The 288,358-nt window shown below is 46.7% G+C and overlaps 2 protein-coding genes across 3 annotated transcripts; one reads left to right on the forward strand and one right to left on the reverse strand.

The window, feature by feature from the left end:
• The first annotated feature begins 13,563 nt into the window (after window positions 1-13,563).
• BOLA1 (bolA family member 1) lies at window positions 13,564-15,457 on the forward strand. The gene is made up of 2 exons (XM_073637631.1): window positions 13,564-13,677; window positions 14,897-15,457. The coding sequence occupies exon 2, from the start codon at window positions 14,900-14,902 to the stop codon at window positions 15,332-15,334; it is 435 nt and encodes a 144-aa protein (XP_073493732.1). The 5' UTR covers window positions 13,564-13,677; window positions 14,897-14,899; the 3' UTR covers window positions 15,335-15,457.
• Window positions 15,458-21,494: 6,037 nt separating this feature from the next.
• SV2A (synaptic vesicle glycoprotein 2A) lies at window positions 21,495-219,096 on the reverse strand. Of its 2 annotated transcripts, none has more exons than XM_073639416.1 (13): window positions 218,917-219,096; window positions 131,140-131,974; window positions 118,156-118,336; window positions 106,155-106,306; window positions 105,831-105,964; window positions 103,614-103,703; window positions 92,406-92,516; window positions 91,098-91,186; window positions 66,857-67,021; window positions 66,083-66,216; window positions 35,309-35,515; window positions 34,620-34,779; window positions 21,495-29,517 (listed from the first exon to the last, which is right to left on the reverse strand). In XM_073639416.1, exons 2-13 carry the CDS (start codon window positions 131,720-131,722, stop codon window positions 29,334-29,336), a joined length of 2,190 nt encoding a protein of 729 aa, XP_073495517.1. In that variant the 5' UTR covers window positions 131,723-131,974; window positions 218,917-219,096; the 3' UTR covers window positions 21,495-29,333. The 2 variants fall into 2 exon arrangements, with proteins under 2 accessions (XP_073495517.1, XP_073495519.1); XM_073639418.1 differs by lacking the exon at window positions 218,917-219,096 and adding an exon at window positions 163,662-163,811.
• Between the last annotated feature and the right edge of the window lie 69,262 nt (window positions 219,097-288,358).

The following is a 288,358-nucleotide window of genomic DNA, read 5'->3' on the forward strand; positions in this document are numbered from 1 at the left end:
GACTATTTCTATTTTTTTTTTGTTATTTTTTGAATAGATTACTCAATAATGGTAATAAAACGTTTAGGTACAATAGAAAGAAAAATTACATCATTCTAAGGAGGCAAATAATTGATTAATTAAGGTTTTGGAACACTTAATAAATATTGGTAGTGATAATTATTTTTTACCATCCAATTGAGTACTAATTAAAATACTTAACTACTAATTGAAAACATGTATTAAGTTAATTTTTCATTAAGGCATCTAATAAAAAAAAAAATTTTAGAAGTTCCCCGTCTGTAATCTGAGCATGAAATATTAATGCAGTCATGAAAAATGCACAAATGGATAAAAATATATATGCATTACATACAAGACATCTATAGGAGCGAGTTCAGCCTTTTAATGTATTGTTTTAATTACCAAGATATTAATTAGCAGCATATTTAGAAATATCATGGTAACAATTAGTCCCAGTATAAGCAGCTTGAATTGTTCCATCTGTTAGCTTGCAATTTGTTTGTAGTTTTTTAATTTTTACATTTTTCTTTTATTTTTTGTACTTTTTTTATATTTTTCTTTTATTTCTTTTTTTATCATTTTATTGATTTTTTTGCATAAGTATTTCTTGAACATTACATTCAATTATATTTAATTGCATGGTATTTTTTATTTTTACATAATCATTTTTGCAACATTATATTAAACTATTTTTTTTAATATTTTCTTTATTTTTACATAAATATTTTTTTAACATTAATGCATTTTTAGCTTTTTTTGTCATTTTATTTTAATATAAGTCTTTTTTTTTTACTTTCCAGTGAATGTTTTTACTTTTTTTCGTGTCTTTTTAACATATATTTTTTTACCATTACATTGAATTACCTAGATTTTTTTTTCATTTTTAACATAATTATTTTTTTACCATTACATTCAATTACAGTTTTTTTTTTATTTTTTTATTTTTACATAAGCATTTTTTTTAACCTCACAATAAAATTTTATCGTTTTTTTGTCATTTTTTTTTTTTTTACATTATATAGAAATGTTTATATATTTTTTCATTTTACATTTTTTTATATTAACATGTATTTGTTTTACATTATTACCTTGGCATGGAATTTTCTATTTTTTTGTTTTGTTTTTACACATTTTTTCCATTGATTCTTTTTTGTCATTCTTTTTATTTTTTTTACATTACATAGAAATGTTTATATATATTTTTTTATTTTCCATTTTTTAATATTAACATGTATTTTTTTTTACTTTACCTTGGCATGGAATTTTTTATTTTTTGTTTTGTTATTACACATTTTTTACTTTGATTCTTTTTTTATCATTTTTTTACATTACATAGAGTTTTTTTATTTTTTTATTTTACATTCTTTTTTCATTTTAACTTATATTTTTAAACATTACCTTGAAATACATAGAATTTTTTTTACCTTACATTGATTCTTTTTTTGTTTTTTGTTATTTTTTTATTTTTATATTTTTTAACATTACATTGAATTTGTCCAAAACATTGTTTTTCATATGCATGGTTTTTTTTTAACATCTTACACATATTTTTTGTATTTTTTTTTATATTTTTACATGTATTTGTTTTGCCACATAATGGGTACCATATCTTATAAATATGTGTTTATTGAATTTATAAAATAGTAATCAATGTGATATATAAAATATAAAACTAAAGACAAAGATACATAAAAAAGGAAATCTAAAAATATTAAAATATTGAAAAAGAAATCTGCTAATTTATATTAAAAAAGGAAAAATAAAAATGGAAAATTTTCAGAACAATAAAGAAATTACAGAAAAAAAATAAAAAAATACAAAAGTGCTAAAAATATAATTTATTACACTGAATATTTAAAAAAAAATGTGCGTTACTCATAGCACCCAATATTATATTATCTCCTCTTTGTAAGAAAATATTCTCCCACTTGACACATTTAACGTCTGTACAGTTTGCAGAGTTCTGACCCGGTATCTGGCACTTGTTATCTAAAACACTTACTAATAATTTCCATCTGTTTCTTCAGGTTTTCAAGTCCCTGAAATAGAATTTTATAGAGCAATGAAAAAAGACCACACATGTTTCTCACAAACTGAAAATAGCTCCCAATATTTGTCAGGTTGTAAAGTTTATTATGTATCTATACAAAGAGGAAAAAACAAAAACAATACTACTAATAATAATAATAGTAATAATAATAATAATAACAAAATAAATAACAAAATAAAATAAATAGAAAATAATAAAATAAATAATAGCATAAAATAAATAATAAAACCCAAAATAAAAAATAATAAAGGAAATAATAAAATAAAAGAAATAATAAAATAAATAACAAAATACATTCAAAAATAAATAATAATAATAAAATAAACTAATTAATAAAATAGAAAATAATAAAATAAATAATAAAATTAATAATTAATAATAAATAATAATAAAACAAATAATAAAATAAATAACAGTAGAAATCATAAAATAATAAAAGAAATAACAAAATAAAATAAATAAATTAATAAATAAATAATAAAATAAAATGAATAATAAATAATAAAAAATAGTTAAAAATATATAATAAATAATAAAATAAATAATAAAATATTGTCTAAAAATAAAAAAAAAACTTGAAAATAAATATTCACTGCTTACTATTTGCTGTGTAAATATTAAAGAGTATACATAAATTACATAAAAATAATTTATATAGTATGACAAGTAAAGCTGTGAACAGACAGAGTTTTTGAGATTTTTTTGTAGTAAAAAAAAACACAAAAATTGCATCAAAAGCAAATTAAAATAAACGTATTCCTATGCATTTTCATGTTAATCCACTTTGCTGAGTTTTTGAGCATTTTCTTTCCACTTTTGAAAAACAACTGGTGGGAAAAAAAAACAAATTGTATGTCATTTTTTTTAAGAGGATCCTGATGGAAAATGCTCCATAAAGTCACTATCCAATATAAAGACTGCAAAGGGAAAAAAAATCTTCAAAATATGCTTCATGGGAAAGAAGGAAAAAATTCCAAAAGTTCTGTACAAAAAACATAATAATCGTTTTATACACTATGACAAGTAAAGGTTATGTCCAGTAGTTTTTGCAGCCGATCTGCTAACCCTCCCACACCCACAACAAAAATTGCCTTAAAAAAACACTTGAAAAACTCTACCCATTCATTTCAATGTGAATCCTCTTTATTGTTGTATGTAGAGTTTTTTGGAGCATTTTTCCACTTTTTTTTAAAAAACTACTGGTGGAAAAAATAGAAAGTGCCTGATCAAGATAGAATCCGGTCTGAACGAGGCACCGTCCTCAAGGGAAAATAATTCCAAAAGTTTTCGAAAACTCTTCAAACAATTCATCAAGAATGAAGAACATCTATATACCATCCAATAAAGTCACGTCTGCTGAAACTGTTTCCACTTGAAAAATTTTTCAAGACAGCTGGACATAAATGACCACAATGTGTGATGGTACTTGTTATTCGCAATGAGTTGGAGGTTTCTGGACTTCCCAAACCCACATTTTTCTATTCATCTGGACGTTCACTGAGAATTTCCAAAAATTTGTTCAAACATTAAAAAAAACTAAATAAACCCCATACATATTGTATTACTTCTTTTAATTTAAAAACAAAATTAAAGTTTTTCTTAAACTAACATTTTAGCTGTTTCTTTTCATCTTTTTTTCCCCTAAGAAATGAAAGATGTAAGTTGTGATCTGGTTTGGATGGGACTGTCCTTTGGTTCGTCCTTTGAATCGAAATTCAACAAAAAATTCTCCATTTTTTTTTTTGATCGGTGATTCATTTATAGGTGGGCACATTTCATTTACTGGTCATAGATCGTGACCAGAAGATAAAGGGTGTATAAAAGTATTTTCTGTCCTAAAGATTGATCACTTGCTTTATGGAACGGCCTCTAAATATAGGGAATATTACAAATATTTTTCAATCTATTTTTATTTTATGTGCAAATTGCCTCTTCAGAGAAAAAGAGGACTTTGATCTCCAGAGCGCCATATTTATATTGTTTAATTGATGGGAGGAGAGAGGTGTGATAAAGGCTGAATGTCTCCATACGTGACGGACACATCATCGTGTCACATGAACGTCATCTTCAATGATATTGATGATATTTCTAGCAGCAGAACGTCCTCAAAAAGCTCAGAAATGTCTATTTGTACAGACTCCGTCTATCGGCCTCATAGATACGGAAATCCCTATTTATAAACTGCACGGCAAGCGGTACATTCTCTCCGGCGGTGTCTAAAAAAGGAAAAATATAGAAAATGTGACTAAATATCAATACAGATAATCAGCGTCCGCCACAGATTCCTCATATCTGACTGTAAAAACAGTGACGGGAACAGCGAGGAATCTGATCCCCCGATCACAAGGGACCCACATCACTGAGCCGTCACCAGCGATCTATGGATCCGATCTACTCCGGTAAATATCTATTATCATATATATGTATATATATATATATATATATATATATAAAATCTATTATCTATCTATTATCTATCATCTATTTATCAATCATCTATCTATTATCTATCATCTATCTATCATCTATCTATTATCTATCTATTATCTATCATCTATCTATCATCTATCTATTATCTATCATCTATCTATTATCTATCATCTATCTATTATCTATCTATATATCATCTATCTATCATCTATCTATTATCTATCATCTATCTATTATCTATCTATCTATCATCTATCTATTATCTATCATCTATCTATCATCTATCTATTATCTATCATCTATCTATCATCTATCATCTATCTATCATCTATCTATTATCTATCATCTATCTATCATCTATCTATCATCTATCTATTATCTATCATCTATCTATTATCTATCATCTATCTATCATCTATCTATCTTTATCTATCAATTATCTATCGATTATCTATTTATCTATTATCTATCTATTATCTATCATCTATCTATCTATATATCTATCTATTATCTATCATCTATCTATCATCTATCTATTATCTATCTATCTATCTATTCTCTATCTATCATCTATCTATTATCTATCTATCATCTATCTATTATCTATCTATTATCTATTTATTATCTATCATCTATCTATTATCTATCTATTATCTATCTATTATCTATTTATTATCTATCTATCATCTATCTATTATCTATCTATTATCTATCTATTATCTATCATCTATCTATCATCTATCTATTATCTATCTATTATCTATCATCTATCTATCATCTATCTATTATCTATCATCTATCTATTATCTATCATCTATCTATTATCTATCTATATATCATCTATCTATCATCTATCTATTATCTATCATCTATCTATTATCTATCTATCTATCATCTATCTATTATCTATCATCTATCTATCATCTATCTATTATCTATCATCTATCTATCATCTATCATCTATCTATCATCTATCTATTATCTATCATCTATCTATCATCTATCTATCATCTATCTATTATCTATCATCTATCTATTATCTATCATCTATCTATCATCTATCTATCTTTATCTATCAATTATCTATCGATTATCTATTTATCTATTATCTATCTATTATCTATCATCTATCTATCTATATATCTATCTATTATCTATCATCTATCTATCATCTATCTATTATCTATCTATCTATCTATTCTCTATCTATCATCTATCTATTATCTATCTATCATCTATCTATTATCTATCTATTATCTATTTATTATCTATCATCTATCTATTATCTATCTATTATCTATCTATTATCTATTTATTATCTATCATCTATCTATTATCTATCATCTATCTTTCATCTATCTATCTTTTTCTATCAATTATCTATCGATTATCTATTTATCTATTATCTATCTATTATCTATCTATTATCTATCATCTATCTATTATCTATCTATCATCTATCTATTATCTATTATCTATCATCTATCTATTATCTATGTATCTATCTACTGATAAAATCTTCTTTAAACAGGCTAGCGATCTCTCACTCAGAGGGGCTACAGCAGTGATGACATCAAAAGGGTCTTTGTAAGAGCAAAGAACACTGATAGGCAAACCTTGTTATCTAATACCAAAAAATGCCTAAAAAATGTGACGTTTATATTCGATCCGACACCTAGATTTATCTCCACATTCACTGCAAATTGGTATGGGATGAAGAAGATCCTCTCTAAGCATTGGCCGATCCTCCTCACCGACAAAGATCTCCAACACCAGCAGACCAGACAACCTCTGGTGACCTGGTGGAGATCACAGACACTCGGGGACATGTTATCTAGGAGCCACTACGTAGCTCCTAGCAGTCGCCATCTATTTGGGAGTGAGACCCCCGTGGGGCTGCTGTTTGCAAATACATTCTTAAGACATCAGATTTTTTCAACTCTAAAAATGACAACATTTTTACAATAGCGCGTCACATCACCTGAGAGACAGAGGCGGTCATTTATCACCACAGCTGCCCATGTGGACTTGTCTATGTAGGCATGACCACTAGACCCCTCAAAATTCACATCCAAGAACACATCAGAGACATCAAAAATGCGGCTACATGTTTAGACCCTCATCTTTTAAAAACTATAGCCAAACATTTTTGTGAGGATCATAGATGTAACCCCAGAGGCTTTGTGATTCGGGGTATTGACCGCACTTTACTGGTATTAGAGGTGGTGATTTGAAGCAGAAACTTCTGCAAAAGGAAACCCGTTCAAGTCTTTAATAATTTTCCTTGCACTTTTTTAACTAGTGGGTATATTTTTCGTGTGTTTTTATTGACTTGTATTTCTCTGATTTTTATGTTTCTCTTATCCATAGACACCAGCTCGCTTACCCTAAAATTGCATGCGTGAAGCCTGGACCTTGCTGCCAATCTGATTGAGACTTGGACAACTATTGTTGGGACAACATGCTTTGACTATTTACTGCTTAATTTGCCCCGTTTTGACCTTCCTGCTTTGCTACAGCACAGACGCGCCCCACATATGCGCTGCTTCACGCTAGTGGCGTTGTCTTGCTGTGGTGATGAAGGAGATGATGCACATCCTCCCTCCCATCACGCACAGTGCACTTCGGCCCGCCCCGTCACTAGGGCGGAGCAACATTCCGGGTAGCGCGCCGATTTGCCAGCTCATTAACCACTATCAGTATAATAGTACCCACCTCTTAACCTCAAGCCACGCTTCCTGATGAAGCCACGCTAGTGAAACGCACGTTGAGGTGCTCTCACATCCCCTCCAGTGTCTCTCACGCCAGTGTACCATGTCTCAAGGTAATATAGCTATCAGCATATGTCTTTATTGATTAACAGGCAAGGTTAATTTGCTGTCATGCAAGGTGTGGGAAAGACTTAGTGTAACACAAAGGGAAGCGGGAAAGGGAGCCCAGACACTAGGGAAAAGGGGAAGTGGAGACCTCCTAGGCTGATCTAATATCACCTTGTCTCCACTAACATACCTATATTGGTTTTTCACCAATCGCCGCACGCGAACCTCGCCCTGTCTTTCCCTGGCATTAGGTCCTGGCTAGGGAAGGGAGGGGGATTAGCGCTAGTCAATCCCCACTGACAACTAAAGACAACAAGGGGGAACAAACAAGGGAAGATTAAAGCTTAGCTTTAGTCGACTTCAAAAAGATGAACACCTGTCCTCATAGCTCCAGAGAGGAAGAAGTAATGCACTTGCTCCGTGCCTTCACAAGGAGTAATGTGAGTATCACCGGCACCTCCCTCTAGCAGACAGCAGGTATTTATACACACATGCCAGGGTGTTAATTAGCCAGAGGAAGGTAGCCGCTGGGTCCTAGAGAGACAGCCTCTAAGAAGGTGTCTGTAATGCCAAATGTAGAGATCTCCTGCAACCAACTGCAGGGCGACTGTCTGTCACTTCTGACACACCTATAGCAGTACCCCCTCCTCTATGAGTGGCCTCCGGACACTGAGGACCGGGTTTCTCAGGATAAGAGGTGTGGAATGAACGAACCAACCAGGGAGCGTTCACCTCTGATGCTGAAACCCACATCCTCTCCTCTGGACTATAACCCTTCCAGTGCACCAAGTATTGCAGAGAACGACGTTGGAGATGAGCATCTACAATCCTCAAAATCTGGAACTCCAGATTACCATCAACCATTACTGGGGGTAGTGGTAGATATGAGGGCTCAAGAGGTTCCACATACTTCTTGAGTAAGGACCTGTGGAACATGTTGTGGACCTCAAGGGCCTGAGGAAGTTTAAGACGAAATGCTGCTGGGTTAATGACGGAGGTTATTTTATAGGGACCAATAAAACTAGGTCCCAGCTTCCAAGAAGGAACTTCCAATCTTATATTCCTGGTAGACAACCACACAAAGTCATTCACATTCAGGTCCGGACCTGGCAAGCGTTTTCTGTCAGCCATACGTTTGTACCTGTCTCCCATGATCTTTAAATTACTCAGAACACCCTGCCATACCGAGGAGAGCGACGAGGCAAACCGTTCCTCCTCAGGAACTCCTGAAGCTCCTCCCCCACTAAAGGTACCAAACTATGGGTGATAACCCTATGCACCGAAGAACGGTGACCTGCCACTGGATTCTTGACGATGATTATCAATGGCAAATTCTGGCAACGGTAAGTAGGATACCCAATCCTCCTGATTTTCGGAGACGAAACACCTGAGGTATATCTCCAAATTCTGATTGACACGCTCGGTCTGTCCATTCGAGTGAGGGTGGAAGGCAGAGGAAAAGGACAGCTGCACCCCCAGTCGAGAACAGAATGCCTTCCAGAACTTGGAAACAAACTGGGTCCACTGATCTCACACCACATCGGAGGGAACCCCGTGAAGCTTCACGATCTCATTTATGAACACCTGAGCAAGAGTCTTGGCATTTGGAAGTGCAGGTAATGCAACGAAGTGAACCATTTTACTGAACCTATCTACAACTACCAAAACCACCGTTTTTCCTGCAGAATCCGGTAGGTCAGTAATAAAATCCATGGACAAGTGTGTCAGTGGCCTACTAGGGATAGGTAGCGGAAGAAGAGTACCAGACAAATGGGTATGCGAAACCTTAGAATGCGAGCAAATACTACAGGCAGATACATGTTCAATCACATCCCGATGCAACCCCGGCCACCAAAAACGACGAGAGAGGAGGTCCGCGGTTGCCTTACTACCTGGATGACCAGCAAGCACAGAGTTATGATGTTCCTTAATTACTTTGCGGCGCAGATTAGATGGTACAAATAACTTTCCTGAATGGTAAGAGGCAGCGACGTCTACCTGAGCCTCCAACACCTCACCCTCCAGTTCAGGATACAGTGCCGAAATGACTACCCCTTTCTGTAATATCGGGGCAGGGTTCTCACGGTCACCACCACCAGGGAAGCTCCGGGACAACGCTTCAGCCTTGACATTTTTGATCACTGGACGAAAAGTGACAACAAAATTGAACCTAGTAAAAAACAGAGACCATCTGGCTTGCCTAGGGTTGAGACGTTTAGCTGACTGGAGATATGACAGGTTCTTATGGTCAGTAATAACAGTAATAGGATGGACAGCCCCCTCCAACCAATGTCGCCATTCCTCGAACGCCAATTTGATCACCAAAAGTTCACTATTACCCACGTCATAATTTCTCTGAGCCGAATTTTTTTTTTAGAAAAGAAGTCACATGGATGCCATTTACCAGGAGACGGACCCTGAGAAAACACAGCCCCGACCTCAACATCCACAATAAAGGGTTGGGAAACATCGGATTGACTGAGTATAGGTGCAGTGGCAAAATGATTCTTTAAGGAAGAAAAAGCCTGGAGGGAGGCATCCGACCATTTGGAAAAATCAGACCCCTTCTTAGTCATGTCAGTAAGGGGTTTCACTACAACAGAGTAATTTTGGATGAATTTCCTGTAAAAATTAGTAAAGCCCAGAAAACGTAGAGCCTTCAGGTTCTCGGGACGGTCCCAATCAAAGACTGCACGGATCTTCTCCGGATCCATCCGAAAACATGAAGATCACAAGTACCCCAAAAACTGCACCTCCTGAACAGTGAAAACTTATTTTTCCAGTTTGGCATAAAGTTTGTTATCCCTTAATATCTGGAGCACCTGTTTAACATGCCCCCGATATGTCTCAAAATCAGGTGAATAAACCAAAATATCGTCCAGATAGACCACCACAAAGCTCCCCACCAAATGATGGAAAATATAATTTATGAAATGCTGGAATACCGCAGGTGCATTGGTCAAACCAAAAGGCATAACCAGACTCTCAAAATGTCCTTCCGGAGTATTGAACGCTGTTTTCCATTCGTCCCCTTCTCTGATTCTAACCAGGTTGTAGGCTCCCCTTAATTCCAACTTGGAGAATACCTTAGCTCCTACAACCTGGTTGAACAAATCAGGAATCAGAGGGAGAGGGTATGGATCACGGATGGTAATTTGATTTAATTCACGGAAATCGAAACAGGGACGCAGACCGCCATCTTTTTTCTTCACAAAGAAGAACCCTGCCACCACGGGCGAAAATGAGGGTCTGATGTGTCCCTTCTCCAGACTTTCCGCAATGAAATCCTTCATGGCTTGTCTCTCAGGGCCAGAAAGATTATACAGTCTGGACTTCGGTAGTTTAGCTCTGGGGGTCAGGTTAATATGACAGTCATAGGCTTGATGAGGAGGCAAATCCTGACACCCCCCTCTCAGAAAAAACGTCCTCAAAACCAGACAGAAATGCAGATAATATTTCCATAGAGACAGTAGCAAGGGAAATATCTAAACAGTTCTCATGGCAGTAATCTCCCCATTTAATAATCTCCCCGGTTTGCCAATCCACCAACAGATTATGTTTAACAAGCCAAGGAATACCCAAAACAATAGGTGTGAGAAGATTGTCAAGGACATAGCAAGTGATTATTTCACAATGAACTGACCCCACCCTCAGTTTTACATTATGTACAATCTGAGTAAATGCTTTCTGTGCAAGTGGCGCCAAATCGAAGGTGAAGATGGAAATAGGTTTAGCTAAAGTACAGCAAGCAAGACCATGAGTCTTCACAAACTCAGCATCAAGCATGCTGACCCCGGCTCCACAGTCAACAAACACAGAAATGTTCTCGGTTTTGCTCTCCAGCACCACTTCTGCTGTCAGGACAAACCGGGAACTTCAGGTTGGCAACAAATGCACCCCTTGTTTATCCAACTCCAGACTATCAAGCGTTAATCGAGTCTACTTTTCTTTTGGAATTGAAGGAAAGGGAAGAGGGGAAGGGAGCCCAGACACTAGGGAAAGGGGGAAGTGGAGACCTCCTAGGCTGATCTAATATCACCCTGTCTCCACTAACGTCCCTATATTGGTTCTTCACCAATCACTGCACAGGAACCTCACCCTGTCTTTCCCTAGTGTTAGGTCCTGGCTAGGGAAGGGAGGGAATGAGCCCTAGTCGATCCTCACTGACAACTAAAGACAACAAGGGGGAACAAACAAGGGAAGATAGCTTAGCTTTAGTCAACTTCAAAGAGATGAACACCCATCCTCATAATTCCAGAGATGAAGTAGTAATGTCCTTGTTCCGTGCCTTCACAAGGGGTAATGTGAGTATCGCCGCCACCTCCCTCTAGCAGACAGCAGGTATTTATACAACCAGGCCAAGGTGTTAATTAGCCAGAGGAAGGTAGCCACTGGGTCCTAGAGAAGGTGTCTCTAAGAAGGTGTCTGTAATGCCAAACGAAGAGATCTCCTGCAACCAACTGCAGGGCGACTGTCTGTCACTTCTGACACACCCGTGACATTTCCTTGCCTACACCAGACCATGGGTGTTTTTTTCTATGCATTAGTAGGATGGCTAACTGACTTTTGCGCCATCTCAGGTGCACACACAATTGTTTGGTAGCACTATCCCTCTCCCTCCCCATGATATTGGGTTGGGGCAACGTTTTAAGGATTACTATATGGCCACTGTGTCATCTTGGCGGCAGATATTAACCATTTGGTTGCACTGACCATGCAGTTTAGATATAGATTTTGGGTATTTCTCATTGGCCTTGCCATCTATATAACTGCATAGCCCTTGATATACTAGTCCTTACATACAAGTATTTACAGCGCATGTATTCTCCCAGCATAGACTATTTATGTGTCCATGGCCCCTATATAGGTTCCTACAGGCGTTGGCAGCTACTTTGGACTGTCACATTCAGTAACTATCTGTGGGATTTTCGGGTGCTGGGGTCGGTTGTCTCTTGTTCAGGGTTTTGTTCCATCTCTGATATTGTTTTAGTCGTACTTTCCACTGATTTCCACTATTTGATCGTATTTTGTACATAATTTGCAATTTGTTAATAAATATGAATCATTTCCTTCCATCCCTTTGGTTTTTATGGGTTTTCTTCTCCGTACTATTCATGTAGGATATATGAACATTCTTTCTGTTATTGGAGGCTATCCATTCTTCAGGGGTTTTTTGTCATCTTCAATGATATTGATGATATTTCTAGCAGCAGAACGTCCTCAAAAAGCTCAGAAATGTCTATTTGTACAGACTCCGTCTATCGGCCTCATAGATACGGAAATCCCTATTTATAAACTGCACGGCAAGCGGTACATTCTCTCCGGCGGTTTCTAAAAAAGGAAAAATATAGAAAATGTGTCTAAATATCAATACAGATAATCAGCGTCCGCCACAGATTCCTCATATCTGACAGTGACGGGAACAGCGAGGAAACTGATCCCCCGATCACAAGGGACCCACATCACTGAGCCGTCACCAGCGCTCTATGGATCCGATCTACTACGGTAAATATCTATCTATATATCTATTATATGAGTTCTGCTTTAACTATAGAAATATCACCCCAGGACGTTTGTGTTATTCTGACATTGTCCTTATCGGTGGTCCAGGATCTGCTCCGCACCCTGGTGACCATACATGGTGACCATAGATAAGTGATGCGTCCTTGCGCTCTTCTATACGATGCAAAGTTCCCCTTTAGATTAATAATTCAATTTTAATTCTAATGCTAAAGAGGAAAAATCTAATAAACCTGCAGAGAAATGTATAATATCTCCCCACGATGAGCGCAGAGCATTGCACAGCTCACTGCAGGGGAATCACTGCTCATGTGCGAGGCGCGCCTGCCATCTGCTGGTCAAACTGAGGAATGGCAGCGCCTGCCATCTGCTGGTCAAGCTGAGGAATGGCAGCTCCTGCCATCTGCTGGTCAAGCTGAGGAATGGCAGCTCCTGCCATCTGCTGGTCAAGCTGAGGAATGGCAGCTCCTGCCATCTGCTGGTCAAGCTGAGGAATGGCAGCGCCTGCCATCTGCTGGTCAAGCTGAGGAATGGCAGCTCCTGCCATCTGGTGGTCATACATAGGAACTGCTAAATCAGAGAATCTGTGAAAAACAATTCCAGAATTCAGCACAGTTGCTCCCTTACATCATCTTGCATCACATCTTCACTGTTTGGGGAACTATATGTCACTGTGGGGGATTTCTTTGTGTCATACCAAAGGGAAGAGCGATATCCGAAACATCCCCCTTATAACCAGGTGCATTATGGGAGTTGTGGTTCTTGCTGCAGAAGTTCAACTACATTTCCCATCATGCAATGCTGTTTCCTGGTGATGGCTGCGAGGAGGCTGCTGGCTGCAGTGTGTTGTGAGCAGTAAGTGGGGGCTGCATGGGTGGGCGCTGCATTAACCCCTGGTTGGCTGGAGTGTGCAGTGTAATGTGTTGCCGCAGCTCTCAGTATCGCAGCTGTTTGTGTTGTGTCTCTACTGGCCGAGACCCCTGTATTCCTTTGTCAAGGAGCCACCATTACTTACACATTTGGTTCATCTGCTCTAGGAGCCCCCTTTAATTATTTTGACAAACCCAATTAGTACAATTTGCTGCACGAACCCCCTTTAATTATATTGATTTAGTGCAATCTGACGAGGGAGACCCCATTAATGTTTCTGCATTAGAAGTCCTCTTCAGCATCCCTTATTGTAGGACTCTAGTGTCCAATGCTGTAAGTTCCCCTATAGCGCCCCTTCCCTAACAGGAGCCCCATAGCAATCCTCTGCCATAGGAGCCCCGTAGCTGCCCCCCGCCGTAGGAGCCCGGAGCAGCCCCCCTGCCGTAGGAGCCCCACTCCATATTACCCCCCCGCCGTAGGAGCCCCGTAGCTGCCCCCCTGCTGTAGGAGCCTCACTCCATATTACCCCCCCGCCGTAGGAGCCCGTAGCAGCCCCTCCGCCGTAGGAGCCCCACTCCATATTACCCCCCCGCCGTAGGAGCCCCGTAGCTGCCCCCCGCCGTAGGAGCCCGGAGCAGCCCCCCTGCTGTAGGAGCCTCACTCCATATTACCCCCCCGCCGTAGGAGCCCCGTAGCTGCCCCCCGCCGTAGGAGCCCCGTAGCTGCCCCCCGCCGTAGGAGCCCCATAGCTGCCCCCCGCCGTAGGAGCCCCGTAGCTGCCCCCCGCCGTAGGAGCCCCGTAGCTGCCCCCCGCCGTAGGAGCCCCGTAGCTGCCCCCCGCCGTAGGAGCCCCGTAGCTGCCCCCCGCCGTAGGAGCCCCGTAGCTGCCCCCCGCCGTAGGAGCCCCGTAGCTGCCCCCCGCCGTAGGAGCCCATAGCAGCCCCTCCGCCGTAGGAGCCCGGAGCTGCCCCCCTGCTGTAGGAGCCTCACTCCATATTACCCCCCCCGCCGTAGCAGCCCCCCCGCAGTAGAAGCCCTGTTGCAGCCCCCCCCCCACCGTAGGAGCCCCACTCCATATTGCCTCCCCGCCGTAGGAGCCCCCCACCATAGGAGCCCCCCTGCTGTATGATCTTATGATTTGCCGCGTATCTCTGTTGTCCCTTTTCTTTTTATCTGTATGTAAACCCCCTCTCCTCGGTTTCAGCTGATGCTCCCGGCACGGTTTCTCCGGTCTTGCACACGTTTCCCTTCAGCTTCAGTGACATCAAGATATTCAGGATCGCGAAACATGGAAAAACCTGTGGAGACGTCAATCAGGACGAAACTGAGCCAGAACCTGGAACCCTGCCACCTAGAGGTGCACAATGAGAGTTATATGCATGCTGTGCCCCCCGGGTCAGAAACCCACTTTAAAGTGGTGGTGGTATCCGAGGTGTTCAGCGGGAAGCCTCTCATTCAGCGCCACAGACTTGTCAATGATTTGCTGAAAGAAGAGTTAGCCGGACCCGTTCATGCTTTGTCCATCCAGGCCAAGACCCCGCAACAATGGGCGGAAAACCCCACTGTTGGTAAAAGCCCTGGATGTATGGGGGGCTCAAAGCATGATCCCCAGATGGGCAAAAAGCTGAGCACGCAGGTGTAGACCCAAAGGAGGAAAATATGATCTCTGAAGACAAAGGAACCTCGTGTGGTTTTTCTTAATATTATATTGTACATCCGAATATTCAGTATTACGTGTAGATAGTTCGCAAAAATGAATAAATTAAAAACTTAAAACAATGCTATAATGAAAAAAGTTTTATTACTATTATTGGTCAGGTGGCAAATACAGGGGGCGGAATAATAGTCATTCAGCTGATATTATAAGATGTTTAGACTGTAATTAGTTGATAATTGTGAAAGCCACCAAACATATCATGTCTACTGACTCACGGGGGGCACCAATGAGCACAAAACCCTCCGAAGGTAAAGGGAATATTTGCGCTGTCTTGAAACATGATGGGAGTAAAAGGGTTTAAAAAATTATATTTTTTAATGTTTTCACTATTTAAAGGGATTGTCTGGCTTAGAAAAGTTATATTTAAGCAAACTATTAGTTATTACACAGAGCCCCCAGATTAGGGACCCTCATCTATTACCCAGAATAGAAAGCACATATTCAGTGTGCTCATCGTGCTGGGACTTACAGGTGCATCTCACTAAATTACAATATCATCAAAGAGTTAATTTATTTCAGTTCTTCAATACAAAATGTGAAACTCCTATATTATATAGAGTCATTACACACAGAGGGATCTATTATATAGAGTCATTACACACAGAGGGATCTATTATATAGAGTCATTACACACAGAGGGATCTATTATATAGAGTCATTACACACAGAGGGATCTATTATATAGAGTCATTACACACAGAGGGATCTATTATATAGAGTCATTACACACAGAGGGATCTATTATATAGAGTCATTACACACAGAGGGATCTATTATATAGAGTCATTACACACAGAGGGATCTATTATATAGAGTCATTACACACAGAGGGATCTATTATATAGAGTCATTACACACAGAGGGATCTATTATATAGAGTCATTACACACAGAGGGATCTATTATATAGTCATTACACACAGAGGGATCTATTATATAGAGTCATTACACACAGAGGGATCTATTATATAGAGTCATTACACACAGAGGGATCTATTATATAGAGTCATTACACACAGAGGGATCTATTATATAGAGTCATTACACACAGAGGGATCTATTATATAGAGTCATTACACACAGAGGGATCTATTATATAGAGTCATTACACACAGAGGGATCTATTATATAGAGTCATTACACACAGAGGGATCTATTATATAGAGTCATTACACACAGAGGGATCTATTATATAGAGTCATTACACACAGAGGGATCTATTATATAGAGTCATTACACACAGAGGGATCTATTATATAGAGTCATTACACACAGAGGGATCTATTATATAGTCATTACACACAGAGGGATCTATTATATAGAGTCATTACACACAGAGGGATCTATTATATAGAGTCATTACACACAGAGGGATCTATTATATAGAGTCATTACACACAGAGGGATCTATTATATAGAGTCATTACACACAGAGGGATCTATTATATAGAGTCATTACACACAGAGGGATCTATTATATAGAGTCATTACACACAGAGGGATCTATTATATAGAGTCATTACACACAGAGGGATCTATTATATAGAGTCATTACACACAGAGGGATCTATTATATAGAGTCATTACACACAGAGGGATCTATTATATAGAGTCATTACACACAGAGGGATCTATTATATAGAGTCATTACACACAGAGGGATCTATTATATAGAGTCATTACACACAGAGGGATCTATTATATAGAGTCATTACACACAGAGGGATCTATTTCACGTGTTTATTTCTGTTAATGTTGATGATTATGGCTTACAGCCGAGGAAAACGCAAAAGTCATTATCTCAGTAAATTAAAATAATTAACAAAAAACACCTGCAAAGGCTTCCTAAGCATTTAAAAAGGTCCCTTAGGCTGTGTGCCCACTATGCGTTTTTTTCAGTGTTTCCGCAGCATCTTTTCCGCCGCGGAAACGCTTAAAAAAACGCTTGGTAGAAGGTCTTCCATGTTCCCCAATGATAATCCGTATGTGCTGTGCACATGCTGCGGAAATTTCCGCTGTGGATCATCATTGCGGAAAATTTCGCAGCATGTCCATTAATTTTGCGGAATTGCGGCGTTTTAGCCGCCATTGACTTGCATTGGACCGCCTGACATCCACATGACTACACATACACATGCGAATATTATGCGATCCAATGCATGGATGGTACCCGGGTCTGGAGAAGAGGAGACTCTGCTCCAGACCCGGGTACCATAGTACCTGTAGTTAAAAAAATAATTAAAATAAAAAACATATACTTGCTTCCTGATGGCCCCCTGTCTGCTCCCGGCGGCGCTGCTGGCTCTTCGTCATTTAGTCATGTGACAGGTCACCCGACCGCTGACGTCGGCGGTCGCGTGACCTGTCACATGACTAAATGACGTCATGGAAGGTCCTTTTACACCACGGCGAGTCGCCGAAGACACTGGAGAAGGAGGCCGGGGGCCATCGGAAGGTGAGTATGTGGTTTTTTTTGTTTGTTTTTTCACCATTTGTATTCTTTTTTTTTTTTTTTTTTACTATTGATGCTGCATTTGCAGCATCGTAACTTAGTCACACTATATAAATCCATGCCGGCTGCATGGATTTATATAGTGTGACCAAGTTGTCAAGCACTTTTCCTAGTGATGCTAAAATTGCTTGTCAACCCACATGCAGAAATGCATGTGAAGAACGCTTCACGAAAGCTTCTACCTTGCAGAAAAAACGCATGTAAAATCCGCATGCTTTTTTTCTGCCAGGGAGATGCAGAAACGCTCAGGAAAAATCTGCAGCATTTCTGCATCGTGAGCACATAGCCTTAGTCTGTTTCAGTAGGCTCCACAATCATGGGGAAGACTGCTGACTTGACAGATGTCCAGAAGGCAGTCATTGACACACTCCACAATGTCCCAGAGTCTGGAGGAAGAGTGGAGAGGCCACAATCCAAGCTGCTTGAGGTCTAGTGTGAAGTGTCCACAATCAGTGATGGTTTGGGGAGCCATGTCATCTGCTGGTGTAGGTCCACTGTGTTTTATCAAGACCAAAGTCAGTGCAGCCGTCTACCAGGAAATGTTAGAGCACTTCATGCTTCCCTCTGCCGACAAGCTTTGTGGAGATGGAAATGTCATTCTCCAGCAGGACTTGGCCCCTGTCCACACTGCCAAAAGTACCAATACCTGGTTTACACACAACAGTATCACTGTGCTTGATTGGCAGCAAACTCGCCTGACCTTAACCCCATAGAGAATCTATTATAGAGAATCTATGGGGTATTGTCAAGAGGAAGATGAGAGACACCAGACCCAACAATGCAGACGGGCTGAAGGCTGCTATCAAAGCCACCTGGGCTTCCATAACCCCTCAGCAGCCACAGGCTGATCGCCTCCATGCCACATTGCCGCATTGATGCAGTAATTGATGCAAAAGGAGCCCGACCAAGTATTGAGGGCATTTACTGAACAGACATTTCAGGAGGACAACATTTCAGATTTTAAAAACATTTTTCAAGCTGTTGTTATAAAGTATTCTAATTTACTGAGATAATGACTTTTGTGTTTTCATTGGCTGTAAGCCATAATCATCAACATTAACAGAAATAAACACGTGAAATAGATCACTCTGTGTGTAATGACTCTATATAATAGATCCCTCTGTGTGTAATGACTCTATATAATAGATCCCTCTGTGTGTAATGACTCTATATAATAGATCCCTCTGTGTGTAATGACTCTATATAATAGATCCCTCTGTGTGTAATGACTCTATATAATAGATCACTCTGTGTGTAATGACTCTATATAATAGATCACTCTGTGTGTAATGACTCTATATAATAGATCCCTCTGTGTGTAATGACTCTATATAATAGATCACTCTGTGTGTAATGACTCTATATAATAGATCCCTCTGTGTGTAATGACTCTATATAATAGATCCCTCTGTGTGTAATGACTCTATATAATAGATCCCTCTGTGTGTAATGACTCTATATAATAGATCCCTCTGTGTGTAATGGCTCTATACAATAGATCCCTCTGTGTGTAATGACTCTATATAATAGATCCCTCTGTGTGTAATGACTCTATATAATAGATCACTCTGTGTGTAATGACTATATAATATAGGAGTTTCACTTTTTGTATTGAAGAACTGAAATAAATTAACTTTTTGATTATCGAATTTAGTGAGATGCACCTGTAGCACCGTTCAGCTAGGCTATGCTGAAGAACCCACTGATACCAGCAGTACTTGCACCTAATGACCCTGTCTTATTCATGAGAAACAGATGACCCTATGACCCAGCGTAATAAAACGTGCCCCATACCATCTTGGGGCAACCTCAATGCCCTGATGGCCGTTTTGTAGCACAGCTCGGCTATGCATGCAGGAGAGGGCGTGAGGAAGGTCTGAAGATCCCCATGAAACACCAATGAAACATGGAATTTGTACATAGTAATGAAGATTGGTCAAATAGTTCACAGCCGCAACAATCAAAACTATCAATGGTCACCTCGTCCATAGAAATAAAAAGTGTATATGCTGAGATCTATCCTTCTCTGTCAGGAAGCACACAGGAGAGCAGAGGCCTGCAGAACTGAGGAGAAGCAAGGTGCTACTAGGACATGTCGTTTTAGGAGAAAAGAATAGGACCGCTCATTCAGCTCCATGCTGGTGGATACACAAAGGTACAAGAAAGAAACTTTATCCTGGGTTTGGTCTGTATATTAACAGGTTGTAAATTCCTTATTAAATGTAGGACCACAAAGGGTTAACCTGATGGGCACGAGAGATGTTTTTGGGCTGCTGCTATGGCTTTTGTCCAACTTGGAGCCACAGTGTGAAGAAAACTCTTGCCTATTATCAGTATGGCCCGCGAGGATCCAGTGTAGGAGCCACCCAAAAATGTGATCTGGGACTGTTTAATGGGTGATCATAAAACTCACTGGAGTAACCTTTTATAAGGCTGTCCATATATTTTGCACCTATCTTATTATGACTAATTGTTGATATTTTGTATGGCACATGAAGGAGCTCAAGGCCAAATGTGAGAGCCCATGCAGAAGGCTGAGACTGGACCCCACAAGCTCCTGCTTATATGTAAAATGTAAAGGGGTTGCACAGCCGAATAAATATTGTTTCTAAAAAAAACAACCCCTCTCCATTCCAGTTTTAACACTCTTTGGGTCCCTGCTTTTTGGTCCTTCTCGATACACAGGAAAAGCCCATCAATGGCAAAGCCGGGTGATTGCTGTGGTTAGTAGAACGGACATTTCCTGTGTGTTGAGATGGGAATACGACATGTAGACAAGTGGAGACTTTATAAGAATCAAAACAGGAGTGGTAAGGTATCTGCCCCTTAAAAAAAAATCAGCAGCACAATCCTTACCATGTAATGATCGCAGCCACAGATGGTGCAACCGGGCCTGTGCGCCACTTATTTCAGCTGGATATGCATCCGAGGAAGCCCATTCAGCTGAAATGCAATGTGAAATGAGAAACTAGAAATGGCCGGTTAGAAATGCAAGCTGCTGGCCAATTATAGGCTGGCAGCTGACATTGGCGATCCAGTTACTGGGGGCGCATGCGCTGCCCGTCGCTTTCACGTTGAAGTCAGCTGCTGGCTACAGAAGAGGACTCTGCACTGCGTAAGAGCGGGGGCAATGTGAGTAGAATCATTTTATTTTTATGCGTTAAAGAACAGTGGAAGAACAGGGACATATACAGAATGGGGGACATAAATACCAGAAATGGGCCCATGATGGGGGACATATATACCAGGAAGGGACCCATGATGGGGGACATATATACCAGGAAGGGGGACATTACTACATAATGGGGGAGGTGGGGCAATACATATGTCCTTATAGGATTTAGAACGTTATAAGGGCCCATGCATCTGATCAACATCCGCGGGGATGGGGAAGGGTGGCCAGGTCCAACAAATTTTGCACCTGTGCCCATAGAACTCTAGTTACGCAACTGCCAGTTTGGCACGTCATAGGTCCACTTGAACCAACCTTGGATCTCTCTTTCGACATTATGACAGCTTGTAGTGGTCAAGACTTCATGACATTTATGGACACATGAACCAGGACTAACGCCGCTTATCACTTGTGGACATATATTTATTGATATTTTATTTCACCCTGGAACCGGATTGTTGCACAAGAGAGATGAACTGGATTCCAGGGAGTATGGATTTTCATACACCTTCCACAGCACCGTATCGGCATGACAATAAATTACCTCCCATATAACTATTCACTTCATTATAGACAAATTGGATCTTTTTTTTTTTGTTTCAAGACACAGATTTGTAAAATTTTTTCATACCTCTGTTCTTTACAAACATCTATAAACTACGGCACGGTACAGTTTGCAAACAGACAGTACTACGTATGTGGAGACCAACTACTACAAAGAATGGATTGAAGACGAGAAAACGTAGAGAGACCCGAGGAGTACGGAGCCGGAGGTAAGTTCTGGTCGGGAGTTGTCTTTCTGAAATGTAAAATACTCTACGTAGACGTAGTATTGTCTTCATCCTAAAAAATCTTGACCTTTGGTCTTTTACAATTTCGCAAATATCTCTGGTCTTCCAAGATGGAATAACCATAGTTTGGCTTAAAAATGTTTCCTAGGTTAGTGTCCAGTATATATCAACTTCTAGTTGGAAATACAAGATCTTCACAAACTTCTAAGTCAATTTTTTTTATATCCTTTTTGATCCACCTGTTCGATATTGGTACAAAACAATATTGCCGTCTGAAATTGGTCAAATTTTCGAAAGCCTACCTAATCTGAATAAAAAACTTCCAAGAATTTTTTTGGGTTGCTGGTTCAACAATCTATTCACTTAATCTTTTAGAGTGGTTGGCCACTTTCTAGCCAAAATTTGACAATGTCCTACTTTAAGTAATCTTAAATGTTCCCACTGTATAGCTCCTGACTCCATTTTATCATTGCTTAGGTCGAAACCATTAAGAGCTTTGGATAAATTTGGCTAGAAAATAAGCAACCCTCTAAGATAATTAAAGCACCAGGTTCAAGTTAACATTGTCCCGGGTTGAGCACATACCATCCTTCATTGCAATATATTTCTCCTACTCCATCAGTCCATTATTGCTTATTGAGAATTTTTGAACAACTCCTGACGTGACCCACCTCTCAGCCACCGTACTTCCTCCATCTCTGTCATATTATCATATCCTAATACACATCTACCACTATTGCATCATAAGTTATTGTCGAACAAATTGGTACAGCAAGAAAGACGACAAACTGAAAAAAAAAAGTATAAAAATATTTGGCAAAAAAATGACAGGTGACGTATACACGGCACACAAACTGATTGTCACAATGTTGTTCATGGCAAACTGATGACGACGGTGTGATTTGTTCATGTTCATTTTTGTGTGTCCTTTAGTTACCTAATGTCCATTTCAAGTAACCGGCTTCCACATGTTCATCAAAAGAACGTCTCTTGCATGAAGTAACACATTGTGTCATCAGTCACTTTTCAACATGGACACAAAAAAAAATTCCAGCTGATTTTCTTTATATTCTCCAAACCAAATGTTCAGTGTATTTGTAAGTCTCTATACACTGCTGTATTTACAAAACCCAACGGTATTCGAGAATATCGAATTTTACGTAGTTCACTAAGTTTAAAATGGCATTTCTTCCCAAAAATTCATGAAGTTTCTTCAGGTTTTACTTTTCACAATAAAGATTCTTTTCTACCAATGCAATATTCCTTGTCTACGAAATTTTAGACAAATGTTTTTGTCTTTTTCTGGGATAAATCTCTAAAAGGAATGAGTTAAAATGTCTATGTAATGGATGCAATCACTAATTGGAATTTGCACTAAAGGATTTCACATCAGAGATGTCATGAGAATAAGTGAAGGTAGCCAGAGTTTAGCTTTCCATAGGAAATCATGTCTTTGGATTTTATATATATATAAGACCCTGTTAGAAAGTCAAAGAAATAGGCATTTTTAGTCTTCCAATACAATAATCATCTGAAATTTGGAATTCCGTCATGATTCCAAGTCCTTTAATTGAAACTCTTGGTTAGCTTTAATTTGGTGCCGCTATATTGACGACGTTCCTTTTCAAATTGAAGGTGCTACTCGCTCTTGCTTATGTAGTAGAGCAGAGCTGATGTCTCCCAGCATAAAATCCCAAATATATAGCGCAAGTAATGAATTTGGATGCATTGTTCTACGATTTAAAACAATTTAGTATGAATTTTTTTTTTCATATGTTTGAAAAAAGGAAAATTGTATCTAGACATCCATTGACATCTGCTGATGTGATTTACGTGTCTGTAGAGGGTAGTTATGATCTAAAAGGAATTTTTTATTTTCCTATTCACTAACATGAAAACAATATAGAACAATCCTAGTGAACAATAAGCATGGCCACAACACAAAGACGCAAGATACGGCCTTGTTACATACAATTAATACCAACCATCGAAAAATAGTTTGATTTTGCATTTTTTTTTTAGCTTTACATTTCTGTACAGATTAGTACATAGTTTTGCTAAGAAGGACCAGCATGGGGAAATTTGAGAACACATAATTAGAATAGTTGCAGTCAATACAGACACACACAAATTAATCCTCCATTGAGAGGAGTACAAGAAATAGGTCAACATTTGTGCTTTCTGCTCTAGTTGCATTGACGAAAAAGGCTTGTGCTCGATAATGGCCCATGCTTTTTTGTCTTAAAAGTTATCACATTTAATTTAAAAGAGAATATGTCTACATCCTCCTAGACTTGTATACAGTATAGCAGAGTAGTCAAGTACGACACTACCATTATGTCATGAAGATCCACAAACACATTTGCTCAAAGGTAAGACACAGCCTATTAACATGAGTAGGCTGCAAGGTGTGATAAAGCAGCAGGTGATTCATAGTAGAAGACTTGGTCAACATTTTACAATTGGTCCTTGAGTTTTTTACTTAAGTTTAAAATTTTAGATTTTTTCTTCTATTTTTTTTTGAGGATCTATCCTAAAGACTTTAAACACTACAGGACACTAAAATAGGTCCAGGAGGCAAAAAAATCAACTGCTAAAAGTGGACCAACCTATCTATGGGTCATAGAGGCAACAAAGTCAACCCAAAGTCAACGAACCTGATCGGTGGGACCAAGAGGCACCAAATTCAACTCTTCAAAGTCAACTAACCTGATCAGTGGGACCAAGAGGCACCAAAGTCAACTCCTCAAAGTCAACCAACCTGATCAGTGGGACCAAGAGGCATCCAAGTCAACTCCTCAAAGTCAACCAACCTGATCGGTGAGATCAAGAGGCACCAAAGTAAACTCAAGTCAAAGTCAACCAACTTGATCTATGGGTTCAAACTCAACTCGATTTTGATTTACAGATTGCCAAGACCAAGAGGCACCAAAATCAACTCCTTAGGTAAATTTTGACTGTACCCCGGAAATGTTGATAAATGGCCTATCTAAGATCTCCAGTATTTTAGCTACAACTTCATGCCAGTCAACTGTAGTGAAGTCATGGCCAATGGGCACCCGCCTGTCTGGATTTTTCTAGTGCGCTTTTGATTTCCAAAAACAAAGTCTCCCATTAGAAGAAATCTTTGAAGATATGCACACATTACATCTAGATATGCTGTAAGGAATTCCATACCATGTACAAATATTGTGAGTATTTCTATGAAGTCAATAGCTAATAGCTTTTTTCACTGTAATTTCCCATATATACCTATATATTTACAATATTATACAAATGGTGGCAAAATGACCATTTATATTATATAAATAAACTATTTATTTTATTTTCCTTACAGTCACATTAATTTCATTAAGATGTAAAAATGCGTCTACTACTAAGTCTGCCAGCTCGGGATATGGCACTAAACAGGCATGCAGTGCTTTTTTTAGAGACGCTGTACAATGACGACCTACAGATGCTGCTCACATCATACATAAAAGGGGCCTCACTTCTAGACGTCCACTTGCAAAAACAGAGTTTTTTTAACAAAATAAACTATTTTACAATATACTAAGATTTATACTAAAGCAAGGGTGCGTTGGGAGGCAGAGGAAGAAATCACATATTAGTTTTGACATCTTTCGAAGTGGTTATGTCTCACCACTACATCTAGTAAAAAAAAGGACAAATATTCTAAGGACCCATTAGTTTTTCTTTTTTGTTTTAGACATGTGAGTTGACTTTTAATAATGTAAACTAGAAATGGGTCCAAAAATTATTTTTTTTATTATTATTTTTGGACACATTTATCATTTCGGATTAGCTCAAAACATTGGTCAATTATTTATTTCTATTTTTTTTTACTTTTGAACACAGTTATGTTTTTGGCATAACGATTAATTAGAATATACAGTGAAATTATTATTCTTTTCTATTTTTACTTTTAGATACCTTTGCTTATGGGGTTATTTCGTGACAATGGTTAATTAGAATGTTAAAATTTTTAGATTTCATTTCTATGTTGCTTATTTAAATTTTTCCTTTTTCGAACCTAAAAAAAAACTCTCAATAAGGATATAAATACTATTGAATCAGGCCATTCAGCTAATGTGGATTGTAGAGAGCCAGCACCCAGATTGGTCCTATCTTCTTGGTGGCAAAAACGTGTCCACCACTCTAAAGGATTTGCATCATTCGAAAAGAACGGAGTAAAAAATTAGCCCAAAGGTGCCGAGATGAAGGGAGGAAAAAAATCTAGCTAGTAAAACCCAACACCTTAGTAGGGGCCATCTTTAACTTTCCTGTGGGACTTGTCTTTTCGATGTGTACCCATAGTATCAAATTAAAATTTAGGACATAACTGGGCCAAGCCCTAATCCATCCCCTCCCCATGATTACATTCTAATCCATCCCGCTATGTTGAGAATTTGGTATGTTACAACCATTAGCATAAATTCAGAATTAACAAAAGTAAAAAAAAAAAAGAAAATACAAAATCTACTTATTGTGTCATACAACGGAATGTGCCATCATTTCATGGAATGTTTCGTTAATTTTTTTTCGGAGCTGGTCATATTTCTGTGCTTTTCTCAGTCATATTAGGAAACAATGTTAAAAAGAAATAAAAAATTAATAAATCATGACATTTAAAAAAAATAATAAAATCAAGCACTACTATTTTTGCCTATTATGTATTTAGCGTCCATTCGAAGAGAGGGCAAGTAAATTGGGTGGATTGGATTTCACCCCCTCACTCCCAAGACAAGCGGTGCAGATTTTTTCCGCCTCTTCTCTTTCAAAAAAATTTTTTCGGCTAAAAACTTTTGTTTTTTTTGTTTTTTTGAAGGACAGAACATATTTTAATAAATATCTAAACAATGAATAGATCTCCCTATTATGTTACCCACCACCGGCCCTGAATGTGGCCATCTTTTGAGGTCCTTGTAAACATAACACATGGTCAACAATTTACTAAATAATCATTATAATAAATCTATTACCCGCAGTTTGGATGAGGCTAGTTCTTCTATAGGTTAGCCTACTTCTGCTCCCTCCTCCCACCCCCCACCCCCCAAAAAAACATATTTTTTTCTGTGAAAATAAGCTTCCCGGCTACATAGGCACCGATGCACTTTGGTTGCAAAGAGGACATTTTCACATGTAAAAACTCTTTATATTCAGATTTGTGTTCCTCACACCTGGATAGACATTGATAGTATAGATAATTTCAGGTTAAAAAAAGGTCTATATGGGCATTTAGAGTTTCTAGTATTTTTGTTCTAGTGGTTCTTGATCTAGTCTGAACAGCTCCTATTAATACAGTTGAACCTTGCGCAACTGTGGGATCCCTTCAGTACTAACCAAATTTATTTTAGGGTATTCATTAGAACCCAAACCTAATGTAGAATTCGTTAGGACCCATTAGAGCCCAGAAATACTGAAGGATCCACTCTAATCAATTACAATCTAGAACTAGTTTGGGATCCTTTCAGTACCCATTACCAATCAAAATGTTACAAGGATCCTTCAGACTCCATTACAACCCAAAACAACTGTAGGATCCTTCGGAATCAACTACAATGTACAACTACTGTAGTATCCTCCAGAACTGATTACAATCTAGAACTACAGCAGGGTCCTTTCAGTATCCATTATGGCCAAAATATTAGTAGGATCCTTCAGACCTAATTATAACCCAAAACTACTGTAGGATCCTACAAAATCAATTATGATCTAGAACTACTGTGGGATCCTTTCAGTAGCCATTACTAGCCAAAATGTTAGTAGGATCCTTTAGACCTATTTACAACCCAAATCAACTGTAAGATCATTCATAATCAATGTAGAATTACTGGTGGCATCCTCCAGAACTAATTACAATCTAGAACTACTGTGGATCCTCTCTGTACCCATTAATAACCAAAATGATTGTAGGATCCTTCAGACTCGATTACAACCCAGAACTACTGTAGGATTCTCCAGAATCAATTACATTTTAGAAGTACTGTAACATACGCAGGAATCGATTATAATCTAGAACCAGTGTGGGATCCTTTCAGTATCTTTTACAAACAAAAATGTAGGATTTTTCAGTTTATTACAACCAAAACCTCTGTAGGATCCTCTCGGATCCACTTCAATCTAGAACTATTGTAGAATCATTACTTCCCCGTACTTAAAAAAAAATGATATACTGTAGAGGTCTTCGGAATTTACTACAACAGAAAACTATTCTAGGATTCTTTTCTGGAACTACTGTCTGATATCTCAGGACTAGTGATGAGCGAGTATGTTCGGTTAACCCTTTCGGCGAGTATGCTCGGGTAAGTACCGACTATCTTCAGCGTACTCGGTGATATGTTTGAATCGCTCCCGTGTGCATGACTTGCGACTGTTTGACAGCTTTAATACATGTGAGGAATTCTTAAGAAAGAAGCATTCCTCAACAGTTGCAAATCATGCACACAGGAGTGATTCAAACATATCACCGAGTACGCTGAAGATACTCGCCCGAGCATACTCGCCAAAAGGGTTAACCGAACATACTCGCTCATCACTACTCAGGACCCAACCTGAGCATTTCTAAGAGCCTTTCAGTACCCATTACCAACCAAGATGATTGTATTATCTTAAGAATCCATTACTACCCCCACCTATTTTACTATCCATACAACCCAGAACAACTTTTGGATTCTTCCTGTACCCATAACGAACCAACATGATTGTAAAGGGCCTTTAGTACCCTTTCCATATATAGTACTATACAGGACAAACATCAGGTTCTCCATTCAGTAGAATGTACATATCAGAATAAATATAATTAGTTTTTAGAAGCTAGTATTATCTAGAACAGTATTCTTCATTCCGTAAGCTCATCGGCTGTGGCAAAAATTCAACTTTTTCTAGATCAATGATCCCCATTCTCCGGTTCTCTAGGATGAACGTATAGCGTATTAAGAGTTTTCGTTTTCAAACACTAGTAGAGCCATGAGTTGGAGAACACAAATCTAGAAAAGGTTCTATATATTTTTGCCAATGAGCCACTGGTTAAATGACACTTATTTAGACTAATCCTTTTTTAACCAGTTTCTAGTAGTATCTAGAATGAATTCAAGCTCCTCGCATGTCTCGAAGAGCAAATGATATGTTCTTTTCAATGACTAGAAGTGAGGGAAACACAACATTTGAGTATTGTCTTTAGCTAGGGCTATCTAGAACCTAAAATCTCTGCTATACACAAAGTCTAGTGCTTCTAATCCCCGATCATGGAAGAAGCTTTGAAACTTAGAATAGTGCAAACGTGTTCGATCGTTATTACATTTTCATTGACACATATGCATATTGTTTTACCACACATTTCTGGAAAGAGAGAAATGGAAAGGGGCCCCAAACATGGCAAAGAAAAAAAAAAGACATTTCACAGTGTCTACTAATCTACTCTTATTTTTTTTTTTCATGATGGCGAATCTCACTGAAGCACCTGGCCTCGAGTTTCTGGCAGTTTTAGGGCTAAAAAGCTACCCAGTGCCAAAGCAGCAGAAGCCAGGAGGATGGGCACTGCTTTTGCTACCCCCACGAAGGAGGTGAAAATGCTTATCCCCAGGACAGCAGCCAACTTGCACAGGGCATTCAGGAATCCAAAGGCGGTGGTTCTGTGAAGAAACACAAATGAACAGTTTTTAGAATATTTTGGATGGTACATTTTATATCGTGTATCGCAATGAGTCGAGATTCGGTAAGCACCTACGAGTCAAAACTCAACGGGTTGGACCTACTTTGATCTAATAGGTATGGGGGCCTATTTGTACACAATGTCTTCCGCCTTCGTGGCCTTCTGTGAAACATACTCTTATTGAACATCGCTGGTCTTTCAGAACTGCATTCATCGTTTGCAGCTTCTTTTTGCTTCCAGAAAACTCCCAGAAAGTCGAAATGCCATAAAAATGGATCGCCGAAAGCAAGTCATCCCACCGATTGTCCTCCGAGTTGCTCTAATGATGTAGAGTGGCCACTAGGCCTCGTTTAGCCTTATACGTCTTGTTCTTCACAGAAGACTTTTCAGCAGTCTCATTATTATCAGAGGCAGGATTACAATGACAGGTAGCACATCTATACACAGTTGATAAAGGATCCACCATTCACAATAGGCAATGTCACAGCTCACCTCCTCCTCCTGTACAATGACTGATAACACCTCTATATACAGTCGATAACACAGGAACAACCATTCACAATATGTAATATCACAGCTCACCTCCTCTTCCTCCTGTACAATGACTGATAACACCTCTATATACAGTAGATAACACAGGATCCACAATTCACAATAGGTAATATCACAGCTCACCTCCTCCTCCTCCTGTACAATGACTGATAACACCTCTATATACAGTATATAACACAGGATCCAACATTCACAATAGATGATGCCAGAGCTCACCTCCTCCTCCTCCTGTGCAATGACTGATAACACCTCTATATACAGTAGATAACTCAGGATCTACCTTTCACAATAGCTGATGTCAAAGCTCACCTCCTCCTCCTGTACAATGACCAATAACACCTCTATATACAGTAGATAACACAGGATCCACCATTCACAATAGGCGATGTCACAGCTCACCTCCTCCTCCTTTATAATGACTGATCACACCTCTATATACAGTAGATAACACAGGATCCACCATTCACAATAGGTGATGTCACAGCCCACCTCCTCCTGTACAATGACTGATAACACCCCTATATACAGTAGATAACATAGGATCCACCATTCACAATAGGTGATGTCACAGCTCACCTCCTCCTGTAAAATGATTGATAACACCTCTATATACAGTAGATAACACAAGATCCAATATTCACAATAGGTGATGTCACAGCTCACCTCCTCCTCTCCTCCTGTACAATGATTGATAACACTTCTATATATTGTAGATATCACCTATTGTGAATATTGGATTTTGTGTAGTCACAGCTCACCTTCTCTCCCTCCTGTAAAATGACTGATAACACCCCTATATACAGTAGATAATACAGGATCCACCAATCACATTAGGTGATGTGACAGCTCACCTCTTTCTGTACAATGACTAATAACTCCTCTTTATACAGTAGATAACACAGGATCCACCATTCACAATAGGTGATGTCACAGCTCATCTCCTCCTCCTGTACAATGACTGATAACTCCTCTATATACAGTAAATAACACAAGATCCACCAATCACAATAGGTGATGTCACAGCTCTCCTCCTCCTGTACAATGACTAATAACTCCTCTATATACAGCTAATAACACAAGATCCACCAATCACAATAGGTGATGTCACAGCTCACCTCCTCCTCCTGTACAATGACTGATAACTCCTCTATATACAGTAGATAACACAAGATCCACCAATCACAATAGGTGATGTCACAGCTCTCCTCCTCCTGTACAATGACTAATAACTCCTCTATATACAGCTAATAACACAAGATCCACCAATCACAATAGGTGATGTCACAGCTCACCTCCTCCTCCTCCTGTACAATGACTGATAACACCTCTATATACAGCTAATAACACAAAATCCACCAATCACAATAGGTGATGTCACAGCTCTCCGCCTCTTCTTCATGTACAATGACTGATTATACCTCTATATTCAGTGGATAACACAAGATCCACCAATCACTATAGGCTATATCACAGCTCACCTCCTCCTCTTCTTCCTGTACAATGACTGATTATACCTCTATATTCAGTGGATAACACAAGATCCACCAATCACTATAGGTTATATCACAGCTCCCCCTCCCTTCACAATGACTTTTGGACACACTCATTAGACGCTTCAATACAAGATAGGGGTGGAGTCATTCTATTGGTGTTAATATACATGTGTATTTCCTGAACCAACAGGAAGTATCCAGGTAAAATAACCCTAGTGGCCAGTGTGAAAATTGCAATATGTCTAATTTATTCCTAATACAGATCAAAAGAGGAAAAATAATGTAAAAAAAATACAAAAATTAAAAATAAGAGTAGATAATGTTCGGTTGATACATTCTCTTAAAAAATTAAATTTCTCTAATGTATCTTTTCACAAAATATTTTTGCTTTTAGTGACCCCTTTAAAAATGAATTTCCCTTTAAACATGGAGACATAGATATTGTGGTGACTCATCTGTAAAGTAAATGACCCTCCAACACTATTCACAGTTTATTAGTTGCCCATATTGAGCATGGCTACACACTTCATACTAATGTTATATTATTAAAGGAGTTGTCCAGAATTAGAAAAAGATACGGTTGCCTTTTTCTCAAAGCAGTGCCACCTTTGTCAACAGGTTGTTTGTGGTATTGTAGTTTTGCCCCTTTCACTTTAATGCCAGATACAACCTCTAGACAGGGGTGGCGCTGTTTTAGAAGAAGGCAGCCATTTTTTTCTAATTGACAGAATGAGACACTCCTATGGCATTACTCTGCAGAATCCAAAAACTGGAGAGTATTTCACTTTGAAAGCTATCCTAAATAATGGCACAAGGTCAGCAAGTATTGGGAGGAATGATTTGGCAGGCTATGACTGGGAGAAACCGCCATTTTAATTTTTATTTCATAAATCAATAGTACAAATGAAAGTAAGCAACTTGTTAATATATGTTATCAGAAAAATCTGCTTCTTTCTCCTCCTGGATTGATTTTTCAATCTCAATAAGCAGCAAAATCTATATTCAGTGAAGACAGATTTTCACACTTCTGAGATAGGAAATGACGGTTGGTGCTTTTAAAATTCTATGGAAGAGGGAGGAGGTGGAAGCAGATACAGGCTGACGGGGAGGAGCTTGAGCCAGACACAGGCTAAGGGGGAGGAGCTGGAGCCAGACACAGGCCTTAGGGGAGGAGCTTGAGCCAGACACAGGCTAAGGGGGAGGAGCTGGAGCCAGACACAGGCCTTAGGGGAGGAGGTAGAGACAGATACAGACTGAGGAGGAGGAGGTAGAGGCAGACACAGGCTGAGGGGGAGGAGCTAGAGGCAGATACAGGCTGAGGGGGAGGAGGTAGAGGCAGATACAGGCTGACGTGGAGGAGATAGAGGCAGACACAGGCTGAGGAGGAGGAGGTAGAGGCAGATACAGGCTGAGGGGGAGGAGGTAGAGGCAGATACAGGCTGATGGGGAGGAGCTAGAGGCAGATACAGGCTGAGGGGAAAGAGGTAGAGACAGATACAGAATGAGGGGGAGGAGCTAGAGACAGATACAGGCTGAGGAGGAGGAGGTAGAGGCAGATACAGACTGAGGGGGAGAAGGTAGAGGCAGATACATCCTGAGGGAAAGGAGGTAGAGACATATACAGACTGAGGGGGAGGAAGTAGAGGCAGATACAGACTGAGGGGGAGGAGGTAGAGGCAGATACAGGCTGAAGAGGAGGAGTTAGAGACAGATACAGGCTGAGGGGGGGAGCTAGAGACAGAAACAGGCTGAGGAGGTAGAGGCAGATACAGACTGAGGGGGAGGAGGTAGAGGCAGATACAGACTGAGGAGGAGGAGGTAGCGGCAGATACAGACTGAGGGGGAGGAGGTAGAGGCAGATACAGACTGAGGGGGAGGAGGTAGAGGCAGATACAGACTGAGGGGGAGGAGGTAGAGGCAGATACAGACTGAGGAGGAGGAGGTAGCGGCAGATACAGACTGAGGGGGAGGAGGTAGAGGCAGATACAGGCTGAGGAGGAGGAGGTAGCGGCAGATAAAGGCTGAGGGGGAGGAGGTAGAGGCAGATACAGACTGAGGGGGAGGAGGTAGAGGCAGATACAGGCTGAGGGGGAGGAGGTAGAGGCAGATACAGACTGAGGGGGAAGAGCTAGAGGCAGATACAGACTGAGGGGGAGGAGGTAGAGGCAGATACAGGCTGAGGGGGAGGAGGTAGAGGCAGATACAGACTGAGGGGGAGGAGGTAGCGGCAGATACAGACTGAGGGGGAGGAGGTAGAGGCAGATACAGACTGAGGGGGAGGAGGTAGAGGCAGATACAGACTGAGGGGGAGGAGGTAGAGGCAGATACAGACTGAGGGGGAGGAGGTAGAGGCAGATACAGACTGAGGGGGAGGAGGTAGAGGCAGATACAGACTGAGGAGGAGGAGGTAGCGGCAGATACAGACTGAGGGGGAGGAGGTAGAGGCAGATACAGGCTGAGGAGGAGGAGGTAGCGGCAGATAAAGGCTGAGGGGGAGGAGGTAGAGGCAGATACAGACTGAGGGGGAGGAGGTAGAGGCAGATACAGGCTGAGGGGGAGGAGGTAGAGGCAGATACAGACTGAGGGGGAAGAGCTAGAGGCAGATACAGACTGAGGGGGAGGAGGTAGAGGCAGATACAGGCTGAGGGGGAGGAGGTAGAGGCAGATACAGACTGAGGAGGAGGAGGTAGAGGCAGATACAGACTGAGGGGGAGGAGCTAGAGGCAGATACAGACTGAGGGGGAGGAGGTAGAGGCAGATACAGGCTGAGGGGGAGGAGGTAGAGGCAGATACAGGCTGAGGGGGAGGAGGTAGAGGCAGATACAGACTGAGGTGGAGGAGCTAGAGGCAGACACCGTACAGTCTACAGCAAGTTGTCCTGAAATGACAGTTACAGTTCTCCACAGAACTTTGTGAGCACCAACTGTCCTCTCCCATCTTAGTAAAAGGAAAATCAGTATTCACTGAAGACAGATTTTACCTGTGAATTGAGCATTTTGAGAATGAATGATCAGTTTAAGAAAGAAGAGCCATTTACCTTTTGTCTGAGGGGTAGAGCTCCACCGTCAGGACATCCAGAGCATTCCAAGATGCAATACTGACTCCACCGAAGAGGCAGAGGAGCGCAATCATGGCCGATTCACTGTTCCCGAAAAATAGGAAGAAGCAGCTAATGCACGACATGACACTGGAACCAGCTAGGAACATAGACAAAGAAGTCAGGTGTGTATCCCATCAGTCGGTAGGCTTCCATCACATGATTATTAGATTAATTAAAGCATAATTAATAGAAAAAACGGCTTTCTTCCAAAAAAACAGCTCCACATTTGTGCACAGGCTACATCTAGTATTGCAGCTAGATAACCCACTAGCACTCCAGAATTGTGTTGTTGCGGCTGATAAGATTACTAACTGCTCAGATGTTGCAGCACCACAGGGGCTAAGTGGCCAGTATAAGAGTATTGTGGTTTTTATATTATCTACAACTGCCTTCACAAGTTCTTTGACACACAACCAGTGCTAAGCTGCCTGGCCGTCCTTTGTTTCTTCAAAACCCGGCAATGCCACCCCGAAGCAGGGCTATGGGGCATAGAAAACCGGCCATCATCAAGAGATTGCCCAACACGGACATCCTCTTCAATAAAAGTAAGAAGCTCTAATGTTAGTGATTATCAAAAATAAAATGACCCAAAAGTAACTCCTTTGTCAGAGCATTTGGTATCTTACCCAGCATACGAAGACGCCCAATCTTGTCCATGAGTAGAGCGGAGACAATATTGCCAGGTAAAACTGCCAGAGTCCCCAAGAAACTCACAAAGTAGATCATGTAGGCATTATTAATGTCATCGCTAAAGTCGAGCTGGCATCCCTCCTTACTGTGCAGGAACGTGCTGTTAATAATCCGACTATTGATGAACTTATAGTCAAACAGGTCTGAAAATCAAGAGCAAAAGTGATAATGACACAGATGAAATGAGTGTTAGAGTAGTTATAATCTTGTACATAGGGGCAGTATTATAGTAGTTATATTCTTATACATAGGGGCAGTATTATAGTAGTTATAATCTTGTACATAGGGGCAGTATTATAGTAGTTATATTCTTATACATAGGGGCAGTATTATAGTAGTTATATTCTTATACATAGGGGCAGTATTATAGTAGTTATATTCTTATACATAGGGGCAGTATTATAGTAGTTATATTCTTGTACATGGGAGGAGTATTATAGTAGTTATATTCTTATACATAGGGGCAGTATTATAGTAGTTATATTCTTATACATAGGGGCAGTATTATAGTAGTTATATTCTTGTACATAGGAGGAGTATTATAGTACTTATATTCTTGTACATAGGAGCAGTATTATAGTAGTTATATTCTAGTACATAGGGGCTGTATTATAGTACTTATATTCTTGTACATAGGAGCAGTATTATAGTAGCTATATTCTTGTACACAGGGGGCAGTATTATAGTACTTATATTCTTGTACATGGGGGCAGTATTATAGTAGTTATATTCTTGTACATAGGGGGCAGTATTATAGTAGTTATATTCTTGTACATAGGGGGCTGAATTATAGTAGTTATATTCTTGTACATAGGAGCAGTATTATAGTAGTTATATTTTTGTACATAGGGGGCAGTATTATAGCAGTTATATTCTTGTACATAGGAGCAGTATTATAGTAGTTATATTCTTATACATAGGGGCAGTATTATAGTAGTTATATTCTTGTACATAGGAGGAGTATTATAGTAGTTATAATCTTGTACATAGGGGCAGTATTATAGTAGTTATATTCTTATACATAGGGGCAGTATTATAGTAGTTATATTCTTGTACATAGGAGGAGTATTATAGTACTTATATTCTTGTACATAGGAGCAGTATTATAGTAGCTATATTCTTGTACACAGGGGGCAGTATTATAGTACTTATATTCTTGTACATGGGGGCAGTATTATAGTAGTTATATTCTTGTACATAGGGGGCAGTATTATAGTAGTTATATTCTTGTACATAGGGGGCTGAATTATAGTAGTTATATTCTTGTACATAGGAGCAGTATTATAGTAGTTATATTTTTGTACATAGGGGGCAGTATTATAGCAGTTATATTCTTGTACATAGGAGCAGTATTATAGTAGTTATATTCTTGTACATAGGGACAGTATTATAGTTATATTCTTGTACATAGGAGCAGTATTATAGTAATTATATTCTTGTACATGGGGGCAGTATTATAGTAGTTATATTCTTGTACATAGGGGGCAGTATTATAGTAGTTATATTCTTGTACATAGGAGCAGTATTATAGTAGTTATATTCTTGTACATAGGGACAGTATTATAGTTATATTCTTGTACATAGGAGCAGTATTATAGTAATTATATTCTTGTACATGGGGGCAGTATTATAGTAGTTATATTCTTGTACATAGGGGGCAGTATTATAGTAGTTATATTCTTGTACATAGGGGGCTGAATTATAGTAGTTATATTCTTGTACATAGGAGCAGTATTATAGTAGTTATATTCTTGTATATAGGAGCAGTATTATAGTAGTTATATTCTTGTATATAGGAGCAGTATTATAGTACTTATATTCTTGTATATAGGAGCAGTATTATAGTAGTTATATTCTGGTACATAGGGGCAGTATTATAGTAGTTATATTCTTGTACATAGGAGGAGTATTATAGTACTTATATTCTTGTACATAGGAGCAGTATTATAGTAGCTATATTCTTGTACATAGGGGGCAGTATTATAGTAATTATATTCTTGTACATGGGGGCAGTATTATAGTAGTTATATTCTTGTACATAGGAGCAGTATTATAGTAGTTATATTCTTGTACATAGAGGCAGTATTATAGTAGTTATATTCTTGTACATAGGGGGCAGTATTATAGTAGTTATATTCTTGTACATAGGGGGCTGAATTATAGTAGTTATATTCTTGTACATAGGAGCAGTATTATAGTAGTTATATTCTTGTATATAGGAGCAGTATTATAGTAGTTATATTCTTGTATATAGGAGCAGTATTATAGTAGTTATATTCTTGTATATAGGAGCAGTATTATAGTAGTTAAATTCTTGTACATAGGGGACAGTATTATAGTAGTTATATTCTTGTACATAGGGAGCAGTATTATAGTAGTTATATTCTTGTACATATGAGGCAGTATTATAGTAGTTATAATCTTGTAGATATGGGCAGTATTATAGTAGTTATATTCTTGTATATAGGAGCAGTATTATAGTAGTTATATTCTTGTAGATATGGGCAGTATTATAGTAGTTATATTCTTGTATATAGGAGCAGTATTATAGTAGTTATATTCTTGTACATAGGGGACAGTATTATAGTAGTTATATTCTTGTACATAGGGGCAGTATTATAGTAGTTATATTCTTGTACATATGAGGCAGTATTATAGTAGTTATAATCTTGTACATAGGGGCAGTATTATAGTAGTTATATTTTTGTACATAGGGGCAGTATTATAGTAGTTATATTCTTGTACATAGGAGCAGTATTATAGTAGTTATATTCTTGTACATAGGAGCAGTATTATAGCAGTTATATTCTTGTACATAGGAGCAGTAATATAGTAGTTATATTCTTGTACATAGGAGCAGTAATATAGTAGTTATATTCTTGTACATAGGGGCAGTATTATAGTAGTTATATTCTTGTACATAGGGGCAGTATTATAGTAGTTATATTCTTGTACATAGGAGCAGTATTATAGTAGTTATATTCTTGTACATAGGAGCAGTATTATAGTAGTTATATTCTTGTACATAGGAGCAGTAATATAGTAGTTATATTTTTGTACATAGGGAGCAGTATTATAGTAGTTATATTCTTGTATATAGGAGCCGTATTATAGTAGTTATATTCTTGTACATAGTGGGCAGTATTATAGTAGTTATATTCTTGTACATAGGGGCAGTATTATAGTAGTTATATTCTTGTACATAGGGAGCAGTATTATAGTAGTTATATTCTTGTATATAGGGGCAGTATTATAGTAGTTATATTCTTGTACATAGTGGGCAGTATTATAGCAGTTATATTTTTGTACATAGGGAGCAGTATTATAGTAGTTATATTTTTGTACATAGGGAGCAGTATTATAGTAGTTATATTCTTGTATATAGGAGCCATATTATAGTAGTTATATTCTTGTACATAGGGGCAGTATTATAGTAGTTATATTCTTGTACATAGGGAACAGTATTATAGTAGTTATATTCTTGTACATAGGGAGCAGTATTATAGTAGTTATATTCTTGTATATAGGGGCAGTATTATAGTAGTTATATTCTTGTACATAGTGGGCAGTATTATAGTAGTTATATTCTTGTACATAGGAGCAGTATTATAGTAGTTATATTCATGTACATAGGGGCAGTATTATAGTAGTTATATTCTTGTATATAGGGGCAGTATTATAGTAGTTATATTCTTGTACATAGTGGGCAGTATTATAGTAGTTATATTCTTGTACATAGGAGCAGTATTATAGTAGTTATATTCTTGTACATAGGGGCAGTATTATAGTAGTTATATTCTTGTACATAGGGGAAGTATTATAGTAGTTATATTCTTGTACATAGGAGCAGTATTATAGTAGTTATATTCTTGTACATAGGGGGCAGTATTATAGTAGTTATATTCTTGTACATAGGGGGCAGTGTTAGAGTAGTTATAATCTTGTACATATTGAGCAGTATTATAGTAGTTATATTCGTGTACATAGGGGCAGTACTATAGTAGTTATATTCTTGTATATAGGGGCAGTATTATAGTAGTTATATTCTTGTACATAGTGGGCAGTATTATAGCAGTTATATTTTTGTACATAGGGAGCAGTATTATAGTAGTTATATTTTTGTACATAGGGAGCAGTATTATAGTAGTTATATTCTTGTATATAGGAGCCATATTATAGTAGTTATATTCTTGTACATAGGGGCAGTATTATAGTAGTTATATTCTTGTACATAGGGAACAGTATTATAGTAGTTATATTCTTGTACATAGGGAGCAGTATTATAGTAGTTATATTCTTGTATATAGGGGCAGTATTATAGTAGTTATATTCTTGTACATAGTGGGCAGTATTATAGTAGTTATATTCTTGTACATAGGAGCAGTATTATAGTAGTTATATTCATGTACATAGGGGCAGTATTATAGTAGTTATATTCTTGTATATAGGGGCAGTATTATAGTAGTTATATTCTTGTACATAGTGGGCAGTATTATAGTAGTTATATTCTTGTACATAGGAGCAGTATTATAGTAGTTATATTCTTGTACATAGGGGCAGTATTATAGTAGTTATATTCTTGTACATAGGGGAAGTATTATAGTAGTTATATTCTTGTACATAGGAGCAGTATTATAGTAGTTATATTCTTGTACATAGGGGGCAGTATTATAGTAGTTATATTCTTGTACATAGGGGGCAGTGTTAGAGTAGTTATAATCTTGTACATATTGAGCAGTATTATAGTAGTTATATTCGTGTACATAGGGGCAGTACTATAGTAGTTATATTCTTGTATATAGGGGCAGTATTATAGTAGTTATATTCTTGTACATAGTGGGCAGTATTATAGTAGTTATATTCTTGTACATAGGAGCAGTATTATAGTAGTTATATTCTTGTACATAGGGGCAGTATTATAGTAGTTATATTCTTGTACATAGGGGCAGTATTATAGTAGTTATATTCTTGTACATAGGAGCAGTATTATAGTAGTTATATTCTTGTACATAGGGGGCAGTATTATAGTAGTTATATTCTTGTACATAGGGGGCAGTGTTAGAGTAGTTATAATCTTGTACATAGGGAGCAGTATTATAGTAGTTATATTCTTGTACATAGGGGCAGTATTATAGTAGTTATATTCTTGTACATAGGGAGCTGTATTATAGTAGTTATATTCTTGAACATAGGGAGCAGTATTATAGTAGTTATATTCTTGTACATAGGGGGCAGTGTTATAGTAGTTATATTCTTGTACATGGGGAGCAGTATTATAGTACTTATATTCTTGTACATAGGGGCAGTATTATAGTACTTATATTCTTGTACATAGGGGCAGTATTATAGTAGTTATAGTCTTGTACATAGGGAGCAGTATTATAGTAGTTATATTCTTCTACATAGAGTCAATATTATAGTAGTTATATTCTTGTACATAGTGGGCAGTATTATAGTAGTTATATTCTTGTACATAGGAGCAGTGTTATAGTAGTTATATTCTTGTACATGGGGAGCAGTATTATAGTACTTATATTCTTGTACATAGGGGCAGTATTATAGTACTTATATTCTTGTACATAGGTGCAGTATTATAGTAGTTATAGTCTTGTACATAGGGAGCAGTATTATAGTAGTTATATTCTTCTACATAGAGTCAATATTATAGTAGTTATATTCTTGGACATAGGGGCAGTTTTATAGTAGTTATATTCTTGTACATAGGGGCAGTATTATAGTAGTTATATTCTTGTACATAGGGGCAGTATTATAGTAGTTATATTCTTGTACATAGGAGCAGTAATATAGTAGTTATATTCTTGTACATAGGAGCAGTATTATAGTAGTTATATTCTTGTACATAGGGGGCAGTATTATAGTAGTTATATTCTTGTACATAGGGGCTGTATTATAGTAGTTATATTCTTGAACATAGGGAGCAGTATTATAGTAGTTATATTCTTGTACATAGGGGGCAGTATTATAGTAGTTATATTCTTGTACATAGGGGCTGTATTATAGTAGCTATATTCTTGTACATAGGGGTAGTATTATAGTAGTTATAGTCTTCTACATAGGGAGCAGTATTATAGTAGTTATATTCTAGTACATAGGAGCAGTATTATAGTAGTTATATTCTTGTACATAGGGGGCAGTATTATAGTAGTTATATTCTTGTACAAAGGGGGCAGTATTATAGTAGTTATATTCTTGTACATAGGGGCTGTATTATAGTAGCTATATTCTTGTACATAGGGGTAGTATTATAGTAGTTATAGTCTTCTACATAGGGAGCAGTATTATAGTAGTTATATTCTTGTACATAGGAGCAGTAATATAGTAGTTATATTCTTGTACATAGGGGGCAGTATTATAGTAGTTATATTCTTGTACATAGGGGGCAGTATTATAGTAGTTATATTCTTGTACATAGGAGCAGCATTATAGTAGTTATATTTTTGTACATAGGGAGCAGTATTATAGTAGTTATATTCTTGTATATAGGAGCAGTATTATAGTAGTTATATTCTTGTATATAGGAGCAGTATTATAGTAGTTATATTCTTGTATATAGGGGCAGTATTATAGTAGTTATATTCTTGTACATAGTGGGCAGTATTATAGTAGTTATATTCTTGTACATAGGGGCAGTATTACAGTACTTATATTCTTGTACATAGGGGCAGTATTATAGTAGTTATAGTCTTCTACATGAAGTCAATATTATAGTAGTTATATTCTTGTACATAGGGGCAGTATTATAGTAGTTATATTCTTGTACATAGGGGCAGTATTATAGTAGTCATATTCTTGTACATAGGAGCAGTATTATAATAGTTATATTCTTGTACATAGGGGGCAGTATTATAGTAGTTATATTCTTGTACATAGGAGCAGTATTATAGTAGTTATATTCTTGTACATAGGGGGCAGTATTATAGTAGTTATATTCTTGTACACAGGGAGCAGTATTATAGTAGTTATATTCTTGTACATAGGGGCAGTATTACAGTAGTTATATTCTTGTACATAGGGGCAGTATTATAGTAGTGTTATTCTTGTACATAGGGTGCAGTATTAAAGCAGTTATATTCTTGTACATAGGGGCAGTATTATAGTAGTTATATTCTTGTACATAGGGGCAGTATTATAGTAGTTCTATTCTTGTAGATAGGGGGCCATGTTATTGTAGTTATATTCTTGTACATAGGGAGCAGTATTATAGTAGTTATATTCTTGTATATAGGGGCAGTATTATAGTAGTTATATTCTTGTACATAGGAGCAGTATTATAGTAGTTATATTCTTGTACATAGGGAGCAGTATTATAGTAGTTATATTCTTGTACATAGGAGCAGTATTATAGTAGTTATATTCTTGTACATAGGGGGCAGTATTATAGTAGTTATATTCTTGTACATAGGGGCTGTATTATAGTAGTTATATTCTTGAACATAGGGAGCAGTATTATAGTAGTTATATTCTTGTACATAGGGAGCAGTATTATAGTAGTTATATTCTTGTACATAGGTGGCAGTATTATAGTAGTTATATTCTTGTACACAGGAGCAGTATTATAGTAGTTATATTCTTGTACATAGGAGCAGTAATATAGTAGTTATATTCTTGTACATAGGGGGCAGTATTATAGTAGTTATATTCTTGTACATAGGGGGCAGTATTATAGTAGTTATATTCTTGTACATAGGAGCAGTATTATAGTAGTTATATTTTTGTACATAGGGAGCAGTATTATAGTAGTTATATTCTTGTATATAGGAGCCGTATTATAGTAGTTATATTCTTGTACATAGGGAACAGTTTTATAGTAGTTATATTCTTGTACATAGGGAGCAGTATTATAGTAGTTATATTCTTGTATATAGGGGCAGTATTATAGTAGTTATATTCTTGTACATAGTGGGCAGTATTATAGTGGTTATATTCTTGTACATAGGAGCAGTATTATAGTAGTTATATTCTTGTACATAGGGGCAGTATTATAGTAGTTATATTCTTGTACATACGGGCAGTATTATAGTAGTTATATTCTTGTACATAGGGGGGCAGTATTATAGTAGTTATATTCTTGTACATAGAAGCAGTATCATAGTAGTTATATTCTTGTACATAGGGAGCAGTATTATAGTAGTTATATACTTGTACATAGGAGCAGTATTATAGTAGTTATATTCTTATACATAGGGGGCAGTATTATAGTAGTTATATTCTTGTACATAGGGGGCAGTATTATAGTAGTTATATTCTTGTACATAGGAGCAGTATTATAGTAGTTATATTCTTGTACATAGGGACAGTATTATAGTTATATTCTTGTACATAGGAGCAGTATTATAGTAATTATATTCTTGTACATGGGGGCAGTATTATAGTAGTTATATTCTTGTACATAGGGGGCAGTATTATAGTAGTTATATTCTTGTACATAGGGGGCTGAATTATAGTAGTTATATTCTTGTACATAGGAGCAGTATTATAGTAGTTATATTCTTGTATATAGGAGCAGTATTATAGTAGTTATATTCTTGTATATAGGAGCAGTATTATAGTACTTATATTCTTGTATATAGGAGCAGTATTATAGTAGTTATATTCTGGTACATAGGGGCAGTATTATAGTAGTTATATTCTTGTACATAGGAGGAGTATTATAGTACTTATATTCTTGTACATAGGAGCAGTATTATAGTAGCTATATTCTTGTACATAGGGGGCAGTATTATAGTAATTATATTCTTGTACATGGGGGCAGTATTATAGTAGTTATATTCTTGTACATAGGAGCAGTATTATAGTAGTTATATTCTTGTACATAGAGGCAGTATTATAGTAGTTATATTCTTGTACATAGGGGGCAGTATTATAGTAGTTATATTCTTGTACATAGGGGGCTGAATTATAGTAGTTATATTCTTGTACATAGGAGCAGTATTATAGTAGTTATATTCTTGTATATAGGAGCAGTATTATAGTAGTTATATTCTTGTATATAGGAGCAGTATTATAGTAGTTATATTCTTGTATATAGGAGCAGTATTATAGTAGTTAAATTCTTGTACATAGGGGACAGTATTATAGTAGTTATATTCTTGTACATAGGGAGCAGTATTATAGTAGTTATATTCTTGTACATATGAGGCAGTATTATAGTAGTTATAATCTTGTAGATATGGGCAGTATTATAGTAGTTATATTCTTGTATATAGGAGCAGTATTATAGTAGTTATATTCTTGTAGATATGGGCAGTATTATAGTAGTTATATTCTTGTATATAGGAGCAGTATTATAGTAGTTATATTCTTGTACATAGGGGACAGTATTATAGTAGTTATATTCTTGTACATAGGGGCAGTATTATAGTAGTTATATTCTTGTACATATGAGGCAGTATTATAGTAGTTATAATCTTGTACATAGGGGCAGTATTATAGTAGTTATATTTTTGTACATAGGGGCAGTATTATAGTAGTTATATTCTTGTACATAGGAGCAGTATTATAGTAGTTATATTCTTGTACATAGGAGCAGTATTATAGCAGTTATATTCTTGTACATAGGAGCAGTAATATAGTAGTTATATTCTTGTACATAGGAGCAGTAATATAGTAGTTATATTCTTGTACATAGGGGCAGTATTATAGTAGTTATATTCTTGTACATAGGGGCAGTATTATAGTAGTTATATTCTTGTACATAGGAGCAGTATTATAGTAGTTATATTCTTGTACATAGGAGCAGTATTATAGTAGTTATATTCTTGTACATAGGAGCAGTAATATAGTAGTTATATTTTTGTACATAGGGAGCAGTATTATAGTAGTTATATTCTTGTATATAGGAGCCGTATTATAGTAGTTATATTCTTGTACATAGTGGGCAGTATTATAGTAGTTATATTCTTGTACATAGGGGCAGTATTATAGTAGTTATATTCTTGTACATAGGGAGCAGTATTATAGTAGTTATATTCTTGTATATAGGGGCAGTATTATAGTAGTTATATTCTTGTACATAGTGGGCAGTATTATAGCAGTTATATTTTTGTACATAGGGAGCAGTATTATAGTAGTTATATTTTTGTACATAGGGAGCAGTATTATAGTAGTTATATTCTTGTATATAGGAGCCATATTATAGTAGTTATATTCTTGTACATAGGGGCAGTATTATAGTAGTTATATTCTTGTACATAGGGAACAGTATTATAGTAGTTATATTCTTGTACATAGGGAGCAGTATTATAGTAGTTATATTCTTGTATATAGGGGCAGTATTATAGTAGTTATATTCTTGTACATAGTGGGCAGTATTATAGTAGTTATATTCTTGTACATAGGAGCAGTATTATAGTAGTTATATTCATGTACATAGGGGCAGTATTATAGTAGTTATATTCTTGTATATAGGGGCAGTATTATAGTAGTTATATTCTTGTACATAGTGGGCAGTATTATAGTAGTTATATTCTTGTACATAGGAGCAGTATTATAGTAGTTATATTCTTGTACATAGGGGCAGTATTATAGTAGTTATATTCTTGTACATAGGGGAAGTATTATAGTAGTTATATTCTTGTACATAGGAGCAGTATTATAGTAGTTATATTCTTGTACATAGGGGGCAGTATTATAGTAGTTATATTCTTGTACATAGGGGGCAGTGTTAGAGTAGTTATAATCTTGTACATATTGAGCAGTATTATAGTAGTTATATTCGTGTACATAGGGGCAGTACTATAGTAGTTATATTCTTGTATATAGGGGCAGTATTATAGTAGTTATATTCTTGTACATAGTGGGCAGTATTATAGCAGTTATATTTTTGTACATAGGGAGCAGTATTATAGTAGTTATATTTTTGTACATAGGGAGCAGTATTATAGTAGTTATATTCTTGTATATAGGAGCCATATTATAGTAGTTATATTCTTGTACATAGGGGCAGTATTATAGTAGTTATATTCTTGTACATAGGGAACAGTATTATAGTAGTTATATTCTTGTACATAGGGAGCAGTATTATAGTAGTTATATTCTTGTATATAGGGGCAGTATTATAGTAGTTATATTCTTGTACATAGTGGGCAGTATTATAGTAGTTATATTCTTGTACATAGGAGCAGTATTATAGTAGTTATATTCATGTACATAGGGGCAGTATTATAGTAGTTATATTCTTGTATATAGGGGCAGTATTATAGTAGTTATATTCTTGTACATAGTGGGCAGTATTATAGTAGTTATATTCTTGTACATAGGAGCAGTATTATAGTAGTTATATTCTTGTACATAGGGGCAGTATTATAGTAGTTATATTCTTGTACATAGGGGAAGTATTATAGTAGTTATATTCTTGTACATAGGAGCAGTATTATAGTAGTTATATTCTTGTACATAGGGGGCAGTATTATAGTAGTTATATTCTTGTACATAGGGGGCAGTGTTAGAGTAGTTATAATCTTGTACATATTGAGCAGTATTATAGTAGTTATATTCGTGTACATAGGGGCAGTACTATAGTAGTTATATTCTTGTATATAGGGGCAGTATTATAGTAGTTATATTCTTGTACATAGTGGGCAGTATTATAGTAGTTATATTCTTGTACATAGGAGCAGTATTATAGTAGTTATATTCTTGTACATAGGGGCAGTATTATAGTAGTTATATTCTTGTACATAGGGGCAGTATTATAGTAGTTATATTCTTGTACATAGGAGCAGTATTATAGTAGTTATATTCTTGTACATAGGGGGCAGTATTATAGTAGTTATATTCTTGTACATAGGGGGCAGTGTTAGAGTAGTTATAATCTTGTACATAGGGAGCAGTATTATAGTAGTTATATTCTTGTACATAGGGGCAGTATTATAGTAGTTATATTCTTGTACATAGGGAGCTGTATTATAGTAGTTATATTCTTGAACATAGGGAGCAGTATTATAGTAGTTATATTCTTGTACATAGGGGGCAGTGTTATAGTAGTTATATTCTTGTACATGGGGAGCAGTATTATAGTACTTATATTCTTGTACATAGGGGCAGTATTATAGTACTTATATTCTTGTACATAGGGGCAGTATTATAGTAGTTATAGTCTTGTACATAGGGAGCAGTATTATAGTAGTTATATTCTTCTACATAGAGTCAATATTATAGTAGTTATATTCTTGTACATAGTGGGCAGTATTATAGTAGTTATATTCTTGTACATAGGAGCAGTGTTATAGTAGTTATATTCTTGTACATGGGGAGCAGTATTATAGTACTTATATTCTTGTACATAGGGGCAGTATTATAGTACTTATATTCTTGTACATAGGTGCAGTATTATAGTAGTTATAGTCTTGTACATAGGGAGCAGTATTATAGTAGTTATATTCTTCTACATAGAGTCAATATTATAGTAGTTATATTCTTGGACATAGGGGCAGTTTTATAGTAGTTATATTCTTGTACATAGGGGCAGTATTATAGTAGTTATATTCTTGTACATAGGGGCAGTATTATAGTAGTTATATTCTTGTACATAGGAGCAGTAATATAGTAGTTATATTCTTGTACATAGGAGCAGTATTATAGTAGTTATATTCTTGTACATAGGGGGCAGTATTATAGTAGTTATATTCTTGTACATAGGGGCTGTATTATAGTAGTTATATTCTTGAACATAGGGAGCAGTATTATAGTAGTTATATTCTTGTACATAGGGGGCAGTATTATAGTAGTTATATTCTTGTACATAGGGGCTGTATTATAGTAGCTATATTCTTGTACATAGGGGTAGTATTATAGTAGTTATAGTCTTCTACATAGGGAGCAGTATTATAGTAGTTATATTCTAGTACATAGGAGCAGTATTATAGTAGTTATATTCTTGTACATAGGGGGCAGTATTATAGTAGTTATATTCTTGTACAAAGGGGGCAGTATTATAGTAGTTATATTCTTGTACATAGGGGCTGTATTATAGTAGCTATATTCTTGTACATAGGGGTAGTATTATAGTAGTTATAGTCTTCTACATAGGGAGCAGTATTATAGTAGTTATATTCTTGTACATAGGAGCAGTAATATAGTAGTTATATTCTTGTACATAGGGGGCAGTATTATAGTAGTTATATTCTTGTACATAGGGGGCAGTATTATAGTAGTTATATTCTTGTACATAGGAGCAGCATTATAGTAGTTATATTTTTGTACATAGGGAGCAGTATTATAGTAGTTATATTCTTGTATATAGGAGCAGTATTATAGTAGTTATATTCTTGTATATAGGAGCAGTATTATAGTAGTTATATTCTTGTATATAGGGGCAGTATTATAGTAGTTATATTCTTGTACATAGTGGGCAGTATTATAGTAGTTATATTCTTGTACATAGGGGCAGTATTACAGTACTTATATTCTTGTACATAGGGGCAGTATTATAGTAGTTATAGTCTTCTACATAAAGTCAATATTATAGTAGTTATATTCTTGTACATAGGGGCAGTATTATAGTAGTTATATTCTTGTACATAGGGGCAGTATTATAGTAGTCATATTCTTGTACATAGGAGCAGTATTATAATAGTTATATTCTTGTACATAGGGGGCAGTATTATAGTAGTTATATTCTTGTACATAGGAGCAGTATTATAGTAGTTATATTCTTGTACATAGGGGGCAGTATTATAGTAGTTATATTCTTGTACACAGGGAGCAGTATTATAGTAGTTATATTCTTGTACATAGGGGCAGTATTACAGTAGTTATATTCTTGTACATAGGGGCAGTATTATAGTAGTGTTATTCTTGTACATAGGGTGCAGTATTAAAGCAGTTATATTCTTGTACATAGGGGCAGTATTATAGTAGTTATATTCTTGTACATAGGGGCAGTATTATAGTAGTTCTATTCTTGTAGATAGGGGGCCATGTTATTGTAGTTATATTCTTGTACATAGGGAGCAGTATTATAGTAGTTATATTCTTGTATATAGGGGCAGTATTATAGTAGTTATATTCTTGTACATAGGAGCAGTATTATAGTAGTTATATTCTTGTACATAGGGAGCAGTATTATAGTAGTTATATTCTTGTACATAGGAGCAGTATTATAGTAGTTATATTCTTGTACATAGGGGGCAGTATTATAGTAGTTATATTCTTGTACATAGGGGCTGTATTATAGTAGTTATATTCTTGAACATAGGGAGCAGTATTATAGTAGTTATATTCTTGTACATAGGGAGCAGTATTATAGTAGTTATATTCTTGTACATAGGTGGCAGTATTATAGTAGTTATATTCTTGTACACAGGAGCAGTATTATAGTAGTTATATTCTTGTACATAGGAGCAGTAATATAGTAGTTATATTCTTGTACATAGGGGGCAGTATTATAGTAGTTATATTCTTGTACATAGGGGGCAGTATTATAGTAGTTATATTCTTGTACATAGGAGCAGTATTATAGTAGTTATATTTTTGTACATAGGGAGCAGTATTATAGTAGTTATATTCTTGTATATAGGAGCCGTATTATAGTAGTTATATTCTTGTACATAGGGAACAGTTTTATAGTAGTTATATTCTTGTACATAGGGAGCAGTATTATAGTAGTTATATTCTTGTATATAGGGGCAGTATTATAGTAGTTATATTCTTGTACATAGTGGGCAGTATTATAGTGGTTATATTCTTGTACATAGGAGCAGTATTATAGTAGTTATATTCTTGTACATAGGGGCAGTATTATAGTAGTTATATTCTTGTACATACGGGCAGTATTATAGTAGTTATATTCTTGTACATAGGGGGGCAGTATTATAGTAGTTATATTCTTGTACATAGAAGCAGTATCATAGTAGTTATATTCTTGTACATAGGGAGCAGTATTATAGTAGTTATATTCTTGTACATAGGGGGCAGTGTTATAGTAGTTATATTCTTGTACATGGGGAGCAGTATTATAGTACTTATATTCTTGTACATAGGGGCAGTATTATAGTAGTTATATTCTTCTACATAGGGTCAGTATTATAGTAGTTATATTCTTGTACATAGGGGCAGTATTATAGTAGTTATATTCTTGTACACAGGGAGCAGTATTATAGTAGTTATATTCTTGTACATAGGGGCAGTATTATAGTAGTTATATTCTTGTACATAGGGGCAGTATTATAGTAGTGTTATCCTTGTACATAGGGGGCTGTATTATAGCAGTTATATTCTTGTACATAGGGGCAGTATTATAGTAGTTATATTCTTGTTCATAGGGGCAGTATTATAGTAGTTATATTCTTGTAGATAGTGGGCCATGTTATTGTAGTTATATTCTTGTACATAGGGGGCAGTATTATAGTAGTTATATTTTTGTACATAGAGGGCAGTATTATAGTAGTTATAATCTTGTACATAGGGAGCAGTATTATAGTAGTTATATTCTTATACATAGGGGGCAGTATTATAGTACTTATATTCTTGTACATAGGGAGCAGTATTATAGTAGTTATCTTCTTGTATATAGGAGCCGTATTATAGTAGTTATATTCTTGTACATAGGGAACAGTTTTATAGTAGTTATATTCTTGTACATAGGGAGCAGTATTATAGTAGTTATATTCTTGTATATAGGGGCAGTATTATAGTAGTTATATTCTTGTACATAGTGGGCAGTATTATAGTGGTTATATTCTTGTACATAGGAGCAGTATTATAGTAGTTATATTCTTGTACATAGGGGCAGTATTATAGTAGTTATATTCTTGTACATACGGGCAGTATTATAGTAGTTATATTCTTGTACATAGGGGGGCAGTATTATAGTAGTTATATTCTTGTACATAGAAGCAGTATCATAGTAGTTATATTCTTGTACATAGGGAGCAGTATTATAGTAGTTATATTCTTGTACATAGGGGGCAGTGTTATAGTAGTTATATTCTTGTACATGGGGAGCAGTATTATAGTACTTATATTCTTGTACATAGGGGCAGTATTATAGTAGTTATATTCTTCTACATAGGGTCAGTATTATAGTAGTTATATTCTTGTACATAGGGGCAGTATTATAGTAGTTATATTCTTGTACACAGGGAGCAGTATTATAGTAGTTATATTCTTGTACATAGGGGCAGTATTATAGTAGTTATATTCTTGTACATAGGGGCAGTATTATAGTAGTGTTATCCTTGTACATAGGGGGCTGTATTATAGCAGTTATATTCTTGTACATAGGGGCAGTATTATAGTAGTTATATTCTTGTACATAGGGGCAGTATTATAGTAGTTATATTCTTGTAGATAGTGGGCCATGTTATTGTAGTTATATTCTTGTACATAGGGGGCAGTATTATAGTAGTTATATTTTTGTACATAGAGGGCAGTATTATAGTAGTTATAATCTTGTACATAGGGAGCAGTATTATAGTAGTTATATTCTTATACATAGGGGGCAGTATTATAGTACTTATATTCTTGTACATAGGGGGCAGTATTAAAGTAGTTATATACTTGTACATAGGGTGCAGTATTATAGTAGTTATATTCTTGTACATAGGGGGCAGTATTATAGTAGTTATATTCTTGTACATAGGGGCAGTATTATAGTAGTTATATTCTTGTACATAGGGGGCAGTATTAAAGTAGTTATATACTTGTACATAGGGGGCAGTATTATAGTAGTTATAATCTTGTATATAGGGAGCAGTATTATAGTAGTTATATTCTTGTACATAGGGGCAGTATTATAGTAGTTATATTCTTGTACATAGGAGCAGTATTATATAGGGGCAGTATTATAGTAGTTATATTTGTAACGGGTCTGGGAGGCGGAACCTCTGAGCTACTATACAAGGGGGCGGTCCTTGTAAGGGAGCGGGTGGCGACCAGGCAGGCAGTCACAGCAGATGACCGGGACAGTCTCTGGAAGAACGGGCAGGAGGTCACGGCAAGTGACCGGGGCAGTCTCTGGATGAACGGGCAGATGGTCACGGCAAGTGACCGGGGCAGTCTCTGGATGAACGGGCAGATGGTCACGGCAAGTGACCGGGGCAGTCTCTGGATGAACGGGCAGATGGTCACGGCAAGTGACCGGGGCAGTCTCTGGGTAAAGGGTTGGTACGACCTATGGCGGCTGATGGTAGACGTGAGCTCCCAGGTGAGCAGGTGAGAGTCTCTGGATAAACGGGTGGTCACAGCATGTGACGGCGGAGCCTCCAGGAAGACCAACAGACAGGCGGCAGATGAGCGCTCCCAGGTGAGCGGGCAGAAGTCTCTGGACAGGCGGGTGGTCACAGCACGTGACGGCAGAGCCTTCAGGTAGGCTAGGAGACAGGCAGCAGATGAGCGCTCCCAGGTGAGCGGGCAGGAGTCACTGGACAGGCAGGTGGTCACAGCACGTGACGGCGGAGCCTCCAGGTAGGCTAGCAGGCAGGTAGCAGATGTGCGCTCCCAGGTGAGCGGGCAAGCTGGTCCATAGACAGACTGACAGGAGTTGGAAGGCAGACCGTCGGACCTCAGGCAAGCAGGCAGGTAGCTGATGTGCGCTCCCAGGTGAGCGGGCAAGCTGGTCCTTAGACAGACTGACAGGAGTTGTAAGGCAGACCGTCGGACCTCAGGCTAGCAGGCAGGTAGCAGAATATCAGGCAGGAATAAGACAGCAAGCTGACAGGAATCTGGCAGGTATCTGGCAGGTAACTGGCAACGGGACATGAGGGCTGAAGCAGAGTAGTGAACAGTGCAACAACATTGCTCGGGCACCTCCATTTTGGAGGAGGTGCCTTATATATGGTGAAGTCCTCCGGCCATTGACCGGGGACTCCTTAGGACGGCGCGCGCGGCCCCTTTAAGAGGGAGGGAGAGCGCGCGCGCGCGCCCTAAGCACAGTGGCCGGGAAGGAGCGCGCGCTGCCAGCAGAGCGGGAGGAGGACGCCGGACACGGAGCAGAGAGGTGAGGGGAACAGCGTCCCTGCCTAGCAGAGGGCAGGGACGCCGGCGCTACAGTACCCCCCCCTTTAGGCCCCCCCTTTTTTAGGCCAGACAGAAATTTAGCAAGGATAAGAGGGGCATGGATGTTCTCCCGGGGCTCCCACGTTCTCTCCTCAGGACCAAACCCCTTCCAATCTACTAGAAAAAAGGTCTTTCCTCTTACCCTTTTGGTGGCAAGAATGTTCTCTACCTCAAACTCGTCCTCAGCAGAAACCGGAGCAGGAGGCGTACCTGTAGACTTGGAAAAAGAGTTAAGTACCACAGGTTTGAGGAGAGATACATGGAAGGAGTTAGGGATCCGTAAGTTGGCCGGGAGTTTCAATTTATAGGCCACCGGGTTGATCTGATTGATGACCTCCAGAGGACCGATGAACCGAGGCCCTAACTTGTAAGAAGGTATCTTGAGTCGGACATATTTAGATGAGAGCCAGACTTTATCTCCAGGACGAAATTGTGGAGGATCCAGGCGTTTTTTGTCAGCGTGTCTTTTCATCCGTTCGGACGACTGAAGGAGTGCGGATCGGGTACTCTCCCAAATGGAGGAAAATTTGCTAACGAGAGATTCCGCAGCCGGGTTGTCCACAGAGGTGGAGACAGGAAAAGGAATCCGAGGATGCTGACCGAAGACTACAAAAAACGGGGATTTGGAGGAGGATTCGCTCTCGTGATTGTTATAAGAGAACTCGGCCCATGGTAGGAGATCCACCCAGTCTGAATGATGGGCATTAACGAAGTGCCGGAGGTAACTGGTCAGGTTCTGATTGATCCGCTCCACTTGACCATTGGACTGTGGGTGGTAAGCGGAAGAGAAGTCCAGGGTGACGTCTAGCAGTTTACAAGTGGCTCTCCAGAAGCGTGAGGTGAACTGTACCCCACGATCCGACACGATGTGGAGGGGCAGGCCATGAAGACGGAAGATGTGGCGGATAAAGTCTTTAGCTAGCTCGGGTGCAGACGGGAGGCCTGGCAGGGGAACGAAATGAGCCATCTTGGAGAAGCGGTCAGCGACCACCCAAATGACCGTACAACCGGCAGAGACTGGGAGGTCAGTTATAAAGTCCATTGCTATATGCTGCCAGGGGGCAGCAGGTACAGAAAGCGGAAGGAGGCGACCGGCTGGCAGATGTCTCGTAACCTTGTTGCGGGCGCAGGACACACAGGCAGAAACAAAGTCTATAACGTCCTTGTGCAGGGTAGGCCACCAGTAGTGCCGGGTAATAAGCTGGAGGGTCTTTTTCTGACCGGCATGGCCAGCCAGTTTAGACGAGTGACCCCAGTGAAGGATCTTCTCCCGATCAGGTACTGATACGAACGTCTTTCCGGGAGGGAGACGATTTAGACTCACGGGAGCCACCTGCATTACTCTGGCGGGATCGATGATGTGTTTCGGATCTTCCTCGAGATCAGACACCAGAAAGGATCGAGACAAGGCGTCCGCCTTGACGTTTTTGTCAGCCGGGCGAAAATGAAGAACAAAATCAAAGCGAGCAAAAAACAAGGACCACCGGGCTTGGCGCGGGTTAAGTCTCTGGGCATGCTGGAGGTAAGCCAAGTTCTTGTGGTCAGTGTAAATTATTACCGGGTGAAGAGCCCCCTCGAGCAGGTAACGCCACTCCTCCAATGCCAGTTTGATGGCCAATAACTCTCGGTTTCCTATGGAATAATTGCGCTCTGAGGAGGAGAAGAGTTTAGAGAAGAAGCCGCAAGTTACCATCCTCCCGGAAGATGATTTTTGAGTAAGTACCGCTCCGGCTCCAGAGGAGGAGGCGTCAACTTCCAGGAAGAACTGCTTGTTGCCGTCCGGGCGATGCAGCACCGGGGCGGAAGAGAAGGCCTGTTTTAAGGAAAGAAAGGCCTCCTCTGCTTCGGGCGGCCACTCTTTGGGATTAGTACCCTTACGGGTGAGCGCGGAAATTGGGGCAGTCCGGGAAGAGAAGTGTGGTATGAAGAGGCGGTAGTAGTTGGCGAAGCCCAGGAACCGCTGAATGGCCTTCAACCCCTCCGGTCGAGGCCATTTCTCGATGGCAGACAGTTTCTCTGGATCCATTCGTAGGCCGGTCTGAGAAATAATGTAGCCCAAAAACGGAAGCGAGGTCTGCTCAAAGAGGCACTTCTCGTATTTAGCGAAGAGGTGATTCTGCCTGAGCCTGAGCAGGACCTGACGAACGTCCCTCGGGTGAGTCTGGAGATCCGGAGAGAAGACCAAGATGTCGTCCAGGTACACCACTACGCAGGAGTAGAGAAGGTCCCGGAAGATGTCATTGACCAACTCTTGAAAGACGGCAGGAGCGTTACAGAGACCAAAGGGCATTACCAGATATTCATAGTGGCCGTCCCGGGTGTTGAATGCCGTCTTCCATTCATCCCCCTGACGGATACGAACCAGGTTGTACGCCCCACGGAGGTCCAGTTTGGTGAAGATTCTAGCCCCCCTCAGACGATCAAATAACTCCGGAATGAGCGGAAGGGGGTACTTATTCTTCACCGTGATCTGGTTAAGGCCTCTATAGTCTATACAGGGACGGAGAGAACCGTCCTTCTTTTTGACGAAAAAGAAGCCTGCTCCCGCCGGGGAGGTAGATTTCCGGATGAATCCCCTGGCCAGATTCTCCTCAATATATTCGGACATCGACCGGGTCTCAGCAGTGGATAATGGATAAATACGCCCACGGGGAGGAGTAGTACCGGGTAACAGGTCGATAGGGCAGTCGTATGGTCTATGAGGGGGTAGTGTCTCTGCCTCCTTTTTATTAAAGACATCAGCATAAGACCAATAAGGAATCGGAAGTCCAGGTAGATTAGCTGGGGTAGGAGAAGGACGGACGGGATGGACGGGAACCAGACAGGTCTTATGGCAGTCCTGTCCCCAGCGAAGGACCTCTCCGGTCTGCCAGTCAAGCACGGGTGCATGTCTCTGGAGCCAAGGTAGACCTAGCAAGAGGGCGTGAGAGAGTCCAGGCAGAACATGAAAGGAGATACTCTCAGAATGCAGCATTCCCACCTGCAGAGTAATGGATTCGGTGATGAGTTGGATGGGGCGTGGTAAGAGACCCCCATCCACGGCAGCAACAGACAAGGGTACAGCCAGAGGTTTGGTGGGGATGCGGTATTTCTCTACCAGGGACTGTGAAATAAGATTCCCGGCTGCTCCAGAGTCAAGTTGGGCTAGTTCGAAATAACGGTTCTCCCCGCAGACGATTGAGACTGACAGCAGCAGAGATGGAGAGGATTTATTCTTGTCTAGGTCGACCTCTCTGAGCGAACCTAGACACAGGCGTTTCCCGACCTCTCCGGGCAGGCACGGATCCGGTGCTCCTTACTGCCACAGTAGAAGCAGCTCCCCTCGGCACGGCGTAAGTCCTGACGAGTTTTGACCATCTTGGTCTGGTCGACCTGCATAGGCTCAGGAGAGTGTGACGCGCCCCCTGGGCCAGTGTTGTTTGGGGGATACCCGGAGCCGGATCAGATGGGGGTTGTAGTCTCCGAGTGGCGGTGACCCGGTCCGTGCCCAGGGTGTCAAGCTCAGTGTGTGGCAGTCCTTATAGATGTTACTAGATGTTCTTTTAGTGTCGACTACGCCACCCGTTGAATTGCGGTCAATACGGCCGCCGCTGCAGCAGGGTCCACTGAGGCTGGTGATGTGTGTGCAGCTTAGGTAGTATAACCCCCAACGGGAGGGGTATAGCCTCAGGGGGTCAGGTGTAGAGGATGGTGGTTGTGGAGGTGCAGTGAGGATGGTAATGAGACTCAGAGTCGGGCTGTGCAGTTCAGGGTCTTTACTTACTGCTGTTATGCTGGTCACTCCGGCCTTGAGTGACCGCCCGAGCCGTGCTGCGTCCACCAGGTCCTGGACTCGGCCAACTCCCAAGTAATTCTGGAGCGTGATCCTGAGCTCCCTTTCTGACTTGTCCTTCTCTCTGGCCTTCCCCACCAGGGATCCACCTAAGTCCGGCTCCCTCGGGCCTCTTGTTGGTAAACCCTTGTCTCTGGGTTCCCTGACCCTATTCTTGGTGTGCCTTCCGGGTGGATTTAGTGGGTGGTCGTGGCAGATGCTGCCCACGACCTCCGGTCTCTGGCTAAGGATTAATGCCCTCCACCAGCTTGGGATCCGGTACCCTTGTGCCAACTCTTCACCCGCTGATCTAATCTTGGGTTCTTGGAGTTCTCTCTTCTCCCCCTCTGGGTCCTTCTTTCTCCTCTCTCTCTCTGGGCCTTGGAGCTGCTCTTCTCCTCTGCTCTCTTCCTCTGACTGACTGACTGACCAAACCTCTACAAAGACCCTGTTCTAAGATGGTTCCCACCTTATATACTCCCTCTATGTGTGAGCTCAGGTGACCAGCACCCAATGAGCTCCTAACTTTACCCAGACTGCTCCCCCTATCTGCCCCTACACTACTGGGATGTTCCAACCCCCTCCCACTCCAGCCAGGGACAGACACTGTCGTACCTGCACATTTCTCTAGTGGGAGTACCATTGGTCTGTCCCTCGGAAATGGGATGTGTGTAGTGCATGCAGCCTACTGAGCTCAGTTCCACACTCCATCCTTACCCGGGAGTGGAATACCACACCTCTGGCTTGAGGTGTAATACCCCTGTAGCAGCCGAATCCTCAGGGTGCTACATTCCCCCCTGGTAAATCACAGCACGTCCTCGGGCTGCAAGATACAAAAACATCCAAAACATACAATTTTTTTTATAAACATAAACATATAAAACATCATAGATATATCAGCAATAAAACGTTTTCATAAATAACATTCTTGTAAACATTCCTGTCTCTGGTTCCTCCGGTCACGGTGCAACTTGTGACCGGGTAAAGTGCGACAGTCTCTTAAAGAAAATGGTTTCCTATAAAACCAGTAGGGGGCGCTTTAAGAAGCGCAACTATGTACAAGGGGATATGGCCGCTCTCAGTCCTCGGCCAGGTATTAGGAACTAGGGACACACGGGCATCAGTTCACACTTTGTCCCAACGGGGAACATATTTTAAATAAGTAACAGTTCTTGGTACCCCGACGGGCAACTTTATACAGTCTCTCTCTACCGTACTTCAACGACGGCGTCCTCCTGCTCTTTCTTGTTGGTTGGTTTCAGTTTCAGACCCGTCCGGGTCCTCTTGCTCCTCCTCACACCGCAGCTCCTCCTCCGTCAGGCGATGCACATGGAGGGCGTAGGGTCCTTTGGCACACTTGTGCCGGGTGAAGGTGACCTCGTCCCCTACATACAGGTCACGACCTCTGTGTCCCTCCGGCAGATGGCTTTCTACGTCTCTGCGGGTCACAAAGACGTCGCCGGGGGTATGATGGTCTCTAATGAAGCCCCACCCATGCTGCATGTTGAATTTTATCACAGTCCCGGTGGAAGGGGGACCATGAGCTGCACGGGGATTCCTCCTGGTCCGGCTCTTCTGCTCCGCGCTTCTTATCTGTGCTTGCTGTTCCCGAACCCGCCTCTCTCTCCGCTCCCTCTCGAAGACCTCGAGCTGCTGCCGGCAGCACCCTGCACGCTCCGCTGCGGCCGCCCGAGTCTCCTGAGTGAACCCCATGAGGTCTTCTCCAGTGGGGTCCCACTCAAACTGTGCCTCCTCCAGCGGGGGCGAGGTCCTCTTTACGGGCTTCGGAGCCGGAATCAGGGGCTCGCACATGGGCCTTGCTCTCTGGAGTTCCAGTTGAATGTACTCCTGGGGCCATATGAAGGGCTGCCCATCCGGGCACGTATGCTGGGCAAATAGATTTTCACCCAGGTGCGGCACTCTAGATGTTGAGGGCGCGTTGATGGTAGCGGCGCCCGGGTTAACCAGGCCTTGCGACCAGGCCTGGGGCACCTTAAAGGCAAAGGGCACCGTAAGAACGGCGGCGCCCTGGGTTATTCGGCCCTGCGACCAGGCCGGTGGCTCCGCGGAGGTAGGGGGCGCTGTTGGAATTGCGGCACCCGGAGGTACTAGACCTTGCGACCAGGCCGATGGTATTTCCTGTTTCGCCGCGCTCAGGGTCGAGGCGTGTGACGTCACAGGGGTCGCGGCCGCGGCTTCTACTTGAGGCCTAGTCTGGCACGGTGACGATGCAGCGACGGGCACGGCAGGGGGAATTTCGGGCTCTGCGACGGGGAGCTGGGGCAGGCACACGGTTTCCCGGCTCGGGGTAGAGACGTCCCCTTTACCTGCCTCCATTCGTTCAGCTCCCTTCTCGGCGCCGTCTCCGGCCTTGAGTCCTCCTGCACCATCCTCAGAGGCGGTATGTCTCCTCGTCTCGGGTGGCGTGCTCCGCTGACGGGTTTCGGTCTGCTGGGCCATCTCTCGGCTCCACTCCGCCAACGTCTCTCGCTGCACCCGGGCCATCCTCCGTGCGAGGCCCTCCAGCGCAGTCTGTGCACACTCCCGGTCTCGGGGGAGCTGTGCCAGGACCTCCACTAAGCCTAGTGGGGTTGTTGCTTGCAGCAGGCTCCTGACCACTGGGTCGGTGCTGCCTGTCTCTCCCTCCATCTCCGGGTAGGCTCTCTCTGGACTCCTCTCCAGACTTCTTGTCTCCGGGTGCGCTCTCTCCAGACTGCACCCATCTTCGTTCTTTTGTTCAGTCTCCGCCCACATTGAGGGTGGTCCCGGGGCAACTTTGTGATTGTCAGTTCCAGGGGCAGTTCTCTTACGCTGATGGACACTTCCAGCATCACAGTCTCTGTTGGTGGGCGCGGTTTCCGCTTTTGGCGCCATTCTTCGACCTGGCCCACGATGGGAGGTGGCCTCTTGCCACCCTCTGGCACGCCCATAATGGCGTCCACTCTTCCAAGGCGGGAAATCTTTGGAAATGGCGGGAATCGTCTCCCAGTGGCGGGAAACTCCATGGATGGCGGGAAAAAGCTGCAAATGGCGGACAACCGGCGGGAAACGACCTGTGATGGGGTCCGTTGGCGGGGACCCTCCGGAACCGGCGGGAGACTTCTTGTTAAGGTAACGGTGAACTTTTCTTCAGGCACGCAGTACCCGGTTGTTGCGGGCACGTTATCCTGCCGACTACGCCAAAGTTGACGCGCCCCCTGGGCCAGTGTTGTTTGGGGGATACCCGGAGCCGGATCAGATGGGGGTTGTAGTCTCCGAGTGGCGGTGACCCGGTCCGTGCCCAGGGTGTCAAGCTCAGTGTGTGGCAGTCCTTATAGATGTTACTAGATGTTCTTTTAGTGTCGACTACGCCACCCGTTGAATTGCGGTCAATACGGCCGCCGCTGCAGCAGGGTCCACTGAGGCTGGTGATGTGTGTGCAGCTTAGGTAGTATAACCCCCAACGCGAGGGGTATAGCCTCAGGGGGTCAGGTGTAGAGGATGGTGGTTGTGGAGGTGCAGTGAGGATGGTAATGAGACTCAGAGTCGGGCTGTGCAGTTCAGGGTCTTTACTTACTGCTGTTATGCTGGTCACTCCGGCCTTGAGTGACCGCCCGAGCCGTGCTGCGTCCACCAGGTCCTGGACTCGGCTAACTCCCAAGTAATTCTGGAGCGTGATCCTGAGCTCCCTTTCTGACTTGTCCTTCTCTCTGGCCTTCCCCACCAGGGATCCACCTAAGTCCGGCTCCCTCGGGCCTCTTGTTGGTAAACCCTTGTCTCTGGGTTCCCTGACCCTATTCTTGGTGTGCCTTCCGGGTGGATTTAGTGGGTGGTCGTGGCAGATGCTGCCCACGACCTCCGGTCTCTGGCTAAGGATTAATGCCCTCCACCAGCTTGGGATCCGGTACCCTTGTGCCAACTCTTCACCCGCTGATCTAATCTTGGGTTCTTGGAGTTCTCTCTTCTCCCCCTCTGGGTCCTTCTTTCTCCTCTCTCTCTCTGGGCCTTGGAGCTGCTCTTCTCCTCTGCTCTCTTCCTCTGACTGACTGACTGACCAAACCTCTACAAAGACCCTGTTCTAAGATGGTTCCCACCTTATATACTCCCTCTATGTGTGAGCTCAGGTGACCAGCACCCAATGAGCTCCTAACTTTACCCAGACTGCTCCCCCTATCTGCCCCTACACTACTGGGATGTTCCAACCCCCTCCCACTCCAGCCAGGGACAGACACTGTCGTACCTGCACATTTCTCTAGTGGGAGTACCATTGGTCTGTCCCTCGGAAATGGGATGTGTGTAGTGCATGCAGCCTACTGAGCTCAGTTCCACACTCCATCCTTACCCGGGAGTGGAATACCACACCTCTGGCTTGAGGTGTAATACCCCTGTAGCAGCCGAATCCTCAGGGTGCTACAAGTGTACCTGGGGAGAGACGGAGGGAGTGACGGGTTTCTGAAAAGTAGGAGCTAGACGTGGAAACCTCCTCTCACGGGTGACCTCTTTGGCACGCTCCTGGAACCGTAGGTCAATCCGGGTGGCAAGAGTTATTAGGTCATCGAGAGTGGTAGGAATGTCCCGACCGGCAAGTTCATCTTTAATACGGCCTGACAGACCCTCCCAGAAGACGGATACCAGAGCGTCGTTATCCCAGGCCAGCTCCGAGGCAAGGGTACGGAACCGTATGGCATATTGGCCCACGGTGAGACCTCCCTGACGGAGGCGTAGCAGTGATGATGCGGATGAGGTCTTCCGTCCGGGTTCGTCGAAGACTTTCCGGAAAGCCGTGAGAAAGGCAGGCAAGTCGGACACCAGGGGGTCTCCTCTCTCCCATAGAGGATTTAGCCAGGCCAGGGCCTGCCCGGTGAGATGGGACATGATGAAGGCAATTTTGGCTCGGTCGGAGTTAAACTGGTGGGACAATAGTTCAAAGTGCAGGGTGCACTGATTTATGAAGCCCCGAGCCTGGGCGGAGTCGCCTCCGAAGCGAGGAGGTGCAGAAAGCCGGGGTCCGGGGTAGGATACCATGGTATTAGTGGGCAGCGGAGCTGCCGGATTGCGAGTCATGGCACTGGCGGAGGTTGCTGGCGGAGCAGTCAGAGTGTCCAGGCGAGAATTGACATTCCGCAGGTGACCCAGGATGGACTCCTGTTGGGACCTCTGACGGGACAGTTCATGACACAGGTCCGAGAGCGAGGGAGCTTGGGTGCCACCGGGTTCCATGGCCCGAGCAAACTGTAACGGGTCTGGGAGGCGGAACCTCTGAGCTACTATACAAGGGGGCGGTCCTTGTAAGGGAGCGGGTGGCGACCAGGCAGGCAGTCACAGCAGATGACCGGGACAGTCTCTGGAAGAACGGGCAGGAGGTCACGGCAAGTGACCGGGGCAGTCTCTGGATGAACGGGCAGATGGTCACGGTAAGTGACCGGGGCAGTCTCTGGATGAACGGGCAGATGGTCACGGCAAGTGACCGGGGCAGTCTCTGGATGAACGGGCAGATGGTCACGGCAAGTGACCGGGGCAGTCTCTGGGTAAAGGGTTGGTACGACCTGTGGCGGCTGATGGTAGACGTGAGCTCCCAGGTGAGCAGGCGAGAGTCTCTGGATAAACGGGTGGTCACGGCATGTGACGGCGGAGCCTCCAGGAAGACCAACAGACAGGCGGCTGATGAGCGCTCCCAGGTGAGCGGGCAGAAGTCTCTGGACAGGCGGGTGGTCACAGCACGTGACGGCAGAGCCTCCAGGTAGGCTAGGAGACAGGCAGCAGATGAGCGCTCCCAGGTGAGCGGGCAGGAGTCACTGGACAGGCAGGTGGTCACAGCACGTGACGGCGGAGCCTCCAGGTAGGCTAGCAGGCAGGTAGCAGATGTGCGCTCCCAGGTGAGCGGGCAAGCTGGTCCATAGACAGACTGACAGGAGTTGGAAGGCAGACCGTCGGACCTCAGGCTAGCAGGCAGGTAGCAGAATATCAGGCAGGAATAAGACAGCAAGCTGACAGGAATCTGGCAGGTATCTGGCAGGTAACTGGCAACGGGACCTGAGGGCTGAAGCAGAGTAGTGAACAGTGCAACAACATTGCTCGGGCACCTCCATTTTGGAGGAGGTGCCTTATATATGGTGAAGTCCTCCGGCCATTGGCCGGGGACTCCTTAGGACGGCGCGCGCGGACCCTTTAAGAGGGAGGGAGAGCGCGTGCCCTAAGCACAGTGGCCGGGAAGGAGCGCGCGCTGCCAGCAGAGCGGGAGGAGGACGCCGGGCACGGAGCAGAGAGGTGAGGGGAACAGCGTCCCTGCCTAGCAGAGGGCAGGGACGCCGGCGCTACAATATTCTTGTACATAGGAGCAGTATTATAGTAGTTATATTCTTGTACATAGGGGTCAGTATTATAGTAGTTATATTCTTGTACATAGGAGCAGTATTATAGTAGTTATATTCTTGTACATAGGGGGCAGTATTATAGTAGTTATATTCTTGTACATAGGAGCAGTATTATAGTAGTTATATTCTTGTACATAGGGGCAGTATTATAGTAGTTATATTCTTGTACATACGGGCAGTATTATAGTAGTTATATTCTTGTACATAGGGGGCAGTATTATAGTAGTTATATTCTTGTACATAGGGAGCAGTATTATAGTAGTTATATTCTTGTACATAGAGAGCAGTATTATAGTAGTTATATTCTTGTACATAGGGGGCAGTGTTATAGTAGTTATATTCTTGTACATGGGGAGCAGTATTATAGTACTTATATTCTTGTACATAGGGGCAGTATTATAGTAGTTATATTCTTCTACATAGGGTCAGTATTATAGTAGTTATATTCTTGTACATAGGGGCAGTATTATAGTAGTTATATTCTTGTACACAGGGAGCAGTATTATAGTAGTTATATTCTTGTACATAGGGGCAGTATTATAGTAGTTATATTCTTGTACATAGGGGCAGTATTATAGTAGTGTTATCCTTGTACATAGGGGGCTGTATTATAGCAGTTATATTCTTGTACATAGGGGCAGTATTATAGTAGTTATATTCTTGTACATAGGGGCAGTATTATAGTAGTTATATTCTTGTAGATAGTGGGCCATGTTATTATAGTTATATTCTTGTACATAGGGAGCAGTATTATAGTAGTTATATTTTTGTACATAGAGGGCAGTATTATAGTAGTTATAATCTTGTACATAGGGAGCAGTATTATAGTAGTTATATTCTTATACATAGGGGGCAGTATTATAGTACTTATATTCTTGTACATAGGGGGCAGTATTAAAGTAGTTATATACTTGTACATAGGGTGCAGTATTATAGTAGTTATATTCTTGTACATAGGGGGCAGTATTATAGTAGTTATATTCTTGTACATAGGGGGCAGTATTATAGTAGTTATATTCTTGTACATAGGGGGCAGTATTAAAGTAGTTATATACTTGTACATAGGGGGCAGTATTATAGTAGTTATAATCTTGTATATAGGGAGCAGTATTATAGTAGTTATATTCTTGTACATAGGGGCAGTATTATAGTAGTTATATTCTTGTACATAGGAGCAGTATTACATAGGGGCAGTATTATAGTAGTTATATTCTTGTACATAGGAGCAGTATTATAGTAGTTATATTCTTGTACATAGGGGTCAGTATTATAGTAGTTATATTCTTGTACATAGGAGCAGTATTATAGTAGTTATATTCTTGTACATAGGGGGCAGTATTATAGTAGTTATATTCTTGTACATAGGAGCAGTATTATAGTAGTTATATTCTTGTACATAGGGGGCAGTATTATAGTAGTTATATTCTTGTACATAGGAGCAGTATTATAGTAGTTATATTCTTGTACATAGGGGGCAGTATTATAGTAGTTATATTCTTGCACATAGGAGCAGTATTATAGTAGTTATATTCTTATACATAGGGAGCAGTATTATAGTAGTTATATTCCTGTACATAGGGGGCAGTATTATATTAGTTATATTCTTATACATAGGGAGCAGTATTATAGTAGTTATATTCTTGTACATAGGGGGCAGTATTATAGTAGTTATATTCTTGTACATAGGAGCAGTATTATAGTAGTTATATTCTTATACATAGGGAGCAGTATTATAGTAGTTATATTCTTGTACATAGGGGGCAGTATTAAAGTAGTTATATACTTGTACATAGGGGGCAGTATTATAGTAGTTATAATCTTGTATATAGGGAGCAGTATTATAGTAGTTATATTCTTGTACATAGGGGCAGTATTATAGTAGTTATATTCTTGTACATAGGAGCAGTATTATAGTAGTTATATTCTTGTACATAGGGGGCAGTATTATAGTAGTTATATTCTTGTACATAGGAGCAGTATTATAGTAGTTATATTCTTGTACATAGGGGGCAGTATTATAGTAGTTATATTCTTGTACATAGGAGCAGTATTATAGTAGTTATATTCTTGTACATAGGGGGCAGTATTATAGTAGTTATATTCTTGTACATAGGAGCAGTATTATAGTAGTTATATTCTTGTACATAGGAGCAGTATTATAGTAGTTATAGTCTTGTACATAGGGAGCAGTATTATAGTAGTTATATTCTTGTACATAGGGGGCAGTATTATAGTAGTTATATTCTTGTACATAGGAGCAGTATTATAGTAATTATATTCTTGTACATAGGGGCAGTATTATAGTAGTTATATTCTTGTACATAGGGGGCAGTATTATTGTAGCTTGGGATATACGGCCTTCTCTGAGAGTAAATAGGGTTCTGTTTCAACCTTTTGACTGGTTAACTTTAATTACAATATTTTTGAAAAATTACGTTTGCTGAGATTTTGCAGATTGTGTATTCACATGTATAACTTTTTAAGTGAAAAGAAACACCAGAAGCGTCTTGAGAAATGAGACTTATCACCTGTGTTGTAGAACATAGTGGAGATAAATGTGCAGTTCTTGAAGAAAGTGTTACTGGATGTGATATCTTCAAAGTAACAGTCTTTGAATAAAGAATCTTCAAATATAACAGACTTCAACTTCAGTCCGATGAATCTTTTGAGACAACAGCAAGAGTGTAATTATTTTAGATCTCGGTAGAAAGTCTACGTGCCACATGAAAAGTTTGGAAATATCAGAAGAAGAACATTCCATTTCTGACCTCACCAAGAATCACAAAATAATATTGTCTCGCTCATCCCGAAGGACAGACCTCTGTAGGTGGGGGCATTTAGTGGTACAGTGGAGATTAATATCAAGAATAGGTTATTATGCCTAATTCATTTACCAGCTTAATCTATAAAGTAAAAAACCTATTTAACATTTCTATTGAATAATTTCTGGATTTTAGGAAGGAAGAAAGGTTCACCATTCATAAACATTGGGAGTAGATGTTCATTGGGGGGAGGCTCCTGCTGCAGCCAGTTGTCTAACTGCCACACACAGGACAGTGAGGAGGAGAAAGGGGGCATGGCTGATCTCCTGGGACACATAGAAAAGGTTTCTTCATATATGTTCTGGTTTTGATTGTAATATGAGGTAAAAATAGGAACAAATGAAAGGAGGAGATAAAGGGAGAAAGTGATGAGATGTCACTAGGTGACCTGTAGCAAAAATACTAAATATCCACCTCCCGTCTGTGTTTGATGTTGATGCACCCTAGAACACGAATAATGAGGGCATTGCATTCTCTTACTTGTCGTTTTGGTATTCGCCATTTTTGTGGACTTGGTTTTCGAGAGTGAAGTTAAAGTTGAAGCTGATCACCCTCTCGTTGGAGAAATATTTGGTGCGGGAGGCGTAGTCGATGTTCTGAAGGTGTTTGATCATGTCTGGGAACCAAACCGTCAGTCCATAGTAGCTGAAGAAAAGAACGAAGAGAAGTGAAGAAAAATTATTCCCTCTGCCTTCCAGATGTTCAGAGACTCTGATCTAATCATTGTAGGTTACTCTACGACACATATGTCAAACTCTGGCCCACAGGGTGAGTATATTTGGCCCACGACGCCAGGCTTGTCCCCTGAGTATTTGGCCTGCAACACCAGGCTGGTCCCCCGAGTATTTGGCCTGCGACACCAGGCTGGTCCCCCGAGTATTTGGCCTGCGACACCAGGCTGGTCCCCCGAGTATTTGGCCTGCGACACCAGGCTGGTCCCCCGAGTATTTGGCCTGCGACACCAGGCTGGTCCCCCGAGTATTTGGCCTGCGAACGCCAGGCAGGTCCCCAACGTGGCATCACGCTTTCAACTATATCGGCATCCAGGATGCCAATACAGTTAAAAGCAATGATGGAGGAGGGAACTTCAGCTGACGCTCCCTCTCCCATCATTGCCCTTCTGTGTCTGACATCTCAGCACAGCGGATGCAATGACGTCATAGCAACGCGCCCACTGTGCTGAGGTGTGCAGAGGATGTGAAGACACCATGAAGAGACTGGCTGAGCGAGAGACCGAGTGGAGGTGAGTAGTTATTTATTTTTTTAATGTGGGGCCCATTATACTGTATGGAGGACTATGTGGGGCCATTATACTGTATGGAGGACTATGTGGGGCCCATTATACTGTATGGAGGACTATGTGGGGCCCATTATACTGTATGGAGGACTATGTGGGGCCCATTATACTGTATGGAGGGCTGTGTGGGGATTACAGTTGGAGATCATACTCTGATGGGGTCACTGTTTTATTTCGGAGGGATTGAGAGGGGAGGGTACAGTAAGGTCATCATACCGTGCGTGTGGAGGAATTTACTGTGGGGATATTTTACTGTGTTTGGGGGCACTTTTGTTGGCATCATACTTTATCTGTATTATTCAGGGTTTTTTATTCTTTATTACGTATTTAAATTAATCCATTGGGCCATATACCTTTTACTGTTCTTAAATATATTATATTATTCCAATATTTATTCTAAAATCAATAAATGAAAATGTACTTTGTTCGTGGGACAACGCTTTAAGTTTGTGTCCACATGAAAAAATTCATCATTATATTTGATGATCAGGAAAAACTTCCTCAATTGTAGACATGTGTTTAATAAATATCAAGGTTGGCCCGCGACTTTATTGAAGCTTTTAATTTTGGCCCCCTGTGTATTGGAGTTCGACATCCCTGGTATAGTCACCCACCAGTCTGTGGAAGTCCAAGTGGTGCCTACTAATGTCCACCTAGTACCAAGTGCTGGAGAGAGAAGTCAAGAGGTTTTGGGGTTGAGGTATGGACAATGGTAATCAAGGAGACTTGGTTTGGAATGAATAGGTGAGGGATGAGCATGGCGAGCTAAAAGTTGTAGTTTTACAACGTTTGGAGCGCTGAGCTAGGTCATCTGTTTTAAATTTCAGAAATAATCTTCATTTAGAATCACCGCGTCTCCAATCAATCAAAAAGGCTTTCATAGTTTTGTGAGATCACATGGGAATCGGGAGTAACGTTTCTGGGATGGAGATATTCTAGGGCGGGGGTCATTCTACGGTATAGTTCTTCTAGGTTGGAGTTATTCTAGAGGGAAGTTATTTGGGGTGGCGCTACTGACAAGAGGAGTGGAATTATTCCATAGTGTAATTTTTCTAGTTCTCAATGGTCCAAAAGGGGATGTTCTCCGGCACCAAAGAGAAGTAGTTAAAACTGAGCTTTTAATAATATAGGATAAAAAATGGGAGAATGTGCACATATTTTTAAAAAAATGCATTTTGGGTAGAAAAACACTTATAGCTGCAACGTATGCATTATGTTTTATTTTTAATATGTGCAAATTCTTCCAATTCTTTTTTTTTTATTCTATATGATTAAAGGCTAAGTTTTAACTGCTTCCCTTTGGTACCGGAGAACATCCCCTTTTGGAATATTGAGAGCTATTTGGCCTGGAAGGCAGAGCAATGCATACTCAATGCACCACACACAGACCACAGACTGTCCACCCCGGAAGTTTTCTGGGATACTTATTTCTAACACATAAATGGTGAGATGAATTCACACGTTTTCTGATTTTTTATTTATTTTTCTAGGTTGGATTTATTTCAGAATTGAGTAAATCTACAGAGGAGTTATACTCAGGAGGGTTTATTTTAGCATTAATATATGTATATATATATATATATATATATATATATATATATATATACATATTGATATACATAGGACCGGGTTATTCTATTCTGGAGATATTCTAGAGCGGGATTATGCTAGAGTGGGGTTATTCTATCCTGGAGGTATTCTAGAGGGGAAATATTCTAGAGTGGGGTTATTCTAGAGTAAAGGTATTATGAAGTGGGATTATTCTAGAGTGGAGGTATTCTAGAGTGAGGTTAGTCTATACTGGAGGTCTAGAGTGGAGTTATTCTATACTGGAGGTATTCCAGAGTGGGGTTATTCTAGAGTAAAGGTATTCTAGAGTGGGATTATTCTAGAGTGGGGTTATTCTATACTGAAGACATTCTAGAATGGGGTTATTCTACACTGGAGATATTCTAGAGTGGAGGTATTCCAGAGTGGGGTTATTCCATATTGGAGGTATTTTAGAGTGGGGTTATTCTAGAATGAAGGTATTCTAGTGTATGGTTATTCTAGATTGGAGGTATTCTAGAGTGGGGTTATTCTATACTGGAGATATTCTATAGTGGAGGTATTATAGAGTGGAGGTATTCTAGAGTGGGACTATTCTAGAGTGGGATTATTCTAAAGTGGACGTATTCTAGAGTGGGGTTATTCTATACTGGAGGCATTCTAGAGTGGAGGTATTCTCAAGTGAATTATTCTAGAGTGGACGCATTCTAGAGTGAGGATATTATAGAGTGTGATTATTCTAGAGTGGAGGTATTCTAGGGTAGGGTTATAAAGTGGGGTTATTCTAGAGTGGATGTATTCTAGAGTGGGATTATTCTAGAGTGCAGGTATTCTAGAGTGGGGTTATTCTATACTGGAGGTATTTTAGAGTGGCGTTATTCTAGAGTGGATGTATTCTGGAGTGGGGTTATTCTAGAGTGGGCTATTCTAGAGTGGATGTATTCTAGAGTGGGATTATTGTAGAGTGGATGTATTCTAGAGTGGGTTTATTCTATACTGGAAGCATTCTAAAGTGGGGTTGTTCTATACTGAAGGTATTCTAGAGTGGGGTTATTCTATTCTGGAGGTATTCTACAGTGGGGTTATTCTATTCTGGAGATATTCTAGCATGGAGGTATTCCAGAGTGGGGTTATTCTAGACTGGAGGTATTTTAGAGTGGGGTTATTCTATTCTGGAGGTATTCTAGAGTGGGACTATTCTAGAGTGAGGTTATTATATAGTGGAGGTATTCTAGAGTGGGATTATTCTAGAGTGGAGGTATTCTCGAGTGAGATTATTCTAGAGTGGACGTATTCTAGAGTGAGGATAGTGTTTACTGGAAGCATTCTAGAGTGGGGTTATTCTAGAGTGTAGGTATTCCAGAGTGGGGTTATTCTATACTATAGGTATTCTAGAGTAGGATTATTATAGAGTGGAGGTATTCTAGAGTGGGGTCATTCCAGAGTGGAGGTATTCTAGAGTGGAATTATTTTAGAGTGGACATATTCTAGAGTGCATTATTCTAAAGTGGAGGTATTCTAAAGTGGGGTTATTCTATAGTGGAGGTATTCTAGAGTGGGGTTATTCTATACTGGAGATATTCTAGAGCTGAATTATTTTAGAGTGGACATATTCTAGAGTGGGGTTATTCTAGAGTGGAGGTATTCTAGAGTGGGGTTATTCTGGAGTGGAGGTATTCTAGAGTGGGGTTATTCTATACTGGAGATATTCTAGAGCTGAATTATTTTTAGAGTGGACATATTCTAGAGTGGGATTATTCTAGAGCGGAGATATTCTAAAGGGGGATTATTCTAGAGTGGAGGTATACTAGAGTGGGGTTATTCTAGAGTGGAGGTATTCTAGAGTGGGGTTATTCTAGAGTGGAGGTATTCTAGAGTGGGGTTATTCTAGAGTGGGGTTATTCTATAGTGGAGGTATTCTAGAGTGGATGTATTCTAGAGTGGGGTTATTCTATACTGGAGGTATTCTAGAGTGGGGTTATTCTGGAGTGGAGGTATTCTAGAGTTGGGTTATTCTAGAGTGGAGGTATTCCAGCGTGGGGTTATTCTATACTGGATGTATTCTAGAGTGAAGGTATTCTAGAGTGGGGTTATTTTATAGTGGAGATATTCTAGAGTGGGATTACTCTAGAGTGGAGGTATTCTAGAGTGGGTTTATTCTGTAGTGGAGGTATTCTATAGTGGGGTTATTCTATAGTGGGGTTATTCTAGAGTGGAGGTATTCTAGAGTGGGGTTATTCTATAGTGGAGGTATTCTAGAGTGGGTTATTCTAGAGTGGAGGTATTCTAGAGTGGGTTATTCTATACTTGAGGTATTCCAGAGTGGGGTTATTCTATACTGGAGGTATTCTCGAGTGGGGTTATTCTAGAGTGGATGTATTCTAGAGTGGGGTTATTCTATACTGGAGGTATTCCAGAGTGGGGTTATTCTATACTGGAGGTATTCCAGAGTGGGGTTATTCTATACTGGAGGTATTCTAGAGTGGGGTTATTCTATACTGGAAGTATTCCAGAGTGGGGTTATTCTATACTGGAGGTATTCTAGAGTGGGGTTATTCTATAGTGGAGGTATTCTCGAGTGGGTTATTCTAGAGTGGAGGTATTCTAGAGTGGGGTTATTCTATACTGGAGGTATTCCAGAGTGGGGTTATTCTATACTGGAGGTATTCCAGAGTGGGGTTATTCTAGAGTGGAGATATTTTCTGGAAGAGTTATTCTAGTCTGGAGTCATAATGGTGGAGCTACTACAAGAAGGAAATTCTAGAACGGAGTCATTCAAGGGTACAGTTATATAAGAATAGTTTTATTCAACGCTGGAGTTATTGCAGTGTGGAGATATCTAAGGGTGAACTCACTCTAGGTATCATAAGGGCTTACTTTTGACAATTCAAGGAAGGACATATATGGAAACTACAGAGTGTAATTGGGATGGTTACAAAAACTGCTAAACAGTAGGGCAGAGTCGTGCCTTTATTCCCCAGGTAGTAGAGGTAACAATACCCGAAATGAGCAGCAGGGAAGAGTAGCGTTAGTCCCTATTATAGATGATGTAGGCTACTATTATCTACTGGCAATGGATGTTGGCTTAGATAGTGTTCGAACGCTGCTGGGTTGGTGGCCCTTTAAGTCTCCATAGGTCTCCCTTTATGAAAATAAATAGCCTCTTTAATTACGCGTTCTCTGTTGCCCCCTGATATCAATAAACGTCACCACTTTCCGCTTCATCGTTCCGTCCTTCCAAATATTGTCTTTATAGAAGCAGCATGAACCGCACAAGACGTAATTGTACATTCTCTGCTCTTGTTATCGCTCCCGGAGTCGATCCGCAGGCCTATAACTACATTAGGAAGTCATTTCTGCCTCCTTTAATGTGCAGCCGAGGAATGGCAAGCGGTGACAGGGAATATGGCGTCTTAATTACCTCCCTGACAGCTCCGATTAATAGTTATCGGGGGGAATCAATCTGGAAGCCTCAGTCCTGGAAATCCAGATATAAACCAAGAGAATTTATAATGCCCCTCGTGTAGAAGACTTCAATGCCAAGCTAAATAATTATTTTCACTAAATAGGGGCCTTCCTCACAAATAATACATCTTACCGTTTTGTGTATACAGCCCCGTGCAGACCCACGTGTCTCCCATAGTCATGTGTTATTCCGTCTATCCTATTTTTGATCAGTTAGCAAGACCCAGGCAGGTAAGCAAGGGCAGATGGAAGGAAGCAACAAGCAACTACAGAGGATTTGTTTGCAAGCAGAGGCCTGCATAGGAGCTGTATACACAAAACGGTAGAATAATGCCTATTTACAAACATAATGTATTGTAGAAACAAATGATTATAAAGTAGACATATCTTGTAGGTACCTGTGTATGGATGGTTGAAAGACCTATAGGTTTCGGCAGGATGCCTTGCAACCATCTAAAAACTGAACACCCTACTCTCTCCATGGATTGGCTGATTAATGGGGCCATGGAACTGTGGTGAGCAATGCATCCCTTGTACGGATCCAGGAATGCCCATAAAACACCCACTTTTGGGCATAATTTGCACAAGCTCTGTCCTTGTGCAAAGTAAAATTGTCCCAGCAAAATTGGGGCACTATGAGCTCCTTGTATCTGGTACTGCTGTTTACGACAACGCGGTCACCTTCCTAGTGACTGTACCTAGTACTGCTGTTTACGACAACGCGGTCACCTTCCTAGTGACGGTAACTGGTACTGCTGTTTACGACAACGCGGTCACCTTCCTAGTGACTGTACCTGGTACTATTGTTCAGGACAACGCGGTCATCTTCCTAGTGACTGTACCTGGTACTGCTGTTTACGACAACGCGGTCACCTTCCTAGTGACGGTAACTGGTACTGCTGTTTACGACAACGCGGTCACCTTCCTAGTGACTGTACCTGGTACTGCTGTTTACGACAACGCGGTCACCTTCCTAGTGACGGTAACTGGTACTGCTGTTTACGACAACGCGGTCACCTTCCTAGTGACGGTACCTGGTACTATTGTTCAGGACAACGCGGTCACCTTCCTAGTGACTGTACCTGGTACTGCTGTTTACAACAACGCGGTCACTTTCCTAGTGACTGTACCTAGTACTGCTGTTTACGACAACGCGGTCACCTTCCTAGTGACGGTAACTGGTACTGCTGTTTACGACAACGCGGTCACCTTCCTAGTGACTGTACCTGGTACTATTGTTCAGGACAACGCGGTCACATTCCTAGTGACTGTACTTGGTACTGCTGTTTACGACAACGCGGTCACCTTCCTAGTGACGGTAACTGGTACTGCTGTTTACGACAACGCGGTCACCTTCCTAGTGACTGTACCTGGTACTGCTGTTCAGGACAACGTGGTCACCTTCCTAGTGACTGTACATGGTACTGCTGTTCACGACAACGCGGTCACCTTCCTAGTGACTGTACCTTGTTCAGGACAACGCAGTCACCTCCCTAGTGACTGTACCTGGTACTGCTGTTCAACGACAACGCAGTCACCTCCCCAGTGACTGTACCTGGTACTGCTGTTCACGCCAACGCGGTCGCCTTCCTAGTGACTGTACCTAGTACTGCTGTTCACGACAACGCAGTCGCCTTCCTAGTGACGGTACCTGGTACTGCTGTTCATGACAACGCAGTCGCCTTCCTAGTGACTGTACCTGGTACTGCTGTTCACGACAACACGGTCGCCTTCCTAGTAACTGTACCTGGTACTGCTGTTCACACCAACGCAGTCGCCTTCCTAGTAACTGTACCTGGTACTGCTGTTCACGACAACGCAGTCGCTGTCACGCCAGGTGTAAGTGCAACACATGGGGAAAAGGGAGTGGGAGCCCAGACACTAGGGAAAGGGGGAAGTGGAGACCTCACAGTCTGGTCTAGCGTCACCCTGTCTCAATTAACGTCCCTATATAGCCTCCTCAGCTATCGCCGATCGCGTGCCTCACCCTACTTTCCCTGGCATAAGGCTACGGCTAGGGATGGAAGGAGATGAGCACTAGTCAACCTCCACTAAAACTCTATAGACAACAAGGGTGGACAAAACAGGGGGAAATGGCTTAGCTTTAGATGAACTCCAAATGTGCACACGGCCTAAAGCTCCAGAGGACGAGGTACTGCTCCTGCTAAGCTTCACAAGTAGAAATGAATATAACCGGCGACGCCCTCTTAGACACACCAGGTATATATACACCCAGGCCTGAGAGCTAATTAGCAAGAGAGAGGTAGTCGCTCGGTCCTAAAGACAGCCTCCTATCTAAGCAGCTGTCTGCAATGTCATACGTGGAGATCTCCTGCAACCCACTGCAGGGCGACTGTCTATCACCTCTGACACACCCGTGACAGTCGCCTTCCCAGTGACTGTACCCGGTACTGCTGCTCACGACAACGTGGTCGTCTTCCTAGTGACTGTACCTGGTACTGCTGTTCATGACAACGCAGTCATCTTCCTAGTGACTGTACCTGGTACTGCAGTTCACAGCATCTTAATCACTCTCCTAGTGACTGTACCTGGTGCTGCAGTTCACAGCATCTTAATCACTCTCCTAGTGACTGGACCTGGTACTGCAGTTCACAACAACTTGGTTTTATTCTGGTCAATGAGAATGTGCGATAATACAGTGTCACACCTAGAAGGCTGAAATTTATCCGTGATACGGAGGACTACCAGAAAAATCGAGTTTACAAATGGCGCGACTTTTCTACCATAAAACATGGACCGGGGTATCCTGGACGCTTCTCAACCGATCTATCCTCCTCCGGCTCGGAGACGGACAGACGAGATCAACCTTCCACCTCTACCCATCATTTTTTAGGTTACCGGAAGAAATACAACAGAAGAGGAGGAGGACGAGGAGAGGCGGCACCAACAGGAGGGGACAGGAACTTCACCAGAGTCACACGTTCCCAGGTACGACCCCATTGGTTGTGAACATTTCTTCTCGATCGCTTAGTATAGCGGAACTAATGGTATTACAAAAAGGCCTGTCCTTTTGCCCATCATACAAATGTAATACATTTGGCTTAGAAATGGAATTACAGAGGTTCTTTAGGTCCATCAGACTGAAGACACATTTCTCCCAGACAACCATTATGGACACCACTATACCCACTAACAACTCCGTTAGCATCACAGCAACTAGTTTAGGCTTGAGAAACAAAAGCACATATCGACCCCCTCAACATTATCACGCAGCAGAGACCTTTATCGATTTTATTAATCAATCCTTTCTAAAACTACGGTCGGACATTGACCTGGGCCGGTTACACTACCACCAGAATCTATCTTCTTTGGATAGACAGGCACTCAAAACACTTCAGTCCGACCCCTCAATTACCATAAAACCGGCAGACAAGGGGGGAGCGATAGTGGTGATGGACACATCCTTCTACCTGGGTGAGATCCAGAGACAACTGAATGACAGCTCAGTTTATCAGAAGCTCTCACATGACCCAACTTCCACGATCAGGGGGGCCATTTCCGAAACATTGAAACACCATTCCCTAAACGGGACGATAGATATCAAAACCTGTGAGTTTTTAACTAACAAATTCCCAATTACTCCAGTGTTCTATATACTACCTAAAATACACAAGAACATGGATAATCCCCCGGGACGTCCCATCGTCGCCGCCACTGATTCTATTCTTTCACCATTAGCCATTTTTCTGGAGAAAGTCCTGACCCCTCTGGTTAAACAAACTGCATCCTTTATTCTAGATACAGGAGCTTTTCTTACCATTATTAGAGAAATCAAACAGGTCCACCCAGACTCCCTACTGGTCACTTTAGATGTAAACAACTTATATACCTGGATCCAACATGAAAAGGGTATCATCTGCGTCAAAAATCTATTGGAGTTGTCCCAAAAACCACCTGAAATTAGTCACCTCTGTCTAGACCTTTTACATTTGGTCCTGTCCAAAAACTTCTTCCTCTTCCAGGATACCTTCTACTTACAGAAACAGGGTACCGCCATGGGATCCAATGTAGCCCCACCGTATGCAAACTGCTTCATGTCATCGTTTGAAGAGGTGGTATATACGAACCCACTCTTCCAAACCTATTCCAGGATGTGGAAACGCTATATTGATGACATTTTTTGCATCTGGGCGGGACCCATTGAAACCCTATCACGATTCTTTGAGACCCTCAACTCATCCTGGGAGGGCCTACGGTTCACCATTTCCTCTAGCAGGGAATCCATAAACTTCCTCGACACTACCATTTTAAAAGATAATCTAGGACACCTCTCATCGGACCTTTATGTTAAACCCACAGACAGAAACGGCCTCTTACATTATACCAGCCTCCACCCCAAATCCATCTTCACCTCGGTGCCCAAGTCCCAACTCCACCGCGTTGAACGAATCGTTAGCAATCCTACCACACGGGACATCAGGATCACCGAGATGAAAGAGAAGTTCCTCAACAGAGGTTACCCACCTGACACATTATCTCGAGCCCTAGAACCCACCAACAGACCCAGACCTTCCACCAATAACCGTATACCGTTTGTCCATACCTACCATCCTGTAGTCTCGATAATACACAAGAAAATACGACAACATTGGAACATACTCCAAACAGCCTATCCCACAGTTCAAGAGTTCAAAGTTCCATTTTTACCATGCTACAAGAGACCCACTAACATCCGTGACCGCCTCGTCCATTCCGACGTAGGCACCCCCATCACTAAACCTAGACAAAGATTTCTGTCCACACCCAAAAACGGGACATTCCCATGTCTTCAATGCTACCAATGCAACAATATCATCCGAGGCGACACGTTTTACCACCCACACTCGGGGAAACAGTACAAAATTAAGGACTACTTTACCTGCAACTCCTCCTATGTTGTTTACATCCTTAAATGTCCTTGTGGTCTCATTTACGTGGGGGAAACCACCCAGTGTGTTAAAGATAGGATCTCAAAACACAAATCGACCATACGTTGTAAAAACCTTCTTCTTCCGGTTCCATCACATTTTGCATCAGCTGGCCATTCAGTGGCACAGCTTAAATTCCAAGTGATTGAACACGTACCCCCTCCCAGACGGGGAGGCGACCGTATTCGCCTTCTTAAATATAGAGAGGCTTTTTGGATCCACGAGTTACAGTCGTTATCCCCAAGGGGCTTAAATAAGGAATACGATCTCAGCTCCTTTACCTAAACGACTAGAGCCACCTCAGTATGGGTATACATATGCGCATATGGATATATATAAATGTATATGTGTGTTTATGGGTGTGTGCCTCCTAACAAAATAAAGTTCTACTTTGACTGATTCTTGCCACACAACACGGATTACATATTTACATGTATTTACTACCAAGACCACAGGTATATTTGTTGGAACCTCTTTTATTTGCTACTTGGGGGGTCGTAATGATATGACTACACTCTATTGTGATTTTTATGGTATACACCGTGTTTTCTGCCTGAATAACTTATGCTATCATTATCTGTTTCTCCAGATCCCATCCTAATATGGCATCCCTCCTCCTGATCCCCATCCTTCCTGGACTCCTATCCTGGCTTTCCCTTTGTTCTACTATGCCGTCACAAGTAATATAACGTTCCCACCGCTCTGTGGAACGCATGGTACCTGTGTGGAACGCAACCACACATCTATTAGTGGGCCTCCTCTGCTCTACAGCACTGTTAGAAGTATTACAGCGCTCCCCTCGCTCAGTGGAACGCATAGAACACTGTGTGGAACGCATATGTGGAACCCCAGGGGTCTGGTTACCACAGTAATAGCAATATTACGTCTGTGAGCAGGTGGGAGGTCTCCTGGTCAGGAATCCTAAGCATGCCACACCTCCTGCCCAGTCCTGGGAGGGGAAGAACTTCCCCTATATAAACTGGGGCTGAGGTGGGGTTAGGAGAGAATACAGACAGAGACAGAGACACAGTCTGGTCTGGTGTGGAGCAGTTGCAGGGAAAGTGACAACAGGAGCTCTGTGGGAGCAGTGATAAAAGGAGTCCGGGACTGGAAGCTGTAGAGCTCGTCCGGACTGGAGAGATCTCACCGGACACGGAGTCCGAGGCTGTGGGGACTGTTCCATACCCAGCAGCAGAAACCGACCGGCAGGGGATTTCAGGTCCTCTGGCCAAGAAACCCGAAGGCACGGTCACACGCAAGGGACCAGCACCGCCGTCGTGGAGCGGAGGCTACCAGAAGGCCCCGAGTCACCGGCCATACGGGTGAGCACCACACGGTACACTCAGGGACGTGGGCTACTTTTACCCGCTTCTAGCAAGGTAGCCAAGAAGAGTACAGTTAGTTGGGGAGGCCTACAACTCCGCCTGGCCAGGGGAGATCCTATCTGCTCACGGACTGACCAGGCCCCGATCGCTAGCCAGTACTCCCAGGAGGGTCTATCTTTGTCACCAGTAAAGACCCTGAACTACACCGCACCGTCTCTGAGTGGTTCCTGGTGCCTGCGTGCAATTCTACCATCCCCATCATTCACGTCCGCTGCCCTGAGGCCATACCCCTCCCGTTGGGGGTTATACTACCCACGCTGCACAACTGTACCACCGGCCTCAGCGGTCTGCCCTGCAGCGGCGGTTTCGTAACCGCATTCAACGGGTGGCGTAGTCGAACAATATCACATCTACCACTAAAAACATCGCCACTTAGTTTGACACCCTGGGCACGGACCGGGTCACCGCCACGAGGACTACCACCCCCAACAGATCCGGCTCCGGGTATTCCCCAAACATGGCCCAGGGGGCGCGTCAACTTTTGGCGTAGTCGGCAGGATTCCGTGCCCGCAACCACCGGGTACTGCGCGCCTGAAAAAGACTGTTAAACTTACCTGTGGTGAAGATTCCCGCCATCCGACGCTATCTTTTGCCTTCTTCCCGCCATCCGTGGAGTTTTCCCGCCATCCGATGCCATCTTTTGCCTTCTTCCCGCCATCCGTGGAGTTTTCCCGTCATCTCGAGGACGCCGCGCGGGAAGAAGAGGGGCGTGGACTCTGAAAGCGCGCGAGAACTGAAGCCCCGCCTCACGTCCGGACGTTGCGTAAGGTCCTGGAAGGAGCCCAGCAGACGCCGACGTCACAGGAGCGCGACGGAAGGACCTCAACCCTGACGATCCACTGCGGAGCCGCGGCCTACGGAAGAGGATCATCGCAAGGTAGGCCACGGTCCACTAGGGGGGAGGAGGATGTCGGATACGGAGGAGAGCTTCACTGCCACAGCCACCGCCAGCACCACCGCTGCTGCAGGCATGCCTTTCACCATGCCCTACATCCCAGGGGCAGCCTGGCTACCCCAGTACTCAGGGGAGTCACATACCCTAAATGACTTCAGAGAAAGGCTGGATAGCCTCTTCCAGGTGTACCCCCTCACAGAAGAGCAAAAAGTGAGCATCCTGGTGGCTCAATTAACAGGGGCAGCCCAAAGGGAGGTAAAGTCCTGGCCACTTGGGAGGAGGAGGACTGTCGCAGAGATACTAGCCCGGCTGAAGGACACCTTTGATACCCGTACCTCAGCCGAGATCAAGCTTAGATTCTACGGGTGCAAGCAGCGAGCACATGAGAATATAAGGGACTATGCACTAAACCTACAAGAGGCCCTGAGAGCCATTAAGCAGGCCGACCCTGACGGCGTGGGAAACGAAGACAAACTGTTGACTGAACAATTTATAGAGGGTCTACATTGCAATGCCCACCGAACCCAGTTGCGAGCAATGGCCTTACAGGACCCTCATCTGGACTTTGCACAGTTCAAGGACAGAGCCATCCGGGTGCTCCGAGAACCGGCACCAGGTGGCGCTGTGACCCACAAACGCCCTGCTACCACTTACCACCAGGAGGCGGCGCCCTTGTCGGCAGGGCCTGTGGGAGCTGATGCGCAGGCTTTAAACAATGACCCGGCTACAGACCTGCACCATCAGGTCCAAGAGCTAACTAAAAGCGTTGCCGCGCTAACCCGAACTGTGCAGTCTTAACAGGTTTCTACTCCAGGGAAGATCCAGCTGGCATCCGGACCGGAGGATATCCCGTGGCGCCGACCAAGGAGGACCCCACCGGCCAGAGGAAGACCCAGCGACCGATACAATGAGGACGGACAACCCATCTGCCGCCGCTGCAATCAACCCGGACATATGGCAAGGTACTGTCCTTTAAACTGGCACAACCTGGGGTAGAGGGCCAACCCCTAGGAATAAGATCACCAGGCCCATCGAACTGGCGTGACAAATACGTGGGAGGACGTCCAGTCTTGCCTGTAGTACTGGATGGCATTCCTATGAGTGCCCTACTTGACACCGGGTCACAGGTCACCACCATCCCGTACGTGCTCTTCAAGCAGTACTGGAATGACTCGGATATAACCCGCTACCCAGACGACGACTTGAGTATCATCGCCAGCAATGGTCAGCCCGTGCCACAGATCGGATTTAAAGAGATGACCATTAAAATCGGTAAAGTCGAACTGGCAGCACAGGGACTGATCATTGTGGACATTGACAAGCGCGAGAGTCACCCAAAGATAACTCTAGGAACTAATGTGATTGAAAATTGTCTTGCAGAGGTGATTCTTATTTTACAGCAGGTTACCAAGAACGCCAGCTCCGGCCAGCAGCGAGTGCTTCAAAAAGAGATCCGGGCACTGATGCGACGGCAACAGGTGGAACTCTCCGGTGGTGAGATTGGTAGCGTGAGAATGTGTGACCCTTTCCCTATTGCCATGCCCCCGAAAAGTGAAATGATGATTTGGTGCCGGGCAGCTATTGGTCTGAGAGGTAGAGATTACCAGGCAATGGTAGAACCAGTCTACTCAGATAGTAGGCCCACCATTTTGACGGCACGGGGGGTGGTTGATGTACGCCATGGGAGGGTGCCCGTTCGCATAATAAATATCGGGAAGAGGGAAGTGTACCTGCCCCGGTATGCTACGCTAGCCAAATTGTATACCATCAACCAAAATTCTGTACAGTCTGTGGAACCCTTGCCTCCATCTCATCCAGAGGAAGGTAACGGCTCTAAGCAACAAATGGAGGACTGGTGTCGGCAACTGCATTTGGGTACTGACTCCACACCCGCTCACCAAAAGCAGGGAGTCTACCGGGTGATCCAGGAATACGAGAGAGTGTTCAGTAAACACCCGCTAGACTTCGGGCGAGTGAAGGGAGTGGAACATCACATCCCCACGGGAGACCATCCTCCCATAAAAGAGAGGTATCGTCCCGTACCCCCTGCACACTACCAACACGCCAAGGGGATGCTTAGAGACATGAAGGAGGCTGGGGTAATCAGGGATAGCTGTAGCCCCTGGGCAGCTCCACTAGTCTTGGTTAAAAAGAAAGACAACACTATGAGAATGTGTGTAGATTACCGGAAAATCAACCGTATCACACACAAAGATGCGTACCCCTTACCAAGGATAGAGGAGTCTTTGGCTGCTTTAAAATCTGCTAACTTCTTCTCCACTTTGGATCTCACTAGCGGGTACTGGCAGGTTCCTGTAGCAGAGGCGGACCGGGAGAAGACCGCATTCACCACCCCGATGGGACTTAGCGAGTTTACCTGCATGCCGTTCGGACTCTGCAACGCACCAGGAACCTTCCAACGATTGATGGAATGCTGTCTGGGACACCGGAACTTTGAGACGGTCCTGCTGTACCTGGACGATGTTATAGTTTATTCCAAAACCTACGAGGACCACCTGAAACACCTGGCGGAAGTGTTTGAAGCCCTGGCAAACTACGGTCTGAAGGTGAAACCGTCGAAGTGTCACCTGCTAAAACCAAAGGTGCAGTACTTGGGACACGTGGTGAGTGCTGACGGAGTGGCTCCCGACCCTGATAAGATCACCGCGATTAAGGAATGGCCAAGACCCTCCAGCGTAAAGGAAGTGCGGCAGTTCCTCGGGTTGGTAGGCTACTACCGAAGATTCATTCCCGGTTTCACCAAAAAGGCAGCTCCTATGCAGGACCTCCTGATAGGCCAGTCCAGGAAGGCCAAGAACCAGAAGCCGCCCTTCAGATGGGAGAAGCTGGAAGAAGAGTCCTTCCGCCAGCTGAAGATGGCCCTCACGGGGGATGAAATCCTGGCGTACCCAGATTACAGCCAGCCCTTTATCCTCTACACCGACGCAAGTAACATCGGGCTAGGAGCCGTACTGTCCCAGATCCAGCAGGGGAGAGAACGGGTAATTGCTTACGCCAGCCGAAAACTGCGACCCACCGAAAGAAACCCTGAGAATTACAGCTCATTCAAGCTAGAGTTCCTGGCAGTGGTGTGGGCAGTCACCGAACGCTTTAAGCACTACCTCGCCTCTTCCCGGTTCACCGTGTACACGGATAACAACCCGTTGACACACCTGGACACTGCAAGACTCGGTGCCCTGGAGCAGAGATGGATGGCCCGCCTGTCCAACTATGAGTTCACGATTAAATACCGGGCAGGATGCTCCAATACCAACGCGGATGCCTTGTCCAGAATGCCAAACCTACCGGACGTAGGGGAAGATCCAGAGGAACTGGAAGAGGTTGAACTCCCCGCGTTCCACCGTCATGGGACTACCCAGTATTCCCACCGTGTAAGGGGTAAGCAATCCACTACGTTCAACCCCTTACCTCATTACAACTGGGCGGAAACGCAAGACAGTGACCCCGCCGTCCGACGGGTGAAGGAGATGCTGACTCAGCCAGATGCCCGCCTTGACCCAGACGCTCCGGAGGAGACCAAGCAACTGTGGGCTGAGAAGAGTCGACTGTTCCTTTACAAGGGGAAGTTGTGCCGCAGAATGGTTAACTCCCGGACGCATGAACTGATCTGGCAAGTAGTGGTGCCAAGACGAGACGCGGCTATGGTGCTGGAGGCATACCACGACGGAGCTGGGCACTTCGGATGGAAGAAGCTGGAGTTCCTGCTGCGCGGGCGGTTCCACTGGGTAGGCATGAGAGGAACCATCGAGAGGTGGTGCAGAGACTGTGGCCCATGCAACCTAAGAAGGAAGGACCGTGCCAGCCAGAAGACCCCCCTGCAGTCCATCGTCACCAGGCAGCCGTTGGAACTGGTAGCCTTGGACCATGTAAAACTGACCCCCAGCAGAAGTGGCTACGTCTATGCGTTAACCATCGTGGATCACTACTCCCGGTTCTTGGTTGTAGTCCCCGTCAAGGACTTAACGGCTCAAACAGCAGCTAGAGCCTTCCAGCAGCACTTCTGCCGTCCACACGGATACCCAGAGCAGGTGCTGACGGACCAAGGACCTGCCTTTGAAGCGGAAGTCTTCCAGGAGTTCTGCACTCTGTATGGCTGCCGGAAGATAAGAACAACACCCTATCATCCGCAAACCAATGGACTCTGCGAGAAGATGAACCAGGTGGTGATAGACCTTCTGAAAACATTGCCCCTGGAAGAACGCAGTCTGTGGCCTGAGAAACTGCCTGATCTGGTGGACCTATACAACCACATCCCTGTAGGTTCTACCAACTGTACCCCGGCTTACCTAATGAGAGCAAGACCTGGTAAGCTGCCTGTTGATCTGGATATGGGAGTCCTGACACCCGAGGACACTTCACCAGAAGCAGACTGGGACACAGAGAGGCAGCAGCAGTACCGGAAAGTACAGGAGAGCGTTGAGCGAAGTCTCCGTCAAGCAAGAGAAAGACAGGAGAAGACTTACAACCAGTATGCTCCCGCTGTTCCCCTGGTACCTGGAGAGCAGGTCTTGAAGAGGAAAAGACGGCTCCACAAGTTGGACGACCAGTGGGAGAAGGGCCCGTACACCGTACTGCCCTCAAGCCATGAAAACCCGAAAGTCTGCACAATCAGTAAGGATGGAGGAGAAACCACAGCCATTGTCTCCCGAGATCACCTGAAGAAGTGTCCCGAGCAACTACGAAACCCTGAAGAAGATCAAGAAAACCCTCGACCCGCAGAGGAAAGGGAAGAGATGGTCAGTACTGTACTCGGAGACTTCCCTCGATCTTGGACACAAGTAAATGGCGCTGTTGTGGTACCCGTCCTCACCTTCCTCCAGCCAGCATCCCAAGTGCCTACGGAAAAACAGGTAGAGCTGGAAGAGCAGCCGGTCCAGGAGGCAGAAGACCCCACACAAGCAGACCAGGAGAATCGACCCTCTGCTTATAGTGAGCCTGCCGTGCCCCTAGTGAGCCAAAGAGTCCGTAGACAGCTGCCCAGCTTACCTTTAACAGCTCCTACACCCTGTAGTGCAGGACCAGTTAGTGAGCTCCGTAGGTCCACTAGAGCCACTAGAGGCCAGTTGCCCGTACGTTGGAGGATTTAAAGTGATTTAGACTGTTTTATTAATATTTACCTGTTTACTGTTGCTTGTAAATAATTATGTTTTTCCAGTTATTTTATAGGTATCTTTTGTGGATTAACCAGAACTCTGTTGTATATATGTTTGGAGCGTAACCCAGGAACGGACTAAAGACTGTTAAAGACTCGGGGCAGGACAGACCCCTACCTGGTTACGGCTCCCTGTTCTTTGATGAAATGGACACCCTTTTTGTTTCAAAAATTGCACCCGGTTGCGGACACGCCGTGACCACCTTAACGTGTTTTTCTTTATTGTATTGTTCCTGTTTATACCCTGTTATGTTTTCAAAAATATGTTTAGTCCCGGAGTACTAAATTTTACTAGGGGGGAATGTGAAACCCCAGGGGTCTGGTTACCACAGTAATAGCAATATTACGTCTGTGAGCAGGTGGGAGGTCTCCTGGTCAGGAATCCTAAGCATGCCACACCTCCTGCCCAGTCCTGGGAGGGGAAGAACTTCCCCTATATAAACTGGGGCTGAGCTGGGGTTAGGAGAGAACACAGACAGAGACAGAGACACAGTCTGGTCTGGTGTGGAGCAGTTGCAGGGAAAGTGACAACAGGAGCTCTGTGGGAGCAGTGATAAAAGGAGTCCGGGACTGGAAGCTGTAGAGCTCGTCCGGACTGGAGAGATCTCACCGGACACGGAGTCCGAGGCTGTGGGGACTGTTCCATACCCAGCAGCAGAAACCGACCGGCAGGGGATTTCAGGTCCTCTGGCCAAGAAACCCGAAGGCACGGTCACACGCAAGGGACCAGCACCGCCGTCGTGGAGCGGAGGCTACCAGAAGGCCCCGAGTCACCGGCCATACGGGTGAGCACCACACGGTACACTCAGGGACGTGGGCTACTTTTACCCGCTTCTAGCAAGGTAGCCAAGAAGAGTACAGTTAGTTGGGGAGGCCTACAACTCCGCCTGGCCAGGGGAGATCCTATCTGCTCACGGACTGACCAGGCCCCGATCGCTAGCCAGTACTCCCGGGAGGGTCTATCTTTGTCACCAGTAAAGACCCTGAACTACACCGCACCGTCTCTGAGTGGTTCCTGGTGCCTGCATGCAATTCTACCATCCCCATCATTCACGTCCGCTGCCCTGAGGCCATACCCCTCCCGTTGGGGGTTATACTACCCACGCTGCACAACTGTACCACCGGCCTCAGCGGTCTGCCCTGCAGCGGCGGTTTCGTAACCGCATTCAACGGGTGGCGTAGTCGAACAATATCACATCTGCCACTAAAAACATCGCCACTTAGTTTGACACCCTGGGCACGGACCGGGTCACCGCCACGAGGACTACCACCCCCAACAGATCCGGCTCCGGGTATTCCCCAAACATGGCCCAGGGGGCGCGTCACATACACACGTCACTTCCGGTCACGTGACCGGTTTTTTCCTTACAGGACCTGAATAACGTCATTTGACGCTACTTCCGGTTTTCAGGTCCTATCCCAGAAGCTAGTAAAGCGCGTTCCCACACCACTACCACCAATGATTGGTTCCTATTACAACCTTTCACCCCTCCTATCCCCTATTTAAAGCCCCCTGGTGCCTTATCCTGCCACATGCTTCTGGACAAACGGTGGATACCGCGTCCTGCGTCCTTTACAATACAGGTACGCTTCCTACACTGGTCCCCTTATCCTTAATACTTATTGGGGCTTCATTTAATGTGCCCTTTTTCTTTCCCTTAGCATACAACTTCCTACCGGGCTACTGCCTCTGGTTATCCATTTTCTCCTATGGGTATGTTTTTCTTTTTTCTTTTTTTATGCCCCTATATCCCATAGATATTAATTTATTTACTCCATCCTCTATACAGCTTACGGCACCGACCAGGCCATTACCTTTAAGTACCTACCGCAAGCAACGGGTACGTTTTTTTCATCCCCTGCCCTCACACTTTATGTGCTCTTCATTGTTCTTCATCCCATAGCACCTATCGGGGTATCTCTAACCTCATAGCCACCGATTATACTAAGTGTCATCACACATCTTACATTGTTCTAGACCTCTAAATTTTTTTATATGTGTTCCCTTAGTTTACAAATTTCTACAGACAGCGGCCCAAATACATCACGCCTTTAATAAAACCGGTATGTCACTTTTTCCCTTTCCCTCCCAACTTAGTTCTCCTTCCCATCCCCTTTCCCCAGATCCTCTACTATATTATTATTTTTTCCCGATGTTGTATTTTCTATATGTACATTGTCCATGACCAATTGAATTTTGATCTCATTCTGTCAAACCTATGTTATATGAATTGCATATTTCTATGTGGTACTCACTATTATATTTTTTTGCTTTTGTAGTACACCGATGAAGGTCTATTGTGACCGAAACGTCTGTTTATTTGTTATTTACTACATTACTTTATTAAAAATCACTAAAAGAACCCATGAGTCTTCTGAGTGCCAGGTTGTTTTTCTGTATCTATACGGGCTTGTAACCCTACCTGGGCACCACCACTACTCCAGGAGTGCGGTAGTTTCTATTTTATATACTAGATTGCAGTGGGACCTAGAGTAAAATTTTGTAATGGAGCCTTACCTCCTTGCTGGCTCATACAGTGGCATGTAAAAGTTTGGGCACCTGTGGTCAAAATTACTGTTATCGTAAACAGTTAAGAAAGTTGAAGATGAAATGATCACTAAAAGGCCTAAAGTTAAAGATGACACATTTCCTTTGTATTTTAGGCAAAAAATAATAATATTTTTTTGATTTTTTACATTTTAAAAATTACAAAAAGGAAAATGGACCAATGCAAAAGTTTGGGCATCCTGCATGGTTAGTACCTAGTAGCACCCACTTTTTCAAATATCACAGCTTGTAAACGCTTTTTGTAGCCAGACAAGAGTCTTTCAATTCTTGTTTGAGTGATTTTCTTCCATTCTTCCTTGGAAAATTCTTCAAGTTCTGTGAGATTCCTGGGTCGTCTTGCATGCACGGTTATTTTGAGGTCTAGCCACAGATTTTCAATGATGTTCAGATCAGGGGACTGTGAGGGTCATTGTAAAACCTTCAGCTTGCTCCTTTTGAGGTCATCTATTGTGGATTTTGATGTGTGTTTAGGATCATTATCCATTTGTATCCATTATCCAGCTTTTTTTACAGACGGTGCTATGTTTGCATCAAGAATTTGTTGAAATTTCACTGAATCCATTCTACCCTCTACCTGTGAATCCCCGTGCCATTGGCTGCAACACAATCCCAAAGCATGATTGATCCACCCCCATGCTTAATGGTTGGCGAGATATTCTTTTCCTGGAATTCTGTGCCCTTTTTTCTCCACACATACAGTACAGACCAAAAGTTTGGACACACCTTCTCATTTAGAGATTTTTCTGTATTTTCATGACTATGAAAATTGTACATTCACACTGAAGGCATCAAAACTATGAATTAACACATGTGGAATTATATACTTAACAAATAAGTGTGAAACAACTGAAAATATGTCTTATATTCTAGGTTCTTCAAAGTAGCCACCTTTTGCTTTGATAACTGCTTTGCACATTCTTGGCATTCTCTTGATGAGCTTCAAGAGGTAGTCACCGGAAATGGTTTTCACTTCACAGGTGTGCCCTGTCAGGTTTAATAAGTGGGATTTCTTGCCTTATAAATGGGGTTGGGACCATCAGTTGTGTTGTGCAGAAGTCAGGTGGATACACAGCTGATAGTCCTACTGAATAGACTGTTAGAATTTGTATTATGGCAAGAAAATGCAGCTAAGTAAAGAAAAACGAGTGGCCATCATTACTTTAAGAAATGAAGGTCAGTCAGTCCGAAAAATTGGGAAAACTTTGAAAGTGTCCCCAAGTGCAGTTGCAAAAACCATCAAGCGCTACAAAGAAATTGGCTCACATGAGGACCGCCCCAGGAAAGGAAGACCAAGAGTCACCTCTGCTTCTGAGGATAAGTTTATCCGAGTCACCAGCCTCAGAAATCGCAGGTTAACAGCAGCTCAGATTAGAGACCAGGTCAATGCCACACAGAGTTCTAGCAGCAGACACATCTCTTCAACAACTGTTAAGAGGAGACTTTGTGTAGCAGGCCTTCATGGTAAAATAGCTGCTAGGTAACCACTGCTAAGGACAGGCAACAAGCAGAAGAGACTTGTTTGGGCTAAAGAACACAAGGAATGGACATTAGACCAGTGGAAATCTGAGCTTTGGTCTGATGAGTCCAAATTTGAGATCTTTGGTTCCAACTGCCATGTCTTTGTGCGACGCAGAAAAGGTGAACGGATGGACTCTACATGCCTGGTTCCCACCGTGAAGCATGGAGGAGGAGGTGTGATGGTGTGGGGGTGTTTTGCTGGTGACGCTGTTGGGGATTTATTCAAAATTGAAGGCATACTGAACCAGCATGGCTACCACAGCATCTTGCAGCGGCATGCTATTCCATCCGGTTTGCGTTTAGTTGGACCATCATTTATTTTTCAACAGGACAATGACCCCAAACACACCTCCAGGCTGTGTAAGGGCTATTTGACCAAGAAGCAGAGTGATGGGGTGCTACGCCAGATGACCTGGCCTCCACAGTCACCAGACCTGAACCCAAACGAGATGGTTTGGGGTGAGCTGGAACGCAGAGTGAAGGCAAAAGGGCCAACAAGTGCTAAGCATCTCTGGGAACTCCTTCAAGATTGTTGGAAGACCATTTCCGGTGACTACCTCTTGAAGGTCATCAAGAGAATGCCAAGAGTGAGCAAAGCAGTCATCCAAGCAAAAGGTGGCTACTTTGAAGAACCTAGAATATAAGACATATTTTCAGTTGTTTCACACTTTTTTGTTAAGTATATAATTCCACATGTGTTAATTCATAGTTTTGATGCCTTCAGTGTGAATGTACAATTTTCATAGTCATGAAAATACAGAAAAATCTTTAAATGAAAAGGTGTGTCCAAACTTTTGGTCTGTACTGTACCTTTGATCATTGTGGACAGAGAGTTCTATTTTAACCTCTTCGGTCCACAGGACTTGTTTCCAAAATGCATCAGGCTTGTTTAGACATTCTTTTGCATCCTTCTGACGCTGAATTTCACAGTGAGGACGCAAGAAAGGTTCTCTTCTGATGACTCTTCCATGAAGGCCATATTTGTGCAGGTGTCTCTGAACAGTAGAGCAATGTACCACAACTTCAGAGTCTGCTAAATCTTTCTGAAGGTCTTTTGAAGTCAAGCGGGGGTTCTAATTTGACTCTCTAGCAATCCTACAAGCAGCTCTCATTGAAATTTTGCTTGGTCTTCCAGGCCTTATCTTGATCTCCACTGTACCTGGTAACTGCCATTTCTTAATTACATTTTGAACTGTGAAAAGGGCAACTTGAAAATGCTTTGCTATCTTCTTATAGCCTTCTCCTGCTTTGTGGGCCCCCAACATTTTCATTTTCACATTGCTAGGCAGCTGCTTAGAAGAACCCATGGCTGTTTTTTGGCACAAGGTTAGAGGAGGTTGGGTTTTTATAAAGCTGGGAAATTTGCATCACCTGACCTTTCCTAACGATGATAGCGAAGAAACCATAACCCTAACAGGCTAATAAAGGTCTCAAACCTTGGTCAAAGTTATCTGACAACATAAATCTCCAAGGGTGTCCAAAGTTTGGCATTGGCCCATTTTCCTTTCTGTAATTTTCAAAATCTAAAAGATGAAAATGTCTTTTTTTTTGCCTAAAATACAAAGGAAATGTGTCATTTTTAACTTTAGCCCTTTTAGAGATCATTTCATCTTCAACTTGCTTAACTGGTCACAATTGACCAGGGATGCCCAAAATATTACATGCCACTGTATACTTTATTATTTTACCCCTTTCTTGGGAGCCCATAGTCATCACCCCGATGGCAAACGCAGCTTTTCAACACTTTTGCTCAGGCATTCGCCAAACGTGGGCACTGCCCTGCTTCTAATGGATAAGCGGCTGTAATAAATTAGCGAAGACTAAAGACCTCCTGATATTAGTAAATGCAAGCAGCTCGGTAAAAATCCACACAAACACCAGAAAATTCCTGCACCCAAAATCCAAGACTTCCCCCTCCCTCCACTGCAACATGGTAAACCGACCTGAAAGACATGGTGAACCAAACCGCCATCATCATGAGCGTGACGCGCTTGTATTCTGGGGCAAAGCACTGCTGGAAATTAGCCCAAACCTGCAAACGAGAAAATCATGGCTGTCATAAAATTCTCCAAAATAAAAACTAATAAAATGCAAAAAAAAAATAAAAAATCAACATTTAAAAGAGAACAATTCATCACATCTTCATCTGATGCTTTCATTACAGCAATTCTTTACATTCTCTGAGTCTTTTATCAGAACGAATCTTCACGTCCCCGTCCTATCCATTCATCAGAATGATTCCTCACATTGACCCCAGGATTCTTTTATCAGATTAATTCTTCAAATCTCCCTCTGATCTTTTTCATTATAAAAATTCATCACATCCTCATGTGATACTCTTCACACCCTCATCTACTAATTCTTTCATCAGCTTGATTTTTCACATACTACTTGGATCCTTCCATCAGAACGATTCTTCACATCATCCTCTGATTCTTTACTTAGAACGATTCTTCACATCCTTAGAACAATTTTTTACATTTATTGATCCATTCATCAGAACGATTCTTTATATCTTCCTTTTACCTCTTTTGTAGATGAGCTGTTTGTTGACAGAATCCTGTATTTCTAGATGTTTTTGCTCGATACTTTCATCAGAACTATTATTCACACCCTACTCTGATCCTTTAATCAGAATAATTCTTCACTTCCTCCTCTGATCCCTTTCATCAGAATGATTCTTCCTATCCTCTCTGATCCTACAATCAGAACGATAATTCACAAGCTCCTCTGATCTTTTCATCAGAATGATCATTCATATCCTCCTCTTACCCCTTTTGTACATGAGTTGTTTACTTCAACAGGATCCCATATTTTTCCTTGATACTTTCATCGGACTGATTCTACACATTCTAATCTGATATTTTCATTATGACCATTCTTCACATCTTCCTCCGTCCCCTTTCATCAGAACGATTTTTCACATTCTCCTTTGATCCTTATGATCAGAATGGTAATTCAAACGCTCTTCTGATCCTTTTATCACAACGATTCTTCACATTCTCTTTTTACCTCTTTTGCACACGGGTCTTTTACATTGTCAGGATCACATATTTATGAATGTTTTTCTTCAAACAATTAAAAAAAAAAATAATTGCAAGAATAGCATCCGTTCCAAAAAACTCCACTAGTTTGGGATATATATATACTGAATATATATATAGACATATTAAATTTGAAGCTTTAGCATAGTGTTAATATATTATGGGTCAAAGTTATATTTGTGGCTTTGTACTAAAAAAAAGTCCTACCTGCTGAGACAAATTCAGAATCCGAATCATCCAGCGCCGGTGCCAATTCCCTGTATCAGACTGGATCTCAACCAATTCATCTTCTTGTTTAATAGTCTTTATCTGAGTGACCTGCAAAGACAAAGTTGTCCAGTAAGCAATGGTGGCTGGTAATGGTCTAAATTATCCAACATTTATAGTGTATGGCTACCCTAAAAGGGGCGTTCAGCATTAACAAATGTTTAAAACAAATCAGAATGGTCGGCAAAAAATAAAAAAAAGTCATATTCAACCACCAGCCCTCTACTACCTGCTGCTGATGTCCCAAAATCATGGATTGCCTGCAGCGGTCACATGCCCCTGTGTTGGGATCTCATTGCTGTAGCACAAAATACAGTGGCAACCAAAAGTTTTGCATTTTGTTTAAAAGTGTGATTACTTCTGTCTGGTTCTTGTGATGCCATTTTCCTGGTGATGAATTGAAAGTGCATAAAGTTGTCATCAAAACTGACGGCCAAAAGTTTTGCATCTACTATTTATTGATCACAACATAGAGAGGAATTCATTGTTTACAATGATATAACTTAGTATTTTGTAGCATAACCTCTTGTGTAATTCCTGCACCGCACGGACGGGGCATTGACGCGACTCGGGTATTCAAGACATCTTGAGGGATCTTGCTCCATTCAATTTGCAAATCTGCAAACAATTCATCTTTATGGCTATGGGTACGGGCCACAACTCACGTGGTCCGAGGAGGGACGTGGGAGGTGGCCCAGGTGCTACTCCAGGTCAGACCCCGGTCACACAGCTGTTGACCCACACCAGGGAATGCAGGAACGGGCAGGTTTGGCTGGTATGCAGACAGGCGGGTACTGGCAGGAGGTAGGTAAACAGGCTAGACAGGTACCAGTAAAGACTGGGATACAGGTACAGAACCGGAGGTGTGGAGGGGAATAGGAGCAGGGCAGAGCAGAGCAGAGCCGCAGGTACGGAGGGGAGGCAGAGCAGGGCAGGGCAGAGAAGAGCCGCAGGTGCGGAGGGAGGAAACGGAGCAGGGCAGAAAGGAGCAGAGCCGCAGGTGCGGAGGGGAAGCGGAGCAGAGCCGCAGGTGCGGAGGGGAAACGAAGCAGGGCAGAGCCGAAGGTGCGGACGGGAAGCAGAGCAGGGCAGGGCAGAGCAGAGCCGCAGGTGCAGAGGGGGGAAGCGGAGCAGGGCAGAACGGAGCAGAGCAGAGCCGCAGGTGCGGAGGGGAAGCGGAGCAGAGCCGCAGGTGCGGAGGGGAAGCGGAGCAGGGCAGAGCAGAGCCGCAGGTGCGGAGGGGAAGCGGAGCAGGGCAGAGCAGAGCCGCAGGTGCGGAGGGGAAGGGGAGCAGGGCAGAGCAGAGCCGCAGGTGCAGAGGGGAAGCGGAGCAGGGCAGAGCAGATCCGCAGGTGCGGAGGGGAAGTGGATCAGAGCCGCAGGTGTGGAGGGGAAGCGGAGCAGGGCAGAACAGAGCCAAGCTGCAGGAAGCGGAGCAGAGCAGTGCCGCATGAGCGGACGGACAGGACAGGGCTCTGTTCACATGGAACAGACAAGGACAAGGAAACACAGGAAGACAGCTAGAACACAGGAGGTAGATACGGAGGCAGGGAAACGGGACAAGCAGAACCAGATACACACAAGGTACTTGCTATGAAGTAGCGAGTGGACACAAAACTCACAAACAGAAGTACAGAGACAACGAGTAGGAGTTAGGTACTGGTTCAGACACTGCAGGAAAAGGGAAGGATCGGACATGGAGACAAACAGGTAATGGGCTAGGACACAGTTCAGACAGGAATGAGATACAGGAATGAACCTGGGCATTCAGCCCCCAGGGTGGCGGAAATAGACTAGAAGTCACAGATACAGGTAACGGGTCGGGGTACTCAGCCCCAGGGTGGCAGAAAAAGGCTAGAAGTTACAGATACAGGTAACGTGCCTGGGTACTCAGTCCCCAGGCTGGCGGAAACAGGCAAGATTAAGGACAGGACTTGGCAACTCACAGTTGCACAGAACACACTGTAAGAAAGTGTTGCTCAGGCACCTCCCACTGGGTGGAGGAGGTTTAAGTATCCAGTGACTCACAGCCATAGGCTGGGGACGCATTAGGACTGCGCACACTGTAACTTTAAGAATCAGGAAGTTCCAGCGCCACCGCCCTAAGCCAGGAGACAAGAGACATGCACACAGCAAGTAGAGGAGCATAGTGCACAGCCTGGACTGGTAGGTAAGTTGGCAATCTTGCATGGTGGGAGATGGTAAGCCATGCCAGCACGCCGCCAGGAATGTTACAGTACTCCCCCTTTACGCCCCCTCTTCTTCAAGCCTGCAAGGATTTTCTGTAGAGAAGTTGGAGGCCGATCCTTCTCAATGGACTCCCAAGACTTCTCTTCAAGAAGACTATCTCTTCTGTCCACTAGAGGGAACGAGACAGGTCTCACCATCTTGCTGACTAGGATGCTTCCTCCCATCGAACCATCCTCAGCATCAGATGAAGTGGACGAAGTACCAGGAACAGGACATAGGAAAGTCTCTCTCCATTTGAAATTATCGGGTAGTACCCCAAAGGATTCAAGGGACAACTGGAGATCCACCACCGGGTTGGAGGGGTGCAGAGACTCGGGGGTAACCACCGCCTTGACGTACACTTTGCCAAGCTTACTGCATGAAGTGGGCGAAGTACCAGGAACAGAGTGTAGGAAAGTCTCTCTCCATTTTTTAACATCAGGTAGCACCCCGGAGGATTCAAGAGACAACTGGAGGTCCTCCGTCTGGTTGGAGGGGTGCAGAGACTTGGGGGTAGCCACCGCCTTGATCGACTAATTGCCAGACTTATTAGAGATGGAAGATCCTTGCTTCGGGACCATCTTCAGTCTCGTCTCTGAGATGACAAGTCTATGAGGCGGGGCAGTACCTGAAGCCAGATCATTGTTACAATCGTCGAGACCTTGTGGGGACATCGCCTCCGCTTCTCCTCCTTCGGAGACTTCAGCGCACAGCGAGTCAGCGACTAGCAGATCTGGTGAAGAAGAAGACGACATTGCTGACTGTCCTGAAGGTATGGGGACTGGACACCCCTTGTACCTCAGCACTCCCCCAGGAAACACCATGCAGGATCTCCAGACCTGAGCGGGCACTAGAGCTCTCGGCTCTGGACGACCTGGGTAAACCAGACAGCACCTGGAATGTGATCTTCTTCATGTGTAATGCTCCAATATGGAGCTTAATTTGTACAGACATATTTAGACTATTTCTGAGTAGGGCTCGTCCTTCCGCTGACAATGCCCAAACCGGATTCTGGAGTTGTCGGACGGGGATCAGACACCGACTCTTCACAGCTTTCAGGCCGAAACTTCCGGTTAAACAGAAGCCTCCACTTGCCACGGAGACAGTCACAGTCATATGTGGAGAGGGAACACTAACGCCAAGGGCAGCCTCTCCTACAGGCCTAATGTCTTAGGACTCTACAACCTTTGCCGGACAAAGACCGTCAGGGTGTTCCAAACAACCGCAGAGAGTCCGCAATCCGATTTTATGACTGAGTTCCGGCCCCTGCTTTGCCTGACGAACATGGTCAACCTTCATGGATTCTGTGCGGGTAGCTGCCTCTACAGGCTGGGGAACAGGAGATTTTTGGGAGGACAGGACCTGACGTGACGGTTTACCTCTACGCCTTGCTCGTCTGGACTGCCTCTTGAGGTTGGGAAGGGAAGTCTTCTGCGGAGCATTGTCATCCTCTGTGGATTCTGCATGGGCAGCAGCCTCTTCAGGCTGGGGAACTGGTGGGCTACCTACACGCATCACCCATCTGGACTGCTCCAGGATATTGGGAAGGGAAGCTTTAGCAGAAGATTCAGGGTTAGGGTTATCAAAGACCATTAAAAAGGCCACCAGGAAGGCCTGCAGGTCAGAGACGATTGGATCCCTTGCTTCCCATAGGGGGGTGACCCAATTTAAGGCATCATCTGCTAAGTAGGACATCAGAAATGCCACTTGAACCTGATCAGTGGGAAAATAATTGGCATAGAATTTGAAATGTAGCATGCATTGCTCCACAAAAGCACGGCTTTGTTTTGGATCCCCATAGTACCGTGGTGGATCCGCCAGACCGAGTGCTGATAGCTCCATTTGGGCGGGTGCGTAAATCGCCTGGACCTCAGCTTGGGAAAAAAAATTTCTTGGTGCATATATTCGCCAGACAAGGATTCAAATGTCTCCAAACGCGAAGGGACGTGGGACTCAATGGGGACCATGGCCTGAGCAAACTGTTACGCTCATACCCGGACTGTTTGGCGTGAGCATGGTTAGTGGTCCCTCTGGGCCACGAACCGAGGAGTGCCTGGAGGGGCGTGACTAGGGATCTCGCCAGATCCGACCACAGACGCACGGTGGCTTAATCGACTCCGTAGTCCAAGGAGGGACGTTGGAGGTGGCCCAGGTGCTACTCCAGGTCAGACCCCGGTTACACAGCTGTTGACCCACACCGGGGAATGCAGGAACGGGCAGGTTTGGCTAGTATGCAGACAGGCGGGTACTGACAGGCACGGCTGGTATACAGACAGGCGGGTACTGGCAGGTAGGTAAACAGGCTGGATAGGGACCAGTACAGCCTGGGATACAGGAACAGAACCGCAGGTGCGGAGGGGAAGCGGAGCAGGGCAGAGCAGAACAGAGCAGAGCTGCAGGTGCGGAGGGGAAGCGGAGCAGAGCAGAGCTGCAAGTTCGCAGGGGAGGTGGAGCAGGGCAGAGCCGCAGGTTCGGAGGGGAAGCAGGGCAGGGTAGGGCAGAGCCGCAGGTGCGGAGGGGAAGTGGAGCAGGGCAGGGCAGAGCAGAGCCGCAGGTGCGGAGGGGGGAAGCGAAGCAGGGCAGAATGGAGCAGAGCCGCAGGTGCAAAGGGGAAGCAGAGCAGAGCCGCAGGTGCGGAGGGGAAGCGGAGCAGAGCCGCAGGTGCTGAGGGGAAGCGGAGCAGAGCCGCAGGTGCGGAGGGGAAGCGGAGCAGAGCAGAGCTGCAAGTTCGGAGGGGAGGTGGAGCAGGGCAGAGCCGTAGGTGCGGAGGGGAAGCAGGGCAGGGTAGAGCAGAGCCGCAGGTGCGAAGGGGAAGCAGAGCAGAGCCGCAGGTGCGGAGGGGAAGCGGAGCAGAGCAGAGCTGCAAGTTCGGAGGGGAGGTGGAGCAGGGCAGAGCCACAGGTGCGGAGGGGAAGCAGGGCAGGGTAGAGCAGAGCCGCAGGTGCGGAGGGGAAGTGGAGTAGGGCAGGGCAGAGCAGAGCCGCAGGTGCGGAGGGGGGAAGCGAAGCAGGGCAGAATGGAGCAGAGCCGCAGGTGCGAAGGGGAAGCGGAGCAGAGCCGCAGGTGCGGAGGGGAAGCGGAGCAGAGCTGCAGGTGCGGAGGGGAAGCGGAGCAGAGCCGCAGGTGCGGAGGGGAAGCAGAGCAGAGCCGCAGGTGCGGAGGGGAAGCGGAGCAGAGCAGAGCCGCAGGTGCAGAGGGGAAGGGGAGTAGGGCAGAGCAGAGCCGCAGGTGCAGAGGGGAAACGGAACAGGGCAGAGCAGAGCCGCTGGTGCGGAGAGGAAGTGGAGCAGAGCAGTGCCACAGGAGTGGACAGACAGGACAGGGCTCTGTTCACATGGAACACACAGGGACAAGGAAACACAGGAAGACAGCTAGAACACAGGAGGTAAATACGGAGGCAGGGAAACGGGACAAGCAGAACCAGATACACACAAGGTACTTGCTATGAAGTAGCGAGTGGACACAAAACTCACAGACAGAAGTACAGAGACAACGAGTAAGAGTTAGGTACAGGTTCAGACACTGCAGGAAAAGGGAAGGATCGGACATGGAGACAAACAGGTAATGGGCTAGGACACAGTTCAGACAGGAACGAGATACAGGAACGAGCCTGGGCATGTAGCCCCCAGGGTGGCGGAAATAGACTAGAAGTCACAGAAACAGGTAACGGGCCTGGGTACTCAGCCCCCAGGGTGGCGGAAAAAGACTAGAAGTCACAGATACAGGTAACGGGCCTGGGTACTCAGCCCCCAGGCTGGCGGAAACAGGCAAGATTCAGGACAGGACCTGGCAACTCACAGTTGCACAGAACACACTGTAAGAAAGTGTTGCTCAGGCACCTCCCACTGGGTGGAGGAGGTTTAAGTATCCAGTGACTCACAGCAATAGGCTGGGGACCCATTAGGACTGCGCACACTAACTTTAAGAATCAGGAAGTTCCAGCACCGCCGCCCTAAGCCAGCAGACAAGAGACATGCACACAGCAAGTAGAGGAGCATAGTGCACAGCCTGGACTGGTAGGTAAGTTGGCGGTCTTGCATGGTGGATGGTAAGCCATGCCAGAACGCCGGCAGGGATGTTACACTGCCTCCCAAAAATTGGAATAGAAAGCGATCAAAAAATGTCATGTGCCCGAAAATGGTACCAATAAAAACGTCAACTCTCAAAATATGGCAATGCAAAAACTAGTTTTTGCAAAAAAAAACATCTTTTAGTGTGTGACAGCAGCCAAACATAAAAACCCGATATAAATCCGGTACCACTGTAATCACACCAACCCGAAGAATAAACTCATCTAATCACTTATACCGCACGAGGATTGGCGTAAAAAATAAATAAAACCAATTCTTCACCTGCTGTTGATTTGTTCATTTTGCCTCTCAAAAATCGCAGTAAGACACGGCTCACATTTATCCTGCGCTCTGCGCTGAGTGCTTGCACCAGGATTTCCATGTAAATCTCTGAAATACAATTGTGCTCAAAAGTTTACATACTCCAGCAGAATTTTTCCTTTCTTGGCCTTGTTTTTCATTGTCATTAAGATTTAAAAAGAGAAAACACAGTAGTTTGACAATAAATGGCTTCACCCAACCAATAACCATGAGTGGAAAAAAAGATTTTTTGTTATCATTCATATTCTCTGAAACAAGGCCAAGAAAGGAAAAATTCTGCCGGGGTATGTAAACTTTTCAGCACAACTGTACGTGATTCAGACGGAACCCCCAGCGGAAGATATAATGAGGCAGAAGGAGGCACTGTGGACGCCGTCTGTACTATGATCCAATGGTGTCCGTCTTTTTAGGCGTGCATAAAAGTGCTGTTGGCCACAGTTTTGTGCGCTACTGAAAAGAAGAAGACTGCTGAACAGACACCAGACAGAGTCCAGAGTAACTCTGATGCCTCACTATAGTGAATGGATCCCTCAAAGGTTTCATCTTAATCACTCTACTCGGAGATTTAGATGGAAAGTAAGTGCTCAGCGTAGAGCGCCGGATAAATGTGATTCAAAATGTTATGTAAAATGTTCCCAATAAAAGCTTCAACTCAATCCACAAAAAAAGCCCCCACTCAGGTCTGTTATTGGAAATATAGGGGGCTTCCACATTACTGGTAGTACAAAGGCTCTGGAAAAGCGCTGTGGCTCCTTGCCCCCCAAAAGATATCCAGAAAATTATGCGCTCCCAAATCCAAATTCCGCCCTCCCTTCTGAGTCCCAGTGTGTCTAAACCACATTTAGAAACTACATGTTTGGCATTCCTGTAGCGATGAGAGCCTGCCTAATTTACGGGTACGTGTCTCCAGAAGCACGAGCTGGGAACAATGTACAGGCACTACAACGTACTGGTCACTATAACGTACTGGTCACTACAACGGCAGTGTGCAATTTTCACTGAGCAACATCCACTGCTGCTTGTTTCTGGAAGACACCCATGGAGTCAAAATCGTCATTACACCTGTAAATAAATTCCCAAAGGGGTATAATTTCTAAAATGGGGTCATTTGAGGGGGATTCTGCTATCCAAGCACTTAGGGGCTCTGTATATGGAGTCTGCAAGTTATTCTAGGAAAATCTGCGCTCCAGGAGGCAAATAGCGCTCCATCACTTCCGAGTCTCGCAGTGTGGCTAAGCAGTACTGTACAGCCATACATGGGCTATTTCTACATTCAGCAGAAATTGGGATACAAATTTTGGTGGCATTTTTACCCATTTTCCAGTGTGAAAATGTAAAATTTTGGGGCTAAAACAAAATTTTGGTAGTAAAAATGGAATCATTTTTTATTCACTGCCCAATGGTATAAAATGATAAGAAACACCTGTTGTGTCAATATGATCACTACATCTGACGCCACTTATTGGGGGTTCAGCTGGCTCTACCAATGTGACATGGCACCCTCAAACCAGCCCAGCAAAATCTGAACTCCAATATGGCACTTCTTTCCTTCTGAGCTTTGCATTGTGCTTCAAAGGTAGTTTTTGACCACAAATGGGGTATCAGCGTACTCAGGAGAAATTGCACAACAAACTTTGGGGTCCATTTTCTCATGTTACCCTTGTGAAAATGCAATATTTAGGGCTAAAAAACATTTTTGTGGGAAAAATGTGATTTTTTTTATTTTCACGGCTTAACGTTATAAACTTCTGTGAAGCACCTGGGGGTTCAAGGTGCTCACTACACATCTATATAAGTTCCCTGAGGGGTCTAGTTTTCAAAATAGTGTCACTTGTTGGGGGGTTTCGACAGTTTAGGCACATCAGGGGCTCTCCAAACATGACATGGCATCCGCTAATTATTCCAGCAAATTTTGCATTCAAAAAGTCAAATGGCGCTCCTTCCCTTCCAGATCCTGCCATGCGCACAAACAGTAGTTTTCCTCCACATATTGGGTATCTGCGTACTCAGGAGAAATTGCACAACAAATTGTATGAAGCAATTTCTCCTGTTACCCTAGTGAAAATGCAAATTATGGGGCTAAAAAAACATTTTTTTGGAAACATGTGATTTTCTTTATTTTCACGGCTCAACATTATAAACTTCTGTGAAGCACCTGGGGGTTCAAGGTGCTCACCACACATCTAAATAAGTTACCTGAGGGGGTCTAGTTTCCAAAATAGTGTCACTTGTGGGGGGTTTCCACTGTTTAGGCACAACAGGGGCTCTCCAAACGCGACATGGCTTCCGCTAATTATGCCAGCAAATTTTGCATTCAAAAAGTCAAATGCCGCTCCTTCCCTTCCAAGCCCTGCCGTGCGCCCAGTAGTTTTCCTCCACATTTTGGGTATTGGTGTACTCAGGAGAAAGTGCACAACAAATTGGTGCAATTTCTCCTGTTACCCTTATGAAAATGCAAAATCTGGAGCTAAAAAACATTTTTGTGGGAAAATGTGATTTTTTTTTATTATAACGGCTCAACGTTCTAAACGTCTGTGAAGCACCTGGGGGTTGAAGGTGCTCACCACACATCAAGATATGTTCCCTGAGGACTCTGGTTTCCAAAATGGTGTCACTTGTGGGGGGGTTTCGACAGTTTAGGCACATCAGGGGCTCTCCAAATGTGACATGGCGTCCGCTAATTATTCCAGCAAATTTTACATTCAAAAAGTCAAACGGCGCTCCTTCCCTTCTGAACTCTGCCGTGTGCCCAAACAGTAGTTTTACTCCATATATGGGGTATCAGTGTACTCAGGAGAAACTGCACAACAAATTGTATGGTGAAATTTCCCCCGTTACCCTTGTGATAATGCAAAATTTGGGGCTAACAAATATTTTTGTGGGAAAAATTTGATTTTTTTTTATTATCATGGCTCAACATTATAAACTTCTGTGAAGTGCCAGGGGGTTCAAGGTGCTCACCACACATCTATACAAGTTCCTTGAGGGGTCTAGTTTCCAGAATGGTGTCATTTGTAAGGGGTTTCCACAGTTTAGGCACGCGACATTGTGTCCGCTAATTATGCCAGCAAATTTTACATTCAAAAAGTCAAATGGCGCTCCTTCCCTTCCAAGCCCTGCCGTGCGCCCAAACAGTGGTTTTCCCCCACATGGGGTGTATCAGTGTGCTCAGGAGAAATTGCAAAACTAATTTTGGAATCCATTTTCTCATGTGAAAGTAAAAAAAATGAGTCTAAGGAAAAATTTGTGTAAAAAACAAGCTAATGTTTATTTTTTCCATCCACATTCCATTAATTTCCATGCAGCACCTTAAGAGTTAATAAACTTCTTGAATGTGCTTTTGAGCACCTTGAGGGGTGCAGTTTTTAGAATGGTGTCACTTTTGGGTATTTTTTATCATATAGACCGATCAAGGTAATTTCAAATGTGACGTGGTCCGTAAAAAAAATGGTTTTCTAAATTTTGTTGTAAAAATGAGAAATTGCTTTTAACCCTTCTAACTTCCTAACAAAAAAAAATTATGTTTCAGAAATTGTGCTGATGTAAAGTAGACATGTGGGAAATGTTATTTATTAACTATTTTGTGTGACATATCTCTCTGATTTAAGGGCATAAAAATTAAGTTTGAAAATTGCAAAATTTTTTAAATTTTCGCCAAATTCCCTATTTTTTCACAAATAAACGCAAGTGATATCAAAGAAATTAAACCACTATCACGAAGTACAATATGTAATGAAAAAACAATCTCAGAATCACTGGGACCTGCTGAAGCGTTCCAGAGTTATTACCTCATAAAGTGACACTGGTCAGAATTCAAAAAATTGGCCCGGTCAGTAAGACCAAAAAAAACCCTTTTGGTCCCCACTGTATACACAGCCTGCAGACCAGGCAGCATCACAACAGGAGCTGTGCTGGATCAGTGAGATGAATCTGCTTTATTTTGTTACTGCTCTTCACTCTTCTTTGATGGTTTAAAATAATTTTTCTTCGCTAGACAACACCTTTTAGGAAAGGCTTAAAGTGATAGGGTAGGTGGTTACTTTTAGAATGGTGGGGGCCTGACTGCTGAGATCTCTTCCAATGAGATGAGATTGGATCTCTGCCAATGGGATGAAATTCCCACCAATGAAAAGAGATTTTAACCAATGAGATGAGATTCCCATTATTGAGATTTCCACCAGTGAGATAAGGTGACATCCCTACCATTGAGATGAGATCTCTTCCAAAGAGTTGAAATACCCTCCAAGGAGATGAGATCTCCACCGATGCGCTTTCCGCCAAAGAGATGAGATCACTACTAATGAGATGATGAGACCTCCACCAATGAAATTAGATCTTTACAAATGAGATGAAATCCCCACCAAAAATATGAAATCTCTATCAACGACATGAGATCACCACCAATGAAATGAGATCTCAACTGACTGGTTTGTCATGTAGCGCTCCGCAGTTCTGACGATCATTGGGGAATCTCAGCCTATTAAAAGAAAATCCCTTTAAGTGAGTGTCCTGTAAAACATCTACTTACAGAGAAGACCCTTTCTGGGTGGCCCTTGCCCCGCATGTTGGTGTCGTGGACCTGTTTTAGGACCATCCAAGCTTCATCATGTTTTCCGTTCTAGAAAAGATGTTGAAAAAGGTTAATAAATTTAGTGATGAGCAAGTATGTTCTGTTAACCCTTTCGCCGAGTATGCTCGGGCGAGTACCGAGTAGTTACAGCTGCTCGGTGATATGTTTGAATCGCTCCCGTGTGCATGATTTGCAACTGTTTGACAGCTTTACTACTTGTGAGGAATGTCTATTTCTTACACATTCCTCACATGTATTAAAGTTGTCAAACAATTGCAAATCATGCACACGGGAGTGATTTAAACATATCACCGAGCAGCTGTAACATATTCGGCGAAAGGGTTAACAGAACATACTCGCTCATCACTATTAATAATAAGTTACTGCACATACAGAAGAGTCCTATGGACATTACCGGCTCTGCTGATGTTACTGCACATACAGGAGAGTCCTATGGACACCACCGTCCCTGCTGATGTTACTGCACATACAGGAGAGTCCTATGGACACGACCGGCCCTGCTGATGTTACTGCACATACAGGAGAGTCCTATGGACACGACCGGCCCTGCTAATGTTACTGCACATACTGGAGAGTCCTATGGTCATCACCAGCCTGCTGATGTTACTGCACATACTGGAGAGTCCTATGGTCATCACCAGCCTGCTGATGTTACTGCACATACAGGAGAGTCCTATGGTCATCACCAGCCTGCTGATGTTACTGCACATACAGGAGAGTCCTATGGTCATCACCAGCCTGCTGATGTTACTGCACATACAGGAGGGTCCTATGGACACCACCGGCCCTGCTGATGTTACTGCACATACAGGAGAGTCCTATGGACATCACCAGCCCTGCTGATGTTACTGCACATACAGGGGAGTCCTATGGACATTACCGGCCCTGCTGATGTTACTGCACATACAGGAGAGTCCTATGGACACCACCAGCCCTGCTGATGTTACTGCACATACAGGAGAGTCCTATGGACACCACCGGCCCTGCTGATGTTACTGCACATACAGGAGAGTCCTATGGTCATCACCAGCCTGCTGATGTTACTGCACATACAGGAGAGTCCTATGGACACCACCAGCCCTGCTGATGTTAGTGCACATACAGGAGAGTCCTATGGACACCACTAGCCCTGCTGATGTTACTGCACATACAGGAGAGTCCTATGGACAAGACCGGCCCTGCTGATGTTACTGCACATACAGGAGAGTCCTATGGACACGACCGGCCCTGCTGATGTTACTGCACATATTGGAGAGTCCTATGGTCATCACCAGCCTGCTGATGTTACTGCACATACTGGAGAGTCCTATGGTCATCACCAGCCTGCTGATGTTACTGCACATACAGGAGAGTCCTATGGTCATCACCAGCCTGCTGATGTTACTGCACATACAGGAGAATCCTGCCCTGCTGATGTTACTGCACATCCAGGGGAGTCCTATGGTCATCACCAGCCCTGCTGATGTTACTGCACATACAGGAGAGTCCAGCCCTGCTGATGTTACTGCACATACAGGAGAGTCCTATGGTCATCACCAGCCTGCTGATGTTACTGCACATACAGGAGAGTCCAGTGGACATCACCGACCCTGCTGATGTTACTGCACATACAGGGGAGTCCTATAGTCATCACCAGCCCTGCTGATGTTACTGCACATACAGGAGAGTCCAATGGACATCACCGACCCTGCTGATGTTACTGCACATACAGGAGAGTCCTATGGACATCACCAGCCCTGCTGATGCTACTGCACATACAGGGGAGTCCTATGGTCATCACCAGCCCTGATGATGTTACTGCACATACAGGAGAGTCCAGCCCTGCTGATGTTACTGCACATACAGGAGAGTCCTATGGTCATCACCAGCCTGCTGATGTTACTGCACATACAGGAGAGTCCAGTGGACATCACCGACCCTGCTGATGTTACTGCACATACAGGAGAGTCCTATGGTCATCACCAGCCCTGCTGATGTTACTGCACATACAGGAGAGTCCAATGGACATCACCGACCCTGCTGATGTTACTGCACATACAGGAGAGTCCTATGGACACCACAGGGTCTAGTAGATGTTCCTCTAGATACATAAAATCATAATGTGTCTTCAGACATCTCAGAATATTCCTAAAAGTGGATGAATCTTATCCATACCTCGAGATAGAAACGCGGACTCTCCGGCATGGTGGTCAGAGCTCCAATGGCAAACACAGAAGGAAATGCACAGACCAAGACGAACACCCTCCAGCTGTGGAACTGGTACGCTGAGCCCATCTGGAAGCTCCACCCTGCGGGGAAAACGTGTAGCTATTATAACCTCCAATGTCAGCGGGTACGACTGCCATAGTCTAAGCCTAGACGTACTCTTCCCTGATGTCCGAAGATGTTGGGAAAAAGAAGGATCAGGCATATTGGATTTCAACATGCCTGATCATTTTGTTCTTAAAGGATTTGTCGGGGTTTAGAGAAACAACTTACCATAATGAGGGATGATTGCCCAGGCCATGGCGGAGGCGTAGATACCCCCGATCATCCAGAACATGGACAGCCAGCTCAGGTGCTCCCCTCGCTTTTCCTGAGCCAGGAATTCAGAAAAGTAGGAGAAGACGATAGGAATGGATCCACCGATGCTGCAATGAATATTAGGGACGTGAATTAGGAGAATGTGACTTATAGAGCGGCCACGAAAATACAGATCGCAGCTGTTATACATTATCTGACATTGTGGTCAGCGGCGGAGGAGCGCACGTACACTGCATTACACAGCTCACTGCAGCAGAGCACTAGTTACAGGATTCATGCTTGCTGTCAGTGAATTGGAAAAGTCACATTTAAGTCAAGGAGCAAAAATATCATAGAGATGAATGAGATCTTCACCCTGTGGCGCCTCCTCTGCGGTGAACCCTGTGTAGGACTGACGCTAGATCATGTGACCACAGGCACTGGGAGCTTCCCGGGAGGCGGGGCATTAAGTGATAACCAATCAGAGCCTCTCCTGCCCGTGCTGGGCAGCATAGAGGACTAATGACAGGAGGATAAATTGGCCAATCAGGTGAGGGGGGGGCGGAGTCTATTCAGCGCGGCTGCAAGAGTTAAAAAAGGCGAGGGAGTGACGAGTCGGGAGAGGAGGAGAGAGAGACAGAGCGGACGGCAGCTGCAGGGAGCCGGGAACTGCGGCAGGTGAGCGGCGCTGTGCGGAGTGTTCCCGCCTCCCCTCACCCCCGGCAGCCGGTAACCTGGTGTTAGGAGTTTTCCACTTCTTCACACTAAAGGCAGTCTACACATTTCCCAACCGTCCACTCTGAGAGAACCGCAACCGTCCGCTCTGAGAGAACTGCGACCGTCCGCTCTGAGAGAACCGCGACCGTCCGCTCTGAGAGAACCGCAACCGTCCGCTCTGAGAGACCCTCAACATCCGCTCTGAGAGAACCGCGACCGTCTGCTCTGAGAGACACGGGACCGTCCGCTCTGAGAGAACCGTGACCGTCCTCTCTGAGAGAACCGCAACCATCCGCGATGAGAAAGCCGCAACCGTCCGCTCTGAGAGAACCGCGACCGTTCGCTCTGAGAGAACCGCGACCGTCCGCTCTAAGAGACACGCGACCGTCCGCTCTGAGAGAACCGCGACCGTCCGCGATGAGAGACCCGCAACCGTCCGCTCTGAGAGAACCGCAACCGTTCGCTATGAGGGACCCGCGACCGTCCGTTCTGAGGGACCCGCGACCGTCCGTTCTGAGGGACTCGCGACTGTCCGCTCTGGAAAAACCACGACCGTCCGCGATGAGAGACCCGCGACCGCCCTCTCTGGGAGAATCGCGACCGTCTGCTGCGAGGGACCCGTGACCGCCTGCTCTGAGAGAACCGAGACCGTACGCTCTGAGGGACCTGCGACCGTCCTCTCTGAGAGAACCGTGACTGTCCGCTCTGAGAGAACCGCAACCGTCCGCTCTGAGAGAACCGTGACCGTCCACTCTGAGAGAACCGCAACCGTCCACTCTGAGAGAACCGCAACCGTCCACTCTGAGAGAACCGCGACGGTCCGCTCTGAGAGAACCGCGACCGTCCACTCTGAGAGAACCGCAACCGTCCGCTCTGAGAGAACCGCAACCGTCCGCTCTGAGAGAACCGCGACCGTCAGCTCTGAGAGAACCGCGACCGTCCGCTCTGAGAGAACCGCAACCGTCCGCTCTGAGAGAACCGCAACCGTCCACTCTGAGAGAACCGCGACCGTCCGCTCTGAGAGAACCGCGACCGTCCGCTCTGAGAGAACCGCGACCGTCCGCTCTGAGAGACACGTGACCGTCCGCGATGAGAGAGCTGCAACCGTCCGCGATGAGAGAGCCGCAACCGTCCGCTCTGAGAGAACCGCAACCATCCACTCTGAGAGAACCGCGACCGACCGCTCTAATAGAACCGCGACCGTCTGCTCTGAGAGACACGGGACCGTCCGCTCTGAGAGAACCGTGACCGTCCTCTCTGAGAGAACCGCAACCGTCCGCGATGAGAAAGCCGCAACCGTCCGCTCTGAGAGAACCGCGACGGTTCGCTCTGAGAGAACCGCGACCGTCCGCTCTAAGAGACACGCGACCGCCCGCTCTGAGAGAACCGCGACCGTCCGCGATGAGAGACCCGCAACCGTCCGCTCTGAGAGAACCGCGACCGTTCGCTATGAGAGATCCGCGACCGTCCGTTCTGAGGGACCCGCGACCGTCCGTTCTGAGGGACCCGCGACCGTCCGTTCTGAGGGACTCGCGACTGTCCGCTCTGGGAAAACCACGACCGTCCGCGATGAGAGACCCGCGACCACCCTCTCTGGGAGAATCGCGACCGTCCGCGATGAGAGACCCGCGACCGCCCTCTCTGGGAGAATCGCGACCGTCTGCTGCGAGGGACCCGTGACCGCCTGCTCTGAGAGAACCGAGACCGTACGCTCTGAGGGACCTGCGACCGTCCTCTCTGAGAGAACCGTGACCGTCCGCTCTGAGAGAACCGCAACTGTCCGCTCTGAGAGAACCATGACCGTCCACTCTGAGAGAACCGCAACCGTCCACTCTGAGAGAACCGCAACCGTCCACTCTGAGAGAACCGCGACCGTCCACTCTGAGAGAACCGCGACCGTCCGCTCTGAGAGAACCACGACCGTCCGCTCTGAGAGAACTGCGACCGTCCACTCTGAGAGAACCGCGACCGTCCGCTCTGAGAGAACCGCGACCGTCCGCTCTGAGAGAACCGCAACCGTCCGCTCTGAGAGAACCGCGACCGTCCACTCTGAGAGAACCGCAACCGTCCACTCTGAGAGAACCTCGATCGTCCGCTCTGAGAGAACCGCGACCGTCCACTCTGAGAGAACCGCAACCGTCAGCTCTGAGAGAACCGCGACCGTCCGCTCTGAGAGAACCGCGACCGTACGCTCTGAGAGAACCGCAACCGTCAGCTCTGAGAGAACCGCAACCGTCCGCTCTGAGAGAACCGCGACCGTCCGCTCTGAGAGAACCGCGACCGTCCGCTCTGAGAGAACCGCGACCGTCTGCTCTGAGAGAACCGCGACCGTCCGCTCTGAGGGACCCGCAACCGTCCGCTCTGAGAGAACCGCGACCGTCCGCTCTGAGAGAACCGCAACCGTCCGCTCTGAGAGAACCGCGACCGTCCACTCTGAGAGAACCGCAACCGTCCACTCTGAGAGAACCTCGATCGTCCGCTCTGAGAGACACGTGACCGTCCGCGATGAGAGAGCTGCAACCGTCCGCTCTGAGAGAACCGCAACCGTCCGCTCTGAGAGAACCGCAACCGTCCACTCTGAGAGAATCGCGACCGACCGCTCTAATAGAACCGCGACCGTCTGCTCTGAGAGACACGGGACCGTCCGCTCTGAGAGAACCGTGACCGTCCTCTCTGAGAGAACCGCAACCGTCCGCGATGAGAAAGCCGCAACCGTCCGCTCTGAGAGAACCGCGACCGTTCGCTCTGAGAGAACCACGACCGTCCGCTCTAAGAGACACGCGACCGTCCGCTCTGAGAGAACCGCGACCGTCCGCGATGAGAGACCCGCAACCGTCCGCTCTGAGAGAACCGCGACCGTTCTCTATGAGGGACCCGCGACCGTCCGTTCTGAGGGACCCGCGACCGTCCGTTCTGACGGACCCGCGACCGTCCGTTCTGAGGGACTCGCGACTGTCCGCTCTGGGAAAACCACGACCGTCCGCGATGAGAGACCCGCGACCGCCCTCTCTGGGAGAATCGCGACCGTCTGCTGCGAGGGACCCGTGACCGCCTGCTCTGAGAGAACCGAGACCATACGCTCTGAGGGACCTGCGACCCTCCTCTCTGAGAGAACCGTGACCGTCCGCTCTGAGAGAACCGCAACCGTCCGCTCTGAGAGAACCGCGACCGTCCACTCTGAGAGAACCGCAACCGTCCACTCTGAGAGAACCGCAACCGTCCACTCTGAGAGAACCGCGACCGTCCGCTCTGAGAGAACCGCGACCGTCCACTCTGAGAGAACCGCAACCGTCCGCTCTGAGAGAACCGCAACCGTCCGCTCTGAGAGAACCGCGACCGTCAGCTCTGAGAGATCCGCGACCGTCCGCTCTGAGAGAATCGCAACCGTCCGCTCTGAGAGAACCGCAACCGTCTACTCTGAGAGAACCGCGACCGTCCGTTCTGAGAGAACCGCGACCATCCGCTCTGAGAGAACCGCGACCGTCCGCTCTGAGAGACACGTGACCGTCCGCGATGAGAGAGCTGCAACCGTCCGCGATGAGAGAGCCGCAACCGTCCGCTCTGAGAGAACCGCAACCATCCACTCTGAGAGAACCGCGACCGACCGCTCTAATAGAACCGCGACCGTCTGCTCTGAGAGACACGGGACCGTCCGCTCTGAGAGAACCGTGACCGTCCTCTCTGAGAGAACCGCAACCGTCCGCGATGAGAAAGCCGCAACCGTCCGCTCTGAGAGAACCGCGACCGTTCGCTCTGAGAGAACCGCGACCGTCCGCTCTAAGAGACACGCGACCGTCAGCTCTGAGAGAACCGCGACCGTCCGCGATGAGAGACCCGCAACCGTCCGCTCTGAGAGAACCGCGACCGTTCGCTATGAGAGATCCGCGACCGTCCGTTCTGAGGGACCCGCGACCGTCCGTTCTGAGGGACCCGCGACCGTCCGTTCTGAGGGACTCGCGACTGTCCGCTCTGGGAAAACCACGACCGTCCGCGATGAGAGACCCGCGACCGCTCTCTCTGGGAGAATCGCGACCGTCTGCTGCGAGGGACCCGTGACCGCCTGCTCTGAGAGAACCGAGACCGTACGCTCTGAGGGACCTGCGACCGTCCTCTCTGAGAGAACCGTGACCGTCCGCTCTGAGAGAACCGCAACTGTCTGCTCTGAGAGAACCGTGACCGTCCACTCTGAGAGAACCGCGACCGTCCGCTCTGAGAGAACCGCGACCGTCCACTCTGAGAGAACCGCGACCGTCCGCTCTGAGAGAACCGCGACCGTCCACTCTGAGAGAACCGCAACCGTCCGCTCTGAGAGAACCGCAACCGTCCGCTCTGAGAGAACCGCGACCGTCAGCTCTGAGAGAACCGCGACCGTCCGCTCTGAGAGAACAGCAACCGTCCGCTCTGAGAGAACCGCAACCGTCCACTCTGAGAGAACCGCGACCGTCCGTTCTGAGAGAACCGCGACCGTCCGCTCTGAGAGAACCGCGACCGTCCGCTCTGAGAGACACGTGACCGTCCGCGATGAGAGAGCTGCAACCGTCCGCGATGAGAGAGCCGCAACCGTCCGCTCTGAGAGAACCGCAACCATCCACTCTGAGAGAACCGCGACCGACCGCTCTAATAGAACCGCGACCGTCTGCTCTGAGAGACACGGGACCGTCCGCTCTGAGAGAACCGTGACCGTCCTCTCTGAGAGAACCGCAACCGTCCGCGATGAGAAAGCCGCAACCGTCCGCTCTGAGAGAACCGCGACCGTTCGCTCTGAGAGAACCGCGACCGTCCGCTCTAAGAGACACGCGACCGTCAGCTCTGAGAGAACCGCGACCGTCCGCGATGAGAGACCCGCAACCGTCCGCTCTGAGAGAACCGCGACCGTTCGCTATGAGAGATCCGCGACCGTCCGTTCTGAGGGACCCGCGACCGTCCGTTCTGAGGGACCCGCGACCGTCCATTCTGAGGGACTCGCGACTGTCCGCTCTGGGAAAACCACGACCGTCCGCGATGAGAGACCCGCGACCGCTCTCTCTGGGAGAATCGCGACCGTCTGCTGCGAGGGACCCGTGACCGCCTGCTCTGAGAGAACCGAGACCGTACGCTCTGAGGGACCTGCGACCGTCCTCTCTGAGAGAACCGTGACCGTCCGCTCTGAGAGAACCGCAACTGTCTGCTCTGAGAGAACCGTGACCGTCCACTCTGAGAGAACCGCGACCGTCCGCTCTGAGAGAACCGCGACCGTCCGCTCTAATAGAACCGTGACCGTCTGCTGCGAGGGACCCGTGACCGCCTGCTCTGAGAGAACCGAGACCGTCCGCTCTGAGGGACCTGCGACCGTCCTCTCTGAGAGAACCGCGACCGTCTGTTCTGAGAGAACCGCGACCGTCCGTTCTGAGGGACCCGCGACCGACCGTTCTGAGGATCCCGCGACCGTCTGCTCTGAGAGAACCGCGACCGTCCACGATGAGAGACCCGCGAGCGTCCGTTATGAGAGAACCGCGATCGTCCGCTCTGAGAGAACCGCGACCGTTCGCTATGAGAGACCCGCGACCGTCCGCTCTGAGAGAACCGCGATCGTCCGCACTGAGAGAACCGCGACCGTTCGCTATGAGAGACCCGCGACCATCCGCTTTGAGAGACCCGCGACCGTCCGCTTTGAGAGAACCGCGACCGTCCGCTTTGAGAGAACTGTGACCGTCCACTTTGAGAGAACCGCGACCGTCCGCTCTGAAAGAACCACGACCTTCTGCTGTGAGAGAATCGCGACCGTCCACTATGAGGGTCCCGCGACCGCCCACTCTGGGAGAATTGCGACCGTCTGCTGCGAGGGACCCGTGACCGCCTGCTGTGAGAGAACCGAGACCGTCTGCTCTGAGGGACCTGCGACCATCCTCTCTGAGAGAACCACGACCGTCCATTCTGAGAGAACCGCGACCGTCCGTTCTGAGAGAACCGCGACCGTCCGTTCTGAGTGAACCGTGACCGTCCGTTCTGAGTGAACCCCGACCGTCCATTCTGAGAGAACAGCGACCGTCCGCTTTGAGAGAACCGCGACCGTCCGCTTTGAGAGAGCCGCCACCGTCAGCTTTGAGAGAACCGCCACCGTCCGCTTTGAGAGAACCGCGACCGTCCGTTCTGAGGGACCCATGACCATCCGCTCTGAGAGAACCGCGACCTTCTGCTGTGAGAGCATCGCGACTGTCCGTTATGAGGGTCCCGCGACCGCCTGCTCTAAGAGAACCGAGACGGTCCGCTCTGAGGGACCCGCGACCGTCCGCTCTGAGGGACCCGCGACCGTCCGCTCTGAGGGACCTGCGACCATCTGCTCTGAGGGACCTGCGACCATACGCTCTGAGGATGACCGCGATCGTCTGCTTTGACGCGACTGCCACCATCCGCTCTGAGGCGACCACCCACAAAGAGGGGACCATGACTGTCCGCTCTAAGGGGTCAGCGCCCGTCTGCTCTGAGGGGACCTCAACCGTCCGCTCTGATCGGATCCCAACTGTCTGCTATGAGGAGACCGCGACCGTCCTCTACGAGGGACCCGCGATCGGCCACTCTGTTGGACCCGCGACTATCCGCTCTTGAGAGAACTGCGACCGTCCAGTCTGAAGGAACTGTGATATTCGCTTTGAGAGAACAGCGACTTTCCACTCTGAGAACCACGACCGTCCATTCTGAGGGACCCACAACCGTCCGTTTTGAGAGACCTGCGACCGTCCGCTCTGGGGGACCCGCGAACGTCCTTTCTGAGGGGACAGCGATCGTCTGCTCTGACGAGAATGTCACCATCCACTCTGAGGGAACCGTTACTGCCCACAATGAGGGGACCATGACTGTCCGCTCTGACAGAAAAGTGACCATCCGCTCTGAGTGGACCGTGACCGTCTGGTCTGAGGGGTCAAAGACTGTTCACTCTGAAGGGTCAGAGACCGTCCGCTCTGAGGGGACCATGACCATCCGGTCTGATGAGATCGCGACCGTCTGCTCTGAGGGACACGCGACCATCCGCTATGAGGGGACCGTCACTGTCCATTCTGAGGGACCTGCGACCATCCACTCTGAGGGACCCGTGTGACCGTCCGCTCTAAGGGAACCGCGACCATCCGCTTTGAGAGAATTGTGACCGTCCGCTCTGAGACAACCGCCACTGTTCGCTCTGAGGGAACCGCGACCTTCTGCTCTGGGGAACCCTCGATTGTCTGCTCTGAGGGACCTGCGACCATCTGCTCTGATGCGAACACCACTATCCGCTCTGAGGGAACTGCAATTGTCCAATCTGAGGGACCCGCGACCAACCTCTCTGGTGGAATCGTGACCGTCTCCTCTGAGGCAACCGTGGCCATCTGCTCTGATGGTCCCATGATCATCCACTCGGAGGGGACTGCAACTGTCCGCTCTGAATCAACTGCGATTGTCCACCATGATGTGACCAGGACTGTCCACTCACAATTTAACCAAAGACTCTCAGACTTGCAGGGAGTAGTAGTTTTAATCAATTAATTTCTCATACACCTTTAGGTCGCATCCACACATCTGTGTTTCGCAAGTATGGAGGGAGAGCGAGCGACCAGCAACTGAAGGTAGCTAGTAACCAGCAGCAGGTGAGCAACGCCGTGCAGTTGTGTATCCTCTCTGACAGAAACGTGACCCTCCACTCTCCGCCATGAAGTCTAGACCGGCCACCGGTCTCCTACCTGAACTCAACTGTCCCATAAGCATTTACAGTGTGAGGCTGTTGAGTTCGGGTCTGAAGACTCACAGCCGTTCCAAAACCCGGGCGTGTAAATCCGGTCTCAGTAAGGATCAGCTCACAAGTGATAACATTAGTGTGGTTAAAATGTTTGCAAAAGCCGAGTTGACCTGCGCTTTTATAACATATCATGGTGTTACATTGACTGTAAATGGCCGTGTGGTTTTACAGATTACTCTGCTGATTATCTGTGAGACCATACTGTCAATAACAATAATTTTGAAAGGGTTTTATTTGCATGTACAGTGAAGGAAATAATTATTTGATTCCTTGCTGTTTTTCTAAGTTTGCCCACTGACAAAGACATGAACAGTCTATAATTTTAAGGGTAGGTTAATTTTAACATTGAGAGATAAAATATCCAAAAAAAAATCAAGAAAATCACATTGTATAAATCAGATAAATTTATTTGCATTTTGCAGTGAGAAATAAGTATTTGACCCCTACAAACCATTATGAGTTCTGGCTCCTACAGACCAGTTAGACGCTCCTAATCAACTCGTTACCTGCTTTGAAGACAGCTGTCTTACATAGTCACCTGTATACACACGTGGTCAAAATTGTTGGTACCCCTCGTTTAATGATTGAAAAACCCACAATGGTCACAGAAATAACTTGAATCTGACAAAAGTAATAATAAAATAAAAATCTATGAAAATGAACAAATGAAAGTCAGACATTGCTTTTCAGCTTCCACAGATTTTTTAAAAAAATTAAACTCGTGGAATAGGCCTGGACAGAAATGATGGTACTATTAATATTTTGTTGAGCAACCTTTTGAGGCAGTCACTGCAATCAAACGATTCCTGTAACTGTCAATGAGACTCCTGCACCTCTCGACTGGTATTTTGTCCCACTCCTCATGAGCAAACTGCTCCAGCTGTCTCATGTGTGAAGGTTGCCTTTTCCAGACGGCAGGTTTCAGCTCTTTCCAAAGATGCTCAATAGGATTTAGGTCAGGGCTCATAGAAGGCCACTTCAGAATAGTCCAATGTTTTCCTCTTGGGTGTTTTTAGCTGTGTATTTTGGGTCATTATCCTGTTGCAAGACCCATGACCTGCGACTGAGACCAAGCTTTCTGACACTGGGCAGCACATTTCTCTCTAGAATCCCTTGATAGTCTTGAGATTTCATTGTACCCTGCACAGATTCAAGACACCCTGTGCCAGACGCAGCAAAGCAGCCCCAGAATATAACAGAGCTTCCTCCATGTTTCACAGTAGGGACAGTGTTCTTTTCTTGATATGCTTTATTTTTCCGTCTGTGAACATAAAGCTGATGTGTCTTGCTAAAAACTTCCATTTTTGTCTCATCTGTCCATAGGACATTCTCCCAGAAGCTTTGTGGCTTGTCAACATGTAGTTTGGCAAATTCCAGTCTGGCTTTTTTTATGATTTTTTTTCAACAATGGTGTTCTCCTTCGTTGTCTCCCATGAAGTCCACTTTGAATCAAACAATGACGGATGGGGCGATCTGACACTGATGTGCCTTGAGCTTGAAGTTCACCTTTAATCTCTTTAGAAGTTTTCCTGGGCTCTTTTGTTACCATTCGTATTATCTGTCTCTTTGATTTGTCATCAATTTTCCTCCTGCGGCCACATCCAGGGAGGTTGACTACAGTCCCATGGATCTTAAGTTTCTGAATAATATGTGCAACTGTAGTCACAGGAACATCGAGCTGCTTGGAGATGGTCCTATAACCTTTACCTTTAACATGCTTGTCTATAATTTTCTTTCTAATCTCCTGAGACAACTCTTTCCTTTGCTTCCTCTGGTCCATGTTGAGTGTGGTAGACACCATGTCACCAAACAGCACAGTGAGTATCTGTAGCCCTATATACAGGCCCACTGACTGATTACAAGATTGTAGACACCTGTGATGCTAATTAGTGGACACAACTTGATTTAACATGTCCCTTTTGTCAAATTATTTTCAGGGGTACCATCATTTCAGTCCAGGCCTATTTCATGAGTTTAATTTTTTTTTAAATTCTGTGGAAGCAGGGTTGAAAAGCAATATTTGAGTTTAATTTGTTCATTTTCATAGAATTTTAATTTATTATTACTTTTGTCAGATTCAAGTTATTTCTGTGACCATGTTTGTTTTTTTCTTTCACTAAACAAGGGGTACCAACAATTTTGACCACGTGTGTAAAAGACTCCTGTCCACAGACTCAATTAATCACTCAGACTTCAACCTCTACAACATGGGCAAGACCAAAGAGCTTTCTAAGGATGTCAGGGACCATATAATAGACCTGCACAAAGCTGGAATGGGCTACAAATCCATAAGTAAGACGCTGGGTGAGAAGGAGACAACTGTTGGTGCAATAGTAAGAAAATGACTGTCAATTGACATCGATCTGGGGCACCATGCAAGATCTCACCTCGTGGGTTATCCTTGATCATGAGGAAGGTGAATGATCAGCCTAAAACTACACGGGGGGAACTTGTTAATGATCTCAACGCAGCTGGGACCACAGTCACCAAGAAAACCATTGGTAACACATTACGCCTTAAAGGTTTAAAATCCTGCAGTGCCCGAAAGGTCCCCCTGCTCAAGAAGGCACATGTGCAGGCCCGTCTGAAGTTTGCCAATGAACACCTGGATGATTCTGTGAGTTATTGGGAGACGGTGCTGTGGTCAGATGAGACAAAAATTGAGCTCTTTGGCATTAACTCAACTTGCCGTGTTTGGAGGAAGAGAAATGCTGCCTATGACCCAAAGAACACCATCCCCACTGTCAAACATTGAGGTGGAAGCATTATGTTTAGGGGGTGTTTCTCTGTTAAGGGCACAGGACTACTTCACCGCATCAATGGGAGAATGGATGGAGCCATGTACTGTAAAATCCTGAGCGACAACCTCCTTCCTTCCGCCAGGACATTAAAAATGGGTCATGGCTGCGTCTTCCAGCAAGACAATGCCCCAAAACATACAGCCAAAGCAACAAAGGAATGGCTCAAAAAGAAGCACATTAAGGTCATGGAGTGGCCTAGCCGGTCTACAGACCTTAATATCATAGAAAACTTATGGAGGGAGTTGAAGCTCCGAGTTGCCAAGCGACAACCTCAAAATCTTAATGATTTAGAGATGATCTGCAAAGAGGAGTGGACCGAAATTCCTCCTGACATGTGCGCAAACCTCATCATCAACTACAAAAAACGTCTGACTGCTGGGCTTGCCAACAAGGGTTTTGCCACCAAGTATTAAGTGTTGTTTGCCAGAAGGATCAACTACTTATTTCTCACTGCAAAATGCAAATAAATGTATCTAATTTATACAATGTGATTGTCTTGATTTTTTGGGGATATTTTATCTCTCAATGTTAAAATGAACCTACCCTTAAAATCATAGACTGTTCATGTCTTTGTCAGTGGGCGAACTTACAAAAACAGCAAGGGATCAAATAATTATTTCCTTCACTATAGCTGATGTGTGGGCCACCAGAATCAATCTTAGTGGTGGGCCTAGTAAGATTAGATGATGGATAGAGGATATCGTCTTACCCCACACCGGACAGAAGTCTGCAGAACAAGAAGGTCCCATAGCCTTGAACAAATGAAGAGAAAAAGGCGAAGACGCTATTAACAGAGAGGGAGATGAGTAGGCACTGTTTTCTACCGATCCGGTCCGCCATTCCTCCCCACAAGAATGCTCCCACCATCATACCGAGATACACAATGAGACCTGCAGAGAAATCATGGAGAGGACACATTAATCCTACTCTGTATCACACCCCAATATGGCTACACATTTTCGGTCCCTGATCCAAACCTGACGGCAAATGTTCATAGATGTCGGGTTACTGACCCGAAATATTGGAAAATGTGTCGTGTTTAAACTACAACTCGTCCCACAAAAAAACAAGTTCTCATACGGCTATGTCGATGGAGAAAATAAAATGTTGCGGCTTTTGGAGGAGGGAGAGGAAGAAAACAGTTTCTGAGGGGCTACTAAAAAGCGAAAATTGGCCACTGTGGAAGGAGCTGTCCAACCCTCTAAGTATTGGCAGTTCTCAATCTCCTTACCTATTTGCCACCTATAAAGAGTATCTCGCACCATGGAGGACCCAGCGTGTCTGTGCATTACATGGACAGGCTGATTTCAGTTGGGTGCTGTGTAATTATTCCTCTCCCCTGTGGTGGCGCTATAGGGAGGTTAAACACTTGCTGCCACGTTCCACCACAGACCCCATGGGACCACCCATGATCTGATGATGATAATTAGGAGGTAGTGAGGCATCCATAATGAAGCCTTTTGGACCAGCGCCCACACTACTATAACATATCAACCATATTGCTCTTTTCATAAAGCCGTGGTAAATCTACTGTCATGTTTTATTCACGCACTTCCTTAAAATTAAAATCTCAGATAAATAAAACATGCAAATATTATTTAACGTCAAATATTTGCTTCCAAACTTAAAATCCACTAGAGGATTTCCACATAAATATGTAATCAGGAGGGGAAATCACAAGACGAATGCTCGTAGGGCTGGAAACTGGATGGCGCACTATTAACTCAATCCATGACAGAGGCGTCTTACATTGCCATTCCTGTCCGCTTTGCTGTCAGGGGAGGGTTTCCAGGGACTCTAATAAGCAGCTGGGGCCTTCTGAGTCAGCAGCGGAGGACGGGATTAGTGATGAGAGAGTATGTTCTGTTAACCCTTTCAGCGAGCATGCTCGGATGCTCGCCGAGTATCTTCAGCGTGCTCAGTTAATATGTTTTAGTCACTCCGTGCTCATGATTTGCGACTGTTTGACAGCTTTAATACATGTGAGGAATGTCTAAGAAACAGGCATTCCTCATACGTATTAAAGCTGTCAAACAGTCGCAAATCATGAGCACGGAATGACTAAAACATAACACCCGAGCACGCAGAAGATACTCGGAAAACACCTGATCATGCTCGTAAATCTTGAGTAATGAGCATGCTCGCTCATCACTACGTGGGATTAATTCTGCTGCGGGCAGTATGAACTCTTAGATGTGCCATGGATTTAGGGAAGCGGGGGCATGGACAAACCAATTGGGTATGGTATGAAACAGGATGGGTGTAATGGTCAAAATTGAGGTGATGAAAGACTGTGCAGAGGTAATATTTCTACCTTGGGGTGTATGGGTATATATAGGAGGTGATATGTCTATATAAGGAGTACAGCTCTGGGGTATAATACAGGATAAGCAATGTAATGTATGTACACAACGACCGCACCAGCAGAATATTGAGCGCAGCTCTGGAGTACAATACAGGAGGTAACTCAGGATCAGTACAGGATAAGTAATGTAATGTATGTACACAGTGACTGCACCAGCAGAATAGTGAGTGCAGCTCTGGAGTATAATACAGGATGTAACTCAGGATCAGTAATGTAATGTATGTACACAGTGACTACACCAGCAGAATAGTGAGTGCAGCTCTGGGGTATAATACAGGATGTAACTCAGGATCAGTAATGTAATGTATGTACACAGTGACTGCAACAGCAGAATAGTGAGCGCAGCTCTGGAGTACAGTACTGGTTATATCTCCAGACCAGCACAGGATCTGTTATGTATGCTGCTATACACGCACAATTTTCGGCCTCAGTCGATCTGCAGGTACATACAGCTTTCTAGGCTCTGCACAAATTTCACAGCCCATCAATCGATCAGTCTCCTTTCTGAAGCTAGCAATTTACAGAGATAATGAGCCCTAACGGAGCGCAGGCGGGCTGGATAGCGCTCTGCATAGCTCTTTTTCAGCCCTTTCAAACTTCATCTCCATGGCAAACACAGTAATCATTCTGTCTCCCCAGCCTGTGTCAGTGACAGGATGCAGATGACAGACGCACCCAGTCATCAGGTCTGAAGGAGCTGATTTAGAAACAATCCCAGCTCCTGCCTGATCGCTCTAATTACTGAGGGCGTTAATAAGTGCGCAGGTAGCCGGCGTCGTGACTGCACTCTGTCTGCACGCTGACTTTCCTCCTCTCCTTTGCAGCTCGTGTTTACATCCTTCTTGACACGATTAATATGCAGTTAATGTTGGTACGCAGCTTTTATTGTGACAAAAGGAGGGAAAAAGTGTGCATCACAAAATGCCAATTCGTATAATGGCTGCCAAGTAACATCACTACTAGAGATGAGCAAATCGATTTGATGCAAATTGAATTCCTGTGGAATTTTATGAAATTTACCAAATTCCAAAAATTGACAGTTTTACAATGTGCTTTGCACAAATTGCTGAAAAATGCCCAAAGCAGAAGATTGCATCAGCAAGAGAAGGCTCACATGACCTCAGGAACGACCGAGCGAGCTTACCGATAATTCCTTCCAGCTATCCCATCACATGGTATAGTGTAGCCAATCAGGAGGGACTATCGTAGTCTGTATAAAAGCCGAGGCAGGGAATGCAGCAGCCGCTTTGTAGAGAATCTGGATAGCGAGAGGACTTCACAGCTCAGCAATAATGATAATGGGGGCAAGTGGAGCAATAAGCCCCTCTTTCTTGGCCACAGAGAGGAAACTGAATGTTTTACTCGGGTGACTGAAAGTGTAGCTATGACTCAAAGCAATATCATTATGTGAGGACGAGAGTTTATGCACATATAGATGCCAGTAAATACAATATATCAGCAGCACAGAGTATTTTGGGAGAGAATGGATGGATGCCATGCAGCACATGACAGGGACACTTTCATGATATGAGTAGGAGAATAGAGCAAAGCAGAGGTGTAACTTTTAGGGGTGCCTGAAGGATCAGATTATTAAAAGGGCAATTACGCCACATTGAAGTAACTCAGCAGCACAGAGTATTTCATGAGAGGATATTTAACCTGAGCTAAAAGATCTGCACTGATCTGGTCCAGCATCCAGTCGAGTCCTCAATGGCGGCCGCAGTAGGGCAGTCTACACTTTTGTGGCCCTCATGAGGAGGGGCCTAGTATACCCCACAGACACCCATGGCAGGTCCGGCTGCCAGTGAACATGAGCCAGTGCCTAAAGAACCTCTCCTGAAATACTCTGTGCTGCTGCGGCATGGCATTCCGGATCCCTCAGGCACCGCCGACCTGTCCACTCATGCTGATTATTAATGCTTCTGAGGCCTGATATGAGGAGACAAGTGTGAAGTCTCAGACGTTCAGTGGAAGGAGCAGGGCCCCCGAGCAGAACAGAGGATTTCAGGGTAAGAGAGTGTTAGAAGAGATAGGGCTGTATGTGACTGGGGAGACGGGGAGCAGATAGGTTCACCTCTATGTAACGAGCACCACAACCTCCGCGCTCCTCTCCCCCGGTTGGTTGCGCCATCTTATGGAATGGAATGTAGGAGAAAATCGTGACTTGATGATTTGAGGAGAGCATGGCGGCAGGCGATGCTCCAGCGAGCAGGCGGCATTGTGCTGAGGCATCCTATAGATGATGACCTACTTTCTCCGGATCAGTCATTTTCACTCTCGCTGCTCCACGTCCATCCGATTTGCAGAGGTTCCTTTGCATTCGCTCGTCGCTTAGATTTCTGTGTGGGTGTATGGATGGATTTGTTCTTGCCCACAGCCGGCGGTAACTTTCCAAGCTGTTGGACACGCTCCCGGCTGAGCTGACTTTTAAAGCGGGCGGGCAGGAAAAAGGCTCCGAATTGGCTATTGCCAGGGAAAATACTCGTCCTTTAGAACGAAAAAAGCAATGTATTTGGGTTCAAGGGGTTCTTGTGTTCACTCAGAGACGCAGTCAGCAGCTGTGAACACCCGCCACTATCGACGAAACGTGTCGTATTCATTGCATGTAAGATACCATTTATTTGTTGTGTATACTAACATTGAAGCTATTGTTATCTGTCAGCAGCCATTAAAGGTTGGGGTAGGGCTGACGTTAGATAAATATGTGGCTTAATGCCATAATTTAATGTAATGAGATCCCTAGTATAGCATTTTCAAGGTCTATGCTTTCTTTCAGCGAATAGACTTCTTGTTTCCATCAATACCTTTATAGAAATTATATATTTTACAGCTGTAATTTAGAAAATCTTCTCCTGAGCTGAATAGAGCAGCAGACTACATTTATCTCAAGTCCTAAAAGTTTGCTCCCATAAAATAAATAGTCTGAAGTCTACAATTGTAGCAAATCTTTAGCTGTGCAGTCTCTAGATGCAAATAACATTGTGACTATTCACTGACAACTAACACAGACCTTGAAAAGCTAAGCATTCGCTACCATTTTATCCAGCTTGACCTCTCCAGTGACCTCCTCTCTTATAGACTGTGACTGGAGCGGTTGTGACCATGTGCGACCTCCTCTCCTATAGACAGTGACTGGAGCGGTAGTGACCGTGTGCGACCTCCTCTCCTATAGACATTGACTGGTAGTGAACGTGTGCTACCACCTCTCCTATAGACATTGACTGGTAGTGAGCGTGTGCGACCACCTCTCCTATAGACATTGACTGGCAGTGAGCGTGTGCGACCAGCTCTCCTATAGACATTGACTGGTAGTGAGCGTGTGCGACCAGCTCTCCTATAGACATTGACTGGTAGTGAGCGTGTGCGACCACCTCTCCTATAGACATTGACTGGTAGTGAGCGTGTGCGACCACCTCTCCTATAGACATTGACTGGTAGTTAGCGTGTGCGACCACCTCTCCTATAGACATTGACTGGTAGTGAGCGTGTGCGACCACCTCTCCTATAGACATTGACTGGTAGTGAGCGTGTGCGACCAGCTCTCCTATAGACATTGACTGGCAGTGAGCGTGTGCGACCAGCTCTCCTATAGACATTGACTGGTAGTGAGCGTGTGCGACCAGCTCTCCTATAGACATTGACTGGTAGTGAGCGTGTGCGACCAGCTCTCCTATAGACATTGACTGGCAGTGAGCGTGTGCGACCAGCTCTCCTATAGACATTGACTGGTAGTGAGCGTGTGCGACCATCTCTCCTATAGACATTGACTGGTAGTGAGCGTGTGCGACCACCTCTCCTATAGACATTGACTGGTAGTGAGTGTGTGAGACCACCTCTCCTATAGACATTGACTGGTAGTGAGCGTGTGCGACCACCTCTCCTATAGACATTGACTGGCAGTGAGCGTGTGCGACCACCTCTCCTATAGACATTGACTGGTAGTGAGCGTGTGCGACCAGCTCTCCTATAGACATTGACTGGTAGTGAGCGTTTGCGACCACCTCTCGTATAGACATTGACTGGTAGTGAGCGTTTGCGACCACCTCTCGTATAGACATTGACTGGTAGTGAGCGTGTGCGACCACCTCTCCTATAGACATTGACTGGCAGTGAGCGTGTGCGACCAGCTCTCCTATAGACATTGACTGGTAGTGAGCGTGTGCGACCAGCTCTCCTATAGACATTGACTGGTAGTGAGCGTGTGCGACCAGCTCTCCTATAGACATTGACTGGCAGTGAGCGTGTGCGACCAGCTCTCCTATAGACATTGACTGGTAGTGAGCGTGTGCGACCACCTCTCCTATAGACATTGACTGGTAGTGAGCGTGTGCGACCACCTCTCCTATAGACATTGACTGGTAGTGAGTGTGTGAGACCACCTCTCCTATAGACATTGACTGGCAGTGAGCGTGTGCGACCACCTCTCCTATAGACATTGACTGGCAGTGAGCGTGTGCGACCACCTCTCCTATAGACATTGACTGGTAGTGAGCGTGTGCGACCAGCTCTCCTATAGACATTGACTGGTAGTGAGCGTTTGCGACCACCTCTCGTATAGACATTGACTGGTAGTGAGCGTTTGCGACCACCTCTCGTATAGACATTGACTGGTAGTGAGCGTGTGCGACCACCTCTCCTATAGACATTGACTGGTAGTGAGCGTATGCGACCACCTCTCCTATAGACATTGACTGGTAGTGAGCGTGTGCGACCACCTCTCCTATAGACATTGACTGGTAGTGAGTGTGTGAGACCACCTCTCCTATAGACGGTGACTGGTAGTGAGCGTGTGCGACCACCTCTCCTATAGACATTGACTGGTAGTGAGCGTGTGCGACCACCTCTCCTATAGACATTGACTGGTAGTGAGTGTGTGCGACCACCTCTCCTATAGACGGTGACTGGTAGTGAGCGTGTGTGACCACCTCTCCTATAGACGGTGACTGGTAGTGAGTGTGTGCGACCACCTCTCCTATAGACATTGACTGGTAGTGAGCGTGTGTGACCACGTCTTCTGTAGACGGTGACTGGTAGTGAGCGTGTGTGACCACGTCTTCTGTAGACGGTGACTGGTAGTGAGCGTGTGCGACCACCTCTCCAATAGACATTGACTGGTAGTGAGTGTGTGCGACCACCTCTCCTATAGACATTGACTGGTAGTGAGCGTGTGTGACCACGTCTTCTGTAGACGGTGACTGGTAGTGAGCGTGTGTGACCACGTCTTCTGTAGACGGTGACTGGGGCTGTAGTGAGCTGAAGTGCAATACTGTACACAACCCATTGCCTGCGGGGGCACTGTTTCTGAAATGAAGCTGCCTGGATTCTCTATTCCTGGAGAACTGCTTTAAAAAATAATGATTTATTTTTTAAATCAATTAATGCCGAGCTCACATCAAAGCCGGTTTCATCCTTTGATTCTCAGCCCGGGCTCGTACATTGTGCTGAGTGACGCCACCGTAACCAATATATCAGTGAGCTGCGAGAAAAGAGACTTCTCACCACCTCCCTTATGTATCTGCCAGTGTCACTGCATACGACCTGAAACCTGTGCTGAGATATAGGGGGAGGGGTTTATGGATGTCTGCTCTGCAGAAAGATATTAGAACATCCCCAGTAAAAAAAAAAAAATCAATGAAGAAACTTGTTGGTAATGGAGATTTCTGACGGATCAATGGATTTCCCCCTCCGGGGAGCTCAAATTTGAAGATCTCCCTGGAAGGATCTGAAGGTCGTTTGAAGGAGACTCTGGTAGAAGTGGCGCTGGGGGAATTCAGCCTCATTACCGGCAATGATGATTTATGTTTTATGCTTCTGTCCCCATCAGATTACCTACTGGAGGTAGAGAACGAGTCTGTTTTATATGTGATTTAAAGGGGCTGCGCAGTTCAGAAAACCCATTTGTAAATATCAAAATAGTGAGTTAAATGGGTTGTAGGGTGCTGCATAAAATATATATATATATATACCAGCAGGTGTTGTATAAACAGCTCTGCTTGCCCTTTAAATGTAGGTGTTTTTAGCCCAGAAGAAGACATGTTTGTCCGTTTAGTTGTAGGCTTATAGCCCAAAAGTGGCATGTTAGGCAGAGTAGTTACCCATCAGGGGGAGGTTACCTTGCCATGGTTGATGGGCACACATGAACTGGCCAATTTATGCGCTAAAACCCTTCATTTTTTGTAAGTACTTGTTGCTGAGCAAAACAGTTTAGATCTAATATTTTCATCATTTTCATTGTTAAGACGTTTCTTGGCCATATGGAGTGCTGCTGCATTCTTTTGATATATTTTATAGTTACGGCAGCTGGCACCAGCTCACACTAGGAGGTGCTGGTCAGGTTTCTCTGGTTTGTATATATATATATATATATATATATATATATATATATATATATATATATATATATAACCGGCGACGCCCTCTTAGACACACCAGGTACAGTACAGACCAAAAGTTTGGACGCACCCTCTCATTTAAAGATTTTCCTGTATTTTCATGACTATGAAAATTGTATATTCACACTGAAGGCATCAAAACTATGAATTAACACATGTGGAATTATATACTTAACAAAAAAGTGTGAAACAACTGAAAATATGTCTTATATTCTAGGTTCTTCAAAGTAGCCACCTTTTGCTTTGATGACTGCTTTGCACACTCTTGGCATTTTCTTGATGAGCTTCAAGAGGTAGTCACCGGAAATGGTCTTCCAACAATCTTGAAGGAGTTCCCAGAGATGCTTAGCACTTGTTGGCCCTTTTGCCTTCACTCTGCGGTCCAGCTCACCCCAAACCATCTCGATTGGGTTCAGGTCTGGTGACTGTGGAGGCCAGGTCATCTGGCGTAGCACCCCATCACTCTCCTGCTTGGTCAAATAGCCCTTACACAGCCTGGAGGTGTGTTTGGGGTCATTGTCCTGTTGAAAAATAAATGATGGTCCAACTAAACGCAAACCGGATGGAATAGCATGCCGCTGCAAGATGCTGTGGTAGCCATGCTGGTTCAGTATGCCTTCAATCTTGAATAAATCCCCAACAGTGTCACCAGCAAAGCACCCCCACACCATCACACCTCCTCCTCCATGCTTCACGGTGGGAACCAGGCATGTAGAGTCCATCCGTTCACCTTTTCTGCATCGCACAAAGACACGGTGGTTGGAACCAAAGATCTCAAATTTGGACTCATCAGACCAAAGCACAGATTTCCACTGGTCTAATGTCCATTCCTTGTGTTCTTTAGCCAAAACAAGTCTCTTCTGCTTGTTGCCTGTCCTTAGCAGTGGTTTCCTAGCAGCTATTTTACCATGAAGGCCTGCTGCACAAAGTCTCCTCTTAACAGTTGTTGTACAGATGTGTCTGCTGCTAGAACTCTGTGTGGCATTGACCTGGTCTCTAATCTGAGCTGCTGTTAACCTGCGATTTCTGAGGCTGGTGACTCGGATAAACTTATCCTCAGAAGCAGAAGTGACTCTTGGTCTTCCTTTCCTGGGGCGGTCCTCATGTGAGTCAGTTTCTTTGTAGCGCTTGATGGTTTTTGCAACTGCACTTGGGGACACATTCAAAGTTTTCCCAATTTTTCGGACTGACTGACCTTCATTTCTTAAAGTAATGATGGCCACTCATTTTTCTTTACTTAGCTGCTTCTTTACATGAAAATAATGAAAAATCTTTAAATGAGAACGTGTGTCCAAACTTTTGGTCTGTATATATATATATATATATACACACACACACACACACACACACACAGGTGCATCTCACTAAATTAGAATATCATCAAAAAGTTAATTTATTTCAGTTCTTCAATACAAAAAGTGAAACTCCTATATTATATAGAGTCATTACACACAGAGTGATCTATTATATAGAGTCATTACACACAGAGGGATCTATTATATAGAGTCATTACACACAGAGGGATCTATTATATAGAGTCATTACAAACAGAGGGATCTATTTCAAGTGTTTATTTCTGTTAATGTTGATGATTATGGCTTACAGCCAATGAAAACACAAAAGTCATTATCTCAGTAAATTAGAATACTTTATAACAACAACTTGGAAAATGTTTTTAAAATTCAAAATGTTCTCCTACTGAAATGTCTGTTCAGTAAATGCCCTCAATACTTGGTCGAGGCTCCTTTTGCATCAATTACTGCATCAATGCGGCAATGTGGCATGGAGGCGATCAGCCTGTGGCACTGCTGAGGTGTTATGGAAGCCCAGGTGGCTTTGATAGCAGCCTTCAGCTCGTCTGGATTGTTGGATCTGGTGTCTCTCATCTTCCTCTTGACAATATCCCATAGATTCTCTATAATACATTCTCTATGGGGTAAAGGTCAGGCGAGTTTGCTGCCAATCAAGCACAGTTATACTGTTGTGTGTAAACCAGGTATTGGTACTTTTGGCAGTGTGGACAGGGGCCAAGTCCTGCTGGAGAATGACATTTCCTTCTCCAAAAAGCTTGTTGGCAGAGGGAAGCATGAAGTGCTGTAAAATGTCCTGGTAGACGGCGGTGCTGACTTTGGTCTTGATAAAACACAGTGGACCTACACCAGCAGATGACATGGCTCCCCAAACCATCACTGATTGTGGGAACTTCACACGAGACCTCCAGCAGCTTGGATTGTGGCCTCTCCACTCTTCCTCCAGACTCTGGGACCTTGTGGAGTGTGTCAATGACTGCCTTCTGGACATCTGTCAAGTCAGCAGTCTTCCCCATGATTGTGGAGCCTACTGAAACCGACTAATGGACCTTTTTAAACTATTAGGAAGCCTTTGCAGGTGTTTTTGTTAATTATTTTAATTTACTGAGATTATTGAGTGCATTTACTGAACAGACATTTCAGGAGGACAACATTTTGAATTTTAAAAACATTTTTCAAACTGGTGTTATAAAGTTTTCTAATTTACTGAGATAAAGACTTTTGTGTTTTCATTGGCTGTAAGCCATAATCATCAACATTAACAGAAATAATCACGTGAAATAGATCCCTCTGTTTGTAATGACTCTATATAATATATGCGTTTCACTTTTTGTATTGAAGAACTGAAATAAATTAACTGTTTGATGATATTTTAATTTAGTAAGATGCACCTGTATGTATATACAGTTATGCTCAAAAGTTTACATACCCCGGCAGAATTTTTCCTTTCTTGTCCAAGTTTCAGAGAATATGAATAATAACAAAAAAACTTTTTCTCCACTCATGGTTATTGGTTGGGTGAAGCCATTTATTGTCAAACTACTGTGTTTTCTCTTTTTAAATCTTTATGACAACCAAAAACATCCAAATGACCCTGCTCAAAAGTTCACATACCCTGGTGATTTTGGCCTGATAACATGCACAGAATTTGACACAAATGGGTTTGAATGACTACTAAAGGTAACATCCTCACCTGTGACCTGTTTGCTTGTAACCAGTGTGTGTGCATAAAAGCTTAGTGAGTTTCTGGGATCCAGACAGACTCTTGCATCTTTCATCCAGCCACTGACGTTTCTGGATTGTGAGTCATGGGGAGAGCAAAAAAATTGTCAACGGATCTACGGGAAAAGGTAGTTGAACTGTATAACACAGGAAAGGGATACAAAAAAATATCCAAGGAATTGATAATGCCAATCAACAGCGTTCAAACTGTGATTAACAAATGGAAAATCAGGGGATCTGTAAAAACCAAACTACGGTCAGGTAGACCAACAAAAATTTCGGCCACAATTGCCAGGAAAATTGTTCGGGATGCAAAGAAAAACCCACAAATAACATCAGCTGAAATTCAGGACTCTTTGAAAACTAGCGGTGTGGCTGTTTCAAGATGTACAATAAGGAGGCACTTGAAGAAAAATGGGCTGCATGGTCGAGTCACCAGAAGAAAGCCAATACTGCGTAAATGCCACAAAGTATCTCGCCTACAATATGCCAAACAGCACAGAGACAAGCCTCAAAACTTCTGGAACAAGGTAATTTGGAGTGATGAGACCAAAATTGAACTTTTTGGCCACAACCATAAACGTTACATTTGGAGAGAGGCCAACAAGGCCTATGATGAAAGGAACACCATTCCTACAGTAAAGCATTGAGGTGGATCGCTGATGTTTTGGGGATGTGTGAGCTACAAAGGCTCAGGAAACTTGGTAAAAGTTGAAGGAAAGATGAATGCAGCACGTTATCAACAAATACTGGAGGCAAATTTGCACTCATCAGCCCGGAAGCAGCGCATGGGACGTACTTGGATGTACCAACATGACAACGATCCAAAACACGAGGCCAAGTCGACCTGTCATTGGCTATAGCAGAACAAAGTGAAGGTTCTGGAGTGGCCATCTCAGTCTCCTGACCTCAATATCATTGAGCAACTCTGGGGAGATCTCAAGCGCGCAGTTCATGCTAGACAGCCCAGGAATTTACAGGAACTGGAGGCTTTTTGCCATCCACAACTACCACAAAAGACTTCAAGCTGTCATTGACGTTAGAGGTGGCAATACACAGTATTAAGAACTGGGGTCTGTGAACTTTTGATTAGGGTCATTTGGATGTTTTTAGTTGTCATTAAGATTTAAAAAGAGAAAACACAGTAGTTTGACAATAAATGGCTTCACCCAACCAATAACCATGAGTGGAGAAAAAGTTTTTTGTTATCATTCATATTCTCTGAAACAAGGCCAAGAAAGGAAACATTCTGCGGGGGTATGTAAACTTTTGAGCACAACTGTATATATATATATTTTTATTTTAAGCAGCATTAATAATTGATTACCCATTTAATAATTTGTCTTCCTTTATTTGGGATCTTCATCTCTTGACCAGAATGGAAAGTGTTTAGAAAGAGCGTCTCTCGCTGTGGATGACCTGTCCGGTCCTGGATTACCCAGACAATTTATTAATATAAGTGGGATCTGTGTAATATTAATATTCCCCTCCGGTGGCACTGCAGGGAAACTAAACAGCTTTCCTGACAGATTACAGCCGATCACTGCGATCCAGCAGGAAGACACTTATTGTTAAGGCACCCCTTAAACACAAAGCAGGAATAAAATCCATTTTGTTTGATTTTTGGAATTTTGAGGGTTTCATTTAACAGGACTTACATCAACATTATAACCTTTAAAATGACTTCTATATGTTCTACTTTGCAAACTGCCTCACCTAAAATAGTTTAATTCCTCAATGACCATTAATATGCCCTTATACGGTGGCCCTTTGGGGACATCTGAGGTTTCCTAAAAACTGGGTGTTATAGACTTTTTCCTGTGCATCTTACAACAGTATTGATACATTTCCCCCATTACCAGTGCTGTATAATGGACCAAGCAGCATCAGAAGAAGTGACTTACCCAGCATGCCTTTGTTTGAGTCTGACAAACACATGTCCTTCTCTGCACTTGGCAAGACGAACCCGACTACAAAAATTTCTACCCCGTCGGCCATGAGAGCGAGTCCGAGAACAAAATAGAGACTCCACTGAAATTTTCCATGTCCGCATTCTTGAAGGATCATCTCATACTGTTGGGCCAGCTCTTCCTTGTCCTTCTTTTTCTGACCTTCTAGATCTTCAAAGTCTTTAAACTCCGTTACAAGTTGCTGGTTGTCGATGAGGTTGTCTCCTTTCATGGAGTCTGCCCGGGGGATTCCTTGATACTCCCCTTCATAGATCTCGTCGTCCTCATCATGGCCTTCAGTGGCATCACTGGAGCCCCCTTCGTCGTCATTTATTGTGTCGCCGCGGTAGTAGCCATCCTGCGGTTGATAATCGTCATCATCGTCTTCTTCAAACCTAGTGTAGGAGCGTTTCGTGTACTCATCTTGCATCCTGTCTACGCCTTTTCCGACCTTCTTGGTCGCATGTCTTTTAACCTCCTTAGCAATGTCTTTGGCCCCTCGTATAAAAGCAGTCCGATCTCTGAACGAGTCATCCATTGTGACTGATTTAAAGCCTTTCTAGCCTATTAGGAAAACGTCAAAACTATCTATATTTTTCTTCCAGAACTTTCCAACCTCCTTATTGGTTTCAGCACTTGGCAGGGTGGACAGCTCCTCTTAAGAGACTGTGACTGAAGAGACGAGCATCCCAAGAGTAGGAAAATCCGTATATATTCAAAGGTTGAGAGTCACGTGAATCCTCATACTTCTGCACAAAGTAACATCCCGGGAAAGGAAATTTCTTAGCTCCTGAAACATAAATATATAGCATATCAGTACATGAGGAACAAGAATGCAAATTTTCTCCTCCAGAAGAAAGAAAGCAATTATTGGAGGTAGCTGTATTATAAGACAAGGAGCCATGCAAGATGACTACATATATTACTCATAAGGAAGAGACTGTTTCGGGGTTTCTCCTTTTGTCAGTAGGGTACCCTTTGGCTGGGTGAGAGCGCTTTCATGTATGTCTTGGGGGTTCTGTTTTTCATTGTGCGGATCCCTAGTTGGTGCAGGAATTCTACTCCAAAAAGAAAATATACCCCCATGTAGACATCTGTTTCGAGGTTCTTAACCCTCATCAGCGCAATGTAGTGTACTAGCTGGCAGGGTGAGAGGACTTTGATGTAGGTCTTAGGGATACTGTTTTTCCTAGTGTAAGGATCTCTAGTTGGCATAGGAATTCTCCTCTAAAAATAAAAAATACCCACATGTAGCCATCTGTTTTGAGGTTCTTTCCCCTCATCAGCGCAGTGTAGTGTACCAGCTGGCTGGGTGAGAGGCCTTTGATGTAGGTCTTAGGGGTGCTGTTTTTCCTAGTGTGGGGATCCCTAGTTGGCTTAATGATTCTCCTCCAAAAAAAAAGGTACGTAGTCGTAGACATCTGTTTTGAGGTTCTTATCCCTCATCAGCGCAGTGTACTGTACCAGTTGACTGAATGAGAGACTTTTGATGTAGGTCTACTTGAGGAAAGTATGGGCTATGCCTCAGTCATCCAGAGGAAAAGAAAGCTGTGTTTTTATTGCCAACTATTGAAGATAATTACTAAAGATGGTGCGAATGCGGCTGCTGGGAACCACCTGACGGCATCTCTAGCTCTTTTGAGTAGCCGACCTTATGCAACGTCATCGTTGCGCATGACTCGTCTGTGACATTGCTCCAAGTCAGCTAATTCAAAGAGGAGCCGCGGATTCTGGCAGATAGGAGGTGGGTCCCAGGGCTACCTCCCTGGTCCTGAAAATTGATTTACACCCTTTCTAGTGTCTACCCTATAAATCAATATTCGACCCTTAAAGAGGTTTCCCTTTATTAAAAAGTTACCGATGCGAGCTTCCCTGATGAAAGAATAAAAGAAGTCATGCTAACCCCCCACTTCAGTGAAGCCGCACCGGTGGTCTCTGCCAGGCTAGAAGTAATGACATCCTGACCACCAGCGGTCAGGTCAATGGTGGTCGTGATGTCATCACTTCCGGAGCGGCAGAGCTGGAGCAGAGTTTGGCTTCTTTTATGAATATGTATTCTCATCATTCCCATTGGTAACTTAATAACGAACAGAAAGCCCCTTTAATCACGCTTTGCAACGTGACTAAGGTTACTAGCTTCCTCCGAAAGCTGTATTCAATCAGTAGCATTAACCCCTTAGTGACCGGACCAATTTTTTTAAATCTGACCAGTGTCACTTTATGTAGTAATAACTCTAGAACACTTCAACATATTCCATTGATTTTGAGACTGTTTTTTTTTTTGTGACACATGATACTTTATAATAATGGTAAATTTAGGTTGATATGTTTTGGATTTATTTCTAAAAAAATATCAGAAATTTGACAAAAATGTTTTAAAAATTACAATTTTCAAACTTTGAATGACTATCCCTTTAATCCAGATAGTCAGACCTCACAAAAACATTAATGAATGACATTTCCCTCATGTCGGCTTTACATCAGCACCATTCGTAAAATGTTGTTTTATTTTGTTAGCATTTTAGAAGGTTTAAAAATGTAGCAGTAATTTTTCATTTTTTTCAAGGAAATTTACAAAAATTATTTTTATAGGGACCTATTCAGTTTTGAAGTGACTTTGGGGGTCCTATATGTTGGAAACCACCCAAAAGTGATATCATTTTAAAAACCGCACCCCTCACCGTATTTAAACTTGCTTTAAATACGTTCATTAACCCTTCTGGTTCTTTTCAGGAAGTAATGGAAAGTGGCATGACAAGAATCAAAAAGTTTATTTTTACCACCTAAATTTTGATAACTTTTGAACAGGCCGCTATAACCAGCAGACTCTAAGGCCATTATTTGGCCGTTACCTGCCATGGCAAATATCAGGACCACACAATCAAGATTTCAGGGTGCCGATGAGGTTAAAGAGGGAGCCCCCACACTCTGTTAACTATTTAGATTCTGTAGTCACTATTGACAGCAGAATCTAAGGGGTTAAATGTCCATAGTCGGTGCCAGCACTGATCGTGGCTGATGCAGCAAGTTGTCGGGGAACTCTAGTCTCTTATATTGCAGGTCAGTAAAAAGACATCCATTGGTCACTACGGGGTTAAAGAGGCAGATTTCTTTCTTTTGGCGGGGAACTAATTTGTATTTTTTTCCCTGGGGAGCATTGATAAAACGTATATTCTCCAAGAGGGATCATGTGTAAGATCCAAATTTTGTCAATTTATTTTTTTTATTTTTTATTTTTTTACAACTATAGATGTAAAAAGAGAAAAAGTTCCATAGAAAAATATATAATAACTATAAGAGAAGGAAACCAAGGCTGGACAGGATGCAGGTACAGATGGCTCCTGGTTGGCGTCTGAACATTTGGCCGCAGTATATTTACCCATTCATTTCAAAACAGGTATAGAAGCGTGAATCCCCAGTATAATGGGCGGTTTGTGCGGGATCGACGCCGGATGAGTCCAGCAGGTGCGCATTTACCATCTGTGATGTTCACTTTATGAGACCATAAACCACAGCCATGTTTTACCCCTCAATGCATCTCCACCCAAACTGTAGACAGAAAAAAAAAAAAAGAATTGCTGTTTTTTTAATCACCACACCTCCCTAAAAATGCAATAACAAGTTGCATATAACACAAAATAGTTCCAAGACGCCCCTTTTAATACATTGTGATGATATAATTTCCAAATTTCACCTATATCCGTTTTTTCTTATTTTTTTTCCCTTCCCATCTCTCCCCACAAAAATTGGATCTAGGATGTAAAACTTACCCTACCCATCTGCATAATTTAGTCTTTACGACTCCATCATACAAACAATATGTCCAGTTGGAAAACTAACCTACAACTTTAAAAAAAAAAAGAGCCTAAAATAAAAATCGCCAAACTCTCAATAATACGTACATCGCTGCAAGATTTAATTTCCTCCTAATTTTCAGAGCTCAATAAATGAATGGTGAGAGGAGCGGTTCTCCTAAGCACGTCCGTCTCGGGGAACGCCAGAGGCCGAATCTTGTAATCGCTGGAAATAAGCTGAGTGGAATTCATTTCGCTAGGAAAATTCATTATAGCGAGATAGGAGAGGGTGAAAAATGAAATGTCCTCCACCCGCCCACAGTCACATGCAGGAATGGATGCGGATTTTTAACAACGTGTTTTGATACCATATCTAAGAACCATACTTTTTTTCTATTTTTCCATCAGCATACCTGTACGAGTCTTGATTTTTGCGGGACAAGTTGCAGTTTTGATTTATGCCATTCATTTTATATAATGTAAATAATACCATAAAATAAAAACCGTAAATAATACCATAAAAATAAATAATAATAATATGATAATTAATTTAAATATATAAATAATAAATATAAAATAAGAAATAATATAATAATAAAATAAGTAACACCATGCAAATAAATAATGATAATGTAGTGAGAGCAAAAAAATGCAATTCTGCCATTGCTTTTTGGTTTAATTTTTACAGCATTTATGGTGCTGTAAAGATGACCTAGAAATACAATTATCCAGGTCAGTACGATTACGGAGATACCAAACATGTATAGTTTTTTTTTCTATTTTAGTGGTTGAAAAAATTCAGAAATGTGTTAAAAAAAATAAATAAAAAAATTTTTGACCTGCACCTTTTTTATTTATTTTTTGGTTGATGACTTGTTTTTCGTAGTAGTTTTTAATAGTACCATTTTGGGGTGCATATGACTTTTTGATCCGCTTTTTATTGCATTCTTTGAGGGAGGTCCTGTAACTGAATTCTGTTTTCTTCTTGCTTTAAAAACACTTAGCTTTCGGGTTAAATTATATTTTATTTTGTGGACACAACTATACCATTATTTTTCTTTTTCATTTTTAACTGGGTAAAAGAGGAGGATTTTTTTTTTATTTTTGCGCATTTTTTTGATGTTTGATCACTTGTACTGTATACTGCAATATCTCAGTGTGCTATATATAAATAAATAATTAAATTATGTTCTTTATGAAGCCCAGCCACTGGCCGGGAATCATACTAGCACACAGATGGTAGCAACAGCAGCATTTAGTAAATTAATACCTAGCTCCAGTCGGTGCTGTTAGCGGCGGGTGCTGGCTGTATACCCCAGTCGGCACCTCTACTGTATGGAGCTGCTCAGTTCCGGATCCTGCTCCGTACATCCTGGAAGGGGAAAACTCCTTGGATACTGAGTATTGCCTCATCATGACCCTGCGTTAAAAGTGAGACCCTTATCGGGGGTTGTAAAATTAAAAATTAAAAGTCTGCGTATAATAATAATGTATAGCAGTGGTGTGCCACACAGGTACTATGGGGCCCGTGAGCCAGGAAGGCCCGGTGCCAGCGCCGGCACTGCCTTCCACTCCCCTGCCTGTCATCACACATTCCACTGTATCGGCATCCTGGAAAAGTACAAATCTAGACTGTGAAATCCTGGATGGTGATACAGGTGAAAGTAATGATGAGAGAAGGAGCCGTTAGCTGACGCTCCCTCTTCCATCATTCCCCCTCGGCGTCTGACATCTCAGGGAAGTGGGAGTGGGGTAATGAGGAGAGGTGAGTATTGCATTTTATTTTTTAATCAGTGAGTACATTGTGGCCATAATATTGTATGGAGGACTATGGGGAGTGCATTATACTATTTGGATGACTATGGGGAGTGCATTATACTATTTGGAGGACTATGGGGTTCAATATACTATATGGTGGGCTATGGGGAGGGCATTATACTGTATTGAGGATTTTAGGTAGTGCATTATACTATATGGAGGACTGTGGGGAGTGTATAAAACTATATGGAGGACTATTGAGAGTGTATTATACTGTATGGAGGACTATGGGGTGCAGTATGCTATATGGAGGACTATGTGTTAAATAATCTAATATTGATTTGTAATCTCAATTGTAATCTCAATTCTATACTCGTACATTGCATCAGCCTCGTGGTAGGTTTTAGCTGACATTACAATGTGTTTTATTCTTGCACATTTAGCTCAGGGTAGAAGTTAGTGCCATATATACAAAAACAGGTGCTATGTGGGACATATATAACTCTCGTGAGACACGGGGTGAGTGGGGGAAGCTCACCTTTCCACTTCACACTGACATGAGACGGAGGGCCTCACCCACGTGCTAGCTCAAAGACAGACGCCAACTACCATCAGGATCCCCGGAAAGATGGATAAAGGCTTGACACATGTTCCTGACCATATGGCATTTTGGACTGAAACACACAGAGACATGTGCTCGTGAAGTATATGATAGCTGGGGTAAGTAGCTGAGACGTGCTACCCAGATGGACACTCATGGATGAATTTCAATGGACAATCTTTTTGTAACTACTTCAAGTATTTTATGTTTTGCTACAATTGTTCTTTTTGATGTACCGTCCAATAATAAAACTCTACATTTTTTTATAAGATTATTGTGATATGTTCTTTGGAGTATCGCATCTGGGAAACAGTCCTGTATAAATAAATATACAAAATAAGTATATTTAACACTATGGGACCCATTATACTATATGGAGGGCTATGTGGGGACTATTATAATAATTGTAAGGCTATGTAGGGGACATTATAATATTTGGAGGGCTGTGTGGGAACCTTTAGGCTGTGTGCCCACGATGCGTTTTTTAAGCGTTTCCGCAGAGGCAATTCCGCTGCAAAAACGCTTAAAAAACTCTTGGTAGAAGGTCTGTCATGTTCCCCAATGATAATCCGCATGTGCTATGCACATGCTGCGGAAATTTCCACTGTGGATTATCATTGCGGAAAAAAACGCAGCACTACCAATTATTTTGCGGAAGCGCTGCATTTTCGCCGCCATTGACTTGCATTGGAACACATGGAATCCACATCACTGCATCTGCAGATGCACATTCCACGCGTTTCAATGTGCGGTTGGTACCCAGGTTTGGAGAAGAGGAGACTCTCCTCCGGACCCGGGTACCATAGAATCTGTAAAAAAAAGAATTAAATAAATATTATATTTACCTTCTGATGGCCCCCGGTGTGCTTGTCTTCGCTTGCCGGCAGCTCGCGGTAGACTAAAGGACCTGTGCTGACGTCATCTAGTCATGTGACGGGTCACGCGACCACAGACGTCGGCAGGTCCTTCAGTGTACCGTGAGCTGCCGGCAAGCCGAGACGCATCGAATAAAGATTCCGGGGGCCATCAGAAGGTAAGTATGTCTATTTTTTATTTTTTACCATTCTTTCGGTCACAGTATATAAATCCATGCCGGTTGCATGGATTTATATAGTGTGACCAAGTTGTGAAGCACTTTCCTAGTGATGCTAAAATCGCTTGTCAACCCACATGCAGAAATGCATGTGAAGAACGCTTCACATCCGCATGTCCCTGGCAGAAAAAACGCATGTACAATCCACATGTATAATCCGCATGTACCATCCGCATGTACAATCCGCATGTACAATCCACATGTACAATCCGCATGTACAATCCACATGTACAATCCGCATGTACAATCCGCATGCATTTTTTCTGCCAGGGAGATGCAGAAACTCTCAGGAAAAAATCTGGAGCATTTCCGCATCGTGGGCACATAGCCTTATACTTTATGGAGGGCTACGTGGAGGCCATTATACTGTATGCAAGCAATTATACAGTGTGAAGGTTTGACTAGGGTCCATCATACTCTGTGGGGGGCCATTACACAGTGTGGTGAGGTGTGGGGCCAGTAAACTGTATATAGGCCCATTATACTGTATGGAGGGCTGTGTGGGGGTCACAATAGGGTCATCACACCGTACATGTGGAGGGCAGTGCGGTGGTATCATACTGTGTTTGGGGGCACTTTTGTTGGCATCATACTGTATGGGTGCAATGAATCTAGGCCTTTAGTAGGAGGAAAATTACTTTGTAATGACTGCAAAGTTGTGAGATCTGCCCTTCTGTGACCCCGCCAAATATTAATTATTTTTTGTTGTTAGGGGGAAGGGGCGATTAAGTCTTCTGCTATGGGCCCCATGATTTATATGTACGCCCCTGATGTATAGAAATGTTTCTGGTGTGATTTCCGCCCGTGAGGAGGAATCATTTGTATCACGGTTAAATGGGGCACAATTCTACCCCCCTTCATGCTTGAAATGGCTGTTAACAGGAAACAAAAGGTTGTGTTGACCTGTACGGCAAGAGAAGCTCGGTGATCAAATCTCGATGACATTAAGACATTTTACGGTGACTAATTCACTGCCGTGTGTAATAACAAGCACTAATATACGTACGGGCGTCCTTACTCCCTCTTACATGATAACCGACCACTGCGCTGCCAAAATGTGCCGGAGGAAAGGAAAATGCAAATTACGACCTTTAAAAACGCACCGGACGACATTATATAGATGAGGATTATTGCTTGAGGTAGGACTACAAGTCTCATCATGCTATTCGTAGGCTCGCTGAGACTTGTGGTCCCTCCACGAATGGCACAGGAATACAATTTCTAACAGGTCCCTTGTGCCATTTATAAGACTGATGTGATCCCACAGTGCCTGGGTGCAGCTGCGACCTCTGAACCCCTTGTTGCTACACCCCCGGTCATTATCATTAAATCTTATCCACAATGCTGCTACTTTTAACACGCATCGGATTAGGCATCCTCTAAAATCCCATGCAAAATCTGCTCATCATTTGTGGATTGTGCCGCAGGCACGTCAATGGGAGATTTTTTTAGGGCATGTCCACAAGGAGTTGATATATTTTCACTTTTTAGAATTCAGCATTCCAAAAAGGTGCATGGGGGTCCCAGTAACAAAAGGGTTAATGTTTCCGAAATGCAGACAGAAAATTATACTGTAGAGCGGAGCAGGAGGCTGGGGGAGGGGAGGCAGCCTGCAGCCCTCAACGCTGCTCTGTCTCCTTCAATCTTATCTTGCACCGCCAGCCCTTGGTCCCTGCGCAAAAAGCTGCCGTGTGACTCTGCAGGTCCACCGTGCAAATACTAGGCACGTGGGGAATTAATTTGTTTGTGGCACTAGAACTGCGTCAGCCGCAGTCGTGATCGGACCGCTGTGCCTGGGGGGGACCTAAAGGGCGTATTGGAAAAAAGGGGTATAGGCGATACTATTGGCTGCACCATACTAAAGTGATGCAAATTAGTGGCCTACAACCATTGGCTGTCGGTCGTACGCCCTTGGTCAAATATGAAACTACAACCTACAGAAGTTGACGAGTCGAAACATCACAGAGGTCATAGGAAAACCTGCTGATCGATGGGGGTCTGACCTTCCCAAAAACAGGGTTCTGAAATAACTCATTAAATTAGCTATGGCACTGCTGGAGATAGTCAAGTTGAGACAATCCGTCTAATATCTTTATTTTTGGCAGGACTATCTGATATGGCGTGTCCAGCAGGGCTGTGGAGACAGTAAGCCAAACCTCCAACTCCTCAATTTCCCTGACTTCCGACTCCACAGCCTTGCCCCACTACTGAGCGTGTACATAAAGAGCAGCAGAGATTCATCTCAACTAAAAGCCGAGATCCTTAGATCAGGAACAAAGCAGACTTTATACGACATTTCAGAACTTTCCTAAATTCTTCTGAAAACATTTACAGCACATCCTGCATTGTACTACTGTAGCCAATGTATTTTATAATTTAGGAGTAGGAGTCGGTCCATTTTATTCCAACTCCACCAAAATGGACACCGACTCCACAGCCCTGGAGTATAGACACGGCAGATGTCAGGAGGAAAAGGGGTCCAATATTTTCTCCTCGCATGATCAGACAAGCAGAAATAGTAACTAGGACTAATTCCACCTTTAAAAGAAAGTCGCGAGGCCACTAGCAAGAAACGTGTTGCTACTCGTGACGAAGGATCCAAAAAATGAAGGAGGACAAGGGACTGTCGACCAGAGTAATCCAAAGATGGTGCTTATGATGGAATTGGGTCCCAACTCAAGTGTCTTTAGTTAATTCTTACTTCGATTAAGTAGAAATCCACCCAGCATCAGTTACAGTGATATATATGTCTCTATATGGTCACCCGGGGAAATGTCTGACAGTCGGGTGTGCTTGGATCAATGCACAATCCGTAAATATTCAAGAACTTTAATCTATATTTTTGATGGCTGTCATCGATGCCCTTTGAATGGTAAACAGGACCAACTTGATTATCCCCATGTAACGATAAGGGAGCAATAGAATTAATTCCATGGCCATACATATTAGATGGCTGTCAGCAGAACCATGCTTCTGCCGATCATTTTGCCAACAGCCATCTTGGCCGTCTCTCCCATACTCAGAAACACTTGCTCGGCCGAGCTCTCTTGTTCTCTATGAGAAAGCTGCCGACTGACACGTCAACTGGTGGCTGATCTCCGGGAGAACAAAGTTGTCTGAAATTGAACATACCCAATCAATCACTAGGCGGGTGCCCTATACTCGTTAGACTGTTGGCTGAACCCGGAAATATTGGCGGCTTCGGCCAACATTAGTCTAATGTGTTTGGGGGCCTTAAGAGTATGTGTACGCTAGAGTTTAGAGACGTGTAATAGACATTTACATTGTTTATTTGCACACCGCAGAGGCCGACGATCTTCTTGGACAAAAAGTTTTTGGTTGTCCATCACAGCTATTAAAGCAGACCTCCACTCCCAAACCTAAATGTGAGTACCGTACATTATTCATGGGTAGTAACCGTACCTGAAGCTGGTATTCTGACTCACTGAACAACTGATGTCGGGAAAGGGTGAAGAAGGTTCGGCATGCTGACATACAGGTGCATCTCACTAAATTAGATTATCATCAAAAAGTTAATTTATTTCAGTTCTTCAATACAAAAAGTGAAACTCCTATATTATATAGAGTCATTACACACAGAGTGATCTATTTCAAGTGTTTATTTCTGTTAATGTTGATGATTATGGCTTACAGCCAATGAAAACACAAAAGTCATTATCGCAGAAAATTACAATAATTAACAAAAAACACCTGCAAAGGCTTCCTAAATTTTTAAAAAGGTCCATTAGCCTGTTTCAGTAGGCTCCACAATAATGGGGAAGACTGCTGATTTGACAGCTGTCCAGAAGGCAGTCATTGACACACTATACAAGGTCCCAGAGTTTGGAGGAAGAGTGGAGAGGCCACAATCCAAGCTGCTTGAGGTCTAGTGTGAAGTTTTTCCACAATCAGTGATGGTTTGGGGAGCTATGTCATCTGCTGGTGTAGGTCCACTGTGTTTTATCCAGACCAAAGTCAGCACAGCCGTCTATCAGGAAATTTTAGAGGACTTGATGCTTCCCTCTGCCGACAAGCTTTTTGGAGATGGAAATGTAATTCTCCAGCAGGACTTGGCACCTGTCCCCTTGCCAAAAGTACCAATACATGGTTTACACACAACAGTATCACTGTGCTTGATTGGCAGCAAACTCACCTGACCTTAACCCCATAGAGAATCTATTATAGAGAATCTATGGGGTATTGTCAAGAGGAAGATGAGAGACATCAGACCCAACAATGCAGACGAGCTGAAGTCTGCTATCAAAGCAACCTGGGCTTCCATAACACCTCAGCAGTGCCACAGGCTGATCGCCTCCTTGCCACGCCGCATTGATGCAGTAATTGATGCAAAAGGAGCCCCGACCAAGTATTTAGTGCATTTACTGAACATACATTTTCATATTCTAATTTACTGAGATAATGATTTTTGTGTTTTCATTGGCTGTAAACCATAATCATCAACATTAACAGAAATAAACACTAGTGATGGGCGAGCACTAAAATGCTCGGGTACTCGTTGCTCGGGTCGAGCACATTGGAATACTCGGGTGCTCGACCCGAGCAACGAGCCCAATGTAAGTCTATGGGAAACTCGAGCATTTTTCAGGCGGCTCCCCCCGGCGGTCTGCAGAGGGCCTAAAAATTGCCCAAATCGATGGGAACAGTGCTCAAATGACATGGGAACAGCATGGGGAAGACCCCTGGAAGCATCTCTGACTCCCAGATCACTGCTGTCAGCAACGTGGTCAGAGTATTACGCCACTTTTACGGCCTCACAATAAAACATACAAAAACGAAACCAAAATGGATTTTCCTGGGAAATATGTTAAGGAACATCCTTTCCAGGGTAATGACTTGTATATAAAGCAAAATAAATAACCAAAAAACAAAAATGCTCCTCCACATCTTGGGCTATGTTCACACGTAGCGTTTTTGATGCGTTTTTGCACTTTTGAATTGCTTTCAACCAAGACAAATGCATTCACCAGGAAATGTCATTTTAACATTTTACAACCTTATCTGGCCATGTGGTGTGCATCATCAGACACATGCATACAGTGCTGAAAAGACATGGGAACCGCATGGGGAAGACCTCTGGAAGCATCTCTGACTCCCAGGTCACTGCCTAAAAGTGTGCCCATCATAAGTGATCCTTGGCGCATGCGAAAATGCCTCCCGCCATGCACCTGTCATTGCAGACTTGCAACAATCACCGTCCACGTCCTTGTCCCACTGCAGCGTTCCGTTGTCCCTACCCCATTCCTTGGAATGCAAGCGCAAGTATGCAGGCAGCCACCCACCCACCCACCCACAGGCTGCAATACTATTCTGCCAAATTTTTGACAGCTGCTTGCACTTGAAATGTGGCCTTTTAGGCTCGTGGAGGCGGAAACTTTTCACAACCGCATGCCGGCGGCGGCCGGGTGTCCATACTCAGTCCCCAGCCGCCACTATATTTCCCGGTATCGCCTCCGCCTTCCACAAGCACAAGTCCCACAACATTACCCGTGCCCTCCCCAGTGCACTTACTGGGAAGGACCGCCTAACCACAAACACGTGGACAGGTGAATGTGGCCAGGGACGGTACGGAGCCAGTCCACAACTTTTTTTGCTTAGAGTTGTATTTAGCTCGGTGAAAGGACTGGCATAGAGGGAAACCGTATCTACTCTGGGTGTCATTTCTCCCAGGAAGTCCTGTAATTGAGCTTGTTGCAGAAGCAATGGCAGCCCGTCCAACATCAACTCGCACTTGTCGGTGGTGCTTTGACACACACACACATCTTTCTTTGCACATTTAATTTCTTGAATACAGAGTTGGATAATGGCCTGATCTGTAATGCGTTTTGAAAAATAACATGCATAAGCATGGCCGATCCACATTAAAAAAGCAGCCATAGAGTGTCCGGGAACCTTCCCCCACACTTTTCTAAGCCAGGGCTATTTTTCGGCAGGGTTGGACGGGCCCACCAGAGAACTCCTCCGGCGGGCCCTGGCTTCTCCTTCAGGAGAGTTCATAGTGTTGAGGTGAGGACTTGATGATGGTAGAGGCCACCATCTGCTTAGTTTTCTGTTACTTGGAATGCAAGTGCAAGTATGCAGCCACCCACCCACCCACAGGCCGCAACACTAAACTGCCAGATTTCTGGGCAGCTCTTTGCACTTGAAATATGGCCTTTTAAGCTCGTGGAGGCGGAAGCTTTTCACAACCTCATGCCGGCGGCGGCCGGGTGTCCATACTCGGTCCCCAGCCGCCACTGTATTTCCCAGTATCGCCTCCGCCTTCCACAAGCACGGGTCCCACAACATTACCCGTGCCCTCCCCAGTGCACTTACTGGGAAGGACCGCCTAACCACAAACACGTGGACAGGTGAATGTGGCCAGGGACGGTACGGAGCCAGTCCACAACTTTTTTTGCTGAGAGTTGTATTTAGCTTGGTGAAAGGATTGGCATAGAGGGAAACCGTATCTACCCTGCGTGCCATTTCTCCCAGGAAGTCCTCTAAAGCTGCTTGCACTTGAAATGTGGCCTGAACATTACTGCTGGTACTTTTCTGTGGGAATTTGCTTGCCTCCTACCAGCCTGGAATATTTCCAGCAAACTATTGTACGACGCCATGGTATTAGCACTGCCCCCAGTACCAGTAGCGAAGCCATTCCCAATTTCCTTCTCAAGAATTTTATTTGGTAGACTGAGTGGCTGCCCAAATACATTTTCTCACAAAGGAGCTGAAGATAGAGTGGCAGTAGGTGCAAGTTTCTCCAGACTGTTAGATATTAGAGGGTGAATGGCAGCACATTGGATCAGTGGTTAGCACTGAAGCCTAATGTAGCGCCCCGAGGGTTCGGCCGCTACAGGGGTATTGCACCTCAGACCAGAGGTGTGATATTCCACTCCCAGGTAAGGATGGAGTATGGACCAGGGCTCAGTTAGCTGCATACAGCACACACACCCCATTTCCGAGGGACAGCTCAACGGTGCTCCCACTAGACAGAAGTGCAGGCACGACCGACTATGTCCCTGCCTGGAGTGGGGAGGGGGGGGTGGAACACCCAGTGCTGTAGGGGCAGATAGGGGTTGGTTCCTGAGCGTAGATAGGAGCTCATTGGTTGCTGGTCACCTGGGCTCATGGTCAGAGGGAGGTATAAAAGGTGGGCACCATCTTAGATCTAGGTTCTGTCCAGAGAGGAGAAGACAGGGAGTAGAGGCTCTGTAGGAGCTCTACTCCAGAAGGGCCTAGTGAGAGGCCGAGGAGGAGGTGAAGGGGAGCTGAGATTTTGGCTCATCTCAGCTCCAAGAGAAAGGAACAGAAAGGAACAGAAACAGAAAGGAACTGCAAAGAAAGAGAGTAAGAAACAGAAGGGCTCAGGAATAAGAAGGTGGAAGGGACCCTAAGAACCCACGAGAATCCAGGGTGAAGGGTCAGGCAGATTAAGGGTACCGGATCCCAAGTTGGTGGAGGAGAAACTACCCTCAGCCAAAGACCGGTCGTGGTGATCATCTATTGGTGCGACACCTCATCAAACCTGCTAGGAAGGCACCATATAGGACAGCGGAGGACGGGGCCCACGTTTAACCGCACAAGTCCGCGGCAGCTGGACAAAAGTGGGTCACTGATGAGGCGGGCCAGAGAAAGGATTAAAGGATTAAAGGGGGTCCTGTGCCATGCTCCTGAACTGCCTGGGAGTTGACCGAGCCCCTCACCTGGTGGACGCAGCACGGCTCGGGCAGTCATTCCCTGCAGAAGTGACTTGGATATTAACCGTGAGTAAAGACCCTGGACTGCAGTATGTTGTCTGTGTGCTTTTTCGCTCCTCCGGCACTACCGGTACTGGGACTCTCACCACCATCACTTCCAACATCCACTATACTGCCCTGGGGCCGCACTCTTCCCGTGGGAAGTCACACCATCGCAGCTGCACACACCATCGGCCCCAGCGGACTGCCTTGCAGCGGCGGTTCCTAATAACCGCAATCCACAGGTGGCGTAGTCGGACATCTCTTAAAACATCTAAAAGACTGCCACTGGTCTGACCACCCTGAGCCACGGGACCGGGTCGCCACTACTACCCCCATCGTCTCCCTATCGCCCGGTTCCAAGTGCCCCACGGCCCAGGGGGCGAGTCAGCTTTGGCGTAGTCGGCAGGATTTCGTGCCCGCTAACCACGGGTACTGCGCGCCTGAAAAGAGACTGTTTCGTTGTACTAAAGATGGCGCCCGCCCCAGAAGAACAAGCGCCATAATGTGTGTGCCAAAAGACCACAGGAGGCCGCCTCCCATCGTGGGCCGGGTCCCAGAATGGCGCCAAAGAGGAAGCCCGCCCCCAACAACCATGAGCACAGCGGTAGAAATGTCCGTCAACGTGGGGAGGCTGCCCCTGAGAGTGATTGTCAGCAGAATGCCCCAGGACCACCCCCCATGGGGGCGGAAAGAGAAGAAAACTGCGGGGCAGGGGGTGGTCTGGATCAGTCTGGCCAGGCCGCACCCGGAGATGGAGAAAGTAACAAGCTCCAGCACTTTGGCAAGGGGCCTGCTGCAAGCCACACCACCATGCAGCCTCACAGAGCTGCTAGCCCATCTCCCCAAGGAGGACCCCGAGTATGCGCGGGCGGCGCTGGAGGAGCTGGACCGGAGGATGGTCCGGGCGCAGCAGGACGTGATAGCCGGGTGGAAAGAAGAAGTGGCTCGGCGGGCTGTGACCCTGCAGCAGGAGGTGCCGTCGACGTCCAGGAGCACACCAGCCACCGAGGGCAGTGAAAACAGAGCGGAGGCCGAGGTCGACGCCGCGGAGGAGGCCGCGACAGCAGAGGCAGGTAACGGAGACGCCCCTACCCCGAACCCTGGGGCCGCCGACCTGCCCTTGCACCCTGTTGCGGAGCCCAACGTACCTGAACCCGCCATCGACACCGTGCCGCCACCGTCATCAACCGGCCCCCAGGCCGTCGACGCTGCCAGTGAGCCCCGCCCCACGCCGTGCCCTCTGACCCCAGGCGTGCTCAGTAAACCACGACCGCAGGCCCGGCCGCAAGGCCTAGCGCCCCCGGGCGCCGCTGCCCCGACGGAACCCCATGCACCCGCTGTACCACCCCTGGGAGCAACAAGGAAACGACCAGCACGGGCCTGGTCGCAAGGCCACGTGCCCCCGGGCGCCGCCAACCCGCTTGCGCCCCCTGCTGCTGCAGTACCACCACTGGGCGCAGATCTCTTCGCCCAACACACCTGTCCGGATGGGCTGCCTTTCGCCTGGCCCCCCGAGTTTGTCAACCCCCGCTTTCAGAGGAGCCCGCCCGGGGAGGTTGAAGTACCATCTGAGCCCCTCATACCTGCTCCGGCGCCTCAGGAAATTCCCCAGCTGCCATTGGAGGATGCCCAGTTTGAATGGGACCCCACCGGGGAGGACCTAATGGGGTTCACAAGGGAAACACGAGCGGGCGCAGCCGAACGGCGGGAGGCCTGCCGCCAACAGCTGGAAATGTTTGAGAGGGAGCAGCGAGAGCGGCGGGTGAAACAAGAGAAGCTGCAGGTCTAGAGCGCGGAGCAGAAAATGAAGGCCCGGCGAGATCCCCGAACTGCCCGCAGTCCCCGAGTCACCGGGACTGTTGTGAAGTTCCAGATGGAGAGCGGCTGGGGTTTCATTCGAGACCCTGAGACCATCAGCGATGTGTTCGTAATGAGGAGAGATGTGGAGAGCCATCTGCCGGAGGGTCATCGAGGGCGAGATCTATTTCCAGGGGATGTGGTGTCTTACACCCGGCACCAAGGCGTGAATGGATGGTACGCCCTCCACGTCCACAGAGTAGTAGAGGAGGAGGAGCAGCACTACTCGGACTCTGAGTACCAGGAGGGCCCGGACGGGCCTGAAGATCATGAGGAAGAAGGAGCATCAGGAGGACACCGTTACCAGTGAACGGTAAAGTGGAATTGTACATAGTTACCCGTCAGGGTACAAAGGAACTGTGTGGGACTGTTTCAAAGTGAGTGCGGTCCCCGTTGGGACTGATATAGGACTGTGTGACTGTTGCCCTATCTCCTAAGTGACCTGGCTGAGGACTGTGAGCAGCCATCCCCCCTTTTCAACCCGCCGAGTACTGGGAACGGCCAATCCCTTGTATATAGTTGCGCTTCCTAAAGCACCCCCTACTGGTTTTATAAAAAAAGACTGCAACGTCTACCTCAAGACAAGTTTACTGGACTGTTGCACCTTTAAGAAGAAAGAACACCTGGTCGCAAGTTGCACCACGGCCATGACCCAAGAATCCAAGAATGTGCTTCACTTAAAAATGTTTTACATGAGAAAGTTTTATATGCTGCTAGGTGATAATGCAAGAGTTTTATAAGATGTTTTATACAAAAGAGTTCCGGAAGTACTGAAAATGTTTCTATAATGTCTAGTGAAAAGAAAAGTGTGTCCCATAAAGGGAATTGAACAATGTCGTCCTTTTCTAAATGTAAAAAGTTTTAAAAAGTTTTGCATGTCCTGTCATCAACTGTTTTTGCTCTTTTCCAGCCCGAGGACGTGCTGTGGTTTACCAGGGGGGAATGTAGCGCCCCGAGGGTTCGGCCGCTACAGGGGTATTGCACCTCTGCCAGAGGTGTGATATTCCACTCCCAGGTAAGGATGGAGTATGGACCAGGGCTCAGTTAGCTGCATACAGCACACACACCCCATTTCCGAGGGACAGCTCAACGGTGCTCCCACTAGACAGAAGTGCAGGCACGACCGACTATGTCCCTGCCTGGAGTGGGGAGGGGGGGGGGTGGAACACCCAGTGCTGTAGGGGCAGATAGGGGTTGGTTCCTGAGCGTAGATAGGAGCTCATTGGTTGCTGGTCACCTGGGCTCATGGTCAGAGGGAGGTATAAAAGGTGGGCACCATCTTAGATCTAGGTTCTGTCCAGAGAGGAGAAGACAGGGAGTAGAGGCTCTGTAGGAGCTCTACTCCAGAAGGGCCTAGTGAGAGGCCGAGGAGGAGGTGAAGGGGAGCTGAGATTTTGGCTCATCTCAGCTCCAAGAGAAAGGAACAGAAAGGAACAGAAACAGAAAGGAACTGCAAAGAAAGAGAGTAAGAAACAGAAGGGCTCAGGAACAAGAAGGTGGAACGGACCCTAAGAACCCACGAGAATCCAGGGTGAAGGGTCAGGCTGATTAAGGGTACCGGATCCCAAGTTGGTGGAGGAGAAACTACCCTCAGCCAAAGACCGGTCGTCGTGATCATCTATTGGTGCGACACCTCATCAAACCTGCTAGGAAGGCACCATATAGGACAGCGGAGGACGGGGCCCACGTTTAACCGCACAAGTCCGCGGCAGCTGGACAAAAGTGGGTCACTGATGAGGCGGACCAGAGAAAGGATTAAAGGGGGTCCTGTGCCATGCTCCTGAACTGCCTGGGAGTTGACCGAGCCCCTCACCTGGTGGACGCAGCACGTCTCGGGCAGTCATTCCCTGCAGAAGTGACTTGGATATTAACCGTGAGTAAAGACCCTGGACTGCAGTACATTGTCTGTGTGCTTTTTCGCTCCTCCGGCACTACCGGTACTGGGACTCTCACCACCATCACTCCCAACATCCACTACACTGCCCTAGGGCCGCACTCTTCCCGTGGGGAGTCACACCATCGCAGCTGCACACACCATCGGCCCCAGCGGACTGCCTTGCAGCGGCGGTTCCTAATAACCGCAATCCACGGGTGGCGTAGTCGGACATCTCTTAAAACATCTAAAAGACTGCCACTGGTCTGACCACCCTGAGCCACGGGATCGGGTCGCCACTACTACCCCCATCGTCTCCCTATCGCCCGGTTCCGAGTGCCCCACGGCCCAGGGGGCGAGTCACTTGCAGCGCTGGGATCCTGGGCTCAAATCCCAGCAAGGACAACATCTGCAAGGACTTTGTATGTTCTCCCCGTGTTTGTGTGTGTTTCCTCCTCAGTAAAAAAAGCAGCCATAGAGTGTCTGGGAACCTTCCCACACACTTTTCTTAGCCAGGACTGCTTCTCGGCAGGGTTGGACGGTCCCACCAGAGAATCCTCTGGTGTGCATTGGCTTCTACCTCAAGAGAGTTCATGATAGCGCTAACTTTGCAGCTGCTATGGGGCTCTTGAGCGGGTGAGAAAGGTGAGCCCTCAGAATCAAATCCTCTGGTGGGCACAATGTTTTTCAATCTGAAACAGCTTCTCAGTGGGATTTGTATTTCACCACAGCCATATTCTTTAGCTCGGTGAAAGGACTGGCATAGAGGGAAACCGTATCTACCCCGGCTGTCATTTCTCCGTCACCAGGTTCCGCCCATTGTCACACACAACCATGCCTGGCTGTATGTTCAGTGGTGAGAACCACAGATCAGGCTGCTGCGTTACAGCTTTCAACAATTCTGCAGTGCTGGGCGGTTTGTCAATTAAGCATTAAGCATGTTATCTTCAGCACAGCCTGTTGCCGCTTGGCAGTGCAGAAGTGCTGTCAGCTTGTGACTGATGTGGTCATTTCGGAGATGGAGTAGGAGGTGCATGAGCTGAACAATGTGATTACATTGAGGTTAAATTGGTGACGCTGTTTTTTATACTAAAGGAAAATTCTATTGTTTTGTTTTTTTTACATTATTTTTTAAGACAAATGCATTCACCGGGAAATGTCATTTTAACATTTTACAACCTTATCTGGCAATGTGGTGTGTGACACATCATCAGACACATCTTGTTTTATTTATGATGGAGGGACTCTGAAAGTCATAAAACCTATTTTTATAGGGACATCAGACGGCCCTTACTATTCTTAAAAGGCCAGCAGTCGGCCCTAGCTATTGTTAGAGAGCCATCAGCCGGCTATGCTTTGTTGTTCCCATTATTAACAAGTGGGTCTCCTATACTGTTATTGCGTATCCAGTGACTGCAAGGGCTGCCAAAAATTTGGACGCAACCCAATACCCCTTTGAAGAGACATAGAGGAGGGTCTCAGTAAAAAAAATATTCCCATTATAAAGGAGCGGGTCTCCTATAGTGGTAATGCCCATGCTGTGACTGCAAGGGCTGCCAAAATTTGGGAAAAACTTCACTAAGAATTTAAAGACACATAGAGCAGGGCCGCAGTAACAAGGTACGACATGTTCCCATTAGAAAGGAGAGGGTCTGCTATACAGTTATAGGGTATGCAGTGAGTCCAACGGCTGACCAATTTTAGGAAAAACACCACTAAGAATTTAAAGACACACATAGCAGGGCCACAGTAACAAGTACGACATGTTCCCATTAGAAAGGAGAGGGTCTGCTATACAGTTATAGGGTATGCAGTGAGTCCAACGGCTGACCAATTTTAGGAAAAACACCACTAAGAATTTAAAGACACACAGAGCAGGGCCACAGTAACAAGTACGACATGTTCCCATTAGAAAGGAGATGTTATGATCTGCTACAGGGACTAAGGAAAGACAGGAGAACTGTCCCTACAATAGAACTAAACTAGATCCCTACGATGTAACGGGGAACCAGATCCTGCGATCAGACCCGCTAAAGTCCTCGGCTAGTCTGAACGAAGACCTATAGATGTGAGGGAGGGATCCCTACAAGAACTAGGGACTGGGATAAGTTGGACACCTCCTAGCAGAAATAGTAGCAGTCAAAGACAAACACACAACAAAAAGCATAGAGGTCAGAAGACCTAGCAAAACTAACAGAGAACGGCAACAGAGCACCAAGCTAGCTCAAGAGTAGTAAATACAATGAAGTCCAGCAAGACCAGGAGGGCGGAGCCGGATTAAATAGGCAAAAATGGTCATGTGACCAGCAAACTAAAAAAAAACTAACAGAAGAGTTCTAACAGGAGTGAGTCCAACGGCTGACCAATTTTAGGAAAAACCCACTAAGAATTTAAAGACACATAGAGCAGGGCCACAGTAACGACAAATTCCCATTAGAAAGGAGAGAGTCTCCCATAGTGTTGGCCTATGTAGTGAATGAAGGGCTGCCAAAAATTTGGAGGCACTTCAATGCCCCTTGGAAGAGACGTGGAGGAGGGCCTCATAAAAAAATGTTCCCATTAGAAAGGAGTGGGCCTCCTACACTTGTAATGCCCATGCACTAAGTGTATGGGCTGACAAACATTTACCCCTGGGGGGTATACATGAATATACTGTATAAAAAATTTTTTTACGGACATCATAAACACCCTTTAAAAAATTTTTGTGGGTGTTGCATCACGGACCATGGTCACCCTGGTGATATGGTGGTGGAGGATGAGGAGAAGGAGGAGGACAAGAGCAAATAGACAAAATCAGTAAGCGTATACCCATGTATGGGTGTGAAAAGGTGCATGGGAATACACCTCCCAAGAAAAGACACTGGATTTGAGTTTATGTTACGCTGCTATCATTCGGTGGTGTTGAGAAGTCTGGCCCAATCCAGCCCTTGTTCATTTTTATAAGAGTCAGGCTGTCAGCATTTTTTTAAGTTGACAGGCGGATGCGCTTATCAGTTATAATTCCACCAGCGGCACTAAAAACCCGCTATGATAAAACGCTGGCGGCAGGGCAGGCCAAGACCTCCAAGGCATAGAGAGCCAGTTCATTCCACGTATCCAGCTTGGATACCCAATAATTATAAGGCACAGAGGAATCACGGAGGACGTTGGTACGGTCGGCAAGGTACTCCCTCAGCATCTTCCCAAACTTTGCACTCCTTGTGAGAGTACCCCGCGCCTCAGGGCCTGTGCGATGGGAGGGTCTGAGAAAACTCTCCCAGAACTTTGACAGTGTTCCCCTGCCACTGCTGGATTGAAGTTGTGTCTCTTTCACCTGTACTCCTTGGTTGTCCAACAAAGTGTGCCCTCTGCCGCCAGCGTTTTCAGATGGGAATTTTTTTTAATAGTTCCGCAACAAGAGCCTTCTGGTACTGCCCCATTTTTGTAGACCTGTCCGCCTCAGGAATAAGAGATATAAAGTTCTCCTTGTAGCGTGGGTCTAGAAGTGTCACCAACCAGTAATGACTGTCACCCAAAATTTTGAGAACGCGAGGATCATGGGAAAGGCAGCGTAACATAAACTCAGCCATGCGTGGCAGACTACTAACAGGCAAGACTTCTGTGTCCTCACCAAGAGGATGACTGACGATGCTCTCCTCCTCCTCTCTGTCCTCTGGCCATCCACGCTGAACAGACGGTATGACAGCTGTACAGGTAGTAATGTCTATAGTGCATGAAACTAGCTCCTGTCCTTCCTCCTCCTCCTCTTCCTCATTGTCACCCAATCCACGTTGGGATGAGATGAGGTTTGACTGTGTGTAATCACCCTGTATGGTTCCTTGCTCCATCTCATCGTGCTCCGCCTGCAATGCATCCTTTTTGACTGTGAGCAGAGAGTGTTTCAGAAGACAGAGAAGCGGGACGGTGACGCTAATTATGGCGTCATCGCCGCTCACCATCTTGGTGGAGTCCTCAAAGTTTTGGAGGATGGTACATATGTCTGACATCCATGTCCACTCCTGAGGTCTTATGTGTGGAGTCTGAACTGAATACCGATGGCCTTGTTGATGCTGGTACTCAACAACTGCCCTCTTTTGCTCACAAATCCTTCCCAACATCTGCAGTGTAGAGTTCCAACGTGTGGGGACATCACACACCAGTCTGTGAGCCGGAAGCTGCAAGCGCTGCTGAAACACTGCAAGGGCGGTGGAAGCTGTAGCTGACTTTCTAAAATGGGAACACAGGCAGCGTACTTTAACAAGCAGATCCGGCAGCTCTGGGTAGGATTTGAGAAACCGCTGAACCACGAGGTTAAGCACATGGACCAGGCATGGTACGTGTGTGGGCTCGCCTCGCCTCAGAGCCGCCACCAGGTTCCGGCCATTGTCACACATGACCATGCCTGGCTGTAGGTTCAGCAGTGTGAGCCACAGATCTGCCTGCTCTTTCAGAGCGGTCCACAACTCTTCAGCATTGTGCGGTTTTTCACCTAAGCATATTAGCTTCAGCACAGCCTGTTGCTGCTTGGCCAAGGCAGTGCTGCAGTGCTTCCAGCTTGTGACTGATGTGGTCATTTTGGAGATGGAGGCTGAAGAGGAGGAGGAGGCTGAGGAGGAGGAGGTGCAGGAGCTGTAGACCGTGGGGGAAACCCTGACTGACCTAGGGCCCGCAATCCTTGGCGTCGGGAGGACGTGTTCCGTCCCAAGGTCCGACTGGGTACCAGCTTCCACTATGTTAACCCAGTATGCCGTCAGCGAAATGTACCGTCCCTGCCCACAAGCACTTGTCCACGTGTCCGTGGTTAGGTGGACTTTACTGGTAACTGCGTTGTTGAGAGCATGGCTAATGTTTTGGGACACGTGCTTGTGCAATGCGGGGACGGCAGACCAGGAGAAATAGTGGCGGCTCGTCTCCACGAGCCTAAAAGGCAATATTTCGAGCGCAAGCAGTCGTGAAATGTGAGAATTTAGTAGTGTGGCCTGTGGGGCGTTGGCTGCATATTTGCGCTTGCGTTCAAAGGACTGGGGTTTGGACAACTGAACGCTGCGCTGGGACAAGGACATGGACGTGCTTCCTGATGATGCTACTTGAGAGTGTGCAAAGACAGGTGCAGGGCAGGAGGCGTCTTCACATGCACCATGGACAGGGGATTGGCTTGCATGCACAACAGTGGAAGAAGCAATGGTGCCACCCGCAGAAACTGTTCCTGGACCCTGGGGTACGGCCCACAAAGTCGGGTGCTTTGCTGCCATGTTCCTGATCATGCTGGTGGTGGTCAGGTGGTCATTTTGCCACCCCTGCTGATGCTGGCCTGGCAGGTGGTGCAAATGTCCTTTTTGGGGTTATCGGCAGAGTCTTTAAAAAACAACAAGACTCGGGAAGACCTAACAGTTGTACTGGCAACTTCCTTCGTGTTGGTGTTACGGGGAATGGTTGCCTGCCTTCTGGGGAACGGTTACCTGCCTTCTATCTGCGGCCACCACACTGCTTCTTCCTGCCTGTTGGGGTGCTCTGCCTCCCTCCCCCTGTGAGCTGCTGTCCTCGCTCTGCATGTCCTCCTGCCAGGTTGGGTCAGTTACTATATCATCCACCACCTCGTCTTCCACTTCCGCACCATTGTCCTCCTCCTGACTTTCTGGCAATTGTGCCTCATCATCGTCCACCTCTTGTGACGCTTTCCTACCGTCGCCTTCGTGTGACCATGGCTCCTCAAATATTTGGGCATCGCTACACGTGATCTCCTCTTGCCCCGCTTCAAGTGGACCGGGCGAGAGGCCCGAATCTATAAATGGAAAAGTGAACAGCTCTTCAGAGTGTCCAAGTGTGGGATCAGTTGTCTCTGGATACTCGGCATGGTGGGAGGAAGGAGGATCAGGGTGAGGAATATGCGGTCCAGACTCACGACTACTGAGACTTGACCGTGTGGAAGACAGGGTGGTGGTGGTGGCTAAGTGACTGGAAGCATTATCCGCTATCCAACCAACAACCTTTTGACACTGCTCTGGGTTCAATAGTGGTGTGCTGCGGTCCCCTAGAAATTGGGACAGGAAGGTCAGGCGAGAAGATGTGGGTGTTTGTTGTGGCACAATTTCAGCTTGCCCACGGCCTTGTCCTCGGCCTCTGCATGCACCATTACCATCACGTCCAGTTCCCCGTCCCTTGCCACGTGCCTTGCCCATTTTAAATGGAGGACAGTATCTTCCACGCTCACTACAAATGACTGAGTTTGGAGCGAACTTATATGTGATCAGTGTGATGGAGAAAACACAGTTTTAAATACCTGGCCAGTAGGTAAGTAGTTTGAACAGCAAACTTCGGTGAATTGCTTCACTGACACACTAAAGGAAATTTTTAATGGAGGCCAGAAATGGCAGTATTTTCTGACAACGTATATGTGAGCCGTGTGATGGAGAAAACACAGTTTTCAATAGCTGAATTTCTATCGCTCTACTATGGAAAGGACCTGGCTGTATTCTTCAGTGCCAACAAGCAAATGGTGCAGAAAAAATGGTGTTCTCTGGATTGGTTTTTAAGCAAATAATGAGGATTAAGATCCAAAAAAAAGTATTCCTGACCCCTGAGACCTGGGCCTATGTATAGAAATATCTAACAGCAGCAGAAGGCAGAACTGGAATAGAGCCTCTTGTGCTATATGCACTGCAGTCTGCTATATACCCTGCCTGCATATATACCCTGCCTGCCTGATATCTCTGCAGATGGATTAGTCCTCAGAGGACTGTTTGTTAAGATGGATTTGTGTAATGTACAGTTTTTCTCCCTACACTACCTAATACACAATCAAATCTCTCCCTGACACAGCAGCAGCTCTCCCTACACTGTCTGATCCGGAGTGACTGTGACGAGCATGGCGGCGCCAGGTCTTATATAGACCTGATGATGCTGTGCGGCCAGCCAATCACTGTAATGCCCACAACAATCATGGCTACGGCATTACAGTGCATGGCAGGCAATCCCTGCATGTTCATTGGCTCTGTAAAGAGCGCCAAACATGCAGGGAGGGGACCCGAGTTCCCGCCCGAGCAACCCGGAAATACTCGGCGAGCGCCGAGCATCTCGAGCAGTGAGATGCTCGGATGAGCACCAAGCAGTAGCGAGCATGCTCGCTCATCACTAATAAACACTTGAAATAGATCACTCTGTTTGTAATGACTATATAATATGAATTTCACTTTTTGCATTGAAGAAATGAAATAAATTAACTTTCTGATGATATTCTAATTTTGTGAGATGTACTGTATATATATATATATATATATATATATATATATATATATATATATATATATATACAGTGCCTACAAGTAGTATTCAACCCCCTGCAGATTTAGCTGGTTTGATAAGATGCAAATAAGTTAGAGCCTTCAAACTGCAAACGAGAGTAGGTTTTATGAACAGAAGCATAAATCTTACAAACCAAAAAGTTATGTTGCTCAGTTGAATTTTATTAAATTTTAAACATAAAAGTGTGGATCAATTATTATTCAACCCCTATGTTTAATATTTTGTGGAATAACCCTTGTTTGCAATTACAGCTAATAATCGTCTTTTATAAGACCTGATCAGGCCGGCACAGGTCTGTGGAGTTATCTTGGCCCACTCCTCCATGCAGATCTTCTCCAAGTTATCTAGGTTCTTTGGGTGTCTCATGTGGACTTTATTCTTGAGCTCCTTCCACAAGTTTTCAATTGGGTTAAGGTCAGGAGACTGACTAGGCCACTCCAACACCTTGACTTTTTCCCTCTTGAACCAGGCCTTGGTTTTCTTGGCTGTGTGCTTTGGGTCGTTGTCTTGTTGGAAGATGAAATTACGACCCATCTTAAGATCCTTGATGGAGGAGCGGAGGTTCTTGGCCAAAATCTTCAGGAAGGCCGTGCTATCCATCTTCCCATGGATGCGGACCAGATGGCCAGGCCCCTTGGCAGAGAAACAGCCCCACAGCATGATGCTGCCACCACCATGCTTGACTGTAGGGATGGTATTCTTGGGGTCGTATGCAGTGCCATCCAGTCTCCAAACGTCACGTGTGTGGTTGGCACCAAAGATCTCGATCTTGGTCTCATCAGACCATAGAACCTTGAACCAGTCTGTCTCAGAGTCCTCCAAGTGATCATGAGCAAACTGTAGACGAGCCTTGACATGACACTTTGAAAGTAAAGGTACCTTACGGGCTCGTCTGGAACGGAGACCATTGCGGTGGAGTACGTTACTTAGGGTATTGACTGAAACCAATGTCCCCACTGCCATGAGATCTTCCCGGAGCTCCTTCCTTGTTGTCCTTGGGTTAGCCTTGACTCTTCGGACAAGCCTGGCCTCGGCACGGGAGGACACTTTCAAAGGCTGTCCTGGCCGTGGAAGGCTAACAGTAGTTCCATAAGCCTTCCACTTACGGATGATGCTCCCAACAGTGGAGACAGGTAGGCCCAACTCCTTGGAAAGGGTTTTGTACCCCTTGCCAGCCTTGTGACCCTCCACGATCTTGTCTCTGATGGCCTTGGAATGCTCCTTTGTCTTCCCCATGTTGACCATGTCTGAGTGCTGTTCACAAGTTTGGGGAGGGTCTTAAATAGTCAGAAAAGGCTGGCAAAAGAGATCTTTAATCCACACATGTGAAGCTCATTATTCTTGGTGCCTGAACTACTTCTTAATACTTTAGGGGGACCAAACAGAATTCTTGTGGTTTGAGGGGTTGAATAATAAATGACACTCTGAATTAACTTTTAACGTTTAAAAAAAAAAAAAAAAAATTTGCTGCAGTGCATTTCCCACTTCCAGGCTGATCTACAGTACAAATGTCACAATGCCAAGTTAATTCCGCATGTGTCAACCAGCTAAATCTGCAGGGGGTTGAATACTACTTGTAGGCACTGTATATATATATATATATATATATATATATATACATATATATATATATATGTATATATATATATATATATATATATATATATATATATAGAACATTGCAATAATAAATGGACCCAGGTTATAGTTTCTCAGTCGTCCGTGATAGTCCGTGTTGTTTCGCGCAGTTGCAGCTTTCTGATTGAGGCTCCGGGGAGCTGCCACTTGATTTTCAACTTGACCTGATCTGATACAGCGGGAAGTGCACACACAGCAATATTTCATCTCAAGCTCTAGATATCCCTGCAGATTGTCGCCTAATCGAGGAGACTGTTCCTGAATGGCTCCTGACAGCTGAGGAATGTCTTTATTTAGACAGAAAATAAATCAGTTGGAACTTGGAGTATAAGAAGAGTATTTTTATTTTCAGCATTCATTGCATACGCACCTCACGCATGCGCAGCTTTCTCTATTCACTCCAAAAAAACATGAAACTGCCAAAGAAGTAGAAAGAGACTGCTGCGCATGCGCAATCATGGCCATGGCACCATCAGTTCAAGTCCCAGAAGTGGGCACATCTATTAGCACTTGTATCTATCAGACAGTGTCTAAGGTGAGAATATTCCTTTAAGAAATTAATAGGCAGAAACATTGTGGCTGATTTTGATTAACCAAAAAAATTGAGCTCAAGGAAGGGTTTATTCTTAAAAGGAATGTCCAGTTGTGCCCCTCTAACAATTGAGGTAATTAAAGGGTTACTAATCCCATCTTCCTAAATGGATATTGTCCGATAGTGCTTGGAAAAACAAGCACTTTTGCAATTTGTTGCTTCCTAAAATTTGTAGCCATACTTGAGATATTAACACTTGTTTAAAGCTTGTTGCCTAGGCAACGAGCTGTAAACAAAAGAAAAGTGTTAATATCTCAAGAACGGCTGAAAATTTTAATAAGCAGTAAATGCCTAAATTGTCATAAATTTGTATTATCTATCTGACAATACCCATTTATGAAGATGAAAATAAAAACACTTTAAATAAATCGCTGGGGGTTGGGCATTTACGAGGACCTACATTAATTCCACCTGATATATCCCATGTTGTTGGGAAATCTAACAGAAAATACATGTCCAGTGTTGGCTACAGTTCTATATTTCCGGACTGCCCCTTTAAATGATGACCAAGATAAACATGACAGCCTAAATGCTGGCATTAGATCCCTTCGAGACCCTATGTAACGATCCCCGACCTTTAAATGCACCATAAAAACTGCCGAATATTCACTTTGCATGCTAATGAGGGGAGGATTAACGTCTATGCTAATTAGTTTTGGAAACAGAACAGCTCGGAATCACTCTCATGAAATTTCACACAAATCCGTCAGACCAAAAATAACTTCATTAAATTGGAGGAGATTAGAGAAAGCTAAAATGATTTTTATCACGGGCACGTGTGGAAGCTTGTTTACTGCTGAGCTGAACTGCAGCCAAGCTTACCTACTGGCATTGGGAAGGAGAGAAATGTTAAAGGGGCTCCCGGGAGCTCAATTATCACAGAATGAGAAATGTTCTACCTTCCTAATACAGGAGACAGCCAATCAGCGGAGATCAGCGCTGGCTCACTACCACCCAATTCACCGTCTATAGGAAAGGTGCTCGCACACGCTCACTACCGCCCAATTCACCATCTATAGGAGAGGTGGTCGCACACGCTCACTACCGGTCCAGTCACTGTCTATAGAAGAGGAGGTCGCACACGCTCACTACCGCTCCAGTTTCTGTCTATAGGAGAGGGGGTCACACACGCTCACTACCGCTCCAGTCACTGTCTATAGGAGCAGTGGTCGCACATGCTCACTATCGCTCCAGTCACTGTCTATAGGAGAGGAAGTCACACACGCTCAGTTGCTCCAGTCATAATCTATAGGAGAGGAGGTTGCACACGCTCACTACTGCTTCAGTCACTGTCTATATGAGAGGATGTCACACACGCTCACTACTGCTCCAGTCACTGTCTATAGGAGAGGAGGTCGTACACGCTCACTACTGCTTCAGTCACTGTCTATAGGAGAGGTAGTCGCACTCGTTCACTACCTCTCCAGTCATTGTCTATAGGAGAGGTGGTCGCACACGCTCACTACCGCTCCAGTCACCGTCTAGAGGAGAGGTGGTCGCACATGCTCACTACTGCTCCAGTCACTCTCTATAGGAGAGATGGTCGCACACGCTCACTACCGCTCCAGTCACTGTCTATAGGAGAGGTGGCTGCACAAGCTCACTACCACTCCAGTCACTGTCTATAGGAGAGGTGGTCGCACACGCTCAATACAGCTCCAGTCAGTGTCTATAGGAGAGGTGGTCGCACACGCTCACTACCGCACCAGTCACTGTCTATAGGAGAGGTGGCTGCACAAGCTCACTACAGCTCCAGTCACTGTCTATAGGAGAGGTGGTCACACACGCTCAATACAGCTCCAGTCAGTGTCTATAGGAGAGGTGGTCGCACACGCTCAATACAGCTCCAGTCAGTGTCTATAAGAGAGGTGGTCGCACACGCTCACTACCGCTCCAGTCATTGTCTATAGGAGAGGTGGTCGCACACGCTCACTACCGCTCCAGTCATTGTCTATAGGAGAGGTGGCTGCACAAGCTCACTACAGCTCCAGTCACTGTCTATAGGAGAGGTGGTCACACATGCTCACTACCGCTCCAGTCATTGTCTATAGGAGAGGTGGTCGCACATGCTCACTACCACTCCAGTCACTGTCTATAGGAGAGGTGGCTGCACAAGCTCACTACAGCTCCAGTCACTGTCTATAGGAGAGGTGGCTGCACAAGCTCACTACAGCTCCAGTCACTGTCTATAGGAGAGGTGGTCGCACACGCTCAATACAGCTCCAGTCAGTGTCTATAGGAGAGGTGGTCGCACACGCTCAATACAGCTCCAGTCACTGTCTATAGGAGAGGTGGTCACACATGCTCACTACCGCTCCAGTCATTGTCTATAGGAGAGGTGGTCACACATGCTCACTACCACTCCAGTCACTGTCTATAGGAGAGGTGGCTGCACAAGCTCACTACAGCTCCAGTCACTGTCTATAGGAGAGGTGGCTGCACAAGCTCACTACAGCTCCAGTCACTGTCTATAGGAGAGGTGGTCGCACACGCTCAATACAGCTCCAGTCAGTGTCTATAGGAGAGGTGGTCGCACACGCTCAATACAGCTCCAGTCAGTGTCTATAGGAGAGGTGGTCGCACACGCTCACTACCGCTCCAGTCATTGTCTATAGGAGAGGTGGTCGCACACGCTCAATACAGCTCCAGTCAGTGTATATGTAGCACCCCGAGGACTCGGCTGCTACAGGGGTATTGCACCTCAGACCAGAGGTGTGGTATTCCACTCCCGGGTAAGGATGGAGGGTGGAACTGAGCTCAGATAGCTGCATGCACTACACTCACCCCATTTCCGGGGGACAGAACAACGGTACTCCCACCAGATAGATGTGCAGGTACGACAGCGTCTGTCCCTGGCTGGAGTGGGGGGGGGGAGGAACATCCCAGTAGTGTAGGAGCAGATAGGGGAGGGACTCTGGGCAGAGGTAGGAGCCCATTGGTTGCTCGTCACCTGGGCTGGGTGTCAGAGGGAGTATATAAGGTGGGCACCATCTTTAGACAAGGTCTTTTTGGGTCTGCTCTGTGCAGAGAGGAGCTCAGCCAGAGAGGGCTGACAGGGAGCTGTGGCTCCGTCTGGGCCCAGCTCCAGAGCCAGGCCTGAGGCAGAGAGAGAGAGAAGGAAGAAGAGGAACACGGAGAAAGGCCCAGAGACGCAAGCATAGAGGGAACCCTGAGATCCTACGAGAGAACTAAAACGGGTGAAGGGTTGGCAGAGAAGGGTACCGGATCCCAAACTGGTGGAGGTTAATCATCCTTAGCCAGGAACCGGAGGTCGTGGTCAAGCTTTGGCACGACCCCTCGCCACATCCACCAGGAAGGCACGCCACATAGGGTCAGGGAAACCGGAGAGAGGTTTTGCCCCCATAAGGCCCGAGGAAGCCGGACAAAGGTGGGTCCCTGGTGGGGATGGCCAGTAGGAAGGAAGAGAGGGGAGCTCAGGACCACGCTCTGGAACTGCCTGGGAGTTGGCCGAGTCCCTGACCTGGTGGACGCAGCACGACTCGGGTGGTCCTACTGTGCACGGGCGACCTGGTAAAGAACTGTGAGTAAAGCTTTTGAAACTGCACTTCAAGCCTCCGTGTTTCGTCGTCGCACCTGCACCATCAGTACTGGGACACCCGCACCATCACTCCCATCATCATCTCTAACAGATCTGCCCTGAGGCCATACCCCTCCCGTTGGGGGTTATACCATCCACGCTGCACATCCGTACCACCGGCCTCAGCGGACTGCCCTGCAGCGGCGGCTTCATAGCCGCATTCAACGGGTGGCGTAGTCGAACATTCTAACATCTACTGCTAAAGACTGCCATCTAGTTTGACACCCTGGGCACGGACCGGGTCACCGCCACGAGGACTACTACCCCCAACAGATCCGGCTCCGGGTATTCCCCGCGTGCGCAACGCTACACAAACATGGCCCAGGGGGCGCGTCAACTTTAGGAGAGGTGGTCGCACACGCTCAATACAGCTCCAGTCAGTGTCTATAGGAGAGGTGGTCGCACACGCTCACTACCGCTCCAGTCATTGTCTATAGGAGAGGTGGTCGCACATGCTCACTACTGCCCCATTGCTATAAAGGTAGCACATAGGTCTGTGCCTTGTTTTAGTTCCCGGAATTAGGCCGTACACACAGTGGCTTACCCTCGGCCCATCAGACAGTGAATTTCGCCTTAGCATAAAAGCTGCACGTATGATAAATTAATTCCATACCATACGTAATACCGTATTACACTCACTATGCCGCACACACCTTGATGCTGAAGCCAAATCCTTCACGATCTCGGGCCTCCCCTGATCCTCTCCCACCATCTGAAGCATTTTCCATCTCCGTCACTGTCACAATATTAATTTTCCAGAGTCTTTTTCCTCTCGTCAGGAGAAAATAAATCTTGTGGAGGGGAGGGGAGGGTAGCGGGTAAAATCATCAGTTTGTTAGCGTAACATGGATTCACGGGCCAGTCACCATGGCAACCGCAGTGAGTGATAATAACCGGTAAGGACAAGCCTTCAACCATCTTCGTAAAGCCCCCGTTCTCCCAGCCTAGTATTATCTGTACTGGGATTAGACTATATTGTTCCCATTTTACAAAATATAGATTTTGTACTATTTTTTGTAATATATATTTTTTGCCATACAAAACTGAGAAGACCTCCATAACGCCCTGCCTGAGACTGTTATTAAAATGTCCCACTGCTCCTGATCATTATCTCTTATACATCAGACGGCCCCAAAACAGGCGCAAGGTTGTCTGACATGACCTACAGCTTATCTAAAATGGTCACAGCAGCACAGAGTATTTATGCCCACCATGTGATTGTGTGCAGGGGCTTAGCAATGTAATGTATGTACACAGTGACTGTACCAGCAGAATAGTGAGTGCAGCTCTGGGGTATAATACAGGATGTAACTCAGGATCAGTACAGGATCAGTAATGTAATCTATGTACACAGTGACTGCACCAGCAGAATAGTGAGTGCAGCTCTGGAGTATAATACAGGATGTAACTCAGGATCAGTAATGTAATGTATGTACACAGTGACTGTACCAGCAGAATAGTGAGTGCAGCTCTGGGGTATAATACAGGATGTAACTCAGGATCAGTACAGGATCAGTAATGTAATGTATGTACACAGTGACTCCACCAGCAGAATAGTGAGTGCAGCTCTGGGGTATAATACAGGATGTAACTCAGGATCAGTACAGGATCAGTAATGTAATGTATGTACACAGTGACTGCACCAGCAGAATAGTGAGTGCAGCTCTGGAGTATAATACAGGATGTAACTCAGGATCAGTAATGTAATGTATGTACACAGTGACTGCACCAGCAGAATAGTGAGTGCAGCTCTGGGGTATAATACAGGATGTAACTCAGGATCAGTAATGTAATGTATGTACACAGTGACTGCACCAGCAGAATAGTGAGTGCAGCTCTGAAGTATAATACAGGATGTAACTCAGGATCAGTACAGGATCAGTAATGTAATGTATATACACAGTGACTGCACCAGCAGAATAGTGAGTGCAGCTCTGGAGTATAATACAGGATGTAACTCACGATCAGTAATGTAATGTATGTACACAGTGACTGCACCAGCAGAATAGTGAGTGCAGCTCTGGAGTAAAATACAGGATGTAACTCAGGATCAGTAATGTAATGTATGTACAAAGTGACTCCACCAGCAGAATAGTGAGTGCAGCTCTGGAGTATAATACAGGATGTAACTCAGGATCAGTAATGTAATGTATGTACACAGTGACTGCACCAGCAGAATAGTGAGTGCAGCTCTGGAGTATAATATAGGATGTAACTCAGGATCAGTCATGTAATGTATGTACAGTACACAGTGACTGCACCAGCAGAATAGTGAGTGCAGCTCTGGAGTATAATACAGGATGGAACTCAGGATCAGTAATGTAATGTATGTACACAGTGACTGCTCCAGCAGAATAGTGAGTGCAGCTCTGGAGTATAATACAGAATGTAACTCAGGATCAGTAATGTAATGTATGTACACAGTGGCTGCACCAGCAGAATAGTGAGTGCAGCTCTGGGGTATAATACAGGATGTAACTCAGGATCAGTAATGTAATGTATGTACACAGTGACTGTACCAGCAGAATAGTGAGTGCAGCTCTGGAGCATAATACAGGATGTAACTCAGGATCAGTAATGTAATGTATGTACACAGTGGCTGCACCAGCAGAATAGTGAGTGCAGCTCTGGGGTATAATACAGGATGTAACTCAGGATCAGTACAGGAAAAGTAATGTAATGTATGTACACAGTGACTGCACCAGCAGAATAGTGAGCGCAGCTCTGGGGTATAATACAGGATGTAACTCAGGAGCAGTACAGGATAAGTAATGTAATGTATGTACACAGTGACTGCACCAGCAGAATAGTGAGTGCAGCTCTGGAGTATAATACAGGAGGTAACTCAGGATCAGTACGGAATCAGTAATGTAATGTATGTACACAGTGACTGCACCAGCAGAATAGTGAGTGCAGCTCTGGAGTATAATACAGGAGGTAACTCAGGAGCAGTACAGGATCAGTAATGTAATGTATGTACACAGTGACTGCACCAGCAGAATAGTGAGTGCAGCTCTGGGGTATAATACAGGAGGTAACTCAGGATCAGTAATGTAATGTATGTACACAGTGACTGCACCAGCAGAATAATGATTGCAGCTTTGGAGTATAATACAAGAGGTAAGTTAGGATCAGTACAGAAAAAGTAATATAATGTAGGTACACAGTGACTGCACCAGCAGGATAGTGAGTGCAGCTCTGGAGTATAATACAAGAGGTAAGTCAGGATCAGTAATGTAATTTATGTACACAGTGACTGCACCAGCAGAATAGTGAGTGCAGCTCTGGAGTATAATACAGGATGTAACTCAGGATCAGTATTGTAATGTATGTACACAGTGACTGCACCAGCAGAATAGTGAGTTCAGCTCTGGAGTATAATACAGGATGTAACTCAGGATCAGTAATGTAATGTATGTACACAGTGACTCCACCAGCAGAATAGTGAGTGCAGCTCTGGAGCATAATACAGGATGTAACTCAGGATCAGTACAGGATCAGTAATGTAATGTATGTGCACAGTGACTGCACCAGCAGAATAGTGAGCGCAGCTCTGGAGTACAATACAGGAGGTAACTCAGGATCAGTACAGGATCAGTAATGTAATGTATGTACACAGTGACTGAACCAGCAGAATAGTGAGTGCAGCTCTGGAGTATAATACAGGATGTAACTCAGGATCAGTACAGGATCAGTACTGTAATGTATGTACACAGTGACTAAACCAGCAGAATAGTGAGTGCAGCTCTGGGGTATAATACAGGAGGTAACTCAGGATCAGTACAGGATCAGTAATGTAATGTATGTACACAGTGACTGCACCAGCAGAATAGCGAGTGCAGCTCTGGAGTATAATACAGGATGTAACCTGGGATCAGTACAGGACCAGTAATGTAATGTATGTACACAGTGACTGCACCAGCAGAATAGTGAGTGCAGCTCTGGAGTATAATACAGGATGTAACTCAGGATCAGTACAGGATCAGTAATATAATGTATGTGCACAGTGATTGCTCCAGCAGAATAGTGAGTGCAGCTCTGGAGTATAATACAGGATGTAACCTGGGATCAGTACAGGACCAGTAATGTAATGTATGTACACAGTGACTGCACCAGCAGAATAGTGAGTGCAGCTCTGGAGTATAATACAGGATGTAACTCAGGATCAGTAATGTAATGTATGTACACAGTGACTGCACCAGCTGAATAGTTAGTGCAGCTCTGGAGTATAATACAGGAGGTAACTCAGGATCAGTAATGTAATGTATGTACACAGTGACTGAACCAGCAGAATAGTGAGTGCAGCTCTGGAGTATAATACAGGATGTAACTCAGGATCAGTACAGGATCAGTAATGTAATGTATGTACACAGTGACTGAACCAGCAGAATAGTGAGTGCAGCTCTGGGGTATAATACAGGAGGTAACTCAGGATCAGTACAGGATCAGTAATGTAATGTATGTACACAGTGACTGCACCAGCAGAATAGCGAGTGCAGCTCTGGAGTATAATACAGGATGTAACCTGGGATCAGTACAGGACCAGTAATGTAATGTATGTACACAGTGACTGCACCAGCAGAATAGTGAGTGCAGCTCTGGAGTATAATACAGGATGTAACTCAGGATCAGTAATGTAATGTATGTACACAGTGACTCCACCAGCAGAATAGTGAGTGCAGCTCTGGGGTATAATACAGGATGTAACTCAGGATCAGTAGAGGATAAGTAATGTAATGTATGTACACAGTGACTGCACCAGCAGAATAGTGAGTGCAGCTCTGGAGTATAATACAGGATGTAACTCAGGATCAGTACAGGATCAGTAATGTAATGTATGTACACAGTGACTCCACCAGCAGAATAGTGAGTGCAGCTCTGGAGTATAATACAGCATGTAACTCAGGATCAGTACAGGATCAGTAATGTAATGTATGTACACAGTGACTGTACCAGCAGAATAGTGAGTGCAGCTCTGGAGTATAATACAGGAGGTAACTCAGGATCAGTACAGGATCAGTAATGTAATGTATGTACACAGTGACTGCACCAGCAGAATAGTGAGTGCAGCTCTGGAGTATAATACAGGATGTAACTCAGGATCAGTAATGTAATGTATGTACACAGTGACTGCACCAGCAGAATAGTGAGTGCAGCTCTGGGGTATAATACAGGCTGTAACTCAGGATCAGTAGAGGATCAGTAATGTAATGTATGTACACAGTGACTCCACCAGCAGAATAGTGAGTGCAGCTCTGGAGTATAATACAGGATGTAACTCAGGATCAGTAATGTAATGTATGTACACAGTGACTCCACCAGCAGAATAGTGAGTGCAGCTCTGGGGTATAATACAGGATATAACTCAGGATCAGTAGAGGATAAGTAATGTAATGTATGTACACAGTGACTGCACCAGCAGAATAGTGAGTGCAGCTCTGGAGTATAATACAGGATGTAACTCAGGATCAGTACAGGATCAGTAATGTAATGTATGTACACAGTGACTCCACCAGCAGAATAGTGAGTGCAGCTCTGGAGTATAATACAGCATGTAACTCAGGATCAGTACAGGATCAGTAATGTAATGTATGTACACAGTGACTGTACCAGCAGAATAGTGAGTGCAGCTCTGGAGTATAATACAGGAGGTAACTCAGGATCAGTACAGGATCAGTAATGTAATGTATGTACACAGTGACTCCACCAGCAGAATAGTGAGTGCAGCTCTGGAGTATAATACAGCATGTAACTCAGGATCAGTACAGGATCAGTAATGTAATGTATGTACACAGTGACTGTACCAGCAGAATAGTGAGTGCAGCTCTGGAGTATAATACAGGAGGTAACTCAGGATCAGTACAGGATCAGTAATGTAATGTATGTACACAGTGACTGTACCAGCAGAATAGTGAGTGCAGCTCTGGAGTATAATACAGGAGGTAACTCAGGATCAGTACAGGATCAGTAATGTAATGTATGTACACAGTGACTGCACCAGCAGAATAGTGAGTGCAGCTCTGGAGTATAATACAGGATGTAACTCAGGATCAGTAATGTAATGTATGTACACAGTGACTGCACCAGCAGAATAGTGAGTGCAGCTCTGGGGTATAATACAGGCTGTAACTCAGGATCAGTAGAGGATCAGTAATGTAATGTATGTACACAGTGACTCCACCAGCAGAATAGTGAGTGCAGCTCTGGAGTATAATACAGGATGTAACTCAGGATCAGTAATGTAATGTATGTACACAGTGACTGCACCAGCAGAAAAGTGAGTGCAGCTCTGGAGTATAATACAGGATGTAACTCAGGATCAGTAATGTAATGTATGTACACAGTGACTGCACCAGCAGAATAGTGAGTGCAGCTCTGGAGTATAATGCAGGATGTAACTCAGGATCAGTAATGTAATGTATGTACACAGTGACTGCACCAGCAGAATAGTGAGTGCAGCTCTGGAGTATAATACAGGGTGTAACTCAGGATCAGTAATGTAATGTATGTACACAGTGACTGCACCAGCAGAATAGTGAGTGCAGCTCTGGAGTATAATACAGGATGTAACTCAGGATCAGTAATGTAATGTATGTACACAGTGACTCCACCAGCAGAATAGTGAGTGCAGCTCTGGAGTATAATACAGCATGTAACTCAGGATCAGTACAGGATCAGTAATGTAATGTATGTACACAGTGACTGCACCAGCAGAATAGTGAGTGCAGATCTGGAGTATAATACAGGATGTAACTCAGGATCAGTAATGTAATGCATGTACACAGTGACTCCACCAGCAGAATAGTGAGTGCAGCTCTGGAGTATAATACAGGATGTAACTCAGGATCAGTAATGTAATGTATGTACACAGTGACTGCACCAGCGGCATACTGGGTGCAGCTCTGATCAGCTGCTAGTCAGTGTGCTGATTACGGGTGTGGTGGCTGCAGATCCTGCTGTGAGCTCCTGATCTCTGAGAACCAACACCTCTCCACCTGGGGACCTGCTTTCTCTCTTTCCCGGAGGGAGAGCTGGTTTCTGGGATGAGTGAAGGAGCCAAGTCCCAGGCTTCTGCTTCCCGAACCAGGCCGGCGGGGGGCAGAAGAAACCAGCAACCGGCCTGCACATCAGAGGACTCGGGGGTGAGACGCTGCACCAGGAGTTGCAGCAATGTGGCTCCTACTCCCCCCGGGATTGTGGAGACCCCCAGAAGCCGCAAGGCTTCCAGCATGGAGGAAAAGCCTGACAGCGGCGTGCAAGATGGCGCTCCTTCCGGAGGAAAGCTGAGTGCTCACGGAGGTGAGGCCGACCTCCCTGAGGGGGGGTGGGCGCAGCAGGGACCCCGGGAGTCTGTGTCCACCTATGCCTCCCGGGTCATGATCCACCTCCGTGAGTATGAAGATGCCAGTAAGCTCATCAGGAGGCTCCGGGAGGAGCTGCGCTGCACAAGCGCCAAAGCTGCAGGGGCCTCCAAACCAAGGAAGGCTAAACTCCAGGCCGAGGTAAAAAGACTGAGCAGTGAAATTCAACGCCTGGAACTTAGGAAAGCCACCATCAGGGAGCAGAGTGGTCCTTTCAAAGAAAAACTTATAAATGAAGACCGCTTTAGAGAAATGGCTGATACCAGAGAGCAAAGGCAGATGGGGCTGCAGCCTGAGAGCCAGGTGGATGATGAGAGTGATGATGACCAGCAGCAAGCCCCACCTGGCAGCCTGCAAAGTCACCCGCAGGCCACGTGCAGCGAGCTCCCTGCAGGACAGGCGACAGTGACATCCGGTCGCAGTTCTGCCGGCTCTGGGGAGGACAGTGACAGCAGCGGCCAGGGAGGGGCGCTAATGGCGGAGATTAAGCTCCTGGAGTCCCCAGTGTGCCTCCAAAACTTCCATCTTGGTGACGATCTACCAGAAGAGGCACCTGGGGGCCACAAAAAGGCAAAGAAGACCAAGCCAAAGCTGCAGGAGGCGGTAAGATACGTATATGCCCCCCTCCCTCTACCCCCTGAGTCGGCGGCAGGCTCAGCTCGCTGTATAAGCCCCGTTGCCCAGCCCGGGTTCTGCTGTGGATCCGGTGCAAAGGCGCGGGGAGATTACAGAGCGCGGTAGTGAGGCGCAGAGCTCCGTCTCTGCTTGTAGTAGCGGGGACGCAGCAGGAGGTGCATCAGCCGAGAGGCTGGACAGTGAGGGCGGCCCGGCGGCGGGCGTTCCATCAGGCCACGATGCTGTGGTGCGCTCCTCAGTGGGAGGGGGGAGCAGCCCGGTGTCGGGGGCAGCTCGGGTAGCCTCGGCGCCTCTGAATGCTGTTGCCGCTGATCACTTAGTTGAGAAGCGGCGGCAGTGTGAGGGGGCAGTTGGGGCTGAGCGTTCCGGTCCTCCCACGAAAGTGCTATTTTGTGTTGGCGTCGCTGGTCCGGAAGATCCTGATGCTAAAGATCAGCGGCGCCTAACTGCAGCTAGAGATCAGCGGCACATTATACCAAATGCCAAACAGCGGAAATTACCGACCGATTATGTGGAAGGCACACATAAGACCGGGGGTGAGGTCGCCTCCAGTTCTATGGAGGTGACTGAGCCCCTTCTGCCTGATGCGGAGGTCAAAAGGTCATCCACCATTGTTACTGGTCCAGCAGGAATGAATGTGGTGGTGGAGGTGAATGAGGATAATTCATTGTCTGGTGGTGTGGTTGCTGGTTTGGTGGAGGGTGAGATGGAGGTGGGTAATGGTGATACTGTTGGGGCTGACGTGGTCACTGGTCCGGTTGCCCCCCCGGGGGTGGCAACACCTGTCCGGAGTTATGCCAGTGTCACCTCCGGGGCAAATAGGGCATCCTCCTCGTCTCCGGGCTTTGGGGACGGCATGTTGCAACGGCGCCTTCTGGAGGCTCTAAAGAAGGGGGAGAGATCACTAATGGTAGAGGGTCGAGAGGTTGATCTATCCTTCTGGATAGAGAGGCATGGCCTCGGGGCCTTCCGAGAGCAAAAAGGGGGAGATACAGTGTGGTCCCTCCCAACAGCCCGGCCAGGCAGTGTGCGTAGGAATGTGGTCCGTCTTCGGTGGAGGGGCAGTGATGCATGTCCGCCAAGGTCTAAAGTTGTGGAGCTCCTGCTGAGGATGGGATTCAAGGCGATTGACATCTACGCCTTGATACATCCCTATTCCACGCCTGAGTTTGATGTCAGCTTTGTTCGGCCGGAGGGGCTTGAGCTCTTCTGGGCGAATTATGAGTTGGCAAAAAATGAGCCCAGCTGGCGAGACTTTGCCGTTCAGGCAGTGTCTCGCCAAAACCAGATCAAGAAAGTGACCGTGATGACTCGTAACGAGTCGCTTTCTTGCTATGACATCATGACGTGGCTTGGTCGGTATGGAGAGGTGGTGGAGATGCCAAAGAAAAACCGCGACGAGTTTGGTATCTGGTCAGGGGCCTGGACGTTTATGGTAAAACTTAAGCGTTCAGGTGGTACGGTTGCCCACATTCCATCGTCTGCCTTCCTGGGTAGGGATCGTATCCTGGGCTTCTACCAGGGGCAACCGAAGCTCTGTCACAGGTGCGGCGACCCCACACACTTCAGTGCAAACTGCACCGTGCAGAAATGCGCGTTGTGTGGGGGTGTCGGCCATCTTGCCGCCTCTTGTGTGGAGATTAGGTGCCACCTGTGTGGTGAGTTAGGCCACCCATTCAGCCGTTGTCCTCGCTCCTTTGCTAATGCAGTCGAGACCCCGGTGGGAGTAAGCCGTGAGGCCGATTCTGCTGGGGAGGGGACTAGCAGGGGTGGGGGAGCTGAGGGGCCAGGGAAGAAAAGCAATAAAAAGACGCCTGCCCAGCTGAGGCATCTAGACAAGCGCAGACAGGAGAGGGAGCGGGGCGAGCCCCAGACTACCGGGGCAGCCCCTGTCCTGGATGCCAGTCTTGCTGCTGAGGCCCCGAGGGATGATGAGTTGGATGAGGAGGTCAGGAGGATCCACAGGGAGGAAACTGCCTCTGCTTCAGAATCCTCCCATTATGAAAGTATGGATGAGGATAATAAGCGGTGGCTAGAGAACAAGCGTAAGCTCGGCACCAAAAAGAAGAAAAAGAAGGGAGATAAAACATCTTCTCCCGCTCTGACCAAGGTACCTAAGGAAGGTAAAACCGACTCCCCTCTAGTTGGTCTTTCTAACCGGTTCCAAGCCCTTGATAACATCTCTTCCTCTGAGGAGGAGGCTGAGGGTGAGGATCCGGCTTCAGCGGAGCTTACAGGGGGCGCCGAGTCTCCTTCTCCTGGGGATGCAAGGTCCTTGGGGGGAGGGACTGGCCCAGAGTCCAGAGACGAGGACGAAAAAAGAAGAAAAAATGTGGGAATGGACACCTCTGTGTCATTAAAGAGGGGGAAGGATTCCTCCTCTGAGGCAGAGGATAAGGGGAGTGGGAAGAAGAAAGCCATCTAACTCAATCACCAATGATGGCGGTACCCACTCCGTTGACGCTGGCGTCCATTAATGTCGCCAGCATTAAGTCAAACATGGCTAGATTTGCGGCCTTTGATTTTCTCAGCCGGGTTGAAGCTGACATTTTCTTTTTGCAAGAGACCAGGCTGCCAAATATGGCAGAGGTGTTTATAGCTAAGAGGGAGTGGAGACTCGGGCCCTCCTATTGGTCTCTTGCGGCCGAGCCGTATAGCGGAGTGGCGGTCCTTTTTACCGCACCGGTAGAATGCCGACGGGTTATTGAGTTAGAAATGGGGAGGTGCCTGATATTAGATGTCCTCATGAAGGGACAAGAGCTTCGGCTCATTAACATCTATGGTCCCCAATCTAAATGGGACCGGAAGTGTCTCTTTATGAGGATCAAGCCCTACCTTTTTACGAGTCGGCAGGTCGTCTTTGGAGGGGACTTCAACACTGTCACGAGGCCCCGGGATAGAGGAGGTTCCAGAGACAAGCTGACTTATGATAGCGTCGCCCTTAATAGTATAGCCAGTGAGGCTCGCCTGGTGGATGTCCACATCCGGCACACCGCAGGCCACGAGGGGTTCACCTATCATAGAGGTAACTGTAGGTCCAGGATAGACAGGTTTTATTTAAAGGAGGAAGCCGTCTCTTCAGCAGTATCTGTTGTTGAGGTGGAGTTCTCCGATCACTGTATGATTTTGTTTTCCCTGAATGTTACAGAGACCCCCCGGATGGGAAGAGGCTTTTGGAGGCTCAATTCGTCTCTCTTGGAAGAAGCGGAGATAAGACAGTCCTTTGAGGATTTTCTTCAGAGCCAGGTACCCTTACTGGATCTTTGTAGTAGTAAGTCAGAGTGGTGGGAGATGTTTAAGAAAAGGGTGGCTAGATTCTTCCGCCAGCTCTCGAGCCTCAGGAGCCTGGACAGGTACCGCCTGTATCAGGGCCTGAGGAGGAAACTCGAGCATCTTGTCTCAACTGGAGGTAGTCGCGAGGAGATCTCCAGAGTGAAATCTTTGCTAATGAGGTGTCAGTATGATAGACACGCATCTTTGGTTTTTGAGAGGGATTACGGGAAGTACCGCTCGCCCCACCCTTACAGAAACTGCAAGATGTCAGTGAATAGTAAAGTTGTTACAGGACTGGTTGACACTGCGGGGTCCCTGAAAAGATCCAGATCAGGGATCCTGGAGGTCGTCAGATCCTTCTACTCGCACCTCTTGGGGAAGAGGGATCTGGAATGGGATGAGATATCGGCTTTTCTGGCTGAAGCTGTCCCCGAACCAGGGGTAGACCCCTCTCTTGGCGTTTTGACAGAGATGATCAGGGAAGAGGAAGTTAAGTTGGCGATTGAAGGGCTTGCCCTGAAGAAATCTCCCGGTCCGGGTGGCTTAACATCTGAATTCTATAAGACCTTTAAGGACGCCTTGGTTCCCCTCTTGACTGAGGTATTCAATGAGTGTCTTTCCTCGGGCACTCTGCCAAAGTCAATGAGGAGGTCTGCCCTGATCATCTTGTCAAAGGGTAAGGACCCATCTTGCATTGAGAATTGGCATCCCATAGCGCTTCTCAATGCAGACAGGAAGGTTTTGGCAAAGGTGCTGTTTAATCCGCTGGTGAAATTTGCACCCCAGCTCCTTTCGGGGGCCCAGCATTGCTCTGTTCCGGGAAGCAGTACAATTAGTGCTGTACTCTGTGTCCGAGAGGCGGTGGAGCAGGGGAGGGCTGGCCACTGGAAGGGGTACATGCTGTCATTGGACCAGGCAAAAGCGTTTGATCGGGTTAATCATGAGTACCTCTGGTCTGTCCTTCTGAGGTATGGCCTGCCGGGGGGGTTCGTTGATTGGCTTAAGACCTTGTACTCTGGGGCAGAGAGTTTCCCGCTTGTGAACGGTTGGATTGGCAGCTCTTTTGAGGTTGGGTGTGGTGTTCGCCAGGGTTGTCCCTTGAGCCCGCTACTGTACATGTTTGCGATTGACCCACTTCTTAGGAGGGTGGAGCGTGGACCGTTGGCTGGGATCGGGATGGACCGGGCAGCACCGGAAGCCACTCTGAGAGTGGTGGCGTATGCCGATGACGTCACCGTTTTTGTTTCCTCTGATGGGGAGGCAGAATGGCTGATGTCAGAGGTAAATCGCTACTCGGAGGCATCCGGGTCTAAGATCAACCGGGATAAGTGTGAGAGTCTCTGGCTGGGAGGAGGAGATCCTGGTTTTGATCTCCCGGACACCCTTCCAGAACCCAAAGTCTCTGCAAAAGTTCTTGGCATCGAATTTGGCCAGGGGAATTCCCCAAACAAAATTGGGACAGCAGGCTAGAGATCGCCACTCAGAAGGTGAACCAATGGAAGGGTTGGTCTTTGACCCTAAGGGAAAGGGTAAACCTGATCAAAACTTACCTGCTCCCTTTGCTGATCTATCTGGGCAGTGTGTGCATCTTGCCAGAGCCTCTCTGGACTCGGGTCTACAGTTTGTTCTTTCAACTGTTATGGGGGAATAGACTGAACCTGGTCAAGAGGGAGGTTACTTAACGTACGAGGAGACTAGGAGGGTTGGGTATGGTCAACCCTGTGGTATTCCTTGTGAATACCTTCATTAAGATCAATATTGCAAACCTCTGGAAAGAGAGGGCTCCTCCGTGGGTATTCTCCTGTAAGGGATGGTTTCAGCTTTTCTTCCAGGAATGTGAGACAGGAGGGCAAGTGAAGGATCTCCGCACACCGCATGGACATCTCCCGGCTTACGCTACCGTGGTTCTGAAGGTAATTCGCCGGTGGAGTCTGGGAATGTGGGAGGTCAGGACTCTGCCAAGGAAGCTCCTTGACAAAAGGGTTCTGTTGACCCATTTTCAGAGGCCTCTGGCGCTCAGGGATTGCCCAAGTCGGGATCTTGGGGTGGGTCTGCATCTTTTGAATTCTATCAGGATCCCCTCGAAGGTTTGGGACTTGGCTTGGCGCTGCTTCCATGGGAAACTGTGTGTGAGGGACAATCTGAAGGGTAGGAGCTCTGAGGACAGGAACTGTCCTCGGGAGCATTGTGGTACCATGCTTGAAAGCATGGACCACTTCCTGCTTCATTGTCCCTTTAACACAGAGGTGTACAACAGGGTGGGCGCCTCCATTGGCTGGCCCCGGCTGGCCGGTCTCTCTTATGCGGAATGGGTCTTTGGAGCATTCGGGGACCTGGGTGGTCGGGACCGCTGCACCTTATTTCTAGTTAGCACAGTGGTTAGGTATCACACGTGGAACGCACGGTGCTTAGTATCGACGCAGCGGAAAATCCTCCCAGTGGACGATGTGTTTAGGACCATACTCGGTGACCTGGTGAAGGTGCGTTCTCTGGAGTATGGGAGACTGGGTACACGGAGGGCCGCTCTCCTCTGGAGGGGCTTTTCTTTTAGTGTGCCCTAGTCTGGTCATCTCCTCTCCTGGTGGTGGGCTGCTGCTGACACCATAGATTTTTGTTTTATTGATCAGTAGACAGTGATGTAGGGCTGCAGGCGCCGAACTTGGGCTTTGTCAGCTGTGGTTATTGTATTGTTTGTTTCTGTATATATTGTATATATGGGTTCGGGTGTAGGTGTTAGGTTGGGTGGAGGGAAAAGGGGGGAGGTGGGTTCATCTTGTGGGACACTGGTTATTTGGGTGAAAAACTGGCACTGCCTGATCTGTCCTATGGACGTTGGACTGAGGCATGAGGCGCAGGAGCAGCTCTCAGGTCAGTGCCGGGGAGGGACTGGTGGGCTCGAGTGTGGGGTGTTTTGTTTTGTCTTGTATATATTTGTAGTAATGTAATGTATGTACACAGTGACTGCACAGCAGAATAGTGAGTGCAGCTCTGGAGTATAATACAGGATGTAACTCAGGATCAGTACAGGATCAGTAATGTAATGTATGTACACAGTGACTGCACCAGCAGAATAGTGAGTGCAGCTCTGGGGTAGAATACAGGATGTAACTCAGGATCAGTACAGGATCAGTAATGTAATGTATGTACACAGTGACTGCACCAGCAGAATAGTGAGTGCAGCTCTGGAGTATAATACAGGATGTAACTCAGGATCAGTACAGGATCAGTAATGTAATGTATGTACACAGTGACTGCACAGCAGAATAGTGAGTGCAGCTCTGGGGTAGAATACAGGATGTAACTCAGGATCAGTACAGGATCAGTAATGTAATGTATGTACACAGTGACTGCACCAGCAGAATAGTGAGTGCAGCTCTGGAGTATAATACAGGATGTAACTCAGGATCAGTGCAGGATCAGTAATGTAATTTATGTACACAGTGACTGCACCAGCAGAATAGTGAGTGCAGCTCTGGAGTATAATACAAGAGGTAAGTCAGGATCAGTAACGGGATCAGTAATGTAATTTATGTATACAGTGACTTATTTTTGTATGTAAACAGTGGGTGAAATAAGTATTGAACACGTCACCAATTTTCAAAGTAAATACATTTGTAAAGGTGCTAATGATGTGAAAGGCTGCGTGCACACGATGCGTTTTTCATGCGTTTATGCTGCGGAATTTCCGCAGCGGAAACGCATCAAAAACACATGGTAATCCGCACCCCATGGTTCCCAATGGCATTCTGCAATGTCTATGCTCATGCTGCGGATTTCTCCGCAGCGTTTCTGCAGCGCTCATAAATCCGCAGCATGTGCATTAATTTTGCGGAAGCGCAGCGGAAGCTCCGCCATTGATTTGCATTGAGACGCATAATATTCGTGTCTGTACATTTTTACAAGTGGCTTCTATGCGTCTCTATGTGCGGATGGTACCCGGGTGTGGAGGAGAGGAGACTCTCTTCCAGACCTGGGTACCATTGTACCTGTAAAAAAAAGAATAAAATAAAAAATAAAGTTTATATTCACCTGTCTGGCGGCTTCTCTCTGAATGCCGGCATCGCTTGAGGACCTGCGGTGACGTCACAGTCATGTGACCGCAGGCCCTTCACCGCTCTGTCTCGCGATATGCCGGCAGCCGGGAACCAGACAGGAACGAGCGCTGCAGCCACGCCGGGGCCTCGGGGGTGAGTATAGCTTTATTTTAAGCATTGTTTTATGGTTCACACTGTATAAATCCATGCCGGTTGCATGGATTTATACAGTGTGACCTAGTTGTCAAGCACTTTCCAAGTGATGCTATCGCCTGGAAAGTGCTTGTCAATCTGCATGCACAATCTGCATGCACAATCTGCATGCACAATCTGCATGCACAAACTGCATGCACAATCTGCATGCACAATCTGCATGCACAATCTGCATGTACAATCTGCATGCACAATCTGCATGCACAATCTGCATGCACAATCTGCATGTACAATCTGCATACACAATCTGCATGCACAATCTGCATGCACAATCTGCATGCACAATCTGCATGCACAATCTGCATGCACAATCTGCATACACAATCTGCATGTACAATCTGCATGCACAATCTGCATGCACAATCTGCATACACAATCTGCATGTACAATCTGCATACACAATCTGCATGTACAATCTGCATGCACAATCTGCAGGCGTTTTTTCTGCCAGGGAGATGCAGAAATGCTGCAGAAATTTTCTGCTTCATTTCTGCATCGTGGGCACATAGCCAAATTCTCATAAAATGTCGGTAACAATCTATTCAATCTACACAGGCAAATAAAAAAGTAACATTTTGGTCTCATCTGACCTGACTATATTCTCCCTGTATTTCACAGGCTTCAGCAATCTATGGTTGTGATTTCTTTGCCTGTGTGGATTGGATGGTTTATTATCGACATCTGGTGAGAATTTCACGTCAATTGTACCTTTAGAAATGTATTTGCTTAGAAAAGTGGCGATGTGTTTAATACTTATTTCACCCTCTGTATTTATTTTGCCTAAATTTCTAGATGAATGAACACTGAAGTTCTGAGACCTTTTAGCTGCATTTGCGCCCCTAGCCTTAGTCTGCCTGTACACTGCGTCTTTTTTACTGCTTGTCTTTGTCTATGTGACACTAATTCATTAAACTTTGATTTTTTTTTCCGGCCTCGATTAACAATTACTCAAATGGATTCACTCTATATGCTAAGTAATCCGTCACTGCATTATGCATTTCCCAAGCATATATGACCCACGCACCTCTTTCCGTGCTGACTTTATGTAGATAGATAGAGTAATGGCTGCGTTATGAGTGGGCACCATAGATGGCATCGCCAGTATAGGGTACATGTTTTCCTTTCCGTACTGCAGTAATAGAAACCCCGGCCCTCTTCCCAGTGGGATTTTAATCGTACGCCTCCAGCTGCCACAGCTTTTGTCATCTCAAATGACCCACAATGCTTTGCAGTCTGACAGTCAATGGGTCAATGAGCCCATCGGCAGGAGACCCGGGATTGTCATAGACCGCCATTCCCCACGCTTACTGCCAAGTCGACGTACCCTGCCCTTGTATCTCCTTGCCGTTACTGCAGACTCCACAGTCATGATTCTTGGCCGAGCGTGATTTTATTAACTCTCTCTGGGCTCCTTTGAAAGAAAAATACCAATTTAATCCTCAGCTCCGTACCTGCGTTACATGCCAAGATGATGCCAATCTACAAGGCGTAATTAAACGATCTCCAAAGAGAGAACCCATTGCATTTACAGCGTGGCACATGTTATGCTTAAATGAAAACTATAATTATGGAGTAATTTATTAATAATGCAAGAGAAGCGCACAGACTACGGCATCGCTCACTTATAGGTCGTCTGGTGTAAAAGGAAAAGAACAAAATACATTTTCAAATACCATATTAGAAAATTCTATCAGAGTCCTCCCTTGAGGTTGGTTATAAAGAGGGTCTCTGACTTTGGAGGTCCCAGCATGTCCATATAATACAAAAAGAGACTGTTGTTTTTTAATGGGCGCTGTGTAATGCCTAATTTCCCCTGTGGTGGTGCTGTAGGGAAACTGAACACTTGCCGTCATCCTTCCCACATATTACAGCTGGTTTCTGGGGCTCTCGGTACAGGTATAGCCTGCCAGCAGCATACTGGTTGGAAAGTCCTGAAAAAAGGGTCATTTTTGGATGAGTGGCCTCTGACTGTAGGTTGGGGACTTAAGGAGCTCGGAGAGGATGATGCAGACTTGACACATGTAAACTTTGTACCCCGGATGAGGCCATAGGGATAGTGATTCCAACAAAGTCATTACAGAATATGATACATTGGCTTGGTGGTTACAGTCTATTGGCAGTGAGGCTTGGTGGTTACAGTCTACTGGCACAAAGGCTTGGTGGTTACAGTGTATTGGCATAGAGGCTTGGTGGTTACAGTTTTTTTGCATAGAGGCTTGGTGGTTACAGTCTATTGGCAGTGAGGCTGGGTGGTTAAACTCCATTGGCAGTGAGGCTTGGTGGTTACTCTCCATTGGCAATGAGACTTGGTTGTTACAGTCTAATGGCAGTGAGGCTTGGTGGTTACACTCCATTAGCAGTGAGGCTTGGTGGTTACAGTCTATTGGGAGCAAGGCTTGGTGGTTACAGTCTATTGGCATTGAGGCTTGGTGGTTACACTCCATTCGCAGTGAGGCTTGGTGCTTGCAGTCTATTGACAGCGAGGTTAGGTGGTTACAGTATATTGGCAGTGAGGCTTGGTGGTTACAGTCCATTAGCAGTGAGGCTTGGTGGTTACTGTCTATTGGTAGTGAGTCTTGGTGGTTACACTCCATTGGCAGTGAGGCTTGGTGGTTACAGTCTATTGGCAGTGAGGCTTGGTGGTTACAGTCTATTGGTAGTGAGTCTTGGTGGTTACACTCCATTGGCAGTGAGGCTTGGTGGTTACAGTCTATTGGCAGTGAGGCTTGGTGGTTACAGTCTATTGGTGGTGAGTCTTGATGGTTACACTCCATTGGCAGTGAGGCTTGGTGGTTACAGTCTATTGGCAGTGAGGCTTGGTGGTTACAGTCTATTGGCAGTGAGGCTTGGTGGTTACAGTCTATTGGTAGTGAGGCTTGGTGGTTACAGTCTATTGGCAGTGAGGCTTGGTGGTTACAGTCTATTGGCAGTGAGTCTTGGTGGTTACACTCCATTGGCAGTGAGGCTTGGTGGATACAGTCTATTGGCAGTGATGCTTGGTGGTTACTGTCTATTGGCAGTGAGGCTTGGTGGTTACAGTGTATTGGCAGTGAGGCTTGGTGGTTACTCTCCATTGGCAGTGAGGCTTGGTGGTTACTCTCCATTGGCAGTGAGGCTTGGTGGTTACAGTCTATTGGCAGTGAGGCTTGATAGTTACACTCCATTGGCAGTGAGGCTTGGTGGTTACTGTCTATTGGCAATGAGCCTTGGTGGTTACACTCCATTGGCAGTGAGGCTTGGTGGTTACAGTCTCTTGGCAGTGAGGCTTGGTGGTTACACTCCATTGGCAGTGAGGCTTGGTGGTTATAGTCTATTAGCAGTGAGGTTTGGTGGTTACAGTCTATTAGCAGTGAGGCTTGGTGGTTACAGTCTATTGGCAGTGGTGAGGCTTGGTGTTTACACTCCATTAGCAGTGAGGCTTGGTGGTTACAGTCTATTGGCAGTGAGGCTTCGTTGTTACAGTCTATTGGCAGTGAGGCTTGGTGGTTACAGTCTGTTGGCAGTGGTGAGGCTTGGTGGTTACACTCCATTGGCAATGAAACTTGGTGGATACAGTCTATTGACAGTGAGGCTTGGTGGTTACAGTCTATTGGCAGTGATGCTTGGTGGTTACACTCCATTGGCAGTGAGGCTTGGTGGTTACAGTCTATTGGCAGTGAGGCTTGGTGGTTACAGTCTATTGGTAGTGAGTCTTGGTGGTTACACTCCATTGGCAGTGAGGCTTGGTGGTTACAGTCTATTGGCAGTGAGGCTTGGTGGTTACAGTCTATTGGTGGTGAGTCTTGATGGTTACACTCCATTGGCAGTGAGGCTTGGTGGTTACAGTCTATTGGCAGTGAGGCTTGGTGGTTACAGTCTATTGGCAGTGAGGCTTGGTGGTTACAGTCTATTGGTAGTGAGGCTTGGTGGTTACAGTCTATTGGCAGTGAGGCTTGGTGGTTACAGTCTATTGGCAGTGAGTCTTGGTGGTTACACTCCATTGGCAGTGAGGCTTGGTGGATACAGTCTATTGGCAGTGATGCTTGGTGGTTACTGTCTATTGGCAGTGAGGCTTGGTGGCTACAGTCTATTGGCAGTGAGGCTTGGTGGTTACAGTCTATTGGTAGTGAGGCTTGGTGGTTACAGTCTATTGGCAGTGAGGCTTGGTGGTTACAGTCTATTGGCAGTGAGTCTTGGTGGTTACACTCCATTGGCAGTGAGTCTTGGTGGTTACACTCCATTGGCAGTGAGGCTTGGTGGATACAGTCTATTGGCAGTGATGCTTGGTGGTTACTGTCTATTGGCAGTGAGGCTTGGTGGTTACAGTCTATTGGCAGTGAGGCTTGGTGGTTACAGTCTATTTGTAGTGAGGCTTGGTGGTTACAGTCTATTGGCAGTGAGGCTTGGTGGTTACAGTCTATTGGCAGTGAGTCTTGGTGGTTACAGTCTATTGGCAGTGAGTCTTGGTGGTTACACTCCATTGGCAGTGAGGCTTGGTGGTTACAGTGTATTGGCAGTGAGGCTTGGTGGTTACAGTCTATTGGCAGTGAGTCTTGGTGGTTACACTCCATTGGCAGTGAGGCTTGGTGGTTACAGTCTATTGGCAGTGAGGCTTGGTGGATACAGTCTATTGGCAGTGATGCTTGGTGGTTACTGTCTATTGGCAGTGAGGCTTGGTGGTTACAGTGTATTGGCAGTGAGGCTTGGTGGTTACTCTCCATTGGCAGTGAGGCTTGGTGGTTACTCTCCATTGGCAGTGAGGCTTGGTGGTTACAGTCTATTGGCAGTGAGGCTTGGTAGTTACACTCCATTGGCAGTGAGGCTTGGTGGTTACTGTCTATTGGCAATGAGGCTTGGTGGTTACACTCCATTGGCAGTGAGGCTTGGTGGTTACAGTCTCTTGGCAGTGAGGCTTGGTGGTTACACTCCATTGGCAGTGAGGCTTGGTGGTTATAGTCTATTGGCAGTGAGGTTTGGTGGTTACAGTCTATTAGCAGTGAGTCTTGGTGGTTACAGTCTATTGGCAGTGGTGAGGCTTGGTGTTTACACTCCATTACCAGTGAGGCTTGGTGGTTACAGTCTATTGGCAGTGAGGCTTCGTGGTTACAGTCTATTGGCAGTGAGGCTTGGTGGTTACAGTCTGTTGGCAGTGGTGAGGCTTGGTGGTTACACTCCATTGGCAGTGAAACTTGGTGGATACAGTCTATTGACAGTGAGGCTTGGTGGTTACAGTCTATTGGCAGTGATGCTTGGTGGTTACACTCCATTGGCAGTGAGGCTTGGTGGTTACAGTCTATTGGCAGTGAGGCTTGGTGGTTACAGTCTATTGGTAGTGAGTCTTGGTGGTTACACTCCATTGGCAGTGAGGCTTGGCGGTTACAGTCTATTGGCAGTGAGGCTTGGTGGTTACAGTCTATTGGTAGTGAGTCTTGATGGTTACACTCCATTGGCAGTGAGGCTTGGTGGTTACAGTCTATTGGCAGTGAGGCTTGGTGGTTACAGTCTATTGGCAGTGAGGCTTGGTGGTTACAGTCTATTGGTAGTGAGGCTTGGTGGTTACAGTCTATTGGCAGTGAGGCTTGGTGGTTACAGTCTATTGGCAGTGAGTCTTGGTGGTTACACTCCATTGGCAGTGAGGCTTGGTGGTTACAGTCTATTGGCAGTGAGGCTTGGTGGATACAGTCTATTGGCAGTGGTGAGGCTTGGTGGTTACACTCCATTGGCAGTGAAAGTTGGTGGATACAGTCTATTGGCAGTGATGCTTGGTGGTTACACTCCATTGGCAATGAGGCTTGGTGGTTACAGTCTATTGGCAGTGAGGCTTGGTGGTTACAGTCTATTGGTAGTGAGTCTTGGTGGTTACACTCCATTGGCAGTGAGGCTTGGCGGTTACAGTCTATTGGCAGTGAGGCTTGGTGGTTACAGTCTATTGGTGGTGAGTCTTGATGGTTACACTCCATTGGCAGTGAGGCTTGGTGGTTACAGTCTATTGGCAGTGAGGCTTGGTGGCTACAGTCTATTGGCAGTGAGGCTTGGTGGTTACAGTCTATTGGCAGTGAGGCTTGGTGGTTACAGTCTATTGGTAGTGAGGCTTGGTGGTTACAGTCTATTGGCAGTGAGGCTTGGTGGTTACAGTCTATTGGCAGTGAGTCTTGGTGGTTACACTCCATTGGCAGTGAGGCTTGGTGGTTACAGTCTATTGGCAGTGAGGCTTGGTGGATACAGTCTATTGGCAGTGATGCTTGGTGGTTACTGTCTATTGGCAGTGAGGCTTGGTGGTTACAGTGTATTGGCAGAGAGGCTTGGTGGTTACTCTCCATTGGCAGTGAGGCTTGGTGGTTACTCTCCATTGGCAGTGAGGCTTGGTGGTTACAGTCTATTGGCAATGAGGATTGGTAGTTACACTCCATTGGCAGTGAGGCTTGGTGTTTACTGTCTATTGGCAATGAGGCTTGGTGGTTACACTCCATTGGCAGTGAGGCTTGGTGGTTACAGTCTCTTGGCAGTGAGGCTTGGTGGTTACACTCCATTGTCAGTGAGGCTTGGTGGTTATAGTCTATTGGCAGTGAGGTTTGGTGGTTACAGTCTATTAGCAGTGAGGCTTGGTGGTTACAGTCTATTGGCAGTGGTGAGGCTTGGTGTTTACACTCCATTGTCAGTGAGGCTTGGTGGTTATAGTCTATTGGCAGTGAGGTTTGGTGGATACAGTCTATTGGCAGTGAGGCTTGGTGGTTACAGTCTGTTGGCAGTGGTGAGGCTTGGTGGTTACACTCCATTGGCAGTGAAACTTGGTGGATACAGTCTATTGACAGTGAGGCTTGGTGGTTACAGTCTATTGGCAGTGATGCTTGGTGGTTACACTCCATTGGCAGTGAGGCTTGGTGATTACAGTCTATTGGCAGTGAGGCTTGGTGGTCACAGTCTATTGGTAGTGAGTCTTGATGGTTACACTCCATTGGCAGTGAGGCTTGGTGGTTACAGTCTATTGGCAGTGAGGCTTGGTGGTTACAGTCTATTGGCAGTGAGGCTTGGTGGTTACAGTCTATTGGTAGTGAGGCTTGGTGGTTACAGTCTATTGGCAGTGAGGCTTGGTGGTTACTGTCTATTGGCAGTGAGTCTTGGTGGTTACACTCCATTGGCAGTGAGGCTTGGTGGTTACAGTCTATTGGCAGTGAGGCTTGGTGGATACAGTCTATTGGCAGTGATGCTTGGTGGTTACTGTCTATTGGCAGTGAGGCTTGGTGGTTACAGTGTATTGGCAGTGAGGCTTGGTGGTTACTCTCCATTGGCAGTGAGGCTTGGTGGTTACTCTCCATTGGCAGTGAGGCTTGGTGGTTACAGTCTATTGGCAGTGAGGCTTGGTAGTTACACTCCATTGGCAGTGAGGCTTGGTGGTTACACTCCATTGGCAGTGATGCTTGGTGGTTACTGTCTATTGGCAGTGAGGCTTGGTGGTTACAGTGTATTGGCAGTGAGGCTTGGTGGTTACTCTCCATTGGCAGTGAGGCTTGGTGGTTACAGTCTATTGGCAGTGAGGCTTGGTAGTTACACTCCATTGGCAGTGAGGCTTGGTGGTTACTGTCTATTGGCAATGAGGCTTGGTGGTTACACTCCATTGGCAGTGAGGCTTGGTGGTTACAGTCTCTTGGCAGTGAGGCTTGGTGGTTACACTCCATTGGCAGTGAGGCTTGGTGGTTATAGTCTATTGGCAGTGAGGTTTGGTGGTTACAGTCTATTAACAGTGAGGCTTGGTGGTTACAGTCTATTGGCAGTAGTGAGGCTTGGTGTTTACACTCCATTAGCAGTGAGGCTTGGTGGTTACAGTCTATTGGCAGTGAGGCTTCGTGGTTACAGTCTATTGGCAGTGAGGCTTGGTGGTTACAGTCTGTTGGCAGTGGTGAGGCTTGGTGGTTACACTCCATTGGCAGTGAAACTTGGTGGATACAGTCTATTGACAGTGAGGCTTGGTGGTTACAGTCTATTGGCAGTGATGCTTGGTGGTTACACTCCATTGGCAGTGAGGCTTGGTGGTTACACTCCACTGGCAGTGAGGCTTGGTGGTTATAGTCTATTGGCAGTGAGGTTTGGTGGTTACAGTCTATTAGCAGTGAGGCTTGGTGGTTACAGTCTATTGGCAGTGGTGAGGCTTGGTGTTTACACTCCATTAGCAGTGAGGCTTGGTGGTTACAGTCTATTGGCAGTGAGGCTTCGTGGTTACAGTCTATTGGCAGTGAGGCTTGGTGGTTACCGTCTGTTGGCAGTGGTGAGGCTTGGTGGTTACACTCCATTGGCAGTGAAACTTGGTGGATACAGTCTATTGACAGTGAGGCTTGGTGGTTACAGTCTATTGGCAGTGATGCTTGGTGGTTACACTCCATTTGCAGTGAGGCTTGGTGATTACAGTCTATTGGCAGTGAGGCTTGGTGGTTACAGTCTATTGGTAGTGAGTCTTGATGGTTACACTCCATTGGCAGTGAGGCTTGGTGGTTACAGTCTATTGGCAGTGAGGCTTGGTGGTTACAGTCTATTGGCAGTGAGGCTTGGTGGTTACAGTCTATTGGCAGTGAGGCTTGGTGGTTACAGTCTATTGGTAGTGAGGCTTGGTGGTTACAGTCTATTGGCAGTGAGGCTTGGTGGTTACTGTCTATTGGCAGTGAGTCTTGGTGGTTACACTCCATTGGCAGTGAGGCTTGGTGGTTACAGTCTATTGGCAGTGAGGCTTGGTGGATACAGTCTATTGGCAGTGATGCTTGGTGGTTACTGTCTATTGGCAGTGAGGCTTGGTGGTTACAGTGTATTGGCAGTGAGGCTTGGTGGTTACTCTCCATTGGCAGTGAGGCTTGGTGGTTACTCTCCATTGGCAGTGAGGCTTGGTGGTTACAGTCTATTGGCAGTGAGGCTTGGTAGTTACACTCCATTGGCAGTGAGGCTTGGTGGTTACACTCCATTGGCAGTGATGCTTGGTGGTTACTGTCTATTGGCAGTGAGGCTTGGTGGTTACAGTGTATTGGCAGTGAGGCTTGGTGGTTACTCTCCATTGGCAGTGAGGCTTGGTGGTTACAGTCTATTGGCAGTGAGGCTTGGTAGTTACACTCCATTGGCAGTGAGGCTTGGTGGTTACTGTCTATTGGCAATGAGGCTTGGTGGTTACACTCCACTGGCAGTGAGGCTTGGTGGTTACAGTCTCTTGGCAGTGAGGCTTGGTGGTTACACTCCATTGGCAGTGAGGCTTGGTGGTTATAGTCTATTGGCAGTGAGGTTTGGTGGTTACAGTCTATTAGCAGTGAGGCTTGGTGGTTACAGTCTATTGGCAGTGGTGAGGCTTGGTGGTTACACTCCATTGGCAGTGAAACTTGGTGGATACAGTCTATTGACAGTGAGGCTTGGTGGTTACAGTCTATTGGCAGTGATGCTTGGTGGTTACACTCCATTGGCAGTGAGGCTTGGTGGTTACAGTCTATTGGCAGTGAGGCTTGGTGGTTACAGTCTATTGGTAGTGAGTCTTGGTGGTTACACTCCATTGGCAGTGAGGCTTGGTGGTTACAGTCTATTGGCAGTGAGGCTTGGTGGTTACAGTCTATTGGTAGTGAGTCTTGATGGTTACACTCCATTGGCAGTGAGGCTTGGTGGTTACAGTCTATTGGCAGTGAGGCTTGGTGGTTACAGTCTATTGGTAGTGAGGCTTGGTGGTTACAGTCTATTGGTAGTGAGGCTTGGTGGTTACAGTCTATTGGTAGTGAGGCTTGGTGGTTACAGTCTATTGGTAGTGAGGCTTGGTGGTTACAGTCTATTGGCAGTGAGGCTTGGTGATTACACTCCATTGGCAGTGAGGCTTGGTGGTTACAGTCTATTGGCAGTGAGGCTTGGTGGATACAGTCTATTGGCAGTGATGCTTGGTGGTTACTGTCTATTGGCAGTGAGGCTTGGTGGTTACAGTGTATTGGCAGTGAGGCTTGGTGGTTACTCTCCATTGGCAGTGAGGCTTGGTGGTTACTCTCCATTGGCAGTGAGGCTTGGTGGTTACAGTCTATTGGCAGTGAGGCTTGGTAGTTACACTCCATTGGCAGTGAGGCTTGGTGGTTACTGTCTATTGGCAATGAGGCTTGGTGGTTACACTCCATTGGCAGTGAGGCTTGGTGGTTACAGTCTCTTGGCAGTGAGGCTTGGTGGTTACACTCCATTGGCAGTGAGGCTTGGTGGTTATAGTCTATTGCCAGTGAGGTTTGGTGGTTACAGTCTATTAGCAGTGAGGCTTGGTGGTTACAGTCTACTGGCAGTGGTGAGGCTTTGTGTTTACACTCCATTAGCAGTGAGGCTTGGTGGTTACAGTCTATTGGCAGTGATGCTTGGTGGTTACTGTCTATTGGCAGTGAGGCTTGGTGGTTACAGTCTATTGGCAGTGAGACTTGGTGGTTACAGTCTATTGGCAGTGAGGCTTGGTGGTTACAGTCTATTGGCAGTGAGGCTTGGTGGTTACAGTCATTGGCAGTGGTGAGGCTTGGTGGTTACACTCCATTGGCAGTGAAGCTTGGTGGTTACAGTCTATTGGCAGTGAGGCTTGGTGGTTACAGTCTATTGGTAGTGAGTCTTGATGGTTACACTCCATTGGCAGTGAGGCTTGGTGGTTACAGTCTATTGGCAGTGAGGCTTGGTGGTTACAGTCTATTGGCAGTGAGGCTTGGTGGTTACAGTCTATTGGCAGTGAGGCTTGGTGGTTACAGTCATTGGCATTTAAGTCTTGAGATTTACAATACTGATTACAGTAACTAGATAGGAAATTCTGAGTGCACTGCAGGCTCGGGGCAAACTGTCTCTAGTCACAATGGGGCTTCTACCCCCATCGGTAATCACACAGGATACACAGGCTGCACTAGAGTCGGTCACTGACCTCTCCCCAGTGAATACTTATGAAAAAACTGATGTGATCCAGAAATACTCAGCCAGGATATATGGGAACTCTGCTCTCGCAGCGACAAATGCTGGTGGGACCCAAGGAGTCCCCTCAGGTCGTCACTCTGCTGAAAGAAGACATCCCTCTAAAGACTAGGTTAATACGATAAGAATTTAACCCTTTTTTGTACTCGGCTGTAGTGATGAGTCCCTGCAGCCGTGTATATATACAGTGCCTACAAGTAGTATTCAACCCCCTGCAGATTTAGCTGGTTTGATAAGATGCAAATAAGTTAGAGCCTTCAAACTGCAAACGAGAGTAGGTTTTATGAACAGAAGCATAAATCTTACAAACCAAAAAGTTATGTTGCTCAGTTGAATTTTATTAAATTTTAAACATAAAAGTGTGGGTCAATTATTATACAACCCCTATGTTTAATATTTTGTGGAATAACCCTTGTTTGCAATTACAGCTAATAATCGTCTTTTATAAGACCTGATCAGGCCGGCACAGGTCTGTGGAGTTATCTTGGCCCACTCCTCCATGCAGATCTTCTCCAAGTTATCTAGGTTCTTTGGGTGTCTCATGTGGACTTTATTCTTGAGCTCCTTCCACAAGTTTTCAATTGGGTTAAGGTCAGGAGACTGACTAGGCCACTCCAACACCTTGACTTTTTCCCTCTTGAACCAGGCCTTGGTTTTCTTGGCTGTGTGCTTTGGGTCGTTGTCTTGTTGGAAGATGAAATTACGACCCATCTTAAGATCCTTGATGGAGGAGCGGAGGTTCTTGGCCAAAATCTCCAGGTAGGCCATGCTATCCATCTTCCCATGGATGCGGACCAGATGGCCAGGCCCCTTGGCTGAGAAACAGCCCCACAGCATGATGCTGCCACCACTATGCTTGACTGTAGGGATGGTATTCTTGGGGTCGTATGCAGTGCCATCCAGTCTCCAAACGTCACGTGTGTGGTTGGCCCCAAAGATCTCGATCTTGGTCTCATCAGACCATAGAACCTTTAACCAGTCTGTCTCAGAGTCCTCCAAGTGATCATGAGCAAACTGTAGACGAGCCTTGACATGACGCTTTGAAAGTAAAGGTACCATACAGGCTCGTCTGGAACGGAGACCATTGCGGTGGACTACGTTACTTATGGTATTGACTGAAAGCAATGTCCCCACTGCCATGAGATCTTCCCGGAGCTCCTTCCTTGTTGTCCTTGGGTTAGCCTTGACTCTTCGAACAAGCCTAGCCTCGGCATGGGAGGACACTTTCAAAGGCTGTCCAGGCCGTGGAAGGCTAACAGTAGTTCCATAAGCCTTCCACTTACGGATGATGCTCCCAACAGTGGAGACAGGTAGGCCCAACTCCTTGGAAAGGGTTTTGTACCCCTTGCCAGCCTTGTGACCCTCCACGATCTTGTCTCTGATGGCCTTGGAATGCTCCTTTGTCTTTCCCATGTTGACCATGTCTGAGTGCTGTTCACAAGTTTGGGGAGGGTCTTAAATAGTCAGAAAAGGCTGGCAAAAGAGATCTTTAATCCACACATGTGAAGCTCATTATTCTTGGTGCCTGAACTACTTCTTAATACTTTAGGGGGACCAAACAGAATTCTTGTGGTTTGAGGGGTTGAATAATAAATGACACTCTGAATTAACTTTTAACGTTTTAAAAAAAGAAGAAAAAAAAAAAAAAAAAAAAATTTGCTGCAGTGCATTTCCCACTTCCAGGCTGATCTACAGTACAAATGTCACAATGCCAAGTTAATTCTGCATGTGTCAACCAGCTAAATCTGCAGGGGGTTGAATACTACTTGTAGGCACTGTAACCCAGCAATCTAAGAACAATGTTTGCTGAAAGAATACCCCTTTAAGCCTTAAAGGGTTCTTTAGCAGTGATATTTTCTAATCTAGCACAAAGAATCTATTATTTCTAATTAGCATAGGTCAGATATACCCAAAGACACACGTCAATCAATTCAGTACGAGTCGTCCTACTAAGTAGCCAAAACTATGACATCTACTCCAGTAAGTCTCAGGGATTGTCCGTGGCCGGACGTCCTTAGTGGGTAATAAATTGCAGCAGATCTCTAATCATATTCATGAGGCATTGTCTGTCCCGGCTCAGCCATAAAATATTTCATTTTCTTCCAAGGACCTCCCTAATAAGTGTTAAGTGACTGCCGCTGACTACCGTCTTTTAGCAACGGCTCCTATAAGAGGTATGGCGTTTACACCCGGCTCTGTGGGATCTTATCATGAGTGGATTATAGGCCAATTCTAGACAACCTGTGATATAATCTACTGCGATAGTGCAGCCCGTCCAGTTCATATCTCCAGCTCTGATAGTAGCCATTTTATTTGTAGTGGAAGTCTACTACAAATAAAGCCTCATTGTCATTGAGATATGAAAGACATTAATATCCGTAGGAGCGTGGAAGCTGGGACTCTCAATAAACTTTTATGCCCTTAAAGGATTAAAGCCCATGTGGCGTACTAAGCGTGTGGTCAAAAATTATTTCCCTGTGTCACTGGACTATTTTAGAGTGCACCGCTTCATGCCTCTCCCACACCTCTTTTGCTTCCATTTCCTCTGCCACACCACTTCCCTTCATGCCGGTTACTCTTCGCCTTTCATAGCTGCTCCACTCCGCCTTTTGTGCCTTTTCTCGCTCTACCATGGCTCTTCCACTTTTCCTTTTATGCCTCCACTGCTCCACTTTTTACCTCATACCTCACCACTGTCGCTCCCCTTTATATCTTTCAACACCTTTTCTGCTCCCCTTTTCTGCCTCTCTAACTCCCCCTACTAGTCCATTTTTGGTTACCCTTTATGCCTCTTCCACACCCCTTACTAGGCCTTATTTGCCTTCCTCTTATGCCTCTTCCGTGCCCCCTGCTACACTACTTCTGCTCCTCCTCTATGCCTCTTCCACACCCCTTACTAGGCCTTATTTGCCTTCCTCTTATGCCTCCTTCTTGCCCCTTCCTGCACTACCTCTGTCCCCTACCTCTGCTCCCCCTTTATACCTCTCTATCGCTCCCTAATAGGCCTTATTTGCCTTCCATTCATGCTTCTTCCACGCCCCCTGCTACACTACCTCTGCTCCCCCTTTATACCTCTCCAATACCCCCTATTAGGCCTTATTTGTCTTTCCTTCATGTCTCTTCCGTGTCCCCTGCTACACTACCTCTGCGCCCCCTTTATACCTCTCCAATACCCCCTTATAGGCCTTATTTGCCTTCCCTTTATGTTTCTTCCATGCCCCCTGCTACACTACCTCTGCTCCCCCTTTATACCTCTCCAATACCCCCTATTAGGACTATTATTATTTGGACTGAGCGATTGTGTCTAGAGAATAAGAGCTGTTCTGCAGTACTCGGCAGCGGATGCTACACGCTGAAAGGAGCCGCGCACTGCTGAGCTGTTCAATATCTTTCCATCTAGCCACCCCAGGATTAAACAGCTGATCGGTGGTAGTGCCTGGCATTGGCCCCCACCAATCCAATATTGTTGACCAATCCTGAGGATCCTCAATATTATTTGATAATCCCTTTAAGAAGACCAACCAGCTGTATATGGAGTCTTCCTGTGAGAAATTAGCTCTCTCCAAGAAATACAGAAAACTATCTTGCTATTGCCACCAAATGTCCCACCCTTAGTAGCCGAGCACCAATCTTACAGGGTATATTGCATAGCTGGGTCTGGAACATCTCATTGAATTTTGCTCTGAGGGGTTGCTGTACAACCTTAGGTATCGGTATGATTTATGGGATCGATTGTATGTGATAAAAAATGTATCTGCTAAGTTCGTAATCATTTTGGCTTTTTATATATTTATGACACCAGTCCGGTGATGGCTCTGGTAGGTCCTGTTCTGATGGCGTCTAGTATTTACAGCCGTTCTCTTACCAGGTGGTCCTACACAATAGAAATCAATCAGTATTCATCAGCGTAAGTACACAACCACCTCCAGTCTACGCAGAGACTGCTCCCCACACCCCCGCAGCCTCCCCTCCTCTTCTCCACATGTATGTAAAATGTGAGGCTGATGCTCATTCAGTCTACGTGATCCTCTACCCGCTAATCACCACCGGGATCGACAAACCTAACAGCTTATAGCTCATCAATCCTCATCCTAGAAAACGAGACGGGTGATTATGAAATAATACTGCCGCCCAATATCATTATGAAATGGCAGCTAACCTCTCCAGTTTTTTTAAAAATCACAGCCAAAATAACATGGCATCCGAATATAACCCTTTGGTTTCTGTACATTATCACCCAGCTTTTCCAGAAATAGATATAGCTAAGAATTATCCTAATAGGCATTTTAAAAACTTGCAAAAGATGATGACCTGAAGAGATGGTCCCATCTGGAGATTTATAGAATATCAATGTCCCATCTAAAGAATGGCGCCTACGATACACGCTGTGGCAATGCGAGCCCTCCATCTCAAATAATTGAGAGACCTGGTTATAGTGGCCACCTCTCCATTGTTATAAACAGGCTATGGGGTACAGTCTACCTGTCGGACATTTATAACATATCCTGTCGATATGCGAAAAAAATGGCCCAGATAGGACAGTCCCTTTATGCCTCGGTAGACATTGCCATAAAGTCAGTCGAATCTGCCGATCTCTTTGGGACCAGTCTACCATCTAATGTGTTTAGGGACTTACTGAATGTCCCACAACTAATGATGTCAGAGGAAAGAAGAATCAGGCATGTTAAATTTCCCTGCCTGATCCTGTTCTTAGAGTACATAAATGGCCACCAGAACACAGATGCAAAGGCGATGACGAGCTTGTGATTACTCATTTATGTTAATTGTGTGAGAGAAAGAAGCCAACCAATGCCACTTTGCAGTGACATTTAAGCATTGCCGCATCTATGGGACGTTACATACTGAGATTATAGTCACATAAAGCCACAGTTCTCTGTCAGGTCCATCACACAAGGGACTATTGCACTCTGATAGACCCAATTACCTTTTATTGGGATCTACTATGCCTGTCGCATCCTAAAAAAGCCTCACCCTCATCTAATGGTGGTACTCTGCTGCAGGTGCGTTGGTCAGCTTCTTGTATGCTCCCCTGTGGCTGTCTATAATTTCTGGGGTAACTTGACTTTATTGTGAGTTTTGCTCACTCCCACTTGCTAACTAGCTATACCACAGGTGTTTTTCTGCACTGCCATCCAGCTTCTCCTGACTTCATTTTCTCAAGGTGTAGTTTATTTGGACATGGGAGGGGAGTATTCTGCTTGGGATATCACTCTACAAGCCACAATGGAAAGCTACTGCAAGTATTGGCTCCTGTTCTGGAGGTCATGACCTGGTAATGTGTAACATGGCTACCAATGTCTTTCTGCCACTAGTGGGAGTTGCAGGGCTAAAGTATGGCTGGCCATAATTTTTTTCCTTCCATTATAGGGTGTTTGTGTTAAGAAAACCCCTTTAACTGAGTCATTCCTCTGCCAGTAATGTGAAAATATGTGGAGTGCCGTGCTTTATGTCTTTGTAAAGTAAAATCGGAGTGTATTATTACGCCTCTAAAAGGAACCGAAACTCAGAAAAAGTAACTGCTTCTTAAGGATTTCCATTTGCTTTTGGGATTTGTGCAGGGTGAAACTACATTGAGGGAAATCTGCTTCATCTGGGTGAGTTCTACTCACCCCCACTCACTAGACGGCTATGGTGCCAGCATTTTTTTCTTCTACTGTCTTGATTTTCTTAAAAACATGAGCAAGAGGGGCAGTCGTCCGCTCTGGATCTCACTCTATTAGCCAGAGTGCAAAGCTGCTGCAAACAGTGACTCCTGCTCTGGAGGACATTACTTGCAACATGACTACCCGGGTTTTTCTGCCACAAGTGGTAAGGAATGGCTGGCTGCAGTGTTCCTCCTTTTTTTTTAGAGGACTTTGAGTCCCTTCTGCTTAGATTGATACTATAGGATTTCTGTTCGCATCAGCGACTTATGTGGGGTGAAACTACACTGTGGGAAATCAGTTTCATCTGGGCGAGTTCTACTCACCCCCACTTGCTAGCAATCTTTGGCTCATGCATTTTTCGGCTGCTGCCCAACTTCTCCTGGCTATTTGATTATTTTAAAATCATCGCAAAGAGGTGGGGATGTCATCCACTTGGGATCTCACTTTGTTAGTTATAGTGGAGAGCTCCTGCTCTGGAAGACATGAACTGTCATGTATGACATTGCTGCCTATTTATTCGAATAGCTGCCAACCGTTACAGTTGAAACAATTATCTGGCTGTACTTTTCCTACTTTGTTTCAGGGGAGTTTGAGTTGTAAAAAACACTTTAACTAACTTCCTCCTGCTGCCAAGGGAGTGAAGTGAAAATAGATATTTTGCCATGCTCTATTTCTGTATGATTTCGTCTCTAAAAGGAACTTGAACTCCAGAAGACGTAGCCACTCTACAAGAAATAGTAATGACATTTTAGGCTTAATTATAGGATTTCCATTTGCTTCGAGGATTTGTGCAGGGTTAAACTACATTGTGGGAAATCTGTTTCATCTGTCTCTGACGCTCGTGTGAGGGAAATCGAAGCAATGGATAAAGTCTCAGAGACTCGCCGCTGCTCATTAATATTTTATTTAAAGTGATACATGGTTTTCCTGTGGAGTCCGTATATAGTAGACGACTAGTACTGTGTGGACTGAGCTGTCTTATCTGCCACTACTCACTGGCTTCAAACGTAGCATTGGGATGTAAAAAAGCTGACAGCCATCACGATCTGATTGACTACTGAGTGCACATATAGTGGCATCACCCAGCTGGAACTGTATAGTGATATGTTTTTTATATACTATATGGCTGTATGATTGCAACACTATATAGTGGTATTATATGGGCAGACTTTGGTGATATTATTCAAGCACTCTATGGCATTGTTATTTATACACTCTGTGACTTTATATTATAATTAGTGATGAGTGAGCACTAAAATGCTTGGGTACTCGTTGTTCGAGTCAAGAAAATTGGAATGCTCGAGTGCTCGATCCAAGCAACGAGCCCAATGTAAGTCTATGGGAAACTCAAACATTTTAACATTTTACTACCTTATCTGGCCTTGTTGTGTGTGAGACATCACCAGAGACATCCTGTTTCATTTATGAAGGAGGGACTCTGAAAGTCACAAAGCCTATTTTTATAGGGACATCAGGCGGCCCTTACTATTCTTAAAGGGCCAGCAGTCAGCCCTCACTATTGTTAGAGAGCCATCAGCCGGCAATCCTTTGTTGTTCCTATTATTAACGAGTGGGTCTTCTATACTGTTATTGCGTATGCAGTGACTGCAAGGGCTGACAAAAGTTTGGACGCACCCTAATACCCCTGAAGAGACAGAGGAGGGCCTAAGTAAAACAAAATGTTTCCATCATAAAGGAGTGGGTCTCCTATAGTGGTAATGCCCATGCAGTGACTGCAAGGGCTGACTAAATTTGCAAAATACCCCAATACCAATTTAAACACACATAGAGGTGAGCCTCAGTAACGACATGTTCCTATGAGAAAGGAGCAGGTCTGCTATACAGTTATAGAGTATGCAGTGAGTACAACGGCTGCCAAAATTTAGGAAAAACCCCAATAACAATTTAAAGACACATAGAGATGGGCCACAATAATAACATGTTCCCATTAGAAAGGAGTTGGTCTCCCATACTGTTCTTGCGTATGCGTATGACTGCAATGGCTGCCAAAAATTTGGAGGCACTCCAATGCCCCTTGCAAGAGATGTAGAGGAGGGCCTCATGAATTTTTTTTTACCATTATTAGGAAGTGGGTCTCCCATACTGTTATTGCCTATCCAGTGAATGCAAGGGCTGCCAAAAAGTTGGAGGCACTCCAATGCCCTTTCTAAGAGACGTAAAGGAGGGCCTCATGAAAAAAATGTTTCCATTATTAGGAAATGGGTCTCCCATAGTGTTTGCCTATGCAGTGAATGCAACGGCTGCCAAAAATTTGGAGGCACTCCAATGCCACTTGCAAGAGATGTAGATATGGTGATATGGTAGATATGGTGGTGGTGATATGGTGGTGGAGGATGAGGAAAAGGAGGAGGACAAGAGCAAATAGACAAAATCAGGAAGCCTATACCCATGTCTGGGTGTGAAGACAGAGGTGCATGGGAATAGACCTCTAAAAAAAAAAAAGACACTGGATTTGAGTTTATGTTACGCTGCTATCATTCGGTGGTGTTGAGAAGTCTGGCACAATCCAACCCTTGTTCATTTTTATAAGAGTCAGCCTGTCGGCATTTTCAGTTGACAGGCGGATGCGCCTATCAGTTATAATTTTCCCGGTGGCACTAAAAACCCGCTCTGACAAAACGTTAGCGGTAGGGCAGGCCAGGACCTCCAAGGTGTAGAGAGCCAGTTCATGCCATGTGTCCAGCTTGGATACCCAATAATTTTAAGGCGTAGAGGAATCACGGAGGACGTTGGTATGGTCGGAAACGTACTCCTTCAGCATCTTCCCAAACTTTTCCCACCTTGTGAGACTACCCTGCGCATCAGGGCCTGTGTGATGGGAGGGTCTGAGAAAACTGTCACAGAACCTTGACAGTGTTCCCCTGCCTCTGCTGGATTGGATTTGTGTCTCTCTCACCTGTACTCCTTGGTTGTCCAACGAACTGTGACCTCTGCCGCCAGTGTTTTCAAATGGCAATTTTTTTAATAATTCCGCAACAAGGGCCTTCTGGTACTGCCCCATTTTAGTAGACCTGTCTGCAGTGGGAATAAGAGATAGAAAGTTCTCCTTGTAGTGTGGGTCTAGAAGTGTCACCATCAATAATGACTGTCACCCAAAATTTGGAGAACGCGAGGGTTATGAGAAAGGCAGCTAGCTCCTGTTCTTCCTCCTCCTCTTCCTCATTGTCACCCAATCCACGTTGGGATGAGATGATGCTGGGCTGTATGGAATCACCCTGTATGGTTCTTTGCTCCATCTCATCATGTTCCGCCTGCAATGCCTCCATTTTGATTGTGAGCAGTGAGCGTTTCAGAAGACAGAGAAGCGGGATGGTGTCGCCAATTATGGTGTCATCGCCACTCACCATCTTGGTGGAGTCCTCAAAATTTTGGAGGATGGCACAGATGTCTGACATCCATGCCCACTCCTGAGTTCTTATGTGTGGAGGCTGACCTGAATACCGACCACCGTGTTGATGCTGGTATTCAACAACTGCCCTCTACTGCTCACAAATCCTTCCCAACATCTGCAATGTTGAGTTCCAAGGTGTGGGGACATCGCACACCAGTCAGTGAGCTGAAAGCTGCATACCCTGCTGAAGCACGGCAAGGGCGGTGGAAGCTGTAGCTGACTTTCTAAAATGGGCACACACACGGTGTACTTTGACAAGCAGATCCGGGAGATCTGGGTAGGTTTTGAGAAACCGCTGAACCACAAGGTTAAGCACATGGGCCAGGCATTGGACGTTTGTGAGCTTGCCTCGCTTCAGAGCCGCCACCAGGTTCCGGCCATTGTCACACACGACTATGCCTGGCTGTAGGTTCAGCATTGTCAGCCACAGATCAGCCTGCTCTTTCAGAGCGGTCCACAACTCTTCATCGGTGTGCGGTTTGTCACCTAAGCATATTAGCTTCAGCACAGCCTGTTGCCGCTTGGCCGAGGCAGTGATGCAGTGCTTCTAGCTTGTGATTGATGTGGTCATTTTGGATATGGAGGTGCAGGAGCTGTACAATGTGTGGGCAACCCTGACTGACCCAGGGTCTACAATCCTCGGCGTCGGGAGGACTGGACTGGATCCCGGCTTCCACTATATTAACCCAGTGTGCCGTCAGCGAGATGTACCGTCCCTGCCCACAAGCACTTGTCCACGTGTCCGTGTGGGGGGGACGGCACACCGGGAGAAATAGTGGTGGCTGGGGACTGGGGACCAAGTACTGAGGGACGGCCGCCGCCATCAGGTTGCGGAATGCTTCCGTCTCCACGAGCCTAAAAGGCAACATTTCGAGCGCAAGCATTCGCGAAATGTGTGAATTTAGTAGTGTGGCATATGGGGCGTTGGCTGCGTATTTGCACTTGCGTTCCAAGGACTGGGGTAGGGACAACTGAACGCTGCGCTGATACAAGGACGTGGATGTTGTTGCTGATGGTGCTAGTTGAGAGCGTGCAACGACACGTGCAGGGCGGGAGGTATCTTTGCATGCGCCATGGACAGGGGATTGGCGTGCACGCACAACAGCGGAAGAAGCAGTGGTGTCACCCGCAGACACTGTTTCTGGACCCTGGCGTTTGGCCGACCTAGTCGGGTGCTTTGCTGTCATGTGCTTGATCATGCTGGCAGTGGTCAGGCTGCTAGTTTTGCTACCCCTGCTGATGTGGCTTGGCAGATGGTGCAAATGGCCTTTTTTGGTTATCTGCAGAGTCTTTAAAAAACAACCAGACTCTGGAAGACCTAACAGTTGTACTGGCAACTTCCGTCGTGTTGGTGTTCCGGGGAGCGTTTGCCCACCTTGTGCCTGAGACCACCACACTACTTGTTCTTGCCTGTTGTGGTGCTATGCCTCCCTCCCCCTTTGTGCTGCTGTCCTCGCTCTGCATGTCCCCTTGCCAGGTTGAGTCAGTGACTATATCGTCCACCACCTCTTCTTCTACTTCCGCACACTGGTCCTCCTCCTGACTTTCTGGCAATTGTGACTCGTCATTATCCACCTCATGCGACAGTAATTGCACTTTCCCACCGTTGCCTTCGTGTGACCGTGGCTGCTCAAACATCTTGCCCTGCTTGAATCTGGCCGGGCGAGAGACCCAAATCTATAAATGGAAAAGTGAACAGCTTTTCGAAGTGTCCAAGTGTGGGATCAGTTGTCTCCAGGCACTCGGCATGGTGGGAGGAGGGAGGTTCAGGGTGAGGAATATTCGGTCCAGACTCACGGCTACTGAGACTTGACAGTGTGGAAGACAGGGTGGTGGTGGTGGTGACAAAGTCACTGAAAGCATTATCTGCTATCCAACCAACAACCTTTTGACACTGCTCTGGGTTCAATAGTGGTGTTCTGCGGTCCCCTAGCAATTGGAACAGGAAGGTCGAGTGACAAGATGTGGGAGTTTGTTGTGGCACAATTTCAGCTTGCCCACGTCCTCGGCCTATGCATGCACCATCACCATCACGTCCACTTCCCCGTCCCTTGCCACTCGCCTTGCCCATTTTAAATGGAGGATAATATTTTCCACATTCACTACAAATGGCTGGATTTAAACCGCAGTTATATGTGATACGTCTGACGGTTTTAAATAGCGGCCCTGTAGTTTACTATTTTTCACAGCAATCACGTGTGAATAGCTTCACTGACACGCTGAGGCAAAACTCTAAATGGAGGACAATATTTTCTACATTCACTACAAATTTGTGGATTTTTATCGCTGTAATATGGGATCACGTCTGATGATGGAAAAGATCTGGCTGTATTGTGCTAACAAGCTAATGAAGCAGAAAAATGGTGTACTCTGGATTGCTTTTTAAGCAAATAATCAGGATTAAGATACAAAAAATTAGCTCTGGCCCCTGATACCTGGGGCTATGTCTACAAATATCTGTAACAGCAGGATCAGTCAGAACGTGCAATGGACCCTCTTGTGCTATATGCACTGCAGTCTGCCACAAACCCTGCCTGCCTGCCTAACTCCTGCTATCACCACTGAATATATACAGCTGGATTAGTCCTCAGAAGGACTGTTAGTTCAGATGGATATCTATACTGCTCTGGCAAAAATTAAGAGACCACTGCAAAATTTTCATTTTCTCAGATTTTTCTCTTTATAGGTATATTTTTGAGTAATATGTACATTGTTGTTTTATTCTATAAACTACTGACAACATGTCTCCGAAATTCAAAGCTAAAAATTTTGTATTTATTTGCAGCAAATGAGAAATCGTCAAAATAATAAAAAAGAAACAGAGAAACAGTGCTTTCAGACCTCAAATAATGCAAAGAAAACAAGTTCTTATTCATTTAGAAACAACAATACTCATGTTTTAACTCAGGAACAGTTTAGAAATCAATATTAGATGGACTAACCATGATTTTTAATCCCAGCTTTCATGCGTCTTGGCTGCTTTCCACCAGTCTTTCACACTGCTTTTGGGTGACCTTATGCCACTCCTGGCACAAAAATGTAAGCAGTTCTTCTTGGTTTGATGGCTTGTGACTATCCATCTTTCTCTTGATTACATTCCAGAGGTTTTCAATGTGGTTCAGGTCTGGAGATTGGGCTGGCCATGACAGCGTCTTGATGTGGTGCTCCTTCATCCACACATTGATTGACCTAGCTGTGTGGCATGAGGCATTGTCCTGCTGGAAAAAACAGTCCTCAGAGTCGGGGAACATTGCCTGAGCAGAAGGAAGCAAGTGTTTTTCAAGGATAACCTTGTATGCAGCTTGATTCATACGTCCTTCGCAAAGATTAACCTGCCCAATTCCAGCGTTGCTGAAGCATCCATAGATCATCACCGATCCTCCACCAAATTTCACAGTGGATGCAAGACACTGTGGCTTGTATGCCTCTCCAGGTCTCCATCTAACCATTAGACGACCAGGTGTTGGGCAAAGCTGAAAATTAGACTCATCAGAAAAGATTACCTTACTCCAGTCCTCTATGGTCTTTGGCAAACTTCAGCCTGGCTCTCCTTTGCTTCTCATTGATGAAAGGCTTTTTTCTAGCTTTACATGACTTGAGGCCTCTAGGAGCCTGTTACCAACTGTTCTTGCCGTGCACTTCACCCCAGCTGCCATTTGCCATTTCTTTTGTAGGTCATTTGATGTCATCCTGCGTTGCTGAGTGACATTGGAATAAGATGACGGTCATCCCGGACAGTGGAGAGTCGCTTTCGCCCTCTGACGGTCTGTAGCTTTGCTATCCCCAATGTCTGCTGCGATCCCTTGTTGTAATGGACTGCCTTCTTCGAAATTTTAAGGATGGAGGCAACATGACGCTCACTGTATCCCTCTGCTAGTAAAGCCAGAATTGAGCCCTTCTTTCCTCACTCAAGACTTTTCTTTTCAACTCCTTTGGCATGGTTAAAAGTTATTTTTTCATTCAAATTACTTTTGGGCTATTCCTAGCACTTGTTTTGCCATCCAGCTTGTCCTATTGCAAGAGGATTGTGAAGACCACAGCAGTGTTTTTTATCCTTTCCCTCGTTACATAAGATTTGGTTCAGGTGATCACCTAATCAGAAGCACATTAAGTAGAATGAGGTGAACATTGGTTGGAATTCAACTGACACTGGAATGGAATGGCTGTCAGACATGTCGAGATTGGGATTTGTAGAAAACTCTGCAGTGGTCTCTTAATTTTTGCCAGAGCTGTATGTATGTTGTGGAATACCTATACCAACTAATAAGCCAATCTGTCCCTGACGCAGCAACACCTCTCCCTACTCTGCCTGATTCCAGGGTAGACTGTGACGAGCATGGCGGCGCCAGGTCTGGTATAGACCTGATGACGCTGTGCGGCCAGCCAATCACTATAATGCCTCAACCAACATGGCTACGGCATTACAGTGTGTGGCAGGCAATCCCTGCATGTTCATTGGCTCTCTAAAGAAACATGCAGGGAGGGGACCCGAGCTCCCACCCGAGTAACCCGGAAATACTCACCAAGCGCCGAGCTTGTCGAGCACCATGATGCTCGGGCGAGTACCGAGTAATGACGAGCAGGCTTGCTCATCACTAATTACAACATATTGGGCAGTCTATGGTGATATTATTCAAGCACTATATGGCATTGTTATTTACACACTCTGACTTTTTATATTACAACATCATATAGCGACACTGTATGCTCATTTTATGGTGATATTAAAACACTATCTGGCCTTATATATTCACTGTATGGTAATATAATTTTTACGCCATATAGCGGTATTATATGAGCACTGTGTCATGATATTAAGTACTGTGTTAATGTCATTTTATCACTTTATGGCATTGCAGCAACATATAGCTGCATTGTATGAGCACTGTATGGTGATAATATTTATGCACTGTTTGTCAGTGTTATTTAATCACTATATGGCATGTCTAATACAGCACCCTACACCAATAATATATATTCACTACGTATGGTGATATTATCCTTGTATGCTGTATGGATGTATAAGCGAAGCACCCTATAGCGGTATTATGTGGGCACTCTATAATGAATTTATTTAATCACCACACAGCATTATTATTAGAACAACATATACTATAGCAGCAGTATATGAGCACTGTAAATGGTGATATTATTCTATAGTACTATATGGCTGTATGAGTACACCCTGATATGGCGGTATTATATGGGCGCTCTATGATAATATTATCTAAGCGCTGTATAGCATTTGTATTCATTCACTATCTAGCAGCATTATTACAATACGGTATTATATGAGCACGATGGTGTGATATTTCAACACTATACCATAATCACTATATGACATTAGTATTACCACACCATATAGCAGTATTATAAGAGCACTGTATGGCAGTGTTTTTAATACATGGGTGTATTATTCAGCACCATTTAACACTGCTTGATCATGAGGAAGGCCGACATAGTGTTTTTTTGAGGGACTTCAAGCCTGTACACATCCCAGTGATTACCTCTGACGAGATCTGCGACATGTGAAATACTGAATTTTTGGCCCCCAATTTATACATAATGTATACCCCAGGATCTTTTTTTCAATCATATTTAGCACTAGTGTGTTTCAGTGCTAGCACTGTGTAGATGGTGGATGGAGTAGTCCATAAGCAGCACAGAGCATTTCAGCAGGAGTGGGAAGAAATGGAAAGACCTAGGTGTATATGCCCGGCCGCAAATGTATCTGCAAATACATAACGACCGTAGTATATAACCCTGCCGTCACCATCAGACCGCGTAGCCATAATAAGAAGTTTCTGAGCTCCATAATCTCCCAGTCTGTGCCTCGATATGGACCGCTACATCTTTCCTTCCCATGTGAAATGATCCTGGCTGCGATCCATGGCGTTATCCATCCTCATGTGAGCAGCCCGCCACCGAACCGTAACTGCTGGGAATACAGAGGTATCTGGGGAGTTGTATCTAACAGCGGGGGACTTGAATTTCCTTCAGCTTAGATATACAGTATGGAGAATGCCCTGAACAACCCGGCGTACATAATGATATAAAGTATAAAAAAGCAACAAATAAATACGTGGAAAATAAATAATAATATAATTAAAAAATATATAAAAATATAAAGTACAAATATGTAAAAATGAATGAAAAAGAAAATAATATCAAAGTTTAATACTAATATATATAAAAAAGAAAATAAGTAAAATAATATAAATTAATACAAGTATAATAAAGATATATAAATATATAAATTAAAATAAATAATATAAATTAATTAAAAGTTAATATATGAAGGAAAATGTATATGAATTAATAAGTGTAATTTTATATATATATATATATATATATATATATATATATATATATATATATATATATATATATACACATACATACATACACACACACCTATATATAAATATCCAAAATGTAAAATTGGTAAAAAATAAATAGGAAAATAAATAAAATAATATGCATTAAAGATTAATATAAATCTATATATAAAAAAGAAAATAAGTAAAATAATGTAAATTTCATAAAAGTAAAATATAAAGATATATAAAAATATAAAGTTTAATATATAAAGGAATATATATGAATTAACAAGTGTAATGTATGTAATATATATATATATATATATATATACACACACATACAGTGGTGGCCAAAAGTATTGGCACCCCTGCAATTCTGTCAGATAATACTCAGTTTCTTCCTGACAATGATTGCAATCACAAATTCTTTGGTATTATTCTCTTCATTTAATTTGCTTGCAAGTTAAAAACACAAAAGAGAATGAAGCAAAAATCAAATCATTGATCATTTCACACAAAACTCCAAAAAAGGGCCGGACAAAAGTATTGGCACCCTCAGCCTAATACTTGGTTGCACAACCTTTAGCCAAAATAACTGCGAACAACCGCTTCCGGTAACCATCAATGAGTTTCTTGCAATGCTCTGCTGGAATTGTAGACCATTCTTCTTTGGCAAACTGCTCCAGGTCCCTGATATTTGAAGGGTGCCTTCTCCAAACTGCCATTTTGAGATCTCTCCACAGGTGTTCTATGGGATTCAGGTCGGGACTCATTGCTGGCCACCTTAGAAGTCTCCAGTGCTTTCTCTCAAACCATTTTATAGTGCTTTTGGAAGTGTGTTTTGGGTCATTGTCCTGCTGGAAGACCCATGACCTCTGAGGGAGACCCAGCTTTCTCACACTGGGCCCTACATTATGCTGCAAAATTTGTTGGTAGTCTTCAGACTTCATAATGCTATGCACACGGTCAAGCAGTCCAGTGCCAGAGGCAGCAAAGCAACCCCAAAACATCCGGGAACCTCCACCATGTTTGACTGTAGGGACCGTGTTCTTTTCTTTGAATGCCTCTTTTTTTTCCCTGTACACTCTATGTTGATGCTTTTTCCCAAAAAGCTCTACTTTTGTCTCATCTGACCAGAGAACATTCTTCCAAAACGTTTTAGGCTTTCTCAGGTAAGTTTTGGCAAACTCCAGCCTGGCTTTCTTATGTCTCGGGGTAAGAAGTGGGGTCTTCCTGGGTATCCTACCATACAGTCCCTTTTCATTCAGACGTCGACGGATAGTACGGGTTGACACTGTTGTACCCTCGGACTGCAGGGCAGCTTGAACTTGTTTGGATGTTAGTCGAGGTTCTTTATCCACCATCCGCACAATCTTGCGTTGAAATCTCTTGTCAATTTTTCTTTTCCGTCCACATCTAGGGAGGTTAGCCACAGTGCCATGGGGTTTAAACTTCTTGATGACACTGCGCACGGAAGACACAGGACCATTCAGGTCTTTGGAGATGGACTTGTAGCCTTGAGATTAGCTCATGCTTCCTCACAATTTGGTTTCTCAAGTCCTCAGACAGTTCTTTGGTCTTCTTTCTTTTCTCCATGCTCAATGTGGTACACACAAGGACACAGGACAGAGGTTGAGTCAACTTTATTCCATGTTAACTGGCTGCAAGTGTGATTTAGTTATTGCCAACACCTGTTAGGTGCCACAGGTAAGTTACAGGTGCTGTTAATTACACGAATTAGAGAAGCATCACATGATTTTTCAAACAGTGCCAATACTTTTGTCCACCCCCTTTTTTAGGTTTGGTGTGGAATTATATCCAATTTGGCTTTAGGACAATTCTTTTTGTGTTTTTTTCATTGAAGACAAATTAAATGAAGATAATAATACCAAAGAATTAGTGATTGCAATCATTTTTAGGAAGAAACTGAGTATTATCTGCCAGAATTGCAGGGGTGCCAATACTTTTGGCCACCACTGTATATATATGTATATATATATATATATATATATATATATATATATATATATATATATATATATATATATATATATATATACATATATAAATATTCAATATGTAAAATTGGTAAAAATAGATAGGAAAATAAATAAAATAAAACACATTAAATATTAATATAAATATATATAAAAAAGAAAATAAGTAAAATAAAGTAAACTAATAAAAGTAAAATATAAAGATATATAAAAATCTAAATAATGTTTAATATATAAAGGAATATATATATTAAATATATATATATGAATTAATAAATGTAATATATATATATATATATATATATATATATATATATATATATATACAGTACAGACCAAAAGTTTGGGCACACCTTCTCATTTAAAGATTTTTCTGTATTTTCATGACAATGAAAATTGTACATTCACACTGAAGGCATCAAAACTATGAATTAACACATGTGGAATTATATACTTAACAAAAAAGTGTGAAACAACTGAAAATATGTCTTATATTCTAGGTTCTTCAAAGTAGCCACCTTTTGCTTTGATGACTGCTTTGCACACTCTTGGCATTCTCTTGATGAGCTTCAAGAGGTAGTCACCGGAAATGGTTTTCACTTCACAGGTGTGCCCTGTCAGGTTTAATAAGTGGGATTTCTTGCCTTATAAATGGGGTTGGGACCATCAGTTGTGTTGTGCAGAAGTCAGGTGGATACACAGCTGATAGTCCTACTGAATAGACTGTTAGAATTTGTATTATGGCAAGAAAAAAGCAGCTAAGTAAAGAAAAACGAGTGGCCATCATTACTTTAAGAAATGAAGGTCAGTCAGTCCGAAAAATTGGGAAAACTTTGAATGTGTCCCCAAGTACAGTTGCAAAAACCATCAAGCGCTACAAAGAAACTGGCTCACATGAGGACCGCCCCAGGAAAGGAAGACCAAGAGTCACCTCTGCTTCTGAGGATAAGTTTATCTGAGTCACCAGCCTCAGAAATCGCAGGTTAACAGCAGCTCAGATTAGAGACCAGGTCAATGCCACACAGAGTTCTAGCAGCAGACACATCTGTACAACAACTGTTAAGAGGAGACTTTGTGCAGCAGGCCTTCATGGTAAAATAGCTGCTAGGAAACCACTGCTAAGGACAGGAAACAAGCAGAAGGGACTTGTTTGGGCTAAAGAACACAAGAATGGACATTAGACCAGTGGAAATCTGTGCTTTGGTCTGATGAGTCCAAATTTGAGATCTTTGGTTCCAACCACCGTGTCTTAGTGCGACGCAGAACAGGTGAACGGATGGACTCTACATGCCTGGTTCCCACCGTGAAGCATGGAGGAGGAGGTGTGATGGTGTGGGGGTGCTTTGCTGGTGACACTGTTGGGGATTTATTAAATATTGAAGGCATACTGAACCAGCATGGCTACCACAGCATCTTGCAGCGGCATGCTATTCCATCCGGTTTGCGTTTAGTTGGACCATCATTTATTTTTCAACAGGACAATGACCCCAAACACACCTCCAGGCTGTGTAAGGGCTACTTGACCAAGAAGGAGAGTGATGGGGTGCTACACCAGATGACCTGGCCTCCACAGTCACCAGACCTGAACCCAATCGAGATGGTTTGGGGTGAGCTGGACCGCAGAGTGAAGGCAAAAGGGCCAACAAGTGCTAAGCATCTCTGGGAACTCCTTCAAGACTGTTGGAAGACCATTTCCAGTGACTACCTCTTGAAGCTCATCAAGAGAATGCCAAGAGTGTGCAAAGCAGTCATCAAAGCAAAAGGTGGCTGCTTTGAAGAACCTAGAATATAAGACATATTTTCAGTTGTTTCACACTTTTTTGTTAAGTATATAATTCCACATGTGTTAATTCATAGTTTTGATGCCTTCAGTGTGAATGTACAATTTTCATAGTCATGAAAATACAGAAAAATCTTTAAATGAGAAGGTGTGTCCAAACTTTTGGTCTGTACTGTATATATAAAAATAATAAATGAAAATTAAATTATATAAAAATAAATAGGAAAATAAATAAAAAATAAATTAAACTGTAATATAAATATAGTAAAATATATGAAAAGGAAAATAAATAAAATAATATACCTTTATTAAATTATAATAAAAATGCTGCTGGTTTAAAGCGTAGCTGTAATTTCAGGTGACTTTTCAGAATAACCTGCCTTGTGTGTACAGGAGGAATAACACTATTTCTGGCCATTATATGACTTGTATCCTGCATTGTCAGCAGTTTTCTCCTCTGAGGGATTATTATTTTCAGTTGTCTCTGAGGTGGTGGGTGGACAGTAGCTGCTATAAGGCGCACACAGACATGAGAGGCTCCTTCTCTCCTGTCCCTATGTAGTACATGTTCAGAAGCAGGAGGACATTATACAGCAGTACTGAGCAGTGCAGCTGTACAACCAGCTTTGGATGAGATAAAACACTTATTACAGGGCGGCAGCGCAGTCTGTGTGTGTCTGTGTCTCTTTCTCACTCTGCTCCCTTCTCCATAGACTTCAATAAGCAGCTGTAATCTGATCCCTCAGTAAACTGTCCATTCATCTTGCTTTGACCAAGATGGATTTTAATCATTTTTCAGAGTGAACGATGAGTTTAGGAGGAAGGGAAGAGGAGAAGTGGCTCAAAAGTGGATAAAGAAACAGACGTGAAGAGATGTGAATGGAGAACTTAGCATTCCCAATAGACTCAAGTGCAGGACAACATGATAATTTAGTTACTTGTCTGTACCAGCGATTTTATCGAGTCTTCTTGACAACCCTGTTAGCATCCTTGTACTGTCAAGAAGAATATAAACCACATTCAGAAGCCCGGAGGGGAGTAATTTGCCGACTTCATCTCCCCGGCTGATATTAAAATGGCACATGACATCCAAAGTCTTCCAAAATGCGTCAGTACAAGGAAGGAGCCAACGCTTCACTTCTCCCACCGCTCCCTGCAGACGCTGTAATGGCCTCGCACGGTTACAGCAGCCCAGCTCTGATATACAAGGGGAGCGGGAACATCGCGGGCTTGTCCTGAAGGTCCGGCTCCCTGATTAATGTCCCCCATCACGGTGACCCAGGCATGACTGCAAGACAAGAGGCGCTCTACCGTTAAGATTCATGTCACGTCCCCACGCCGGCCCGCTGTATAAATGCTGCGCAGCAAATCTTAGATCGTCCCCCCGGAGCGGCATCATAAACAGCTTTTATATTGTAGAGAATGTGACCAACACCGAGAAGCTGCGGTTTTATGGAAATAAAGCTTAATCGCTGCATAATGGGCACAATTTTAATATTTTTTCAAGATATCTGCTTGCTGTAAGTGAATCAAAGCAATTAAAAAATCCCCACTGTGAATGGTGCTGTAGTGAGCATGTGCGACCACTACTACATTCACTTTCTACAGGAATGATGGTCGCACATGCTCACTACCGCACCATTCCCCAGAAATGTTTTTTTTCCTGTGGGACAACCCTGTAATTGAACGCAGATAAAAGTCCAGTAATCTGAAAAGTCTGTCAGTCTGGTACCATATTGATGGCTAGGCATCCACGAGCGAGCTGCATTGGTGCAGCAGTCTCTATAAATATCCGATTCCCGTGCGTCGTACACACTGTTACACGCAGACCTCTCGCCTCACTCGCTGCTGCGCCTCTAAGAATAGATCACTAGCACAAACCTGACAGCAAAATGATTCAAGGAGGAACAGCATGCGCCTGCCCTGCGATAACACTTCTGTATCTTGCTAACACAACACATATTGTGCGTTACGAAAATACATGAGCGCATAGCATGGCGTGATCAGAAAAACGAGAAGGGTAATATCTGCATTACATAAACAGTACATAAAGAACATACACAAAGGGCACTAGTCGTTCTGCCATCCTGCTGTTCCCCCATCACAGAACCACATAGTACAAATAGTACATATGATACATATATAGGTGTACAAGCATGCAGCTCCCAAATAATACTGCCATAGAATAAAAAAAAATGCTTCCATACAATAACCACCTAATACTGCCATACAGTGCCCACATAATGCAGCCCTACAGCTCCCAAATAATACAGCCATACAGTGCCCACATAATACAACCCTACAGCTCACAAATAATACTGTTATACAGTGTCTCACATAATACAGCCCTACCGCTTACAAATAACACTACCATACAGTGCCCACATAATACAGCCGTACATTTTACTAATAATACGGTCATACACTGACCACATAATACAGCCATACAGCACTGGTCATCCTGCCATTCCCGCATTACAGAACCATGTAGTACAAATGATACATATATAGGTGTACAGGCATGCAGCTTTCAAACAATACTGCCATAGAATAAAAAAAATGCTGCCATACGGTGCGCCCACATAATGCAACCCTACAGCTCCCAAATAATACTACCCTGCAGCTCCCAAATAATACTGCCACACAGTGCCCACATAATACAGTCATATAGCTCACAAATAATACTGCCAAACAGTGCCCACATGATACAGCCCTATAGCTCTCAAATAATACTCCCACACAGTGCTAACATGATACAGTCCTACAGCTCCCAAATAATACTGCCATACAGTGCCCATGTGATACAGCCCTACAGCTCACAAATAATACTACCAAATAGAGCCCACATAATACAGACCTGCAGCTCCCAAATAATACTGCCATACAGTGCCCAAATAAAACAGTCATAGAGCTCCCAAATACTACCATACACTGCCCATATAATACAGCCCTACAGCTCAGAAATAATAGTGTCATACAGTGCCCACATAATAAAGCCATACAGCACAAAAATAATACTGCCATATAGTGCCCACATAATACTACCCTACAGCTCCTAAATAATAGTGCTAAACAGTGCCCACATAATACAGCCACACAGCATACAAATAATGCTGCCATACAGTGCCTACATGATACAGCCCTACAGCTCCTAAATAATACTGCCAGAGAGCTCACATGATACAGCCCTACAGCTCACAAATAATACTGCCATACAGTGCCCACATAGTACAGCTCACAAATTATACTGCCATACAGTCCCCCTATTGTACAGATCACAAATAATACTGCCATACAGTGCCCACATAGTACAGCTCACAAATAATACTGCCATACAGTGCCCACATAGTACAGCTCACAAATAATACTGTCATACAGTGCCCACATAGTACAGCTCACAAATAATATTGCCATACAGTGCCCACATAGTACAGCTCACAAATAATGCTGCCTTACAGTGCCCACATAGTACAGCTCTACAGCTCACAAATAATACTGCCATGCAGTGCCCACATAGTACAGCTCTACAGCTCACAAATAATACTGCCATACAGTGCCCACATAGTACAGCTCTACAGCTCACAAATAATACTGCCATACAGTGCCCACATAGTACAGCTCAGAAATAATACTGCCATACAGTGCCCACATAGTACAGCTCACGAATAATACTGCCATACAGTGCCCACATAGTACCGCTCACAAATAATACTGCCATACAGTGCCCACATAGTACAGCTCACAAATAATACTGCCATACAGTGCCCACATAGTACAGCTCACAAATAATACTGTCATACAGTGCCCACATAGTACAGCTCACAAATAATACTGCCATACAGTGCCCACATAGTACAGCTCACAAATAATGCTGCCATACAGTGCCCACATAGTACAGCTCACAAATACTGCCATACAGTGCCCACATAGTACAGCTCACAAATAATACTGCCATACAGTGCCCACATAGTACAGCTCACGAATAATACTGCCATACAGTGCCCACATAGTACCGCTCACAAATAATACTGCCATACAGTGCCCACATAGTACAGCTCACGAATAATACTGCCATACAGTGCCCACATAGTACCGCTCACAAATAATACTGTCATACAGTGCCCACATAGTACAGCTCACAAATAATACTGCCATACAGTGCCCACATAGTACAGCTCACAAATAATGCTGCCATACAGTGCCCACATAGTACAGCTCTACAGCTCACAAATAATACTGCCATACAGTGCCCACATAGTACAGCTCTACAGCTCACAAATAATACTGCCATGCAGTGCCCACATAGTACAGCTCTACAGCTCACAAATAATACTGCCATACAGTGCCCACATAGTACAGCTCACAAATAATACTGCCATACAGTGCCCACATAGTACAGCTCACGAATAATACTGCCATACAGTGCCCACATAGTACCGCTCACAAATAATACTGCCATACAGTGCCCACATAGTACAGCTCACAAATAATGCTGCCATACAGTGCCCACATAGTACAGCTCACAAATAATGCTGCCATACAGTGCCCACATAGTACAGCTCACAAATAATGCTGCCATACAGTGCCCACATAGTACAGCTCACAAATAATATTGCCATACAGTGCCCACATAGTACAACTCACAAATAATACTGCCATACAGTGCCCACATAGTACAGCTCACAAATAATGCTGCCATACAGTGCCCACATAGTACAGGTATATAGCAAAGAGCTGATAAACCCTGCTGAATGTTATGATTTTATAAGTAAGGGAATATACTTAAGGAACAAAGATAATGGTATATATATGATTCCTGTGTCGCTTTAGTATTAATGCATGACATCCTTAGCATTCGAATTTATGAATGCGACACATTAGGAATTGTGAAAAAATATTTCTTGCTGCAGCATGGATTAGTGTTGCCATGCAATTTGTTCACCTCACTGCCACTTTGCATAAATACATATCAGGCAGTTTATGCTATATGTCCGCCATATTATATAATTGACGGGACGACGTGGGTAAGCATTACAGATGCTAGGCGTGCTAAATGCTCCTATGTCCATACTTGGAGTAATTTATGATGTGGAAACACATATCCGGGACTAGAAAGAGGTGTAGGAGTCAGTAATACAAAACTCCTTGTATTTTCATTTTGTGTCTTTTTGGTGTTCTAAGACTGGAGGACAATGGGTGGTGTGGTGAGCTCTGAGAGAGCAGGTCACTCCTGATCTTGATTTAGCGTTAGTCCTTTTATATGTTGAGCACTTGCACTTGGATCCCTCGTTAGGGGTATTTTAAAAATTGATTAATAAAGGTTACTTTTTAATTTGATTTATTGCTATCACCCACATAATACAGCCCTGCAGCACAAAAATAATACTGCCATATAGTGCTCACATAGTACAGCTCTACATCTCAAAAATAATACCGCCACACAGTGACCACGTGATACAGCCTTACAACACTCAATTCTGCCATAGTGACCACATAATAGAGCTCACAACAAATACTGCCATACAGTGCCCATATAATACATCCCTACTAGGGTTGAGCGAGTATGTTCTGTCCGAGTATGCTCGGGCCGAGCTCTGCGTGCATGATTTGCGACTGTTTGACAGCTTTATTACATGGGAGGAATGTGTAAGAAATAGACATTCCTCACATGTAATAAAACTGTCAATCAGTCGCAAATCATGCACACGGGACTGATTCAACCATATCACCGAGCAGCTGTAAATACTCGGAGCTCAGCCCGAGCATACTCGGCGAAAGGGTTAATAGAACATACTCGCTCAATACTAATCCCTACAGCTCCCAAATAATACTGCAATACAATGCCCACATATTGCTGCTTTAGAGTTCCTAAATAATAATGTAATGTGCCATACAAGCCCCAAATAATACAGTGATACAAATTCTAAATAATACTGTCATACAATGACTATATTATGCTGCCACACAGCTTGCAAATATTATTACAATTCCCAATACTATACAGCGGCCAAAAAATACTGTCATGCAGTGCCTACATAATGCTGCCATATGGCTCCCAAACACTACCACCATACAATTCCCAAATACTTCTGCTAGGCCGATTGGATTTCCCAGTCTATTCCCCTTGTCTATTGGGGGTTCAGTTCCCTGTTGGAAGGAGAGGGTCCCACAGCTGCACTAGTGCCGGGATGGCGGTAGTACAAGAAGCTTCATACATCTGACTGTGCCAATAATGTGATACTCAGAACCATCAAACATCTTTACACCCTGACAAGCGCTCCCGCTGTATTTCACACTCCGGCAGCAGGTGAGATGCTCACTAATACATGCACATGACTCCTGAGAAGAGAGGTAGGGATTAGCGGGTTTAGCACAGTTTGTAGGCAGTGTTATTTAAGGATTGCCCACGTGACTTACGCCATATGTAATGGGTGGCATCGGCTCAGTCTTATACCAACACCCCATCACAAACTACATACGGCATATAGTGGTTGTTTACACCACCATACCCAAACACGGTCTCTGAGGACTGTATGCCCCTCTGATACATATAGTGACACTATGGCGGATGAGGGGCCTGGTACAGACTTGCATTAGGACTCAGAAACATCTGAGTGAGAGCAACAAATCTGAGAAAAAAATATGGCGGAAATATGACAACGTTGAAATCACTATAGTATAATGAAGGGTAGAAAGAGGGTGAGAGGGCAGGTGTTAAGGGAAAAGGCGCCATGAGTGTAAGTTCTTGTTAAGAAATACAAGCTTCCTTAGCCTGGGCCTGTGACAGGAGACTGGGCCTCCGACATGATCTCGGGTTTCTAATGGGATCCCTGGTCTCCGACATAACACCGGGCTCTGACAGGAGACCGAACCTCTGACCGGAAACTGGGCCTGTGACGGACTACCTGGACTCTGACAGGACACTAAGCCTCTGACCGCATACCAGGCCTCTGACAGGAGACCGAGCCTCTGACCGGAGATCGGGCCTGTGACGGAATATCAGGCCTCTGACAGGAGACGGGAGCTTCTGACCGCATACGAGGCCTCTGACAGGAGACCAGGCATGTGACGGAATATCGGGCCTCCGACGGGATCTCAGGTTTCTGATAGGATCTGGGGCCTCTGACGGGATCCCTGGTCTCCGACGTGACATGGGGCCTCTGATGGGATACCAGGCCTCTGACTCAAGACCGAGCCTCTGACCGGAAACCGGGCCTGTGGCGGAATACCAAGCCTCTGACCGCATACCAGGCCTCTGACCAGAGATCGGGGCTGTGACGGAATATCAGGCTTCTGACAGGAGACCGAGCTTCTGACCGCATACCAGGCTTCTGACAGGAGACCGGGCCTGTGACGGAATACCGGGCCTCCGACAGGATCTCTGGTTTCTGATGGGATCTGGGGTCTCTGATGGGATCCCTGGGGCCTCTGACGGGATACCAGGCCTCTGACTGGAGACCGAGCTTCTGACCGGAGACTGGGCCTGTGACGGAATACCAGGCCTTTGAAGACATCTCGGGGCTCTGACGGCATCTCGGGGCTCTACCAGGATCCAAAGCCTCTGACGGCATCTCGGGGCTCTGAGGAGATCTCGGACCTCTGACGGAATCTTGGGCCTCTGGCAACATCTTGGGGCTCTGAGGGGATCTCGGGACTCGGACAGGATCTGGGGCCTCTGACGGGATCCCAGGCCTCTGACGGGACCTCGGGCCTCTGGCGGGATCTCGGACCTCTGGCGGGATCTCAGGCCTCTGATGGCATAATGGGCTTCTGACTGGATATTAGGGAACGCAGACCCTGCTGACAAACCGGTGCCATGGGGCACACAGATGTCTGCAGCCTTCAGAGCCAATAACTGTGTACATAAGATGCCACAACCCTGGGTAGGATTTATTTTAGGAAGGAAAAGAAAATCACAAGTTGTTATACACGGCTCACAAGACAGAACAGAGCAAGAAAAGCTCAGGGTGCAGAGGATGCCCCATGAATGGCGGGTCTGTGCCCCTTTCTCACAGGAAGTGGCGGGTCAGGCCCTATAAATGCCGGCCGTACACATGCACTATATAAGACATGAGTGGTTTTCTAAATCATGCAAATGATGTTTCTGTCAATGGCGCGGCAGGGGGCTGATGAGATTCTCACATCTGTCGCGGTTTTATTTATAAAGATCTTACAGTAACTTATATCACGCCCCGGGCAATGGGAACAGAGCATTACAGTCTGCAGCGTCCTCACCCCGAGCGTCAGGGGGACAGAAATTCCCAAAGCAAGCGACGGAGGCGGCTCGTTGCTACAAGACGAGCCATTAACAGCCGTGTTGTACCTGCACTATTGGGTCTGAGAAAGCCAAGGTCATCCTGGATTATACAGGGGTGACAATAGTGAGAGAGAGATATGGGATAGATATTTTATTTTAGCCCAAGTGTCACATGGGCCGATTAAAAACCAATTCTTCTTCTCCCATCATAAGGAATCGCTGCCTCTTTTTGTTTCTTTCTATATAGATAGATGATAAATATATGTATATATATATATATATATATATATATATATATATATATATATATACACATAGATCATAGATATTACACATCAGTAATAATAATATCCTCCCCCCCAGGATTAGAGGATAGATAATGACTATTCACACAGAGTTAACCCTTTCCTGTCCAGTTACCACTACGTATCGGTGATACAGATAATTCGGCGACCATTCACCCAAGGTTACGTGACCACCTCAGTCCACCCAGTACATGGACAGTGAATGTCACCATGACGCCCGGCATCGTGCTCTCCAGTATTACTCAGCTGTGCCCCCTGGCAGCTTTCCCCCCATCCTCCCTTCAGGGCACCTCTGCCCCCATCCTTCCTTCGGGGAACCTTTCCCCCCATCCTTCCTTTGGGGCACCTTCCCCACCATCCTTCCTTTGGGGTACCTCCCCCCCATCCTTCCTTCGGGGCAGCTTTCCCCCCCATCCTTCCTTCGGGGCAGCTTTCCCCCCATCCTTCCTATGGGGCACCTTCCCCACCATGCTTCCTTTGGGGTACCCCCCCATCCTTACTTCGGGGCTCCCCCCCCCATCCTTCCTTCGGGGCATCTTTCCTCCCCATCCTTCCTTTAGGGCAGCTTTCCTCCCCATCCTTGCTTCAGGCAGCTTTCCTCCCCATCCTTGCTTCAGGCAGCTTCCCCCCCCCATCTTTCCTTCGGGGCACCTTTCCCCCCATCCTTCCTTTGGGGCACCTTCCCCACCATCCTTCCTTTGGGGTACCTCCCCCCCATCCTTCCTTCGGGGCAGCTTTCCCCCCCATCCTTCCTTCGGGGCAGCTTTCCCCCCATCCTTCCTATGGGGCACCTTCCCCACCATGCTTCCTTTGGGGTACCCCCCCATCCTTACTTCGGGGCACACCCCCCATCCTTCCTTCGGGGCTCCCCCCCCCATCCTTCCTTCGGGGCATCTTTCCTCCCCATCCTTCCTTTAGGGCAGCTTTCCTCCCCATCCTTGCTTCAGGCAGCTTTCCTCCCCATCCTTGCTTCAGGCAGCTTCCCCCCCCCCATCTTTCCTTCGGGGCACCTTTCCCCCCCATCCTTCCTTTTGGGCAGCTTCTCCTCCATCCTTCCTTTTGGGGCAGCTTTCCCCCACCATCCTCCCTTCGTGGTATCTCACCCCTCACCCTCTTCCTTTCAGGGCAGCTTTCCCCCCATCCGCCATTCGGGGCAGGTTTCCCCCACCATCCTCCCTTTGTGTTATCTCACACCCCACCATCCTACTTTCAGGGCAGCCCCCCCCCCATCCTTGATTTGGGGCAGCTTTCCCCCATTATCCATTCGGGACAGCTTTTCCCCCATCCTCCATTCGGGGCAGCTCTCCCCCCATCCTCCCTTCAGGGCAGCTCTCCCCCATCCTCCCTTTGGGGTAGCTTTCCCCCCCATCTTCTCTTCGGGTCAGCTTTTCCCCCATCCTCCCTTCGTGGCAGCTTTTCCCCCCATCCTCCTTTCGAAGCAGCTCGCCCCCCACCATCCTCCATTCCTGGAGTTCGGTCAGGGTTATATTAGATTTCGGTAGCTTTACGTTCCAAGGTCATAGTGTTGTATATAGCAGAGGGGCTAATGCAGCAGGACGATGCCAGCCTCTGCACCCTGAGCCATGCCACAGGCATAATATGCGCTGCCAACTGTGCCGACCGCCTAATGCCCTTACATAGATGTACATATTTAGATGAGGGGGGAGGGGTGCAAGGACAAAATGGCACCATCATTGGCAAGGGGTTAAATCTAGGGTTAAAATGCGCAGTTGTCTTTACCTTGTGTCCAGCATGCCAGGCTGTGGCGGTGGGTGTGGGTGCCAGGGCAGTGCCTCTGTGGGAGGACGCAGGAGGGATGGGGATGCTGAGGCTCTGGGTACCAGATTGAGAGCTGCTCTTACAACAGAGCATCGGGTGAAACCACTCCGCAGTCAAATAGGGGGGAGGGCGAAGAGGAGTAAATGATACCCTCCCTCACAGCCTCTCAGCAGGCGGCAGGGCCTGCCATCTGATCTGTCCTCCACACTCACTACGGTCAGGGTGGGAGGAGGGCAGGACACCGCGGCTGTACCACCTGCAGGCAGGTGCGGGCCTCGCTGTGCCCCCCCCAGACCTCATTGAAATGCACTGTAGGAGCTGAACCTGACAAATTGTGTGTTATTATTAGTGTGACTGCTGCATGGAGGGATGAGGCGCAGCAGGCACAGAGGAGGAGGCGGAGGGCGCAGATGCCAGGAGGAGGGAGAGAGGGAGGCAAAGGGCAAAAGGTGACATCGGCCATAACCAGAGCGGTATACCTCACTGACCTGATCATCATGTGCAGAGCCCCCCATGATAGTGCGCCGGGCACAGATGCCCCCCATGATAGACACCCTTATAACAATGCAGCGACCACAGACACCCCCAAGACAATGTACAGTCACAGACACCCCCATAACAATGTACGGTCACAGACGCCCCCATAATAATGTACAGTCACAGACACCCCCTATAACAATGTACAGTCACAGACGCCCCCATAACAATGTACAGTCACAGACACCCCCAAGACAATGTACAGTCACAGACGCCCCCATAACAATGTAGAGTCACAGACGCCCCCATAACAATGTACAGTCACAGACACCCCCAAGACAATGTACAGTCACAGACGCCCCCATAACAATGTAGAGTCACAGACGCCCCCATAACAATGTACAGTCACAGACGCCCCCATAACAATGGACAGTCACAGACACCCCCATAACAATGTACAGTCACAGACACCCCCATAACAATGTACGGTCACAGACGCCCCCATAACAATGTACGGTCACAGACGCCCCCATAACAATGTACAGTCACAGACACCCCCATAACAATGTACGGTCACAGACGCCCCCATAACAATATACGGTCACAGATGCCCCATAACAATGTACAGTCACAGACGCCCCCTATAAGAATGTACGGTCACAGACGCCCCCATAACAATGTACAGTCACAGACTCCCCCTATAACAATGTACGGTCACAGACACCCCCTATAACAATGTACGGTTACAGACGCCCCCTATAACAATGTACAGTCAGACGCCCCCTATAAGAATGTACGGTCACAGACACCCCCTATAACAATGTACAGTCACAGACGCCCCCTATAACAATGTACAGTCACAGACGCCTCCATAACAATGTACAGTCACAGACGCCCCTATAACAATGTACAGTCACAGACGCCCCCTATAAGAATGTACGGTCACAGACACCCCCTATAACAATGTACAGTCACAGACTCCCCTATAACAATGTACAGTCACAGACGCCTCCATAACAATGTACAGTCACAGACGCCCCCTATAAGAATGTACGGTCACAGACGCCCCCATAACAATGTACAGTCACAGACGCCTCCATAACAATGTACAGTCACAGACGCCCCCTATAACAATGTACAGTCACAGACGCCCCCTATAACAATGTACAGTTACAGACGCCCCATAACAATGTACAGTCAGACGCCCCCTATAAGAATGTAGTCACAGACGCCCCATAACAATGTACAGTCACAGACGCCTCCATAACAATGTACAGTCACAAACGCCCCCTATAAGAATGTACGGTCACAGACGCCCCCATAACAATGTACAGTCACAGACTCCTCCATAACAATGTACAGTCACAGACGCCCCATAACAATGTACAGTCACAGACGCCTCCATAACAATGTACAGTCACAGACGCCCCCTATAAGAATGTACGGTCACAGACGCCCCTATAACAATGTACAGTCACAGACGCCTCCATAACAATGTACAGTCACAGACGCCCCCATAACAATGTACAGTTACAGACGCCCCATAACAATGTACAGTCACAGATGCCCCCATAACAATGTACAGTCACCGACGCCCCCATAACAATGTACGGTCACAGACTCCCCATAACAATGTACAGTCACAGACGCCCCATAACAATGTACAGTCACAGACGCCCCCTATAAGAATGTACGGTCACAGACGCCCCCTATAAGAATGTACGGTCACAGACGCCCCCATAACAATGTACGGTCACAGACGCCCCATAACAATGTACAGTCAGACGCCCCCTATAAGAATGTAGTCACAGACGCCCCATAACAATGTACAGTCACAGACGCCTCCATAACAATGTACAGTCACAAACGCCCCCTATAAGAATGTACGGTCACAGACGCCCCCATAACAATGTACAGTCACAGACGCCTCCATAACAATGTACAGTCACAGACGCCCCATAACAATGTACAGTCACAGACGCCTCCATAACAATGTACAGTCACAGACGCCTCCTATAAGAATGTACGGTCACAGACGCTTTCCCTCTCCAGGCTCTGACTCTCAGACTCTGTCTGCTCTGCTTGTTCTGCAGGCTCTCTCTCTGTCTCTGTCTGACCTAATCCCACCCCAGACCCAGTTTATAAGGGCAGATTCCTCCCTCCCAGGTCTGGGCGGGCAGTGTTGCATGCTTAGGGCTCCTGACCAGAGAAACCTCCCACTTGCTCTCAGACATAATATTTCTATTACTGTGGCAACCAGACCCCTGGGGTGCCACATTCCCCCCTAGTAAATTTTAGTACTCCGGGACTAAACACATTTTTAAAGAAACATAAATAGAAGGGTATAAACGATAATACAATAACATATTTACAACAAGCTTTAGTTCTTTAAAGGTCACGGCGTGTCCGCAACCGGGTGTCCATATCACCCAAGGTGAAGCTTTAAGCGAAGTAGGGGACCTGTCCAAAGCAAGCCCCTTGCTTTGGCCCTGGGCGTGGCTGCAAGGCTGAAGCTAGCTACTTTGGACCGCAAGGAGGCCACGCCAGACAGGTTTTCTCTTCCGTGGCCGTCTTCGCAAGAGGCACAATGTGCAACTATCTACAAAACTGTTCCGGTTATCCAGCGTCCATAACCTGTTAGTCCATAAAAATCTGCAGGGTAACTGAGAAACATAATTAATAACAGGCAACAACAAAAACCATAAACATTTTCAAGAAACAGGTAAATTTACAGTGCATTGTTTTATATTTTCCAACGAGCGGGCATCTGACCTTTAGTGACTCTAGTGGACCTACGGAGCTCACTAACTGGTCCTGCACTACAGGGTGTAGGAGGTGTTATGGGTAAGCTGGGCAGCTGTCTGCGCACTCTTTGGCTCACTAGGGGCACGGCAGGCTCACTACTAGCAGAGGGTTGATCCTCCTGCGCTGCTGGTGTGGACTCTTCTGCCTCCTGGGCCGGCTGCTCTTCCAGCTCTACCTGGTCTTCTGTGGGCACTTGAGGGGCTGGCTGGAGAAAGGTGAGGACGGGCACCACGATAGCGTTGTTTACTTGTGTCCAGGACCGGGGAAAGTCTCCGAGTACGGTGCTGATCATTTCCTCCTTTTCCTCTATGGGTTGAGGGTCTTCCTGATCTTCATCCGTGCTTTGCAACTTCTCTTGGCACTTTTTCAGGTGGTCTCTGGAGACAGTGGCTGTGGTCTCTCCTCCATCCTTGCTGATGACGTACACCTTTGGATTATTGTGGCTTGAGGGCAGTACGGTGTACGGGTCCTTTTCCCACTGGTCGTCCAACTTATGGAGCCGCCTTTTTCTTTTCAAGACCTGCTCTCCAGGTACCAGGGGAACAGCGGGAGCATGTTGGTTATAAGTCCTCTCCTGCCTTTCTCTTGATTGACAGAGACTTCGCTCGACGCTCTCCTGTACTTTCCGGTACTGCTGCTGCCGTTCTGTATCCCAGTCTGCCTCTGGCGAGGTGTCCTCGGGTATCAGGACTCCCATATCCAGGTCAACAGGCAGCTTACCAGGTCTTGCTCGCATTAGGTAAGCCGGGGTACAGTTGGTGGAACCTACCGGGATGTGGTTGTACAGGTCCACCAGATCGGGCAGTTTCTCAGGCCACAGACTGCGTTCTTCCAGGGGCAATGTTTTTAGCAGATCTATCACCACCTGGTTCATCTTCTCGCAGAGTCCATTGGTTTGGGGGTGATAGGGCGTTGTTCTTATCTTCTTGCAGCCATACAGGCTGCAGAACTCCTGGAAGACCTCCGCTTCGAAGGCTGGTCCTTGGTCCGTCAGCACTTGGTCCGGGTACCCGTGTGGGCGGCAGAAGTGCAGCTGGAAGGCTCTGGCTGCTGTCTGAGCCGTCAGGTCTTTGACAGGGACCACCACCAGGAACCGGGAGTAGTGATCCACGATGGTTAGGGCGTAGACATACCCGCTTCTGCTTGGAGCCAGTTTAACATGGTCCAGAGCGACCAGTTCCAGCGGCTGCCTGGTGATGATGGGCTGCAGGGGAGTCCTCTGGCTGGCACGGTCCCTTCTTCTTAGATTGCACAGGCCACAGTCTCTACACCACCTCTCAATGGCTCCTCTCATGCCTATCCAGTAGAACCATTCACGCAGCAGGAACTCCAGCTTCTTCCATCCGAAGTGCCCTGCCCCATTGTAGTAGGCCTCCAGCACAATAGCTGAGTCCCGTCTCGGTACCACAACCTGCCAGATCAGTTCATGTGTCCGGGAATTAACCATTCTGCGGCATAACTTCTCCTTGTAGAGGAACAGTCTGCTCTTCTCCGTCCACAGTTGCTTGGTCTCTTCCGGAGCTTCTGGATCCAGGCGGGCATCAGCCTGGGTCAGCATCTCCTTCACCAGACGGACTGCGGGGTCACTGTCTTGCGTCTCCGCCCAGTTGTAGTGGGGTAAGGGGTTGAACGTAGCGGATCGCTGGCCCCTCACACGGTGGGAATACTGGGTAATCCCATGACGGTGAAACGCAGGGAGTTCGATCTCTTCCAATTCTTCTGGATCCTCCCCTTCGTCCGGTAGGTTTGGCATCCTGGACAGGGCGTCCGCGTTGGTATTGGAGCGCCCTGCCCGGTATTTGATTGTGAACTCATAATTGGACAGGCGAGCCATCCATCTCTGCTCCAGGGCACCCAGTCTTGCAGTGTCCAGGTGTGTCAACGGGTTGTTGTCCGTGTACACGGTGAACCTGGAAGAGGCAAGGTAATGCTTGAAACGTTCGGTTACTGCCCACACCACTGCCAGGAACTCTAGCTTGAACGAGCTGTAATTCTCAGGGTTTCTTTCCGTGGGTCGCAGTTTTCGGCTGGCGTAAGCAATTACCCGTTCTCTCCCCTGCTGGATCTGGGACAGTACGGCCCCTAGCCCGATGTTGCTTTCGTCCGTGTGGAGGATAAAGGGCTGGCTGTAATCAGGGTACGCCAGGATTTCATCCCCCGTGAGGGCCATCTTCAGCTGGCGGAAGGACTCCTCTTCCAGCTTTTCCCATTTGAAGGGTGGCTTCTGGTTTTTGGCCTTCCTGGACTGGCCTATCAGGAGGTCCTGCATAGGAGCTGCCTTCATGATAAAACCGGGAATGAATCTTCGGTAGTAGCCTACCAACCCGAGGAACTGCCGCACTTCCTTTATGCTGGATGGTCTTGGCCAGTCCTTAATCACGGTGATCTTGTCAGGGTCGGGGGCTACTCCGTCAGCACTCACCACGTGTCCCAGGTACTGTACCTTTGGCTTCAGTAGATGACACTTTGAGGGTTTTACCTTTAGGCCATAGTTTGCCAGGGCTTCAAACACTTCTGACAGGTGTTCCAGATGGTCCTCATAGGTCTTGGAATAGACGATGACATCGTCCAGGTATAGTAGGACCGTCTCGAAGTTCCGGTGTCCCAGACAGCATTCCATCAACCTTTGGAAGGTTCCTGGTGCGTTGCAGAGCCCGAACGGCATACAGTTAAATTCACTGAGTCCCATCGGGGTGGTGAATGCGGTCTTCTCCCGGTCCGCCTCTGCTACAGGAACCTGCCAGTACCCGCTAGTGAGATCCAAAGTAGAGAAGAAGTTAGCAGATTTTAATGCAGCTAAGGACTCTTCTATCCTTGGTAACGGGTACGCATCTTTGTGTGTGATACGGTTGACCTTCCTGTAGTCTACACACATTCTCATGGTGTTGTCTTTCTTTTTCACTAAGACTAGTGGAGCTGCCCAGGGGCTACAGCTGTCCCTAGTGGAGCTGCCCAGGGGCTACAGCTGTCCCTGATTACCCCAGCCTCCTTCATGTCTTTTAACATCCCCTTGGCGTGTTGATAGTGTGCAGGGGGTACGGGTCGGTATCTCTCCTTTATGGGAGGATGTTCTCCCGTGGGGATGTGATGTTCTACCCCCTTTACTCGCCCGAAGTCTAGCGGGTGTTTACTAAACACTCTCTCGTACTCTTGAACCACCTGATAGACTCCCTGTTTTTGGTGTGAGGGAGTGGAGTCAGTACCCAAATGCAGTTGCTGACACCAGTCCTCCATTGGTTTCTTAGAGCCGTTACCTTCCTCTGGTTGAGATGGAGGCAAGGGTTCCACGGCCTGTACAGAATTCTGGTTTATGGTGAACAATTTGGCTAGCGTGGCATACCGGGGCAGGTATACTTCTCTCTCCCCGATATTTATGATGCGGACGGGCACCCTCCCATGACGTACATCGACCACCCCCCGTGCTGTCAAAATGGTGGGCCTACTGTCTGAGTAGACGGGTTCTACCATTGCTTGGTAGTCTCTACCTCTCAGACCAATAGCTGCCCGGCACCAAATCATCATCTCACTTTTTGGGGGCATGGCAATAGGGAACGGGTCACACATTCTCACGCTACCTATCTCACCACCAGATAGTTCCACTTGTTGCCGCTTCATCAGTGCCCGGATCTCTTTTTGGAGCACACGTTGCTGGCTGGAACTGGCGTTCTTGGCAACCTGCTGCAAAATAAGAATCACCTCTGCAAGACAGTTTTCAATTACGTTAGTACCTAGGGTTATTTTTGGGTGACTCTTGCGACGGTCAATGTCCACAATGATCAGTCCTTGTGCCGGCAGTTCAACTTTACTGACCTTGATGGTCACTTCTTTAAATCCTATCTGTGGCACGGGCTGACCATTGCTGGCGATAATGCTCAGGTCGTCATCTGGGTAGCGGGTTATGTCCGAGTCATTCCAGTACCGCTTGAAGAGCACGTACGGGATGGTGGTGACCTGTGACCCGGTGTCCAGTAGGGCTCTCATAGGAATGCTGTCCAGTACCACAGGCAAGACCGGACGTCCCCCTACGTACTTGTCATGCCAGTTCGATGGGCCTGATGATCTTAGGCCTGGGGGTTGGCCCTCTACCCCAGGTTGTGCCCGTTTAAATGACAGTACCTTGCCATATGTCCGGGTTGATTGCAGCGGCGGCAGATGGGTCGTCCGTCCTCGTTGTATCTGTCGCTGGGTCTTCCTCTGGCCGGTGGGGTCCTCCTCAGTCGGCGGCACGGGACGTCCTCCGGTCCGGATGCCAGCAGGATCTTTCCTTGAGAAGAGACCTGTAAAGACTGCACAGTTCTGGTTAGCGCGGCAACGCTCTTAGTCAGCTCCTGGACCTGATGGTGCAGGTCTGTAGCCGGGTTATTGTTCAAAGCCTGCGCATCAGCTCCCACAGGCCCTGCAGACAAGGGCGCCGCGTCCTGGTGATAAGTGATAGCAGGGCGCCTGTGGGTCACAGCGCCACCTGGTGCCGGTTCTCAGAGCACCCGGATGGCTCTGTCCTTGAACTGTGCAAAGTCCAGGTCAGGGTCCTGTAAGGACATTGCTCGCAACTGGGTTCGGTGGGCATTGCACAGTAGACCCTCAATAAATTGTTCGGTCAACAGCTTGTCTTCATTTCCCACGCTGTCAGGGTCTGCCTGCTTAATGGCTCTCAGGGCCTCTTGTAGGTTTAGAGCATAGTCTCTTATACTTTCATGTGCCCGTTGTTTGCACCCGTAAAATCTGAGTTTTATCTCGGCTGAGGTGCGGGTGTCAAATGTATCTTTCAGCCGGGCTAGTATTTCTCTGACAGTCCTCTTCTTCCCAGGTGACCAGGACTTTACCTCCCTTTGGGCTGCCCCGATTAACTGGGCCACCAGGATGCTTACTTTTTGCTCTTCCGTGAGGGGGTATACCTGGAAGAGGCTATCCAGTTTTTCCCTAAAGTCACTCAGGGTATGTGACTCCCCTGAGTACTGGGGTAGCCAGGTTGCCCCCGGGATATAGGGCATGGTGAATGGCATGACCGCTGCAGCGGTTGCGCTGGCGGCCGGTGTGGCGGTGGAGCTCCCCTCGGTGTCCGACATCCTTCTACCCCCCTAGTGGACCGTGGCCTACCTTGCGATGCTCTTCTTCCGTAGGCCGCGGCTCCGCAATCAATCGTCGGGGTAGAGGACCTGGCGTCGCGCACCGATGACGTCAGTGTCGCTCTTCCTCCCTTCCAGGACCTTGCGCAGCGTCAGTGCATGGGGCGGAGCTTCGGATCTCGCGCGCTTTCGGCGTCCACGCCCCTCTTCTTCCCGTGCAGCGTCCCGAAGATGGCGTCCGAAGGCGGGAAGCAGCTGCGGATGGCGGGAAGACGGCAGAAGACGGCGGGAAACGACCCAAGATGGCGTCCGATGGCGGGAAACGGCTCCGGATGGCGGGAAACTTCACCACAGGTAAGTATAAAAGTCTTTTTTCAGGCACGCAGTACCCGGTGGTTGCGGGCACGAAATCCTGCCGACTACGCCAAAGTTGACGTGCCCCCTGAGCCTGTGCTGTGCAGGGGATACCCGGAGCCGGATCGCTGGGGGTTGTAGTCCTCCGTGGCTGTGACCCGGTCCGTGCCCAGGGCGGTCAAACCAGTGGCAGTCTGAGTGTGATAACAAATGTCCGACTACGCCACCCATGGATTGCGGTCAGTGGGGACCGCCGCTGCGCTGCAGACCGCTGAGGCTGATGTTGTATGCGCAGCCAAGTATGGGATAACTCCCCACGGGAGAAGTATTGCCTCAGGGCAGCTAGTGTGGATGATGGGAGTGATGGTGTGAGCGTCCCAGTACTGATGGTGCTGGTGCGGCGATGAAACACAGAGACGTGTGGTGCAGTTTAGGGTCTTTACTGATGGAATAACGCAGACCCTCCCGGGAGTACTGGTTAGCAGTAGGGGCCTGGTCAGTCTGTAAGCAAGTAGGATCTCCCCTGGCCAGGTGGAGTTGTAGGCCTCCCCGACTATCTGTACTCTTTCCTGGCTACCTTGCTCTATGCGGGTAGAAGTAGCCCACGTCCCTGAGTATACCGTGTGGTGCTCACCCGTATGGCCGGTGACTTGGGGCCTTCCGTTAGCCTCCGCTTCACGATGGCGGTGCTGGTCCCTTGCTTGTGACCGTGCCTCCGGGCTTCTATGGCCAGAGGACATGGAATCCCCTGCCGGTTGGATTCTGCTGCAGGACCTGGATGTCCCCACAGCCTTGGACTCCGTGTCCGGGTTTAGTGTCTTCAGCCAAGGCGAGCTTTCTAGCTTCCAGCCTCTGGCACTCGCTCCTGCTCCTACAGAGCTCCTGTTGTCACTTTCCCTCTCAGACTCTGTCTGCTCTGCTTGTTCTGCAGGCTCTGTCTCTGTCTCTGTCTGACCTAATCCCGCCCCAGACCCAGTTTATAAGGGCAGATTCCTCCCCTCCCAGGTCTGGGCGGGCAGTGTTGCATGCTTAGGGCTCCTGACCAGAGAAACCTCCCACTTGCTCTCAGACATAAATTTCTATTACTGTGGCAACGAGACCCCTGGGGTGCCAAACACCCACACAGCAAGAGTCTCTATTGAAGCCCATTAATGTCCCCATACACAATGTGATGTACCCTCAACACAGTTTGATGCCCCCCCAGTACTTTCCCCCCAGTACATTCCCCCTTCCCACACAGTGTGATGTCCCCACAGTACATTATCCCACACAGTATAATGTCCATACAGTACATTCCCTCCACACAATATGATGCCTCCCAGAACAATCCCTGCAGTATGATGTCCCCACAGTACATTCCCCTACACAAATTATGATGCCCCCACAGTACATCCCCCCCACACACAGTATGATGCCCCCACAGTACATCCCCCAACACACAGTATGATGCCCCCACAGTATATCCCCCCCACACACAGTATGATGACCCCACAATACGTTCCCCCCACACACACAGTATGATGCCCCCACAGTACATTCCCCCCCACACACACACACAGTATGACACCCCCCACAGTATATTCCCACACAGTATGATGTCCCCGACAGTACATTCCCCTCCACACAGTATGACGCCCCCCACAGTACATCCCACCCACCACAGACAAACACAGCATGATGCCCCCCACAGTACACCCACCCACCACATACACACAGTATGATGCCCCCACAGTACATCCCCCAACCACACACACAGTATGATGCCCGCCACAGTACAACCCACCACCACACACACAGTATGATGCCCCCCACAGTACAACCCCCCACCACACACACAGTATGATGCCCCCACAGTACATTCCCACTCCACACACAGTATGATGCCCCACACAGTACATTCCCACTCCACACACAGTATGATGCCCCACACAGTACATTCCCCCCAACACACGCACTATGATGCCCCCCACAGTACATTCCCCCCAACACAAGCAGTGCGATGCCCCCCGCAGTACGATGCCCCCCACAGTACATTCCCCCCACCACACAGTATGATGCCCCCACAGTACATTCCCCCACCACACACAGTATGATGCCCCCCACAGTACATCCCCCTCACCACACAGTATTATGCCCACCACAGTACATCCCCCCACCACACACACACAGTATGATGCCCGCACAGTACATCCCCCCACCACACACAGTATGATGGCCCCACAGTATATCCCCCCCACACAGTATGATGACCCCACAATACATTCCCTCCACACACACAGTATGATGCCCCCACAGTATATTCCCACACAGTATGATGTCCCCGACAGTACATTCCCCTCCACACAGTATGACGCCCCCCACAGTACATCCCCCCCACCACAAACAAACACAGCATGATGCCCCCCACAGTACACCCCCCACCACATACACACAGTATGATGTCCCCACAGTACATCCCCCAACCACACACTCAGTATGATGCCCACCACAGTACAACCCACCACCACACACGCAGTATGATGCCCCCCACAGTACAACCCCCCACCACACACACAGTATGATACCCCCACAGTACATCCCCCCACCACACACACAGTATGATGCCCCCAAAGTACATTCCCACTCCACACAGTATGATGCCCCACACAGTACATTCCCACTCCATACACAGTATGATGCCCCACACAGTACATTCCCAACACACGCACTATGATGCCCCCCACAGTACATTCCCACCAACACAAGCAGTACGATGCCCCCACCACACACAGTATGATGCCCCCACAGTACATTCCCCCCACCACACAGTATTATGCCCACCACAGTACATCCCCCCACCACACACACACAGTATGATGCCCCCACAGTACATCCCCCCACCACACACACACAGTATGAAGCCCCCACAGTACAACCCACCACCACACACAGTATGATGCCCCCCACAGTAGAACCCCCACCACACACAGAGTATGATGCCCCCACAGTACATTCCCACTTCACACACAGTTTGATGCCCCACACAGTACATCCCCCCCACCACACAGTATGATGCCCCCCACAGTACATCCCCCTCACCACACAGTATTATGCCCACCACAGTACATCCCCCACCACACACACACAGTATGATGCCCCCACAGTACATCCCCCCACCACACACACAGTATGATGCCCCCACAGTACATTCCCCCACACAGTATGATGCCTCCACAGTACATTCCCCTCCCCACACAGTATAATGTCCCCACAGTACATTCCTTCCACACACAGTGTGATGGCCACATAATACATTCCCTCCACACACAGTATGATGCCCCCACAGTACATTCCCTCCACACACAGTATGATGCCCCCACAGTACATTCCCTCCACACACAGTATGATGCCCCCACAGTACATTCCCTCCCCACACACAGTATGATGTCCCCACACTACATTCCCTCCACACACAGTATGATGTCCCCACACTACCTTCCCTCCACACACAGAATGATGATGTCCCCACAGTACATTCCTCCACACACAGTATGATGCCCCCACAGTGCATTCCATCCCCACACACCATATGATGTCCCCACAGTACATTCCCTCCCCACACACAGTATGATGTCCCCACACTAAATTCCCTCCACACACAGTATGATGCCCCCACAGTACATTCCCTCCACACACAGTATGATGTCCCCACAGTACATTCCCTCCACACACAGTATGATGTCCCCACAGTACATTCCCTCCCCACAGTATGATGTCTCCGCAGTACGATGTCTCCACAGTACATTCCCTCCCCACACACAGTATGATGTCCCCACAGTACATTCCCTCCCCACACACAGTATGATGTCCCCACAGTACATTCCCTCCACACACAGTATGATGCCCCCACAGTACATTCCCTCCCCACACACAGTATGATGTCCCCACAGTACATTCCCTCCCCACACACAGTATGATGTCCCCACAGTACATTCCCTCCCCACACACAGTATGATGTCCCCACACTACATTCCCTCCACACACAGTATGATGCCCCCACAGTACATTCCCTCCCCACACACAGTATGATGTCCCCACACTACATTCCCTCCACACACAGTATGATGCCCCCACAGTACATTCCCTCCACACACAGTATGATGTCCCCACACTACATTCCCTCCACACACAGTATGATGCCCCCACAGTACATTCCCTCCCCACACACAGTATGATGTCCCTACACTCCATTCCCTCCACACACAGTATGATGCCCCCACAGTACATTCCTTCCACACACAGTATGATGTCCCCACACTACATTCCCTCCACACAGTATGATGCCCCCACAGTACATTCCCTCCACACACAGTATGATGTCCCCACAGTACATTCCCTCCACACACACAGTATGATGTCCCCACAGTGCATTCCTCCCCACACACAGTATGATGTCCCCACACTACATTCCCTCCACACACAGTATGATGCCCCCAAAGTACATTCCCTCCCCACACACAGTATGATGCCCCCACAGTACATTCCCTCCCCACACACAGTATGATGCCCCCACAGTACATTCCCTCCGCACACAGTATGATGTCCCCACACTACATTCCCTCCACACACAGTATGATGCCTACACAGTACATTCCCTCCACACACAGTATGATGTCCCCACAGTACATTCCCTCCACACACACAGTATGATGCCCCCACAGTACATTCTCTCCACACACAGTATAATGTCCCCACAGTACATTCCCTCCACACACAGTATAATGCCCCCACAGTACATTCCCTCCACACACAGTATGATGCCCCCACAGTACATTCTCTCCACACACAGTATGATGTCCCCACACTACATTCCCTCCACACACAGTATGATGCCCCCACAGTACATTCCATCCACACACAGTATGATGTCCCCACAGTACATTCCCTCCACACACACAGTATGATGTCCCCACAGTGCATTCCTCCCCACACACAGTATGATGTCCCCACACTACATTCCCTCCACACACAGTATGATGCCCCCACAGTACATTCCCTCCCCACAAACAGTATGATGCCCCCACAGTACATTCCCTCCACACACAGTATGATGTCCCCACACTACATTCCCTCCACACACAGTATGATGCCCCCACAGTACATTTCCTCCACACACAGTATGATGTCCCCACACTACATTCCCTCCACACACAGTATGATGTCCCCACAGTGCATTCCTCCCCACACACAGTATGATGTCCCCACGGTGCATTCCCTCCACACACAGTATGATGCCCCCACAGCACATTCCCCCAACACATGCAGTATGATGTCCCCCACAGTACGATGCCCCCAATACACGCATTATGATGTCCCCACAGTACATTCCCCCCACCACACACAGTATGATGCCCCCACAGTAGATTCCCCCCACCACACACAGTATGATGCCCCCACAGTACATTCCCCCCACCGCACACAGTATGATGCCCCCACAGTACATTCCCCCCACCGCACACAGTATGATCCCCCCACCACACACACAGTATGATGCCCCCACAGTACATCCCCCACCACACACACAGTATGATGCCCCCACAGTACTTTCCCCCACCACACAGTATGATGTCCCCACACTACATTCCTTCCACACACAGTATGATGTCCACATAATACATTCCCTCCCCACACAGTATGATGTCCCCACACTACATTCCCTCCACACACAGTATGATGCCCCCACAGTACATTCCTTCCCCACACACAGTATGATGTCCCTACACTCCATTCCCTCCACACACAGTATGATGCCCCCACAGTACATTCCTTCCACACACAGTATGATGTCCCCACACTACATTCCCTCCACACACAGTATGATGCCCCCACAGTACATTCCCTCCACACACAGTTTGATGTCCCCACAGTACATTCCCTCCACACACACAGTATGATGTCCCCACAGTGCATTCCTCCCCACACACAGTATGATGTCCCCACACTACATTCCCTCCACACACAGTATGATGCCCCCACAGTACATTCCCTCCCCACACACAGTATGATGCCCCCACAGTACATTCCCTCCCCACACACAGTATGATGCCCCCACAGTACATTCCCTCCGCACACAGTATGATGCCCCCACACTACATTCCCTCCACACACAGTATGATGCCCCCACAGTACATTCCCTCCACACACAGTATGATGTCCCCACAGTACATTCCCTCCACACACACAGTATGATGCCCCCACAGTACATTCTCTCCACACACAGTATAATGTCCCCACAGTACATTCCCTCCACACACAGTATAATGCTCCCACAGTACATTCCCTCCACACACAGTATGATGCCCCCACACTACATTCCCTCCACACACAGTATGATGTCCCCACACTACATTCCCTCCACACACAGTATGATGCCCCCACAGTACATTCCATCCACACACAGTATGATGTCCCCACAGTACATTCCCTCCACACACACAGTATGATGTCCCCACAGTGCATTCCTCCCCACACACAGTATGATGTCCCCACACTACGTTCCCTCCACACACAGTATGATGCCCCCACAGTACATTCCCTCCCCACACACAGTATGATGCCCCCACAGTACATTCCCTGCACACACAGTATGATGTCCCCACACTACATTCCCTCCACACACAGTATGATGCCCCCACAGTACATTCCCTCCACACACAGTATGATGTCCCCACACTATATTCCCTCCACACACAGTATGATGTCCCCACAGTGCATTCCTCCCCACACACAGTATGATGTCCCCACGGTGCATTCCCTCCACACACAGTATAATGCCCCCACAGTACATTCCCCCAACACATGCAGTATGATGTCCCCCACAGTACGATGCCCCCAATACACGCATTATGATGTCCCCACAGTACATTCCCCCCACCACACACAGTATGATGCCCCCACAGTACATTCCCCCCACCGCACACAGTATGATGCCCCCACAGTACATTCCCCCCACCGCACACAGTATGATCTCCCCACCACACACACAGTATGATGCCCCCACAGTACATCCCCCACCACACACACAGTATGATGCCCCCACAGTACTTTCCCCCACCACACAGTATGTCCCCACAGTACATCCCCCACCACACACACAGTACGATGCCCCCACAGTACTTTCCCCCCACCACACAGTATGATGTCCCCACACTACATTCCTTCCACACACAGTATGATGTCCACATAATACATTCCCTCCCCACACAGTATGATGTCCCCACAGTACTTTCCCCCCACCACACAGTTTGTCCCCACAGTACATCCCCCACCACACACACAGTACGATGCCCCCACAGTACTTCCCCCCACCACACAGTATGATGTCCCCACAGTATATTCCTTCCACACACAGTATGATGTCCCCACAGTACATTCTCTCCACACACAGTATGCTGTCCCCACAGTACATTCCCTCCACACACAGTATAATGTCCCCACAGTACATTCCCTCCACACACACAGTATGATGTCCCCACAGTACATTCCCCCACACACAGTATGATGCCCCCACATAATACATTCCCTCCACACACAGTATGATGCCCCCACATAATACATTCCCTCCACACACAGTATGATGCCCCCACATAATACATTCCCTCCACACACAGTATGATGCTCCCAAGTACATTCCCCTCCCACACAGTATGATGTCCCCACAGTACATTCCCTCTCCGCACAGTATGATGTCCCCACAGTACATTCTCCCCACACACAGTATGATGTCCCCACAGCACAATCCCTCTCCACACTCAGTATAATGTCCCCACAGTACATTCCCTCCACACACAGTATGATGTCCCCACAGCACATTCCCTCTCCACACACAGTATAATGTCCCCACAGTACATTTCCTCCACACACAGTATAATGTCCCCACAGTACATTCTCCCCACACACAGTATGATGTCCCCACAGCACATTCCCCCACACACAGTATGATGTCCCCACAGTACATTCCCTCCCCACACACAGTATGATGTCCCCACAGTACATTCCCTCCCCACACACAGTATGATGCCCCCACAGTACATTCCCTCCACACACAGTATGATGTCCCCCACAGTACATTCCCCCACACACAGTATAATGTCCTCACCGTACATTCCCTCCACACACACTATAATGTCCCCCACAGTACATTCCCCCACACACAGTATGATGTCCCCACAGTACATTCCCTCCTCACACTGTATAATGTCCCCACAGTACATTCCCTCTCCACACACAGTATGATGTCCCCACAGTACATTCCCTCTCCACACACAGTATAATGTCCCCACAGTACATTCCCTCCACACACAGTATGATGTCCCCACAGTACATTCCCTCCCCACACACAGTATGATGTCTCAACAATACATTCCCTCCCCACACACAGTATGATGTCCCCACAGTACATTCCCTCTCCACACACAGTATGATGTCCCCACAGTACATTCCCTCCACACACAGTATGATGTCCCCACAGTACATTCCCTCCACACACAGTATGATGTCCCCACAGTACATTCCCTCCACACACAGTATGATGTCCCCACAGTACATTCCCTCCACACACAGTATGATGTCCCCACAGTACATTCCCTCCACACACAGTATGATGTCCCCACAGTACATTCCTCCACACACACAGTATGATGTCCACACAGTACATTCCCTCCACACACAGTATGATACCCCCACAGTACATTCCCTCCACACACAGTATGATGTCCCCACAGTACATTCCCCCACACACAGCATGATGTCCCCACAGTACATTCCTCCACACACAGTATGATGCCCCCACAGTACATTCCCTCCACACACAGTATGATGCCCCCACAGTACATTCCCTCCACACACAGTATGATGTCCCCACAGTACATTCCCTCCACACACAGTATGATGTTCCCACAGTACATTCCCTCCCCACACACAGTATGATGTCCCCACAGTGCATTCCTCCACACACACAGTATGATGCCCCCACAGTACATCCCCCCACCACACACACAGTATGATGCCCCCACAGTACATTCCCACTCCACACACAGTATGATGCTCCACACAGTACATTCCCACTCCACACACAGTATGATGCCCCCACAGTACATTCCCTCCCCACACACAGTATGATGCCCCCACAGTACATTCCCTCCACACACAGTATGATGCCCCCACAGTACATTCCCTCCACAGACAGTATGATGTCCCCACACTACATTCCCTCCACACTCAGTATGATGTCCCCACAGTACATTCCCTCCACACACACAGTATGATGTCCCCACAGTGCATTCCTCCCCACACACAGTATGATGTCCCCACGGTGCATTCCCTCCACACACAGTATGATGCCCCCACAGTACATTCCCCCAACACATGCAGTATGATGTCCCCCACAGTACGATGCCCCCAATACACGCATTATGATGTCCCCACAGTACATTCCCCCCACCACACACAGTATGATGCCCCCACAGTACATTCCCCCCACCACACACAGTATGATGCCCCCACAGTACATTCCCCCCACCGCACACAGTATGATGCCCCCACAGTACATTCCCCCCACCGCAAACAGTATGATCCCCCCACCACACACACAGTATGATGCCCCCACAGTACATCCCCCACCACACACACAGTATGATGCCTCCACAGTACTTTCCCCCACCACAGAGTATGTCCCCACCGTACATCCCCCACCACACACACAGTACGATGCCCCCACAGTACTTTCCCCCCACCACACAGTATGATGTCCCCACAGTACATTCCTTCCACACACAGTATGATGTCCACATAATACATTCCCTCCCCACACAGTATGATGTCCCCACAGTACTTTCCCCCCACCACACACTTTGTCCCCACAGTACATCCCCCACCACACACACAGTACGATGCCCCCACAGTACTTTCCCCCCACCACACAGTATGATGTCCCCACAGTACATTCCTTCCACACACAGTATGATGTCCCCACAGTACATTCTCTCCACACACAGTATGATGTCCCCACAGTACATTCCCTCCACACACAGTATAATGTCCCCACAGTACATTCGCTCCACACACACAGTATGATGTCCCCACAGTACATTCCCCCACACACAGTATGATGCCCCCACATAATACATTCCCTCCACACACAGTATGATGCCCCCACATAATACATTCCCTCCACACACAGTATGATGCCCCCACATAATACATTCCCTCCACACACAGTATGATGCCCCCACATAATACATTCCCTCCACACACAGTATGATGTCCCCACAGTACATTCCCTCTCCACACAGTATGATGTCCCCACAGTACATTCTCCCCACACACAGTATGATGTCCCCACAGCACATTCCCTCTCCACACACAGTATAATGTCCCCACAGTACATTCCCTCTATACACAGTATGATGTCCCCACAGCACATTCCCTCTCCACACACAGTATAATGTCCCCACAGTACATTTCCTCCACACACAGTATAATGTCCCCACAGTACATTCTCCCCACACACAGTATGATGTCCCCACAGCACATTCCCCCACACACAGTATGATGTCCCCACAGTACATTTCCTCTCCACACACAGTACGATGTCCCCACAGTACATTCCGCCCACACACAGTATGATGTCCCCACAGTACATTCCCTCCCCACACACAGTATGATGCCCCCACAGTACATTCCCTCCACACACAGTATGATGTCCCCCACAGTACATTCCCCCACACACAGTATAATGTCCTCACAGTACATTTCCTCCACACACAGTATAATGTCCCCCACAGTACATTCCCCCACACACAGTATGATGTCCCCACAGTACATTCCCTCCTCACACTGTATAATGTCCCCACAGTACATTCCCTCTCCACACACAGTATGATGTCCCCACAGTACATTCCCTCTCCACACACAGTATGATGTCCCCACAGTACATTCCCTCCACATACAGTATGATGTCCCCACAGTACATTCCCTCCACACACACAGTATGATGTCCCCACAGTACATTCCCTCTCCACACACAGTATGATGTCTCCACAGTACATTCCCTCCCCACACACAGTATGATGTCCCCACAGTACATTCCCTCTCCACACACAGTATGATGTCCCCACAGTACATTCCCTCCACACACAGTATGATGTCCCCACAGTACATTCCCTCCACACACAGTATGATGTCCCCACAGTACATTCCCTCCACACACAGTATGATGTCCCCACAGTACATTCCTCCACACACACAGTATGATGTCCCCACAGTACATTCCCTCCACACACAGTATGATGCCCCCACAGTACATTCCCTCCACACACAGTATGATGCCCCCACAGTACATTCCCTCTCCACACACAGTATGATGTCCCCACAGTACATACCCTCCACACACAGTATGATGTCCCCACAGTACATTCCCTCCCCACACACAGTATGATGTCCCCACAGTACATTCCTCCACACACAGTATGATGTCCCCACAGTACATTCCCTCACACACAGTATGATGTCCCCACAGTACATTCCCTCCACACACAGTATGATGTCCCCACAGTACATTCCCTCCACACACAGTATGATGCCCCCACAGTACATTCCCTCCACACACAGTATGATGTCCCCACAGTACATTCCCTCCCCACACACAGTATGATGTCCCCACAGTACATTCCCTCCCCACACACAGTATGATGCCCCACAGTACATTCCCTCCACACACAGTATGATGTCCCCACAGTACATTCCCTCCCGACACACAGTAGGATGTCCCCACAGTACATTCCCTCCACACACAGTATAATGTCCCCACAGTACATTCCCCCACACACAGTATAATGTCCCCACAGTACATTCCTCCACACACAGTATGATGTCCCCACAGTACATTCCCCCCCACACACAGTATGATGCCCCCACAGTACATTCCCTCCACAAACAGTATGATGCTCCCAAGTACATTCCATCCCCACACAGTATGATGTCCCACAGTACATTCCCACACACAGTATGATATCTCCACAGTACATTCCCACACACAGTATGATGCCCCCCACAGTAGAACCCCCACCACACACAGAGTATGATGCCCCCACAGTACACTCCCAATTCCCACACAGTATGATGCCCCCCACAGTACATCCCCCTCACCGCACAGTATTATGCCCACCACAGTACATCCCCCACCACACACACACAGTATGATGCCCCCACAGTACATCCCCCCACCACACACACAGTATGATGCCCCCACAGTACATTCCCCCACACAGTATGATGCCTCCACAGTACATTCCCCTCCCCACACAGTATAATGTCCCCACAGTACATTCCTTCCACACACAGTGTGATGTCCACATAATACATTCCCTCCACACACAGTATGATGCCCCCACAGTACATTCCCTCCACACACAGTATGATGCCCCCACAGTACATTCCCTCCACACACAGTATGATGCCCCCACAGTACATTCCCTCCCCACACACAGTATGATGTCCCCACACTACATTCCCTCCACACACAGTATGATGTCCCCACACTACATTCCCTCCACACTCAGTATGATGTCCCCACAGTACATTCCTCCACACACAGTATGATGCCCCCACAGTGCATTCCATCCCCACACACCATATGATGTCCCCACAGTACATTCCCTCCCCACACACAGTATGATGTCCCCACATTACATTCCCTCCACACACAGTATGATGCCCCCACAGTACATTCCCTCCACACACAGTATGATGTCCCCACAGTACATTCCCTCCCCACAGTATGATGTCTCCACAGTACATTACCTCCCCACACACAGTATGATGTCCCCACAGTACATTCCCTCCCCACACACAGTATGATGTCCCCACAGTACATTCCCTCCACACACAGTATGATGCCCCCACAGTACATTCCCTCCCCACACACAGTATGATGTCCCCACAGTACATTCCCTCCCCACACACACTATGATGTCCCCACAGTACATTCCCTCCCCACACACAGTATGATGTCCCCACACTACATTCCCTCCACACACAGTATGATGCCCCCACAGTACATTCCCTCCCCACACACAGTATGATGTCCCCACACTACATTCCCTCCACACACAGTATGATGCCCCCACAGTACATTCCCTCCACACACAGTATGATGTCCCCACACTACATTCCCTCCACACACAGTATGATGCCCCCACAGTACATTCCCTCCCCGCACACAGTATGATGTCCCCACACTCCATTCCCTCCACACACAGTATGATGCCCCCACAGTACATTCCCTCCACACACAGTATGATGTCCCCACACTACATTCCCTCCACACACAGTATGATGCCCCCACAGTACATTCCCTCCACACACAGTATGATGTCCCCACAGTACATTCCCTCCACACACACAGTATGATGTCCCCACAGTGCATTCCTCCCCACACACAGTATGATGTCCCCACACTACATTCCCTCCACACACAGTATGATGCCCCCACAGTACATTCCCTCCACACACAGTATGATGCCCCCACAGTACATTCTCTCCACACACAGTATGATGTCCCCACACTACATTCCCTCCACACACAGTATGATGCCCCCACAGTGCATTCCCTCCACACACAGTATGATGTCCCCACAGTACATTCCCTCCACACACACAGTATGTTGTCCCCACAGTGCATTCCTCCCCACAAACAGTATGATGTCCCCACACTACATTCCCTCCACACACAGTATGATGCCCCCACAGTACATTCCCTCCCCACACACAGTATGATGCCCCCACAGTACATTCCCTCCACACACAGTATGATGCCCCCACAGTACATTCCCTCCACACACAGTATGATGTCCCCACACTACATTCCCTCCACACTCAGTATGATGTCCCCACAGTACATTCCCTCCACACACACAGTATGATGTCCCCACAGTGCATTCCTCCCCACACACAGTATGATGTCCCCACGGTGCATTCCCTCCACACACAGTATGATGTCCCCCACAGTACGATGCCCCCAATACTCAAATTATGATGTCCCCACAGTACATTCCCCCCACCACACACAGTATGACGCCCCCACAGTACATTCCCCCCACCACACACAGTATGATGCCCCCACAGTACATTCCCCCCACCGCACACAGTATGATGCCCCCACAGTACATTCCCCCCACTGCACACAGTATGATCCCCCCACCACACACACAGTATGATGCCCCCACAGTACATCCCCCACCACACACACAGTATGATGCCTCCACAGTACTTTCCCCCACCACACAGTATGTCCCCACCGTACATCCCCCACCACACACACAGTACGATGCCCCCACAGTACTTTCCCCCCACCACACAGTATGATGTCCCCACAGTACATTCCTTCCACACACAGTATGATGTCCACATAATACATTCCCTCCCCACACAGTATGATGTCCCCACAGTACTTTCCCCCCACCACACAGTTTGTCCCCACAGTACATCCCCCACCACACACACAGTACGATGCCCCCACAGTACTTTCCCCCCACAACACAGTATGATGTCCCCACAGTACATTCCTTCCACACACAGTATGATGTCCCCACAGTACATTCCCTCCACACACAGTATGATGTCTCCACAGTACATTCCCTCACACACAGTATGATGTCCCCACAGTACATTCCCTCCCCACACACACTATGATGTCCCCACAGTACATTCCCTCCACACACAGTATGATGTCCCCACAGTACATTCCCTCCACCTACAGTATTATGCCCCCACAGTACATTCCCTCCACACACAGTATGATGTCCCCACAGTACATTCCCTCCCCACACACAGTATGATGCCCCCACAGTACATTCCCTCCACACACAGTATGATGCCCCCACAGTACATTCCCTTCACACACACAGTATGATGTCCCCACAGTACATTCCCTCCCCACACACAGTATGATGTCCCCACAGTACATTCCCTCCACCGCACACAGTATGATCCCCCCACCACACACACAGTATGATGCCCCCACAGTACATCCCCCGCCACACACACAATATGATGCCCCCACAGTACTTTCCCCCACCACACAGTATGTCCCCACAGTACATCCCCCACCACACACACAGTACGATGCCCCCACAGTACTTTCCCCCCACACACAGTATGATGTCCCCACACTACATTCCCTCCACACACAGTATGATGTCCCCACAGTACATTCCCTCCACACACAGTATGATGTCTCCACAGTACATTCCCTCACACACAGTATGATGTCCCCACAGTACATTCCCTCCCCACACACAGTATGATGTCCCCACAGTACATTCCCTCCACACACAGTATGATGTCCCCACAGTACATTCCCTCCACACACAGTATGATGCCCCCACAGTACATTCCCTCCACACACAGTATGATGTCCCCACACTACATTCCCTCCACACTCAGTATGATGTCCCCACAGTACATTCCCTCCACACACACAGTATGATGTCCCCACAGTGCATTCCTCCCCACACACAGTATGATGTCCCCACGGTGCATTCCCTCCACACACAGTATGATGCCCCCACAGTACATTCCCCCAACACATGCAGTATGATGTCCCCCACAGTACGATGCCCCCAATACACACATTATGATGTCCCCACAGTACATTCCCCCCACCACACACAGTATGACGCCCCCACAGTACATTCCCCCCACCACACACAGTATGATGCCCCCACAGTACATTCCCCCCACCGCACACAGTATGATGCCCCCACAGTACATTCCCCCCACTGCACACAGTATGATCCCCCTACCACACACACAGTATGATGCCCCCACAGTACATCCCCCACCACACACACAGTATGATGCCTCCACAGTACTTTCCCCCACCACACAGTATGTCCCCACCGTACATCCCCCACCACACACACAGTACGATGCCCCCACAGTACTTTCCCCCCACCACACAGTATGATGTCCCCACAGTACATTCCTTCCACACACAGTATGATGTCCACATAATACATTCCCTCCCCACACAGTATGATGTCCCCACAGTACTTTCCCCCCACCACACAGTTTGTCCCCACAGTACATCCCCCACCACACACACAGTACGATGCCCCCACAGTACTTTCCCCCCACAACACAGTATGATGTCCCCACAGTACATTCCTTCCACACACAGTATGATGTCCCCACAGTACATTCCCTCCACACACAGTATGATGTCTCCACAGTACATTCCCTCACACACAGTATGATGTCCCCACAGTACAATCCCTCCCCACACACACTATGATGTCCCCACAGTACATTCCCTCCACACACAGTATGATGTCCCCACAGTACATTCCCTCCACCTACAGTATTATGCCCCCACAGTACATTCCCTCCACACACAGTATGATGTCCCCACAGTACATTCCCTCCCCACACACAGTATGATGCCCCCACAGTACATTCCCTCCACACACAGTATGATGCCCCCACAGTACATTCCCTCCACACACACAGTATGATGTCCCCACAGTACATTCCCTCCCCACACACAGTATGATGTCCCCACAGTACATTCCCTCCATCGCACAAAGTATGATCCCCCCACCACACACACAGTATGATGCCCCCACAGTACATCCCCCGCCACACACACAATATGATGCCCCCACAGTACTTTCCCCCACCACACAGTATGTCCCCACAGTACATCCCCCACCACACACACAGTACGATGCCCCCACAGTACTTTCCCCCCACACACAGTATGATGTCCCCACACTACATTCCCTCCACACACAGTATGATGTCCCCACAGTACATTCCCTCCACACACAGTATGATGTCTCCACAGTACATTCCCTCACACACAGAATGATGTCCCCACAGTACATTCCCTCCCCACACACAGTATGATGTCCCCACAGTACATTCCCTCCACACACAGTATGATGTCCCCACAGTACATTCCCTCCACACACAGTATGATGCCCCCACAGTACATTCCCTCCACACACAGTATGATGTCCCCACAGTACATTCCCTCCCCACACACAGTATGATGCCCCCACAGTACATTCCCTCCACACACAGTATGATGCCCCCAAAGTACATTCCCTCCACACACAGTATGATGTCCCCACAGTACATTCCCTCCCCACACACAGTATGATGTCCCCACAGTACATTCCCTCCACCGCACACAGTATGATCCCCCCACCACACACACAGTATGATGCCCCCACAGTACATCCCCCGCCACACACACAGTATGATGCCCCCACAGTACTTTCCCCCACCACACAGTATGTCCCCACAGTACATCCCCCACCACACACACAGTACGATGCCCCCACAGTACTTTCCCCCACCACACAGTATGTCCCCACAGTACATCCCCCACCACACACACAGGACGATGTCCCCACAGTACATTCCCTCCCCACACACAGTATAATGCCCCCACAGTACATTCCCTCCACACACAGTATCATGTCCCCCACATTCCATCCCCCACACACAGTATAATGTCCTCACAGTACATTCCCTCCACACACAGTATAATGTCCCCCACAGTACATTCCCCAACACACAGTATGATCTCCCCACAGTACATTCCCTCCTCACACCGTATAATGTCCCCACAGTACATTCCCTCTCCACACACAGTATGATGTCCCCACAGTACATTCCCTCTCCACACACAGTATGATGTCCCCACAGTACATTCCCTCCCCACACACAGTATGATGTCCCCACTGTACATTCCCTCCCCACACACACTATGATGTCCCCACAGTACATTCCCTCCACACACAGTATGATGTCCCCACAGTACATTCCCTCCACACACAGTATGATGCCCCCACAGTACATTCCCTCCAGACACAGTATGATGTCCCCACAGTACATTCCCGCCCCACACACAGTATGATGCCCCCACAGTACATTCCCTCCACACACAGTATGATGCCCCCACAGTACATTCCCTCCACACACAGTATGATGTCCCCACAGTACATTCCCTCCCCACACACAGTATGATGTCCCCACAGTACATTCCCTCCACCGCACACAGTATGATCCCCCCACCACACACACAGTATGATGCCCCCACAGTACATCCCCCGCCACACACACAGTATGATGCCCCCACAGTACTTTCCCCCACCACACAGTATGTCCCCACAGTACATCCCCCACCACACACACAGTACGATGCCCCCACAGTACTTTCCCCCCACACACAGTATGATGTCCCCACACTACATTCCCTCCACACACAGTATGATGCCCCCACAGTACATTCCCCACACACAGTATGATGTCCCCACAGTACATTCCTCCACACACAGTATGATGTCCCACAGTACATTCCCTCCACACACAGTATGATGTCCCCACAGTACATTCCCTCCACAAACACAGTATGATGTCCCCACAGTGCATTCCTCCCCACACACAGTATGATGCCCCCACAGTACATTCCCCACCACACACACAGTATGATGCCTCCACAGTACTTTCCCCCACCACACAGTATGTCCCCACCGTACATCCCCCACCACACACACAGTACGATGCCCCCACAGTACTTTCCCCCCACCACACAGTATGATGTCCCCACAGTACATTCCTTCCACACACAGTATGATGTCCACATAATACATTCCCTCCCCACACAGTATGATGTCCCCACAGTACTTTCCCCCCACCACACAGTTTGTCCCCACAGTACATCCCCCACCACACACACAGTACGATGCCCCCACAGTACTTTCCCCCCACAACACAGTATGATGTCCCCACAGTACATTCCTTCCACACACAGTATGATGTCCCCACAGTACATTCCCTCCACACACAGTATGATGTCTCCACAGTACATTCCCTCACACACAGTATGATGTCCCCACAGTACAATCCCTCCCCACACACACTATGATGTCCCCACAGTACATTCCCTCCACACACAGTATGATGTCCCCACAGTACATTCCCTCCACCTACAGTATTATGCCCCCACAGTACATTCCCTCCACACACAGTATGATGTCCCCACAGTACATTCCCTCCCCACACACAGTATGATGCCCCCACAGTACATTCCCTCCACACACAGTATGATGCCCCCACAGTACATTCCCTCCACACACACAGTATGATGTCCCCACAGTACATTCCCTCCCCACACACAGTATGATGTCCCCACAGTACATTCCCTCCATCGCACAAAGTATGATCCCCCCACCACACACACAGTATGATGCCCCCACAGTACATCCCCCGCCACACACACAATATGATGCCCCCACAGTACTTTCCCCCACCACACAGTATGTCCCCACAGTACATCCCCCACCACACACACAGTACGATGCCCCCACAGTACTTTCCCCCCACACACAGTATGATGTCCCCACACTACATTCCCTCCACACACAGTATGATGTCCCCACAGTACATTCCCTCCACACACAGTATGATGTCTCCACAGTACATTCCCTCACACACAGAATGATGTCCCCACAGTACATTCCCTCCCCACACACAGTATGATGTCCCCACAGTACATTCCCTCCACACACAGTATGATGTCCCCACAGTACATTCCCTCCACACACAGTATGATGCCCCCACAGTACATTCCCTCCACACACAGTATGATGTCCCCACAGTACATTCCCTCCCCACACACAGTATGATGCCCCCACAGTACATTCCCTCCACACACAGTATGATGCCCCCAAAGTACATTCCCTCCACACACAGTATGATGTCCCCACAGTACATTCCCTCCCCACACACAGTATGATGTCCCCACAGTACATTCCCTCCACCGCACACAGTATGATCCCCCCACCACACACACAGTATGATGCCCCCACAGTACATCCCCCGCCACACACACAGTATGATGCCCCCACAGTACTTTCCCCCACCACACAGTATGTCCCCACAGTACATCCCCCACCACACACACAGTACGATGCCCCCACAGTACTTTCCCCCACCACACAGTATGTCCCCACAGTACATCCCCCACCACACACACAGGACGATGTCCCCACAGTACATTCCCTCCCCACACACAGTATAATGCCCCCACAGTACATTCCCTCCACACACAGTATCATGTCCCCCACATTCCATCCCCCACACACAGTATAATGTCCTCACAGTACATTCCCTCCACACACAGTATAATGTCCCCCACAGTACATTCCCCAACACACAGTATGATCTCCCCACAGTACATTCCCTCCTCACACCGTATAATGTCCCCACAGTACATTCCCTCTCCACACACAGTATGATGTCCCCACAGTACATTCCCTCTCCACACACAGTATGATGTCCCCACAGTACATTCCCTCCCCACACACAGTATGATGTCCCCACTGTACATTCCCTCCCCACACACACTATGATGTCCCCACAGTACATTCCCTCCACACACAGTATGATGTCCCCACAGTACATTCCCTCCACACACAGTATGATGCCCCCACAGTACATTCCCTCCAGACACAGTATGATGTCCCCACAGTACATTCCCGCCCCACACACAGTATGATGCCCCCACAGTACATTCCCTCCACACACAGTATGATGCCCCCACAGTACATTCCCTCCACACACAGTATGATGTCCCCACAGTACATTCCCTCCCCACACACAGTATGATGTCCCCACAGTACATTCCCTCCACCGCACACAGTATGATCCCCCCACCACACACACAGTATGATGCCCCCACAGTACATCCCCCGCCACACACACAGTATGATGCCCCCACAGTACTTTCCCCCACCACACAGTATGTCCCCACAGTACATCCCCCACCACACACACAGTACGATGCCCCCACAGTACTTTCCCCCCACACACAGTATGATGTCCCCACACTACATTCCCTCCACACACAGTATGATGCCCCCACAGTACATTCCCCACACACAGTATGATGTCCCCACAGTACATTCCTCCACACACAGTATGATGTCCCACAGTACATTCCCTCCACACACAGTATGATGTCCCCACAGTACATTCCCTCCACAAACACAGTATGATGTCCCCACAGTGCATTCCTCCCCACACACAGTATGATGCCCCCACAGTACATTCCCTCCCCACACACAGTATGATGCCCCCACACTACATTCCCTCCCCACACACAGTATGATGCCCCCACAGTACATTCCCTCCCCACACACAGTATGATTCCCCCACAGTACATTCCCTCCGCACACAGTATGATGTCCCCACACTACATTCCCTCCACACACAGTATGATGCCCCCACAGTACATTCCCTCCACACACAGTATGATGTCCCCACAGTACATTCCCTCCACACACACAGTATGATGCCCCCACAGTACATTCTCTCCACACACAGTATAATGTCCCCACAGTACATTCCCTCCACACACAGTATGATGCCCCCACAGTACATTCCCTCCACACACAGTATGATGCCCCCACAGTACATTCTCTCCACACACAGTATGATGTCCCCACACTACATTCCCTCCACACACAGTATGATGTCCCCACAGTGCATTCCTCCCCACACACAGTATGTTGTCCGTCCCCACACTACATTCCCTCCACACACAGTATGATGTCCCCACAGTACATTCCCTCCCCACACACAGTATGATGCCCCCACAGTATGAAGTCCCCACACTACATTCCCTCCACACACAGTATGATGCCCCCACAGTACATTCCCTCCACACACAGTATGATGTCCCCACACTACATTCCCTCCACACACAGTATGATGTCCCCACAGTACATTCCCTCCACACACACAGTATGATGTCCCCACAGTGCATTCCTCCCCACACACAGTATGATGTCCCCACGGTGCATTCCCTCCACACACATTATGATGCCCCCACAGTACATTCAACCAACACATGCAGTATGTTGTCCCCCACAGTACGATGCCCCCAATACAAGCATTATGATGTCCTCACAGTACATTCCCCCCACCACACACAGTATGATGCCCCCACAGTGCATTCCCCCCACCACACACAGTATGATGCCCCCACAGTACATTCCCCCCACCGCACACAGTATGATGCCCCCACAGTACATTCCCCCCACCGCACACAGTATGATCCCCCCACCACACACACAGTATGATGCCCCCACAGTACATCCTCCACCACACACACAGTATGATGCCCCCACAGTACTTTCCCCCACCACACAGTATGTCCCCAGAGTACATCCCCCACCACACACACAGTACGATACCCCCACAGTACTTTCCCCCCACCACACAGTATGATGTCCCCACAGTACATTCCTTCCACACACAGTATGATGTCCACATAATACATTCCCTCCCCACACAGTATGATGTCCCCACAGTACTTTCCCCCCACCACACAGTTTGTCCCCACAGTACATCCCCCACCACACACACAGTACGATGCCCCCACAGTACTTTCCCCCCACCACACAGTATGATGTCCCCACAGTACTTTCCTTCCACACACAGTATGATGTCCCCACAGTACATTCCTCCACACACAGTATGATGTCCCCACAGTACATTCCCTCCACACACAGTATGATGTCCCCACAGTACATTCCCTCCACACACAGTATAATGTCCCCACAGTACATTCCCTCCACACACACAGTATGATATCCCCACAGTACATTCCCCCACACACAGTATGATGCCCCCACATAATACATTCCCTCCACACACAGTATGATGCCCCCACATAATACATTCCCTCCACACACAGTATGATGCCCCCACATAATCCATTCCCTCCACACACAGTATGATGCCCCCACATAATATATTCCCTCCACACACAGTTTGATGCCCCCACATAATACATTCCCTCCACAAACAGTATGATGCTCCCAAGTACATTCCCCTCCCACACAGTATGATGTCCCCACAGTACATTCCCTCTCCACACAGTATGATGTCCCCAAAGTACATTCTCCCCACACACAGTATGATGTCCCCACAGTACATTCCCTCTCCACATAGTATGATGTCCTCACAGTACATTCCCACCACACACAGTATGATGTCCCCACAGTACATTCCCTCCACACACAGTATAATGTCCTCATAGTACATTCCCTCCACACACAGTATAATGTCCTCACAGTACATTCCCTCCACACACAGTATAATGTCCTCACAGTACATTCCCTCCACACACAGTATGATGTCCCCACAGCACATTCCCTCTCCACACACAGTATAATGTCCCCACAATACATTCCCTCCACACACAGTATGATGTCCCCACAGCACATTCCCTCTCCACACACAGTATGATGTCCCCACAGTACATTTCCTCCACGCACAGTATAATGTCCCCACAGTACATTCTCCCCACACACAGTATGATGTCCCCACAGCACATTCCCCCACACACAGTATGATGTCCCCACAGTACATTCCCTCTCCACACACAGTACGATGTCCCCACAGTACATTCCCTCCACACACAGTATGATGTCCCCACAGTACATTCCCTCCCCACACACAGTATGGTGCCCCCACAGTACATTCCCTCCACACACAGTATGATGTCCCCCACACACAGTATAATGTCCTCACAGTACATTCCCTCCACACACAGTATAATGTCCCCCACAGTACATTCCCCCACACACAGTATGATGTCCCCACAGTACATTCCCTCCTCACACTGTATAATGTCCCCACAGTACATTCCCTCTCCACACACAGTATGATGTCCCCACAGTACATTCCCTCTCCACACACAGTATGATGTCCCCACAGTACATTCCCTCCCCACACACAGTATGATGTCCCCACAGTACATTCCCTTTCCACACACAGTATGATGTCCCCACAGTACATTCCCTCCACACACAATATGATGTCCCCACAGTACATTCCCTCCACACACAGTATGATGTCCCCACAGTACATTCCCTCCACACACAGTATGATGTCCCCACAGTACAGTCCCTCCACACACAGTATGATGTCCCCACAGTACATTCCCTCCACACACAGTATGATGTCCCCACAGTACATTCCCTCCTCACACAGTATGATGTCCCCACAGTACATTCCCCCACACACACAGTATGATGTCCCCACAGTACAGTCCCTCCACACACAGTATGATGTCCCCACAGTACATTCCCTCCACACACAGTATGATGTCCCCACAGTACATTCCCTCCCCACACACAGTATGATGTCCCCACAGTACATTCCCTCCACCGCACACAGTATGATCCCCCCACCACACACACAGTATGATGCCCCCACAGTACATCCCCCGCCACACACACAGTATGATGCCCCCACAGTACTTTCCCCCACCACACAGTATGTCCCCACAGTACATCCCCCACCACACACACAGTACGATGCCCCCACAGTACTTTCCCCCACCACACAGTATGTCCCCACAGTACATCCCCCACCACACACACAGGACGATGTCCCCACAGTACATTCCCTCCCCACACACAGTATAATGCCCCCACAGTACATTCCCTCCACACACAGTATCATGTCCCCCACATTCCATCCCCCACACACAGTATAATGTCCTCACAGTACATTCCCTCCACACACAGTATAATGTCCCCCACAGTACATTCCCCAACACACAGTATGATCTCCCCACAGTACATTCCCTCCTCACACCGTATAATGTCCCCACAGTACATTCCCTCTCCACACACAGTATGATGTCCCCACAGTACATTCCCTCTCCACACACAGTATGATGTCCCCACAGTACATTCCCTCCCCACACACAGTATGATGTCCCCACTGTACATTCCCTCCCCACACACACTATGATGTCCCCACAGTACATTCCCTCCACACACAGTATGATGTCCCCACAGTACATTCCCTCCACACACAGTATGATGCCCCCACAGTACATTCCCTCCAGACACAGTATGATGTCCCCACAGTACATTCCCGCCCCACACACAGTATGATGCCCCCACAGTACATTCCCTCCACACACAGTATGATGCCCCCACAGTACATTCCCTCCACACACAGTATGATGTCCCCACAGTACATTCCCTCCCCACACACAGTATGATGTCCCCACAGTACATTCCCTCCACCGCACACAGTATGATCCCCCCACCACACACACAGTATGATGCTCCCACAGTACATCCCCCGCCACACACACAGTATGATGCCCCCACAGTACTTTCCCCCACCACACAGTATGTCCCCACAGTACATCCCCCACCACACACACAGTACGATGCCCCCACAGTACTTTCCCCCCACACACAGTATGATGTCCCCACACTACATTCCCTCCACACACAGTATGATGCCCCCACAGTACATTCCCCACACACAGTATGATGTCCCCACAGTACATTCCTCCACACACAGTATGATGTCCCACAGTACATTCCCTCCACACACAGTATGATGTCCCCACAGTACATTCCCTCCACACACACAGTATGATGTCCCCACAGTGCATTCCTCCCCACACACAGTATGATGCCCCCACAGTACATTCCCTCCCCACACACAGTATGATGCCCCCACACTACATTCCCTCCCCACACACAGTATGATGCCCCCACAGTACATTCCCTCCCCACACACAGTATGATTCCCCCACATTACATTCCCTCCGCACACAGTATGATGTCCCCACACTACATTCCCTCCACACACAGTATGATGCCCCCACAGTACATTCCCTCCACACACAGTATGATGTCCCCACAGTACATTCCCTCCACACACACAGTATGATGCCCCCACAGTACATTCTCTCCACACACAGTATAATGTCCCCACAGTACATTCCCTCCACACACAGTATGATGCCCCCACAGTACATTCCCTCCACACACAGTATGATGCCCCCACAGTACATTCTCTCCACACACAGTATGATGTCCCCACACTACATTCCCTCCACACACAGTATGATGTCCCCACAGTGCATTCCTCCCCACACACAGTATGTTGTCCCCACACTACATTCCCTCCACACACAGTATGATGCCCCCACAGTACATTCCCCCAACACATGCAGTATGATGTCCCCCACAGTACGATGCCCCCAATACACACATTATGATGTCCCCACAGTACATTCCCCCCACCACACACAGTATGACGCCCCCACAGTACATTCCCCCCACCACACACAGTATGATGCCCCCACAGTACATTCCCCCCACCGCACACAGTATGATGCCCCCACAGTACATTCCCCCCACTGCACACAGTATGATCCCCCTACCACACACACAGTATGATGCCCCCACAGTACATCCCCCACCACACACACAGTATGATGCCTCCACAGTACTTTCCCCCACCACACAGTATGTCCCCACCATACATCCCCCACCACACACACAGTACGATGCCCCCACAGTACTTTCCCCCCACCACACAGTATGATGTCCCCACAGTACATTCCTTCCACACACAGTATGATGTCCACATAATACATTCCCTCCCCACACAGTATGATGTCCCCACAGTACTTTCCCCCCACCACACAGTTTGTCCCCACAGTACATCCCCCACCACACACACAGTACGATGCCCCCACAGTACTTTCCCCCCACAACACAGTATGATGTCCCCACAGTACATTCCTTCCACACACAGTATGATGTCCCCACAGTACATTCCCTCCACACACAGTATGATGTCTCCACAGTACATTCCCTCACACACAGTATGATGTCCCCACAGTACAATCCCTCCCCACACACACTATGATGTCCCCACAGTACATTCCCTCCACACACAGTATGATGTCCCCACAGTACATTCCCTCCACCTACAGTATTATGCCCCCACAGTACATTCCCTCCACACACAGTATGATGTCCCCACAGTACATTCCCTCCCCACACACAGTATGATGCCCCCACAGTACATTCCCTCCACACACAGTATGATGCCCCCACAGTACATTCCCTCCACACACACAGTATGATGTCCCCACAGTACATTCCCTCCCCACACACAGTATGATGTCCCCACAGTACATTCCCTCCATCGCACAAAGTATGATCCCCCCACCACACACACAGTATGATGCCCCCACAGTACATCCCCCGCCACACACACAATATGATGCCCCCACAGTACTTTCCCCCACCACACAGTATGTCCCCACAGTACATCCCCCACCACACACACAGTACGATGCCCCCACAGTACTTTCCCCCCACACACAGTATGATGTCCCCACACTACATTCCCTCCACACACAGTATGATGTCCCCACAGTACATTCCCTCCACACACAGTATGATGTCTCCACAGTACATTCCCTCACACACAGAATGATGTCCCCACAGTACATTCCCTCCCCACACACAGTATGATGTCCCCACAGTACATTCCCTCCACACACAGTATGATGTCCCCACAGTACATTCCCTCCACACACAGTATGATGCCCCCACAGTACATTCCCTCCACACACAGTATGATGTCCCCACAGTACATTCCCTCCCCACACACAGTATGATGCCCCCACAGTACATTCCCTCCACACACAGTATGATGCCCCCAAAGTACATTCCCTCCACACACAGTATGATGTCCCCACAGTACATTCCCTCCCCACACACAGTATGATGTCCCCACAGTACATTCCCTCCACCGCACACAGTATGATCCCCCCACCACACACACAGTATGATGCCCCCACAGTACATCCCCCGCCACACACACAGTATGATGCCCCCACAGTACTTTCCCCCACCACACAGTATGTCCCCACAGTACATCCCCCACCACACACACAGTACGATGCCCCCACAGTACTTTCCCCCACCACACAGTATGTCCCCACAGTACATCCCCCACCACACACACAGGACGATGTCCCCACAGTACATTCCCTCCCCACACACAGTATAATGCCCCCACAGTACATTCCCTCCACACACAGTATCATGTCCCCCACATTCCATCCCCCACACACAGTATAATGTCCTCACAGTACATTCCCTCCACACACAGTATAATGTCCCCCACAGTACATTCCCCAACACACAGTATGATCTCCCCACAGTACATTCCCTCCTCACACCGTATAATGTCCCCACAGTACATTCCCTCTCCACACACAGTATGATGTCCCCACAGTACATTCCCTCTCCACACACAGTATGATGTCCCCACAGTACATTCCCTCCCCACACACAGTATGATGTCCCCACTGTACATTCCCTCCCCACACACACTATGATGTCCCCACAGTACATTCCCTCCACACACAGTATGATGTCCCCACAGTACATTCCCTCCACACACAGTATGATGCCCCCACAGTACATTCCCTCCAGACACAGTATGATGTCCCCACAGTACATTCCCGCCCCACACACAGTATGATGCCCCCACAGTACATTCCCTCCACACACAGTATGATGCCCCCACAGTACATTCCCTCCACACACAGTATGATGTCCCCACAGTACATTCCCTCCCCACACACAGTATGATGTCCCCACAGTACATTCCCTCCACCGCACACAGTATGATCCCCCCACCACACACACAGTATGATGCCCCCACAGTACATCCCCCGCCACACACACAGTATGATGCCCCCACAGTACTTTCCCCCACCACACAGTATGTCCCCACAGTACATCCCCCACCACACACACAGTACGATGCCCCCACAGTACTTTCCCCCCACACACAGTATGATGTCCCCACACTACATTCCCTCCACACACAGTATGATGCCCCCACAGTACATTCCCTCCACACACAGTATGATGTCTCCACAGTACATTCCCTCACACACAGAATGATGTCCCCACAGTACATTCCCTCCCCACACACAGTATGATGTCCCCACAGTACATTCCCTCCACACACAGTATGATGTCCCCACAGTACATTCCCTCCACACACAGTATGATGCCCCCACAGTACATTCCCTCCACACACAGTATGATGTCCCCACAATACATTCCCTCCCCACACACAGTATGATGCCCCCACAGTACATTCCCTCCACACACAGTATGATGCCCCCAAAGTACATTCCCTCCACACACAGTATGATGTCCCCACAGTACATTCCCTCCCCACACACAGTATGATGTCCCCACAGTACATTCCCTCCACCGCACACAGTATGATCCCCCCACCACACACACAGTATGATGCCCCCACAGTACATCCCCCGCCACACACACAGTATGATGCCCCCACAGTACTTTCCCCCACCACACAGTATGTCCCCACAGTACATCCCCCACCACACACACAGTACGATGCCCCCACAGTACTTTCCCCCACCACACAGTATGTCCCCACAGTACATCCCCCACCACACACACAGGACGATGTCCCCACAGTACATTCCCTCCCCACACACAGTATAATGCCCCCACAGTACATTCCCTCCACACACAGTATCATGTCCCCCACATTCCATCCCCCACACACAGTATAATGTCCTCACAGTACATTCCCTCCACACACAGTATAATGTCCCCCACAGTACATTCCCCAACACACAGTATGATCTCCCCACAGTACATTCCCTCCTCACACCGTATAATGTCCCCACAGTACATTCCCTCTCCACACACAGTATGATGTCCCCACAGTACATTCCCTCTCCACACACAGTATGATGTCCCCACAGTACATTCCCTCCCCACACACAGTATGATGTCCCCACTGTACATTCCCTCCCCACACACACTATGATGTCCCCACAGTACATTCCCTCCACACACAGTATGATGTCCCCACAGTACATTCCCTCCACACACAGTATGATGCCCCCACAGTACATTCCCTCCAGACACAGTATGATGTCCCCACAGTACATTCCCGCCCCACACACAGTATGATGCCCCCACAGTACATTCCCTCCACACACAGTATGATGCCCCCACAGTACATTCCCTCCACACACAGTATGATGTCCCCACAGTACATTCCCTCCCCACACACAGTATGATGTCCCCACAGTACATTCCCTCCACCGCACACAGTATGATCCCCCCACCACACACACAGTATGATGCCCCCACAGTACATCCCCCGCCACACACACAGTATGATGCCCCCACAGTACTTTCCCCCACCACACAGTATGTCCCCACAGTACATCCCCCACCACACACACAGTACGATGCCCCCACAGTACTTTCCCCCCACACACAGTATGATGTCCCCACACTACATTCCCTCCACACACAGTATGATGCCCCCACAGTACATTCCCCACACACAGTATGATGTCCCCACAGTACATTCCTCCACACACAGTATGATGTCCCACAGTACATTCCCTCCACACACAGTATGATGTCCCCACAGTACATTCCCTCCACAAACACAGTATGATGTCCCCACAGTGCATTCCTCCCCACACACAGTATGATGCCCCCACAGTACATTCCCTCCCCACACACAGTATGATGCCCCCACACTACATTCCCTCCCCACACACAGTATGATGCCCCCACAGTACATTCCCTCCCCACACACAGTATGATTCCCCCACAGTACATTCCCTCCGCACACAGTATGATGTCCCCACACTACATTCCCTCCACACACAGTATGATGCCCCCACAGTACATTCCCTCCACACACAGTATGATGTCCCCACAGTACATTCCCTCCACACACACAGTATGATGCCCCCACAGTACATTCTCTCCACACACAGTATAATGTCCCCACAGTACATTCCCTCCACACACAGTATGATGCCCCCACAGTACATTCCCTCCACACACAGTATGATGCCCCCACAGTACATTCTCTCCACACACAGTATGATGTCCCCACACTACATTCCCTCCACACACAGTATGATGTCCCCACAGTGCATTCCTCCCCACACACAGTATGTTGTCCGTCCCCACACTACATTCCCTCCACACACAGTATGATGCCCCCACAGTACATTCCCTCCCCACACACAGTATGATGCCCCCACAGTATGAAGTCCCCACACTACATTCCCTCCACACACAGTATGATGCCCCCACAGTACATTCCCTCCACACACAGTATGATGTCCCCACACTACATTCCCTCCACACACAGTATGATGTCCCCACAGTACATTCCCTCCACACACACAGTATGATGTCCCCACAGTGCATTCCTCCCCACACACAGTATGATGTCCCCACGGTGCATTCCCTCCACACACATTATGATGCCCCCACAGTACATTCAACCAACACATGCAGTATGTTGTCCCCCACAGTACGATGCCCCCAATACAAGCATTATGATGTCCTCACAGTACATTCCCCCCACCACACACAGTATGATGCCCCCACAGTGCATTCCCCCCACCACACACAGTATGATGCCCCCACAGTACATTCCCCCCACCGCACACAGTATGATGCCCCCACAGTACATTCCCCCCACCGCACACAGTATGATCCCCCCACCACACACACAGTATGATGCCCCCACAGTACATCCTCCACCACACACACAGTATGATGCCCCCACAGTACTTTCCCCCACCACACAGTATGTCCCCAGAGTACATCCCCCACCACACACACAGTACGATACCCCCACAGTACTTTCCCCCCACCACACAGTATGATGTCCCCACAGTACATTCCTTCCACACACAGTATGATGTCCACATAATACATTCCCTCCCCACACAGTATGATGTCCCCACAGTACTTTCCCCCCACCACACAGTTTGTCCCCACAATACATCCCCCACCACACACACAGTACGATGCCCCCACAGTACTTTCCCCCCACCACACAGTATGATGTCCCCACAGTACTTTCCTTCCACACACAGTATGATGTCCCCACAGTACATTCCTCCACACACAGTATGATGTCCCCACAGTACATTCCCTCCACACACAGTATGATGTCCCCACAGTACATTCCCTCCACACACAGTATAATGTCCCCACAGTACATTCCCTCCACACACACAGTATGATATCCCCACAGTACATTCCCCCACACACAGTATGATGCCCCCACATAATACATTCCCTCCACACACAGTATGATGCCCCCACATAATACATTCCCTCTACACACAGTATGATGCCCCCACATAATCCATTCCCTCCACACACAGTATGATGCCCCCACATAATATATTCCCTCCACACACAGTTTGATGCCCCCACATAATACATTCCCTCCACACACAGTATGATGCTCCCAAGTACATTCCCCTCCCACACAGTATGATGTCCCCACAGTACATTCCCTCTCCACACAGTATGATGTCCCCAAAGTACATTCTCCCCACACACAGTATGATGTCCCCACAGTACATTCCCTCTCCACATAGTATGATGTCCCCACAGTACATTCCCACCACACACAGTATGATGTCCCCACAGTACATTCCCTCCACACACAGTATAATGTCCTCATAGTACATTCCCTCCACACACAGTATAATGTCCTCACAGTACATTCCCTCCACACACAGTATAATGTCCTCACAGTACATTCCCTCCACACACAGTATGATGTCCCCACAGCACATTCCCTCTCCACACACAGTATAATGTCCCCACAATACATTCCCTCCACACACAGTATGATGTCCCCACAGCACATTCCCTCTCCACACACAGTATGATGTCCCCACAGTACATTTCCTCCACGCACAGTATAATGTCCCCACAGTACATTCTCCCCACACACAGTATGATGTCCCCACAGCACATTCCCCCACACACAGTATGATGTCCCCACAGTACATTCCCTCTCCACACACAGTACGATGTCCCCACAGTACATTCCCTCCACACACAGTATGATGTCCCCACAGTACATTCCCTCCCCACACACAGTATGGTGCCCCCACAGTACATTCCCTCCACACACAGTATGATGTCCCCCACACACAGTATAATGTCCTCACAGTACATTCCCTCCACACACAGTATAATGTCCCCCACAGTACATTCCCCCACACACAGTATGATGTCCCCACAGTACATTCCCTCCTCACACTGTATAATGTCCCCACAGTACATTCCCTCTCCACACACAGTATGATGTCCCCACAGTACATTCCCTCTCCACACACAGTATGATGTCCCCACAGTACATTCCCTCCCCACACACAGTATGATGTCCCCACAGTACATTCCCTTTCCACACACAGTATGATGTCCCCACAGTACATTCCCTCCACACACAATATGATGTCCCCACAGTACATTCCCTCCACACACAGTATGATGTCCCCACAGTACATTCCCTCCACACACAGTATGATGTCCCCACAGTACAGTCCCTCCACACACAGTATGATGTCCCCACAGTACATTCCCTCCACACACAGTATGATGTCCCCACAGTACATTCCCTCCTCACACAGTATGATGTCCCCACAGTACATTCCCCCACACACACAGTATGATGTCCCCACAGTACAGTCCCTCCACACACAGTATGATGTCCCCACAGTACATTCCCTCCACACACAGTATGATGTCCCCACAGTACATTCCCTCCCCACACACAGTATGATGTCCCCACAGTACATTCCCTCCACCGCACACAGTATGATCCCCCCACCACACACACAGTATGATGCCCCCACAGTACATCCCCCGCCACACACACAGTATGATGCCCCCGCAGTACTTTCCCCCACCACACAGTATGTCCCCACAGTACATCCCCCACCACACACACAGTACGATGCCCCCACAGTACTTTCCCCCACCACACAGTATGTCCCCACAGTACATCCCCCACCACACACACAGGACGATGTCCCCACAGTACATTCCCTCCCCACACACAGTATAATGCCCCCACAGTACATTCCCTCCACACACAGTATCATGTCCCCCACATTCCATCCCCCACACACAGTATAATGTCCTCACAGTACATTCCCTCCACACACAGTATAATGTCCCCCACAGTACATTCCCCAACACACAGTATGATCTCCCCACAGTACATTCCCTCCTCACACCGTATAATGTCCCCACAGTACATTCCCTCTCCACACACAGTATGATGTCCCCACAGTACATTCCCTCTCCACACACAGTATGATGTCCCCACAGTACATTCCCTCCCCACACACAGTATGATATCCCCACTGTACATTCCCTCCCCACACACACTATGATGTCCCCACAGTACATTCCCTCCACACACAGTATGATGTCCCCACAGTACATTCCCTCCACACACAGTATGATGCCCCCACAGTACATTCCCTCCAGACACAGTATGATGTCCCCACAGTACATTCCCGCCCCACACACAGTATGATGCCCCCACAGTACATTCCCTCCACACACAGTATGATGCCCCCACAGTACATTCCCTCCACACACAGTATGATGTCCCCACAGTACATTCCCTCCCCACACACAGTATGATGTCCCCACAGTACATTCCCTCCACCGCACACAGTATGATCCCCCCACCACACACACAGTATGATGCCCCCACAGTACATCCCCCGCCACACACACAGTATGATGCCCCCACAGTACTTTCCCCCACCACACAGTATGTCCCCACAGTACATCCCCCACCACACACACAGTACGATGCCCCCACAGTACTTTCCCCCCACACACAGTATGATGTCCCCACACTACATTCCCTCCACACACAGTATGATGCCCCCACAGTACATTCCCCACACACAGTATGATGTCCCCACAGTACATTCCTCCACACACAGTATGATGTCCCACAGTACATTCCCTCCACACACAGTATGATGTCCCCACAGTACATTCCCTCCACACACACAGTATGATGTCCCCACAGTGCATTCCTCCCCACACACAGTATGATGCCCCCACAGTACATTCCCTCCCCACACACAGTATGATGCCCCCACACTACATTCCCTCCCCACACACAGTATGATGCCCCCACAGTACATTCCCTCCCCACACACAGTATGATTCCCCCACATTACATTCCCTCCGCACACAGTATGATGTCCCCACACTACATTCCCTCCACACACAGTATGATGCCCCCACAGTACATTCCCTCCACACACAGTATGATGTCCCCACAGTACATTCCCTCCACACACACAGTATGATGCCCCCACAGTACATTCTCTCCACACACAGTATAATGTCCCCACAGTACATTCCCTCCACACACAGTATGATGCCCCCACAGTACATTCCCTCCACACACAGTATGATGCCCCCACAGTACATTCTCTCCACACACAGTATGATGTCCCCACACTACATTCCCTCCACACACAGTATGATGTCCCCACAGTGCATTCCTCCCCACACACAGTATGTTGTCCCCACACTACATTCCCTCCACACACAGTATGATGCCCCCACAGTACATTCCCTCCCCACACACAGTATGATGCCCCCACAGTATGAAGTCCCCACACTACATTCCCTCCACACACAGTATGATGCCCCCACAGTACATTCCCTCCACACACAGTATGATGTCCCCACACTACATTCCCTCCACACACAGTATGATGTCCCCACAGTACATTCCCTCCACACACACAGTATGATGTCCCCACAGTGCATTCCTCCCCACACACAGTATGATGTCCCCACGGTGCATTCCCTCCACACACAGTATGATGCCCCCACAGTACATTCAACCAACACATGCAGTATGTTGTCCCCCACAGTACGATGCCCCCAATACAAGCATTATGATGTCCTCACAGTACATTCCCCCCACCACACACAGTATGATGCCCCCACAGTGCATTCCCCCCACCACACACAGTATGATGCCCCCACAGTACATTCCCCCCACCGCACACAGTATGATGCCCCCACAGTACATTCCCCCCACCGCACACAGTATGATCCCCCCACCACACACACAGTATGATGCCCCCACAGTACATCCTCCACCACACACACAGTATGATGCCCCCACAGTACTTTCCCCCACCACACAGTATGTCCCCAGAGTACATCCCCCACCACACACACAGTACGATACCCCCACAGTACTTTCCCCCCACCACACAGTATGATGTCCCCACAGTACATTCCTTCCACACACAGTATGATGTCCACATAATACATTCCCTCCCCACACAGTATGATGTCCCCACAGTACTTTCCCCCCACCACACAGTTTGTCCCCACAGTACATCCCCCACCACACACACAGTACGATGCCCCCACAGTACTTTCCCCCCACCACACAGTATGATGTCCCCACAGTACTTTCCTTCCACACACAGTATGATGTCCCCACAGTACATTCCTCCACACACAGTATGATGTCCCCACAGTACATTCCCTCCACACACAGTATGATGTCCCCACAGTACATTCCCTCCACACACAGTATAATGTCCCCACAGTACATTCCCTCCACACACACAGTATGATATCCCCACAGTACATTCCCTCCACACACAGTATAATGTCCCCACAGTACATTCCCTCCACACACACAGTATGATATCCCCACAGTACATTCCCCCACACACAGTATGATGCCCCCACATAATACATTCCCTCCACACACAGTATGATGCCCCCACATAATACATTCCCTCCACACACAGTATGATGCCCCCACATAATCCATTCCCTCCACACACAGTATGATGCCCCCACATAATATATTCCCTCCACACACAGTTTGATGCCCCCACATAATACATTCCCTCCACACACAGTATGATGCTCCCAAGTACATTCCCCTCCCACACAGTATGATGTCCCCACAGTACATTCCCTCTCCACACAGTATGATGTCCCCAAAGTACATTCTCCCCACACACAGTATGATGTCCCCACAGTACATTCCCTCTCCACATAGTATGATGTCCCCACAGTACATTCCCACCACACACAGTATGATGTCCCCACAGTACATTCCCTCCACACACAGTATAATGTCCTCATAGTACATTCCCTCCACACACAGTATAATGTCCTCACAGTACATTCCCTCCACACACAGTATAATGTCCTCACAGTACATTCCCTCCACACACAGTATGATGTCCCCACAGCACATTCCCTCTCCACACACAGTATAATGTCCCCACAATACATTCCCTCCACACACAGTATGATGTCCCCACAGCACATTCCCTCTCCAAACACAGTATGATGTCCCCACAGTACATTTCCTCCACGCACAGTATAATGTCCCCACAGTACATTCTCCCCACACACAGTATGATGTCCCCACAGCACATTCCCCCACACACAGTATGATGTCCCCACAGTACATTCCCTCTCCACACACAGTACGATGTCCCCACAGTACATTCCCTCCACACACAGTATGATGTCCCCACAGTACATTCCCTCCCCACACACAGTATGGTGCCCCCACAGTACATTCCCTCCACACACAGTATGATGTCCCCCACACACAGTATAATGTCCTCACAGTACATTCCCTCCACACACAGTATAATGTCCCCCACAGTACATTCCCCCACACACAGTATGATGTCCCCACAGTACATTCCCTCCTCACACTGTATAATGTCCCCACAGTACATTCCCTCTCCACACACAGTATGATGTCCCCACAGTACATTCCCTCTCCACACACAGTATGATGTCCCCACAGTACATTCCCTCCCCACACACAGTATGATGTCCCCACAGTACATTCCCTTTCCACACACAGTATGATGTCCCCACAGTACATTCCCTCCACACACAATATGATGTCCCCACAGTACATTCCCTCCACACACAGTATGATGTCCCCACAGTACATTCCCTCCACACACAGTATGATGTCCCCACAGTACAGTCCCTCCACACACAGTATGATGTCCCCACAGTACATTCCCTCCACACACAGTATGATGTCCCCACAGTACATTCCCTCCTCACACAGTATGATGTCCCCACAGTACATTCCCCCACACACACAGTATGATGTCCCCACAGTACATTCCCTCCACACACAGTATGATGCCCCCACAGTACATTCCCTCCACACACAGTATGATGTCCCCACAGTACATTCCCTCCCCACACACAGTATGATGTCCCCACAGTACATTCCTCCACACACAGTGTGATGTCCCCACAGTACATTCACCCCACACACAGTATGATGTCCCCACAGCACATTCCTCCACACACACAGTATGATGTCCCCACAGTACATTCCTCCCCACACAGTATGATGCCCCCACACTACATTCCCTCCACACACAGTATGATGTCCCCCACACACAGTATAATGTCCTCACAGTACATTCCATCCACACACAGTATAATGTCCCCCACAGTACATCCCCCCACACACAGTATGATGTCCCCACAGTACATTCCCTTTCCACACACAGTATGATGTCCCCACAGTACATTCCCTCTCCACACACAGTATGATGTCCCCACAGTACATTCCCTCCCCACACACAGTATGATGTCCCCACAGTACATTCCCTCTCCACACACAGTATGATGTCCCCACAGTACATTCCCTCCACACACAATATGATGTCCCCACAGTACATTCCCTCCACACACAGTATGATGTCCCCACAGTACATTCCCTCCACACACAGTATGATGTCCCCACAGTACATTCCCTCCACACACAGTATGATGTCCCCACAGTACATTCCCTCCACACACACTATGATGTCCCCACAGTACATTCCCTCCACACACAGTATGATGTCCCCACAGTACATTCCCCCACACACACAGTATGATGCCCCCACAGTACATTCCCTCCACACACAGTATGATGCCCCCACAGTACATTCCCTCCACACACAGTATGATGTCCCCACAGTACATTCCCCCACACACAGTATGATGTCCCCACAGTACATTCCTCCACACACAGTATGATGCCCCCACAGTACATTCCCTCCTCACACAGTATGATGCCCCCACAGTACATTTCCTCTCCACACACAGTATGATGTCCCCACAGTACATTCCCTCCACACACAGTATGATGTCCCCACAGTACATTCCCTCCCCACACACAGTATGATGTCCCCACAGTACATTCCTCCACACACAGTGTGATGTCCCCACAGTACATTCCTCCACACACACAGTATGATGCCCCCACAGTACATTCCTCCACACACATTATGATGCCCCCACAGTACATACCCCCAAACACACAGTATGATGTCCCCACAGTACATTCCCTCACACACAGTATGATGTCCCCACAGTACATTCCCTCCACACACAGTATGATGTACCCACAGTACATTTCCTCTCCACACACAGTATGATGTCCCCACAGTACATTCCCTCCACACACAGTATGATGTCCCCACAGTACATTCCCTCTACACACACAGTATGATGTCCCCACAGTACATTCCCTCCACACACAGTATGATGTCCCCACAGCACATTCCTCCACACACACAGTATGATGTCCCCACAGTACATTCCTCCCCACACAGTATGATGCCCCCACACTACATTCCCTCCACACACAGTATGATGTCCCCCACACACAGTATAATGTCCTCACAGTACATTCCATCCACACACAGTATAATGTCCCCCACAGTACATCCCCCCACACACAGTATGATGTCCCCACAGTACATTCCCTTTCCACACACAGTATGATGTCCCCACAGTACATTCCCTCTCCACACACAGTATGATGTCCCCACAGTACATTCCCTCCCCACACACAGTATGATGTCCCCACAGTACATTCCCTCTCCACACACAGTATGATGTCCCCACAGTACATTCCCTCCACACACAATATGATGTCCCCACAGTACATTCCCTCCACACACAGTATGATGTCCCCACAGTACATTCCCTCCACACACAGTATGATGTCCCCACAGTACATTCCCTCCACACACAGTATGATGTCCCCACAGTACATTCCCTCCACACACACTATGATGTCCCCACAGTACATTCCCTCCACACACAGTATGATGTCCCCACAGTACATTCCCCCACACACACAGTATGATGCCCCCACAGTACATTCCCTCCACACACAGTATGATGCCCCCACAGTACATTCCCTCCACACACAGTATGATGTCCCCACAGTACATTCCCCCACACACAGTATGATGTCCCCACAGTACATTCCTCCACACACAGTATGATGCCCCCACAGTACATTCCCTCCTCACACAGTATGATGCCCCCACAGTACATTTCCTCTCCACACACAGTATGATGTCCCCACAGTACATTCCCTCCACACACAGTATGATGTCCCCACAGTACATTCCCTCCCCACACACAGTATGATGTCCCCACAGTACATTCCTCCACACACAGTGTGATGTCCCCACAGTACATTCCTCCACACACACAGTATGATGCCCCCACAGTACATTCCTCCACACACATTATGATGCCCCCACAGTACATACCCCCAAACACACAGTATGATGTCCCCACAGTACATTCCCTCACACACAGTATGATGTCCCCACAGTACATTCCCTCCACACACAGTATGATGTACCCACAGTACATTTCCTCTCCACACACAGTATGATGTCCCCACAGTACATTCCCTCCACACACAGTATGATGTCCCCACAGTACATTCCCTCTACACACACAGTATGATGTCCCCACAGTACATTCCCTCCACACACAGTATGATGTCCCCACAGTACATTCCCTCCCCACACACAGTATGATGTCCCCACAGTACATTCACCCCACAAACAGTATGATGTCCCCACAGTACATTCCTCCACACACACAGTATGATGCCCCCACAGTACATTCCTCCACACACAGTATGATGCCCCCACAGTACATTCCCCCACACACACAGTATGATGTCCCCACAGTACATTCCGTCACACACAGTATGATGTCCCCACAGTACATTCCCTCCACACACAGTATGATGCCCCCACAGTACATTCCCCCACACACAGTATGATGTCCCCACAGTACATTCCCTCCACACACAGTATGATGTCCCCACAGTACATTCCCTCCACACACAGTATAAAGACCCCACAGTACATTCCCCCACACACAGTATGATGTCTCCACAGTACATTCCCTCCACACACAGTATGATGCCCCCACAGTACATTCCCCCACACACAGTATGATGTCCCCACAGTACATTCCCTCCACACAGAGTATGATGTCCCCACAGTACATTCCCTCCACACACAGTATGATGCCCCCACAGTACATTCCCCCACACACAGTATGATGTCCCCACAGTACATTCCCTCCACACACAGTATGATGTCCCCACAGTACATTCCCTCCACACACAGTATAAAGCCCCCACAGTACATTCCCCCACACACAGTATGATGTCTCCACAGTACATTCCCTCACACACAGTATGATGTCCCCACAGTACATTCCCTCCACACACAGTATGATGCCCCCACAGTACATTCCCCCACACACAGTATGATGCCCCCACAGTACATTCCCCCCACACACAGTATGATGTCCCCACAGTACATTTCCTCCACACACAGTATAATGTCCCCACGGTACATTCCCTCCACACACAGTATGATGTCCTCACAGTACATTCCCTCCACACACAGTATGATGCCCCCACAGTACATTCCCTCCACACACAGTATGATGTCCCCACAGTACATTCTCCCCACACACAGTATGATGTCCCCACAGCACATTCCCCCACACACAGTATGATGTCCCCACAGTACATTCCCTCTCCACACACAGTACGATGTCCCCACAGTACATTCCCTCCCCACACACAGTATGATGTCCCCACAGTACATTCCCTCCCCACACACAGTATGATGCCCCCACAGTACATTCCCTCCACACATAGTATGATGTCCCCCACACACAGTATAATGTCCTCACAGTACATTCCCTCCACACACAGTATAATGTCCCCCACAGTACATTCCCCCACACACAGTATGATGTCCCCACAGTACATTCCCTCCTCACACAGTATGATGTCCCCACAGTACATTCCCTCTCCACACACAGTATGATGGCCCCACAGTACATTCCCTCTCCACACACAGTATGATGTCCCCACAGTACATTCCCTCACACACAGTATGATGTCCCCACAGTACATTCCCTCCACACACAGTATGATGTCCCCACAGTACATTCCCTCCTCACACTGTATAATGTCCCCACAGTACATTCCCTCTCCACACACAGTATGATGTCCCCACAGTACATTCCCTCTCCACACACAGTATGATGTCCCCACAGTACATTCCCTCCACACACACAGTATGATGTCCCCACAGTGCATTCCTCCCCACACACAGTATGATGTCCCCACGGTGCATTCCCTCCACACACAGTATGATGCCCCCACAGTACATTCAACCAACACATGCAGTATGTTGTCCCCCACAGTACGATGCCCCCAATACAAGCATTATGATGTCCTCACAGTACATTCCCCCCACCACACACAGTATGATGCCCCCACAGTGCATTCCCCCCACCACACACAGTATGATGCCCCCACAGTACATTCCCCCCACCGCACACAGTATGATGCCCCCACAGTACATACCCCCACCGCACACAGTATGATCCCCCCACCACACACACAGTATGATGCCCCCACAGTACATCCTCCACCACACACACAGTATGATGCCCCCACAGTACTTTCCCCCACCACACAGTATGTCCCCAGAGTACATCCCCCACCACACACACAGTACGATACCCCCACAGTACTTTCCCCCCACCACACAGTATGATGTCCCCACAGTACATTCCTTCCACACACAGTATGATGTCCACATAATACATTCCCTCCCCACACAGTATGATGTCCCCACAGTACTTTCCCCCCACCACACAGTTTGTCCCCACAGTACATCCCCCACCACACACACAGTACGATGCCCCCACAGTACTTTCCCCCCACCACACAGTATGATGTCCCCACAGTACTTTCCTTCCACACACAGTATGATGTCCCCACAGTACATTCCTCCACACACAGTATGATGTCCCCACAGTACATTCCCTCCACACACAGTATGATGTCCCCACAGTACATTCCCTCCACACACAGTATAATGTCCCCACAGTACATTCCCTCCACACACACAGTATGATATCCCCACAGTACATTCCCCCACACACAGTATGATGCCCCCACATAATACATTCCCTCCACACACAGTATGATGCCCCCACATAATACATTCCCTCCACACACAGTATGATGCCCCCACATAATCCATTCCCTCCACACACAGTATGATGCCCCCACATAATATATTCCCTCCACACACAGTTTGATGCCCCCACATAATACATTCCCTCCACACACAGTATGATGCTCCCAAGTACATTCCCCTCCCACACAGTATGATGTCCCCACAGTACATTCCCTCTCCACACAGTATGATGTCCCCAAAGTACATTCTCCCCACACACAGTATGATGTCCCCACAGTACATTCCCTCTCCACATAGTATGATGTCCCCACAGTACATTCCCACCACACACAGTATGATGTCCCCACAGTACATTCCCTCCACACACAGTATAATGTCCTCATAGTACATTCCCTCCACACACAGTATAATGTCCTCACAGTACATTCCCTCCACACACAGTATAATGTCCTCACAGTACATTCCCTCCACACACAGTATGATGTCCCCACAGCACATTCCCTCTCCACACACAGTATAATGTCCCCACAATACATTCCCTCCACACACAGTATGATGTCCCCACAGCACATTCCCTCTCCAAACACAGTATGATGTCCCCACAGTACATTTCCTCCACGCACAGTATAATGTCCCCACAGTACATTCTCCCCACACACAGTATGATGTCCCCACAGCACATTCCCCCACACACAGTATGATGTCCCCACAGTACATTCCCTCTCCACACACAGTACGATGTCCCCACAGTACATTCCCTCCACACACAGTATGATGTCCCCACAGTACATTCCCTCCCCACACACAGTATGGTGCCCCCACAGTACATTCCCTCCACACACAGTATGATGTCCCCCACACACAGTATAATGTCCTCACAGTACATTCCCTCCACACACAGTATAATGTCCCCCACAGTACATTCCCCCACACACAGTATGATGTCCCCACAGTACATTCCCTCCTCACACTGTATAATGTCCCCACAGTACATTCCCTCTCCACACACAGTATGATGTCCCCACAGTACATTCCCTCTCCACACACAGTATGATGTCCCCACAGTACATTCCCTCCCCACACACAGTATGATGTCCCCACAGTACATTCCCTTTCCACACACAGTATGATGTCCCCACAGTACATTCCCTCCACACACAATATGATGTCCCCACAGTACATTCCCTCCACACACAGTATGATGTCCCCACAGTACATTCCCTCCACACACAGTATGATGTCCCCACAGTACAGTCCCTCCACACACAGTATGATATCCCCACAGTACATTCCCTCCACACACAGTATGATGTCCCCACAGTACATTCCCTCCTCACACAGTATGATGTCCCCACAGTACATTCCCCCACACACACAGTATGATGTCCCCACAGTACATTCCCTCCACACACAGTATGATGCCCCCACAGTACATTCCCTCCACACACAGTATGATGTCCCCACAGTACATTCCCTCCCCACACACAGTATGATGTCCCCACAGTACATTCCTCCACACACAGTATGATGTCCCCACAGTACATTCACCCCACACACAGTATGATGTCCCCACAGTACATTCCTCCACACACACAGTATGATGTCCCCACAGTACATTCCTCCCCACACAGTATGATGCCCCCACACTACATTCCCTCCACACACAGTATGATGTCCCCCACACACAGTATAATGTCCTCACAGTACATTCCCTCCACACACAGTATAATGTCCCCCACAGTACATCCCCCCACACACAGTATGATGTCCCCACAGTACATTCCCTTTCCACACACAGTATGATGTCCCCACAGTACATTCCCTCTCCACACACAGTATGATGTCCCCACAGTACATTCCCTCCCCACACACAGTATGATGTCCCCACAGTACATTCCCTCTCCACACACAGTATGATGTCCCCACAGTACATTCCCTCCACACACAATATGATGTCCCCACAGTACATTCCCTCCACACACAGTATGATGTCCCCACAGTACATTCCCTCCACACACAGTATGATGTCCCCACAGTACATTCCCTCCACACACAGTATGATGTCCCCACAGTACATTCCCTCCACACACACTATGATGTCCCCACAGTACATTCCCTCCACACACAGTATGATGTCCCCACAGTACATTCCCCCACACACACAGTATGATGCCCCCACAGTACATTCCCTCCACACACAGTATGATGCCCCCACAGTACATTCCCTCCACACACAGTATGATGTCCCCACAGTACATTCCCCCACACACAGTATGATGTCCCCACAGTACATTCCTCCACACACAGTATGATGCCACCACAGTACATTCCCTCCTCACACAGTATGATGCCCCCACAGTACATTTCCTCTCCACACACAGTATGATGTCCCCACAGTACATTCCCTCCACACACAGTATGATGTCCCCACAGTACATTCCCTCCCCACACACAGTATGATGTCCCCACAGTACATTCCTCCACACACAGTATGATGTCCCCACAGTACATTCCTCCACACACACAGTATGATGCCCCCACAGTACATTCCTCCACACACATTATGATGCCCCCACAGTACATACCCCCAAACACACAGTATGATGTCCCCACAGTACATTCCCTCACACACAGTATGATGTCCCCACAGTACATTCCCTCCACACACAGTATTATGTACCCACAGTACATTTCCTCTCCACACACAGTATGATGTCCCCACAGTACATTCCCTCCACACACAGTATGATGTCCCCACAGTACATTCCCTCTACACACACAGTATGATGTCCCCACAGTACATTCCCTCCACACACAGTATGATGTCCCCACAGTACATTCCCTCCCCACACACAGTATGATGTCCCCACAGTACATTCACCCCACAAACAGTATGATGTCCCCACAGTACATTCCTCCACACACACAGTATGATGCCCCCACAGTACATTCCTCCACACACAGTATGATGCCCCCACAGTACATTCCCCCACACACACAGTATGATGTCCCCACAGTACATTCCGTCACACACAGTATGATGTCCCCACAGTACATTCCCTCCACACACAGTATGATGTCCCCACAGTACATTCCCTCCACACACAGTATGATGCCCCCACAGTACATTCCCCCACACACAGTATGATGTCCCCACAGTACATTCCCTCCACACACAGTATGATGTCCCCACAGTACATTCCCTCCACACACAGTATAAAGACCCCACAGTACATTCCCCCACACACAGTATGATGTCTCCACAGTACATTCCCTCCACACACAGTATGATGCCCCCACAGTACATTCCCCCACACACAGTATGATGTCCCCACAGTACATTCCCTCCACACACAGTATGATGTCCCCACAGTACATTCCCTCCACACACAGTATGATGCCCCCACAGTACATTCCCCCACACACAGTATGATGTCCCCACAGTACATTCCCTCCACACACAGTATGATGTCCCCACAGTACATTCCCTCCACACACAGTATAAAGCCCCCACAGTACATTCCCCCACACACAGTATGATGTCTCCACAGTACATTCCCTCACACACAGTATGATGTCCCCACAGTACATTCCCTCCACACACAGTATGATGCCCCCACAGTACATTCCCCCACACACAGTATGATGCCCCCACAGTACATTCCCCCCACACACAGTATGATGTCCCCACAGTACATTTCCTCCACACACAGTATAATGTCCCCACGGTACATTCCCTCCACACACAGTATGATGTCCTCACAGTACATTCCCTCCACACACAGTATGATGCCCCCACAGTACATTCCCTCCACACACAGTATGATGTCCCCACAGTACATTCTCCCCACACACAGTATGATGTCCCCACAGCACATTCCCCCACACACAGTATGATGTCCCCACAGTACATTCCCTCTCCACACACAGTACGATGTCCCCACAGTACATTCCCTCCCCACACACAGTATGATGTCCCCACAGTACATTCCCTCCCCACACACAGTATGATGCCCCCACAGTACATTCCCTCCACACATAGTATGATGTCCCCCACACACAGTATAATGTCCTCACAGTACATTCCCTCCACACACAGTATAATGTCCCCCACAGTACATTCCCCCACACACAGTATGATGTCCCCACAGTACATTCCCTCCTCACACAGTATGATGTCCCCACAGTACATTCCCTCTCCACACACAGTATGATGGCCCCACAGTACATTCCCTCTCCACACACAGTATGATGTCCCCACAGTACATTCCCTCACACACAGTATGATGTCCCCACAGTACATTCCCTCCACACACAGTATGATGTCCCCACAGTACATTCCCTCCTCACACTGTATAATGTCCCCACAGTACATTCCCTCTCCACACACAGTATGATGTCCCCACAGTACATTCCCTCTCCACACACAGTATGATGTCCCCACAGTACATTCCCTCACACACAGTATGATGTCCCCACAGTACATTCCCTCCACACACAGTATGATGTCCCTCACACACAGTATAATGTCCTCACAGTACATTCCCTCCACACACAGTATAATGTCCCCCACAGTACATTCCCCCACACACAGTATGATGTCCCCACAGTACATTCCCTCCTCACACTGTATGATGTCCCCACAGTACATTCCCTCTCCACACACAGTATGATATCCCCACAGTACATTCCCTCTCCACACACAGCATGATGTCCCCACAGTACATTCCCTCTCCACACACAGTATAATGTCCCCACAGTACATTCCCTCCCCACACACAGTATGATGTCCCCACAGTACATTCCCTCTCTACACACAGTATGATGTCCCCACAGTACATTCCCTCCACACACAGTATGATGTCCCCACAGTACATTCCCTGCACACACAGAATGATGTCCCCACAGTACATTCCCTCCACACACAGTATGATGTCCCCACAGTACATTCCCTCCACACACAGTATGATGTCCCCACAGTACATTCCCTCCACACACAGTATGATGTCCCCACAGTACATTCCCCCACACGCACAGTATGATGTCCCCACAGTACATTCACCCCACACACAGTATGGTGTCCCCACAGTACATTCCTCCACACACACAGTATGATGTCCCCACAGTACATTCCTCCCCACACAGTATGATGCCCCCACAGTACATTCCCTCCACACACAGTATGATGTCCCCCACACACAGTATAATGTCCTCACAGTACATTCCCTCCACACACAGTATAATGTCCCCCACAGTACATTCCCCCACACACAGTATGATGTCCCCACAGTACATTCCCTTTCCACACACAGTATGATGTCCCCACAGTACATTCCCTCTCCACACACAGTATGATGTCCCCACAGTACATTCCCTCCCCACACACAGTATGATGTCCCCACAGTACATTCCCTCTCCACACACAGTATGATGTCCCCACAGTACATTCCCTCCACACACAATATGATGTCCCCACAGTACATTCCCTCCACACACAGTATGATGTCCCCACAGTACATTCCCTCCACACACAGTATGATGTCCCCACAGTACATTCCCTCCACACACAGTATGATGTCCCCACAGTACATTCCCTCCACACACACTATGATGTCCCCACAGTACATTCCCTCCACACACAGTATGATGTCCCCACAGTACATTCCCCCACACACACAGTATGATGTCCCCACAGTACATTCCCTCCACACACAGTATGATGCCCCCACAGTACATTCCCTCCACACACAGTATGATGTCCCCACAGTACATTCCCCCACACACAGTATGATGTCCCCACAGTACATTCCTCCACACACAGTATGATGCCCCCACAGTACATTCCCTCCACACACAGTATGATGCCCCCACAGTACATTTCCTTTCCACACACAGTAAGATGTCCCCACAGTACATTCCCTCCACACACAGTATGATGTCCCCACAGTACATTCCCTCCCCACACACAGTATGATGTCCCCACAGTACATTCCTCCACACACAGTATGATGTCCCCACAGTACATTCCTCCACACACACAGTATGATGCCCCCACAGTACATTCCTCCACACACAGTATGATGCCCCCACAGTACATTCCCCCACACACACAGTATGATGTCCCCACAGTACATTCCCTCACACACAGTATGATATCCCCACAGTACATTCCCTCCACACACAATATGATGTCCCCACAGTACATTTCCTCTCCACACACAGTATGATGTCCCCACAGTACATTCCCTCCACACACAGTATGATGTCCCCACAGTACATTCCCTCTCCACACACAGTATGATGTCCCCACAGTACATTCCCTCCACACACAGTATGATGTCCCCACAGTACATTCCCTCCCCACACACAGTATGATGTCCCCACAGTACATTCACCCCACAAACAGTATGATGTCCCCACAGTACATTCCTCCACACACACAGTATGATGCCCCCACAGTACATTCCTCCACACACAGTATGATGCCCCCACAGTACATTCCCCCACACACACAGTATGATGTCCCCACAGTACATTCCCTCACACACAGTATGATGTCCCCACAGTACATTCCCTCCACACACAGTATGATGTCCCCACAGTACATTCCCTCCACACACAGTATGATGCCCCCACAGTACATTCCCCCACACACAGTATGATGTCCCCACAGTACATTCCCTCCACACACAGTATGATGTCCCCACAGTACATTCCCTCCACACACAGTATAAAGCCCCCACAGTACATTCCCCCACACACAGTATGATGTCTCCACAGTACATTCCCTCCAGACACAGTATGATGCCCCCACAGTACATTCCCCCACACACAGTATGATGTCCCCACAGTACATTCCCTCCACACACAGTATGATGTCCCCACAGTACATTCCCTCCACACACAGTATGATGCCCCCACAGTACATTCCCCCACACACAGTATGATGTCCCCACAGTACATTCCCTCCACACACAGTATGATGTCCCCACAGTACATTCCCTCCACACACAGTATAAAGCCCCCACAGTACATTCCCCCACACACAGTATGATGTCTCCACAGTACATTCCCTCACACACAGTATGATGTCCCCACAGTACATTCCCTCCACACACAGTATGATGCCCCCACAGTACATTCCCCCACACACAGTATGATGCCCCCACAGTACATTCCCCCCACACACAGTATGATGTCCCCACAGTACATTTCCTCCACACACAGTATAATGTCCCCACAGTACATTCCCTCCACACACAGTATGATGTCCTCACAGTACATTCCCTCCACACACAGTATGATGTCCCCACAGTACATTCCCTCCACACACAGTATGATGTCCCCACAGTACATTCTCCCCACACACAGTATGATGTCCCCACAGCACATTCCCCCACACACAGTATGATGTCCCCACAGTACATTCCCTCTCCACACACAGTACGATGTCCCCACAGTACATTCCCTCCCCACACACAGTATGATGTCCCCACAGTACATTCCCTCCCCACACACAGTATGATGCCCCCACAGTACATTCCCTCCACACATAGTATGATGTCCCCCACACACAGTATAATGTCCTCACAGTACATTCCCTCCACACACAGTATAATGTCCCCCACAGTACATTCCCCCACACACAGTATGATGTCCCCACAGTACATTCCCTCCTCACACTGTATAATGTCCCCACAGTACATTCCCTCTCCACACACAGTATGATGTCCCCACAGTACATTCCCTCTCCACACACAGTATGATGTCCCCACAGTACATTCCCTCACACACAGTATGATGTCCCCACAGTACATTCCCTCCACACACAGTATGATGTCCCCACAGTACATTCCCTCCTCACACTGTATAATGTCCCCACAGTACATTCCCTCTCCACACACAGTATAATGTCCCCACAGTACTTTCCCTCTCCACACACAGTATGATGTCCCCACAGTACATTCCCTCACACACAGTATGATGTCCCCACAGTACATTCCCTCCACACACAGTATGATGTCCCTCACACACAGTATAATGTCCTCACAGTACATTCCCTCCACACACAGTATAATGTCCCCCACAGTACATTCCCCCACACACAGTATGATGTTTCCACAGTACATTCCCTCCTCACACTGTATAATGTCCCCACAGTACATTCCCTCTCCACACACAGTATGATGTCCCCACAGTACATTCCCTCTCCACACACAGCATGATGTCCCCACAGTACATTCCCTCTCCACACACAGTATGATGTCCCCACAGTACATTCCCTCCCCACACACAGTATGATGTCCCCACAGTACATTCCCTCTCCACACACAGTATGATGTCCCCACAGTACATTCCCTCCACACACAGTATGATGTCCCCACAGTACATTCCCTGCACACACAGTATGATGTCCCCACAGTACATTCCCTCCACACACAGTATGATGTCCCCACAGTACATTCCCTCCACACACAGTATGATGTCCCCACAGTACATTCCCTCCACACACAGTATGATGTCCCCACAGTACATTCCCCCACACGCACAGTATGATGTCCCCACAGTACATTCCCTCCACACACAGTATGATGCCCCCACAGTACATTCCCTCCACACACAGTATGATGTCCCCACAGTACATTCCCCCACACACAGTATGATGTCCCCACAGTACATTCCTCCACACAGTATGATGCCCCCACAGTACATTCCCTCCACACACAGTATGATGCCCCCACAGTACATTCCCTCCACACACAGTATGATGCCCCCACAGTACATTCCCTCCCCACACACAGTATGATGTCCCCACAGTACATTCCTCCACACACAGTATGATGTACCCACAGTACATTCACCCCACACACAGTATGATGTTCCCACAGTACATTCCTCCACACACAGTATGATGCCCCCACAGTACATTCCTCCACACACAGTATGATGCCCCAACAGTACATTCCCACACACACACAGTATGATGTCCCCACAGTACATTCCCTCCACGCACAGTATGATGTCCCCACAGTACATTCCCTCCCCACACACAGTATGATGTCCCCACAGTACATTCCTCCACACACAGTATGATGCCCCCACAGTACATTCCCTCCACACACAGTATGATGCCCCCACAGTACATTCCCTCCACACACAGTATGATGCCCCCACAGTACATTCCCTCCCCACACACAGTATGATGTCCCCACAGTACATTCCTCCACACACAGTATGATGTCCCCACAGTACATTCACCCCACACACAGTATGATGTCCCCACAGTACATTCCCTCCACACACAGTATGATGTCCTCACAGTACATTCCCTCCACACACAGTATGATGCCCCCACAGTACATTCCATCCACACACAGTATGATGTCCCCACAGTACATTCTCCCCACACACAGTATGATGTCCCCACAGCACATTCCCCCACACACAGTATGATGTCCCCACAGTACATTCCCTCTCCACACACAGTACGATGTCCCCACAGTACATTCCCTCCCCACACAGTATGATGTCCCCACAGTACATTCCCTCCCCACACACAGTATGATGCCCCCACAGTACATTCCCTCCACACATAGTATGATGTCCCCCACACACAGTATAATGTCCTCACAGTACATTCCCTCCACACACAGTATAATGTCCCCCACAGTACATTCCCCCACACACAGTATGATGTCCCCACAGTACATTCCCTCCTCACACTGTATAATGTCCCCACAGTACATTCCCTCTCCACACACAGTATGATGTCCCCACAGTACATTCCCTCTCCACACACAGTATGATGTCCCCACAGTACATTCCCTCACACACAGTATGATGTCCCCACAGTACATTCCCTCCACACACAGTATGATGTCCCCACAGTACATTCCCTCCTCACACTGTATAATGTCCCCACAGTACATTCCCTCTCCACACACAGTATGATGTCCCCACAGTACTTTCCCTCTCCACACACAGTATGATGTCCCCACAGTACATTCCCTCACACACAGTATGATGTCCCCACAGTACATTCCCTCCACACACAGTATGATGTCCCTCACACGCAGTATAATGTCCTCACAGTACATTCCCTCCACACACAGTATAATGTCCCCCACAGTACATTCCCCCACACACAGTATGATGTCCCCACAGTACATTCCCTCCTCACACTGTATAATGTCCCCACAGTACATTCCCTCTCCACACACAGTATGATGTCCCCACAGTACATTCCCTCTCCACACACAGCATGATGTCCCCACAGTACATTCCCTCTCCACACACAGTATGATGTCCCCACAGTACATTCCCTCCCCACACACAGTATGATGTCCCCACAGTACATTCCCTCTCCACACACAGTATGATGTCCCCACAGTACATTCCCTCCACACACAGTATGATGTCCCCACAGTACATTCCCTGCACACACAGTATGATGTCCCCACAGTAGATTCCCTCCACACACAGTATGATGTCCCCACAGTACATTCCTTCCACACACAGTATGATGTCCCCACAGTACATTCCCTCCACACACAGTATGATGTCCCCACAGTACATTCCCCCACACGCACAGTATGATGTCCCCACAGTACATTCCCTCCACACACAGTATGATGCCCCCACAGTACATTCCCTCCACACACAGTATGATGTCCCCACAGTACATTCCCCCACACACAGTATGATGTCCCCACAGTACATTCCTCCACACACAGTATGATGCCCCCACAGTACATTCCCTCCACACACAGTATGACGCCCCCACAGTACATTCCCTCCACACACAGTATGATGCCCCCACAGTACATTCCCTCCCTACACACAGTATGATGTCCCCACAGTACATTCCTCCACACACAGTATGATGTCCCCACAGTACATTCACCCCACACACAGTATGATGTTCCCACAGTACATTCCTCCACACACAGTATGATGCCCCCACAGTACATTCCTCCACACACAGTATGATGCCCCAACAGTACATTCCCACACACACACAGTATGATGTCCCCACAGTACATTCCCTCCACGCACAGTATGATGTCCCCACAGTACATTCCCTCCCCACACACAGTATGATGTCCCCACAGTACATTCCTCCACACACAGTATGATGTCCCCACAGTACATTCACCCCACACACAGTATGATGTCCCCACAGTACATTCCTCCACACACACAGTATGATGCCCCCACAGTACATTCCTCCACACACAGTATGATGCCCCAACAGTACATTCCCACACACACACAGTATGATGTCCCCACAGTACATTCCCTCACACACAGTATGATGTCCCCACAGTACATTCCCTCCACACACAGTATGATGTCCCCACAGTACGTTCCCTCCACACACAGTATGATGTCCCCACAGTACATTCCCTCCACACACAGTATGATGTCTCCACAGTACATCCCCACCACACACAGTATAATGTCCCCACAGTACATTCCCTCCACACACAGTATGATGTCCCCACAGTACATTCCTCCACACACACAGTATAATGTCCCCACAGTACATTCCCCCACACACAGTATGATGTCCCCACAGTACTTTCCCTCCACACACAGTATAATGTCCCCACAGTACATTCCCTCCACACACAGTATGATGTCCCCACAGTACATTCCCTCCACACACAGTATGATGTCCCCACAGTACATTCCCTCTACACACAGTATGATGTCCCCACAGTACATTCCCCCACACACACAGTATGATGTCCCCACAGTACATTCCCTCCTCACACAGTATGATGCCCCCACAGTACATTCCCTCCACACACGGTATGATGTCCCCACAGTACATTCCCCCACACACAGTATGATGTCCCCACAGTACATTCCTCCACACACAGTATGATGCCCCCACAGTACATTCCCTCCACACACAGTTTGATGCCCCCACAGTACATTCCCCCCACCGCACACAGTATGATGCCCCCACAGTACATTCCCCCCACCGCACACAGTATGATCCCCCCACCACACACACAGTATGATGCCCCCACAGTACATCCCCCACCACACACACAGTATGATGCCCCCACAGTACTTTCCCCCACCACACAGTATGTCCCCACAGTACATCCCCCACCACACACACAGTACGATGCCCCCACAGTACTTTCCCCCCACCACACAGTATGATGTCCCCACAGTACATTCCTTCCACACACAGTATGATGTCCACATAATACATTCCCTCCCCACACAGTATGATGTCCCCACAGTACTTTCCCCCACCACACAGTTTGTCCCCACAGTACATCCCCCACCACACACACAGTACGATGCCCCCACAGTACTTTCCCCCCATCACACAGTATGATGTGCCCACAGTACATTCCTTCCACACACAGTATGATGTCCCCACAGTACATTCCCTCCACACACAGTATGATGTCCCCACAGTACATTCCCTCCACACACAGTATAATGTCCCCACAGTACATTCCCTCCACACTCACAGTATGATGTCCCCACAGTACATTCCCCCACACACAGTATGATGCCCCCACATAATACATTCCCTCCCCACACAGTATGATGCCCCCACATAATACATTCCCTCCACACACAGTATGATGCCCCCACATAATACATTCCCTCCACACACAGTATGATGCCCCCACATAATACATTCCCTCCACACACAGTATGATGCCCCCACATAATACATTCCCTCCACACACAGTATGATGCCCCCACATAATACATTCCTCCACACACAGTATGATGCTCCCAAGTACATTCCCCTCCCACACAGTATGATGTCCCCACAGTACATTCCCTCTCCACACAGTATGATGTCCCCACAGTACATTCTCCCCACCCACAGTATGATGTCCCCACAGTACATTCCTTCTCCACATAGTATGATGTCCCCACAGTACATTCCCTCCACACACAGTATGATGTCCCCACAGCACATTCCCTCTCCACACACAGTATAATGTCCCCACAGTACATTCCCTCCACACACAGTATGATGCCCCCACAGCACATTCCCTCTCCACACACAGTATGATGTCCCCACAGTACATTTCCTCCACACACAGTATAATGTCCCCACAGTACCTTCTCCCCACACACAGTATGATGTCCCCACAGCACATTCCCCCACACACAGTATGATGTCCCCACAGTACATTCCCTCTCCACACACAGTACGATGTCCCCACAGTACATTCCCTCCACACACAGTATGATGTCCCCACAGTACATTCCCTCCCCACACACAGTATGATGCCCCCACAGTACATTCCCTCACACACAGTATGATGTCCCCCACACACAGTATAATGTCCTCACAGTACATTCCCTCCACACACAGTATAATGTCCCCCACAGTACATTCCCCCACACACAGTATGATGTCCCCACAGTACATTCCCTCCTCACACTGTATAATGTCCCCACAGTACATTCCCTCTCCACACACAGTATGATGTCCCCACAGTACATTCCCTCTCCACACACAGTATGATGTCCCCACAGTACATTCCCTCCCCACACACAGTATGATGTCCCCACAGTACATTCCCTCTCCACACACAGTATGATGTCCCCACAGTACATTCCCTCCACACACAATATGATGTCCCCACAGTACATTCCCTCCACACACAGTATGATGTCCCCACAGTACATTCCCTCCACACACAGTATGATGTCCCCACAGTACATTCACTCCACACACAGTATGATGTCCCCACAGTACATTCCCTCCACACACACTTTGATGTCACCACAGTACATTCCCTCCACACACAGTATGATGTCCCCACAGTACATTCCCCCCCACACACAGTATGATGCCCCCACAGTACATTCTCCCACACACAGTATGATGTCTCCACAGTACATTCCCTCACACACAGTATGATGTCCCCACAGTACATTCCCTCCACACACAGTATGATGCCCCCACAGTACATTCCCCCACACACAGTATGATGCCCCCACAGTACATTCCCCCCACACACAGTATGATGTCCCCACAGTACATTTCCTCCACACACAGTATAATGTCCCCACAGTACATTCCCTCCACACACAGTATGATGTCCTCACAGTACATTCCCTCCACACACAGTATGATGCCCCCACAGTACATTCCCTCCACACATAGTATGATGTCCCCACAGTACATTCCCTCCCCACACACAGTATGATGTCCCCACAGTACATTCCCTCCCCACACACAGTATGATGCCCCCACAGTACATTCCCTCCACACATAGTATGATGTCCCCCACACACAGTATAATGTCCTCACAGTACATTCCCTCCACACACAGTATAATGTCCCCCACAGTACATTCCCCCACACACAGTATGATGTCCCCACAGTACATTCCCTCCTCACACTGTATAATGTCCCCACAGTACATTCCCTCTCCACACACAGTATGATGCTCCCAAGTACATTCCCCTCCCACACAGTATGATGTCCCCACAGTACATTCCCTCTCCACACAGTATGATGTCCCCACAGTACATTCTCCCCACCCACAGTATGATGTCCCCACAGTACATTCCTTCTCCACATAGTATGATGTCCCCACAGTACATTCCCTCCACACACAGTATGATGTCCCCACAGCACATTCCCTCTCCACACACAGTATAATGTCCCCACAGTACATTCCCTCCACACACAGTATGATGTCCCCACAGCACATTCCCTCTCCACACACAGTATGATGTCCCCACAGTACATTTCCTCCACACACAGTATAATGTCCCCACAGTACCTTCTCCCCACACACAGTATGATGTCCCCACAGCACATTCCCCCACACACAGTATGATGTCCCCACAGTACATTCCCTCTCCACACACAGTACGATATCCCCACAGTACATTCCCTCCACACACAGTATGATGTCCCCACAGTACATTCCCTCCCCACACACAGTATGATGCCCCCACAGTACATTCCCTCCACACACAGTATGATGTCCCCCACACACAGTATAATGTCCTCACAGTACATTCCCTCCACACACAGTATAATGTCCCCCACAGTACATTCCCCCACACACAGTATGATGTCCCCACAGTACTTTCCCTCCTCACACTGTATAATGTCCCCACAGTACATTCCCTCTCCACACACAGTATGATGTCCCCACAGTACATTCCCTCTCCACACACAGTATGATGTCCCCACAGTACATTCCCTCCACACACAATATGATGTCCCCACAGTACATTCCCTCCACACACAGTATGATGTCCCCACAGTACATTCCCTCCACACACAGTATGATGTCCCCACAGTACATTCACTCCACACACAGTATGATGTCCCCACAGTACATTCCCTCCACACACACTTTGATGTCCCCACAGTACATTCCCTCCACACACAGTATGATGTCCCCACAGTACATTCCCCCCCACACACAGTATGATGCCCCCACAGTACATTCCCCCACACACAGTATGATGTCTCCACAGTACATTCCCTCACACACAGTATGATGTCCCCACAGTACATTCCCTCCACACACAGTATGATGCCCCCACAGTACATTCCCCCACACACAGTATGATGCCCCCACAGTACATTCCCCCCACACACAGTATGATATCCCCACAGTACATTTCCTCCACACACAGTATAATGTCCCCACAGTACATTCCCTCCACACACAGTATGATGTCCTCACAGTACATTCCCTCCACACACAGTATGATGCCCCCACAGTACATTCCCTCCACACATAGTATGATGTCCCCACAGCACATTCCCCCACACACAGTATGATGTCCCCACAGTACATTCCCTCTCCACACACAGTACGATGTCCCCACAGTACATTCCCTCCCCACACACATTATGATGTCCCCACAGTACATTCCCTCCCCACACACAGTATGATGCCCCCACAGTACATTCCCTCCACACATAGTATGATGTCCCCCACACACAGTATAATGTCCTCACAGTACATTCCCTCCACACACAGTATAATGTCCCCCACAGTACATTCCCCCACACACAGTATGATGTCCCCACAGTACATTCCCTCCTCACACTGTATAATGTCCCCACAGTACATTCCCTCTCCACACACAGTATGATGTCCCCACAGTACATTCCCTCTCCACACACAGTATGATGTCCCCACAGTACATTCCCTCACACACAGTATGATGTCCCCACAGTACATTCCCTCCACACACAGTATGATGTCCCCACAGTACATTCCCTCCACACACAGTATGATGTCCCCACAGTACATTCCCTCCTCACACTGTATAATGTCCCCACAGTACATTCCCTCTCCACACACAGTATGATGTCCCCACAGTACATTCCCTCTCCACACACAGTATGATGTCCCCACAGTACATTCCCTCACACACAGTATGATGTCCCCACAGTACATTCCCTCCACACACAGTATGATGTCCCTCACACACAGTATAATGTCCTCACAGTACATTCCCTCCACACACAGTATAATGTCCCCCACAGTACATTCCCCCACACACAGTATGATGTCCCCACAGTACATTCCCTCCTCACACTGTATAATGTCCCCACAGTACATTCCCTCTCCACACACAGTATGATGTCCCCACAGTACATTCCCTCTCCACACACAGCATGATGTCCCCACAGTACATTCCCTCCCCACACACAGTATGATGTCCCCACAGTACATTCCCTCTCCACACACAGTATGATGTCCCCACAGTACATTCCCTCCACACACAGTATGATGTCCCCACAGTACATTCCCTGCACACACAGTATGATGTCCCCACAGTACATTCCCTCCACACACAGTATGATGTCCCCACAGTACATTCCCTCCACACACAGTATGATGTCCCCACAGTACATTCCCTCCACACACAGTATGATGTCCCCACAGTACATTCCCCCACACGCACAGTATGATGTCCCCACAGTACATTCCCTCCACACACAGTATGATGCCCCCACAGTACATTCCCTCCACACACAGTATGATGTCCCCACAGTACATTCCCCCACACACAGTATGATGTCCCCACAGTACATTCCTCCACACACAGTATGATGCCCCCACAGTACATTCCCTCCACACACAGTATGATGCCCCCACAGTACATTCCCTCCACACACAGTATGATGCCCACACAGTACATTCCCTCCCCAAACACAGTATGATGTCCCCACAGTACATTCCTCCACACACAGTATGATGTCCCCACAGTACATTCACCCCACACTCAGTATGATGTCCCCACAGTACATGCCTCCACACACACAGTATGATGCCCCCACAGTACATTCGTCCACACACAGTATGATGCCCCAACAGTACATTCCCACACACACACAGTATGATGTCCCCACAGTACATTCCCTCCACGCACAGTATGATGTCCCCACAGTACATTCCCTCCCCACACACAGTATGATGTCCCCACAGTACATTCCTCCACACACAGTATGATGTCCCCACAGTACATTCACCCCACACACAGTATG

Source organism: Phyllobates terribilis, unplaced genomic scaffold, assembly GCF_046119375.1.
Source record: "Phyllobates terribilis strain yellow unplaced genomic scaffold, ASM4611937v1 Scaffold_7__3_contigs__length_470593459, whole genome shotgun sequence".
NCBI lineage: Eukaryota > Metazoa > Chordata > Amphibia > Anura > Dendrobatidae > Phyllobates > Phyllobates terribilis.

What these genes read in the sequence shown, in the direction of transcription:
- BOLA1 (XM_073637631.1), top strand. Translation starts at nt 14,900, where the DNA reads ATGCTCCCGGCACGGTTTCTCCGGTCTTGCACACGTTTCCCTTCAGCT.
- SV2A (XM_073639416.1), bottom strand. Translation starts at nt 131,722, where the DNA reads ATGGATGACTCGTTCAGAGATCGGACTGCTTTTATACGAGGGGCCAAA. An exon ending in GGCAATCATCCCTCATTATG is followed by an intron (nt 105,965 to 106,154) that starts GTAAGTTGTTTC and finishes TTTTCCCCGCAG; the next exon opens with GGTGGAGCTTCCAGATGGGC. An exon ending in TGGGCGTCTTCGTATGCTGG is followed by an intron (nt 34,780 to 35,308) that starts GTAAGATACCAA and finishes CTATGTTCCTAG; the next exon opens with CTGGTTCCAGTGTCATGTCG.